This window comes from Calonectris borealis, chromosome 4 (genome assembly GCF_964195595.1).
Source record: "Calonectris borealis chromosome 4, bCalBor7.hap1.2, whole genome shotgun sequence".
Classification (NCBI taxonomy): domain Eukaryota; kingdom Metazoa; phylum Chordata; class Aves; order Procellariiformes; family Procellariidae; genus Calonectris; species Calonectris borealis.
Window position 1 is genome coordinate 29,696,626 of NC_134315.1, and position 234,512 is coordinate 29,931,137.

At 38.9% G+C, this 234,512-nt stretch overlaps 3 protein-coding genes across 8 annotated transcripts; all 3 read right to left on the minus strand.

Moving 5' to 3' along the window:
• Positions 1 to 4,951: 4,951 nt before the first annotated feature.
• Positions 4,952 to 164,073, minus strand: CORIN (corin, serine peptidase). Of its 2 annotated transcripts, none has more exons than XM_075150550.1 (22): positions 163,418 to 164,073; positions 144,592 to 144,736; positions 133,818 to 134,270; positions 108,553 to 108,763; positions 78,323 to 78,504; positions 60,638 to 60,751; positions 56,266 to 56,373; positions 54,578 to 54,688; positions 53,567 to 53,683; positions 49,867 to 49,965; positions 42,445 to 42,676; positions 39,044 to 39,189; positions 36,323 to 36,430; positions 31,921 to 32,034; positions 29,344 to 29,454; positions 27,550 to 27,679; positions 15,336 to 15,458; positions 12,249 to 12,298; positions 10,587 to 10,761; positions 7,409 to 7,680; positions 5,587 to 5,720; positions 4,952 to 5,134 (listed from the first exon to the last, which is right to left on the minus strand). In XM_075150550.1, exons 1-22 carry the CDS (start codon positions 163,658 to 163,660, stop codon positions 4,952 to 4,954), a joined length of 3,561 nt encoding a protein of 1,186 aa, XP_075006651.1. In that variant the 5' UTR covers positions 163,661 to 164,073. The 2 variants fall into 2 exon arrangements, with proteins under 2 accessions (XP_075006651.1, XP_075006652.1); XM_075150551.1 differs by lacking the exon at positions 163,418 to 164,073 and adding an exon at positions 162,887 to 163,064.
• A 2,450-nt stretch (positions 164,074 to 166,523) lies between these two features.
• NFXL1 (nuclear transcription factor, X-box binding like 1) lies at positions 166,524 to 216,606 on the minus strand. Of its 5 annotated transcripts, none has more exons than XM_075149016.1 (22): positions 216,325 to 216,605; positions 214,790 to 214,960; positions 214,321 to 214,430; positions 211,986 to 212,119; positions 210,120 to 210,298; positions 209,791 to 209,952; positions 209,585 to 209,685; positions 208,242 to 208,356; positions 207,814 to 207,938; positions 206,732 to 206,854; positions 205,272 to 205,362; positions 202,179 to 202,299; positions 201,376 to 201,532; positions 200,536 to 200,627; positions 197,017 to 197,038; positions 190,589 to 190,729; positions 187,936 to 188,102; positions 187,096 to 187,165; positions 179,682 to 179,786; positions 178,370 to 178,456; positions 174,907 to 174,960; positions 166,524 to 169,838 (listed from the first exon to the last, which is right to left on the minus strand). In XM_075149016.1, the coding sequence occupies exons 1-22, from the start codon at positions 216,482 to 216,484 to the stop codon at positions 169,665 to 169,667; spliced, it is 2,661 nt and encodes an 886-aa protein (XP_075005117.1). In that variant the 5' UTR covers positions 216,485 to 216,605; the 3' UTR covers positions 166,524 to 169,664. The 5 variants fall into 5 exon arrangements, with proteins under 5 accessions (XP_075005117.1, XP_075005119.1, XP_075005118.1 ...); XM_075149018.1 differs by lacking the exon at positions 216,325 to 216,605 and adding an exon at positions 215,842 to 215,980; XM_075149017.1 differs by lacking the exon at positions 174,907 to 174,960 and having other exon boundaries at positions 216,325 to 216,606.
• A 3,363-nt stretch (positions 216,607 to 219,969) lies between these two features.
• On the minus strand, positions 219,970 to 224,580 carry CNGA1 (cyclic nucleotide gated channel subunit alpha 1). Its single transcript, XM_075150552.1, is given in 7 exon segments — positions 219,970 to 221,387; positions 222,217 to 222,323; positions 222,471 to 222,578; positions 223,488 to 223,589; positions 223,695 to 223,720; positions 224,105 to 224,175; positions 224,469 to 224,580. Coding segments are annotated over 7 exon segments (1,944 nt in total).
• Positions 224,581 to 234,512: the final 9,932 nt, after the last annotated feature.

A 234,512-nucleotide genomic window follows, 5' to 3' on the forward strand; every position in this document is an offset into this window, starting at 1 on the left:
TTGTCACTGTAAAAAGGAGTTTGGGGGACAACACTGGCCTGTGACCTGCCCTCTTGTTGCCTCTGCTGCAGGAGCAGAACCCACCGGTGGATTCGGCAGGTAGCTGATCATCTAGTCTCAGGAGTTCGCATGTGTATCATACAAAAGCTGTAAGTGTTCAGAGCAAGATCTTCCAAAATCCTCTGTGACTGTAAGCCGTGGCATCAAAATAAGTACACAAAGAAACATGAGTGGCAGTCACCCGTTAGACCTGGGGCCGGCTGTGTGATGCCTCTGGGACACTTGAATTGCTATTAGGCAGCTTTTTACAAGCCTAGCCACCCCACAACTCACGGCCTAGTGCAGTGAGGCTTTCAGGATGGATTCTTAAATTGGATGAGGGATGATTTCATCCGGGTCTCAAAAGTGCCAGGCCCTGTGGGTCCACTTCAAGTGATACAAAATAACACACGCGCGCACACACATTTTTTTTTTTTCTTGGTGTGTTGTTTCACTGATGGTGCGTGTTGCTTAAAATTGTCCAGTATAGGTTGTGTTCTTTTAGAGGACTTTAACAAGCAGTCTAAGTGATAAAATTATCCGTTGTGTAAAACCCAATTTTTTTTTTCCCTTTTTTTTTTCTATTTTTTTTTTCTACTCTTTTGTTTTTGTGGACAAACAGCAGAAATATCTATGGGCTGTCTGCTGTGATCACTTGCTATTTTTTACTTAAGGGGAGATGAGAGTGCTGAGTCTTTAATAAAGCTTCAAAATGTTAATTGGCCGTATCTAAAGTGGTGCCAAATGAAAGGTGCAAGCGAATTGCTCTCCCCTTGCTTCTCAACACTTGAATGTTTCCTTTAATTTTTTTTTAGCTCTGGAGACATCACGATCCCCTGCTTGCTTCTGCCCTCCTGCACTTAGGCACAGCGTGACCAGACTTTTCCATTTTGAAAACAAGCTTTTTAAGATCATCTCACAAGTGCCTTCCAGATGTCATGAAGGAAATGACAGCATTTACACTTTTGATTGTCAGTTTAAAACAAACCAAAACCACCACCTTCAACTCCCCCAAACTTTGTAGCTACACCTAGAGCGGCTTTAAGTCACTTTTTGATGTGCAGTATTTTATTCACAGAGCAAAATATGCTGTTTAAAAATTATTTTTTTCACAGCAGCTGCACCTGTGCTAAACATTTGCAGGTGGCAGTCAGCCACAGTCCTTACTGAGCGAGTGTTTTCGCAGCACAGTGAGCTTTGGTCTGTACCTGGGGCACAGTTTGAGCTGAACATTTAACCCAAGCAGTGTTTTTTCCCTCAGCCCTGCTGGCTGCAGCAGAAGGCTGAGGACCAGCTAAGGCAGAGCACCCACCGCTCCTGCCAGCCCTGGCTCTGCTGCTGGTCAGACCAGCCCTTGCTCTCTGCGGAGGCTAATGGGCAAGTTTTGAAGTGACTGCATTAGGAACTTTCTCATAGCTGAATTGCAGTATGGGTTTTGTGTTACGTGTTCCTGTTTTGTTCTGGTTATGTTATTCTTGCCCTCATGGTCCTGGATACCTCACTGTTGACTGCAGTGAAAACGCAAATTTTAACTATTTTAAGTCTCTGGATGCTTATTATTTTGATTTCAGCATGTGTACATGTTGTTGAAATGCTGCGTATCAGTTAAAAGGAGGTGGTTATTTCAAACTAATTGTATTTCTGAGGAAAGCCATAGAACAAAATGTGTTCAGAGAAATTTGATTGCAGCTTTAGTTTTTCAGATTTTTCAGTCCGTTGGCAGCGGTATTCTTGGTAGTGCTCTGTACTGGAAGCATACATGCTGAAGAAGCTAAAAGCTGTGCAGTGGTGGTACTGCCAGAACCTCCACAAGTGGTGTAGTGCTAACAGGACTGTCAGGGCTGCTTAAAAAAGCTAGATAAGGGTATGCCTTTTTACGGCTATTTTTAGGCATTACTGCTAAAGTTAGAGCTTTACACCTCCATATTGTCGTTGAGTCTCTCTGTCTAAAGATTAAAACACATTTTCAACAGAGAAGTTACTTGGAAAATGATTGTAAATTTTTATTAGTACAGCTAGAAAGAAACACATCTGCTTGACTGTGTGACATTGCTCCCGTTGGGAGCTACAGCTGTGGTAGAAGTAAAACCAAAAATTGTTACCTTACAGTGAGGCTACACTGGTAAGAGAAACAGCGCAATTGTGATCTTAGCCATTGTCAGCACACAGGGAAAGGCTTGATACGGTGCAAGGACGAGTATGTTTCTCTATCTCATGTGCACACATTAAAAAAGCAGTATAAAAATACATTTATAAAATTACAGATTTCCTCTTTACACGGAATGTTCTGTCAGACACAGTCGTGGGGAAGGAAAAGACCCAACTGCTCCCTCCTAAAGCCATTTGAGATGGGGCTCAGGCTGTAATTTCTTCAGACTGATCCCATACAGGAGGGGGCTGGACCATATGTTTAAGCAGGACTCTCCCTCACTTCCCGGGAAGGGACTGCTTGGAAACTGGTGGCAGGCCAAACCCCGTTAATTAAAATGTGTAATTACATATTATCATTTGATAGTGCTAATATCTACATGAAATGATTATATGTACTCCAGCGCTTTACAAAACTCAAGGCTGCTAACGGCTTCATCTGGTGGAGAGATGTCAGGCTGGGCTGTTCGTTTCACAACAGCACCTCTTTGTTTTTACTTCTGGAAAACAGACCTCGCTGAAACCTGCCTGTCACCAGACCCCTCAGACAGACGGCAGGGCGGGCTGGCTGTGGCAGCCGCGGGGCCGCCTACTCCGGTACTCTCGGTAACCGGCTCCGGCACTTTGGACGGTGCTGCCCTACAGCTGCAGAGATCCTGGCCCAGGAAAAGCTGAAGTGGGGGACTGAGAGCTCCAGCTTCCCTATCCTTGAGGCAGGGGCGTCAATAACCTGCTTCATCTGTAATCTACTTGCACTGGAAAAACATGGTCAGAGCTGCTTTCTCTCATTTATAGCTGGGGGAAGAAGAGCATTTCTATGTTACAGTAAAAACAAAATCCTTAATATATTCAAAAAAAACCCCAAACCTAGCAAAGCCTAGAAGGGTTTTCTTTCTCAGCATGAAACAGTGATACAATAGTCACTTAAACAGAGTTTCAGAATCCATAACATAAATATTGAATATTCATTAATAATGCAGTCTAGAGCGCTGTCTAGTATGTCTAATGTTAGGCATGTTAAAGGAGAAGGTAAGAGGTAAACCTTCACTAAAGCAATAGTCAGATCTGTGTATATTAGTTGTAATATGATTAATAGTACCTGAAATGTCCATTAGTTTGGTCTTTTAATGCATGTTTCCACATATGGCAGTCATGGTATTGACAAGGCCCTGCCATGTTGTCATGGGGGCATGCCAGAGGTAGCAGAGAGGGTAATTATATAAAACACATACGTTTTAAACACATTGCTGCCTGGTGAAATTCATCCTGTAATCCTCAGGTTCCTGACTCCTCCTGCTCTGGCCTCCCAAAATCTGAGCTGCGCAGGTCGTCACCTACAGCAGTTGCTCGCCTTCAGCACCAGAAAGAGGTGCCAAGCTCCATTATCATGTTTTTCAGCCAGACTCTCTTGGAGTCACGGCTTAGCCTCTTACCTATGGCACAGAGCACTCCACCATCCGGCTACCAAGCACTTGAGCAGGGCTCTTGGAGCCTTTGCTGATGAAGCTGTTGTACTTTGCTTAACATATTTCTAATATTCATTTGAACAGAAGCTGGAATCCAAGTCTTTCATCATGCCCTTTTCCTTCTCCCAATTGTTTAATCTTGCTAAGCAAAATGAAACTTTCAGTGCAAGATACTAGAAGAGACCTATCCAAAAATACCTAGTTTCCCAGTATTTGGGATACTGGTCACGCTGCATCTTTTGCACTTTAAAATCTGCATTTTCCATATCTCACCAGATGTTCAAAGTAGCTGACTCTAGGGGGGGAAACCATTGCAGTGGCATTGCCAACCCCATTATGTTTTTAGAGGGCTGGAGATGTTCAGTGCACACTTTATAGGCTGAACACACTATACAAAATGGGGAAAAAAGCCAGTGGGGCATAGGTTTGATAAATGTGCTAATCGGTGTAGTGCTGTCAAGACATGGGTGTTTCCTGGACACATTAAGACACTGGAAGCTTCAGAAAATTAAGTGGTAGAAACTATCCAAAGAGTCTTAACAACTAAGTTTTGGTCTCGGGTGCCTCAGGTGGTAGTTATGGGTCTGTTGGCCTACCGGTCCCTCGTCACCCTGCAGAGATACCCAAGCTGGCTCTGGGAACAGGAGCTGTGGAGTCAGGATGGTACAGGGTTATGCCCGTGCAAGTTAGCCGCCCTGAGGGACAGAACGCGTTAGCTCAGGCACGCCAGCAGCACGCGGCTGTGCACCGTTGGAGACCTGCACGTGTACTTTGATGTGCCCTGTGCCACGTGGACGTACAAACTCGTCGATCTCTCCCGCACCCTCCGGTGTGTGGTGCGGCCGAGCCTTGTGTTGCCCTTGTGAATACACATCCTGTCAGTGCTGTCTGAATGCACCGAGTTCGTTCCTCATGACAAGTGAGTGAAAATGCATGTGCTACTAATTGAATAGTATTAAAATAGGTTATCTGAAAAGGTTTTTCTGTGCTACTGCTTAGTTTGAATAGCTGAAAGGCAGAAGTGGCTGATTCTTTTCTTTTAAGCCTTTTGCTGTGTTTGGAATAGCACCACAACACAGTTAAAAGAAAAGTCAAAAGGATTATTAATCTACCCCAAAGTATGTTCACCAGGAGAGGGTTTACCATTAACATACACTGCATATTCCATAGCTCCACAACAAGAATACATAGAGCTTGAAACTCCTTTTCATAGAGTTTCCGGACTGCAAAATCTTCAGTGTTGAAGTGCTGATCCCTTTTTTTCTTTTGTCTGTCAGCACAATTCTTACCATCTGGAGTTAGTTTAGCAGAAAGGTGTGGATGTATATTTGTCTTTCAATCCACTCAATGAAATGTGACACATTACTGTAAACTCCGGGTCCCAAAACCTTGGAAAAGCAGACGGAGCCCCAAGATGTTAAACCAAACAAAGTCCAGCGCCCTGCAGGTTGCTCACACACAAGCGGTCCTCCGCTGTCGCCCTGCAACATGAAAGAAAAAACGGTCTATAGGGGCTACACATGGCCAGCAGTCATATGGTTAAAGCTATGTCTCAGTTCCTGCAGCGATTTGCCTTTGATAAGTAACTCAGCTGTAAAAACTGGCTGCTCTGCTGGACTATGTAACAGCACACAGCATTACTAGTATTTATTCCCTGTTACAAAAAATTGCCTGCAAAAGGCTCGTACAAATTAAAAAATTAAAGATCAGTCTAATAGTTAACTAATACAGATGAACCGTAGAGTCTTCAAGCAGCATTTCATTATAAACTGAAGTTGATTACACCAATAATAATAATAAAAGTTGGGTTGAAATATGTAAATAACTTGTCATTCCTATAGTAGATGAAGTATGCTATATCTAATAAACATCAGAGTACTTTGATTTCTACAAGCAAGTCTGGGTGTGCGTTTCTCCTCGGAGAGAGGCCTACCATGCAAGAGTCCACAGTGCCAGACTCGTAGCCAGCACACAGCATCCTGCTGGTGATGGTTTTCATGTCAAAGTACGACTGGCATTGTTCTAAGGAAATGATGCGAACCTCTCCTTCTTGAAGCTTGAAAGGCACTGGAAAACAGAATGGAGCATTAAACTGTACACACCCAAACACACAAATACTTGGCTATGATGGCTTTTTGAAATATGATAAATATTTCTGTTAGGATAGATTATAATATTACTTATTATATGTATTAAATGTAAGGAGAGAAGAATCCCCCTTTCGCACAAAGCTAAGGGAAAGCAACTGGTTTTTTGCACTGCTGCATCGCCGGACCGTGACTGTCATGCTCCTGAGCCAGGAGTGCACGTGTTGCGTTCTGGAGAGGGACCAAGCACACGGGGACTGGTGTGACACTTGCTGTTTATTGTGCATTCGCACTGACAGACCGAGGAGGGAGAGCACCTTTACATGATATGGTGTGGGGGCTTTTAAGATGGGGGCAGTATTGGCTGGAAAACTGCAATGTGAGGGAGGCGGAGGAGAGGTTTGACTCATTGTTCCATGGCAGGATGCCCCTGTTTCTCAGTGTCTCTCATGGTAAAGTCTGGCATTATCACAGCCATTTTGAGTTATGTTTGGGTAAATTTGACTTACGGAGTGTATCAGGGAATCAGAATTCAAAAGTTACTGAAATTATTTTAGCACATTCAGGAGACAATAAAGGACTTCTTCCTAGTCTAAACAGCTGACCGAGCTCAAATACTAAGGAAAGTTGTTCAACCTAGGGCTTGAAGTACTAAATGCTGTGTAGCCACGATAGTTTCTGATGCTTCATAACATAAAACTTTTAAAACCAACGCTGAAACCACATTAGAGAACAAAGAACCTTTCTCCACTTACCAGTGGTGCAAAAGCATTCTGTGGGGTTTTTTTCCTGCCATTACATAAAAGATATTTTTAGATGGGTAGAGCTGCTAGTAAACAGCCTATCCTCACATGTGCAATTTAATTTTTGCCACATGTCTGACGTGGCCACTGGAGGTGAAGTCCCACCTGAAGCAATACTGAAAGCAAAATTTCCTTCTCCAGTGTACAGAACAACAGCCTTCCCTAGTAATTACTATAATAGCGAAGAGAGAAACACAATGGCTAGAGCGTTAACAGGGCCAGGATAATTTGCGTATGATGCATGCAGAATCGTTTTGTTGAAACAAAGATTAACACAACACAACTGTTCTTGTCATGGGACCCAAGGATTGCAGTGGACTCACAACAAAAAAAACCACACCAACGTTCTGTTCAGAGAGACAAAAACAACACTTGTGATTATGCCTGGATGGAATAAATCGTGTCACAAGTCCAAAGCGTGACACAGAGCGTTGATTCAAGAAAATGTTCATTCAGCCTGTATGCCAATGCTTTCAGTGCCTTCCGCTTTCCACTGAACTAAGAATGTTGCCCTCCCAACACCGATGATCTGATACCTTCTCAATACAGTGCTGAATACAACCTGAACCAGTAAAATGATAACCGATTCAGGTGACTTTCTTGATAGGAGTTTCTAGATCCTCCTTGAAAATCAAGCCACTTGTCTAAATTAAGGGATTAAGGAGCATAAATTCAGGCTGCTGATTTGAAAAAGCTAGGCTCTAGTCACAGCTAGATTCCTTCATGAGTAGTTACACTTCCCTAGTATTTAGTAAGGTCCAGTAATAGTATAAATGGATAAAGCTTTGTAGTGGAATCACTTATTTGATTAACTCAGTAGCAGGTTAACATGTTTTCCCAAGTATCCCAGAAATATTCATCTTACTTTTGTTGCCCATGTGTCCCCAGCCTGTGATGTAGCAGTAGGTGTCTGGTCGAACCAGCTGGTCCTTGCTGGGCAAACAGACAGGTCTTACGTAGCTTGTCTCGTTGATATCCTCGTCTAGTTCCACAATGCTGATATCGTAGTCTACGACTGCTCTGTTGTAGCGTGGATGGAGGATAATGGTCTTCACTAGTCGGGTCTGCATGAAGCCTGATGGATGATCAAGATTGCTAATCCCAAACACTACTTTCCAAACAGCTGCATTTTCTCTCCTTTGTAAAAAAGAAAAGACGGGAAATTTCAATCAAGAGCGTTCTTTTAAGCTAAAATACCTGAGAATTTTTTCTTCCTGACTTTTTACACATTGCACTTTGCAAAGCATTGCAATACAAATGCTACAAGAAAAAACAAATACTCGGGCATCATTACTTACAGCTAAGATCTGAACAACAAAACACAATGCTTTCCATTTCATTCCTGCCTGTTGCCAAACGAATTAAAGCTCACACCTTCAGAAGATATGTAACCACCTATTAGTTGCTGTATTAAATGCCAAAGGCTCTCAAAAGCATCCCTTGGATCCTGCTGAAGTCTTAGGTGCTCACATGCTCACTGGGGGCGTGTACAAATGTCTCTGGGGCGACGGTCTTGTTCAGTAGTATGCTACTGAGAGCAGTGAGTCTAGCTGAAATCCCGAAGGAGTCTCAAAGAAGCAATTCTCTTATGAAAATGAAATCTTTTATCATAGCCATGGGAAAAGTCCCTTATTTATCGGGCATTCTGTCTGTGCCAAGCAGTCTTCCTATGCCTAAGATCAAAGGTTACTTTGACTCTTAGAATTGTTTAAGACTCTTTTGGTAAATATACAAGATCACAAAAAAAAAGATGCATACGATACAAGTGGGAAGATTGAACTCGTGTCTGTTGAGACCATGAGAAAAACAGACTTCATGAAAGGCTTCAAGGGTGTAATCGCTTGATCGTAACTGGATACAGTTGGTCAATGGTCACAGGATAAGTCACAAATTCCTAATTAGTCTGTGATTCTAAAAACCCTCAAAAAAGTCAGCATTTTTCACAACTGATGAAAGACAGTTCCATATAACTAAGCACCTTTGACAAGATCGAACCTTAATCAAAAGCATGCAAAATTCCAGCTTTTTCACAGTTCTCAACAGGATTGAGATTTCTATAATTTGTAAAGACATTTGGTTGCTAAATAAAGGCTATTTTTATCTTAAGAGTTGCATGAAAATTCTGATATTTCAGACCATAATGATCATCATGATGAGTTTGCGAGTTTTTCCATAAAGTTACAAGATAAAGTGCTAACATTATTCATATGCTGTTGTGTTCATGAACATTGTAAAAAAACATTGCTCAGAACAATGAGCAGCCACGGCCAGAATGTATTGTCCTACAGTCAAGAAAAAAATCTTAATGACTTGGATGCTTTGGTATAATGCATTTCAAAACAATCTTGACAAAACTCTGGGGACTATGCTAATAAAACTAGCAAAAGACACGATGTTTAATGTAGCTCTTTCCATTCATGTCCTCTACAAGTGTTCATGACTATTTGCATTAGAACTTTCTGCTGCATTATTGTTATATGGTCCTCATGTTTTCTATCCCAAACTTTACATGAACTTCATAAAATACTTCACAAAATGGAGCATTTTGTCTAAAGCACCAGAGCACTTTAAAATCTATTTTAATTGATGGCTTATCTGGTTGGTTTTGGTAAATTTTTAAATACTTTATACCAAGAAAGCTTCGTGGCTTCAAGAATGATCTTGCTGTTGCTGTCTCAAGCTATACAAATGAAGAATTTAAAGATTTCAGGCTGGGAACATACCCTCAAATCTATTTGGAGAGGCAGAAGAGAAAAAAGTTCATATAACTCAATGAATAATTAAACCAAAATATCTTAGTTCTTTAAGGCATTTAGAATACAAATGTGAGAGAGGCCTTTGACACGTAATACTCTGCGCTCACACAGATATTATATAGCCCTAAATGACGGGTAAATGAACAGCTCCAAAATGTAGTGGCAGTCTTTCTGCATTTGACAAAAATGGGAGAATTTATAAGTTTGACAGCTTCTTTGCTTATCTTTCGCTAATGAGAGAAATTTCTTACCCGTGAAATTCAGTTGCGGTCCAATATTGCTGAAGGATCTACCTCTAAATCCCACCCTTTCTTTTAGATCACCAGAAAAAGTTCTTCCAAAGGTAAAGAAATATTCTGGATACTGCTTAGCTTTATTTAAAAACAGATGGGGAAAGAAGAGAAATTCCTTGTGCTGGACCCAAAATCTGATAAAGACAATATTCTTGTTTATTATTCAGGTTTAGCACTCTGTTAGTTTAGAAGGAAGGCTATCTAGTTTCTGGTTATTACTTTTCTTCTTTCTGAATGGAATCAGTTCTTGAACATCCTTAGGGCTTGATATGATGTGATAGTCAGAACTGAGGTCTCCAATATCATTTCCTCTAGCATTTCCATTAATAGGCTCACACCTTGAGATACTCACACTATCGCCTGCCTGATGTCTTCTGGCTTGGACACAAAAGCCACAAACTTTGCCCCTACCACAAGTTCCATCAAAAGCCAGAAAAAAAGGAAAAAAAGGAAAAAAAAAAACAAATACCAAAGAACGCAGTGTTTCAGAAATAAAAAGACAAATTGAATTATAACATTAATCATTCCCTTTTTCAGTAAATGAGTGAAGTGTTTATAATTAGAAAAGGCAGTGACTTCAATATGTCAGCTGCACTGTGAGTAAATACTCAGTTTTCATTTTTACTAATGGCCACAGCATTTTTCCAGGGTCATTTCCGTGCTGGTGCCTAGCATGATTTTTTTAACTATGGCAGCTGTATGAGTGCTATAGGATTAGTGTTTGGGTCGTCTTCCTTTTCCTATTTCCTGCTGAAAGTCAGGGCATCTTCATTTAGCTTCATCAGCAGAGACTCCAGCAATGAATAATAAAGCGTGAAAACCTAAGCTGATGCTGGTTTACTTTCTTTTTTAGTCTCTTAGAACCAGGCCTCTGTGATTTGCCATTCTGCAAAGGTCATTACCTACCCCCAGGGGGGTTGGTAGAGGAGGGAGGACTCGGCAATTTGCATGTGCAAGTTTTCATGAACAATAAAACTGTCGGAAGCCCTCTCACCCTTCAAAGCAGTGTGCTACTGTCAAGACCCATCTCTTTGCAATCAAAACACAGCCACATATGTGTCCGCTTGGCTCACTCTGCAGGGAGCATTGCCACGGCCATCGGCCGGGGCGACTGGTCCTACCCCCAAGGATCCTCTTGTTCATGCGAGCAGCTGGGCGACGGCCACAGTCTAGTGAGGAACAGATGCAGAAGGGAGTTAATTGTTACCACAAAGGCAGCGCATACAAGGCCTTCTGCAAGAACACCGGGCACAGAGCGGTATTAAGAGAGTCACGAAATTACACCGAACAGTACAGGTAATGAAATCAACGACGACACAATAATATCAAACACATTGAGCCATTTTCATCCTTCCTTTATATCAAAGGATTTTCTCTCCTGATACTAATTTTGACTGGCTCAGCCTGAAATATTAACCAAACTCTCAGAAGTTACCAGGCTGCCCTTGGGAAGGTTTCCTGGGTTTATGTCCTTGTCTTTCTGTCAGCTAGCAAAGTGTTTGGGCTACTTTGTACTATCCATAAGAACTGCTTCTGGAAAATTTGCTCAGCAATAATAAGCTTTTCTTAAGCCAGGTGTGAGGTAAATGTCACACCGTTTACTCAGCTACACGGCATCAAGCTTGCTTTGCCTGTGGAAATTACTAAGGGGGAAGATTTGAAGACATTCCAGTACTCTGTCCATTCTACTGTATAAGATACTCCCACTGGAAATTATACCAGATTCCCATCTGCCAGACAGTTACTTTTCTGAAATAGTTAGCCCTTCACTTTTGTTTCACTCTATATGCTGCTGGATTTGTAAGATGGCAGACTTCCTATTTAGCCTGTTTATGCTCAGTCTGATTTAGAGAACAAAAGAACACCACCGGTTTCTGCAGTCAGCCTCCCAAGGCAGGATATGCTGCCATTGCATATATCCATGGGAAGAAATAAACTGGAGCAATGGTTGGCTGTAACTTGTAATTCTTACTGTGTTCACTTAACTTCAGAGGGCAAGGGGTTTTAAGTGTACTTAAAGCAACATATGTCAGAAGCAAACACCTCTGACAGGCTCTTATTAGCTTTTTATTTTCTGGTAAGAGTAGTAAATGGTTTGATTAGTTTCCCAAATTTAGGTCATGCTTTGTGATTAATTTTCCCTATGTCAAGCTAATTCATAATTTAAGTGTTCTTCAGCAAAGCTCTCCTTGTCTGTAGAACATGATTTCATTGAAGATGAAGAATTTCTGCATTTTCAGACCACTTGAACTTGCACAATCTTGCTGTGCCTGCAGACTTGGTCTGCAGCTTTCTACTTCAGGTTCTTCTGTCCCCTTGAGCTTCACAACTAAACAAATCACTGCTTCAACTCCCGAGCAGATAGCCTGCTAACCACTCTGGTGGTAAAGGATATTTTCAGCAGGGTTTTATCAACTGCTGACAAAATTCGTTTTGTGGGAGCAAGAATGGGCTACTGCAATATACAGCCTCGTAGTCAAAAAATAAGAAAAGCTGATGAAACTGAATAGAGTAGGGGAAAAAAAACAATGCAAAATTGGATGTTGCAGAAGTCTAGTCAAATTTCACAATGAATCCGCACTAAACATCTGCATTTGTTAAAGTAATTTAACACATCTTGAAAAACATCTTTGTTTTATATGCACTTCTCTCTTACCTTCTTTAGTGCAAAAGAGAGCCACTTTGCTTCTGCTTCGACACATCTGTCTAAATATTGAGACAAGAACATGGTGGAAATCTCAATTAATTGATGTAATTTTTGGTAATTTGCAAATCAGCACAGGTATCGTACTAATTGTTGTGAACCAGCTGTTAAAAATTCCCCCAAACTGAAAAAAGAAACACAAGGACCTTCTTATGCCAGATCACCCATGGTTTCCAGCGTCTGCTTGGAGATAATTCAAAATATTAGTTCAGCTTTACAATGCATTTCATGAGTGGGTGCTACATATTTTGCAGACTACCTCGCTCTCTGGGCACTGATCCAGCTGTGAGGTCAGCTGAGATGCACAGTCTGTCGAGTCTTAATTTATGGCACCCGAAAGCACAGAGATTGCCATTCTCCTCTTCCTTACAGCTGAAGGATAGAATCTTCTTTGAAATACCTTTGATAACAGATGATCTTTCATGCCCTAAAGATCCGGGTGTTTTGAAAAAATCCAGGAAGTTTGCAAAAGTAAGTACTAAAACAACAACAAAAAAATCATTTCTGTTGAGAATGTTGAGATGAGAGAGGAAAGAAGTGATTCTTTGTCAAAGGAAGGGAGATTCTTGTTAAAACAGCGATCATTGTTGCTCAACTAGCTGACTGCCTTTTTATTTTCACGACTTTTTCATTCCTACCATATACATGCTTTTGTGAGGCAGATGCAGAGCTGAATTAGACTGGATAAACAGATTAGCTGTTCTCCAGGTAATTCTTTGAAGGCTGTAATCTCAGTAGGTAGGCAGTATCTTTAAAATTGCAACCACATAAAAAGAGGCTGCATCTGATTTTAGGTCATAGATACTAATGTGGGCACAACAACAGAATGCCAGCAAGCTCACCAGATTAGCTTGAACCTGTGATTTGACCACATCTCTGTCCCTTACCATTGCATATGCCCCACTCATATACTGTGCAAATCAGCCTACTTCCTGTTCCTGAAAACACAAACTATAAAATTCTGTTTCTAGAGATAGACAACCTTTTCAGAAAAGAAAATTCTGTGCACAACTTTGAGGGGCATTTGCACTCCATAAAAAAATACAGAATATAACTGAGACCAGCCACACTCATGTTTTACACTTGTTTCTTTGACTTAGCCAGCTCTAAAAGAGAAAACTAAGCTTTTATGTGTGCATAACCTGCACTGTGCCATTCCCTCTTATCAAAACTTTATGAAACTAGTGGTGCATTTGTTAGTTCTTGCCCAAGTTCCCAGTAGTCCAGGAGCCTGACAGCTTCTTTAAACATACAACATACTCCATAGCACAGACGTTTTACATGCTGAAGTTGATCCCGATGAATACACCTAGACTGCAAGGCTCAGGAGCACTTCCCAGCTCTTGGGCTTGTCTTGGCTTCATGTTGGGAAGAGACTAAATGCCTATTGTCCCCTGTGCAATTTGCTTTATACTAGAAAGCAAGCCAGGCACATGAGAAATGAGGCAGGCCTGCAGGTCCTTCAGTGGGAGGACTGGGAGATCCGTATGGGGTGCACCTGATCCGCAGCGCATGCACAGCTAGTGAGAGCCATCTAGACAGGATGCCTGACGCAGCCAAAACAAAAACAGCCTCACTCTTCATGCAAGGCTTTAGCTTCTCACTTCTTCTTGTTACCCATTTTCTGGATTCGGGGAGACTGGAACATCTGTTCCTACATATTACTTTCATCTCTGTAATAGCTTTATCAATAATCCTCATTACTGATGTTTTCTCTCCTTTAACTTGTACTTTGGGCAAAACTAGATCTTTTGCTACTAGATCTTGTAACTCAGAGGCTCCAAATCCATCCCTTCACGCATACTTCCTGGCAGAACACTTCAAACATGGCAAAGTACCTTGAAATTTCTGCTTTGCACTTCAGTGACTGAGCAGAATATGATTGTGGACCTGCCTTTGCATCTGGTCACAACCCAAGGTGTTTATTCTTGTAGTACTCTGGAGAAAAACATTCAGACACCATTAGGCTAGTGGAAAAAGACAGTAAGAAAGGAAAAGAAAAGAGTTAAAAGGAAAATTTTCAAGTACCAGGCACCATCCTGTTATGGCCCTTCTTCTAGATGAAGAAATTAAAATGAACTTAAATGAATGGGGAAAATACCAATGGAAAACAGAACTAGTACAAAGCTGAGATGTAGGAAAGAAAAAGTAGGCACTTGCAGACACAATCTTTTTAGTATTCTGCCATTACAGAAAAGTTTCACTACAAAAAATAATGGAGCCAAGCAAAAGAAAAGTAGGTGTATTCCTCAGATTTATGTCTTCACACGTGTTGTGCCTCTGCATTTAGCCAAGACAGTCTTTCCTTGTGAAACAGAAGGATTTCCTATGGAAGAAGGATGTTCTGAAATCTCCTAGGCATTTGAAAGAGAACAGGGAAACAATGAATCTGCTTTTTGAAGAGTGCAGTTGCAGATGGAGATTAGGTGGCTCTCCCAGTTTTGTCCTGGATGTTTAAGTTCATTGGCTCTTCAGTCTCAAAGTCACACTTTGTCTCAACCATGAGATCCTGGCTTCTCATTACCAACTACCTGTTTAGTCGAGTTAATTAAAAGGAATATACCACCATCTGAAGCCAGAGGAGCTGCTAAGGAAACCTACTGCAAGTGGATATAGCTTCTGCTGAAGAAGCTGTGGTCACTCCAAATGTATGAATCCAAACTCTATGGGCTGCAGAGGATGGTAAGATGTTGCTGCAGGTTTTGCTATATAGTACTTACTGGACTTTCTAGGTCAGCAGGGATTTAATGAAGCTGTCTGGTCCGGGTGCTTCAAGGGCATCACCTCTATGTCACTCAAATGCTGTTAGTCTAGCAGAATGGGCCCCTGAGGATTCACAAGGTGGACTCAAAAGAGACTACAGTGGTAGCAGACACTAAAATCGTTATAGGCTGTATCTTAACAACTCACATGAGTATGTGCTGGGATCTATACACAGATACCTTGGGAAAAAAGAGCTTACCAAAGGGAGTTTGTCATCCTCCATTGATAAGTAACTACCCACAGCAGTGAAATAAATCTCATTTACCTGTTACTTACCCGTTCACTAGAAGTGCGTGTAAAGTGGATGCATTTTTATTCTTCCAGTCTGAGTGCAGATTCAGCCATTTTTCGTGCTGCATTTCCTCATTCTCTATCACTATTTCTGTTTTGGATGGTCCTCTGAAACAAATAAAAGACATTCATAGACCTTCCAGTAGGTTTCTATGTTACAATTACGAAGGTAAAGAGGCCCTAATGCCTCCTGTTTACTCCAAAGATACACAGCTGAATGTTATGTCAAAGCCACATGTGGCAGAATCATAGTTAGGGGAATGAAATCACCCCAAGAAACCAGGCCAGCTATTGTCACTTATGTTGTATTTTCTGACAAGAACCAGAATTGGAATCGGGAAGATTCCAAGAGCCTTCTAGTGGCATTTACTGTAGTGCATACATTGACATACTGTTTCTACAGTTTCTCGCCTCCAAAAATATAAAAAATAGATCTTCATATGTAGAAGAGGTAAAAGAAAAAATATTTTCTTACATTCCTATCTTTGGAAATCCATTAAAATTTAACAGTAAAGAGCAATCTAGGTCTTGTTAATAATACTTGTCAGCAACTCTAAGTCCAAGCTGTCTGCTTTGTGAAACAGAACAAATCATGGGTGACGATGTCAAACCTGTCTTTCTGCAGCAAATTAACAGGAATATGAAAGTAAATTAGAACGGTTCACCAGGAGATATTTTCATATATCCAATTCCTCAGTTTATTTGTTGCCTGATAGTCTCAAGCCACTAAAGAAATTGCTGTTTTAGTAAATCTCAATTGCTAATGGAAAAAAGAGTGTATTTTTTAAATGGCTTTACAAGTCATGCAACGTTCCAGCACAGAACCATCCATGATTAGCCATCAATCCCTGTCAATGACAATGACTTTCAAGGACTGCTTTCTTGAACACTGGTCAAAGGCCAAATTCTAAATCCTAGTTCATGGAAAAGAGAATGAGAAAAGTTCAGAAAAACTGTCATGCGTCCTAGAACTTGCTTCTGAGCCCAAACTCCCATGGCAGTACCTAGTAATGCCAGCCAGGTTATTAGTTTGTCTCCAAGTCCAATTTTCAGTATTAACTGTATTTCTTTTTAAATATTTACAAAAGTGCAGCATCATTTACCCACTTGATTGCATAAATTAACAAGGATCAAATACTCTGTTTTAGTTGTCAGTGCAACCATATGGAAATGTTTTCAACAGGGCTGGCAGAATTAACTAGGCTCTGAGGTCATGGCCCTGGATCCTGACTGTTACGTGACTTATTTTTCAGAACCTTCTCTGGGCATATTAAGCAAATATCATTCCATGATCTACTACCCAGAATGTGCAGGCAGATAATAACAAGCATTTTTAAAGACTGGGTTTTTTCCTCATTTAGAGAAAGCTGTTTGCTGCAAAAAGAGCTTTCTTCCTTAGTGCCTGCTTATAGCAATCACACAAAACTCTTCTCTCTTCATTTCCATCATTTGCTTATTTCCCACTCTTTTTCCCAACAAACATACACAAACCTTTTTTCCTAAGATGACATTCTGCCTTATGATTGTCTGTGAACAATTATGTTCACCATTTCATAACTGTGTACAGTGATATTTTATGCAGCTGTAAAGTGTCTGATCTATAAAATATGTAACTAAAAAATGTGCAAAAAGGTGCAAATATCATGCCATCTGATGGATCCAAAGCTATATTATCCCAAATACCAGACTGTTTTGCTGAAACCTGCAGTTCTGAATTACGGCTTGTGATGCTATAATCATCATTAAGCACATATACATACTTCTAAACCAAGGCAACAACCTGCAAGACACTTATGCCTGTATGAAATTTTATAATTATTAATTCAAGGTATTATACTTAGTAAAAGTAAAATGCTGGCTATGCCTTTTTTCCTTGGTGGTCACAGCTTGATATAATACACTCAAAACCAGTATGCCCTAATTTATGTCTTTGGAACGCCTTCTATAAACACTTATAGAGCGTACCACTCCTTGATGATGTTTATACAAGGTTTTCTTTCAGATAGGCAAGGGCCACCACTTCTCTCTTTTCATCTATTTTAATTAGAAATAGCCAGAATAAAGGGGACCTAAGAGCCTCATTTCTAGCTGAAGAAAGCTGGAGACAATGGTTAGCATTTGTGTAGAGACCAGAGCACACTGGGACTTGCCAGAGAGTGAGAGAACACGAGCTAAAGATGCTAGAGGAGGAGTAAGGACTTGGGCTGGTGTGAGCTTCTGGGTCTGAGACTTTCTGCATCCAGGGAGGGGCTGCTATGGCAGGAGTATACATTACACCAGGACTGTAAAGCACTCAGAGAAAAGGAGGGAGGTAGAGCAATGGGGACTCATTTTAGCCAGACCCATCCCAGCATTCCAGAAACACAGCAGGCAGTAGGTTCTACTCAGTCCCTCTTGGAGCTGTAGCACACAATTTCTTCTGTGGACACACTCTGAAGAAAAGGGAAGAAGGATCTTCCAATGGACAGAGCCGTTCAACTCACGGTTGACATGGTATAATTTCTTCATAAGAATATTTTGCTTTACTGAGTTTCTTACAGACTCCAACAGCAAGGCTATAGCTGCTTATTACTTTCAGACATCAACCTACATCTTTGAGTTCAAAATTAGCTTTCTTGCCAATTATTTATTTTAGTGGCCTGCCAAAGTTGACCTAAATTAAGTCAATCTGCACAAAAGTCATGTGTGTGGCCGTATGTAATATCTTTCAAGATTTCAGGCAAGCCAAACAAAGAACCTTTTTTATGAAACACTTTCAGAAGGCTCTTTCACTTCTTTGCAGTTTTCTTCTTTTTTATTTCCCTTTGGTTTGCAAATAACAGAACAACTTTGCTCAGAAACTCGGTGTTGATTTTAGACTAATGCTAATTATTACCTGTATTGCAACAATAAGCAAAACTGAAACTATATTTGTCAACTGAAACCATATATACCTGGAACAAAATGTGCAGTTTTGAGGCCATTCAGTTTAAGAGGATATTCAGAAACTGGAGAGGGTCATGCAGACGGCTTTCAAATTTCCTAGGGGCCACATGGCCTATGGCCTATGACATACAAGGAAAGGTTGAGGGAACTGGACTTGTTTACTCTTGTGAAGAGGAAGCTAAGGGACAGTTCAATAGCAACCTGCAACTACTTGAAGAGGAGTTAAAAGGTGATGGAATCAAACTTTCTCAATAGTGCTGCATGGTAAAACAAGGGAAAATGGCCTAGAGTTGCAGCTTTGGAGATTCATAGCAGATGAAAGGAAATACTTTTTCACTAGGAAGGCGGAGCAGCCCTGGAACAGAGAGATTGTGGAATCTCAATCCATCAAGGTTTTCAAGACTTAGCTAAACAGAGCAGTGGTTGAGCTGATCTCGTTTTGGCGATAATCCTGCTTCAAGTGGGAGATGGACTAGATGTTCTCCAGATGTCTGTTACAATGGGGATTTTATGATTCTGTTGCACAGTACAAATACACTGTAGCGACCAGCACCTATGCTGAAGAGCTTAATCTTAAAAAAGGCTAACAGTTACTAGAACAGATTTTTCACACATAAAAGCATCTTTTAACATTACAGTACAGTCACTGAAATATCTACATCACTTAAGTTCGTTAGTGATATCTGCAAACATAAGACAGTCATACCATGGTACCAATGCATGCCTTTTGAGTGGTGATCTTTGGACCAGATACTCCATCAGGCTTTCAAGATAACTTACAAATCCTACCTGAATCCACATGAATTTATAACATCTCATGGTGCTATTTGGATGGAACAATTTGAGTACTGAAATATTATTTTAAAACCCATGGGGTTCTAAGAATCTATTACTGAATAGACCACAAAAATTTAACTGTCTCATGTGTCTCATATTAAATATCTGCACTAAATCTTTATATCCAAAAGAACTATGCTAAAGCTTCTGAGCTCAAACCACTGAAACATAACATTCAATGAATACACTTTAGGGTGTCTGTAGTCTGTCTATGGACTTCTCCAAGACCATATGAAAAGTGCCATAGTTAAGTAAATCTACAATAGAAGCACAACAAACAGCAATGTTTTATGATTTTTTTCCCCTCTACATTTAAAGTGATAAAAATACCAAGCTTAGTGGTAAAAGACAAGTATGTCTTTCACCTAGATTTTCATTAGGTCCTCTGCACTGTTTTCAGGAATGAAATGGGTTTAGGACCTATGAAAAAAATCCTTCCACGAGGCTTTCTTTCACTAAGCAGTTAACCAAAACAGTTAACTATCAGAAAATTCAGCCAAAAGGAATCTTATGAGGCCATCTGATCCATTCCCCTAATCCAAAATAAGATCAACTATACCTAAATTCTCTCTGACAGATTTTTGTCTGCCCTGTTTGTAAAAACCTCTAATGATGGAGAATCCTCTGCATTTCCAGGCAACATATTCCAGGATTTACAGTTAGCAATTTTTTTCTAATGTTTGTTCTCAATCTTTCTGCCTGTCATTTAAGCTCATTACTTCTGTCTTATTTCCACTGGAAATGAAGAACAGTTTATTCCTTGCCTCTTTACAGCAGCCTTTTACATATTTGAAGGCTTCGATACCTCCCTCCTCCTGACTGACCACCCAGAGTTTTCAACCTTTCTTCACAGACCATGCTTTCTAGGTCTCTCATCATTCCTGCTGACCTATTCTGAACTCTCCCCATGTAGTCAAAATCTAGCACAGGCTGAATACTCCAGAGGGATGACACATAAACACTCCTGGTTAATTCAGGTCATTTCTCCAGTCCATCAAAAAATTTTTGAATTCCAATCCTGTCCTCCAAAATGCTTTCAGATCCTCCCAGCTTGATGCTGAATGAGAAATTATTAAGCGTGCTCTCCACTCTATCGTCTGAATGACTCACGACAAGACTGAATTATCACCCCCGACACACTGTGATGTCTGATACATCTTTATGGTTTGACAATGAATCATCAACAGTCTCGTATCATTTCATCTTTGTCCATATCTCCTTACTTATTTCAAAAGTCATTTCACACAGTGTGAAAGTTAAAAATATATCACGTCCACTGTTTCTTCCCTATCCACAGCGTCTCTGCCTTTTCAAGGAATAAATTAAGGGAATCTGACATGATTTGTTATTGATAAATATATTCTGTCTGTCATTAAGACCCTATACTTCTGCAATTATTTGTTGATAATTGAAGCTAGGCAACTAGTTTGTAAATCTCTGCATCTTCCTTTTTCCCTTTTTAATGAAAGATGGCATACCTAACAGTTCTCAGCCTTATGTAGCCATTCTCCACAACTTCTCAAAACTACTGGCTACCATTATTGGCAGCCATAAATCTTAAATGCTCCTGGATGAATTTTAGCAAAAGTAGCTACTTTGAAGAGCAGTGTATAACCTATTCTTTTCTTACTCTAGCCGTAGCCCTAATTCTTAAGTCTTTGCCATCTTAGAAACATAATACGTTTTGCTGAGGTTTCTTTGTGATTTTGTTTGGGGTTTTTTGTTTGTTTGCTTTGCTTTTTTTGTTTAATACCCCTGGCTTTTCTGATTCTTTCTCCAGCTACTTATGCTGTTGTTCTATACCACTTCTTGTAAGTTAGAACTACATCTCCATTCTCTCTAGAATTCCACTTCCACTTTCAGGTCACTGTACAGCTTGTGCCTCAGTCAAGTTAGTCTTGCTGCTTCACAGATACATGTCTGCTAGATCCAATGAACATCAAAGGGCACATATAATTCTAACATATCTAATTTCTTTAATCTAGGAAGTTTCCTTTAATCTAAGGCTATTTCAAAAAAAGTTATTCAATGATTCTACAAAATCAATTTGCAGTAGCACTTATGTCTACCCGAGCGGGAAATTCTAACAGATTTTACTAATTTTTCAAATTTCAATTTAAAAATTAGAATATTGCTTTAATACATTCAATTTCAAGCTATGGATTCCCTTACGTGTATTCAAGAAAGGGATTTTTAGAATTAAAAAAGAAAAATAAAACCCAGTCTGTCTTCTACATTACAAATGTGCTCACAATGGGGAAAAGTAATGTTTAGGGTAATTTCATTGCATAAGTTGTACAATGGAAATATTAAAGAAATAGTTTTCAAAGCATTCCAGCCTGCTACCTGCTGATCACTGTGCACAACAGTCAAAGTTTATAGTATAGTTTATAGTGAAACACAAGGAACGTGATGACTTGCATACTAAATCATAATTAAAAAAACCAAAACTCACAAAATAGAAGGCAGGAACTAATTTCAGGTTATGAAGTTAATATTCTGTTCATCATTAAAAGTAACATAATTTGGGATACTTTTGTACAATAATGGTTTTAATAGCTCATCCTCCCTATTCCATTGTGGAAAACTCTCTGAAATGTATTAAACTGCGAGTTCAGAATAAAGTATAATCCATAAACTGGATTCCTTCTCCCTTCAAAGTAACAATAACATTCCTCTAGTCAGCTTCTATAATTCCATTGTTTTAAGCCTCATAGGATAGCAGGCTTGAAAAAGGAAGCCTTGTGTTATGCCAGAAGGTAATGAATAACATGTGTATGGGCACTAATATAAAACAAATTAGGCCTACTTCAGAGCTGGAACAGCGTCTGTTTCCTGTCTATACTTACTTACTGGTTAAGATGTTTCTTGGTCTTGAGCAGAATTTATAGAATTCTATAAAGCCATGGCTGTGCCATAGAATATGGAGTAAAAGATCAAAACCTTGATTTTAACAGCATTGAAATCAGAGAAATCTGAAATCTTAATGTGAAAACATATGTAGACATAGAAAATGGAAATTAAAAAGATTCACAGCATTGACAGAAAACTAAAATATTAAATAGTTCTTAAAATTTTTGGTGGAAAGTAGGTAATCACTGTGATATTTCCAGGTTTCAAAATGCCTACAGTCTTACGTCCTAACTGATAGACTACTCAACCCTATCAAGAATGAGTTAACATGTAATTATGCTGAAAAAAATTTTATATGCTTGCTTTTTCTCTGTCATTTGTGTCTCTGTAAGTTATAAGATTCATAAAGTATGATTTTGTAGCTAAAATTAAAAAAGAACTTTTTGGGCCACCTAAATTTAAAACTTCAAATAAAATACAGATTTTCTTAGCTAGAAGTCTTAATTCAATTTCAAATTAAATGTAAAGTCCTTCATTTAAGGTTAATTAGCTTTTAGTTTTAAAAAGATGAAGGACACATTTCAGAGAAAAGTATTGTTTTGAAATAAGGTTTTAAGTGTTTCATTTTAAAAAGTTGACACAAAATAACTTGACTTTTCAACCTTTTTTTCCCTGCTGAAACTATTCACTGGATTTGAACAAAATTCAGTTATTTTTGTTCGACGTTGTCCTTTACAGAATTATTATTCACTAAGAAATGTTCCCATAGTTCTACCGGTAATAACACATTAGCCAGAAAAACACACTTCAACTTGCAGACTCCAGAATGAATTTTAAGGACTGACAGATTTAATACGTGTTTAGTGTTAAACTGAGCAAATTTGACTTGGAAGCCCCCAGGAAAAAAATATGGGTTTTATAATGCCCTTTGTACATGTTGTGACATAAAATAGTTTGGAAAAGGATTTGTGATCAATCATTAGAATAAGAATGTTTCTTTGGTTGGCAGTTTTCATGTATCTTTCTATTTCTTTTAGTCAATCACAGAATCACAGAATGGTTGAGGTTGGAAGGGACCTCTGGAGGTCATCTGGTCCAACTCCTCTTGGTCAAGCAGGGCCACCTACAGACAGTTGCCCAGAAGCACATTCAGACAGCTCCAAGGTTGTTGGAGATATTAAATCACTTGCAACAATTATCTTTTTACTTAAACAAAGAAAACTATCCAATCATGGAGCTAAAAACTGTTATATGAAGTAGGTGACCATATGCTTAATGACTGTTTGAAACAACTGTCATAATTTGCAAGGAATTATTAGGTTGAAATTTCTTTGAAAAAAGCCTTAGCCAAATAATTATATTTTAAACTATGTATGTACATATGTTCTGTTGAGTGGGTCTAGAAATCCAGATTGAATTAATGAGTTCAAATACTTCATCTTTGGCATGGAATTTGATTTACTATGTGCCATCTTTATTTTTGGAGGAAATAAAGTAGGGTAAATTCAGAAGTTCAAGTTTCTACTGTGGGTAGGACGGAAGTATTCCATTTTTTGTTTCTGTTTCTAAGCAAATAAGACATTAAAATACACTTCCATTATTTCTGTTGCAGAAATAGTTAAAAAGTAATTAGAAAGCGTAATAATTCATGTGAGAACAAAAGATTATTGGTCCAGCAGCTTGACTGCTTAGTTGGCAAACATTATTAAAGAACTTTGTACCAAAGAGAGAACGTGAGAAAGTATTAGGAAAGACAAAAGGCCAGGCAGCAACAAGAGATTGGCCTTTCCATCCCACAAATACACACACAGCAGATGCTACGGCAGAGGAAAGAAGGAGAAGGAGCTACCTGTTTCAGTGGATCACCAGTGGCGCAGCCTCCAAGAAAGGGAGCAGCAGCAGCAGGAGGAGGTAGCAGAGCTTACTGTAGGTTTGGTAAACAGCTGTGATTTTATGCTGATACTGCTATATACTGATACAGAACAAATAGATCAGCTAAAATTCCCCTGTAATCTGCTGGGTACAAGCTGCTGAAGTTTATAATGATTAGGTTTGTTGTCTCATCCTAGTGCAGGAAAGAAAGACAAACTATTCCACTACATTGCCACAGAGTAACAGAACAACTCCACTAACGTCTGGTTTTGTCAAATCTCAGATCTGAGCAGACAATGGTTTTATGATCACCGTTCCATCAACAAAAAATGTGGACTTCAGAGTATATGAAAATGGTTTTCTTCAACTAAACATCACGACAAAACTACAGTCTTCTAACATAATGTTCTGAACCTGCACAGTATCTGCCCATCTTCAGCAGCATAGCCTCTGCAGCACACACCAGGATATAGCTAAACCTTGATCGGATTAAACCCTCGATCGGATCGAAACACTGATGGCAACTGCTGTTCCATTCTCTACCTACGTTAGCAGGAAATCTAATTGTGAGAGACACGCTTTATTGTATTTGAATCTGGGACTCAGTCAGAGGTCTCTGAACAAAATTATCTGTCCTGAGATGAACAGGCAGTCATATCAGGTGAGCTGATAGTCCCCTCTGGCTGTAAACTAGGAGACCTAAGACTTCAACAAATAGTTCCCATTAGGCTCTTAGCATTATAAACAAAAGTTTACTTCATATCTAACATTCTTTTTGCAAAAAACATAAGAACTCCTAAGAACACACACTGCGTAACTTAAGCAACAGCCACCATTAGTCCAAAGCCTTTCAGACAATGCTTGGAACTTACAGATTTCTGTGGTGTTGCATCATGCATCACACAACACATTGCATGTGTTGCGCTGTGAAAAACTGAAGAAACAGATCATCTGTGGAATTAAAATTGGCCAACAGCCAGGAAAATAGCTTGAATTTTGTGCAATAGACAGAATAGAATTACCTTTAATGTTGCTTCAGACACAATGTTTATACCTCTCAAATAGACAGACTGATATTCTGTAAAATGCGTTACCACTATCAGCTAAATTAACCTAACTTTAATCACTGTCATTTAATTCTCTTCATTTTTTTCAGACTAATTTAGGCTGAAGAATTAAAAATATCTACAAACTGTTAGAAAGACATTGCTATTGTATTTTAAACATTACCACATTATATAGCAATTGGGAGTTGTCATTTGGGAAAGCACCAGACACGGTTATGAAAAATAGTTTGCAGACCTTTACAGAAAATAAGAATACCATATGCTACCATTCATTGTAATTCCTGGTCTAAGGTATTAAGAAGTCTCAACTTTGATATCTCATGTGCACTATTTTTCTCTAAGAATAAACAAGAGAACTACTAAATCAAAATCAAGTATCATCATGAGTTATTATTAAAGAAATCTGCATAGCCACAAAACTGGGGGTTTCTGCAGTATGCTATAATATGGACAGAATTTCTATATTCACAGCTTTAACGAAGGAGTAAAATGAAGTATTTCCCATTGGGAATATCTGAAGAAAAGCACCGCTTAAAATATGTTATATTTATTTTAAAAAGAAAAAAAGGATAAAAAGGAATTTTTTTTCATCATTATTTGAGCTCTATGCAATATACAGTCTAATTTACCTTTACCCTCAGTGGTGATTGGAAATAGCTTATTAAATACACCAATGTTATCAACCTTACATTCAGACTTTCTTGTTATCATAAGTCAAATAAATAACGTATGCAAGACATAGTGGCCAACTGATGAAGTTTATGGCTTTAGATCAGATTTCACAGTGGCATGAAACTCCAATGTATCATTCAATCTTCCACTTCACCATATAGAAAATGTTACCCTCTGTGACATTTTCACTGAACCCCTATGCAATATTAACAGAAGAATTAAGTCATTATATCAACTTGTATTACTCCTTTTTGAAATTAGTTCTGGTGAATGCATTATAATCTTTGTTTTTCTTATAGATCTTCTTCAAAGCTAATTTACTGTATTTCTGGCAGCACTACTTCACAAAAACTTGCAGAATAGCTAAGAAAATCAAGCTTCAGGTGACTGACAAAATCAGGCATTAAGAAAGGGAAAGACAAACACTACTTTGGTTTTCTGAAGTACTGCCAGGAAGAATTAGAAATTAGTATTAGCGTTGGACTGAAGTTGTAGACTTCAGGTTTGAACTGGAATTTCCCACTGTCCTTCACACAATCACCTGTCACTACAAAAAAGAACGTCTAGAAAAATTGATTTGTATAGTATCTTCCCCTATTAGAAAATGGACTTGTGAGATCTAAATTATTTGTACGTACATTTCTTAAAAGTGATAGGATTGATAACATCTATCAGCAAGCCTCAGTGAAGAGGCAGGAAGGTATAAGTTTCCAGCCGTGCTAATTTCAGCCCAGGCACACGTCTGAAAAAAGGCAGAAATCGGAGGTCTTGTGATAATTTAATACCTTTTTCATTTCCCTATCAGCAAGCATCATAGGAAACCTAAGCAAGTTTTATGTTAGGACTATGACACTGAAATATTAAGAAGAAAAATATTATTAATGTTAAGACCATCTATTTGTTCTTAGACAACAAAGTAGTTGTAAAAGCAATAACTATTTTTGAAGGTATCAAAGGAGTTTAAGCTTATTAGGATGTTATATAAAGTTAAAGCATAAAGATAATGTCAATATTATTTAGATACACTGAACTAGCTAGAGGAGTACAGAATTGTTGTGTGTTAGAATGGCAGGCACTCCATTCAATATAGGTGGTCTTGGATTCAGGGCATCTGTTAGAACTGATGTCAAGCATCCATGCAGTGCAAGGCAATACAGAGTAGGTTAAGTGCAGACAGTGTAACCCAGGGTATTTATCCTCCTGTGTTTTTTGAGAAAGGCACAAAGAACAAGATTGCACGTCGGTATATGTAGTGGTAAAAGGCAGACAAAAAAAGCCACTTCTTAATCCAGTTTGGGGATCAGACACTGACAAAAGATATCCTTCTGTATCATCAGGCTTGTCTTTTCCTAGTAGAAGACTGCTTTGGATATCAGAGCAGATGAACTGTTTTTTATCCAACAGTTATATTTTGTATCAACTATTCCATAAATATTACTTTAGTGTGCATGCAATAGGAAAGATGCATAGAGGCTATTTTTTTTCCTCTGAGTTCCACACAGAAATCTCTATCTTTAACAATACATTGTTCAGAGATACCCAAGTTAAATATATCTGGTTGCCTAGCTCACAGTACTTATTGCAGAATGCAAATGAATGCAGAGAATTTTTCCTGTGTTTCCTAAAACAAGTCTGCTTTAATTCTTTAGGAAGACACAGAGTATTAACATTGCAAACAATCCTGAGCCTCAGCAATAACTGCAAGTTCAAGTATTGAGGCTTGGCAAGACATCAGTACCTTTTCAACACACTCTTTTAATAACAATCATGTAATGTCTGTAAAGTGGTGAAAGTGTCTAGATTTTAGTGAGCTTTTTTTCCTGCCATAGTTCACAAGATTTCATTATCTCTTTTCTCTATGAACCATTTCCACACTAGGTCTAACACTGCAGTGATCAATGATCATTCACATATAACTCCAGCACACCAATTGTCCTAAGAAATTCATCAATGCTACAAACTACTGACCTTACCCTAAACCCATCTGATTGCAGGCCAGTTGGCTTAAATTTTCTTGCCACTCATCAGCACAAACATGGTTATCAGCAGCTGACCTGTGAACGGTCAGGAACGTCAAGGAATTCATGTTTTTAGACAGGGTAACTGCAAATGAAAAGAAGAACAACTTCACTATTATTTCACACGGTTAGTTTTATAAATGGCATACTGAAAATATACAACTACGTTCAAAAGAGTTTTCCAAGATGCTGGCACTTTTGCTGATTTTATATGCTCAATAGCCATGTAATTTAAAACCAGCCATGTAATTTAAAACCAAGGCCACCAAGGCTATCAGAACCTTGCTAACCTTGAACAGCATGAGACACTAAACAAAGGCATCTTGAGGATTAGAATACACCAGAATACTCTTGGCTCACCAGCACAGGTTCACATGGGTTTCTGATAGCCTTAATCTTGTTAAATGATGTTTTACCCCACAAATAATCCAACTGAAATCACTAAAGTAATTTGTGGGATGAATGCTGCTTGACATAAGAGTGATACCATCATTTGACTCTCGGTAATATGTACTGTTCCTGTCATAACAATATGTGGGTGTAATTAGAGAAAGAAGAAACAACTACTGTTTACAAGAAAGATCATGACCATTGCTTCTCTCTTAATCCATTTATAAAAGTGTGTGAATTGCTTTTCTCACATACAAAAAGCTTCTCAAAATGGCCCAAAATGGAAATTTACATCCCTTCCTTTCTAGGATCCCTTAAAAGATGTTGGGTTGTGTGCATTTCTTCCCTAAATACATACTGGTTTTAGTTAAACTGTTCCTCTGACTTTTGCTTTGATAGTACTAATCTTAACATAGACAGTCATTACGCATTTTTCCTATATGCTGAAGGTGCTTTTGCTTCTCTCCCCGTGAGAAAGGTACGTATTAATCCTAGATCACTCCTTTTCAAACATGCATTTCTAGAACAGTTCTTCTCCGTTGCATAGGTTTTATTAATGTTCATATAATGTCAAATGTTTTAAAATATTTATACAATCTACTTCAATATGAATACAAAATATTTGCTTGTGTAAGCCACAGTACACCTTTTTTCTGTATTTAAAATTACATACAAAGCATCTCAAAACTTAGTAACACAAACTACTGTCGTGCACAGAAATACATGTTAACTCAGTGAAATCTCAGAGGACATACTACACTTTCCAACCTGCTTCTTTTCAGTGCAATTTTTTTGAAATCCACCTTCATTTTTATTTAAAGAATAATACTTGGAGAGTTCTACTTTAACAATACATAAAAGCATGAGGCCTAATCCAAATATAGATAGCAATAGCAGGTCTTTAGCCAGTCTTTAGCCAGTGCAAAGGGAACCTAGTAGGACTATCTTCTTCTCATAAGCTCTGAACCTACACCATTGCAGTCAGTGGGAATTTCACATTGATTTTGACAAGTACAGAATCAGGGCTTAGAAGTTTTGCCCAAATGAATTCTATACCTCAACGTCTTCCTACTCTCTCTTCTATCCACACTTTCCAGATTTTACACACCATCTACACATTTTAGAAGTTCCCTGCCATGTCACTTTTCTTATATCTTTGCATTGTGACACTTCACACTGAGCTTTTCCTTTCTAATTTGCCCACTTTCTTGCATGATTTCCCAACCTCAACACAGTCTCTCTTTCATAATAAGGGAGCATCCCTCTACCACTGCAATTGTATTCTAAATCAAATCACAGTAATTACTACCATCACTCAAACATCACTTCCAGGCAGAGTGCACCACAGTGAAAACTTACCACAGTCCCATTCATCTGAGCTGTCACTGCAGTCTGCTTGTCCATCACACCACAGCTCACGTGGCACACATTCATGGTTGGCACATTCAAGCTCACTCTCTTCACAAAATGCTGCAAGGACAAAAACGTGTTTCACTCTGAGAAAGAAATGATCAATGGGAAGTTCACATTGAGACTGAAAAAATGAGAAGGAGGGTAAAGGTAGGCACAGATCAGATTTATGGAGCAAGAAAGTGAGACAGATTTGCAACAAAATTCAGGATGGGCATCACTGAGGCAGAAGGTGGTTGCTGCCACACAGTTGCAGAAGATATCGCAACTCAAAAGGAAGGAAGAGTGTCTGGAAATGGCAAGTTCTGTGATTACTTAGTAACGTTTGTGGTCTTGTCATACGAAACCTGTCTAAGCCTCTCACAAGCTTTCAGTGAGAATATTGTGCTCCATGCTTTTTAGGAGACTGCTCCAAATCTGTTTATTTCTTCATGTTCTTTGAAAAGAATATTTTACTATAATGCATATGTATTTCCTTTCATCCACAGCAATTCTATATTCACTTTTGGATCCTCCTTTGCTATTTAAAATCATGGAATTATTTTTATCTCCATTTTAGAGATGGGGAACAGATGTACAGATAGACATGCTCCAGTTCACAGTTGGTTGCCAGCTGGCAGCATTAGATAGGGATTTCCTGAATCTCTGTCCAGTGCAGGAACCACAAGAGCTTCCATTTGCAAGTGAATTTTAGCTTTTCTCCAACCATAACAAACCCCCTCCCAAAAGGCAGGTGTGTAGCATTACAGTACCTCCTCACTAACACACTTCTCTTTCAGCTTCTGAAAACCCCATCATTAGGGAATTTTTGAGAGCTGGGGAAGAGCAGAGAGGGAGAGAATGCGTGGAAGGAAGCTGCATTCAGTTGTGCCTATGTCTGGCTGTTGTATAGCATCTATACTGCCATAGAAACCAAGCATTTATTTGCAACGCTAGTGCAAAAAATGTACTCCACAGTGAAAACCATACAGATAGAGCAGGCAGTGCTGCCTACTCAGACATAAGTGATCTTTCTGGCTCTGGCATAAAGCGTGGAAAACTAGAAAAAGCTCTCTAACTCTGCCTTCCAGAGAGAGCATATTTCAAAAGCTGGAAGCCCTCAGCTGGGGAAACTTTGCTGCCATTTTGGAATATTCAACCCCCAACGCAAAAGCAGAGAGGAAATACAGCCTGACAATTACAGACTAGCTTAACATAAGTCCTCGGAGAATCTCCTCTGCTGTGATCTTAATGTGTGATCATGAGCAAATCACTTCAAGACCACCTTCCTGTTTTTTAGATTACAGCACGCAGACCTCTTGGAAGTCAAATGGTATAATCTTCACAAGGAAAAGCAGATTAAGAAATGTTCTGTGAGCTGCCTCTTCCCAAAAAGAAACAAAGTTAGATCTAGTGATATATGCAGGCTGCCAATCATTTTGGCAAACATATTCATATGCTCCACACAGCACATAAAATGTGCCTACCATCCTGTCCCCACCAACAGACCTCCAGAGACGCAGGAGCAATCTTTTTTTAAATTGTAAAATTATATCCTACAGTCCCAGCAAAAATGCTGAAATACCAGTTTTGCCCAGAGAACTAAAATTTCAGCTTTCAACCAAGTTTACCAAGCATCTCTTCTTTCTTGTGCAGGCTGAATGTCACCCAGAACGTCTTTTCCAGTTCCTTGTCTTGGGGACATGCCCACACACCAGGTTTTCTCAAAAGAAGAGAATTCAGAGTACCACTAATATACTCATGAAAGTGAAGCTAACATCTCATGGCACCCACTCCCAGCTTCGCATGCAGGGTGGGAGCCCGCAAAGCAGCTGCCGTTCGCAGGTCTTCCACCTCTTCCCATCCCACTAGTCAGCTGTGTAGTGGAAACAGAACAGAGGGCAGCTCCCGCAAAGGACCAGGGGGCCTGCTGCACACTGTCAGCCCTTTGAGCCAACTTACACTGTGCACGTGGACAGTATGCCCACATCGTCAGTGTAGCATACTAAGTTTTGTATCATCTCTGATACTTATCACAGTTTGGATTGTAGAAGAAGCCTGTGGAGCCAAGTGGGGAGACAGAATATAAGAAATGTCAAGCAGAAGAGAAATCAAATAAAGCAGGGACACATATGAAATTTACTGAAGAACAGATCAGGAGGAAAATCAAGTGGAAATCAAGAAAAAAAGAGCAGTGAGGAGCTATACCTATATGGAATGAAGTTGAGAAAAGTTGGGAAAAGGAATCAAGAAGCTACAAGGAATACAGAAAAGAAGCACAAAGACAGAAGAAGGAGGAGAGAGAGGGAGGAAAAAAAGAGAGAGGACCGGAGTGACCAAGGATTCAGCAAGGATCCAAGGATGTAAACAACAAAGGACACAAGATGAGGAAAGAGATAAATTGGTGCCATAGCAAAACTAACAAGGAAACTGAGGGAATGACTAAGCCTTTCTGTCTGTAGAAAACCTTTTTACTTTCATTTACTTTGCACCCCAAGATCCCCAAAATCTTATCAGCCCTTTATGGGAATAACAATAAGACCTTACAGCAGTTCTTTTCATCCATCATGTCAGGGCAGTCTGGGAAACCATCACAGATCATAGTGTGTTTGATGCACAGCTTCTTCAAAGGACACTCCCAAAGACCCCTTTCTCTACAACCTGGAGGCAGAGAAGAATAGTTTTGAAACACTTGCATGCAATATCAAATCAATTGTTTTCTTCTTCCTTAGTAATCCTGAAACACCCAAAATATTTTCACTTGCAATATAAATTTTAAAACGTACCAAGAATAGTTACTAATGAAGAAGTGGAAATAAGATTATCACAGTGCACGCTTGATAAATGGGTATAAAATATATAACACTTCACAATACTTCAGTGCTTTTTAAATAATAATGAGAAACATGTAATTTTTTCTGGCAGTGCTGATACAGAATCTAATGCAGATCACAATGAAAGGTAGAGAGATGCTGTAAGTATTGACCTCAAACAGTCTTCCTGGTTCCATAATCTGAGACCAAACCAGTCTGAAAAGATTAGAAAGACCCAATGGCTGTATGAATCTTCAGGAGGGTCCATTATTATGTAGGGAACACACTACATTATTGCCTCTTCAAAGTCCAGCTAACTAGCCTCTCTGATTTCTAGAGGAATACTTATAAAACTGTGTCAAAAAGTGCTTCAACAGTAAAATTCCTGTTAGTCAGCTAGAGGAAATTAAAAATGGCCCAAGGTACATTTTAGAAAAGTGTTTTCTCTTGTTTTATTTCACTATTTATTTCCATCAACTAATAAAGCACTTCACTGTGATACCAGTTTAAATACTTTGACATATTAATGTCCTGCACATCTGACATTCTTGTTTCATAGGAAGCCATAAAAACAATGTGTTCTCCTGACTAAAACAGATGGTTTGATCGCCTTGTTTGGCCTGTTCTATAGACGATACTAACTAGTTTTCATTTTAATCCAAGCTCAAATTCAGGTGACGGCCCTGATGTCCCCACACGCAAATAATTGAGGTATAAGCTCACAAACTGCATTTGAAGCAGCACCTCTGTTTGCTTGGACCTGGAACTACAGCAGTGTATCAGCAGTAAGTTACTAAGCAGATATGTTGTTTCCAAGAAGTGTTATTTCAGAAGTGCATATTTTACAAACATGAACCAGAGAATCACTACTAGCTCATATGATTACTGGAAAAATCTACTCACGTTTTAACTGTAACTGGATGTATGGAGTGCTTGATTTTTTTTAGATTGAAAAAGCCATATAAATAAATGTTACAGCACAGAGAAACAAATAGCCTTCAACCTATGAAACTAATTCCACATGATCAAAGAACTTCCTTGGGTATCACCATTTTCCAGGTCTCCTTCTTGACAATATTTGTGATAACTATTAATGAAAAATTAATTGAAACCAAACAAAACCTTTACTCTGCTAAAGAACAAAGAATGTCAGTCATATTAGGAACTTGATATGAACATAAAATAAAAAAAGATTAAAAAAATATAATTTATGAACCTTGCAATTTTTCAGCAGAGTGTTTACAATTAATTAAATACATATTTGCTTTTCCCTTTCATCACACATTATAGTGTTACACTGTGAAGTGTTCCATGAATCTCCAAAATTTATCTCTGAGTACAACATAGACAAATATAGAGACAATTCCCTAGGAAAAATTCACTACTTACTGAATTCAGTGTTCAAATACGCTGTTTTGTTGGTAGAAGCCATCTACCAGTTAGTGTATTTATATTTCTGCTGTAAATATTTTTGTGACATACATTTTTAATTTAAGGACAATGAAATGGAAGTGAAAATGGAGGTAGGAAAACTCGTCCATATTTACATTACCCCATCTCAAAATTACCTTTTGGCAAGAGATAGGGATTCACATATGATCTTACCTCCATTCTTCTTCAAAATATGAAGCAAGTTACCGTTTGTTATTCACGTGTATATTCCCCATTCAATTATTATTAAGTCCTTAACATTAAGACCACCACATTTTTCTCTCAACTAAAATACTACAGTCAGAACTCAGACTGCAGAAAATAGTGAAGGACAATACTGGTTTTGAATGTTATGTCTTCAATTTCTTTAGTACTCTTCTAGGACCCTCTTCTGCTCTCTGCCAGAGGCATTCTTCAGCAGCCAGTAAATTAATATGATCAATCAAGTATATTTAATACCACAAACTCTCTTGACATCTATCATAATAATTTTCAGAAATTACCTTCTTCACACTTTACTGAAACTTCACTCAGAAGTCTCACATTCAGAAATCTGGATCAAATTTTCTCCCCAAATCTTAATCTAAATGGCACTAAAGTCTTAGGATTTCACTGCAATTGCATGGGTGAGATTTCCTCTCACAAAGATCACATGAGAGTATGACAGGGATTCCTAACAGGAGGAGACAGTGGGTGCTGAATACAGCTCTTCTCTGCATGGGCAGAATATACCTTAGTCCCTTTGGACTGTTCTACCTTATATTTTTGGCCAGAGTAGCTTGAGCATCCAAAAGCTGTAGCTAGTCTTTTCCAGCCTCCTCCTCCCTGCACTGTGAAGTTGTTCCATGCCTGTCATTTAAGGCACTTCAAATGTAAGGTTTTTAATTTAAATGCTGACTGTTATTTAATGGTATAAAACCAATTTCAAAGAATAAATCTAATAAAATGTGAGCTAGCCATTTACACATAGAAAGATCATCAAGTTTTGATTTTGTCCTGCACACATGGAATATAAATGAGTCAGAGACATTTACTTCTGGAGCTCTACAAGGACTTTCTGTTTTGCAGTAACAGCGTTATTTCCCCTGGTCAATGTAATGTCACTCTGACAGCAGTAATTTCCTAGCAGATACAGTCTTCCATATTTATAGAAACTGATAAGAATTCTGCTGATTGTTAGTGACATTCTGTCTAGACTATAGAGACAGAGAGAGATCCACTCAAGAAATAAATGTTATATATTAAAGCAATATTTCATACGTTAATGTCTAGGAGAATAAAATAATCCTAAAAGACACAGAGCAATTAGTGTTCTAAGCAGTTAAGAACAGGTGGCAACAAAGAATATTTGGCAGGGAGGACAACTGATTCAAAGGTAAAGAGATGATAAACTCTGAAAGAGTCACTGTAGTCATCAGCTCTGCCTTTCCTTTATAATCCAAACAAGACAATGATCAAGTATTAAATCTTGTTTCAGTGAGCGCATCTTTTTTTTCTTTTTGCTTTCTTTTTGCAGGGGGAGGGGAATGGAGCAGAAAGAGGAGAGAGAATGTAAGCATGATTTGAAAACTCCCAGAGATTGAGAATACATCGTGCCTTAGCGATAAATAACCCCTTGATTACTCCAGTCACTAAAAAAACCTGCTCTTAAAAAAGAAGCATTTTATAGAGCTGACAATGTTGAATTTTAGCCTAGCTTCAGCTTTCAGGTATTGGTTCTTATTTTATTTTTGTGCAGCTGAGTAGAAAGTCTTTCATTGCCACAGTTTTGTTGCTCACATAAACTGTACTTCCATCTTAATCTGCTCTTTGTTAAAAAAAACAGGTTGTGCACCTTAGCCCTACTCTGCTGGAATGTTTTCCAATCCTTTATTCATATTCACACCTCTTCTCTAAATCCTTAGTGATTTATAATTATTCTCTTTGCCCCTAGGGATGCCAGGCCAGCATGCAGAACTCCATGGAGGCTACACCTTAGTCACATAAAGAAAGAGTATAAACTCCCTTTTCTTTCTCAAAATTCTCCTGCCAGCACATACAAGGATAAATAGTGACCAAGAGGTTTGATGATTACTCTCAAGCTCAATACATCCCCTTAAGTTAAAAGTCAAGAGCATCTCTACCATAAGTAAACTCACAAATATACTGGAGAATAAACTTTGTGGTTACCACTTTATCCTTGTAAGTACAGCTTGAGGTTGACCAATCTGAAAAAACATGTAATTCTTGATCCTTGCAGTACAGAATCCACTTCAGCAACACAGATCTTTTGTCAATACATCATAATAAGAATATTACCATGTATAAATTAAAAACTATATTTATGAATTCAAGATTCAAATTGCCAGGAAGTCATGTTTTAGCTCAGTAGAACCTCCAGCAATATTAAAAGAATTAAATCCGCAGCATATTTTATCTTGATTACTAAAGGAATACTCAAACATCCTGGAATACAGTTAGCAGAATCTAAATGATCAAATATCGTAAATTGTGTTGACACTAATCAAGAATGATGCTTGCTAAAGTATTTTTACTGCCACTAGTCTTAAAAAAAACACTTTCAAACATATTTTTCTGACAGAAAAAGGGGCTTATCTTCTGAACTGTCACGCTATGGTTCAAATAACTGAAAGAAAAACAAAACTAATTTTCTAAGGCTTCAACTACTCTCCATTGAAAAGATCCAACTCATCGAATTTGTTTACCACAGCTGTCCTCATCACTATCATCCTCACAGTCAGCTTGACCATCACATCTTCTGGATGCCAGGACACACCTCCCAGAACGGCACTTGAAGTGACTGGGTGAGCATTCTGTCAATGACAAGGAACAGGCAGAAACAAGACTCCATAAGCTGCAAGTTTAATCATCACATGGATACTTATTTATTTATCACTGTGACAGTTTCGGAAGGGTAAGTGACAGGAATAGAAAGCTTGTGTGATACTAAGCTGGAACTATGTAGCAGACAAGACTCTTAACAATTGCACGGTGAATGGGTGGAGCAATATCTCCCAGAGCTCTCCCTCACATGCTACCCTCTGTCAAATTTCAAAGCTTTGCCAAATAACTGGCATACAATGGTTAGATTGTGGGTATGGATTTTCTAGCTACTTTTCTCACTGTTGTGGTGTTGTGTGAAGCAGGAAAAGATCATCTGTTGAGTTGAAATGAGTATGAGAGATCCCCAGGATAAAAAACGTGTATTTTGGCAACTGTGTGGCTATTTGAATTAATAAAACCACTTACAAATGTCCACTAATTAACCCTTATATCACTTCTCTCTCATCTTACAGAGTACCGTTTTGAGAAAGCTTTATTTAGATGGTTTTGAAAAACCCATGCATTTTTTCACACTGTACATGTCACTAACTTTGATGTACAACCTCCGTCATATGTTGCCTTCTTTTTTTCCTTCCTGCAAAATCTCTCAGATATTTAATATCATGCAGTTCCTTGGGTAAATTTTAGGATTCAATAAATAGTTGTACCAAAAATATCATCAATGAACTTGGGAGCCTTAGAAAGTAACATTCTAATGATAAAAGATATGTGAACTATACTGCCAACATTTAAGAATAACTCATAATGAAAATAACTAAGTTTACAATGCATACTGTCTTGGCCAGCAGCATTCTTGGATTCAGCACTGACTGGAAGAGAAGTTAAGCAACTCAGCACATTGTATAACTCTGTCAATTATAGCTTAAGTTGGAAAATCACCTATATTTTGTAATCATAAACACTTTAAATGTTCTCAGAAGCTTAACTTCTTTTGTTACATGTGTTTTTTTCAGAAATATTTATATAAGATTTTAAACTTCCCAGGGAAAACTTTCTAACCAATGTTGGTAGTCAGTAGAAATCTGGCATTGAATCAACATAAAATTCTAGCAGTAAGTGAACCCAAAACAACTCTGATAAGACCCCTTAATTAGTTACACTGTTTCTAAAAGAATACTAAAAACCCCTCCTTTTTCATTGATATTCCAGGAATATCTATTTCAGTGCTAAGATGATCAATAAGCAGTGAATCAGCCTACTAGGCAGAGTCCTTCTAATTAAAGGGAGAATTTTTTAAAATTATAATTTTTATAAGTGTACAGAATTTATCTTTAGAAATGGAACACACTAGTCCTGTATGCAGTAGTATATTTAAAATATAACCATTCTACGTTACATTTCAAAGCCAAATGGTCTACTAACACAGGGATGAAGTTTAAAAGACATTTGATACCTGAGAAAATTAAATCAAGGTATTTTTCTTTAACTCACCTTGTTGTCCCAAAATCTTACTTTTCCTTTCCTACACACTGCTGTGTAATAATGGATAATTCCTTTCCATCAGCCCACTGCTGTAGAGGGAAATTATCTCCCTGTCTCTCAAAAGTCCCACGACAGAGGATTTCATTACTATGGTATTACACGTCTTTATAAAATCCTCACAGTGATATATGTGCACACGGGCTTTGCTTGAAGAAATAGTACTAACTGCTATATATGCTTCACTGGTTTTTCATGATTCCTTCACTGTATTCACAGCGATACATCTTCACTAAAAGAACTATAGACTAACTAACTTTCGCCCATTGCTCTCTCTGAGCAAGAGCAAGACTGTGGAAAGACCGTCATCGCTGTGTAGGTGAGTAGGAGGAGAAGAGTGAGAACTGAACACGATCAGCATATGCAGGCACTGTAGCACGCACTATCTCACTATTTTCCCAGCTACTTTACTGGCATTTTGGCAAGAAAAAGAAAAGGGATGTCAGAATCCCCACAGACCTCGCATCCGATGACCACTGCAGAAGGAAAAGCCACACAGCTTCCTCCTTTATACATACAAAGAATGTCTAGAAGCATTGAAGGCAATTTCATTCTTTTGTTCCATGTTCACACCACAATGATTAGTATTATGGCTGAACTCAAAAACTGAAATTTGTCAGTTGCTACTGAAGCTCGTTTGGCACAACTCTCTACAAAACTTTCCCCAAACAAAAACCAAGAGCAAACAATAGCTGGCAAAGACATTAACATTACAATATTTTTCTCAGAGTTGTCGTGGGGCTCAGCTTTTTTAAGATTGCCAAGAGTCTGCCTCCTGGTTAGAAAAGCATTATTATATCATCTAAATAGGTAAAAAAGTGAAGTATAAACACAAGCAAGCAGTAGGTGTGGTGTTAGCAACAAATCTTAAACACTGACTTTTACAGATTGAGGGTAATTGATCCTTCCTTCGAATAGATTTCTTATGAGAACTTCCTCTTACCTGCAAACTGTAGGTATCCAAATTCCCTGAAACCCAGTTTGGAATCATTTCTACAGTTTAAATATTGTAATTTAGAGAGGAGGTATGGGAAAAAAAATCAGTGACTTTGGGAACCTAATTAAATCTTTAATTTCCTGTTATATGTATTTATAGGAGTTACCTTCTACATCTTCATCTGGTGTTAGACAAGTTTGGTTGTCTGAGTTCTCATCTGGAAACTGAGTGCAGTCAGTATCTTCTGGCCACTGCAGACCTACAATCCCAAGCACAGACTCACAGCGTTCCTTAGACTGTACACATAATGTCCTGAGGAGACAAAGTCGAATTGCACAAAGTAACTGAATGAAAGTCTTAGAAATTTCCATTATTGGAAGTTAATAATCCTAGCCAAAGTTAAAGATGAAGATCAAGGAAAAATCAGTTAACCAGATTTCTTTACATGAAAAAAAAATCAAAAAATATGTTGCTACTGTTGAAACATTATTTTAAGTTACTGTATGCAGACTATTACCTGAGTTATAACATAATAGCCAAATATAACTACTTACAAACATCCTCTCCTCTGTAAAGGATGGCAGAGAACCTTTTTTAAGAAGCACTAACTGACCTCCTTCAGGAAAAAAAGCCAAATACGTTTTGTACCCGTGAAATGCTACCTCTTCTGATGATGCTACCTCAGAAACCATGTGGTTTCAGAAGGACAAAAGAGTTAAGCCTGCAAACAAAAGAGCAAAGGATTCCCCAGGGAATTCAATAAAATTAAAAGTTTGGGGAAAACCAAAGCATAGATCAACCTAGTCTCGAGGGTATTGTCAGTTAGAGCAATAGAAGCTTGTATCACACCTGGAAAAAGGCATGAATACAGTCCTCCTGCTGCATTTTTTATTTACCACAGGAAGACAGGACTCGCCACACAAAACTAGTTCAGTCCATGTAGATTAATATCCCGTCTCTCAAAATACCCAATGTCAAATGCTTCAAAAGTACAAAGAGAAAATGCATAATAGAAAAATCCTCTTTTATTTTAAGCATTATTTTAAACATTTAGCAACTACTTTTGCCTGGAATCATAGCTGGTGTGCTGTTCAATACAATAGTCTTGTCTTGTATCTGTGGTATTTTGAATCCCTGTTTGTTTCAACTGCCTCTTTTTTTTTTTAGTTTTGTGAAATATCCCAAACTAGACAGTACGGGATTAGGAACCTCAACATTCTTTTCATCTCTTCCTCCAAACAGAAACATGCATCATGCTTAGCAGGTATTTGTCTAAGCTGTTCTTAAAACCTATTCAGTTAGCAAGATTTCATATATTTCCTTACACAGATATCTGTTATTTTCCTTATATCTGACCTATAGCTCTCCTGATGTACTTTAAATCCATTGCTTCTTGGTTTCACTTCACTGAACAAGGTGAACAATTTATTTTCTCACTTTTATGTATTTGAAGGCTATGAAGACTCCCCAAGTCTTCTCTTGTTTCTAGACTCAGCAGCTCCTTTAATTGCACCTTTTAGATCATATTTTCTAAACCTATAATCATTTGGACTTTCTCCTACCATTTCAAAGAAAATTCTTTGTTCTTACAGGTTGAAAAATATTCCACAGTAGGATCCCACAAATTTCTATTTTTTTGAGTTTCCTTCATGTCATAGAATCATAGAATCATAGAATTATAGAATCATACAGGTTGGAAAAGACCTCTAAGATCATCGTGTCCAACCGTCAACCCAACACACCATGCCCACTACACCTTGTCCCTAAATATGTCACTTTTAACTTGCCTTTTATTTAATTTGATTAATTTTTCCAGATCTTTCTTCTAGGAACAGACACTCCTTTCGTGGAAGGCATTTTATTCCACTCATTTTCCTCTAATCTTTTGACCAATGGACCCTTTTTTTTCCTGCAATAAGCTTCAAGAAATGCAGTGACCAAAACCAAGCAAACAGATCCATTTAGGATCAATTATTTTATGCTCTTTTAAGAAATCAATACATTACAAATCATCTCAAATTTAATTTTGTTTTGGGGGATTGCACAAAGAAGAGTCAAAGTTTTTCCACACCAAGTGATTCACCATTGCCTTGAGCAGCTGGAAGGAACGGATGAATGGATTGACATCAGTTAACCGTGCTACAGTTACAGACTCTCTTTCCTTTTAGATCCCCCTCAATATCAAAAAGGTTGACTCACACCACTTTATAACCTCGGCTTTCTGAATGCCAGAATTATTATTTACCTATGACAAAAACCAAAAACCAACAACAAAAATATGATGAACACATTTTAAAAATTTCATTTTGTCAGCTGAGACATCTAAGCAATTTCTGTCCTGTGTTCTCTGCACACTCAAATCTTTGGCCAAAGTTGACCCTTTGCAAAAGCTATTGCAAGCCATTTGGTTGTCAGTCTGTGGAAAAAGAATTAAAATGTAGATAATCTCCGAAGTAGTGCCCATCACAGTGCATATGGAAGCCTACTGCAATACCGCTAGGAAAATTGGAAGAGTAACTGGTACTTTTTTTTTTTTAATCCTTCCCACATTTCCATACCAAGTTTCACACTTGGGGTATCAGAATAATACCTTGGTAACAGACTTCTTTCCTTACTTCTCAGTCAAATCTCATCTGTGGTACTGTCTATGAATCAATCTAACAAGTTAACAGTTAACAAGAGTACACATCACAAAGCAGAGAAATCTCCCCCTCCTTGGTAGGAGAAAGAAATATAAGGTTAAAAAAAAGATGTAGCATAGAAATGTGTAATTTTCTACAATGGAATTCAATCTAGTACTCTTTTAAGAACATTAAGCATATTTAGCAGTTAACTAAAATATCTTTTTACTCTCCCAATTCAAATGCAGTAATGGGATGCCTAAATTGACACCAACACATAAGGGGCATGAGATTTGACCAGGATTATTCTTCATACACATCTGTCACAGTTTTGAAACAACACAAAAGTCAGTGGAGACTACTTCGATACACAGATAGAGTAATCTCCACGTCATTATAGGCTAACGTGACTAGGATAGCATATGTCCTATCCAGTGACAAGACGCGTGGGAATGGTTCAAAGCTGTGCCAGGGGAGGTTTAGATTGGATATTAGGAAGCATTTCTTTACCGAGAGGGTGGCCAAACACTGGAACAGGCTTTCTAGAGAGGTGGTCAATGCCCCAAACTTGTCAGTGTTTAAGAGGCATTTGGACAATGCCCTTCTTAATAATATGCTTTAACTAGGCCAGCCCTGAACTGGTCAGGCAGTTGGACTAGATGATCATTGTAGGTCCCTTCCAACTGAAATAGTCTATTCTATTCTATTCAGTATATACATTTTGAAAATTATTGAACTGATATTCCTCTCCGTGTTTTGAATACTTCAGATACTAATCACACGTGTAATAAACTGCATTTAATGATCTTATAAAATATGGTTCTCTACCTTTTGCCATGGAATTCCAAAGCAAAATTTCTGGCATTTTCAATGGAAACAGAAAATTGGGAAAGACTAATATGACAGAAAATGTCAGTCAAGAATTAAATGAAGTATAGTATAGTACCTGCAAGGTGGGATCCGCTGATTTGTATGGGGGTCACATTTTGGTACTAAGATTGTACAGGCAAAAAACATAAGGTACTTGTAGCAGTTGGTCTGAACCAAGGCTGGGAAAAGAGAAGATTCCCAGCTGATAGAGGCTTCCTTCTGCGTCCTGTGGCCCAGGTAGTTTGGGTAATAAGTATAGTTGTAAGGCAAGTTCATACAGAGTTCCAGAGTAATTGGTTCACACTGACCTTTCACAGAAAGAAAATAAAAAAAGAAACACAAATGGTATGAGATTAAAAGATTAAATGAAATACAGAAGAAATAATTACATGAGTAACAAATTTATCAGTCAGGGGATTTCCTCTCAGGCTGAGGAAACTACAAGTTTCAGAGCTCAAGACCCCATATGAGCCTATTCATACCAGTAAAGAAATGTGGGTTTGACCTCTGCCTACCTAATAACCTGTTCAGAAACTTACATTCCCTTACCAATATGCATTAACTTCCCAAATAACATCTTAACTTCAACATGGTACAATAAACCATTCTTTAAAAACAGATTTATTCTTTTCAAATCAAGTTTCTGATGATTTTCAAGTGCTCCTGTACCGTACAGCAACACACTTCCTACTGGTATACTATGCTACCATAACACACTTCATACTGGCAGGGCAATTATCAAAATTAAGACGACTGGGATCATAGGATACTTTGGATTGGAAAGGATCTCAGGAGGTCTCTGGTCTAACATCCTGCTCAAAGCTTGGTCAGCTCTGAGAACTGATCAGGTTTCTCAAGGCTTTATTCAGTCGGGTCTTGAAAAACCTCTAATGACAGACACTGCACAATTTCTCTGTATAGAAAACAGAAGGCAGGATTTTTTTTTTTTAGATTTTATTTTATTTTATTTTTTGCATACCAACATCTGAAGGAAGAATGGGGACAATTAGGTTATGTATTGCACAAACATGGAGTAAGAGCCCGTCTACATGCTAATAATTTAATTCAGATAAGACATAATTGATAATAAAGAGAATAAGAGCAAAATAAATGCAACAGCTAGAAGTCTATATGATTACATAGACTATAGCTATATACAAAAATCGTCCAGCTTTTAGAGGGTTTATCACAACACATATTGAACTGACCGAGTATTTTGGATTTAAAAAATTGTACAGATTTTGTATTTCTTCCCAAATACTTATTTTTCAATTTTTCACCACAACAGAAAACAACAGACAGAATTTCACTTCAATTCAGACTGAAATTCAGCTTTTTATTTAGCACTGAGACCAATGTGAAATTATTTAATTTTATTTACTTTTGAAATATGAGAAAATTTTCCATGAAAAAGTGTACTATTCAAAAGTAATCTGTTATCAAAAGACTGCATATATTTGCCTATTCTGGAAGCAAATGTATCTTAACATGATTAATATTCTCTGCCAGCTAGTGTCAGTTGCCAGCACAGTGTGGCAACTGTGTGATCCTATAGCTGGTTCTTTGAGAGGAAGTTGAAAGAAGATCCAATAGTCAATTATTCACCTGATCAGCAGAAGTAGCCAGTCTTTCTTGGACTGGCATTCCCTGTTATAACCTCTTTTACTATTTACCTCTAATCTGAGGATCACGAACCTCATTTTATATACAGCTTTTCCTCTCTGCTAAATCCTTCCATACTGCCAATACTGAACAATTTCTGTTGTCACAAACCAGTTAGTCCCAGCTCTGGGGTATATGAGGTTCAAAGATTTCAACAATCCTCCTCACGTTACTGCCATTTCCTTTTCTTCATGATGAACTCTCCCTTGTCCTCCCACACTTCAGCCCCAGATACCCAGATCAGCTTCGTTTTGTCTTTTGATTTTTCCCCAGTAAGCGTGGTTTTTTGACGTGTACAGAATATTACATGTTCATCAATATTTCATGATGAAACCCAAGTAAATGAACACAGAAGTACATGCAATGTTCTAAGTGTTTGTATAACATAACATTATTCAAGACTGAAGGGTAGAAATGCACATATATCATTCTCTCTTTTGTTATGCCTCACATTTATAGGGGTTTAGGTGAATTCTAGAAGAAAATCTAGTCCACTGAAATGCCCCTGTAGGATAGCTCTTTACATATTTTCAATATGATTACAATTTTCACATTGTGTTTAGAAACCTTCTATCACATTAGGTGCAAAAGTGTCATTGAAGGTTTGAGAAGAATAACTTTGACTCTCACACCCAATTCCCTACAATTCACAAGCAGAGTAACAAACAGAACATAGACTCCAGGGGAACATCTGACTGAATTTAAGTAACCCAAATGTTAATCTTTCCTTATGATGTCTGTCCCACAGTTTAAGAGATCTTGCCACTCCCTTATTTATAGTATATGTAAGTACAACCTAATGAGTGAGGAACAAGGAATAAAATTCATTACATCTTTTATCCTAAATCAAAAAAAAAAAAACAACAGATTATGCCTGGGTTTAATATCTTCATGTATTTATTACTAACTTGCTCTACCTACTATATAGGAATTAGTTCCAAACATAGTAACAGAAGTGAATGGCATATGTCACAGAATCATAGAATGGCTGAGGTTGGAAGGCACCTCTGGAGGTCATCTGGTCCAACTGCCCTGCTCAAGCAGGGCCACCTCGAGCAGTTTGTGCAGAACCATGCCCAGACCGTTTTTGACTGTCTCCAAGGAGGGAGTCTCCACAATCTCTCTGGGCAACCTGTGTTCAGTCACCCTCACAGTAAAAAAAGTGTTTCCTTATGTTCAGAGGGAACCTCCTGTGTTCCAGTTTGTGCCCCTTGCCTCTGGTCCTGTCGCTGAGCACCAAAATAGCCTGGCTCTGTCTTTTTTACACTCTCCTTTCAGATATTTGTTCTGTTATCCTAAATATGTTGTAACTGCATTATAATGCAGAGCCTAAACTGATCAGACATTATCACACATGGAGAACATCCATCATATTTAATATTACAAAATGTGGCCTATGCTTTGGAATTTTCCAACCAAAGAGTTATCTGGGCCAGAAATACTGCTTTGTCAAAACTGAAATTTTCCACGGGAATTCTCATCTCTTACTAAAGATGAAATAACTCTGGTCAAAATATGAACACGAAAAAAGACAATAGTACTACCAGATGTTATGCAAGAAAAATCTCTCCCAAATTCTCTTGCTGTTCCATTGTGTATAAACAATTAAATATTCGTTGGACCAGCAAGGGAGAAAGAGGGATGATTCAGAAGTCTAATTCAGATTATGTGTTACTCCTGTTGAGAATTATGGACTGTTGCCGATAATATGATGAGGAAACATCTTCACTAAAAAGCTCTTGGGTTTCTCATGACATGGAATAGGAACATTGTTTTAGAACTCGAATATCACATGTCAAAAATGTTTTTCACTATCTTGTAACATAGTCCTAGCCACTCGAATGTTTTCCAAAATTGCTGTCCATACATGCAATGGGATACAAAAATCTTCATTGATCAGGAAAAGATTTCGGACCACAAACTGCTTTGGACCACAGCAAATCTCATACTGATTTATCCACAAGGAAGATGAGTCCAAGAAAGAAAGTACACTTTCAGCTCTCTTATTGCGAGAAAGGCTGAATTGCAGTTACACTGCTTGAAAGACTGTTGCATTTTACAGGACTGTAGTCGCTGTTTATGAAAGGTAATTTGCTTAAAAGACAACTGCTCCCTGAGTATATAAGAACCAGAGGCTATTGTGGGAATTTACATATTTTCCTACTTGTTGGGTAAGGCTGCTGCTGGTGCCTTGTTTGCCAGCCAAATATAGGACCTGTCTTGTACATGACTGGTGACTACACAGCCATCAGCTGTGAGTCCAATGTTGATCCTGTCACAGTATATCAGATACATTTTATGTGTTCTTTACTAAGCAGTTTAAGTATTTAAAAATAAATAAAATTACAAAATATTGTCTTTTTTTCACCTGAGTAAATGTAAAGTTGCTACAGTTTTAAACATATAAAACGGGGTTTACTGTAACGCCTGTTAAGTTTTGAAAGCCCCCCATTCCTGGGTAAACCGTAGTTTTGTGGCAATGTCAGTAACGCTCAAATAAAAAAGCCGAATCTTCAAATGGAGAAACTGAGAAGTAACACCTGTTCTTACAGGCACAAGCTGCTAAAGCACAAGCTCCTGCAAACAGAAAGATCTGGGACTAAGCATCCTTCACTCCCAGGAGCCTTCAGCCCACAGAGAATCAATCTTATCATACACATTTAAACTTGTGACTAGCTAGAGTGGAGTTATTCAAATCAGTAATTATATCTCAATGAATACTCATGTATTCTGACCTTAAAACATCAGGAAAACATGACCTTCAAATCTCACCAAAGACAAGAAAAGATTGCTTGAAGAACTGTTTTCTTTGGAGATGCCAGGTACCTACAGTTCCAAGGGATTTCAGCAGGAACTGCAGATGCGGTCAACAACCAAAGTAATTAGATCTGTTGTGATATCTCATGTTTGATTTCTCCTTAATGAGTGTATGTATCCCAAGATATATTGCTTCCTTTTCACCAGGAGAGGGACAACATCTGATGGAAGATAATATCTGACCATGAATTGCAAGACACAGAGGAGAAAATGACTGAGATAATTCAATGAAGATATCTGAGATTTCAACCAAAAAAAAGTTAAATTATTTTAAAAATTTAAATTTTACTAAAAGTTTTTTAAAAATGAAGTGGACTGTTATTAGTTTTGTGTTATATGGATACCTTCCTTCCCATTTCATAACCCTTTCTAAGTATTTCTTGAGGGAGAATGATAGTTTGGTTCACAACAGGCAAGTAAAAAACACCAACACCTACTACTCCGATCACCTTAGAAGGCTCCTTCTCACCTGAATAGTTTGGTTACGGATATGGATTAGACGACAGACCTATATAGGTGATGTACATAGTAGGCATCTACTGCAGACCACCTTAGCAAAAAGAGGAGGTAGATGAACCCTTCTTCAGAGAGCTGGAAGATGCCTCATGATTGCAGGCCCTGGTACTTGTGAGAGTTTTAATCATGCTGATATCCACTTGAAGGACAGCAAGTTGGTCTTGAAGAAAGGCCTCCTCAGAGCACAGGAAGAGTCCATTCCAATGCAAAGCAAGTCAAGCAAGTGTGGCATAAGGCCTCCTTGGCTGAACATGGATATCCTGACCAAGCTCAAACACAAAAAAGAAATATACAGAAGACAGAAGAGGGGATAAAGCACTTAAGTACTCTAGAACATAGAAGTGTCTCTAGAATATAGGACATTTCCCAAGCATACAAAAATGGAGTTAGAAAAGCCAAAGCTCAGCTAGAGTTGAAACTACTGAGCAATGTAAAGGGCAAGAAGAAGGGCTCTTGTAAGTACATTGGCAGCAAAAGGAAATGTAAGAAAAATGTGGATCTGCTGCTCACTGGGGCAGGGGAACTAGTGACCAGGGACATGGAAAAGACCAAGGTACTCAATGTCTTTTCTGCCTCAGTTCCACCAAGGAATGTCATTGGAAGGCTGTTTTATATCATCTTCAAAAGGTCATGGCAACCCTGGCACCTGATGACTGGAAAAAGGCAAACATCACATCCATCTTTAGAAAAGGCAAGGAGGATCCAGGGGACTACAGTCCAATCAGTCTATCCTCAGTCCCCAGGAAGATTATGGACCAGTTCCTTCTCGATGACATGGCCACACATGAAGAAAAAAAGGTGACTGGGAACAGCCAGCATGGATTTATCATGGGAAAATCATGCCTGATTAATCTGATTGCTGTCTCTGACAATGTCTGCTGTCATTCCCTTTTATTCAGCACTGGTGCATATCTGCAGTATTGTGTCCTGTTTTTTGGCTCTCCCCATTCATGAAAGACATCTACATACTGGAATGATGTCAGTGGAGGGCCATCAAGCAGGTTAGAGGACTGGGTTACATGATCTACAGGTAAAAGTTGGGAAAAGAGGGTTTGTTCAGCCATCAAAAAGGAAGGCTAAGGGGAGATCTTATTGCTGTTAACAATTACCTAATGGGAAGGTGTAAAGCAGATGGAGCCAGACTCTTAGAAGTGCGCAGGGATAGAACGAGAGGCAAAAGACACAAGTGGTAACACAGAGAATTCCAGTTATATATATGGAAAAAAGGTTTTTACCATGAGACCTGGAACACGTCTCCCAGAAAGACTGTGGAGGTATTCCTTGGAGGTATTCAAAACTCAGCTGCACAAGGACATGGGCCACATGACTTAATTGGCACTGCTTTGATCAGGAGTTTGGACTAGTTGACCAAAGGTGTGAACTAACTTCCTTCTAATGCTAAACATGGTACTTATCATTGTCCCTTTTCAAAAAGTTAGGAGAAGCATTGATAGAAGCACATGTAAAGCATATATGCCCAAGTATCTTACATCTTTACTTTAGCAGCATCTAAAGACCCCAGCATGAATGGTGCCTGTCTTAAACAAACACTTGTAGGTGACAGTCACAACTTCAGAGAAACTGTGGAGTTTGGACTAGCTGACCTTCCCATATCCATTCCAATGGAATAACATTATCCAAACAAGCTACCATATAGCACCAAACCATACCTTGCAGAGGTAACTGCTCAGCACAAAGCAATTATAGGATATGTCTACACATTCATATGTAAGTGAAGGCAAGCCTGCCCATGGGCCGAGGTGACCTGAATTGATATGACTGTATTAACACATCACCAGGTTTTAACTAATGCTGAATAATTCTGAATACAGTTCTGCCCCAGTTTCAGAACCTAGCCAAGTATACTTCTTTTGAGTATCTGTTCACAGTGCTGCATTGCACAAGTGAGAAAGAGCTACTCAGAAGCAAGTGTACAGTGGGTAGGGGAGGCTTGCATGGAGTGGTATAGTACAGGACATAGAAATGAAGATACACAGTGTTGAAGACCCTGATCCTCTACAATATGCATTGGTCAGAAGAATAACTAGTTTTGCCAGTTTGAATATCAAAATTATTCCTTCATAAAAGGGCTAAAAGTTCTCCAGACTACTAAACACAGTACCATGTTTTCTTATATTTTGAAAATAAACCAGTAGCTTCTGCTTTACACTTACACTATGTTGTGTAAACTTTACGTAAACACTGAATGACATTATGTGTTAAGAAAAAGTGCAACTGTAAGCACCCATTAAGAATGTATCAAAAATTCACAGAAGGGAAAACATCTCAATGTCAAATGTTATGACTAACCCTTAGTACATCAATAATCAAGAGTTATGATGAAACTTTTGTTTCACCTTTGCCCTTTTCAATACTTAATCATTATACATATGCATTAGATGATAGCAAATTAAAGTATTACTTACTGCGTCCTACCCTGCATCCTCATTATACTCTAAAACACTCTAAAATGGTGACAGTATGAAGCATGAGACCTACTTACTGCAGTTTGTCTGGCTGTTTCTCATCTCACAGAGAGAAGTTCCACAGGGATCAGGACAGGAAGTACATCTCTGGTCTCCCTCCTGACAGAGGGTTTGACCTGAGGAAAATAGAAATTTACTGTTCTAATTATTTACCAGACTTATAAAAATGACTGGAGTGTAGTGATGAGAAAAAACAGTGTTTACATTACAATTAAGTATTTCTTTTATGTAGTTGAATAAGTACCCTACAGCATTTCAAGCACAGTAAGGAAGTGTTGTAAGGAAGAAAAGTGCGCAGCACTGTCCAGATGTCACTTTTCTTTACCCCTATGTTTAATATAAGAATTTATATCCCAGTTTCTGAATGAGAGGTATGGATCTCTAAAAGCCATTTACCATGATCCTCTGGCAGAGTATGAAAAGTGATGTAAATCAGATTTTAAAGGGAACAATAGGTCCTAGCTGAAAGAGAATACCCTCTGGGAATTATTCTTCAGTGCCATTCAGTTGATCTGCTTCTCATTTTATGATTGTTTTGGTGGACAATAAAAACCGTCCTGAAGAAAGGCCATCAGAGCTGAAGCTTTATTGTCCTTCTTTGGCTGGCTAAAAAAACACCACCAACAACAAAAAGAAATCCAAAGAGGCTATGGTCCTAAAGATGGAATTCAGAATAACTAAAACCAGCACTTCATCAAAAAGTTTCTGAGCACATTACGTGGGTAGTTAGTTTCTCTGACAAATCCCTGGACTTCTTTCTGTCTCACAGTGGTGATAGCTCCTTTCCAAACCATTAAATTCTCTCTTCCATATGACTTTTGCAAAATCAGTAATTTAATTTACTATTCTGTACACAGAGACTGAACAGTTTGGATTTTATCATCTCATCCTGTTTAAAATGGTTTATTGCAACTATTGCTTAGTGTTTGTATTGCACTACTGTCCACGAACATTAATCATTCAGTCATGGCATCCTTATTTTGGGCATACAGAAGATGCTGAAGAAACATCTTGTTTCAGTGACCTTGACAACAACCTTGTCCCAAAGAACTGATGGTGTAGTCATATCTATTCATAATTATGTGGATTTACTCCCCTTCATACATGTTATATATTGAAGCAGTGGAGGTACTTTCTTTTGCTGTAGCAATTGACTGTCTTATTTTACAGGTGCATCTGTTTGCAAAATGGAACTTGAGAGGTGGGGAAAACCTTTTGACTTCTAAAGTTATCACAAATCTTTACATTAAAATCCATTTTTGAAGTTTGCTCCAACCCCTTATCCCACCGTGGAAGAGTTTCTCTACTCTTTAAAAATCCCTGTGCTACAGTGTAGATTCTTTTGATCCTAGCACAGTCAATGCTGAATTTCTATAAACACACTCTACCCTGTCTTTTGAAGGGATCACAGAACCAGCTGTGAGTACATCTATATTAGATTTCTATTGTCACAAAATGAATGACAGCAGTAATGTTAATAGATGCCATACCTTAAATTTCCTTAAAGTACGTAGCGAAGGAGAGCATTTTTCTCATTCGGATATAGATGAAGCAATAGTCATTTGTAATCGCTATATGTATATACTTGTACTATTACACAATCCCTGTATCCTTATACAGACAAGTGGCAAGTCAATACATCTTGACCTCAAATTTCTATGCTGATTTGACATATTTACAGTGTTTGTAACAAAACCAATATTCCAGATCACTTCAGTCCTAACTCCACTGCCTCTGCTAGGCATATCCAAATCATTTGATTTGTAGAGCAGAGAAGTCTTTGAATTAAGTGTATGTCCTATTACATTTTCTGTAGTTGCTGAAATCAACAACATACATAAGAAATACAAAAGAAAGTTACAAACAAGAATTCTACCTTGCTTTTACATGGGCTTTGCAAGGAACTAAAGAGGAATAATCCAAATGAAGTCCAAATTGTGCCTACATATTCTCATGCAAATTTAGGACGGACAGGAAGAATAAAGGAAGAATTTTGCTCTATACAATTTGCAAAATATTAGACAGAGTTTTTTGCACATTTAAGAATGAATAATAAGAACAAGGAAAACTTTCATATTTAAAAGCTTTGCAGTTTAATGCTAAGCGGAAAAATCTTTTAGTGTGATCTGTGAGATCATTGACTACATAATTACCACCCCATCCTACTCCTGCATTTAGTATCCTTGAATCTGTATCTGTTCATCTTACCAAAAACAGATTTTTAACTGTTTCTTCAACCTCCACAGAGGCAAAAAGCAGTGAAAACAAAACACCTCACTGACTTCTAGCCCAGATCATGCATCAATGTTTTCAGTGAAATTCTCTTTTACTAGTGATAAACAAATTTAAGAGGCTTAAGTTGGGTGAATTTTAAAAGTTGCAATGGTTGCTTATAGAATGCTCTAACTAGATTTGTACTTTTCAATTTATCCCATTCTCCTGCCTCATCTCTTTTATATTAAAAATTATAGTTTCATTATCAGCAAGAGAAACAGAGGATCATGGAATTCATAGAATAAGACTGAGGTTGGACATCAGGAAGATGAAGAATAAAAACTGAGCATTTTGTGAGATTGCACCGTCAGAACTAAGAACAAAACTTGGTCCTTGGTTTTTAGATTGCCACAGTCAGAACTGGAAGAAATTTCTTGCAAGACTTTTTTGCAACATCGACATTAATTGCAAAGAAGAATAATGGTAATTTCTGTGTTTTAACTTCTCGGTTATTTTTTGGAATGGAGATGTTTAAATTGGAGTAGGAACATCCGGAGAACTTAATATGAACAGAAGGGACTGAGTAGACGTGCTTATGAAAGGATTTCTTCTAAACTGGTTTCCTAAAGAAATGAGGCTTATATAATGACGCTGTGTATTTATCTTATGACAACAGGTCTGTTATACTCCAATAACTTTTGAATAGGTTGTCCTATTGCCACTACATCTGACAGCACTAGAGTTTTCTAAATAAAGTGAATTCCTTTAATTTCTTAAAAAAAGATTCGTAAGAGAAAGACATTAATAATTCTCTCATTGAAGGAAAGGCTGCAATCTAAACCTATACCTTACCAGAAACAAGAGAATTACATGTGAAAGATAGCTTCAAATGCTGAAACCATCGCAATATGACAACATATCTTTCTGAGTGTCAAAACGTACCACAAGACACAAGTCTTTGGGAAACCATGTTCCTTCCAGGGCTCAAGAAACTGCCTGGTTTCCTTTTCTTTCATACAATCCAGCATGAGACAGCTATTAAGTAGCTGTGAAAACTTACATTCTCATATATTTTCCTTTAGTCACACTAAATCATTAGTTTACTTATGAAAACATCCTTTCTCTGACTCCCAAGTTCTGATGAAAAAAGGATTTTCATGAGAAAATTCCTCCTCAAACAACACCTATTCCTGTGATAGTAGCTTCTAATTGCTACAGACAAGGTGAATATGTATTAATTTATTTCAAGTAACAGTTGATCATGTCAGATAATGAAACACTATGCTAAATATCACCTCCATTTCTTTAACTTTTTGTATTTTAAGGACTAATAAAACTCTGCTTACAACTTCCTGTGTGAAAGCAGACACCAACCAGCCTTAGCAAGTGTTATTTGAAAGGCAAAGAAAGTAAATTTGTCAGACAACTTTAGCTAAAGGCACTTCAGAACAAAGCAGTCAATGGTAGGTTCAGTAAGAAAAGTAAAACAAGGGATATCCTTACTTTCACTGCAGTTTTCTTCATCACTTCCATCTTTACAGTCATTATCTCCATCACACTGGAATGCACTAGGAATGCACTGCCCATTTCTGCACTCCACCAGACCCTGACTATGACATGCTAGAGAGAAAAAAAAGATGATATTCTGATCAACTTAGGTTAATTATTTTTGAACATCATCTTGAAGGTATTTTAGGAGGAGCTGATAACACTGCTTAGCACTAGACATTTTTCATTATATGTAGCCTATGTTTTCAATAGCCTACAGCTGTGCTGATCTTTAACTACTGGGACTGAAACTATGTATGTCAGGTATTAGCAACAGGCTGAGATGAAGGTTCAGCTTTTCAAAGAAAAAAAACCATCATTTTTACTCACCTTTTCTTTGCCCACTTACTTACATTTCTTTATTCAGATTAAGTTCTTAGATTTCAGGGAAAATTGTAGGATAGTGGTTGCAAGGACAAGCACTGAATGGCAGCAAGAATCAAAGCAGCATAAGCACATGTCTTAGGAGAACCTTAATCACATTAAAACATGTGCTAGTTCCCCAAGATTTGATTTTGCAACCTCAGCAATGTTCTAGTATAGTTGTTTGGCAGGTATACACCATCATCACTGGAGCGGACATAAGTCCAAATTCTAACAAGGTGTGATAGGTCACATACAGACACAGCAGAAAGCTGTCACAAACTCAGAAAGCCTACAGTTTAAGAGATTATATACATTTATTCATTACTCTTTAATCGAAACATTACAATTAACAAAAAACTAATTCTGTAATTAACAAGAAGCTGAAACACAAGGCAATGCTGGTACTTCTCAACAGTGGCAACAAACGTTTAATTTGCTGTAGCTGTCTACCAGAAGGGACATTTGTCAAGTGTGAACTTCTGAAATCAAATAAGCTTATAGTTTTGCCTTACAAATAATAAGTAAGTATACTACTTATCTTACATTTGTTTTTTATTTTTAAAGAAAGAAAAAACTAATTTAGAGATTAAGGGAACTTACAGCAATTGATTTCATCTGATTTGTCTATACAGTCATGGTCACCATCACATACCCAATCAGCTGTTATACATCTCCCATCTCCACACTGATGATGTGTCACTGGATTACAATCTAAAAAAAATGCAAATTTGAGGACCAAAAAAAGGATAAGTTACCATTTGTATAATTTATATTATTGATCAATTATTCTATGCCTATAAGCTAATCATTCTTATTAATGAGCCATTTTGCATTAGTAAGTTACAATAAGAGATTTTCTATACCTGCAGATTTTTTTGCAGATGGTAGTTACATATGTTCTGAATTCTACTGCCTATACAGATAGTGATGCACTCATTCCTTCTCTCAAGTGCACAGTTGTTTCCATTTGCAAATAAACAAGTTTCTAAGATTTGTTAAGCAGAGTAAAAGATCATCTGGCTTCCCTTCTCATGGAATGATTTTCAGTTAGCCAACATTTTCAGTTGCCATCAGAGAAAATCATTGCCTACATTTATCTTTTTACTAAGAAGTAAAAAAAAAAAAGTTCCTCAACTGCCATATTTGGCATTTAATCAGAAACTGTTTTTTGCATATACTCAGAATTTTCCATACGAATTATCTACAAAGAAACTATTCCAATCTTCATCTTACTTTTTTCTACCCGAATGCTTCCACAAATAAAGAAAAGCATTCTGCTGTGTAGCCTGACTTTACACCAAAATAAATAGCGAGTGTAGACACAGTCCAGTCTGCCAAATCTGCTATGAAACCCATTCATAGCCTGTACAAAAAGTTAGATCTTAAATTTTATATAGAAAAAACTATCTCAAGATAGGAGCAGTAAGAGTCAGATTAATGTTTAGATTAATTTAATCAAAGACAGTTTATGAAAAAAAAACATGAAACAACCAAACCAAACAAAAAGTAGTGAAAGATCTTAGAGTATGTTTAATTTGGAGAAAAAATATAAAACCAATCTCAGAAAAAATTGTGTCTTGATTTTTAGTTTTTAAATTCTCTGTGCTTTTCCTTAGAAAAGCAAAATTTAAAAAGTGAGAAATAATATTTTAACTTTTAAAGAATTATTTTAGAGCCCTTAATTTTTCTCAGGTGGAGTACCAGGAGCAAAAGTTAGAAAAAATATGTTTTTCAAAGTTTTCCAATATTTACATGTGAAGATTATTCTTTTTTATGGCGAAACTTCTTTTTTTTTCCTATGAAAGTTAGGTGTAGGTAGAAAGACAAATATAAGGAGGCAGAACATACAAAGTTGATTGAAAACAGAATTTGAAAGAAACAGAATTTGATCATCAAAACATACAAGTTCACTATGAAGCTTGTGTAAAAACAGTTCAGCTATAAAACAGCTGGCATCACCAGTGTGTAGCCTCTTATGGTTTGCTTTAATCTCAGTTAAATTCAGCCAAGTTAGCAAGAACGCAACTACAACATCTTGAATTAGTTTAAAACAAATTGCAAATCAGAATATTTCTTCAAAATACAACTACCTTCAAAATTTGGATTAACCCAGAACTCTCCTTTAAACCTTTTCAAATTGCATATAGAATTTGTGAGCTGTTTTTACTTTGCTCAAAAAGAATAACAGCAGGGTATATTACTTTTTTAGTAGTTTAAGGAAAAAGATTGCTGACTTAGGCAATACTGCTATCTTAAAGACTTTAGAAAAGCATAAAACTTTAATTTACCACAGTTTTGTTCATCGCTAAGGTCTCCACAGTCATCATATCCATCACAAACAAAGGTATAATTTAGGCATTTTCCCGTGTTGCAACGAAATACCTCATCACTGCAGTCTACAGAACAAATTTTTGTAAAATGTTAACATGACATTGGAACATTCATATAAACTATGAACACTGCAATGTATTGACTAAAACAAGATTAGCTAAAGATACCCTACAATTTACAGGTCTGCATTAATACTCAATGTGTACCAGTTTATTACAATGTAATATGGAAGAACAAGAAAAATCAAAAGCAATTCTTATTTATTCTGTTCCTACCAATTGCTTTTTTTATCAATACCACGAGGAGAAAGTGCTCTGGTTACACACATGGACCAAAATGTTTAATTAATTTATACACATAAAGCTCTCAAGAAATGTTGTCCGTTTCATCAGCTAGATCACTAGGCAGTCTCGAGCACCTGATGTGGCTATTAGGTGGAGCTGAAGCTTCTAACAGCAAAATCAAGATCTCCAAACTCTGCTTTTGAGCCTGCCTTTGATCTTACAATGGTTTCAAATGAGCTTTATGCTTTACGCAGTTTTGAGATCGGAATTTGGCCTGATGCCATCTCATCAAGCAATTCTTAGCACTGTCAGCCCTAAGTGGGTTTAGCCTTTCTTTCCACAGCTGAGGCCTTCAGTAAAGCCCTGATAAATCTTCTCTGAGAATATCCAAAATGCTTGAATAATATCAGGTTTGATAAAAACATGGAATCTACATTGTAGTTAGGAAAGGGGGGAGAAGAGAAAATAGGGTTGGTGGTGTCTGGTCTCATTAGTAATAACTTTTGATTACAAACACACAGTTGTGAAGTGGGTGACCTAGTTTCACTGTCTTCCTCTAGGCTTTTCCTTCACATCTGGCTTTTCCAGGGAGAATGCCAGGATATAGAACAGCTGGGTGGACAATCCCTCCTTCCTGTTGAAGCTATGCCACTGGAACCAAGGAAGTTCTTTGTGCCCTTTCTTACTGGGATATATGGGCATTTTAAATGAGCTCTTTCTCAGACAACATACAGAGAGTTCCAAGAGAAGGGACTGGAACACAAGACTCTCCCCTCAGCTGAGGTGCTCAACCACTAAACTGCAGAATCGTGCTACCGCTTGCTTCTCTCCTCTTGGTGTGCGACTCCTGTGTTCATGATTGCACAGTGGTCCCACTTTGAAAGAAGGGTGTCCTTCTAAGTACACTATGCACTGAAAGGTGCAGCACTCTCCCAGAAGATGCAGTGAGGTTTCTATCCCTCCAGATCAATGTCAGCCAAATGTTCCGCCTCCTAGATGAGTGCTCTAACTTTAAGCTTCTCAAGGCTCTACTAACCTCAACTCTAGACCTTGAACATGAATCACTCCAGACCTTCCCCCACAGAAGTATTCGCGCTTTCTACAAGTTTCACATCATCTTAGAAAGTCCAAACAGAATTTATAGCACAGCGCAAAGGACAATGCTTCAGGACATAAAGTAAAATAATATGGCTGAGCCATGAGCTTTGTAGTCAACAGTTAATTTAGCTTTAAAAGAACAAAAAGCCTGAAAAGTAAATACCAAAGACCCCAAACTAAATGAAAATATTTAAGTTCTATTTCATGTAAGTAGAACAATAGCCAGCTGAGAGTAAAATTCTAAACACTACTTGTTTTGAGTATGCAACCACATGAGGTGCTCTGGCAATCTTTATTTTTATTGAACAGTTTGTAACTGACAGTTTCTATGCTTCCATTGCTCCTCAAACAAAGCTGTCTTCTTCTATGTTGTTCTGTCTGGATAAGTTTACTGTTTAATTTCCATCCATACCCCTATTCCTGTTTACATTCATACCTCTGTAGCTGCAGCAGTGTCCTTTAGGGTATGGAAGCTCTCAGGCAAGGTAAACAAAAAGAATACAAACTTCCTTGCAAGGAAATAAGATTCACTTGATGAAAATCTAACAGTCTTAACATACATTTTCTTCAAGATATTGGCAATAATATATAGTATAGGGTAGCTAGTTACTTCCATCAGAATAAGATGGGCATTTTGCAGCTGCCATTTGTAAAAGGCTCAACTTAAATCTTGTTAATGATGGGACAAGCTCATCTTCAACTTGGTGTCCACCAGGACCCCCAGGTCTTTTTCTGCCAAGCTGCTTTCCAGCTGGGCGCCCACCAGCATATACTGGTGCATGAGGTTGTTCCTTCCCAGGTGCAGGAAAGACAGGTTATAGTTGTAGGTGACCTTCTGAGGAGAACAGAGGGTCCAATATGCCGGTCAGACCCTCCTCTTAAGGAAGTCTGCTGCCTCCCTGGGGCCCAGGTTAAGGATATCACTAGGAAACTTCCTAGCCTGGTACGACCCTCAGATTATTACCCATTATTGGTCTTCCATGTGGGTGGTGATGAAGCCGCAACGTGTAGTCCAAGGGCAATCAAAAGAGACTTCAGGGCCTTGGAACAGTTGGGAATTCCCCTCCAGGGAATCTGGAGCACAAGTAATTTTTTCCTCTACCCTTCCAGTTGCAGGCAGCGACATTGGAAAAAACAGACGGACCCAGTCTATTAATACGGCTCCGTGGCTCGTGTCACCAGCACAATTTTGGGTTTTTTGATAATTGGATAGTCTACACAGCACCAGGCCTTCTGGCGTCAGATGGGATTCACCTTTCTCAAAGGGGGAAGAGGGTCTTTGCTCACAAGCTAGCAGGGCTCATTGACAGAGCTTTAAACTAGACTTGAAGGGGGAGGGGGATAATATCAGGCTTGCCCATGACAAGCTGTGGGACGACACACCAAGGTTAGAGGGATGGGGTGCTAGCGAGGGCCCTCAGCCTCTTGCTCTGAGACGTGCTGGGTACACCAGAGCACACGAAGTCTTACGGAGATGAGCCAGGGCCTTCTGAGGTAATAGGGGCCAACAGGGGAACACACCTGTGAAATCAGAATCATAGAATCACAGAACAGTTTGGATTGGAAGGGACCTTTAAAGATCATCTAGTCCAACCCCGCTGCCATGGGCAGGAACATCTTCAACTAGATCAGGTTGCTCAGAGCCCCGTCCAGCCTGACCTTGGATGTTGCCAGGGATGGGGCATCTACCACCTCTCTGGGCAACCTGTTCCAGTGTTTCACCACCCTCATTGTAAAAAATTTCTTCCTTATATCTAGTCTAAACCTACCCTCTTTTTGTTTAAAACCATTCCCCCTTGTCCTGTCGCAACAGGCCCTACTAAAAAGTTTGTCCCCATCTTTTTTATAAGCCCCCTTTAAGTGTTGAAAGGCCGCAACAACGTCTCCCCGGAGCCTTCTCTTCTCCAGGCTGAATAACCCCAACTCTCTCAGCCTTTCTTCATAGGAGAAGCGTTCCATCTTCCTCATCGTTTTTGTGGCCCTCCTCTGGACACACTCCAACGAGTCCATGTCTTTCCTGTATGAGGGCTCCAGAGCTGGACACAGTATTCCAGGAGGGGTCTCACCAGAGCACAGTAGAGGGAAAGAATCACCTCCCTCGACCTGCTGGCCACACTTCTTTTGATGCAGACCGGGATATGGTTGGCCTTCTAGGCTGTGAGCGCACATTGTCGGCTCATGTCCAGCTTTTCATCCACCAGTACCCCCAAGTCCTTCTCGGCAGGGCTGCTCTCAATCCCTTCATCCCCCAGCCTGTATTGATACCGGAGGTTGTCCCAACCCAGGTGCAGGACCTTGCACTTGGCCTTGTTGAACCTCATGAGGTTCACACAGGCCCACTTCTCGAGCTTGTCCAGGTCCCTCTGGATGGCATCCCATCTCTCAGGCGTGTGGACTGCACCACTCAGCTTGGTGTCGTCTGCACTCGATCCCACTGTCTATGTCATTGATGAAGATATTAAACAGTATTGGTCCCAATACGGACCCCTGCGGGACACGACTCGTCACCGATCTCATCTGGACATTGAGCCATCGACCACTACCCTCTGGATGTGACCATCCAACCAATTCTTCATCCACCGAACAGTCCTTCCATCAAATCCATATCCCTCCAATTTAGAGAGAAGGATGTTGTGGAAGTGCTCTTCTGATGCATGTTATTGATCCATTTAAAAAAAAAAAGGCCTAAAATATTACGAATTTCCACATGGTTCCTTGCAGAAATCTTAGAATCTGCTTCCAGGCATAAAATTTGATAGATCAAAAACACATGCTGTGTCCAGAGCAAAGGTAAACACGTTCATTGGCAACTGATAGAGTCCAAATGTCAACATATGCAAATACTATGCAAAGCTCCTATTCTGTACCAATAGCCTTCTTTAGTTTTTAGGTTTCCCTGAATGGATTCAGTGCTTCAGTGGAACACTGCAAGGTTTAAGGAACTTACTGCAATGGAACTCATCACTCCAATCATCACAGTCATTGTAGCCATTACACTGCAGTTTCCCTGGGATGCAGATCCCACTGGCACACAAGAAACTCTCCTCTCCTCCGCACAGTGCTGGAAAAGAGAAGAAAAGAAAGAATGCATGTTAAATTTTTCAGGGTAAGAAGAAATAAGCAGAAATGAAAGATAGTTAGAACAATGAGTCTTAATTAATGCACTTAAGCAAATTAATCTAATTCAAGCAAGTGCAAACTGGCATTTTCATCTAACTTTTGCTATTTCAAGAATAGGTATCTAGGCTGAGTTAATCGGTGAGCTTCAATTTACCATTACCTCTAAAAAGCCGCTGTACAGAGTAACTGTTAAAAACTGACCTTAGGATGGGATTAAACAAGCTCTTTTTTTTTTTCCATTAAATAGATGCATCGGCTTAAATATCCAACTAAAGTTAAAATAGATGGATCTTCCCAGCCTAGGTGTTCAGGCAAAAGATTACCAAGTTGAGGCTTAACAGTGTCATAGCACAGACACCTTTCTAGAGGGGAAGGATTCCTCAAACATTCTTATAACCCCCTGAACACTAGAAGACAGTCATCATTGGTATTTGATATATGGGGAATTAAGATACCTAAAGAGTCGAAAAAATCCCTAGAGCTTTAGGTATCCCACTGGAGATACCTTGCAGGGCCGTTATGTTCAGAGGGAGGGAACTCATAACACCTTCCCATTCAAGTCCGCCAAGGCACTTAAAATATAGAGATGCAGGTCACCATTAATTTATTTACACCTTAGTCCACGCAATAGAGCCCAAACTTCCAAGCCTTTGTTTTAAAATACATTGGCTGAGACAAATCCCTGCAAAGCATACAGATGGGGAAAGATATCAAGTGAAAATTTCATGGAGATGCAAAGTAAAGATGTCAAGTAGAAAAGCAAATATTCCATACAGAATCTGGTTGTTGGGTTTGGCTTGGCTGGGGTTTTTTGTTTGGTGGTTTTTTGGGGGTTGTTTGTTTTTTTCAGAAGCCACAGTTAACAGTCAGGCTACTCAACAAAGCTAAACAAAACAGAAAGTTTCACCTCTGGCAAAAGATCAGCAAAGAATCCCCAATAACTTTATTTTAAGCATACATATCTGAAATGAGAATTAGCTTTCAGAGATGGAGGAAAAAAATCCTGTCATTTTGCCAGTGTAAAACTATTAAATGTATCCATGCGTGAGAACAGCAAGTTCAAACAATAAAATCTCATGAAAGTTCAAAATTCTACTCACAGACATTGCACTGAAATTCAAACTTTGTATCCAAATTTGCCAGGAACAATAAAGATCTCTAATTGTAGCTTTCAAACTTTACCACAATGCAAATCACAGGTATGAAAAACCATCATACAGCAGCAGCAGAAGCTATACATTCTCTTCCTCCATTAAAGTAATTTTGCACCTGATCACAACATAGCTCCATATTTCCCATTTTAAAATGCCTAAATTTGCATTTTTCCTATTCCTATAGGAGAATTCAGTTCCTATTTCTTCTCCCTTTATTCTCTGAACCTGATGCTTAGCAAAGTCTGGAAAGTATATTTACAATCTACATCTCAAAAGCAAAAAAAATGCATATTGAGTATTCTCATCATAACTTTGTATTCCTCATAACATGTCTACCAACAAGTATATTCATGCAGAATACAGTTTAAAATTAAATTGAGGAAAAATAACCAAATATCTAACAATATAATTTTAGTAGCATGAGCTTTTATGACCTCAGTTTGGCACTTCAGTAAATGAAAGCACAAAGGTAACACACTACATAAATGTCACATGAAGTCATTAATAAGTCAATGACTATGATATTTGTGTCAACATTTCACTTGGTGCTGCACTCAGCAGAATTCCTAGTGTAAGGAATTATCCTTAATGGTGAAGTATTAACCACAATAATGTGTTGATTAAGCACATTCTTGGGCAAACAAAAACTAAGCTTAAGTGAAAGACCAGTCCTAAACTCACACACTGCTAATGTCCCATTTAAACTCTCTTGGCTCTTTCTGGAGCCAACACTTCACTTACAAATGAAGGGAAAGTCCTTTTTAATCTCTTCCAACAAAACAGTCTGTCCTGAAGTAACTCAAAGCATACGAGTAATCTCATTTTACATGTCTTAAGAAGAATAGAAATATAAAAATAAAATAAAATGGAAAGCAAACTGGTGCTGATGAAACCTGGCAGTGTTTCACAAAGCAGGCGGATACAACTTAAGGATATAAAAGATGAAAGGTAGAAAGAGACGAGAAACATGAATTAATAAATATTGATTCTCCATGCTGTTATGTCAATTTTATCTGCTTTATTTGGTTGTTAAGCCATATTGTTTCATAGAATTTCAGGAATTCATTATTTAGTGATGTATCTTTTGATTTTAGTAAGTGTATCATAAAAGAAAACTTGATGGAAACTTTTTTCTTAAAATTTCAAACACATGGCTTTTATCTTACAGTGGTTCAGACTGCAGGGTAGCAAGTGTTATGCCTCTTTTTTTTTCCATATGTGAAAAGCTGAAGGATAGGAAGCCTAAGTGATTTGTTCAATGACAAACAAGGAATCAGGTGAACAACTCAAAGTTGTTTATAGAGCTGTATTCCTAAAAATCTAAACCTAAAACAGAAAAAAAAAAAGGTTATCTCCCTGTTCTGATAAAGTAAGCCTCTTACTTCTTGAAGCATGCTGGTCTTCACAACAGGCTCTTACCAGGAATTTTGACTGTTGGTGGGAGAGCAGTATCCTTCAGCCTTGCTGTTGCCTTCACTTTGGCAAGGGACAGTTTGTGAGTTTTCGTGTTCCTCTAACACCTTTCTCTCTTCTCACTCTCTTGGACCATTTCTAATGATGACCAGGACCCTTTCTAGACCTAGGCCTGAGATCCCCATGGTTTTGTACTATTCCTCTGCTGTGCTGGTTTTCTTTTCATTGCTATCCTTAATCTGCAGCTACCAGATACAACCTACACACTAGAATACAGCTTTTTGCCATTTTGCATTCTTGAATCCACCAGGACAACCTGCCCATAGTGACTGGCAGAGCCATGAGTGCACCAACAGGCCTTGAATGGCCTTAAATGACCCTGACCAGCCTCAGCTGGGGCCTCCACTCACACCCTGCCCATGGGCTCAAGCTGAGCTCAGGGCTGGGACTTCAGTCCCCGCCTGAGCACTGCTGTAGGCACAGCCTTACATCCAGCTCCACCTCCTGGATGGATCCCTCATATATACACCATAGCTGGTCTGCAGCCCTAATTTTGGCCCTGGTTCCTAGGTGGTCTGGGAGCCGTATTGGAGCCTTGTCACCAGTCCTGTCCCTTGTCCTGCCTCCCGACTGGGCTCTCTGATTGGACCCTGGACCTGGTTCATCACTTCGCCGTGTCTGGTGCCAGCTCTGCCTGCTGCATTCAGGCTCTGCATCCCAGCACAGCCTGACCTCAGCTCCCAGCTTGCCTGCCTGGAGGCAGCAGCCCCGCTCCTGCTGCTCCCTGATGGTGACCTCAGGTCCTTGGCTGTTGGGTTACAGCAGGCTGATTGCTCAGCCTGGCTCCTCGTGGTGCCTTATTTCTGATGCTACCTGGCAGTCAAAGACGTATCTCAAGTTCCAAGAGCTGTTTGATGCCTCTGGCCAGCTATATTAGAAAAATAATGTGATATTGATAGGCAGGTATCCTGTTCAGGCAACATCCTTGTTCTCAGTTCTCCATTATTCTTTCAGTTATCCCAGATGTCACCTCTGCCTTTCCATGACTTCACAGTACACGTGGAAGACATCTTTCACCACAAAAGTAGTGTGTCCATTGTCCCTGCGCAGTGTATTAGGTATGCCTCCATTTGCAAAGTGAGCATTCACTTTTTTTAAAACTACTCTTTCCTGAGCACCCTCCAAATAACCCAACTCCTAGACATTAGAATATTAATAACTGGTTTGTTCCCTTCATTAAAAGTGAACAATCATGTTTTGACATCTAGAAGGGCTGATTTAGATTTTCAGTAGGGTGCAAAGTCACCTTCTGTTGTCAGTATATTATCATTTTCACAGTTGCAAAGTATTATCTCTCTCATGATAACTGCTCTTAAATCTGATGGAAATACCACTGCCTCATTTTAAGGAAAATCCCACCTGCAAATACAGCTAATATTCCCTTACACAGTACAAGTCTCTATCATCCTTTTCCCTAAAATTCTTCCTTTTCTATTTTCTGATTTATAAAACATTCCCCATTATTTTGTGGTTGAGGTGCAGACAGAAAGTTTCTTACTCATTACTTTCTCTAGTAAAATTGAATTTGATGCCTTGTCTTTTAAATACCATAAGCTTGACTTGATTTTTAATAGTGAAAAAAATCAGCCACTTGCAAAAAATCCATACGTGATCTTATTTGTTAAAGATTAGCTGATTTATGAAAGCACTATGAAGCAACGCCATAAAAAAATGCCTAGGCAAGGCAAAATGTTGTTTTGGAAAAAGGAATCTTTTATGTGTTCCAGAGATAAAAGGTTCTCTTCCCAGCTCTGCTGCAAACTTTTTGCATCACCTTGGACAATTCAGGCAATCTGTGCTTTAGCTCTATACCTATAAAAAGATGAAAAAACTGCTCTCTTTTCTTGGGCTCTTTGAGGAGAAAAATCATTAGCCTCAGCACTACGAAGTTAATGCTGCTGGAGTCTTATGAACTTATTTTCACACTGATGAATTGATATTCAAGATTTCCCACAGGGATTGAAACATATTTCCATTTTGGGAAACATCAGGATAGCTCTCAGAGGAACATCACTGAATGCAAGAAGGTCAAGAGGAAAACCTAAAAAATAAATCTTAATGAAAACAATACAATTTTTGAGATAGAACAAAGCCATTTAAAACTGCTGTCAGTGAACGACCCATTTTAAAAAGACCTCAACAGGCAGTCATGAAAAGACTATTACACATGTTAAATCTGCCCTTGGGACTAAAGAAGGAGCCTTTAATGTGCCTCGAAAAAATACAATCATTTCTGCTCACGATCAGCTTTTCTGTATAGCAACGTGATATACTTCACAATTTGCCAAACCACTAGGTGCACAGTGGATGCTGTGATGTACCGCTGAGCACCGGACATGCCTAAACATGCAAAGTGTGTTTTTCAAAGATGACAAATAGCTCCAGCTTGCACTGACTGCAAGTGCAATTAATTATCCAGATTTCCAGTTTTGTTTGTGGTCCCAGCATAGCAGTCCTTTCTATTGCACTGTGGCAATGGATACACACACACACTCTCTCAGCACTTTCATTTTTACTCTTAACTTTTGGCAGCAGGGGATTTTTTTTTCAACATATTTACATGCTTTTCTAAGCTTGAAATATTATTTTATCATCCCCAAGAAACAGGGTAATCTTAGACTTAGTCAACTGACACACACATCCCCTTGTATGAAAAACATGTTTGTAATAAAAACTTATGTAAATAATTTCAAAACCTTTTCTATTACATTCTCAGGTGCACTCTCCACTTGGGCAGCACATGATTTTGATTTTGCAATAAAAGCATTATTTTCCAGTTGTGTAATGGGGCCATGGTCATTGCAGTGAAAGCTACTTATGCAATATATTTTCTAACTTTACAGAAAGGTGCCCAAAATACATAAAAGACTTTAAAACAAAATTTTTCAACTAGTTTGTGCCATTTAATGTTTGTGCCCCTTAACCAGAAGCAAGGTAGGACAAAACCATCCTTTTGCCCACCCTTATAATGTGCTCCTCAGTAGGTTCCCTCACTACCCACTGTGTGGTTGGACATGTCTCCTAACTTCTAACTGAAGAGTTACAGCCTCACCCTATTCTACCATTTTTGGAAGGGTATTACAAACTGCAAAATATGATAGTCTTAACAGCAGCATAAGATTAGATAGCATTCACATACTCATTTTACAGGGGAATAAAATGAGGCACTGAGTTATTAAGGTGAAAGTTATAAGAAATAATGAATAATAACTTCAATTGTCCAATCTAAGACATGTCAGTATGTGATTTTTTTTCTTCTGGAGAGTAAAGACAAGACTCAGATGTTATTTTACATGTTCCAAGAATAGCTCCTGTTACCTTTACTTGTAGCTGCAATAGCATGTTCCAGTTGCAAATAAACCCCAGTTATACAAATGAAGAGTCTATTAATCCAAAGTGTGCAAAGAACAGTTGAGAAAATTTTTATTCCAGTGCCTTGCTCAACATTACACATGGTCTCTGCAACAGTGACAGGGAAAGAATCTCATTCTATATTATAACATCATATTTTCTTTATTATGAACCAATCATTTTTGTTTCTCCAGTTCCCTGCCTTATGCATTGCACTTTCCAATTGCTACAATCAGTAAGCCATGCAGGGGGCCCTAGAAACAATAGCCTTCCTAAGTATGGGTTCTACTTCCCTGTAGACCAGTGTTTATCCCACAGACGATGATGTCAGGTAAAAATAGAATATGATAACATAATCAAAAGATTGTCATTCATCATACAAGAAAGGCTGTTTGAGGTTGAAAAGGCAACTTCTAACTTGGGCTTTTATGCAATTTCCTGCATGTTCAAAAAAGAAAACAGCATAAACAGATCAAAAAGAACCATTAAAGGAACCATCTTGATTTGCTTACAGATCTCTATCAGTACAGATCTTCACTGGTACTAAAAGAGCAACAAAACAGACTTCTACCTTCTGTGTGAATATGACAATTTGGCCTGGGAGAACAACAGTAAAAAACAGGAAGGATATTTATCTGACCATTTTTCCTACATATCAGAAGAGCAAAGATTCTGGAGTCCCATATTCATTTCTGGGCTGTGAACAAAAGTGTGTTCAAGCACTTATAAATCATACTGACTTTCCCTTCCTAATACATCTCTATCGTATCTGCTCCTATCGATTCTGATTTCCATCTCAATCCACTTCTCCATTTCTTCTTACTTAAAGTGAGTATCTTCCTATTTATCTTGTATGTTATATGCAAACAAGAGGAAGAATGAAATCACTTTTCCTTCTCTCAGTTTTAGCACCCAGCAGCAATCAGAAGGAACTTCAAGAAAAATTAATCTGACCTCTTGCAGTCTTCTAATAGGTGATGACTGGGTATGTTTGGTCCAGTCAGTGCAGTGTTCAGGGCACACACACTGTGAACAGTACCTCCAATGAATGTAATTTCTGCTTTCTACTAAGCTTGTGCAAGGAGAGGTTTTCAGAAGGTTGACAATTCGATCATACCTCCAAAGATCAGATTTTAATGGAAATTATAAAAGCCTTGTCTTATGCTGTAAAACAAACACTTTTGTTGAATGTTGAATTCCGATATTTGATCTGTAAACTAGACAATTTAGATATGCAACCATTTATAAGACTTTCTTGAACACAGGGAAACAGCTGCATACTCAGAAATGCTGGGACTGCTTGAAACAAAGCAGAAGAAAAAATCAAGGCTGAAATAGATGTCTGAAGTAAAAAAATTATGGACCATTCCACTCAAATTTGCCAAAATTATTAAAAATTGTAAAGGTGTTATTATAAAGGAATGTGCTGGGAAATGTTAATTATTGATACTTCTGTCAATAATTCACATATTTATTAATATAATCATGCAAATATTCACACACCCAAACTCCTGAAGAAGAAACAATGTTAGGTAAAAGGAACCCAAAGAAAATGGAAGCAATCCTTGCTGATAGAGAAACTTGCTTGATTTTGACCTTCCCCAGAAAGGTCTACAATCTGGAAAAGTTTCCAAAATCCCTGACTAAACACCATTGGTGGCAAAAAGTGCTTTATTTCACTTGTGTCTAGTGTACTATTAAAAGTGTCTCTGAGGAGCCAAGATCATTTCTGTGCTGTACTTCCCAGCTAGATTACTGGAATGCCATCTATAGAAGATTATGCGGGCAGGTCCCTGGAAAGCTGCAGATAGCACAGACTGAAATAAACATATTATTCTACCATCCTCAAGATTGACATCTGGTTGCATTTCAAGGTATAGCAACAGATAAAGCACTGTATATCCTTGAAAAGTGCTGCTAATTTTTTTTCGAAGTGAAGAGGAGACAACATTCACTGTCTAATGCTATGAAAGAACTAGGAGGTAAAAAATAAAATTGCCTTTAAAACAACCAAAAGGTGGTACTCTTCATACAATGCATAGATAAACTGTAACACTTTACAACAGGATACTATGGATGCTAAAATGTACATAGATTCATGAAACAAAGGGACAAATTAAGAAGAAAAATCTATGGTGGGTCACAAATTACAGAAAAGTCCTTGAATCTCAAACAGATGGAAAATGCAGGAGTATTTTGGAAAAGTATTGCCACATAGTCTTGCCTTGTTCTCCTATTCTTCTCTGGGCGTCTGATTTTGGCAGCTTTTGGAGTCAGCATTACACGATAGATGGAGTTTTTGTCCAACTCAATGCAGTCACAATAGCACAGTGGGACACAGAGGAATCCCTATATTCTCTTGCCTGCAAATTTTCATCATCTCCTTCCTATACCCTATGTACCCTGTGGTACAGCTACATCTTGTAGCTGTCAGTTCTAGAAAGTTTTGATCTAGGATCACGATCACAGAATTAGGAAAGTTGGCAACTCCTTTCCCCCAAGAAACTGTCCATTTCTCTATTTCCTTACAATGCAAAATACTGTGGGAGAAAGAACACAAAAGACCTTTCTCTTCCACTCAATTTAAGTGGCCTAAAAAGGCCACATAGGAAATTCCAAGCTGGAAAAGAAACAGGCAAAGAACAGGAAGGCAGGCAGAGATAAATGGTGGGGGCGGCAGAATGGGAGAAAAAACAAAATCAAAGGACACAATAAAATATAATGCGGAGTTAACAGAAGTAAACAATGAGTGCTTGGGGGAAACAGTTTTTTCAACTGTGAATGTTTCTTCACATGAAACACCACCACAAGCCTGAAAAACATTTTGTCTCCCGCAAAAATTTATTCCACTATGGCTGTATTTGCAGCTGATCAGTATCAATGTCACACATACACAGAACACCTTTCTTTTCTTTTCACTGAATTAAGTGAATGCAAGGCCACAAAAGAAAGATAATGTTTTCCTGATTTTAAAAGCTTTTTCTCAAATAAATTCTGCGTTGGGTGTGTATAAGTAGCTTCACATTGCCAACAGAAAAATAAATACCTGGTTGTAACCAGATACTGCCTTTGAATCTCTGCTCAAAGGTACTCCTCAAAGACAATTCTCTAAATTAATACCAGTGTGAAAAATCCTAGAAGATAAACTGGGCACCATAGAAAAAAAGAGTATCAGAACAATTTTCATTGGAGTTTGATTCCTGGAACAAAACAAAACAAGATCTGCATTAGTTAAACATATTTGGTTAAGAAAATTAGTAGTTTCCTTGTACACGTTATACATTAATTCTCTTGAGTATTTTCTGTATTGTTTGCGCTATTGCAGCTTATGCAGGACAAGATAACGTATGATGACAGGCACTAGAAGAAAGTTTGAACTGTTCGGCTGAGTTACTGCAAAACTCAAAGCTAAACTTGGGTAAAGGCGATGCTATTATAAGAGAGAAGTACTGCTGAAGTCTATAGTTGTGGCATTAATACATCTATTAACTATTTGTTGTTTTTACAGCATCTTAAAATGTTATACATTAACTGTTAATGACTGTTGCTAATATTCTTAATGTGGTGCTCCAATTAAATGCTTCTTATCCAGCTTGAAACAGGCTAAGAGCTCCTGTGGTGGCATCTTCAAACAGCTGAAAGAGCTCACTCCAATTATTCATGCATTTAGCCCTTTCATGCCCTTGAACATTGTAGGGCATTTATCAACATGTACAATAATTAATTTCTATGTTTTTGCCAAGAAGGGAGGTTATCCAGGTTATCAGCAATGGTTTTCCCACACTTTTCTAACCAGAAAAAATTAATTAAAAGACTGCATCCAACTGAAAAACTTCTGTAATAACCAGTGAGTAAAAAGTTCGCAAAGATTTATTTGTCTTACGGAACAGAAAAGTTATAATTTAATACTTATATAATTTAATACTACTTATAATTTATAATTTAATACTACTTACAATGTCATGTGTTACCTAGACACATACTTACTTTCATTCCTTTTCATGATTCCTTTTTTTTTATTCATTCCTTTTTACAGATTTAAAGTTTAACTACTAATAGGAAGGCATATGCATTCATAGTTTATAGGAATTATTAGAATACCCAGAAACCATTACAGCATGTAAAGTCCCTCTCTTACATTGTTCAGAAAAAAAAAACACAAAGAAAAGAGCAATATTTTTTAAGAAACTAACATAAAGAAAAAAAAGTAAGTTAATGTCTCCATTAAATCTGCATCAGGACTAAAATCCATAACATTCACTCCAATAGGCATGAAACCGTGATCGCAGGAGGATTTGCAATAAAAGGTACCTGAAAAAAATATATTTCATATATTTAACTTTCACTACTTAAAACATTGCAAAAAAATTCTGTGGAGAGATAAAATCTCCTAAGACAAAACAGTAAATTTGTTCTTGGAAAAAATGTTATGAAAAATATTTTCATAATTTGGCACAACTGATAGCTATTTAAAAACAGTTTCTTACTGGAAAAAAGGTCTCATTGATTTTTGTCATATACTTTTTTGTATATACTTTAAGAACTAACAGTATAGATAATATGCAACATAACAATGCAATAGAATCTATATTCTACATTTAAATTTTAATGTACTGTGTCTTTTATATAATTTAAACAGTATTATTTATTACAAATCTTATGGCTATGAAGTGCAGTTCAGGCCTCTTGTGCACCATTTTTTCACGGAAACAGACATTCATAATGCCTCTTTACTATTAATACAAAAGTGAACATTGACAGTTCCATACTGTCGCTTACAGAGTTTCACTGTATAAAGAGCAGAAGCATCATATTCACTGCTGCTTTTAAAAGCATTTTACCATTTAAATTAACTGAAAAATAATTTCAGGGCTTTTGTGAGAGCTCCACGCTAATGTAAGTCAGCTCATTGTGTTGCTTTACTTCTCATTCAAGCTACTGTCAGTTTCTTCTCCACAGTTTTAACTGCATCAGCTATGTTGGCTGGTCACAGCAAATAAAATAACAGAAAAACACAGTGACAGTTGAAAGAAAAAAAAACAGAGCTGGAATATTTCTGTGAGTAGGGATATGTATAGCAGCCCCCAGGAATGTTTCTGAGATTACTCCCCCCCAGAACACATTATTGGATTCATGTGGAATGAATGAATGATGATGCTTCCCCCTCACTCCCTTACATGCTCACAACTCATTAGAACTGTGAAACCAGTTCAACCATCTATCTTAAATCTCAACAGCTGGATTCCTAAAACTATTTTCAGAGTAGCTGATTTTCTCACCTACTGGGTATTCACTTGTCACTTGTGTGAAAGGATATCAACCTGACTGATGCAGCCCTGTCTACAGAACAGCACCTTTTTCTCTGTGACTCATTTTGTACACTCGGATGGTTTTACTATAATGGCACATGGCTCAGATTTTCCAGTACATTCAGTACATCTGCAGTCACATCGGGAATGTATGTCATAATAGTTTCTCCATAGTGGTAACGTGCACTCGATTTGCAATGCCTGTGGAGGAAAAATCTAGACAAAGAGATGAATATCAGCAGTGACACATGAACAAGTATATATCCACTAGAAAATCCCAATTCTAACTAATAAACATTTTTCAGGAAAGCTGGTAATTGTCCCCAGGGACAATTCTGGGGATTCTAACTAGAAGATCAGTCAAGCATACGTTCTCCAATAGAGCTTCGAAAAGCATGTGGGGTTCAAGGATTTTTTGGAGGAGTGATAATTTTCAATTCAGAAAATGTGGAGGATATAGAGTATTTAGTCACAATCAGACAAAAATAATCAAGAGAAAATTTTGGTTTGGATTGGGTGACACTGTGCTAAAACAAGCAGGAATAGCAGCCAGACCTTATTTCTGATAAATATAAGAAATAACTAAAGCCCCAAAAAATAATTACATCATCACACAAAACAAATTATATGCAAGGCATATGTGGGCAGGGAGGGTTTCACTGCACGTAATCTGGAGGCATTAGTCCTGAAAAGAAACCACAAAGTTGAGACATAAGCAGCCATATGCCAAGGACATGCTCTTGGAATTTCCAGGAACTGAGTCCTGAGAAGAGCATGAAGAGCGCTTTGGTCTGAGTACTAGGTAAAAAGGGATTGGAACAGTGAACCGACCCCTGCTGTTTCGTTCTACTGTGTTCAGAGAAGTAAATTTTTTCAAATATACAAATTACAGAAAGAAATATTCAACTACAGCATAATTTATTTCTGTAGGAGAAACAGCCTAGTGAATCTGGTCTCTCACCTTTTTCAGTCACAGAGGAATCACATCAGAACCATTCTTTTAAATAAAAAAAGTCAAAGTATTCTCTATAGTCTATCATTCTACACGAAAACTATTCATATCCAAGCATCATGCGCAATAGTTCATGAAAAAAATGAATTTAAAATGGCTTTTGTTTTATACAACAGGATGTCAGAACTGCCAATAAGTAGCCTGGGTCTCCACAGTCTGCCAGGTAGGGGCAGTGAATCTCACAACTGGCTCGATATTTTCCCCTAGTGCGAAAAGCAAGCTTCCACTGTGTACTTCTCTGTAATTCGTGTCGTTCACTACCAGATAGATATAAATCCTGCCATACAGATTATGGAAGAATCATCAACCAGGCACTACTCTAACAAACTTCTTCTCTAGCAGTATTAAATATATGATTTTAGCCAGAGATATTCTGAAACTTGAAAGTTTCAGAAGTCAGCAATCCCTTCTGGCTTGATCTAAAAGTTGAGCTATCTAGATTTGGTGGGGCTTTTGAACACTTCAGCCAGCTATAATTTGTCAAAATTTAAGAGGTATATTTGTATCATACCTTGTATTCAGTCTGTGTACCACATATGCATGAAACCCAGGTCTCTAACATTCTGTTGCTTTTTCAGAATTATACCTCATTCTGTGCCCAGTATGAGCGTGCTCAATTAATGATATGCTAGTCACTCATTGTTCAATGTACAACCCCTTACCATACTTATGTATTTATGCTACAGCCTCTTACATTATTTGTTATTTGAACCTGCCATGAAGACAAAATTATTGTACTCCTAATTCCTATGATGTTCATCACTATGATACCCAAGGCATCAAAGCACATATGGTTACAACATCCCTGTGAGCTAAAAGGACAGTTTTATTCCCATTTAACAAAGGGAAGTTAAGGCATGGAAAAAAAAATGCATTTTTATAATTACTTGCTTATGATTCCCATTGGCAAGATCCATTAGACTTCATTTTTCAGCATATTTAGCATCTATTTATATCACATGGTTAAAACACAGCTCCCAGTGGCTTTCACTACAGCAACTTTCCCAAAATCCCATAGGAACCCCACAAAAGACTTGGTGATAGTGTTCAATTTTCCTGAAAAGCATTCAACTGCCTTCAACAGGACACAATCCCTCTTTGTATATTTCCCCACCTCAGCCATTACAAATGTTCCCACAGGTGAAGGTAGGTATGGACAACAGCCTCCTTTACTTCATGACCCCTCAAAACATGCCCTAACAGATGGAGAGAATCCAACTAGTAAAAAGACTTGGTCCAATAATTTAAGACTATAACATTATGCATATTCAGAAAGTGCAAGGAGATACCCCAGGATATACAAGCAATCTTAATTGTAGCATTAACTAACATTCAAAGATATACTGTATAACTTCACTGATCTTTTAATATAGTTTTGAGTGTATAACTTCTTAGGTTTTTCAAACAAAATTGAAAAGCAATTTTCATCATATCATTTGTTCTTGTTTATTGTCACCCAGAAGTCATTAACAAAGAAACACAGATGGACCTCTGTCACTTAGGCTCATGGGATGATGCATATCAACAGTAAAGTCTCAGATGCCAGTAAGAGAACTCCAGCAATGGGGTCAATGAGAAAAAAGAGTCAGGCTTGCTGCTCTCAAGTCAGATCTCACCTAGATTTGGATCTAGAGAACAGAGCAGCAACTCTGAGGGGATGGAAATAACTTGTACTTAGAGAGTGCCTGGAAAGCTGCCTGGCAGAAAAGGACCTGGGGGTGTTAGTTGACACCAGACTGAACATGAACCAGCAGTGTGCCCAGGTGGCCAAGAAGGCCAATAGCATCCTGGCTTGTATCAGAAATAGTGTGGCCAGCAGGAATAGGGCAGCGATTGTCCCCTTGTACTCAGCACTGGTGAGGCCACAGCTCGAATACTGTGTTCAGTTTTGGACCCCTCACTACAAGAAGGACACTGAGGTGCTGGAGCATGTCCAAAGAAGAGCAACGAAGCTGGTGAAAGGTCTAGAGAACAAGTCTTATGAGGAGCAGCTGAGGCAACTGAACTTGTTTAAGACCTGGTAAGCGAGCCCACTAGGGGAGGTGCCTCACTTGACCTGCTGTTCACAAACAGAAAAGGACTGGTGGGAGATGTGGTGGTCGGAGGCCGGCTTGGGCTTAGCAACCATGAAATGATAGAACACTTAGTGAAGTAAGGAGGGGGGCCAGCAAAACTGCTACCATGGACTTCCGGAGGGCGGACTTTGGCCTGCTCAGGACACTGGTCGAGAGGGTCCCTTGGGAGACAGTCCTGAAGGGCAAAGGGGTCCAGGAAGGCTGGACGTTCTTCAAGAAGGAAGTCTTAAAGGCGCAAGAGCGGGCTGTCCCCATGTGCTGTAAGAAGAACGGGCGGGGAAGACGACCGGCCTGGCTGAACGGGGAGCTCTGGCTGGGACTCAGGAAAAAAAAGCAGAGTTTATCACCTTTGGAAGAAGGGGCAGGCAACTCAAAAAGAGTACACGGATCTCGTTAGGTCGTGCAGAGAGGAAATTAGAAAGGCAAAAGCCCGGCTAGAACTCAACCTGGCCACTGTCATGACAGACAACAAAAAATGCTTTTACAAGTATATTAATGACAAAAGGAGAGCCAAGGAGAATCTCCATCCTCTATTGGATGCGGGGGGGAACGTTGCCACCGAGGACGAGGATAAGGCTGAGGTACTTAATGCCTTCTTTGCCTCAGTCTTTAATAGTCAGAGCAGTTATCCTCAGGGTACTCAGCCCCCTGAGCTGGAAGACAGGGACGGAGAGCAGGATAAACCCCCCATAATCCAAGAGGAAGCAGTTAATGACCTGCTGCGCCACCTGGACGCTCACAAGTCTATGGGGACAGATGGGATCCACCCGAGGGTACTGAGGGAGCTGGCGGAGGAGCTTGCCAAGCCGCTCTCCATCATTTACCAGCAGTCCTGCTTAACTGGGGAGGTCCCGGACGACTGGAGGCTTGCCAATGTGACACCCATCTACAAGAAGGGCCGGAAGGAGGATCTGGGGAACTACAGGCCGGTCAGCCTGACCTCGGTGCCGGCGAAGATTATGGAGCGGTTGGTTTTAAGGGTGCTCACGAGCCATGTGCGGGACAACCAGGGGATCAGGCCCAGCCAGCATGGGTTCATGGAAGGCAGGTCCTGCTTGACCAACCTGATCTCCTTCTATGACCAGGTGACCCTCCTAGTGGATGAGGGAAAGGCTGTGGATGTGGTCTACCTGGACTTCAGTAAAGCCTTTGACACTGTCTCCCACAGCATTCTCCTAGAGAAGCTGGCGGCTCACGGCCTAGACAGGTGCACTCTTCGCTGGGTAAAAAACTGGCTGGACGGCCGAGCCCAGAGAGTTGTGGTGAACGGAGTTAAATCCAGTTGACGACCGGTCACGAGCGGTGTTCCCCAGGGCTCAGTACTGGGGACGGTCCTGTTCAATATCTTCATCAATGATCTGGATGAGGGGATCGAGTGCTCCCTCAGTAAGTTTGCAGATGACACCAAGTTGGGTGGGAGTGTTGATCTGCTGGAGGGTAGGAAGGCTCTGCAGAGGGACCTGGACAGGCTGGATCGATGGGCCGAGGCCAACTGTATGAGGTTCAACAAGGCCAAGTGCCGGGTCCTGCATTTCGGCCACAACAACCCCGGGCAACGCTACAGGCTTGGGCAAGAGTGGCTGGAAAGCTGCCCAGAGGAAAAGGACCTGGGGGTGCTGGTTGACACCTGGCTGAACATGAGCCGGCAGTGTGCCCAGGTGGCCAAGAAGGCCAATGGTATCCTGGCCTGTATCAGAAATAGTGGGGCCAGCAGGAGTAGGGAGGTGATCGTGCCCCTGTACTCGGCAGTGGTGAGGCCGCACCTCGAATACTGTGTTCAGTTTTGGGCCCCTCACTACAAGAAGGACATGGAGGTGCTGGAGTGTGTCCAGAGAAGGGCAACGAAGCTGGTGAAGGGCCTGGAGCACAAGTCTCATGAGGAGTGGCTGAGGGAACTGGGGTTGTTTAGTCTGGAGAAGAGGAGGCTGAGGGGAGACCTCATCGCGTTCTACAACTACCTGAAAGGAGGTTGTAGCGAGGTGGGTGTTGGTCTCTTCTCCCAAGTAACTAGCGATAGGACGAGAGGAAATGGCCTCAAGTTCACCAAGAGAGGTTTAGATTGGACATTAGGAGAAATTTCTTTACTGAAAGAGTGGTCAGGCCTTGGAACAGGCTGCCCAGGGAAGTGGTTGAGTCACCATCCCTGGAAGTATTTAAAAGACGTGTAGATGAGGTGCTTAGGGACATGGTGTAGTGGGCATGGTGGTGGTGGGTTGACGGTTGGACTCGATGATCTTAGAGGTCTTTTCCAACCTTAATGATTCTATGATTCTATGATTCTAGTGTGGAGAAAAGGAGGCTCAGGGGAGACCTTATCGCTCTCTACAACTATCTGAACGGAGGTTGTAGCGAGGTGGGTGTCAATTTCTTCTCCCAAGTAACAAGTGATAGGACAAGAGGAAACGGCCTCAAGTTGTGCCAGGGGAGGTTTAGATTGGATATTAGGAAAAATTTCTTCACTGAAAGGGTTGTCAAGCATTGGAACAGGCTGCCCAGAGAAGTGGTTGAGCCACCATCCCTGGAGGTATTTAAAAGACATGTAGATGCAGCACTTGGGAACATGGTTTAGTGGTGGACTTGGCAGTGTTAGGTTAACAGTTGGAATTGATGATCTTAAAGGTCTTTTCCAACCTGAATGATTCTATGATTCTATGATTCTATGAGTGGATGTACACAAACCATGATTTTTGAAAAGTTCACTTCTCAATCAGTTCTGGGCTCATTTTTACAGCAAGGAAAAAGAAGATATACACTTGAAATTTGGCCTGTATATCAGGTTCCTGCTCTAAATAACAATCCTGTATTTACTAGAGCTTAGCAAAGAAGTAGTCACCAGAATGTTTTTAAAGGGCATATTACTTTTTTCCTACCTTCTTTCCTTGAAACAGCTCAGAATTTTTGATGCAAAACAAAAAAGCCTCAAATCAATACAAGTCTGAAAAAAATTCAGCCTTAACAATTAAAGCACAGCAAAACTATAACCAACTGACAACCAGACTTTATCACAGTAATGTGAAGGAACATAATAACAAAACCAGAAATAATAATTTCATCCCAGAGCTTTTCCTACACCATAAAAAATACATTATTAAATAGGAACTCATGAACATAGTGTAACCATTATGAATGGAAACATACACTGCTTTCCTTTTTCTTGGTGTGGTGAGAAGCATACCCTTGTAGTGGTGTCATTTTCAGTTTTGTTTTGGAATTGAGAGCATTTCAGGAATTCTGGCCAAGAAGCATTTACCATACCCAGGACTGGTTCACAGCCTTCTTTTGCTGCCTCACAAAATGTCCTGCAGGGCAAGAGGCCTCGACTGGAGAAAAGAGACAGAGAACAAAAATACAAAGGATTATTACTCTAGTAGATTGTGAAAACTTTTTAAAAAGAGAAAAAAGTAATAATAAACACTTTTGAAGAATTTTACATTCTACAGAGCTACACCAAAAAGGTGCCAAATCTTCATTATTCATTGAAGGTGACATCAGCTTTGGCTTTCAGGCTAAATTTAAGCTCAAATCAAGCTCTGAACAATTTCTAAGTTCAAGTCTGTGCAAGCTGAAGATGAGAATTCATAAGTAGTTGAACCAATATAATGGTGTAGTGATACCACACAGGAGAAAGCTTGCTTCTTCATCCTCTCCTTCTTCCCTACAATTGTGCAGACCTACCCCTCTCTGACTTTGGCAAACACTTTCATGAGCTTATAAAAAAAATCATTAACTTGGAGAAAAGCTTTTCATATTTTTGACTGGGTAAGCCTTCTGACAACTTAAGTGTGCCGAACCTGCTCATGGAGAGAACCAACAACCACCAGACATAAACTGTAGGAACGCACAGTGAAGAGCACTGTATCACCCCCTTTTAGCATTTCTGAGCTCTTACACTATTTCTCTTGAGCAGTCAAAACATACTGAGTGTCAGATCAAATGCAATAAATATCAACATGATTTGAATTGTATTTTTTTTAAGAAAAGCACTATAAATTGGCAATTTTAAAAGTATAACAAGTTTAAATGCAGCATAGTTGTCTATTTCTTATTCTGAGATATATACCTGCATATGTTTTTTTTTTTTAATTCTTCTTTTACATGTACAGAGCAAAACCAATTAAAACAGATAGCTATGAACTGTCTCCAGGTCTACATAATTAGAATCAACAAAGTCAAGCAAAAAATCTAGAAAATCTATTAACATGTTTACTGTAGATCTGGAAAAGGATTTAAAAAGTAAAGTTTCAAGATTACAGGTAACACAATGCTAGCCAAGTTAGTCAAGATTTGAAAAGACAAGAAATTTCAAAGAAGCCTCAGCCAAGTTAGTTGATATGGCAGCTGTAATTTAGCATAGACTACTGCAGCATAATGCACACAGGAAGGAAGAACTGAAGGTCCACACATACAGTTCTCTGCTTTACTGCCAGCTTCCACTAACCTTTTATCTGAAAACCATTTTGGTGGAGCAGAGGAAAAGCTCTAGCTCAGTCAACATTAGACTTAAAAAGAACTGTTCAATGCCTTTCCCAGCAAGGATCGGCACCATCTGTGAGAGCACTTTGTTACCTGAGAGCGCTGTCAAACAGACTAACATAAGTTATCACTGGAGCATAGTGGAGGAAAGCCTCTCAGTAAGCAGGTGCAATTGCATCTGAAAGTACACACATACAAGCAAATAACACAGCCCAAATGAGACACACACAGTTTTCTCATCTGTATGACTGGTAAGTCAAAAAGACCCAGCTCTTCTTGCTAGAAAGCAGAAGCACTAAGACAGCTAGATGGTAGCATCTACTAACACCGACCTGTTCACACTGAATAAGTATCAAAACTCCAACTTGACAGCATGATAGCTTTCCATAACCTCTAGAGCTAGAGAGTGTGTCATAACCATCAAAAATTAGGAAGAAGAGAGGCCTGGATATACAGTAGGAAAGACAAGACATCTGAGTGGTCTTCACCAGAAGACTACGTCAGCCTTCTGGATGAGGTAACAGAAAGAAGACACATAAATGGCAAAAAAGATCTCTCATGTAAGTACCTAATGCCCCACCACTACATTTTCTCAATGTGTGGATTCCTTCCTCAAATTTACTGCAGTGCTTTTAGCATTTCTTAAAATATTATAAAAATTTACCAGCAGAAGACTGGGAAGCTAATGTACATTCATAACTTATGAATCAATGACCAAAAAGCAGAAGTTGCATACATGCTTTAAGCAGGAAAGATCTCACTCACATTTAAAATAGTTCAAGTTTTCTCAGGCATAATTAAAATTGGGGCATTTATTCCTAAGAATATAATGAAAAAATGTAACTCTGGCTCTGACTTGCAAGTAAAATGTTATTTTTTTGAAAGCATTATTATGCATTGCTAGCTTTGCTTTATTACAAAATATGACATAAATTGTAATTTTTTTACTTAGCTTGAAATCAATGTTTTGTCATTCAGGAAAAAAGTGATGACTTTCTAAAATATGCAATGTTTAAAATATGATTAGTATGTTAACTTAATATGTATTTATTATATTCTTAATGATTCCTCTGACTTTATAATATAATATTTTATTCTACACTATATATATATATGTATTTTAAACAGTTAACACCAAGACTGGGAAGGCATGCCTTGTTTTTTGTTCATTTTCTTATCTAATTTAGAAATACAGTTGTGAATGTCCACTGTCTTCACTGTCTATAACTTCAGGGTCATCTGCTGAGATTATCAACAGCTCTGTAAATAAAATCAGAGAGTTACTTGTACCTAAACAATTATATCCATTATCATAATCGTGAGCTGCCACCACCATTACCATGATTTTCTTACCATGACCATTAAACTCCAGAAAGATTCCATAGAGGAAGTGACATAATTGAAGTGAATTTCAGCTAAACAAATATTACATTGACCTGGGAGGTGATTAGGCACAATATTTTGAAAGGAAACAAAATTGCTTAAAGTGTAAAATGTCAACCAACTCTCAATGGAGGGAACAACATCTACAGAGACCTAGAAATACATGTAATTGTTAAGTATGGCTCTCTTACAGAAAGAGCTGACACATTCAGAAATGCTTGAGAGAACTTCACCCATACAAGTCCATGGGACCCAAGAAGCTGCATCTAAGGATGTTGAGCAAACTGTCCAGTGCTCTTGCAAGGCCTGTCTCTGCCATCTCTGAAAGGTCATGGACATCAGGGGAGGTTGCTCTAGAAAAAGGCAAATGTGGTATCCATCCTCAAAAAAAGACCAAAAAGATCAAGCTGGGTAACTTCAAGCTGGTCAGCCTGATTTAGCCCCGAGGAAACTCACATAGCGAGTTCTCCTTGAACACATTTCTGGGCACAGGAAGGTGATGATCAGGAACAGTCAGCATAGATTTATCAAAGGTAAATCATGGCTGGCCAGCCTGATTGCCTGCTATGAAAAAATAACTAGATATGTAGTACCGGGATCCGTCCTGTTTGACATCTTTATCAAGGAAGAGGTGACCAAGTGTGCTCTTGTCAAATTTGCAGATGACACCAAACTGTTCCCACAATGTAGGAACAATGTACTTGATGGTAGAGCTGCCATTCAGAAGGACCTAGACAGGCTGGAAGAATGGGCCAAGAGGAACTTTATGAAATTTAACAAGGATGAGTCCTCCACTTGGGAAGAAAGAACCCACTGTAATGATACAGGCTAAATACTGACGGATTGGGGAGCAGCTCTGCTGAAAACAACCTGGGGGTCTTGGTAGACAGCAAGCTGGGCATAAGCCAGCAGTGTGTCCTGGCAGCAAAGCAGGCCAACAGTATCCTGGCCTGTATCACACGAGCACACAGTCAGTATATAATGGGAAAGGATTGTCCCCCTCTGCTCAGCACTTGCTAGACTGCATGTGAATACAGTGTCCAGTTTTGGCTGCTCCAATACAGGAAAGACACTGATAAACAGCAGCGAATCCAGGGGAGGGCCACCAAGCTGGTCAGAGGCTGGAACACTCACCTGCAGGACAGGCTGAGGGAACTGGGCTCCTTCAGCCAGAATAAGAGACAGCTTGAGGTAACATCAACCACTACACCCTTCAGGACCCATGGGGAGGTTATGGAGTCTAGCTATTCACAGTGATGTATGGTGGGAGGATGGGAGACAATTGACATAAGCTGAAACAAGAGATGCTCAGACAGGATATAAAGAACTTCTTCAGCATGAAATTGGGGAGTGAAACAGGTTATCCAGAGAGGTTGTGTGGTCTCCATCCTTGCATGTTTTCAAGACATAACTAGATAAAGCTCTGAATACATAATCAATGTACTTCTGCTCCACTGAGGAGACAAGGAATATTATGGTAACAATGAACAGTTTCAGTAAAATTAAATTATTTACTGTTTGAGCTATTTAAATTTGGTCTGTTGAGGGAAATTCACATAGAAAATGAGAAAAAAATGGAAAGAAATATCACAAACTAACATAAAACAAGGAAGCTGAACTGAATATACTGTAATTTTTCATAATGTTGGGCAAATTGCAAACTCTTGATGTTACTAGAATTTGGAAACAACTTGAAGAACTATTACAGAAGTAGTTACCCAAAAGAAAATAAATTGCCTAGCCAAGAACAATTCAGTATTCTGATATTTTGTTTGAAGTTTCAGAAATAAATACATATAAAACCACAAACACATGTACACATGCACAGACACTTCTAAATATCATTTTACTTAAAGTAGATTCCAGTAAGTCTAGTCATTAAAGTTGTCATATTTGAAATAGCTAATTTATTGCAAAAATATAAATGCATGACACTCAATCCTTACCATATTCTTTACTGTAAGGATACACAGTCTCCTTAGTGTTTGAGAGGGAACAAAGGGCTATTTCGAGACATAAGTGAATCTGTCACTCAGGTTTGCATCTTGAGGATCATTGTGAGCCTGCACTTCATTCTGTGTCTTCACATCAAGGCCACATTTTGATCCCACATACTTCATCTAACATGTTTTCTCCCATACCCCTACACTGATTAAATTTTCAACACAACTTTTTGCAGTTTATATCTAAATTACTGCAGAACCTTTTTGGCTTTAGCAAATGCAATTTTGCTTCATTCATAACCATTCATAATGCCATAGAAAAGATCTTTTTCCTAGTACCCCACTTAGATCATATCGTCTTTCTCTTTGTGTCTGACTCTTGGTTGCACCTGCCCACCCCATAAACATGGCTAGAACTCCATGTTCAGGCAAAAGTAAGTGGCCTGAACTAAAACACAGTACCCAACAGTTCACTTACTTAATGTTTCATTTTACAGTAATAGAGAAAAACACAGTACTATTAGGAATGTGTGATACAGCAGCAAACCCCACAAGCAAGGAATAAAAAGCTACCAGAACTGCCTGACTACTAGCAGTAACACAAAGAAATTGGTGTAAAGCAAAATATTCACTTGCATAAGTATTCTGAAGTCGATATGGTTGCCTTTCTCTGCTTAGTATCTAACAAGAGGAATGTGCCACCACTGTCGTTACTGAGTTCATTACATACTCTAGTTGGAACCACTGTTTCAAAACAGGTATCTTTAGAGATATATTCTCCAGGTAATGCTAAGGATTTTTACACAATGCACTTTACATGCTGCAGTATTGAAATTATCTCAGAAACAAGCCAAGGACCTTTATCTCTAAAATTGTCTCTTGCAGCTTCCTAGTTGGCAGCTTACTTATTGCCTGGAAAGAAGCAGATAGATACATTCCAAAATAGTACTTTTCACCACTAGATTGCAATGTGTTTAAAGGCAGAAAAATTCAGCACCATAAATCACATATCTGGCTGTGTACAAAACCAAGAACAAATGGTCCCTCCTGATGACAGGAAGAGCTGCTACTTATTAGTTCTGCACATTGTACTGGCAAATTAAAAGTTTACTATATGACCTGTAATGGCTCTTCAGGTAAAGATGTTCTAAAACACTCTTCTGTTTTTTACAGAACCTATTTGATATGGAGAGAAAGCTCTGCAGTAGACATGACTGCCTCCTGACTGGAGCCTGACAAACTCCCTAAAGAAAGGGGATTTGACAGGGCAAGTGACTGTCTCCAGTCACTTTCATTTAGGGTTTTGGATGTTTTTTAGTAACTAATCTACTACTTCTAAAAAGTTATATTAGCATAATCACACGTGGGCAGAGTGTCCTGGTTTCGTCTGGGATAGAGTTGAATTTCTTCCTAGTGCTGCGTTTTGGATTTAGTATGAGAAGAATGTTGGTAACACACTGATGTTTTCAGTTGTTGCTAAGTGCCCTGCTTAGCAAGGACAAGGACAGCTTCCATGCTCCACCAAGCGCACGAGCGGCTGGAAGGGAGCATAGCCGGGACAGCTGGCCCAGCTGGCCAACGGCGTATTCCATACCATGTGACATCATGCTCAGTATATGAATGGTAGGCGTGTTCCAGAAAGTAGCGATCGCTATTTGTTATCACTCAGCACGGGTGGTGAGCAATTGCATTGTGCACCACTCATTTTGTATATTCTATCATTATCATTATTATTATTATTATTATTGTCCCTTTTCTGTTCTATTAAACTGTCTTTATATCAACCCACAAGTTTTCCTCACTCTTACCCTTCTAATTCTCTCCCTGTCCCGCTTGGGGGCGGGAAGAGTGAGCGAGCGGCTGTGTGGTGTTTGGCTGCCTGCCAGGTTAAACCAGGACACAGAGGTATTCACATGAGCAGACCCACTGGTTTAACAGAGGCTCCTTAATACAGAAAATGCCAAAAGAAAAGGTGCTACTTACTATGGAAGGTGCTTGAGTTCCAAAATATATGTAAGAAATAAGATGCCACATAACTAAAATGGAGTATTGATTTGATCTATTTGAGGATGCTAGCCATTTAATTTATTCAGACTGATATGCTTAGAGTTAACTTGTTGTTTATTTTTCACGAAAACACACAATACATTACAAAATTACATTACATTGAAAAGGAACATAAGCAGCGATTCTACCTCGTTAACTGTAAATGGTTCCCACTGGTCCAATGGAGCATACCTGATGACGACAAATAGTAATTTGAAGGCAGCATATTCTGCTGACTTTTTTTTTCCAAAGAAGTGATAGCAGGGACATTACTTGAACTTAACAAGTCTGTGACTGAGGTCTACTTGAGTTTACCACAGTTAACCAAATTTATGCTGCTCTTATGACTTGTGCAAATGTGACTACTATTTGAAAAAAAAACCCACAAACAGTTCTTGAGGACTCTCAGATGAAGTTTTATACAAGTGTGAAGTATTCGATATGATCTCTGTTCTCCTCAACCCACACCTAAATCATTAACTTCCAAAGCACCACACTGCAGCTATAACCTGACATGTAGCCATCCGGTAACAGTAGTATGAGTATGCTAATTTCTTCAAATGTAACTATAGCAAAGTTAAATATATGATTCATCATTTCCAAAGGTCTTTCAACATACTCATCATTCATTTCAATGGAAATTTTACTAATAATAGTAAAAATTTATATTAAAATATAACTATGCACAGTTATATTTACACATAATAGTTTCTAAAAATGTTAGGAGATGAGGAATTTTTTTCAGAATATTCATCTGCATATTAAATTATTTACATCTATATGAAAAAAATCACAAATATAAAAAGCTCACCTCATTTGTTTAGGTTATGCAGTCTACCATTTGAATATTACAGTGCAGTGTAAATGTTTGGATGTATACACAGCACAGCAATAATTTAGAAATTACTAGGCTTCTAAAAGACAACTGCATAGTGATTAAATAAGCCAAGCAGAATTTGCAGTCTTTAGAGAAGCTCCGACACACCAGAAACATAGGATTATCCAGCAATTACTGCAATATTTGGCCTAGTTGCAATGTTCAGTCATGTGTGCTCCATAAATTAAATGTTTCTGGATAACGATCAAGTTTACTATGGACATACTGCTTAATCTACTTAAAGGATGAGAAGATCATTAAAATTCTCCATCTTGATTAGTCTTATTTACAGCTACTTAGAGACCAATCATTTTAAAAATAAACTGGCAGGTCTATGGCAATCTTACCATAATTTATTTGGCACCAGTGGCAGGCACAGAAGCACATTATAACATATTAGGGTGTGATTCTGCTCTTCAGGATATTCATGGAAAAAACTCTTGGTGAAGATGGAGTTTGACGAAAGAACAGAGAGATATGTGACATATTTTTAATTCTGTGGTTGGTTTCCCCACACTTAAAAGTTCATACTTCAGTTATCTCAGCTGCATAGTGTCCTGGTTTCGGCTGGGATAGAGTTAAATTTCTTCCTAGTGCTGTGTTTTGGATTTAGTATGAGGAGAATGTTGATAACACACTGATGTTTTCAGTTGTTGCTAAGTGCCCTGTCAAGGACAGCTTCCATGCTCTACCAAACGCAGAGGCTGAGAGGAGAGAGCACAGCCACAACAGCTGGCCCAGCTGGCCAACGGCGTATTCCATACCATGTGACGTCATGCTCAGTATATGAATGGTAGGCGTGTTCCAGGAAGTAGCAATCGCTACTTGGTTATCAGTCAGCACGAGTGGTGAGCAATTGCATTGTGCATCACTCATTTTGTATATTCTATCATCATCATCATCATCATCATCATTATTATTATTATCATTATTTTCCCTCTCTGTTGTATTAAACTGTCTTTATCTCAACCCACGAGTTTTTCTCACTCCTACCCTTCTGATTCTCTCCCCATCCCACTGCAGGGGGACGGGGAGTGAGCAAGCGGCTGCATGGTATTTGGCTGCCTGCCAGGTTAAACCACGACAGTCCTTTTGGCGCCCAACGTGGGGCATGAAGGGTTGAGATAACGATAGATCTGACCAAAGTGTGTTAAGGCAAAATTGGTTATAAGCATTCATTATATTGATTGGTCGCAATGTTGATTTATTGGCTCTCAAAATTGTGGGGCTGGCTTTCAATGTTGGGTTATGTAATACCTTGCTTGCAGTATATGTTCCCTTTTGTGCGGTTTATCATTATTCAGAACTGGGCCAAGATTATCATTTTGCTGCTGTTTTATGAGGTGATAAAATCATTGGTCATAAGTCTAATCTGGTATCTGTACTCAGCACTGCCCGTCATCTCTGTACCTCGGGAACCATCTCTTAGAAACTATTAGTAATTACACTTTTTTCTCCTCAGAGAATGAATTTAGGGGGGAGACAGGATGGGACACCTTCCCCCACTTGTTCATCTTCCCTTCCATATCTTCAGAAACTCCTTTTTCTTCTATCCGCTTCCTGAAGACGTCCACAATATTCCCTGAGAATTTTGAATATCCTTGGGATGTTCAAACAAGCATGTTCATATTGCTATGTCTCCTGAATGTGGTTCAGGTCTTGTTTAGGGTTAAACAACTATTTAGGAATACTGTCCAGAGACCAACCCCGGCAACAGACACGGTGGCTACTCAAACCCCCACAACAGGCACTGCGACTACTTCAACCCCCACGACAACCACGTGGCTACTCAAACACCTGCAACAGTCACCGTAGCAACTCCAACCCGTGTGACAGGCACTGCAGCTACCCAAACCCCAGCAACAGGCACTACAGCTGAACCAGAGGACCAACCGTCGCTGGTATCCGTCGCCCCCGTACAGATGAGGAAATCTTGGAAGCGAAAGTCAGGTCGTTTAGAAAGGGATGATGGAAGAGCAGGGCCATCATGAGGAGAGGAGGAGGAAGAGGAAGAACTCATAAACGAGACGGAAACCACCCGATCCCTATCCCTGAGTGAGCTGCGAGATATGCGGAAAGATTTCAGCCGTCACCCAGGCAAGCATTTTGTTACCTGGCTGCTCCGATGCTGGGATAATGGGGCCAGTGGCCTGGAATTAGAGGGGAAAGGAGCCAAACAGCTGGGATCCCTTGCTAGGGAAGGAAAAAGGGACACAGGCCCTCAGCCTCTGGAGGCGACTGCGGTCAGGCATGAAGGAAAGGTATCCCTTCAAGGAAGATGTTATATATCGCCCAAGCAAATGGACCACTATGGAGAGAGGTATCCAGTACCTGAGAGAACTAGGCGTGCTGGAGGTGGTTTATAGCGACCCGGACAACGACCAAATGCCCAAAGACCCAGATGAAGTCCAGTGCACGCAACCCATGTGGTGGAAGTTGGTACAGAGCGCACCAGCGTCGTATGCCAGTTCGTTGGCAGTATCATGCTGGGAAGAGGAAGAAGCACCAACGGTGGATGAGGTGGTTAGCAGACTCTGGGGTTTTGAAGAAACTGTCTCCTCCTCCCTTGTCTCGGCTGTGGAGGAACTGTCCTGGAAGGTCCAGCAATTCAAAGAGGATATGCCCTATTCTCCACCTGTACGGACTAGTATCTCAGCCATTAGGAGTCAGCGTTTTTCTGCTCAAGAGAGAGGATATAGAAGGTACACACCACGGGGCACCCTGTGATTTTACCTGCATGACCACGGAGAGGCCATGAGGCAGTGGGATGGAAAACCTACCTCGACCCTAGAGGCACGTGTATGTGAGTTGCAAGGAAAAACAATCACACAAGGGGAATCTCCAAGGAAAAATGCTGCTCCGGTTTTCAGGAAAACCCTGTCTCACGACGGTCCAGTTTCCAGTGAACAGTTCCCCAGACAGCGTAGAAGGGCTGATCTTACTTTGGATTGTAATGAAGAAATTCTTCACTCGCATTTGCAAGAAGTGAGAAATGGACACTATGACCAGAACTACAGGGGCCCTGCCTCCGGCCAGGTGGAGAAAAGGGACAACCGGGTTTACTGGACTGTGTGGATTCGATGGCCTGGCACATCAGACATCTCGTAGACACCGGTGCACAGTGTACGCTGATACCATCAAGCTATAAAGGGGCAGAACCCATTTGTATTTCTGGAGTGACAGGGGGATCCCAAGAGTTAACTGTGTTGGAGGCCGAAGTGAGCCTGACCGGGCATGAGTGGCAGAAGCACCCCATTGTGACTGGCCCAGAGGCTCCGCGCATCCTTGGCATAGACTGCCTCAGGAGAGGGTATTTCAAGGACCCAAAAGGGTACCGGTGGGCTTTTGGTATAGCTGCCCTGGAGACGGAGGAAATTAAACAGCTGTCTGCCTTGCCTGGTCTCTCTTCTGTTGTGGGGTTGCTGAGGGTTGAAGAACAAGTACCAATCGCTATCACCACAGTGCACTGGCGGCAATATCACACCAACCAAGACTCCCTGCTTCCCATCCATGAGCTGATTCGTCGACTGGAGAGCCAAGGAGTGATCAGCAAGACTCGCTCACCCTTTAACAGTCCCATATGGCCAGTGCGAAAGTCTAATGGAGAGTGGAGATTAACAGCAGACTACCGTGGCCTGAACGAAGTCACGCCGCCACTGAGTGCTGCCGTGCCGGACGTGCTAGAACTCCAATACCAACTGGAGTCAAAGGCAGCCAAGTGGTACGCCACCATTGATATCGCTAATGCGTTCTTCTCCATCCCTTTGGCAGCAGAGTGCAGGCCACAGTTTGCTTTCACTTGGAGGGGCGTCCAGTACCCCTGGAACCGACTGCCCCAGGGGTGGAAACACAGCCCTACCATTTGCCATGGACTGATCCACACCGCACTGGAACAGGGTGAGGCTCCGGAACACCTGCAGTACATTGATGACATCATCGTATGGGGCAACACAGCAGAGGAAGTTTTTGAGAAAGGGAAGAAAATAATTCAAATCCTTCTGAAGGCTGGTTTTGCCATAAAACAAAGTGAGGTCAAGGGACCTGCACAGGAGATCCAGTTTTTAGGAATAAAATGGCAAGATGGACATCGTCAGATCCCAATGGATGTGATCAATAAAATAACAGCCATGTCCCCACCAACTAGCAAAAAGGAAACACAAGCTTTCTTAGGCGTTGTGGGCTTTTGGAGAATGCATATTCCAAATTACAGTCAGATCGTAAGCCCTCTCTATCAAGTGACTCAGAAGAAGAACGACTTCAAATGGGGCCCTGAGCAACGACAAGCCTTTGAACAAATTAAATGGGAGATAGTTCATGCAGTAGCCCTTGGGCCAGTCCAGGCAGGACAAGATGTAAAGAATGTGCTCTACACCGCAGCCGGGGAGAATGGTCCTACCTGGAGCCTCTGGCAGAAAGCACCAGGGGAGACTCGAGGTCGACCCTTAGGGTTCTGGAGTCGGGGATACAGAGGATCCGAGGCCCGCTACACTCCAACTGAGAAGGAGATATTGGCAGCATATGAAGGGGTTCAAGCTGCTTCGGAAGTGGTTGGTACTGAAGCACAGCTCCTCCTGGCACCCCGACTGCCGGTGCTGGGCTGGATGTTCAAAGGGGGCGTCCCCACTACACATCATGCAACCGATGCTACGTGGAGTAAGTGGGTCGCACTGATCACACAATGGGCCCGAATACGAAACCCCAGTCGCCCAGGAATCTTGGAGGTGATCACAAACTGGCCAGAAGGCAAAGATTTTGGAATATCCCCAGAGGAGGAGGTGACGCGTGCTGAAGAGGCCCCACTGTATAATAAACTACCAGAAAACGAGAAGCAATATGCTCTGTTCACTGATGGGTCCTGTCGCCTTGTGGGAAAGCATCAGAAATGGAAAGCTGCTGTATGGAGTCCTATACGCCAAGTCGCAGAAACTGCTGAAGGAGAAGGTGACTCGAGTCAGCTTGCAGAGGTGAAAGCCATCCCACTGACTTTCGATATTGCTGAACGAGAAAAATGGCCAGTACTTTATCTCTATACTGACTCATGGATGGTGGCAAATGCCCTGTGGGGGTGGCTGCAGCAGTGGAAGCAGAACAACTGGCAGCGCAGAGGTAAACGCATCTGGGCTGCCACATTGTGGCAAGATATTGCTGCCCGAGTAGAGAACCTGGTTGTAAAAGTACGTCATGTAGATGCTCATGTACCCAAGAGTCAGGCCACTGAAGAACACCAAAACAACCAGCAGGTGGACCAGGCTGCTAAGATCGAAGTAGTTCAGGTAGATCTGGACTGGCAACATAAGGGTGAATTATTTATAGCTCGGTGGGCCCATGACACTTCAGGCCATCAAGGAAGAGATGCAACATATAGATGGGCTCGTGATCGAGGGGTGGACTTGACCATGGACGCTATTGCACAGGTTATCCATGAATGTGAAACATGCACTGCAATCAAGCAAGCCAAGCGAGTAAAGCCTCTTTGGTATGGAGGACGATGGTTGCAATACAAGTATGGGGAGGCCTGGCAGATTGATTATATCACGTTCCCACAAACCCGACAAGGCAAGCGTGATGTGCTCACCATGGTGGAAGCAACCACCTGATGGCTAGAAACATATCCCGTGCCCCATGCCGCCGCCCGGAACACCATCCTGGGCCTTGAAAAGCAAGTCTTATGGCAACATGGCACCCCAGAAAGAACTGAGTCAGACAACGGGACTCATTTCCGAAACAATCTCATAGACATCTGGGCCAAAGCACATGGCATTGAGTGGGTCTATCACACCCCTACCATGCACCAGCCTCTGGGAAAATCGAACAATACAATGGACTGCTAAAGACTACACTGAGAGCAATGGGTGGTGGGACATTCAAGCATTGGGATACACATTTAGCAAAAGCCACCTGGTTAGTCAACACCAGGGGATATTTCAATCGAGCTGGCCCTGCCCAATCAAGACTTTTACGTACTGTAGATGGAGATAAAGTCCCTGTCGTGCACATAAGAAATATGCTGGGGAAGACAGTCTGGGTTACTCCTGCCTCTGGCAAGGGAAAACCCATCCATGGGATTGCTTTTGCTCAAGGACCTGGGTGCACTTGGTGGGTAATGCAAAAGGATGGGGAAGTCCGGTGTGTACCTCAAGGGGATTTGATTTTGGGTGAAAATAGCCAATGAACTGAATTGTATGATGTTAATTGTTATATGATATTGTATATCACCGTTATTTCTATGGTTGCTATCAATGGTATAGCAGTGAAAATCACCCAGATTAACGAAGAATGAACTAACTCCGATGAAACCGAGCAAAGTGCAACAATGATAGAACTGGATGAGCACAGCAATACTGGAATCAGAACTGGCTTCAGGATGCAACAGCCCAACACCACACACCATCTCTCTGGCCCTGAAAGACTTATGATAGATGGAGCCCGAAGTCGTGGACTAAATGAACTCAATGGACATTTTAGAGGGATGGCCCATCGACTAAGGGAATGATATCTGTGTGTGTGTACATATATATATAAAGACAAGAAAGGTGGTGGTGATTAATTGGAATGTATTGAAAAAATGTGAGACCTAGGCATGACGTAAATGGTATAGAATAAGGGGTGGATACTGTCCCGGTTTTGGGTGAGATAGAGTTAAATTTCTTCCTAGTGCTGTGTTTTGGATTTAGTATGAGAAAAATGTTGATAACACACTGATGTTTTCAGTTGTTGCTAAGTGCCCTGTCAAGGACAGCTTCCATGCTCTACCAAACGCAGAGGCTGAGAGGAGAGAGCACAGCCACGACAGCTGGCCCAGCTGGCCAATGGCGTATTCCATACCATGTGACATCATGCTCAGTATATGAATGGTAGGCGTGATCCAGGAAGTAGCAATCGCTACTTGGTTATCGGTCACCACGGGTGGTGAGCAATTGTATTGTGCATCACTCATTTTGTATATTTTATCATTATTATTATCATCATTACTATTATTATTATTTTCCCTCTTCTGTTGTATTAAACTGTCTTTATCTCAACCCACGAGTTTTTCTCACTCCTACCCTTCTGATTCTCTCCCCATCCCACCGGGGGCAGGGGGGAGTGAGCCAGCGGCTGCGTGGTATTTGGCTGCCTGCCAGGTTAAACCACAACAATAGAAATATCAACATTAAGAATCATATGGCACCAAAAGAAATAAAAATATACAAATAAAAATAAATATATAAATGAAATAAAAATATAAATATTTTATATAAATAAAAATAAAAATTACAGTTTGTTAAAAAGTATATTAAGGGTAAAGAGAATAAATAAGGGTTTAATTTCCATAAGGTATCTTCAGAGAAGCTATTTATGAAAAGAGTTTTGTATCAACTATTCATTGAAGCAGATATATACAATACAGTATATGCTCTAAAACTATTATGTTAAGTGATTTTAAGCTTCCAAAGAGGCTACACACTGCCTGAGAGCAGATGATCTGACTTCCTCTTCATGCCAATCACCTAGAGTTCACTTAAATTGGAATTCAGATTGCCTGATTATAATCCTATATGGCTCTAGTCCTTATCACTCACTTAAAATGTTTTACATTTTTAGATTAATTCTTTTCAGAAGTTACTCCTCCTATAATACTGACTTCTCTTCTTTGCAATCACATTACCATGCACAGGGCTCACCAGCAGACTCTGTAAGTCACTTAAGTCGTTGTTCTGAGTACTAGAAATTATCAGAGAAGTATGCTACAAGAAGCAATAAGGAGGGGGAAGATCCTTTAGGCAACTATTTTCCTCTTCCTGCAGAATTTAACAGATTTTCTAAGGAACAATTGTTCAAGGGTCTGTCTCTCAAACTCAGCAGCCACTGAGGGCATGGCTCCTGATATGTCTTTTCTGGAAGCAGCAGCAGCATATCCAGCTCTTGTTCCCAAATGTCTGTATCTGTTTCTGGGCTGCTTTCAGTTTTGCAATTACAGCTGTTTGTAAGCTGTGTAGTAAGCCAGGTCAAGTAACTGATTCAGCTGAAAAGTAATGTGACAAAAAAAAAAAAAAAAAGTATTATTTTTTCTCATCTGACAATTGAATTGGCCCCTCCAAAGGGATACAGGCAAAGCAGGAATAAGCTGTCAGGAGAGGGAGAGGTAGAAATTGCTAAAGCTGATGAAAGCATTAAATAAAATAAAATATACAACTAATACAATCCTGCAGGGACTCTCTATGCAACCTGGTAAATTCTATAATATATCTAACGTTCATTATTTTCTGGCATTTGTGTCTTCACATTAGTATCTCCACTGGTAAAAGCGCTGCCACCACCATGGCCTATTGAGAAATTCATTATTACAATTTTACAGATTAAAACGATAGAGGGTAAATGACTTGCAAAAGGTTACAAACGAAGTTGGTATGCCAGAGCTGAAAATACAGCACAAAGATCACTCTTAGAACATAGAACTGTTGACCGAACCTGTTCTGGCTAAAGGTCACATTTGCGGTTCAGTAGACACCCTGACTGAAGGCAGACTGACGAACCTTTTCAGCTACTGCTGGTCCTCATTACTGTTCTTTCGCCAACTCCATCCTTTCAGTTGTTCTAGGATAACTGTTTCTGTGGCCACACAGTAAGCTGTTTTCAGGTATTGAGCCAAGTTAAAAACAACTGTAGAGTATTTTGCTGCCAAAATATTTTTTCAGCCAAATCTGTTTAGGGAAAAGTTTAAACTGGCATGGCTACTAGAGGAAATATTAATCATACTACAGCCTTGCTATAGAGCACTGCAGGGCAATCCACTGTGCCATTTACAGGCACACAGGCTAAGAATGATGATAGATCTAAGTTCTGAGGCAGAATAAAGGAACCAGTAATAAAATTGTGAGAGACAGCTCGGGCAGGGGGGGAGGGGGGACAGACAGGGACAAACTGAAAAACCCAGGAAACACGCAAAAATTATGGGAAGAAGAAAACTGAGATTATCCTTTGTGTTTCTACAGTCCTGAAATCAAAAAAGTTGAAGTGACAAGCTGACACACCAGCCATTGTTAGTTCTAATTCTCATTAATACTTTTCGGGATTTTCTAACAATAAAGACTTCCACAGAATATAAATGTCACAGAAGGAAGTTTCTACTGTAAAGCAAACACCCACATCCAACATGACAGTTTTTTAGAGTGATAGTTCTTGTGAAATCTTTCTCTGTACCCTCTCACAGTACTCCAACATGCAGAGCAGCATATCCAGAACCACTGAATAGAGCTATATGAGGCAAGATCACAAAAATCTCAATACTACTTTTTGATTTGTGGATTTGTAAATACATGGGCTGTTTAAGATTTCAATTTCACATAATCAAGAAAATAAAGTATCTTTGTCTTTCATTGGTCAGTTTTCATCTTTATCTTGCAAGTTATTTGGAAAGATTGCATTTTCTTTTCTATTTTGTCTCCAGAGATGGGTTTAAATCTGAAATTTGCTTCTTTACATAGCTGTAGAATCTGAAAAGAAAGCACGATTATTTTAGATTTTTGTGGTTATTTCACTTCACAAAATCATATTGAATCCATATAGCAACATTTGGGGAAAGTACCTCAACTCCATGCAACACTCTGTAGTACTGAGTGCAGAGCTGGCTGCACACGTTTCTGACCTCCCACCTCGTTTTTAGCTCAAATGTATGTTCTGTTTTCTTGAAGCAGGTTCCTGTGTATAAGTACAAAGATGCATAATTAACCTGTAAAAGGACTACATAGGACCCACAGTCTGAGAAACACCTAACATCTTAAAGGAGGAAAAAAAGGCCTCAGAGGTGATCCTGGCAAAAGGCAGCAGCAGCTCAGTTCCCCTGAGGTGGAAAACTGAAGAATGGCTCCAGCTGTTTACACGAGATTAAGGCCTACTATTAATTGGCTGAATTGCCAGTGGATGCCCACTCATCTGCCCTGCAGGGACTGAGTATAGGGATTTACAGCTAGTGCAGAAAGCCAGTTCTCACTCATGAATATTTGATCTGCTGTCACGAGGTTGGCAATTACAGATGAGCCACAAGAGGAATGCCCTTTCCAAGAGATTGAAAAAAGCCTGGTTTACACAATGAAAAAGATGGAAATACTGAATGGATTGCCTGCAGCATGGAAGAGCATGGAATCTGTTTATAGGTTATGAGAACATGAAAGTCTCAGAACCAAATAAGATGAAAAAATTGGACTGGAATCTGTTCTGTGGGTCCATACAGATGCCTTATATTTTCTCCTCTAAAAATTACAGGTCCAATTAACTATTCCTTAATAGTTGCCATATCTGGTGGTAACAGAAAAGAGACAGCTAAAGAGTTACACTTGCAAAAGTCTTAGAACAGATCACTGATATCTAAGAGCGCCATACTTAACAAAGAGCTCACACAGAACTCTGAAGGCTGTTCAGACAGAGGAAGGAAATATAAATTCCTGATCCCAGTGAAAGTGGAACTGGGAACATATCCAAAGATACCATTAGATTAAAAGGACTCCTCTTATCCATCCAGAAGTGAATAAAGGAGGCAGCAGCTGCTGTTGAATTTCACATCATCTACATCAGCTGCTGTTGAATTTATCATCTCTTCCAGGCCTAGCAACACTCTTTGGACAATGTGGCCAAACTCAGCTGATATCCATAAGGACATACAGTCTCTACAATGCAGGTTAGAATTTTTAGCCAGTGTAATAATTTATTTTATAGACAAAACCCAGATAAATTATTTTGACCAAAATAAGGAGTCATTTCTGTCTGGAATCAGCAACAAACAGAAATTCAGAAATCCACTCTGACCCTTCAGTCACTTTCTGGATATGACAGCACCATATGTCACAGCTGAGCTTATAATACCATAACAATCAAAACCACCTACTGTACACCCAGTACAGCAGAAGCACTTTCTCTGTTCTACCATACTTAGCAAAGTGCTACATAAATTTTACCACATAGCATTGAAATTATTACCACAAAAAAGCTAGCTAAAAATGATTTAATGTGTTTTGTATGACAACCATAATCAGTTGAGAGGATCTGTCCTGACTAAAGAAGCCAGCCCTTCCACATTTCTCTTACTGATCCCATCACTTGATTCAAACACGACAGTGAAAATGGGAGAGATGCAGTAAATTAATTCATTACAGCTATAGTTCAGGCAGGAACCAGTTTAAATAAATATTATTAAGAATATTGCTAAAATTATGATCTATTTTTACAATCTTGTACCATCTGCCAAAACTTCTCAAGTCAAATTTCTGAAAATTCTCACCCAATATTTATCATGCAAATGCTGAACACACTATTGATTTAGTTTACTCTATAGAAATGTCTTCTGCAAAAAAGGAGCTCCTAATATGCCTGAGAATCCAGGTTCCAAGATCTTTTGGTGTTGGAAAACAAAATTCACACTTGGCAAAGACAAGCTGTCACAGTGAAATGGAAGTCCTTTGAATCACACAAAGGTACTTCAACCACAGCATTGCTACAGAAATTCTGGAATAACAGTGAGTAAAACATACACTGCACCGCTGCTCTAACTATTTGTACGACCAGGATAATAAAGGCACCCAAACCAACATTGCACCTAAAGGACAGCCTCTCATTTCCACAGATCACTGCGACAGGTACCCTTAACTTCACATAGCTTTCCAAAACTCATGCTTCCCTGTGCACTTCAGAGCACTGTCGAAAGGAAGACCTCAAGAATCAGCCTAAGTTAAAACTTTTTGAGCTGCATCTTGTGAGGAATCCTAAATAATCACAGACACAAATATCACTCATTTACACTCTAGGCTCCTCTCTGTCAAGAACAAATTCATTGTAATCCATTATCATGCTGCTTCCTCACATTAAAGTTGTTTCGCAAACACTTCAAGCTGGCAGGCGCAGATGTCATCAAAAGAAAGAAGCCGTCCTACCCCTCCTCTGCCTGGTTTCTGAACCTCTCCCCACCTCTCTTCCCTCCCTCTTTGTGCCAGCATGTTACACATGCGGTGCCAGCGGTTACACAATGAATCAGACCAGTCACTCCCGATTCAATTCAGATCAGTTTCCTGATCCAGTATGTCATGGAGCTGAACAAATACTCCTGCCAGGACATGGAAAGGGCATTGCTGAGCTGTGGAATAACAAGCAAGGAAATAGGATAAGACTGATTCTTTCAGCAGCACTACCAAATTATATCAACTTAAAATCTACCATGAAGCAGCGGTCTGGAATATGTTCTCCAGAGTGGCTGTGGAACCTCCATCCTTAGAGACGCTCAAAACTCAATTGGAAATGGCCCTGAGCAATCTCATCCATCTTTAAAGGTGGCCCTGATCTGAGCAAGGGGGTGGACTAGAGGAGGTCCAGAAGTCCCTTCCCACCTGCGTGATCCTGTGATTCTAATTTGCCTGTCCTGCTCAGCCTGTGAGTGGTAAGCCTGGTGCTTACCACTATGCTCTCCCGCAGAGTGACAATAAGTTCTCACAGGAGAGACAAACTTATGAAAGGTTAGTACATCTCACTAACTGAACTCGCATTAGTTTTTAACTGCAGATGGTTTTAAAGTTATTTGTTAACAAGCTGGGCACTAAAAGAGGCTAAACATGAGCTGAAAAGCAAATGAATTCTTGGAGAATCCTTTAACCACTGTTCAATCCAAAATCCTTTTGTTTATTACTTCTGCACAAGACAATGCACTCATATCTACTAGAGGAGTTTTGCTATAGTAAGGTAAAATGTTCCCTCATATATACGTTTCTGGTTTTGAGTCCAGGTGCACAAGTCTGAAAGGAAGCTATCAGTGTTAATACTCCCGCAATCTTTGTGAAAATGCAAGGTTTTACTGAAAGCTCCTGTCCTACAATTATTGCAATTTATTAAATGAAATAAATTTCATTTCATAAAAGCAAAGTGTGTTTTTCTAGCAGATATATTAAATTGCCAAACAAACATTAAAAAAAAGCCATGTTCATTTTATGATTTGTTGTAAACAATTATTTCAATTACTTAAATGATCAGTATTTATTGTAATAATACATTGCATGTGTAGGAGGATGACCTGTGATCCCTAGTTAAAATACCAACTTAGAAACCAGAAACCACAGCTTACAATAGATAATACACAGAGCAAATCATAGCAATCAATCAGTAAAATATGCATTCATAAAATAGCCAGTCCTCCTGATTTTCTTTTCTGCCTCCTTCCCTTCTCTCAACTCCTCCGAGCAGCATTGTGAAATATGTTGTCAAAGCGACATTCCCATGCCTAGATTGTTCTCAAAAATGTTTCTCTGCTTGATAACCTTTTAACTCTGGTTTATCCATAATTCCCCCCAACACACACACTTTGAAAGAAGATTCTTTTGTGATTTGGAAAAGTTTTCATGGTCAGTACATTAGATCAGTGGAGAGGGTGAAACACTGTGTGCAAGTTTGAGGCTGCCTGCTATGGCAAACACTGGCTTCACACCCACTGGACCACAGACATCATTCTGGCCAATGTAGGATGCCATTGCCTGTATCTCTATATTACTTTTCTAGCTTTGAATTTTTTAATTAATTTCTTAAGCAATCCCTTCCTTCTGTACATTGACTTCTTTACAAATTATACATACCAGTAATTGTAAACAGTCTCTATTTGTGGGTTGGAAAAGGACAGTTCTCTGAATGGGGGAAAAACATTCTCTCCAGCATCTAATTTCTCTGTCCTGCTTTCCCTGTATCTTGTCCCTGGACTGTCCTTCCCCTACACTGCATCTGCCATCTACTGGCACATTACTGTAAAAGAGTTTGGCATCAGAGACTTAATTTCAGGCCCTTTTATGTAAGGGCATGTACCTAGCTCCAGTGCCACCCCTAGCTACTGCAAGGGTTAGCGATGCGGAGAGTCTTTCTTAGGCCCACCCACACTAACTGAGCCATGACATTGATAGAGAAGCTTTCAGAAACTCTATGATTTTTCAGAGATGTGTAAGCCAAAATTTGGGGATTAACTTCGGTAGGTATAGCCATAGGTACATAAACTTTATAAACAGAAGTTCCCCTAAAGTAAACACATTTTTTCTTCTACTTCCCTTATCTTCCTAGCTTCCAATAGCCATGATAAAGAGCTTACCACTTAGAGCAACCTCCCTGCCAAATTTCAAGTTCTCTTGGTGGCTACATGAATGCTTTTTCATAAGCAACCCATTTTTTCTTTCTGGTTTTGCCCAGGATAGATATTAGGCATAAAAAATTTTAAACGGTGCTTTTTTTTTTCAAAAAAAAAATTATACACATCTGGAGAAAGGGTCCTCTAAGAAAGCATGTTAATCAACTTTAAATATAGGCATTTTGGCCAATGCTACATCAATACCTATACTTTCCCTAGCACTCCTTACGAAAACAAGCTTTGTATTTGTCACCTTTATACTGTCTCAGCTTGGGACCAAGTAGTAATGGCTCCTAAGGTGATGAGTATGATGTTGACTTCAAGGTCTGAGTTCTGAAGGACAATGCAAAGTGTAATCTTCTCACTAGCACATTTTTTCTCTGCTTTATAAGTAAGAGTTACACAATACTAATAAAATAACTCATGAAGTATGAAATTATTCACGAGCAATACAGGCTGCATTGAGAAGAAAGAAATATCTTCAGAAATGCTACTTCTTGAATGCTGTTTCTGCAAGTTTCTTCATTTGTTTCTTGGCCAGATGGTCAATGCCAATCTTTCAGAAATACATTAGCATTCCTTTCTTTGAAGTCAGATGTAAACCAGCTGTTTCTTAACTCAACGTCTCACTTGTATCTCATGAAGAACATGTTCTAGTCATACGACAGCAGAAATAAGATTTTGTTTCTTGAACAATTATCCTTCCTCGGACTGGGAGCTGGGGTTTGAGGATTTGTTTTCTTCTAATTCCTTTCTCCACGCAAATACTCCGTCACTTTCTGAATCTGCGTATTGTAGATTTTCTTTGTTCATATGTATTCATTTATTACTTATTCAATTTTCTGTTTGAACTATCTCTGATTTGATTCACTGTGCTTTTACTTAGGAAAAGAATTCAGGTACATTTAGCGCATTCACTGAAACATGGTTTCAATCGTGACTTTGCATATGACATCTGTTATCATACATAAATATATCCAAAAGTACACAGGAACTGTTTAGTGCTATTTTACACGTATCTTAAGCAGACATTTTTGCTACTTTGAACTTCTACCCTATGTATTACAGCTGCCAACATTTCACTTTCTTGTTGCTGTAAATCAGTTCTATTTCACCTTGAATTAGCACATTATCAATTTGAGGACAGACTTGAGCTGAAACTGAGTATTTACACTGTGCAGGAAACACTTTACTAAATGTTTCTTATGGTGTGTTGACTATCTGCCATTAGCAACTCTATCCTCAACGTTTTACTTCTGAGAGAATTAGACCATGCAATTACTATTATTGTAACTATTGGTGAAATTACAGCTATTGTAAGGCATATTGACTGGTACAAAGGACACAATGAAAGAAAAAAAGTATTCATTTGTTCTGCTGGTCTGGGCTTTCTCAAGTAACACACACCCTGTGTGTTCCTCAGTTTTTCTGCTGAACAGTAACAATTGTATCAATTTCCTTTGCAGAATGCTTTAAAATAACAATGAAAGACATTAAAATGAGTAACAGTGGCAGACAGAGTGCACTATTTGTGTGGGCAAGCATTCACAACTTTATCACACTCTCTTCCTCTCTAATTTTTGTGTTCACTTTTGACAGGATTTGACTATACATGTTTTTCATTAGCTGGATCTCCGAGGTTGTGTCGTTCAAGGCACAATTGTGCTTACATGAACCACAACTAGATTTAAAAATTGAAGGCTGAATTATGACTCGGTTATGTATTCAAAGACAGATTTTACAACAGTGTGTTTTCTTGTACATAATCAGTCTGTTGGATTCCCAAGGGCTCAGAGCCAAGACATGGCAACATTTAAAACAAAACACATGTGATTTCAAACATTCTAGATATAAAGCACTTCATCCACTGAACATCATCACTGCTTTATTCATGATTAAAAAGTTGAAGTTTATAATCTTCTGTTTCAAGGCTGATGAATAGAATAGATGGATCTTCTTGATAGGCAACCATTGCCAAAACCCCAGCTGGAATAGCCTCTTTGAGTCATGTTAACTTGCTTGGTCTAAAGAAGCACCATCAAAAAGAAAGCATATTAAAAGGATGAAGCAACCACAGGGTGTGAAAAGCCAGACTTGCAAACTCAGGAAACAACTGGTAGCCACTTTATAAGCATCTGAAAGCAGCCTCCATCCCATGTGCTTGGGTCATGGCAAGAAATACACTGGATGGAGTCATGAGAAGAACATAAAAAGGCAGTGGGGGGTAGAAGAAAATCGTCCCACCTTCTTCTTCAGAGGACTGGTAAGTGATAGTCACCAAAGCTGTAGCTTAACTTTTTAAATCGTGTAGCGCCAATTCTACTGAAACCATCACTGACAGAATTATGATAGGAGATTCTAAATGTCCTTCCAGCAGGGTTTCTCAATACAGTTACTTCAAAAACGACTCTAAAACTGTAACTTCACAGTGTGTAAAATTTAAAACTTTCTTAAAAGCTGCTGAATGCCAAAGTTGTCTGGGCAACTATAATTTGACATCTCCACGGAGGTGCATTATAAAAAGATAGCGTAGCAGCCATGTCACAGACTATCAGACTGCTTACCCAGAGTTCCTAGCAGCTGCTATTTTGTCTTGGCATATTTACCTGTTTTTGTTACCAAAATTAGGCAGATTAAAACAAGACTGAAACATGCCAGTGGAGGATTGCCTATCCAAACTCATACATATTCATACATCATTCATACACATAATTAAACTCATTATGGACTTTGCATAATAGATATTGACGTAAATGTATGCTGATAGCTTCCTGTTCAAAGTCTTAAAATAAAAATTCTTGTTAGCTATGTAAACAAGATCTATGTGACTCAGTCAACTTTTCCTCCTAAACACTTCAAAAGCCTCAATTAACTCTAAAAAATAGTTTTTATATACTATCTTGTTATTTTTAAAAGTCTAAGTGTGCACTGTGATAAAAGAAAATAAAATAAAAATTTCACTAAGCAGGAGAAACAAAGCTTCTGGATAAGCTTAGACTGCAGTTCACAAAAGCAGGAAAAGGGAAATCGCCACATCATTGATCTCATTCATGGGTTATACAAAACGTGACAGACAGAGATCCCTTACTCTATGAACTTTGATTCTTTTCCAGATTCTAAGAGGACTTGAAAAAAATTTTCCTCCTCTCCTTCCTTGTACCTCACCCCAAATTTGTTTTAAACTGTTGTCGGCTTATAATAAAAGACACCACACATATTTCTGGGACCTAATATTTCATCCTAGTTTATGTCCATAATGAAAATGAGACACTTTATTTTCTTCCTTTTTATAAATTACAGAAAATAGATTAAGACAATGAACAAGAAGAAAACCACAAAATTGAATTTGCCACTATGAGTCATAACAGAACAGCCCTTCAAAGGATATTTGACTGCATATAAACTATTCACAGCTTCTTAAAACCTTTCTCCTATTAACCTAATTTTCACTAGTTAATTTCCCCTGGCCCCAACATACCACGTAGCCTTGTTCTGACCTCTTTGGCTTTCTACAAGTGTTTATCTGGCTACTGTTGTGTGTAGCATAGATATTATAGTGTAACAAAAATATTTGTTACATATAGACATTAACATGACAAACTCCTTTGTAAGAAAGAGCCTGAAAATCAAGGAAAGCATTTTCCCTGCATTATATTATTTTCTCCTTTTAGAATGAATCTGAGAGACAAAAAAAATAAAAAAAGCAAAAAGTCAAATTACGGGAGAGAGTTTTTTCCTCTTACGTTCAGTAGGTATTAGATCACAACTAAAGTGAATAAATTATGATGAGTGAAATGAATTTGCAGACTGTAATCAAGACAAAAAACAATGTTCTACCTAAAGACACAGGATATAAGTGTTACAGGTTCAGTTCTCTGGTCTACTGCAAATTTCTTGCTCAGTCTTGGCTTTCCTAGCTATTAATGCGACAGCATTACTTTCTCTTCCTATCCTTTACTTGTTTGGTTCAGCTGGGCTATAAACTTCCAGAGGCAGGAGGCTGCCCCTCAGTGCATGTTTGTACAGCATCCAGCATAAAAAGCCATGATCTCAGATGGACTCTTTGAGCCCTAACTGAAGACAAACCACTTCATAACTTTATTTTCAAAGATGTTTGACAAGAAAAAAAGCATAGTGAGTAAACAGATACAGAAATGCAAGGTGCATTACAATTTTACCTTGAAAGCATATTATACTTTTTAATTTGCATTGCCCTAATACTATTTTCTAGGCAGAGCTTAAATTAAGTTTGACCTCCAAAGATTTGAGACTCTGGGGATCTATCAGCGGAAAGCATTTCCTCGGCTCTCTGGAATACGCTTCTACACAGAGGATTAGTGGAAGTACTCAAGCTATTAGCTTCTGCTTTAGAAGACAGCATGACAGCAAAGAGGTATCATGAGAATCCATAACCTTCAGATTTATTTCCATCATAAAAAGTCTGAAATAAGCCATGTACATAGGCCTTCAGGATCTTATACAGCTTGCCTATTTTACCAAGTCTTTTGATGAAACATGAGTATTCACAGAGTGCAAGAAATATTAGAAGCATCGTTCAATGAGTCTATCTGCATTATGCAGTTACAAGCTGACCCACTATGAACTGCTCTGTTGATTTTGAATCTTTAAATTTTACATTAATTTTGGCTTTAAAATACACCCTTTTTTTCTTTCAAAAATCTGAAAACACTGCACACTAACTTTTTCAGATTTCTTTTTCGTCTTCTTGAATGCAATAGATGAAGTCTGTAGGACTTACGGAATCCAATGCAAGTGAGTTGCTATAAATAAACATCCACTACATTGCAGTAACTGACCTTTGGCCCACTCTTAGTGTCTCCAATGGTAAAGTAGAATTCACTAGCTTAAACCATTAATCATGACCAACAGCTCTGAGGACAGATCTTTCTTACAACAAATAAAGTAACAGTGTTGCATTTGGTGGTAATGTTTTAGAAGTCATTAGTAAAACACATCAACTACTTCAAGATGTTATTGCATCATTGGTGTTACTTTTCAGGATTGAGTCATGTTCTCTTAGCAGTGCTGCTGGACTGTGTTAAGACAGGTTTTTTAAGCCTGATTTTGAAGTCGTATTGGAAAGATCTCATCCATTCACCCAAGAAGGAACAAGTTTCATGATGTCTTCAAATAAGCAGTCTCTTACTATCCAAATTATGAGCAAGTAATAAGCAAGCAAAAAGTCTTACTGCAATTCAAATTTCCACGTTCCATTCTCACACAGGTTTTAGTTGTACTTTCAAACTTTACCTGTACTGGAAAGTAGTATTTTAAAGGTACTGTTATGTATTTTCTTAAAAGAGCAGGGCTAGCTGATTGTACATCCAATTGCTGGAATTAAATACAGCTTTTTAAATTAATACATTTTTACTGCCACACATGATTTTCATTGCAGCAAGATACAGAAGAACAATTTTTAAGAGCAACAGTATTGCGGTAGTATTCAGAAATCCCAGTACCTAACTACACCGTGTGTTACACAAACACTGAAGATGCTCTCTGCCTAGAAACTTAATCTCCTTCAAGTGTTAATGAATACAATGTTTATAAACACATGAAAGATAAATGTGAAACACACATCAGTTTAAATACCAGAGCAAAGCTATGTAATGACAGCACACGGGATGCCAAAGATTAGTGTTTTTAACTTTCCTTCTTGTTGCTTCTTGTAACACATTGTTCTAATTATTGCTCCATGGCTGCAGCTGCCAACACAGACTCTCTCGACAATACCTAAGAATAGACATCTGAGCATCACATGAGTTTCATTTCTTCTCTACTGTGTAAGCAGCATTTGTCAAATTATGCTTTACATAAATTTGAAACAATTGCTCTATAAAACAAAGAAGTATCAATAGATGAAAAATTATGATCAGAGATGCACTGGCAATTAGAATGAAACAGCTGTAATTGACTGGAGGAACTAGTGACAATGTCAGTAACAACTGTTCTCCATACTAGTGTATGTTTTGTGAAACTCTATGTTAAAAACAACCATAGTCCCAAAAAAGGGCTACAGCATATGGACATGTCCCTATTCATTATCATCAGAGTCTTTCCACAGTGGCTCTTCTGCTTCTCCTTCAGTATGTTTCTACTTCCCAGATTCCCCTATTCAACAGACCTAAAACAGGCCTGTCTCTTCCATTTTTATATCTGCACTCAACACATACAAAGGAACTTCCCCCTATTACAGCAAGAGCTTTTCATGCCAACAAAGAGCTCTCTCCAGATCTCACTGAGAGGAGTTATTAGCGGGGGCGGGCTGTGGTGAGAGGGGAAGGGAAGGTGTTAAATAACTACTTTATGCAGATAACTACTTTATGCTTCTTAAAATCATTATTCTTGTCTTTGAAATAAATCTGTTTGCCTGCAATAATTGGATGCTACAAGAAAAACAGTAATCACAAAAATCACTCAGTTGCCTACGGAAAAAGGTATTCTCTTTAGAGAAGAAAGCAGAAGTTAAACTAGGACAACTCGGGTTTAGCAAACTAGATTTAACAAACCAGCACTTTGCCAGTCCACCCTTATGGTTCTTCCTGTGGTTGCCACTCAGTCTACATTTTCCATGTCACCTATGATACACTCTGGAAACATATGATTACTTAAAGTGAAGTCAGATTCTAACTTAATCCTGCACCATTTACAGTCTCACATTGGACCTTCTTCCCAATCAGTCTGCAGGGGCCAGAACAGTTTCCACAAAAAAGATTTTAAAATAAGAATAGAGGGAGGCATTGTGACCTCCAGAACATAAACCAGGACATGGAAATCCAGTTCCAGTTTTGACATTAAAAATTAATGGGAGAAGGTTGCTGCTGTGGGGAAAAAAAAAACCACACGCAAAGAAAAACCCTAACTCTTGAATCTCAAAGAATTTTGGTTGCCACCCAAAACCAGAGCAAAACCCTGCATGTTCCAAGCATTAGTTTAACTTCTATTCTTCTTAAATTAGCAAGGCAGCTGTCATAATGTAAGCCCTGCAAGAAAGACGTCTTCAGGAAAGAAATGGAAAAGGAAATCCTTTCACAACTCTATTTATTTGATTGATTTATGACCTTTGCACTTTTGACATGCACCACTCACTCTCAAAAGGTTTGTGAAAGTCAAATTCCAAAAAAGGCAGAATAAGTGAAGCAAGAGAAGCAAGAGAAATGGCCTCTTCTGTTGTTGAACGTTTAAATGCATCAATTTATTACCTGAACCTGCTTTTGTTATTTTGTTTTATGATTTCTAGAGACAGCAGGTAGCTTAAGGCTGTATGTTATCAGATTCTTTAACTGGAACAATTGTAGTACTGAATTGGACTGGAGGGGTTATAATTAATCATGCACTGAATTAAACAGGGTTAATTGAAAATAGTTTTTGGTAGTCTAACAAAGATAAGCACACAGGTGTATTTGGATTAAACAGCTCAGCCAACCTAATGGTCAGTCTCGTTCCACCGTTACCCATGCTGCATTTCCTCCACCCTAATCCTATCCGTATAATCATCTGTACACTTTTTTCCTGGGTTAACTTTCTGTCAGTTTAGTGAGCTTAATTGACCAATCCAGGAATCACTTTGGTGCAATGGAAATGGCAGGCATCTATTGCCTGGAGTGGGACTGTACCTTTAACTGGCATCTGTATTTTAGACCAGTTTACCTCATCTCATAGAACTTTTTTCATAAGCATCCTATCCCTTCTAAACTAAACAACTTCTGGCTTCTTGTTATGTTAATTGAATCACTTATTCAATTGACATATTCTCTTCCACTGAGTTTTGCAGTGGAGAAATTGGAAATAAGGAGAAATGAAAATAAGGAGAAAGAAATCTACCTCTCTCTTTTCCCCTCCAAAAATATTGTGTACATATTAAAAAAAAAAATTCCTTTTTTCCTTTTTGTGCCGTATTTGGATTTTAGCACTGTTAAACTCACTGATCCTTTTTCAAATCAAACTCAATGAAAAAAGTGCATGCACATGATACTAATGCTGTGTAATTATGTAAATGCAGAAAACAAGACATGCTTCTTAAGCTTCCAGAACAGTTAATGTCACTCTGAATACATCCTAATACCATAAAAAATATTTAAAATATTAACTTTTCTGAAGGAAAAGACTAAAAAAGTTTGAAGTTTAATTTAACTGACAGCCACCACACTTTATGCCAACACTATAAATATCCAACGCATTTATGTTGTTACAAAGCATTCCATTTCGGCACATCCAGATTGGAGAAATGAGGTACAAGAATTTTGGATAGCCTTTTTTAAGAAAATAAGCCTTACTGCCCTAATATCACAGTTTTATTCCATGCAGTGGCAATATTTTTTGTAAAAGAACTCTATTGCAGTTGGCTTATCATGCAGAAATGTTGTGAATAGCTTTGACAGACTGGAGTTTTGCAATGAGAAGGTCACAGGCTTAGTTTGTATCTTCCCTTGTCTGATTAGACAGAGAGTATTTTACCACAATTGGCTCTAGTCACTGACTGATTTTCATTCCCAAATACCTGTCATCACCGTCATTGATGCATTCAGGAAGAGCAAGACTACAGCCAAACAGCATGATGTGTTGATAGCAGCTGAGACGATTGAGATAACTGAAGAACTTCAGGAACTTTTCCATTTCAATACTTTTGACAATGGAAAGAACTGAAGTTACAGTGGTGTAGTTATATGGCAGCATTTGGCACTGGCTGTTGGTGATATTTATGCAGGCACCTGTGAAATCAAAACAAAATTAGAACAAAACAATTTAGAACAAAAGTATCACCATTTAATAGTTGGTTCAAAGCACATATTGAATTGACTAGTCAGTACGTATAATATATAAGCAACGCCTTTACCTCACAGATAAGATGACATTCCATAATGCTATCATAATACTGTCAAAAAATAAGTATCTAAGAAAAAACAGAATCTGGAGAATTGGTAGCTTAGTTTGGAAAACCAAATAAACTCTTAGATATTTTCACAATCCTCTGACTCTCTACGAAACTGGACTAGAAATAACACAAAACAAATTTCTTTCTGACACAGGTTAGATGAACACACTATAAGAATAGCCTGGATACAGCCAACTTGGGCTGAAACTAAGAATGGAAGTCACACCAAAAAATTAAGGCTAATTGCATTCTGAAGGTGCTCTGGTTTTGGTGTTTCCATAAAGTTTCTCTTTTTGCTACCATTCTACTTTGCAGCTGGCTTTCCTGCCAAAATCATCAGCTTGCTTACCTATTTTTCCCAAGGTGATGGTTTTACCTCCACAGTCTTTCTTCTCTATCCTACCAACATAGAATTATCTGATTTTACAGGTTGAACACCTAGCCTGTCCTAAACTGTTGTCCCACTCTTGACCTACCACAGCAACCTTTCTCTGCTAATGCCCTGTCATGTGCAGTAGGCTCTCTCAGATATGCATGATCAGGAGGTTAACTTACTACATGAAGTTCTTAAGAGTGAGTTTCACAAGCCATACATCAAATTCAGATTTTTCATCAAGATAATTTTTTTAACAAATTATCTTTTTAACACGGGTCCTCAATCCACCTCTTCTATTTTTTGTTCCATCATTCACCCAGCAAGTAAATTACAGTGCAACAGGTGAGTGTCCCATACCCTCTACATCTCTAAGTCAAAAAACATAATTTCAGGGTAATAGCAATTGTTGTATCACAGTGTTATACACATCCCAGATTCTCACTGCAGTAGTAACAAGTGCTACAGTCTCAAAAACCTTCTCTGGTAAATTAAGGAAAGCTACCTTGTGTTCGTGCACATTTAGTTCTGCACGGGACTAACGAGCTCAGGAACAGCACCCCACTGGCTCACACACACACACGGAGCCACAGAGCACAGATGCATCAGCCCTCCCCAAGCTAGCCCACAGACCTCTCACCCAGCAGCGGGCAGACATATCCTTATTGCTTTGCAGGGAACCTCTCAAGTTCCACGCAACTGTGTAAGTTGGTCATACTTTGAGTAACACATTATTTCAGCATGTTTCACCTAAACTGAGACTAGAAGAAAATTCAAAGATTCTCTTTTCCGATCATTTGCACAAAACAAGTCCCTCCATTAATTCTTGCATCAAGCCCAATGGCTTGTGATAGACGGAACATACCTTTCAGACAGGCAAGTCCGCTCAGTGCCAAATTGCTCTGTACGTAGGCAAACAGTGATATAGACACAGCACTCTACAGAGCAAGGAGTAATTTATTTTAAAGGACATTAAAAGTAGGAGAAAAGCTATTTAAAATACAAGCAAAAGGGATTGCTTATTTAATGAGGAGTGGGTATTTAAATAAAAAGATTAAAGAGATAAGGTAAAAATATATTTTAGTACGAATAACAGTATTCTTTTTTTTTTTCAAGTAAACAAAAAATCTGAATAATTACACTGACAAACAGCCACAGATATAAGAAAAGAGTGCAGTAAACCTCAAAATGCATAACTATTCTACCAAATTGCTAAATTCTGCTCCATATGTACAAGCTAAGTGCGTTTTATAAACTATATGGCCCTGCAGTGCCCGAATGCTAATCTGACTGATGGTATAACACACTAGTACTAAACATGTTACAAACCAAGCAGGAAACAGACCAGGGAAGAAGATAAATACCGAATACACATAGAAAAGCCGCAACCTATTTAATTCTTTTCTCCAGTAAAGATTCATTAATTATGGGGAATACAAGGCACATATGGGGAATACAAGGCACAAAACAAAAGTTTTGGCAATACCTGGGCAGGGGGCGGGGGGGTGGAAAAAGAGCAGTGAATGGGAATAACAACATGTGAAAAAGCTGTTGATCAGAACAGCATGGTTCCTAATTATATGGGTAATTTTTGACATTCATCTAAATTAAGAGTTTTCTCTTTATCACCAGCTATTGCCAGATGGACTGAACTGGTAAAAAAGGGCCTCCTTCTGCTCCAACAATTGCAATGCAAGTCTACAGTTTCATATTCAGTGCTGCTGAAACTAATTTTAAAAACACATTTTCCCTTTCCCTCTCTCTTCTTCAGATTGTTCCCAGATTGCGCTACCTATAGACTGCATCTGCACAAAGTAAACTGGACTAGGGGACTGAGCTGACTGAAAATACATTTTTTCCCAAAAGGCAATGTTTATGGCAGCCCCAAAGAAATGCACCCGGAACTGCAGCTTAAGCTTGATTAATCATTTTAGTGGCCTCACTCAACCATCCCTGTAACGATAAGGTCACAATTCCTCACCCAACAGTGGTTGTTACTTCTGGATGTTTCTGAGGCCATGCAATGAACTAGCTCTGGACGTTAGCCTGCCTGAAAAAGACAGCCTTTCTTCTCCTCTCCTGCTACGCTTTTTAATTTTTTGGTGGGCACAGGGTGAAGGAGGGAAAGAGGGAAAAAAAATAACTATTTCGCTTGGATCAGACCATTGGGTTGAATAGCTTTTTGGCAGCAAAAACATTTGTTCTAGGACAAGAGAAGGGGCAGTGCAGTGGCAGGAGCCAATGGGTAAGATCAGAGCCTGCTCACAGCAGCTGAAGTAGTGCTTTTGCAGAATGTGTCATCACTGCCCAGCACCATAAAGCACTTTGTTAGGAATACTCGAATTGCACCGTCAGAGTCAATTCCTGTCTGATTGAGAAATGAAAGAACATCTTTACTCTAAAAATGGATGAATAAATTTGGTGCGATTCTGAATTCTGAATGCATCCATTTTCTAACTTGCACTATAAAAACAGATCTGGGATCCTTCCCCCTGGCATCAGCCATTTTAAACGTAGTGCAGTTAAATGATGCCTTCAGTTAAAGCTAACGTGAACTGGCCTAGGTCCTAGCTAGGGTACATTTTTACAAGGATTGTTGTAGTAGATCTGCAAAACAAGCCTCTGTCTCAGGTATGCAAAGCGTAACATGGTATATGAGAGTGCTTGAAGTGGAAAGTATGCAGCCTGATTTTCATATCCCAGGTCAAGTTTGCTGATTTCAATTAGAAAATAGTCTTTTTAATCAGAGCAACTTTTACAGAACATCTTTAAGAAGCGTATGGACAATGAAACTGTTCAATTTGCAGCAGCAATCACCACCCATTTCATTACAGAACTTAGCTTAGTGCACTCTCAGTACTAAGTTGCACAGCTGCAATCCATAAATTCACTGGTACAGTCTCAGTAAACCCAAGGAAAAATGGCAACATTCACCTGGCTCTTTTATAGCAAAAGCTCTACCGATGTGGAATGAAATCTCATCTTTAATCCTAAAATGTCTCGAAAATTTCTAGGAATCCCATTAAAAAGAGCAAAATCACACTCATCCATTCTAACTTAGAAACTTGTCTAGCTTGCCTACAGCAGCAATTTGCACACTTCTTGATATGGGAATGACCTTCAGCAAACCGATTTTTTTCCAATCCCAGGTTGCCATGTTCTCCTGACCTTAAAAGGATCTTGTGACTCTGCTTGATCTCACAATCTCATACACAACACATATGAAGCTACAGAATGCCTTTTTTACTTCCTCTGTCCTGTTGCTGTTGAATATCTGGATTGCCATGGACTTTTGCTCCAGATCAAAGGAGCACACTCCTCCTAGCATCTGGTCTTTTCAGCAAAACTTCTTCCCAAAACTCATTACTGTCTTCAAAAATTTTAATACCTCTTTTAATTTACTATGAAATCTTGGTACATTTCAATTAAAACAGAAGATAGAGAGATTTTCCTGGCCTCCCTCCAGGTATGAATTTCTCATGTACAGTCCACTTGGGACTGAACACCTGATATTGCATTTCAGATGTTTTCTCCGTAACTCAGAAAAAGCACCCCGATAAGTGATTTTCTTCTGACACACTTCAATAGATGCCAGGAACTAGGGTCTATCCTTTGGAATCCGCCCAGCAGGGAAATCTACAAACTGTTTTCTCCTTAGTTCAAGTATCAGGAGTTAAAATCAACTATTTCACAACAAAAGCATAGTCTCTGCGATTTTTTCACAAGAACGCTGGCTTGAAAACACTATTTCCACAACTCATGGCAGCCTCCGTCTTCTGACACGCGGGACAGCTTGGCTGCTGAGTGTGTACGCTGGGTGACTGTTCCCTTCTAAACACATTCTCAGGCCTTTCCTTGCATTTTTTCCACACTCCTAGAAAAGCTGCATATTTATTATCTTCCAGGACGCATTATACCGTAACAGAAAACAGCAACCAATCCTTACAGAACAGCACACAGTCTCATTGCACTACTGAAGAAAATAAAAAGGATACATACACATTCTGGAGGAAAAACGCCAACATTTCTACAGCTAGGAAAAGCACTGGTTGGGTGCTCTTTTAATCCCTTGGAAAGGTACAGTTAAATGGAGGATAACAGATCTTAAGAAATTTAAGAAACTAATTATATGATAAAAGATTAATAAAATCGAAGTAGTAGTGGAGTCGTACTCATAAGCTTTAACACTACAAGAAAAGTAAGGTCTGAAGGAAAAAATATTTTTAATTACAACACCTGATACAGACAGAATAAAGTATTATTAGCATTGCTGTCAAAGGAAAATTCAGCTAATAGATTATAGTGGTTTATGAGTGTCTTCTGGTCTTGACGGCTCCACCAATGGCTTAAACATATCACACCACCCTCCGGCCAAAAGCTTTCAGTGTATTAACTACTGTTTTGTGTCTCATGGATATAACTAATTTCTCATAATTAAAATAAAATTTAGATATAATTTCTCTCACTTTATTTCCCTGGATTTTGCTTCCTCTTACATGATTTAGTGAGAGGATTATGCCCAACAAAACTTGCCTGTTTTCCCCAGCTTTCTCAGTATCAGGCAATGGGGGGTCTGCAGGGGCAGCCTCTGTGAGGAGAGGCCGGGGCTGCCCCATGCCAGGCACAGCCGGTTCCAGCCGGCGCCAACGGACCCACCGCAGGGCCCAGCTGAGCCCCTCAGCCATGATGGCAGCACCTCAGGGAAGGCATGTTTAAAAAAGAGCAAAATGCTGCACAGGGGAGTGAGAGTGAGGAACAAAGAAGTGTGAGAAATAATCCTGTGAACACTGAGGAGAGAGAAGAAGGGGGGGAGGAGGTGCTTCAGGCGCCAGAGCAGAGATTCCCCTGCAGCCCGTGGAGCAGGTATCCGTTCTGCAGCCTGTGGAGGACTCCACGCCAGAGCAGGTGGGTACGTCCTGAAGGAACTGCAGCGTGTGGAGGACCCGTGCTGGAGCAGGCTTATCCTGAGGGACTGCAGCCCATAGAGAGGACCCACAGGAGAGCTGTTCTGGAAGGACTGCAGCCAGTGGGAGGGACCCCAGGCTGGGGCAGGGAAGAGGTGTGAGGAGGAAGAAGCAGCGGAGAGGAACTGTTATGGACTGACTGCAACCCCATTCCCCATCACCCTGTGCTGCTCACAACAGTGAGGAGGTAGAGAAGATGGGAATGAAGGAGTGAAGTTGAGCCTGGGAAGAAGAGCATGATGGGGGAAAGATGTTTTAGTTCTTGTCTTTGTTTCTCACCATCCAACTCTATTTTTAATTGGCAATACATTCAATTAATTTTCCCCAAGTCGAGTCTGTTTTGCACCTGACGGCAATTGGTAGGTGATCTCCCTGTCTTTCACTCAGCCCAAGAGATTTTTCATCTTGTTTTCTCCCCCCACTGCCCTGTTGATGGGAGGGAGTGAAAGAGCAACTGGGTGGATATCTGGCAGCCCGCCAAAGACAACCTACCATAGTCTAATAAAAACATTCTCTCTTTTCAAATTCAAGTAACATGAAAGAATAATTGAAAACACTAAAACAGTTCTACAAAGGAGATTTAGTTTCAACTCATGCATTGCTGTTCTTTTCTTTAGCTAGCCCAGATCCCACCTAGCCACGTCAGATTTGGATAATTTTTATGTGCTTCTCACTGCACGAAGGTACCCGTGACGGGGAAGATAAACCCCTTGCCAACCAAGCAGACCTTAAATAGAGACATTGGACTCAGAGTCACGTGGAAAAATTTCAGTGAAGTTGGGAGAGAGGAAGCCTGAGAGAAGGGGAAATTGTAGGTCATCTTTCTGTATGGAAGGCTAGACAGAAGCAAGGAAGAGACAGGGACACATCAAAGATGCAGTAGTGGAATTAGGTCCTTTGGATAGTTCCTACTACGGGATAAAATCCTGATGAGTCTCTGTATCAGGCTACATTGATTATAAGAGTATAAATTGGAGGAAGACGTAACATGGACAGAAAACCAAAATCAAGCTGTGGAAGGAAACAGCTTTAAAAAAATCCTAAGTCTTCCATTCTTTTCAAGTCTGATCAACATCTCTGTATCATTTGTACTATTACCCTCAGTATAAAATTCTCAATTCTTCCAAAAAGTACTCTGTTGGCGATTCTGCAGCTGTTTGTGTCAGGACATATTTTGAATCACAGTTTGAAATCAACAAAGAAACTTCACAGACAGTTTGGCCATACTACTCAAAATATACCAGTCAAACTAAGTCACAATTTTCTTCATGCTTTCAGATTGGATCCAGTTCACTTGGCTTTGCTTTTAAATCAGCCAGTTAAAGATCATTTTTTTTTTATTTCTTTTTCTGCTTTCCCTTAATATTCCCCCTTCCTGAAAATGCTTGTCTTTCAGACATCTGTCCTAAATTTGCCACTGTAAATAGTAAGACAAGGAATGCATTTCATTTATTCAACAATGTCAAGCTCTTCAGTGTCTGAATGATTCTTGCCATCTGTTGGAGATCCCTGCTTTCTTCTCCCCAGAATCTCTCTTATTCTGGATGCAGTGGAAATTACTCTTTATATGACTTAACCTCCCAGGTAATTACATTTCCTTTCATTTTCCATCTTTACGTTCCCTTCACATTCTGTATTACAATGTCAGCTTCATTCTATAATTTCTACAATCTTGTATTGTCAATACAGCTCTTATTTTCAGATAGAGTTTTTATGTTCCTATTTATATACCTTCTCCCCTACCCAAGACATAACAATCATTACTTATAATGAGTGCATATTACCTTTCAATAATGAGTGTAATTATAATGAGTGCAATTTACCTTTCAACACATCCCACCTTGCTTGTGATTCTTTGTTATCTTCTTCTATTTGGATTTCATCCAACTTTTCTGCATTTAAAAGGCTTATGGTTTAGATAAGATTTTTAAAAATTGTTTACACAAGAATTTTAAAAATACTTGTGAGGGTGTAAGCTATTCAGATACAAAACATTTGTGCCTATTTTAAAATTTAAACTGTTTTTTTTTTTGCATTGTTATCTTAGGCTTAAAGAACCATTACGCTTTTATGTCACTTACACCTCAGTTCCATTTTTTCCCTCATGGAATGCTGAAACACTTTGAATACAAATACTGCAGATGCATTTTTATCTAAATAACATACTAAACAGTTGTTGTAACTAGGGTACCTAGTCATCCTTCCAAAATTAAATCTATCTAAATGAGAGGATAACATTTGCTTTATAAGCAGGTCAAAATTACATATGTTAATGAAAACATTACAAATAAAAAGAATGTTCTTATTTGCCTATATATTTCGAAGCACTAAACTGAATATTTGAGACTGCCATATCAAGATTTAACCTCTTTCATTGGATATCCAAAACGAGATATCCAGTTCTGAAAGGCATTGAACATTCACAATGCACAAAGTCTTAAATTAAAGCTTCATCTAATTAGAAGTGCACCACTTTAATAAGCACTAGCTGAATGCCTCAAATCAGAGGTCACATGTTTGGGAAAAGTTGCAGAGCCTCTCTGGCAGACCTTGGGTAATTAAGGGAATTCCTAAGTTTAGCACTGTGCTCAAGATCCTGATAAGAAACTGCTTAAAACTCTTCATATTCCTGCATGTGGGGATAAAAAGGTAGCCACAGAATAAATGGACAATTTTTTCAGACCTACTGAGCACCAGCAGACCCCATTCAAATCAACAGGGGAGGTAGGCGCCAACTACTTTTTGAAAAGCACTGACTTTTTGTATTTGGAATTTCAATCTTGAGGCTAGGCAGCTTCTCTACTGAGAGCACCTTGTAAGCATGTGCTGAAGTGCTTTATGAATAGGTATGAATTCAGCATATGCTGAAGTGTTGTTCTAAATAGTTGCCTCCCCTTTTTAAATGTGTCGCGCTCTTGATCTCTGTAGCTCCTTAAGATTTAATGTGAGCCAAGACACATTGTCACCATAACACTGGACAAATAAAAAGCTTGCTAAAGAGACATCTGTAAATCAAGCAGATTCCAAATTCTTCACGACAAGGAAAGTAGCACGAAAGAAATTAAAGTAACACAGTGAATGAAGAACAGCTGAACGTCATTTACTCATCTCTGGTTCCCGCTAGGATTCTCTTCAATTGCACATATTCCTTTTGTACCTATTGAGGTACATTTGCACAAAATCAAAACAATATTTCAAACTTCCACTTAAACTGACATCTAAAAAGGAGTATCATGTACATAATACATGTCATCTGCCTTTGATTAGCTCAAACCTTCTGTTAGGAAAACAGACACAATTATCTTCTGCAATTGTATTAAGTAAAGTATTTTAGGATATCTGGATAGGAGTAATTTTAAGACCAATTCCGTGCAAAAAAAAGAAGTTGTAGTCAATAAGAAGCTTATTTTATAAGAATGGTTCAAAAGCATTTATTTCTTAAGTTTCAGGCTTTAGAAGTTTTATTAAGAGCTCCTATGTAATCAATGCATTTGGTGCTTCCATCCTGATGTATAGCAACCCAAGTATGTAAATAATGAGACAAATAATACAAATACAGTTAAGAAATGCTTTCTTAGAGCAGAAGTTCTCAAGCATTTTCATAATAGAGGCCACATCTTTATGGATTATCACACACACCTCCTTTCCTCCCAGCTGTTATTTCTCATGCCATATCGCAATGTCATAACATCCCTAAGGCAGTTACAGCAGTTGCTTTTTTCCTGCTAAAACAATGTACTGAGGGATCATGTCACTGTGATGGTTTACTTTTACAGTCTCACCCCAGCTATTTACCAAATAGCCCAAAGGTTTCTTCACTGATGTACACCAGGCGACATTTCCCATTGTCTTACAACTAAAACCAAGGTCCTCTTACACGACTAAAGCATTCCATTACTATTGTCGTGGTTTAACCCCAGCCAGCAACTAAACCCCATGCAGCCGCTTGCTCACCGCCCCCCCTCCGGTGGGATGGGGGAGAGAATCGGGAGGGCACAAGCACAAAAACTCCCAGGTTGAGATAAAAACAGTTCAATAATGAAAATAAAACAAAGTAGAACAGTAATAATAGCAATAATAACAACAACAACAACAATGGAACAAAGCAGGCGATGTACAATGCAATTGCTCACCAACCGCTGACGGCATGTCACGAATGGCGGCGAGCCCCCCCTCCCCCATTTTTTATACTGAGCATGACATCACATGGTATAGAATACCCCATTGGCCAGCTGCGTCAACTGCCCCGGCTATGCTCCTCTCCCAGCTTCCCCTGCTCTTGGCAGAGCATGGGAGGACAGAAAAAAAAGTCCCCGCTGCAAGCACCACCCAGCAACAACCAAAGCATCAATGGGCCATCAATGCTCCTCTCATACCAAACCCAAAACACAGCACACCCCCCAAGCTACTGGAAAGAAAGTTAACTCTGTCCCAGCCAGAACCAGGACAACTATATATTCACTTTCTAAAAAAGTAGCATAAAAAACTATAGTTTCAAGATTAAAATTAATCTCTAATTTTTAAAGATGGAGACTTACTGAGGAGTAAATTATTCTACAGCTATCTTTCTCTAACCTGATGCCAACTGCTACCACACAAGTTATTTGCCAAAAGAAGTCACAATATCAGTGTTGTTTGTTGCTGTCTCCTACTTATATCTGCTCTCCATTAAAGAAATGCTAAAACTATAGGGGGTTGCTCTATCACAACCAAATAAGAGGGACAGATTCTCCCCATCTTAGGTTGTTATGGTGATTATATTGGTCCCTCTAATGAGCAAGTCAACAGAAGTGACTGTGGATGGAGAAAATATTCTAGATCCTTACGAGATTGCTTAGAACCTTGATCATGCTTTGTAACCCATCCATTTTGACTCTTTATGCACTAGATCACTGAAACTCAAATATCCACAAACTTATTCCCACACTGAATATACTCCATGGTCTGATGTAGCTATATTGCTAAAGAGTCCCTTTTACACCATAGCAAAATGGTTAGGTCATTTATCGTCTAAAACTTGAAGATTTGTCAAAAGATTTCACAAATTTAATCTTAGCAAACTGTTTTTGCTATAAAACATGTTCGATGTCACAAAAAGGAGAGTACTCTTTCAATACTTTGAAAAAGGTCTTGTCAGCGAGGACTCACACTGAAACAGGCTTATCCTGAGGGACTGCAGCCCATAGAGAGAACCCACAGGGGAGCTGTTCTGGAAGGACTGCAGCCAGTGGGAGGGACCTCAGGCTGGGGCAGGGAAGAGGTGTGAGGAGGAAGAAGCAGCAGAGAGCACCCGTTTTGGAGTCACCAGAACCCCCATTCCCCATCCCCCCTGTGCCACTCACGGCAGGGAGGAGGTAGAGGAGTTGGGAATGGAGTGAAGTAGAGCCTGGGAAGAAGGGTGGGGTGGAGAGAAGGTGGTTTAGTTTTTGTCTTTGTTTCTCACCGTCCAACTTTATTTTTAATTGGCAATACATTCAATTAATTTTCCCCAAGTCGAGTCTGTTTTGCCCATGACGGTAATGGGTAAGTGATCTCCCTTGTCTTTACCTCAGCCCATGAGATTTTCCATCTTATTTTCTCCCTCTGTCCTGTTGAGGAAGGGGAGTGAGAGAGCAGCTGGGTGAGCAGCTGGCAGCCAGCCAAGGTCAATCCACAACAATATTGTCCAGTTAGCTTAAGTATCTACTTTGAGAATAAAAGGGTTTGTGTCATGATAGACCCTATGTTAAGTAGAATTAATATGTAAAACTAGTTATTATCCAGAAATTATGTAAAGATAGTAGAAAGTGCTAGATATCTTAGTTTTGAAGATTTTTTGTCACTGGTAGGTAAGTAAATCCTCCATATCTGTGCTGAAGGGTACCAAAGCTTTAATGTGTATGATATAAGAGCACAGAAAAAAACAGAACAAGATGTACATAGAAAGTATGTACATCATTCAAGGGCTGGGACAGTTCAAGATGTCTTTAAAGCTACTAGGTTTGTAAGATCTTTTGCTCAGAATGAGATAACTCCTTTTTAAACTGCTGAAAGAAGACTCTATTTGCTTATTTGCATGTAAGTTTGGGTTGTTAATTAATTGTGTTGGACTGGACTCCATTAAAAATGCTAAAAACACCACAACCAAGATTGATAACATACACTTTAAGTTCCTGATGCCTCTTAAAATTAAAATCAAAGTCAAGCTAAACGAGCTTGTTCAGCACATCTTTTCTAGGCATGCTTCTATAAGAACAATCTATGGTTAATTCCAGTTTGGCATTCAAAGCATTTTGCTTTGAGTCATCTAAAGTGTTTTGAAAACCAAATTTCAGAGAAAAAAACCACTTCCACAAATTTTGTAACATCCACACTGATTGGATCTAAAGGAACCTTTTGCCTTTCTAGACCTACCAAAACCAAAATAGATTAATTCCCAGCTAGCATAGGAACAAGTTTATCAGTGATAGAATCATCTCATTTCCGTTGTAACTGACAAACTATTTAGTTGTACCATGGAAATAGAAAGCTCGTACCTAAAAGTATCCATTAAGCACTCAGGAAGTGAAGGAAAAGACAATGGCAATACTTAACTCTGCACTCTGTTGTAAAAGCACAATATTACAAACAACTGTCAACAGTAGGGTCCCCGTTTCTAACAGTCTCCCTCTTGACAAGACCAAAATGTCGTTGAGGAGCTGACAAGTATTTCTGTCTCAAGACTGCTACCACAGCGAATAAATTTTTTGTAAACACTGTCTGTAGCCAATGCAAAAGAAAAAGCGTGTACAAACAGCAATACCTCCAGTACCAAAATGCAAAAATGACAAAGGGATGGAAAACAATGTAAAAAGAAGCTTCCCTTCAACCTGTGAAAAATGAAAATTTTTCCTTTGCTAGAACTGAGATCCTCTACAGTACACTGCAAAATGGAAACAAGGATTAAGAAGCACTTAAGTAAAAGCACTACTAGCTTGTATTTTAGGTGATTATGGGCATAAATGATGCTGCAGATTTGGGGAAATTTGGTTTATCAGAAGCACTTTACACGTCTTGATCCCTAAAGAAAGGCTTAACAGGAGTGCCTTTATACATCTTCAATACAACACAAAGACATAACCTCAAGAAGAGTAGTATTAAGTTTGTTACATTTACATGTGGGTAGACATTTGACAAACTCGTGTCTCCTGAGGGCTCACGCTCATGTTTCAGTAATAGCCCTGGTAGCCTAAAGATATAAGCAAGGTAGTGTCAGGGTAAGTTTCTAACAGAAGGTCATGACTTTTCTGAGGTCAATTGACACAGTCAGAAAAACATTTCACAAGACAATTGAACTGATGCAATGGTGCAATACTGCTTCCTCTCAACCATGTGCGCTTGCCATTTCCTTTAAAACAGCTTTGGTGCCAAACCAGCCAGGAGCTAACTTAGCCAGTGTTAGAGCTGAGTCAGCTCATCGAGGAGACAGCAAATACCAGTGCATAAAAAGAAGCGTACAGCACTGTATGGCTCTGAGCAAAGGGAATGGGGACACTTTCTCAGCACGGCTAACCTCTAAATGAAGCCCAGCTGACTCATAATAGCTTATGTGGGGAAGAGGGAAACAAGCTTTTGAACAGCAAACCCCATCTGCGGATCTGAAATAGAAGTCAGACTCCAAGACTAGCTAAAAACAATTGCTCTGCATCGTTCAGCTAATGAATTATACAATTTGAAAGGAATGAGTGATTCTCAACTCCCCCTTGTGCTCCACAGGTACCAAAGGGAGAGGTGATAAGGCTACTGACCACCTGCAGTAGAGAGAAAAACAATTCATTATCTCCCAGGTCACAGAGAGGGGATTAGTCATGCGGGAAACATAACTCATAATTTAGATCAGAGTTGAAGTGTTATCATAAATTTTTTTTTAAGGCAATCTGTACCAGCTGCTGTACAGTGGATCACCACATCCAGTCTGCACCAGACACTTCTTGCTCAGAGCTTAATGCAGTCATAAATTCTAACTCAGTTATTCTCCTGACCAAAGAATATTGCAGAAGGCTGGACTCTTCATCAAGCCACCTCATTTTTTGGAGCTCCACTTCTTTCACCAAGGTGCTTTCAGACGCTGCCCTTCTTGGCCGAGGCACGTACTTGCTTCTTTAATCCCTTGGGCAGGCACAGCTGAGAGCAGGTAAACTCATTAGCCAAAGCTGAGGCTGAACACCCACCCCCCATGAGGTGTGAGCTGGCCTATATTCCAGATCCGGTATTTTGATTAGTCATTTCCTAATTACAGCATTCTTTAGTGAAATTGGAGACATATTTCTAAGAATCTATGAACAAAAGGCACAAAATGGAATTAATTTTAGGATTAGGTCTATCATTAGAGACTATTTTCCATGGCATATTAGGCTGGACAGGATTTTGCTATTGTTTTGAAACATGTGCATGACTTTAGTACTCTTGATAGGCTTTGTTAAAAAAAAAAGGGATAAAAAAATGGTAGCTTCCACAGGACCCAGGCAGGCATCCAGATTGTTTTGATTGGTTGTTTGGGGTTTTTTTTATCAAACGTGTTTTCAATAAGTGAAAATGAATGCTAGCTTGATTGACAACATTTAATTATGTATCAATACCGTTATGTTCAACACAAAACAAAAAACCACAGTGCTTTGTAAAAGACTTACAATATTGAGATACTCAACAGGCTATGAATAGGTCAGCATAAAAATAGGCTGTGCCTGAGCTGTCCCAGTTGTCTCCGGTCAACTACCCTTCTAGAATAGCCCAATTACTCTTCTGATCTGTTCAATAAGAACAGGATCCTTTTTTCCAAGTATATCTCACAATGATAACTTCTGCCCAACTCGCTTTCAGACAAAATTAACACAGCAAACCCCTCCCTGTGAAATCTGTCCAGAAACTATGAGGAGAATACAGCACCACACTTGCTAAGCAGAACACCGCAAGTACACGAAACCTATGCTTCGCAAACTGCAGTTTCCTGCTTGGCAGTTTGCAGATGGAGCTTAAGATCTGGGTGTTGATCTTTAAAGCCCTGGCAAAGGACTGATTAGTCTAACAAATTATTGTTTGCCCTATGGAAAATTCCCCCAACTATGTTTTTCAGAGGTATATATGTGCTTGTTTCTGTAAAAGATCATTTGTGTTAGCCACAAACACTGCAGCCTAGATCTTCTGAATTTGATAGCACATTTGGCAAAGTATATGTTGCAAAACATGATATACAACTTCCTGGGCCCTTTCTTTATTCTGAGGGGCTGCTACTGACTCTCCTGTCTGTATCACTGAAATTTTATTTTGAGCATCATATTTTTAAAATATTCAGTGGTGGCCTAATTCTGTTTCTACCTGAGTCTGAATGCTTCTGTTCACAGACAACCCTCGCTATCTGCATTAATGGAGCTATTCTTTAGAGTTCCAGTTACACTATTTCATTGTTGGGTGAACAAAGAACGCTGACAAACTTTCACAGCCTGAGCAATTACAGGTCAAAAAACACCCTGTTTTTTAATGTGTAAAAGGATTAGATTAATATACAGGTGTTTAAGAGCTTAACATAACTATGATGAAGTTTTCTGTAACTGTATGTCAGTTCAGGTTGCATTTAAATCTTATGAACATGATGCTTACAAGTTGCTTGTGCAAACTGAGATTTTTAAATCCTCCTACTTCAACCGTGCAAAATACTCATGTTCTACTCCCTATGTGCAAATAATTTTTTTATAACTTATAATCATAGAAATACTGGTTGAAGGAGTCCTTTGGAGGTCTCTAGCCAACTTGCTGCTCTAAGTGAGACTGCCACCAGGACGTTGTCATCCATGACTTTGGCTGAATCTTGGAAACACCCAAGGATAAGGATCCCACAGCCTCTGTGAGCAACGGGTTCTACTGCTGCACTACCTATCCGGTGAAAAAGCTTTTCCTAATTTCTAGTCTGAACTTCTACTATTTTTTTTCATTGAAGAGTATCATTAGGATTTTTTAAATTATCAGTCATAATAAAGGTGAGAAAGACAGATTTTAAGTACGGATTAGTAGCTAAATTAATCTTTAACTGTATTGTGCTATTTATCACTTTCTCAAATTCCCATCCCCATAACAATTTCAAATCATGGTACTCATTATGTTCTTCTTGAATGTCACATGATTGCGAAAGATGACAGTGACTGTAAATCACTTCCTGTTGTATCAATACTTTGACCTTCCAGTTTCAGGTCAAGAGTTTAGATCTTATCATTTTATATTAATGATGGCTCTATACCCACACCTGCCTGCACTCTATCTATTATAATCCATAACAGACCACGCAGAAGCATAAAGCAGATCAGCTTCAATCAAACATAAAATCACATGCTGCCATCAGATGTAAGGTGTACCTTTGGAAACAAAGTGATCAATCACAGTATAGAACAAAACATGTATTAACGTCATCTTTTTGTCGAAATAACCACACAAATACTCTTTTAAATAGTTTCAGAGAAGCTGATGGGTCTGAAAACGAAGTCAGTGGCTGCAATTCTCAGCCAATTATCTTAAGATATGCCTTGTTTCATTGTTCCCATCCTTGAAAGCTTCATGCCAGGCTAAGCATATGACTTCTTGCTTAACTTCTTGGTCAGTTTATGGTTAAATTTTGACAACAAACATCTGTTTAAACTACAAGCAACAAAGTGTAAAAAACCATAATGGATGCATAAAAGGTGTAAAGCTGAAAAGACTTCTGTTCGTTAAAGTTTTAAAGGCACACACATCCATAAGTCCAGAAGCACACACACACGTCATTTAAAGACTACAACAAAGCTGACTTTGTAGTTATTTCCAAGGAGGGAATCTCCCACTCTAAAGTAAACCACACTGCTGAAAGGCCAAAGATTAAAGATACATGGAATTGCAAGGGGGCTGGGGGTGATAGTTATCCGTAGTGCTCATTACAGTATTAATCCCAACAGATACTTGAGGTCTGTTAGATATCTTATACAGAACATTGTTTCATGAGACTGCATTTGGATAGATGATAATCTACAAATAAAATAGTTACAATAAGGAGCCATGAATTCATTAAAGGGAATTGAAATCACAAGCTTAGCTAGAAGCAAATGTATGAAAGTGTTAGCAACCTCATTACAATTCTCACACAAGTATTTGAAGTTTTTGGCAAACTTACAGTCACCCAAGAGCACCAATGCACCAGGTGATAAAAGCTAGTAAGCTTTTTCTTCCTTATAAACACAAGTTATACGGAAAAATATCTCTATATTCTATATAGAGAGTAATGACTTTTAAGAATCTTTCAGATTCCAGCTAATACATCTTATACATCAAAAATTTAATGGTTTCCTTGCCAAGCTATGCCCATGCACCCATATGAAACGGCAATGGTGGAATAGGCAAACTGATGAAAACCAGGTTCTTGCTATTGAATTCAGTGAAAATTCACCATGTGTTTCTCCTGTAGGTCACTAATTTTGCCATGTCAACTGCAAATTTAATTTTAAATTAAAAAGAAAACTTGAATGGCTCTAGTGATTATTTTGACTAGTGAAAAAAACACATTTTTTAATGAGGATCGCATTGCCAAAATTTTAGGGCAGCTTTTCTCACTTTGTTTCTTTAATTTTGAGAGAAAATGTAGGCATAGGTGAGATAAAGAAACAGAAGCTACTGCTGGAAGAGAAAACACTCTCAAGCATGAACTCAAGCACCAAGAAAATTAATAGTTACCATATTAGTCTATTCATGCTTGCATTTGCATGAAAAAAACACAGCTGAGTGGCTAAACTCCTGGCCTGGGATTTAGGAGACCACAGTTTATGTTTGTCCTCGTTTCGGCTGGGATAGAGTTAATCTTCTTCCTAGTAGCTGGTACAGTGCTGTGTTTTGGATTTAGTATGAGAATAATGTTGATAACACATTGATGTTTTAGTTGTTGCTAAGTAATGTTTACAGTAGTCAAGGACTTTTCAGCTTCCCATGCTCTGCCAGGTGCACAAGAAGCTGGGAGGGAGCATAGCCAAGACAGCTGATCCAAACTGGCCAATGGTCATGACATCATGCTCAGTATATAAGCTGAGAGGTTAGCAGGGGAGCAGTGATCGCTGCTTGGGGATGGCGTGGGCATCGGTCAGCAGGTGGTGAGCAACTGCACTGTGCATCACTTATTTTGTATGATGATTATTATTATTTTGCCTTCCCTTTCTGTTCTATTAAACTGTCTTCATCTCAATCCACGAATTTTACTTTTTTTTTTCGGTTCTCTCTCCCATCCCATGGGGGGGGGGGGGAGTGAGCGAGCGGCTGTGTGGTGTTTGGCTGCCTGCCACGTTAAATCACAACAATGTTCTATGCCAACCTGAAAAACCAAAACCATTTTCCCTTCAGGAGAAAATAATGTTTTAACAACATTTTGAAATTTTTTTGAGGACAAGAATACCCCTAAAGATCTACCATGGGTCTATTGCTGCTATTACTCCTTTTATAATTGGGTCTATTCCAATTTGTATGAGTAATTACACATAAATTGAGCTAGACGACAAAGTGATTTATTAGATCACTGCTTGAGATACTGGGGATTAGGGAGATGCAAGCCTATGGTCTGACTTGGGATGCAGTTACTGGATACCTTCACTTCAGTAGAAAAAAATGTCTTCAGTATGAGCAGCACAAGGCAGGGAGAGAGAGGCGGGGAATTTATTGTTTCTGTGCCACATGTGACATATCCCGTTCAGCTATCCCCATAGTGGTTCTCACATTGCTCTTTTCTACCAAACAGAAAGCTGGGCCAGACTAGTTCTCTGTAAATTCTAGTAGTGGCAGAACACCAAATACAAAGTAAGAAATGCTGGGAAGAGACAAAAAGAGATTTATTTCTTGTATATATTAAACATAGTAAAATGACAATAGAGACGATTAGAATAACCTCTAGGCTGACCAGGGGATTGCAAACAAATTAAATTGGTGAGTTTCAAAGATGTGCATGAAACATGAAAAGACCCAAGGGTCCTCTGCATAATAAGAATATCTGTTATTTAGGAAAAGAGTAAAAGATGCAAACAAGCAAACATAAATGCTATGCTTTTTGAAGTGCTTAAGAAGTCCTCTGACACAGTGACTCGCTTTTGTGAAGGCGCTTTTCCACTTCATTCTTCCAACCCCCGTCAGGGTTTTTTTCACCCTCCTGCACACTTGTGCAAGCGCAGGGAGGAGCTGAACAGGAACCACATCCATGTTCATTTGGGATGTGTGCCTCTTCCTAGCACTCAGTCAAGTACATTCAGAGTAACCCACAGCTGGAAAAATCCATGTCCTTTATTTCTATCCACCTTGCTCTTTACTCAGTTCTTTTCCTAATGAAAGGTCTAGAGGCCCAGTGCTCTCCCTGGACTCCCCAGCATAGCCTGGAGTTGCACAGCCAGGCTGCTCCTCAGACGAAAGCCTCTGCAGACCTCCTTTCTATCACCAGTGCCACCTCCCACTAACGCACGCGGGAGCCCCCCTCTCCTTCTCCGCAGCTGCCACTTCCCGTCCTCTCAAAGCAGATGAGGCCCGTGCCTGTGCTCCGCACCCCGGCTGGCCCCCCTACCCCCTCCCCGGGAGCGCCCTCGGCCCCGCTCCTGTCCCCGCGGGGCTCGGGGCCGCGCCGGGGCCGCCGGCAGCGGCAGCAGCGCCCTCTGGTGGCCGGAGCGCCGCACCCGGGGCAGCGGCGCGGCGGCTGGAAAAACGGGGCTGAAGCCGGTGTTGCTCGGCGGCGATCACGAGGCGCAGCAACGGTTTCGGGCACCATAGAGACCCGCTGCGGCCTCTGGCGCTGTGCTGAGGAACGGGCCTCGCTCCCTCAGCTCCTCCCAGCGTTGGAGCCTGCTGGGCTGGGGGGGTGATGCCAAGCACAGGAAGGTATGGCAGAAGATCAAGCGTGGTCGTGTTACTTTTCACATGAGGATCTGAATACGGTCATAGCTCTCCATGGAAACTTTTTTTGTGAAATGGAAGAGGGGTTACTAGACTGTCTGCTAGGAGAAAAGTATGAGAGACTTGGCACGGAAAAAAGGGGATATTAAATGTACGTATGCATAAACATCAGTGAGTAGAAGAAACAAAATCAGATACTAATACCTCTTGTCCCAGTGCATATTCCATTAGTTTACAGGATGTTTTTCTAAGACGACTATCAACACTCGCTCTCTCTCCTTCTTCCTGTCTCCCCAAATCAGCAGTATTACAAAACAGGGAGTCTGCTTCATTTGAAATGAAAACATCCTACTCAATCTCATACACTTGAGATCTCTCGTGGTCAGTCTCCCACTTTACTGCCTAACTGCAACCTAGTTTTGTTTCAAAGAGAAAAAAGTACCAATAAAATTGTACTGATACTTATCTCAGAAAAACATTCTTTATTCTTAAAGATAATTACTGTTTAGTATATGGTTCTTTTTCTGTTAAGCATTGATTGACAGATGAACAGAATATTATTGCATATACTTCTAACTTCCATGAATATATACTACTGAACCTATTGGTTCACCTAAGACTCCCTTCCTGATGTTTTTGCTATCAGAAAACTCCCCAATGAACCATCCTAGTGACTTAGGACCATGGCCCATGCCTTCAGAAAACATTTAAACATGAAGTCACACAAACTCAAATCCCTCAACAGGAAAAACATATTCCTTCACTTGCTTTCCAACAGAGAGGTAACAGAAGATACATTTAACACAGAAGCTGGTCTTTGGTAGGGGCCAGCATTATATGTTCAAGAAAAATTCTAAGAATTTCAGGCAAGTATAAGGTGTATAACAACAACTTCTGGCAACCTAAAATCTTGAGCCTTCACAAGTCTGAGGTTGCCACTGGACTATTGTGTGTAAAAGCCCCCAACAGACCAACCCCTCATGAAGTTCTCCAAGCATTTTCATACTTCCTGGTTTTCTCATCACCCTGTGGCAATGAGTTCCATGATGTGACCTTTTTTTGTTTTAACTTACTGTCTGATAATACAAAAAACCAAAAGGGGCACCTACTGATATAATGAAAAGCAGTGAGTAACTGTTCCCTGTTTCTCCAGGACGCTCAAAATGGTATGGACATCTACCACAACCACTTACTCCTCAGCCAGCTGTTTTCCAGGAGGAAACCAGTGTCTTTGTCCTATTTAGTGCCTCCTCACATCTAAGCCATTCCATGTCTCTACTGGTCTGGTTGCCTGCTATTTGCCTTTTCCAATACTACTGTTATCTTTCTGAACTTATACACTGATGTAATGAGGTCTTCTGTTTTGTTCTTCGCAGACTTCATGACGATACTCAACACCTGTTTGCCTTCTTGACAGTCATGGAGCCAGAATGCTGTCTGCAGCAAACCGTCAGGTCTTTTTTTTTTTGTGGCAAAGCTAGCTGAGAGTCCAGCATTGTATTCATAGAGTTAGGGTTTTTCCCCACTCTCCGGCATTCTTTTGCACCTACTGGCACAAAGTCTTCTAAACATTTTATCAGTCACTCTCTCCACTATGAGACCTTTATGTGATTCCCAGCTAATCATTTCAGACACATAATTCTGTATTAGCAGAAGTGTTGTTACTTGACCATTCACTGCTTTCCCAGATCAGAAAACCCTGTAAGACTCCATCACTAACTTTCTTCACTGTGGAGCCTAACCATTCATTCTTCTTTTTCCTTCTGTCTTTTAATGAGCAATTAGTCTGTGAGAAAAGTGTCTTTAAAACTCCTCAGTGAAGACTCTCATTAACAGCATTTTGAAAAGCCAAGTATGTTACATTAACCAGCATTTTCACTGACTCCTTCAAAGAACTTTCCAATACACTTGTGAGGCATTGCTTCCCATTGTAAAATGAAAATAAGCTTCTTCATCTCTTCCTTATTATAGTCCTCATGCATTACCCACTAATCTATTCTTTACTAGAATTTCTGCCAAAGATCTTCCTTCTGTTTCAAGGACTTTTTAAGTAATTGATGTCATATGTGCCAAATTTCATTCCCCTCTAGTTAGTAACTCAGCAATGTCTTACTTGTGTTATTTTAAAGTCTTGAGTGAATACCATATGGCCACAATGTTTATAATTTCTCTTATTAATGTGTTCTAATGTCTTTTATTGAAGCTATGGTTCACCAGTAAAGCAAGGGATACTAACACCAGACCAAAAATATTACAGCCACATGAATGCCAGTTCAAATGTGTTCAGAGAATTTTGTCTGGTTAGTTTTGTACTGGCAATCTTTGTGTCGTATGAGCTATCATTTGCCTTTTAACACCCTTCATAAAACCAGCATAAAGTCCAAGTTATGCATGCTTACTAAATCAACAGAAATGCATTCAACTCCCCACATTTGAACCAGATGAAACTCGTACTGATGGATGATCTGCTAGTGTGATGGATGATGATGGAACATCAGCCTCACACTTCATTTGGAGATTAACTTCCTTATAAGATATGCCTAAAAAAGCTCAAACCTCCATTTTACATGGGTTCAAAGTGATTACATAAATTCATGGGAGAACGCTCATCAGATCTCACTGCAGATCACTGGAATCTGCTACTATATAATGTTGAAGTGTCTCTCTATGCTAGCCCTAGTTTATTCTTCTTTAGGCATGTGCTAATGGTCGCAGTTGGATCCAGACACTAAGCAAGACAGATTTAATTTGATCTACTACTACCATTCCCATGTGGTCATTAAGTTTTACTTGTCCCAAAAAGTCCTTTTTACTCCAAAAGGCTATTCCAGTCTCACTATTCCAAAACTTATTTATATCTCGTCCCCCAGTTATTCCCCATCTCCCTCCACATCATACGTAAGATCCCTCATCCACATCCCTCCATCATACATAAGAACTTCCTGTGGATATCAGAACATGTTCTCTGTTACCTTAGAGTTCTCTCCAAGAAGCAAAGCTTAGTGGAAAAGGAGAGATCAAAGAGACCGAGGATGAGTGTAAGGAGATCATTCGCAAAGGCCAGGACAGGTAAGGCAGGGAGGAGCCCTGTGTACTTGTAAAAATCCCCTGCTTTCTAGTCCTCCATGCCTTGGACAGCCATGGGAACACGTAGTTATTTTGAGACCAAATTCTTCTGAATCCCCAAAATATATATACATTTTAAGGTAGCTACACACAAAATTAAGGCAATGTCCACATGAATAAAGGTAAGCAAAAAACTTGAGAGTGGAATAAAAGATCGAGAGGTTATTGATTAGTAACATACTAGCTCCTGATGTTTCTGGTAGGGGGAGAAAAACCCAATTTGAAGTATCTCGGTTTGGGATGGGGTTTTTTTTGTTGTTGTTTGTTTTTTAAGGAAACCTGTGGTATTTCAAATTTGTCTTTGAAAATCTTTTGTCCTTTTCTCTTTATACGGAAGAAACTACCTCACAGTAGAATCCCAAGTAGTTATGCCTACTGAACAAACACGCAGTCATACTGCTGTTGGAATGAACTGCACTTACCAGAATAGAGCGCATACTTACAAATTTCTTCATAGGCTACCAGTGCCTTTCTATGTAAGAAATATATTTGCTATTTCAGCATTTATATAATACCAAACCCCAAATATTTGAAAGTTTAGAAATCCAGACCTAAGGTTGTCCTGAGCCACTGTAGCACTGTCCCTGCATCAACATCCTAGGAAGGAAAGATATCACCCCCCTACACACACAGACGCATATTATATCCATCTTGGAAGAGTTCATTCCAACGTGATAAGAGAAGGGAAAAAAATTTTACACTGTTTCAACTATATTTCTTGGAATTCCAGGTATCTCAAATATGATGATTAAGCAGATGAATACAAATATAAACACAGAATCTTACACAATATATCTATACTGTATCTACCCAGTTAGATACAATGCAAGGACACCATCTTCTAGAATAGGAATGGTTAGACCCCACAGAACATCAAAGAAGACCTAGTTAAGAAACGCAGGCAGTATATTGCCCTACAGTTTTGCTCAACATTAATCATCAGGCCACTAACTTTGAGGTGTCCTTTGCTACAGTAATTATTGAAAATCCTTTGGGTTGGAAGTATCTGTAGCGTAGCACACTATGCTTCTACACTGTTCCTTGGCGCTGTGATAATTAACCAAATTACCAAAAGAGGTAAATAAATGGATCACTAACAGGATACAAGTGTGCATTCATATACATTTGTTCTGAGTTTGGGGTGCAGGGGGAGAAAATAAGAGATAAATCCATTTAAGAAAAATTATTTAGCAAACAGAACCTACAGAAAGCCTGCACCATTCAAATGGCCTGCGGAGTCACTACAGTCTAGGGAACAGAAGAAAATATTGACAAATCATTGATTCACTGTAAGTTATTATTTTTGAAAGCTAATTTTTGAGTGAGAAAATAAGCTATCACTGAAATGCCCTCATAAGGAATCTCTTCTGTGTACCAGGTTTTAAAAAAAGAAAGTTATATTCAAAGGGTTTCCCTACTTTTACTTTACTCCAGAAAGAACAAGAAAAAAATGTAACAGCGCTGTTTCCCAACTTTTACGTGCCTGTTTGATGATGGGGGAGCAGGGACAAACTCCTGAAGGGAGAATGCTTAAAAAAAAAAAACAGCAGAGCAAAAAATCTTGTATAACTAATATCAGGTCTTACAACCTAACTAAGCACAGAATCCAATAGAGGAATGACACACAGACCTGCCCCTCAAAATAACATGTAATTCAGTGGCCTTTCAGAAGTGATCACCACTGTCAGATATCATCTCTTAATTTTCATTTTATAGAAATTTCAAAAATACATTTAATCTAGTGTGCCACTTTTAGGTCACTGACTATCTCCTTTCATCTATTTCAGATCTCTCTATAACCTGGAATAAGTTTTGCTTTGTGCTCTGGTGGGATCAAGACCAAAGGAATGATATACAGTTCAAGAGAAACAAATTCATTTTAACATGGTACTCTAGTGTTTCAGTTGTTAGCAAAACAGTATCAGGGAATCTTTCACTACCACTGACATGAGGAATCAATACAATTATCATGGCACTAATGAAATGCACCTACTTTCATAGTCAAACCAAAAGAAAAACTGATCACAGTTAATTGTTATTATTCGCTCTAGACATTTTGATTGTAGTCCTCAGAAACATCAAGGGAATTTTATTGCTACATAGACAAACTGCTTCACATTAGAGAAGAATTTATCCATTAACATAGAAAAAGTTGTAACTGTAATTACATCCCAAGTTCAGGAAGGTACTTCCCACATACATGATTTTAAAGAAACATAGAAAATTCAATCTACAAACTGAATACGGTCTGCAATAACTCATTTTCAGCCTTGGTAAGCATGCATGATTATCACTAATTAAAGAATGTATTGTAAGTATTCATACCTGAAAGAATTTACTGCATCTTCCTCAACAGGGTCGATCAAAAGTTCTGATAAGAAACCAGTTGCTTGCAACATGGAATGCGCACAACAAAATAAATTAAAAAGGGACACATTCCTCAGAACTCATGGGAACACATTGGGAAGCATGCCAACAGTATGTTCTGTACTTTTTGAGTCAGAATTATGGAGCCAAATAAAATGTAAACTTACTTTTTTTCTGATCCTTTTTTTGTGACACAGATGGATGGGTAGGACTTAATACTGGCAGAGTGGTCATCCTCTCTGTATTGTTAAAGGACCCATCTGTAGACCACAAAGTCGCCTCCTCTGCAGTGGCAAACAACTGGGTGCTGTCTTCAGAGCCCTCTGCCAACGCAGCATCATATGTAGGGTGAGGATTGAGCACTGTGGCTTGAGTTGCGAGAGCAAATGAATTTTCCTGGAAAACGTCTCTAAATATATTTGAGTTCTTGTTCATTTGGTCAATGTGGGATAAAGGTGTGGTGGTCCAGGAAGAGGGCCGTGTGCTGAGATCCATTGTGGGATCAGTCTTGGAACTGTTTTCAACCATGTTTGGAAAAAGAACATCAGATGTTTCAACATCACTGTTAACTGTGAGAACCTCACTTCCATTTGAATAAAAGCACGTTTTTTCTAACACCCCTGGAAGAAAGGAAAAAAAGCACCAAAATTACCATCACCTGGAAGGTCAAGTGTTACCAATTTGTTTTGGAAGGTTAGTAATAAATATAATGGCACAGATTAAAAAAGTAATATTCATTTCAAAGTTAAAATTAAAGGGAACTAAAGTTAAGAATTTCATTTACCAACAAAATAACAGTAGCACATCAAAACAAAAGCTATGGCTACTGTAGGATAAATAGAGAAACATATAACCAGAGAAACAAATAAACGCTTCCATGAACTAAAAATGTTTTAGTCTTACTTGTAATAGATCACAGAACTCTTACATGTTTATAACTATGGAGTGTAATTTCAGGGAGCTCTAACATGCATTCGTTCTATCATAGTGTTAACAAGATTGGCAATACTTTTTTTCTCCTTTTAAATTGCATCATCTCTTGTTTTCATAGTACCACCATCTTCAGAAAGCTAATTCTGAAGCTCCAAGGGAACCAATACATTTTTAATATATTTTATATTCACTAACTTTTAAAATGGAAGGAGGTATTGTTTTCTCTATATAGGATTACGTAATTTAACTACCACTGCTAAATATAGATCCACGAGTTCTTTATTATTCTTCTCTGATACTTGATTTTAAATAAATAGTTGTATCCAAAATTTTAGGCACTTGCAGTATTTTTTTTTGTTCATTTATTATATCCTAGACAAACACAGACTTTGCTTAGGTTGTGTGTGTTGAACAGTTGCAAGTAATTATAGTTCACAAATCAAAACAGCTGCATAACACTAAGGAGATGCATCCCATAAGCATCAGGGAATTCAAACTAAATAGTAAGAGAATCTATTTTTAACCTGTGACTATTACTGAAATACTTAGTTAATCCAAATAATAAAGAAGGCATCTCAAACATATATAGGACATATAATGTGGTTATCTATAATAAAAACTACAAATACCAACACAAATTTTTTAACCAAATATATTAGAGTCATAGTTAATGCTAGAAGAGAAGCACCAATCTATATCACAATGTAAGAAATTTTTGGTAAATAGCAAAAGCAATTTTTGCCACTAGCTAGTCATGTAAAAGAGTTTAACAATCATAATAAACACAGTTCAGCTAGACTTGATTACAAATAATGAAAAGGAATCCCTCAAAACATAAAATCTCCCAACTGTTTGTAAATACCCTGGCAACAATTTACAATTTTAATAGCTTTTCTGGTTGTCTGCTTCTAACAGTGATATTTAAGCACTCCTCTCACATTGTTTCAATGTGTACTCCATATATATCCTTCATGCTTCAATAAAGTAAAAACAAGGGAGTGAAGAATATTTATCCTTTCAATGATGGGACACAAATAAAACAGCCTTTCCTTAGCCAAAATCCAAAGAGAAGGCCTAAAACATGGCTTCCTCTAGCTGGGCTCTGTGTGGAAAGAAGAGAGTTTTCTGCTTATCCTTTCAACTCCTTTTCTTGTCTCTCACCCTTACTGCTAGCTACAAGCCCTCAAGCCAAAAAGATGGTCACACCTGAAGCGCATTGGTAAGAATTCACCTCCTGTGGTTCTCTACAAACCCTCTGAACTCAAGGCAAATCACACAGATTTTTCTTTCCACTCTGATGTGTAAATCGTTTTTTCCTAGGCTTTCATATTGATTTGATCCTTCATTAGCTGCTTGGTACAGGTGACTCTTGAGTCCACACAACACCCACCACCATCTCTCCTGAACTTTGTTTTCAGTTTGGTTATTGCGTTTACCAAAATGGCTAGTCGCACGATCACCTCTCAGCCAGGCATTGTTCACCCGCCACCACTCCAGGCTCTCTCCCTAGCCAAACCCACCGCTCTGCCAACTCCAGGCACCACACACAACCCGAACCCACTCGGGTATTCCGAGCCCCTTCCCACTGCTGTTACTGAATTCCTCCTCTCACTCCTTCATGCACAACTGACTGGTCTGAAATTCAAGGACTGGGCAGGAGGGAATCTTTATTAATCAAGGCTACAAATAACTAACAATGCCAGAAGAACCCAGCTTCCAGTTACAGTCTGAAGTGATTTTGGGTTAGAAAGCTTTATAGCTAAGAAGAAAAGAGAACTAGAATAGCTGAGAAGGGGCAACCTTAGCATTTTCTTTTTCATTGATAACCTTTAACTATAGCAACTGGAACCAGCAACAAAAACTTGTCAGATTCCTGAAATATAATGGGGTTCAATGAAACAGTTTGAGATTTACCATATCCTCATTTATCCAGCCTGGGTTGTTTTGGCTCCAGTGTCACTAACTATGAGTAAATCTTTTTGTCTAACTTCTACTGGAAGAACCCAGGGGAACTTTATATATATATATGTTAAGGTTTCTGTTTTTCCACCAACAAATGTTCATAATTCATTGGGGTTTGAGGAATTTACTGTGTGTATTTTACAGAAGCTAAACTAAAAATCTCCCACCTGCAAACTATTTCAGCAGCAATTTTTTTTGCTTGAGTCCTCTGGTCAGGCCAAACGGGAAGAATGAATGTGCTCTGGTTTCACAGATAGGGGCCAGTAGTAATATGATTTGCTAAAATCTAAGGAATTGTGACTGATCATGCTCAGAAATTGTGCTCACTCATATGAGCTTTACTTGGATGCTTTGATTCCAAATAAAGCTTTGAATCTCTATGATTCAGAAGCCTACTTTGTTTCAAGTTTCAAACTTTAGCAGTTTTTTCTGTAATTTTCAGAAAGTTAAAATGAGCTTTTTTTCCTCCTTTGGAAAAGTGCATAGTTTTTTTCCGTAACTCAAGAATAGCTGAGGGGATTTTTTTCACATTCTCTCTCTTCCTCTCTAGGCTCATCTCTTCTCCTCCACACAACACAAAAATAGAAAAAGCCTGGAAAACGTTGGTCCCAAAGAGCTATGAATAATGATTTAAAATTAAAGTAAAAATGATTAGCTATTTATATATCACTCAGCAGAACAGCAGGCAATACATTACAAGACAGGTAAACTTTTGAAAGTAGTTTAAAAAAACCTTTTGGTTTAATACAGTAAATAACCAATAAATTTATTGGACCAATAAATACTGTTAAGGAAAATATTGAAGTTACCCACTGGATTCTATCCTCTCCCCACTCAGCCTTATTTCATTCTTTTTCTGGAACTACAAATAATAGCTATGTCTATCACTACCCATAAGGTCATTTACTTCTTTCACCGAGATCCCCAAATGCTTGTTTGCTTCTTCAACCCATCTTTCCAATAATAGCATTTTTTGTTCTATTTTCACAGTTTCCTAGTGATAACAACTCCCCTTCTCTTCTTGACAGGTGTACCACACAATGAACCTCTTCCACACAAAAGGCCTTCCCAATTGTATCATCTCAGCTGACAATGAGTAGTATTAAAATTCTTTTTAACAGTTTTTTTTCCCACAAAATAACATGAGCCTGGGCTCTGGTGCGTATGTCCTCGAGAGAGGTAGGCATAGACCTCTGTTTGGCATTCCCCACTGGCTAGCTCTAGATGACAACTGTGTTTCTACTTAGTATGTCAGGGTTTTGGATCACCTTCCTGAGTCACCTTGTTCTCCCCCCATGTTTTCCTCCTATCCTCTCATCTTCCCAATGCACAATAGGGAATTCAAGCACTTAATTCCAGGCTATAGAGTCGCCTCTCTGAGTTAGGGTCCTATTTGCTTTGATTCTAACCTTTTACCCCCTAAAAATACTACTGTGTATCTTCAATCTTCATTTAAGATGGAGATTTTTTATAGCATCAAAAGCCCTGAAGGAACTATTTAAATTTACCTATGAAAACAGTGTGACGCTTTAAAATAATCACTTCTTTTTTAATCTCTTCAGTAATGAGAACTGAGTTACTCTCTATCAATGCCTGCTAATATCCATACAACATATACAGGACATGCATTTTATTCATGTATACATGCACACTATATCCAATTATTCTTCAGATGTGACTTCATACAGAGCTGTGGATAGTAAATCATAGAGCTGTAGACAGTAAATCATAAGCCAGATAGTTAATTAGTTGAAAAGTAGCTGTAACCATTTTGGATTTGTGTCTCCAGCTACAGCTGGACATGTCCAGATGACAGAAATATACAGCATGCTGGCCTTCATTGTGTTTGGTACAAAAACAAGGAACTGGCACCAGGCTCATTCAGTTCAAAGCAATGCCTTGCCAACAGTTTTACTGATCCTTTTCCAGTTGCTATTCACTATTGGGGAATTAATGTTTTATTTAAAGATCTGAAATGGACAGTTACGAGATCTAAGAAGTAGTCACACTGTTCAAGCTATTAAATTGAGATTTTGGCAGTGTATACTGTGGGTGACTTCTAGCAGTTCACAGCAAGAAATCTCAAAAAGACCAAGTTTGTTTAAAAAGCTAATGAAACAGAGCAAAGCAGCCTACCAAAGTATCTGTGATGGATGAAGCATTTACACAGGGAATAAAACGCTGGTTCACTACTATAACTAGCGAGCATTTACCCACTGAGATTTCTTCTGCAGGGTCTGTCCCTATGACTCTGCACTCTGAAGAAATGGGCGCATCCCTGACAATATGGAGGTCCCATAGCATGCCAAACCATTGCACATCAGTTGAGCTGCAATAATAGACTTTATCCTGCTCCTCCTGTCAAGTAAAGACATTACCTTAAACTGCTTACCAGCTGCCCAAGGGGCCCAAAAGGAGGTCAGTTGTAATTTTTTTTTTTCCCCCCAAATTAACAGGTGACTTATGCAAATAATGGATCAGTTCCCAGATAAAATGAAACTCAGAGTAGACTTTGTGGAAGGCGTCTTTTAAAGAAGCTGCAGAATGAAGCCGGGCTCCTAAGGTCCTGTGCAGAAAGGAGAGATTTTCCCTTTCATCGACTTCTGGTTTTCAGGCAACGAAGTCTTAGCAAAAATATCAGGATCGTCCTAAAGGGCTGGAGGGGAAGACAGTAGCTACCTTTCATATTAACAGCTGTTGTTGCCTGAAAGTTCCCAGTTACAGTCATAACACTGTGGTCTAATAAAAAATCTTATCTGGTGTCTTTCTTTTTTCCTGTCTCTTGAGCACGATGTGTCATGTAACTAGAAATTTTTATTTATAAAGCTTTTCTTAACCTAAGAAATGAAATGTAACATACACATAATGGCTTTATTGCAATTCAGAAACCAATCCTGAACTCTGCGCCTGTGTTAAATGCTCACTTTGCACTGGCTAATGATTAAAGCTCCATGGGCTCCTTGGGAATCAGTCATGCCACGCCAGAATCCTTGCCTCAGTCACTGTGACCTTCTGTCCATCTGTGCTGGGTGGACTGCCAGACTTTCATTATTATTCTCTAGATCACAAGAACAATTCCCTGCTGACCTCAGTGATGTCTCACAGCAGACATTCTGACCTGGAGCTATATTCACAGCATCTTTTTTTTTTTTCCCCAACATTCCAGGTGTGTCAGTAAAGAAGGCTTGCTAGACTAAATTAGTTCGTATAGATGGGTGAAATACAGGCTGCTCTGGGATACACTCTTTTGGACATTCCCCATAATATAGCTGTGTTGGCAAGATCAAATTTAAGAACCGGCAGATCATTTAGCTGATGATTACCATCTTCCATCAGCAAAACTCCCAGGACCAAATGGTTTATTTGTATGTTAGTGTTAAACTCCTAAATTTAGACACCTGTCTTATAGCAAATATTGCCATTGATTGACAATGGAATTGTTTATATTTCATGTTGCTTTCACAATTATAACTTTTGGATCTCCATGCTGCTAGTCACTTTAGATTTTGAGGACGTGTCATATGCCTCAACATCACTTGGAGAACTACCAGCATCTCCAAATGATTCAGGGATCAAGATCTTCTAACTCTGGAGTATAACTGTAACTCCCTGCAACTTTAACTTCCTCTGTGTGGCAAAAAGTTCTTATGGACCAGTACAGTTGGGTTCCCAAATTGATACAGGAGTCTTAACATATGCATGTTATCTTATCAATGTGGAAGATCCACCAGCCACAAAGCTAAGCCTAGCAGTATTACTATTATGTACTTTTTCTGATGTTTATTCTGTGAAGGAGACACAGCTCCTTCTGTGTTCTCGGGAGGGGAAGGGAAAGGAGATTACAGGTCTCACAGATAATATAATAGTAATGATCATTGTTCAACCAGTGACATGCAAGAACATTGACAGCATCTCTGGACAGCATCAGCTGGACAGAATCTTGCTGCAGATTTCCCAAAAACCAGAATGATTTGAGAACTGCCCAGGCTGGTTCATACTTATATAAGGATAATAAAAATGCAGCTATTAGAGTGAGCTTTGTTTTTAAGGAGAGTAAGATGAAAATGCTAAATACAACCCATCACACATAACACTTGTAATAATTCTCACTGAGAACCAAAGTTAATCTCAAAATACGTGTCAGAGCCAAAATATAAACACTGCATGCTGATAATGTAAGGATGGTAAGAGAACCAAAACCTCAATTATTTGCATATCCATAGTCAACAGTGCATCTTACTTTAATTGTAATCCTCATTCCCACCAGTGTTGACGGACTAACAGGCTTTTAAATACTATTTTGCAAAATGCATGAATGCCTAACATTGTGCATAGATAAGAGGGTACGCTGCTTGCCTGAAAGGCAGGCTTATTTGATGTGGTCCTGCAGCATGATCATATGCCCAAAAATTATATCTGGACTGTCAAAGTCTGACATACATGAAACCATTCTTTATGTGTGTCACAAGACTTGTTCTGAATTCTACAGAAAACAATAGATAAAGCATTAGTTGTGGATGGCTGTTAACAGGAGGTGGTAGAAGACCACATGAGTTGAGGATACTGATGTGAAGGAATGGGAGGAATGGGACATCTGCCATGGAATGCATTTATCACTATAAAATAAATATAATTTATTTTCCTTTATGGAACTGTAAGTATAAAGCATTTTGTTTTCCCAGGTAAATAACTGCAATGGTAAGCAATTATGGTACAATCAAAAACTCTTTTAATTTGGTATAATGCTCACCAGCTGTGAAGGACTTTTTAAAAACAATGTTTCAAGTTTAGAACACTTCCTCTCTGCAAGGAAAAGAATGAAAATGCCAGAGGTTTTTCATTCTTACAAACATGCTAATTTTCACCTTAGTAATGTCTGCATATTATTCATTATTTAAGGATTTTTTTTCAGTGTAAGCAAAATGGGACATAGACTACAGATTCTAAGACAAGTTGAAGGTGATCTTCCTCTCTCCACTTTAAAGAAAGATTTAGCTATTCAAACCATGGATTCAGTTATTGTTTGTTTCCCTGGAAAGTAATGAAAATTTACTAACTATTTACTAACTATAATGCCTGATGTCTACAGGGGTCAGATGAAATTGTAAGATATCAGTAATTTTAGTCATGTATAATCTAGCCTTTTCTCCCCCCTCTTCAAATTTATATTGCTGAGTTAGGTCTTCATGGTCAAGGTCTTCCATGTTAGGTCTTCAACAGTCCAAAGCAAGCACCATTCCTAAGCCCTCCTGTCCTCTGATGTAACACAGGCAATCAACAAATTATTATGGTCATGCTCTAAAGGTTAGACTTCCTTCACAGCAACTGGTACCGCCTGTACTTCAATGAGTGAAACAACATTCATTCCTTACAAAATTTTCTTCTAGAGGTTGACAAGCATGCTGTACTCCTGGTAAGAGAGAGAAGAGTATGCAGAGCCAGAGTGTAAGTACTCTAAGAGAAATCAAAGCTAAACAACTCAGCTTGATATTTTCTTCTATGGACCATAAAAGTCTCTTGTATCTTTAGTCAAAACAATGTGTATCTCTACTGATAATTTGCTTTGTCCTTTCTTTGTACAGTTCTAATAAAATAACTTTTTCAAGGGCTTTGCATCTTGAATACTTTGATGGTAAATAATTTTTGAAAGGTTGATTAATGACATATTATGAACACAGGCCCCCATGACACGCCTCAAGTAGGATATTCTCTATTACTACAACATAACTGTACTGCTCTACCTGTCTCCTTCCACCCATACCAACTTTTCAGTTTCTTCAACATCAGAGCTTGCAATGATGTGCAGGCAACAAAACAGATGTAAGGAAAGTAAACAGGAAAGTTCTGAGACGCATGCACACTTTTCCATGTGTATATGCCTCATTTAATTAAAAAATATTACAGAAGGAAAAGAATAATTAACTACAAATTTACCACAGGAAACAAAATACTTTCTTGCAAAATATAAAAGGCCTAATTTTCTAATGAGTTTGTTACCAAAGTCAAATCAAAAAAGTTCATAACGTTCTAAATGATATACTGGAGCTCTCTATTTATGTTTTAAGCATCAGTGAAAGATACTAGAATGACAACCACAGAATTTAACTCCTCCATTTCATGAAAAAATAAGAACAGGATTTCCTATCTATGGAATAATTTGTGTTAACCAGTCAGGACTATCAGCTCATTTTTTACATTGTAAGTCATCATACCAATATTAGACTGTAACAGAATTCAGTTATTATTGATCTGCAATGAATATGAACTACTATTCTGGATACAGTGTATTCTCAATAAATAGAACAGCCTATATTATATTACACACACCTTAAAGATGCCCACAGAATTTTTCATTTAATTCCAATCCTCAGATATATTTGTTTCTAGGCTATCAATGCACATAAAATGAAAGCTCCTAACTGAGAGAGAAGAATACTAAATTACAATCATGCTAATTCAAAAGATGCTGAAGGGAGCTTTGCCAGTTTTAGACTTGGGTAATAACACCTAGCCTTATTCTTCACCCTACAGTAATTACATTGACTTAAGAGGAGATAGTCCTGATTTTTGCTACGTAAGTAGGATCGGAACAGGTCCCATTTCCCCAGAGGATTTCATACATTTTAATGAGTGTTCTGTCGATACATGCCTCAGAGGAGGAGATTGAGCTGACGTAAATACACCTGCTTTTCTGTCTGCTTTCTCACCAAAGAATGAAAATCTAGGGCAGAGGATATGAAGGATACAAATGGAATGCTAAACATAAGGAAAATAAGTTGAATGGCATCATATTTCCTAATTGCCAGACTTACTTGATCTTAATCCACTTCAGACTGTTCTTAGTTTAAAGATACATCCCAAGACTTACTTGTCAATCGTAACATTCATTAGCTTTGTTTTTTTTTACTTCCCTAACTTAAGCTAAATGAAAAGAACAGGCCTATGATGTCTTGTTGCAAATCCTTTACAGATTGAATTGAGAAAACAGATTTAAGTTGTCTTGATTTTGACAGTGCTGAAGGTGCTATTGAGATATGTTTAGCTTCTCCCTGTGCTTGCTAACTGTTTGATTGAACGATGTGTATTGAAGTTGGGGGTTTGAAATAGGAAAATAGATTTATATCTATATACCTCACACATTACCCCACTTGTTACAGAAGTGCTTCTGAAGTACTTAAGGAAGCTCAACTAGAAAATATTCTCATTAACAAAAAAAAAGAAGTAAAAATCCCAGAAACCCTCAGCACTAAAAGCAGATTATTTTTTTACTTTTTTTTTCCCCCTGAAAAAGTAATGCTTTAACGTAGCATTACTGTCTCTCTCATGTTGTAGTTGAAGCAATTTAATGATAAGATATGTCAGCTTCTCTGAAGGTAACAAAGGAAGGCTTTTTAAAAAAATTTTGCTAATAAATTATTATCTTTTAATTCTGCAACAGACACAGAGTTAGTTAACAGACTAAGCCATTATGAAATCTAATATACCTGGAACAAGTTCCCACAAAACATACTTGGGGTTCTGCATTGATACATATTTCATATTTAGAAGAAATGAACGTATTTTTCCTTAGTTAAACAGTAATATTTTGTAGGCTTTCAGAAAGATTTGTGGCTATTTATAAACTAACTTTCACCTGAAAATAAAAACCAGATTTGCACATCAATGTGACATAAAGGGATAAATATTCCATTCTACCGACAGTGATCTAAAGTTCTAACATAAATATCCTTTAGTACTTGTAAAATGACTGCTGAAAACCATCTACATACTACATGCTCAAGCTAGCGTGCTCCTCAAAAATCTACTCTGAGAAATTCAGAAAAGGTTTCCTCTTCGATTTTTAAATACATTTTAAATACATAAATCTAAATAGCATATTTATTTCTCTGCAACAAACATTATTAAGTCAGTAGGTAGATTAGTTTGTTAGGTAGATATGCTAAGATACATCTTTAATGTCCACAATTACATTAGCACTTTGAGAATGCAGTCTCAGTTTTAGTCTCCTTAATTAAAAATGTGTCAATTTACTCCATTAGCACTCACCTACAAAGGTAAGCAAGATCACCAACAAAAGGATAAGGGCACAGATGCATGGAATCAGTATTAGGAGCAAAAGTCGAAGGAATTTGGCAGAAGCCAGTTTCTGAGAGCAACCATTCCCCATATTATCCTCATCTGTTCCTAAGACCTGAAAAACAAAAGAGCACAGTTTTATCATTCTGGTGTCAATTAGTATCGCCTATGTTTTCAACAGCAGTCCTCCCCATTACACAGAACAGCTATATGATTTAAATATATGCTCTAAATGGCTTTTAGATTCTTAATGAAAAGTTGTATCTAAGCTTTCTTTTTGGTGGACAGCCTAGTGTAATCTATATAATTTAGTTTAGTCAACTCATCCACAGACTTACAGCTTCATTGAAATTTCTAAACATTTCTGATGAACTAGAAGTTGGATAGGCATTTCATCTGAAAAAATGTAAAATACATAATAAATTTAAGCAATAAAGCTAAATACAGCTTATTTTATAATTAAAAATAATCCGTTACTAATTATTCAAGAGCTCCATGTTTTTACGTTTCTTTCATTAAGGAATCAAGCAACTATTATAATCTTTGTTTTAAGTGACAATAGAAGTGATAAGGACTGTTCCACTTATTATGCATAATAATGCTGTCTCGTTTTTTAAGTACTTTACGAAATTATAACTTATCACAGTATTCTGTAGAGTTTGCAACTAATATTTTTTGTTCTATAAATGGAATATAGAAGAATGGAGAAAAATTATTTTCTGAATTCAATTGAGCTGCACAAGGTACAAAAATTCAAACCTTTGCAAAAGCCTGAACATGTATTTAATATATATATTTTTAAACATAACTCCATTAAGACGATGATCTCATATACTGGAAAAATGTCATACTTTTTAAACAGAAACAAAAACAAAATTCCAAATGAATATTTAATAGCAAGATTGAAACTGTTGTTATGAAGTTAATACATCTTTATATATTTATATATTATAAAAATAATTACAATTTTCCCTATGGTAAGGTGAAATTGGATGTCAGGATTATTAACTCTAGTCAATGTCTTCCCAAAGGATGACTAATAGTTTATCTTCTTTGTCAGAAAGATCAATCATGAAGTTGGTCATGAGAGGACACAAGACTGTAAATGCACCCATTACCCTGACAGCCTGTCCCCAAACAACCTCAAGAGACTGAGGTCTACAACATATATATTATTAGTCTTGTAAATGCCAGTCTCTGTGGGTTATCCCTTTGGCTGGCTCTGCTGTAAGTACCTTTCTGTGAAGAACAGGTTACCTTATTTCTTAAGGAATTGCTGCACAGAGACTAGATTTATACCCCCCCAACCTCACTGCCCATTTCACTGCCTTGACTGAGAAGACTGTAGGCATAAGTGGGATTTACAGCATAATTTTCCATCATTCTGCAATGTCTCCTGTTCCAGTATGGCACGAAGACTATTTGTAAGGAAACTTTCCTTGCTGATAACATTAGAATTATCATCTATTTCTGATACCCCTGGTTACTAGACACTGCAGACACTGTACAGACAGCAGAAATTAAGAAAACTGTATTTGTGCAATTGTATGTACCTTTTCTGATACTGCTAAGCATCACATGTTATCTGACCTCCTTGATATCCATCCAGTGCTGTGTCCCATATGACTTTTTTTGCAACTTTCACTGTTCAAAGTAAAGACCAGGTAACACCGAAAATGCATACGGTACCAGTATGGTATGAGGTGCTAGCAGTATCTCACTTGATAATCTTCTTCCTATTCCAGTGATTCAATCTCAACACCGTCCTACTACTGAGCTTATCTAGCAAGCAGGGTGTAAGTTGAATGGTCAACTTAAAGATGGTGGAGTTATCTGAACATCTGAAACGGCCAGCTCAGAGTGAGAATTATAAGAGTGATAGCTCTGTCTATTGAAAAGGTACAGCCTGGGTGAGTTGAGAAGATCTGTAATCTGATCATCACCATTTCCCACAACAAGAGAAAAATAAAGAATGTTGGAGAGAGTTAATTGGTTGTCAGAAGTTTTTTTCTTAATCAACAACTTATTTAGAAGTTGCAAATGCTGCAATCCAAGATTTCAGGATATCTCAGCTAAAGTACTGCCCCTTCCCGCAAGTAAGACTTCAAATATCCAGGCACAGATAAAGATAAGGATTTAGATGACTTTTAGGAACCTAAATCCAAGTGACATTTAGACAATCCCTCCTTGACTATGTAACTTCCTGCAGTCCACACTTGCCTACATTTTCATATTAAAGTCTTCAAAGTCTGCCTGAAGTTTTGCTTCTGGCCATGCTGGAATACAGCAGCTTAGCAGCTACTCATGGCAGGCTTCCCTGAATTCCATAACCTTGGTTTGCACGGCCTATATTAGGCCCCCTTGGGAAGTCTGAGCACAGGTAATAGAGCTCTGTTATGAATACAGATCTCCCAAAACACAGCTGCCATAACTACTTTTGAAAGCACAGCCAAAAAAAAAAGAGAAAAATGGCATAAAATTGCCCTTTCTAACAGTGCAGTGGTTACAGTGCTCCCGCAGGAAATGGGACTGTTGAGTTCAATTCCCTTTTCAGCCTGAAGCAGTTAAAAATTAGTTCTACAACTCAGTAGAGTATCACAACCACCTGAACATAGACTCCTCCTGAATCAGAGCACACTATCCCTTGAAGTCACGATATTCTGTAAAAAAGAACACAGTTCTGCTTGGCCAGATAATAGGGAGCAGGACCATCACTACACAGCCCAGTGATTAGGGCACTCGGGAGCTGACTCTTAGTTTCTTCAAGACAAACATATGTAAGATCCAGCTCATTTTCCTAAAGGAATGACTCCCAATCAAGCTGCACTTCTTGCAGGCAAAAGTGCCCAACTCTACCCAGTGTAATACAAGGTAAATGCTGACCCATGCCTCCACAAAGGGTTTGTCTTAGGAGTAAAAAACTTACGTTATCAATAAACAACAAAATCATATTCTCAAAGAATTGAGAAAACACACAGAAATAGTATTCATCATCAATGTTTTTGACTCTTCTTGTGAGGAGGAGATGATCTTGAATATTTTGGAGGTACATGAGATCTTAATCATCCCAAGCACAAGTGTACAACTGAGAGCAGAGATATCACCACTGTTGTACAAATGCCTCAGAGTTAACCTACGAGAAACATTAAATGTGTGCCAATGAAAACAGTGAGCTTCTTACGTTCCTCTGTTTCTGTGAGAATTTTTTTCTAAAGTCTATTGGCATTGTGGATACTAGCTACTTTAGGCAAATGTTCACACTAAAGGAGAACCTCGAACATTTTCTTTCATGTCAACTCCTGAAAGCAAAAGTAAACCTCAGTCTTTGCATTGACAACTTACTACCACAGATTTTAAAAGGGACTGTTGTATCCAAATTTGCTTTCAGTGACTGCTCAAGAAAAGAATGTTGGATTGTGAAAGACATGCTTCTCTAAACATCACAAATTGCTAGTTTTGTATAATAGCAAAGTAAATATTTATAGGCAACCACACAGCATGTTGTATTTTTGCCTTCTACAGGAAAAGACCTCAGGAAAAACACTAAACCTATTTAAAATCATCATCGGTGACTCAGCAAGTATAAACTTAATTTTTCCAGTTTTCCAATTTTGCCGGTTTTCCATCACTTGAACACCTACATGAGTTTTTTCCATCAATTTTTGTGGTAAATATGAAGTAAAACTAGAGATAGTTCTAATGGTTCCTATATAATCAATGAGAATTTAATAAAGTGTCCCATAGATAAACATAAATGCATTATACCTACTCTTCATGTATTCCCTGATACTGTTTCTTTCCCTCTTGCCACCAAATATTGCAATACACAAAGAATATATGCACCAGTTTTAAGTGCTCTAGTATGCCAATGGTATCTGCATAAACTTCAGACATGCTCTGTCCTCTCAATTCTAATAAATAATGGACTAGAGGCATAAATAATGGAATCTTCAGAGAAAAATGGGCCTGTAGAAGGAAATAGGGGTGCTAATGCTTATTCACTTGGCTCACTTTGAGCTTCCATGTTAGTGGCCAAGGTAAGAAACCAGTCTCCCTCAACTCTCTCTGTATTCAAGTTTCTCTGAATCATTCCCTAAGTTAGTGAGACTGAGGTACCTTGTAGATACATATTTATCTCCCTTTCCAAGGGAAGGGCATGAAGACTTAGAAGCACAATCCTTGAGGGTAGACTGAAAGAAATCAACCCTAAATGCTGGAGATTTTGGCATAAAAGAGATTTAGCACAGCACTGGACCAAAACATACTCTCAATACCTGAAGAATACTAGTGCAAGTTTCCTTCCTACCAATTGTTAGAAAACTCAATTCAAAAACGACTTCTTTGAATTAAATACTTTGTGCACCATAGTTAGGAAATGTCAGTGTTTGGTTTTTAAGCCAACAAGTCATTTGCTTTTAATACAATCAGGTTTTGTATTAAACAATATAGTCAGAACACAGGATGCTTAAAAACATCAGATAATTTCTTCTGACAGCTAAAAAATTCTGTCCTTAATGAAATGCCATTAACCACTGCTTACCTGAGTGCCATTCTTTTAGTAATGACTACAATAAAGGAAATACACCATGAAGTAACTCTGAGCTAATTTCAGCACAGATTTTTAAAAAAATCTTAGGCTTATCTAGGACTGCTGGATCAGACTACTCACAGTTGATTTTCTGAAACCACAGAGGCAGAAAAAAGTAAGATGGAAAAAAAAAATACAGTCCCATCTGACTACAGAAAGACTAAAAATTCATTGGACCAAAATTCACAGCTTATCTTCTGCAAGATGTGGGAAGAATTTGATCTCATGGGTGTCATTTCAATAACATGCCTGTCATATTAAAGCAGAGAAATTACAGATTACATTAAGATTTATGGGTGAAAAGCCTATGGTAGCATGCAGTTTTCCTTTCAGACACAAAAAGTGTCCAAGTTACTAGTCCATAAAACAGCCTGCATCATGATATAAGCACTTGACAAAAATATCTCCTGCTGTTGTCACCACAAACAGATGTTCTCCCAATAAAGAAATATCACAAGGGCTAACAGCCTACTGTCGGTATCTTCTATGCATGATGGGTCTCTACAAAGAAATGTAGAAGACAACTGTTGGATCAGAAGCATCAAAATACCTTGAGCAAGTCATACACCAAAGTATTATGTAGTGTTTATGCTGGAAAGAAGTGGAAAGAAATACTACCATAAAATGCAGAAAGACTGTCATTAGGGGGCAGTAAACAGGTGGCCTTGCAGAAGTCCTCATAATGCCATTGAAGAATCTGCTACCCAGCCAAGCAATAGTTCATGTATAGCCAGCCAAGCAACAGTTCATATGTTAGATTATGAAAACTATCTGCAGTTCTTTCCATATCCTTGATATTGTTTCTCTTCTAATGTTGAAGCAGTGCTCTGTTGTCAGCTCCTGTGATTTTATCAACTCTCATGATGCTGCTCTTAAAGCTCTAGATATTGGATTCACATGACCATACCACCCATTACAGCTTTCCTTTCCCTGCAAGGGAAGATGGTTCCCAGTTCTCATGGCTACAGAGCAAAAACTGAACATGTGAAGTGTCAATGTTTAAACACATAACAGCATATATAAAGAAATCTAAACATACTCATTCTTACAGCCTCTTTTGACCGACTCACAATATTCAAATGCCTGGGAGTGAGTAACAGAAGCTGCAAATGTTCTACATTTTTTATCAGTTCTGTCCTGTTCACATGAAAATTTGGGAGTCAGCAATGCACTTCTATTTGACTACTTTATCATCCAAAAAATATAACACCATGCTTTAATAGTCACTGTAACAAGTAGAACGTGTAAGACCAAAGGTACGTCCAAAGGTACAGGCAAAGTCATATGCTAAATACAGGAACAGGCAAAAAGTCGCTGGAAACAAGGTTTTGCATAATCTTTCATTTTCAGTGTTACAGGAATCGGAGAGCCAAACTGAAAGGGACCAACTGAAGAATGAATGGAAGGCAGCATAAGAAATTGGATACTAAGCAGTCTTTGTCTGCAAATACAAGTAACACTCAAATTCCAGTGTACATGAATTTAAGAACAACAGTGCCATAGTTATTCTGAAAGGAAATAGTGCAATTTAGGGAAAAAAACCTTTTCATACACCAAAGTATTATGTAGTGTTTATGCTGGAAAGAAGTGGAAAGAAATACTTTCCAGCATAAAAAGGCAGCAAAAAAAAAAAAAAACTTTTTGTACAGCAAGGCAGCAAACATCAGAAGCATGTTATTATCACATGAATTGTTATTTGCACAATGAAATGCACTAGTTTTCCCGACAGTTCAAGTTCACTGTAATCCTGTAACCTCTCCTAGGAATTTCCATATCCTCAGACAAATTACAAATTGCTGACATAATTCATTCAAAGTTCATTTTGATGACCAGACCTCCTTTCCTGTCCATGAAATAAAATACTCTGATTTACCCCTATTTTAACCACTGAAATATAAACATATTGAGTCATCATACCAATCTGAAATACACAGTATCCCAGTAAGGGAGATGTCATATAAAGCTGAGCACATCTTTCCAAAAGAAATATTGGGTTGGTGCTAGATGCCATGTCCAGCCAGTTTCTTTTGGCTAAAGCAGCAACCTGAAACACATTTAACCTTCCTGATTTACATTTTCACTTAAAGTGAGTGTAACTGTGTCAGTGATGTTTCTTCTGTGTACAGAAGACACAACGTGTAAAGTAAGGTGACTTTTTGCCTTTCAGACTACTATAGAGACCCATTGGCCGCTTCCTCTGTTCAGGTGACCTTTCAAGCTGTTATTAATCCAGCATGAGACACAGTGTGGTAAAAATCCAAACCGGGCATCACCACAAGACACCAATACAGACTAATGAATGTTGATGTGGTATTCTTTCCTTCATTTCTGTCGCACAAATTTGGGGTTCTTAACTCCTGACAAATAATTTCAGCAGTTTTGTGAGCCACTGAGACAACTTTGGAACTAAGAGATTGTGTAGATACGCATGAGAAGTTCAGAAGAGACAAGGTGACACTCAGGTATGTCTCCCCCAGCTCTGTGACAATGCAGTTCTGATGCTGCTCCAGCTTCAGTTTGAGACAGAGCCAGTGGTAAGTTTGCTGAGACAAAATCCAAACACAACTATGGTGTTCCACTTGTCTGTATGTTTGAGACCCTGCACTGCTGCCTGCCAAGCTAGATCTCCTTCGGAGTATGCCTACAGCGCTGTCCAAAGAGCAAGACTGCAGACCCCTCAGACATAACCCACCCTTACTTCGAACTTCCTAGCTGAGGTACGACCAGCTATCAGAGCCACCGACACACTAAGTTCCAAATCTGTTTTTATCCAGGATGACAGATCTGTGCTGCCAGTGGTGTTACCAGTGCCCAAGTTACTATCTTACAGCGTATGCTCAGTTTAAGAGAGCTAGCTCCTGGTGCAACAGCTCTCTCATAATTCATTCTTCCCTTTGGCTTTGAGGGAGGTGGAAATAAGTTGGTCACTCAGACATAAGCACTACAGCCAGAAGACTTGGAACTCTGAGGAGTTTATTCTTATTTCATCTAGTTCTTTTGGGAAAGGCTCCAGTGTTTTATCTTGGCAATGTAGTGATTACAAAGGCACTTTGAAAAGCATCTATTTGATACTGAAATAAATCTGAATAAATAATGTAATAATTGGTCTCCCTGAGAAGATTTGATTTAGAAATCAGAAAGTTATTCACATGCAAACTATTGACCTTGGTTCTCCAATACATGTGATCTATGCTTAACATCTCATGGAAAGAGGTGGAAGTGGAAAAGAAAGGATTTTCTTGGATTCCATGTATCTGGTGTAATACCAATAACTGCTCTCCATCTCATTTAAAATGAGAATTAGACACACCATTTAGCCAACATATAGGGTCAGTACTGATCACTCTTCAAAATTTGAATTAGAAGAGAGGGAAAAAAGGATATTTATCACTACTAGAAACAGTAGTATCACCTCTTCAATAGCAATATGTTTGAATCTCTTCCTTTTTCAAAACAAGTGCTGCTAAATAATGATTCCACTTTGGCATAAATGTTGTTTACATACTTACTTATATATTGTACATATTTATAATTATTTATAATTTCACTGATGTAAACTTGCAACTACAACAATGGATGCTTCCTGTATTTACAATGGAACTTTGCTGAATTTTCAGGAACATTCAGATTAAGAAATAGTTCAGCTGATGGCAAACTTACTACAATTCTAAGCTCTCTCTTCTTTATTACTAACAGCTGGTGGCAAAGATGTGTGATGTTGCCATGCCTCATAAGCTGAGCAAGATTTAGTAAACATATGGAAGATATCAAAGATTTTTCAAAAACTGAAGTGTCCAGGGAAGACATTCATGTTAAGAACTAGACTATGGTTAGCATTATCTGATATTTCTCAATACCAGAACATGAATATCCATTCAGCCTACCTCAGCAGGCAGTGGGAAATTGTTCTGGGGAAATTAATCTTTAATTAATGCAGAATTTATGCTTTGGGGATTATTAATTTTCTTTAAGTTTCTAGGGCTTGCACAAATTACTCATGAAAGTTTCAATAGTGCCATGCTGTTTTTCTGAACACACCCAGAGACCACTCTAATGCCTTCCTGACTACGCAGATGTTCACTGCATTGAGGTTTGCTAAGCAAGTACAGCAGCGATGGCAAGTCTCTGGCTATACATTGCTGAGAATCACAATTCAACAGGCAGAGGAGTAAGACAGCACTTGCTTCAGGTTCCTGTTTTGCTGGGAATTCAATAAGTAGATGCCTGCACAAGAGCCATTAGCACCAGAAAGCAAAATCGGAAACCATAAAAAAACTAGAAAAAAATCTTAGCAGCCTAATTTGTGACCATAAAAGGATTTTGAAAAAACATTTTGAGGGGGTGGAGGGATACAGTTAGAGGGAAACCTCCTCTTCAGAGCAGCTTTCAAGCCTGGAAAACTAGAAGGGACAAGAAGAAATCCTGCCTGCCCTGTGGCTCCCACTCAGTGTATCAATCACTGCCTGTGTAGAAGTCCCACCAGAAGCCCCATGCCACACAAAGCAACTCATAATTGGACATACTTTATTTTTCCTATTAATGCCTGATCAGTAGGTTTAGCCTTCTGAACTTGAAGGTGACCAGTACATCATATATGTGCCATGCGCATTCCTGATTATAGCTATTTAAAATCAGAAGCTTTCAATGACATGAATTGGATGCTAAACTGGAATGCAAGCTAAACAAATGGCAGGAATCTTCTTAGAAGCATTTGTCTCCTCATGTTTCATGCATTTCTTATTAATTTTTCTCTAAAATGTATAGATTATTCTTACACTATAAACATCTGCCTAGAAGAAATGAAAAATTTTGTATTTGAATGTGTAATGTTAACTTTACACTACTGACTTTTTTCTGAATTGTGAATAAAAAGATACTAACCCTTGGACCAAGGATAAAAGCAGCAGCAATATTAATCAAAGGAAAGGACATGGTTTAGCGTCAAAGCAAAGCTTCATCTGTTCAGCATAGCTGGATATTTATTTGTCCTCTTCCCAAAGATGAAAATGGACTTACACAATGTCTCACAGGTCAATAACCTACTACCTATAAAATTTAGAAATGACTCATTCATTTTTCAGTAGGATACCACTTTGTTCAGAAACATGTCATCTTTGAACATTTTGATTCAGTACGAGAAAATAAAGAAAGAGAAGGATATTTTTTGAAACTACCAGGACATCTGGACAGAAATAACTAAAGAGGTGAATAGAGATTAAACCTATTCATTTTTTTCAAAGTTATGAAACAACGAGCTGATACAGAAAACTCAAGATTAAGTGGATTAACAAGGCACTTACATTGGTGTATGCGTTTGACTATGACTTCAATATACTATCAAAGGTTTGTGGATCACATAAGGATTTGTAGGATAGAAACTTCCATCTAAGTCACTGAAACAATAACAACCTGGTGAATTATTTTTTCAAAAAAAAATCCTACTGTATTTATGGCTAGGACTGTTCAATTTAATTGTAATCCCTAGAACGGATGCCAGCTTTCCTCCCATTCACATCTTCTTTGGAAATCTCAAAAGTCACATAATCTTATCTATGATGAGGAAAAAGCAAATGGAAACCATCTGGGTTCTTAGCCCTTTCAGACCACTATCAACACTATTCCATATACTCTGCATAGAGAAAAGGACAATTGTCAATAAGTTCTAAACACATTCAATCATCGTTTCAGACTTCCTTTGCAGCCTTGTCTACATGCACTCAAGTTATTTAAACTTACACTTTTAAAATGGCTGAGCAGGGACAAACTGAAGTGTAAAAAAGGCATTTACTACTTAATTCTTTTATTACATGGTTGCTACAAATCAAATAGCAAGGGAGAAAAAAAAAAAGATAGCTACTTACTCTATAATTCCTGATATACTTTCAGATATATTATCCATTTGGACAATACTCGTACGTGCACAGAACTAGCATCTTTCAAATAATAAGCTGATTCTCAACAATGTCTGTCCCTCAACACTGTGTGATGGCAAAAATGCACAGGCTATTAGGGCAAGGTGGGCTCAGCTGTCTGCGTTTCTTCCTGAAAATGTGAAAATGCAGGAGGTTGGGGAAAGCCTGACATCTGTAGCATGTTCTGCTTCTATAATCTCCAGGTCCTACTGGTTCTGGGACAACTTTAACATAGGCAAAATAATCCACCCAGCAAAAGATTTGACATCGGAAGCAGGAGCAATGGAAGAAATCTCCGTGTCACACCACTGGCCCATGGAAGTCCAGAGCAGGCATAACTGTATATTACAGGTATATGCTGTATTATTACATGAATGCAGAGCTGCAGGTCTGAGAGACCTGGGATGGAAAGCTTCTCAATGATACCAGTCATTTTATTTCCAAGAGAATGCCCTGACTGCTTTCTGAAATTTAATGAGATGAACAATGCAAGGAGCACATAAGTGATTTCTTACTGCTTCATTCAGAGGCAGCAAGGGGAAAAAATGAGAGTCTCTTTTCCTAGGAAATGCTTCCTGAGTCTGAGACGCTCTTAGGTAACTTTCAGTAATATTGGAGTGACAGTATAGGCTATCTTGAAACTAGGAGTTCTTTGAGGTGACGAGCAATGGCAATTGCTCTGCGCAATTACTACTACTGTTAAATCACTGTCAAGTTAAATCTCTCTGGTATCAAACAGATCGGACGTGAAAGATTCTAGCACATTAGTTTTTAAAACACTAGGTTCTATATATGGCAGAACTGAGTGTTACAGGTTTGAGGAAGAGCAGCAGAGACAGACAGACTTTGGCAATCACTGACCAGCCAGTCCCAAAGCACAAGCACCATCCACTGAACTCTCTCTGAACTACGACACATGAATTGGAATAGATGCAGTCTGATGCAGTCCCAAAGAAGGAAACTCATGTCTGCCTTCACTTCCTTTCCCCTAAGGACTGGGTGAAGGTGACTTAAATGTTCAATATAGAAAATGCTTCTTTTGCAAGAAAAAGTGAGCCTTGGAATTCAGGAGGAACAGTAGCTTACAGGAGTACCTGCAATGATGCAACTTAACAGTTGTCTTTCCCACAGGTTTACAGGAGCTGTGCCCCATGGATTATTCTATGAGGAAAAGTTTTTAAAACTGCCTCAGTTTCTGTGTCTCCTCTGAAAAAAAGCAATAGGTATTGATTTAGCACATATGCAAAGGCTGGGGTCCCACAGAATGCATACTGTTATGGGAAACATTCTTTGCAACGAGGGGCAGGGCTTGAATCATCAATGCATAAACTTCACCATTCCGAAGCACCTCCGGCAGTATCTGATTTTCAGCCTCTTTTCACTTTCTACAGGGCAACGTGCTAAAAACTATCTTATGCTGGCAACAACACTATCAAAAATATAAATTGTGTGGCACCCAAAGAAGCACATGCTGCAGGGGTTCCACTCTCATGACAGACAGGCACGGTGAAAAGGAACTGAAGGACAGCTGGATTCATTTCATCCCTTCATGATTTGGCGATCGGGGAAGAGAGACAGGGGAGCAGACAACCATGGAGGTAACACTGTCACTTTGGTCAGCTGTGAGCAAACATACTTTCCCAAGCTGATGCTATGATGAGGTGGCCACCACTTCTAGATAATTCTGCCCCTGATTACATGGACATCTGTACTAGGTGTAGGTGGCAAGCTGCTGGCAGTGGGGGGACTGCAGAGATCGCCTCCATGAGAAGAGACCAGGGCCTGGCCCATGCTGGACACGGCCAGTTCCAGCTGGCTCCGCACCACAGGACACAGCTGAGCCCATCAGCTAAGTTGGTGGTGCCTCTGTGAAAACATACTTAAGAAAGGACAAAAACCACCACACAGACAGAGGAGTGGAAAAAGAGTGAGAAACAGCAATGCAAACACCAAGGTCAGAGGAGAAGTAGGTGTTCCATGGTGAAGCAGATATTCCCAAAAGGACTGCAGCCTGTGGAGGATCCACACTGGAGCAGAGGAAGAGTGAGAAGGAAGAAGCAGCAGAGAAGAACCACAGCCCTCCCCTGTACCACTCATTGCCTCACTGAAGGGATTGAGTGCCACCTGCAGCGATAACAAGGGGGGAGGAGAGGAGTCTGGAGTGAAGCTGAGCCTGGGAATGGGGGAGGAGAGGTGTTTTCCCCAAGTGTTTTAATGCTTGCTTCTTTTTTTGTTTTTGTTTTACAATACCTGAATCAGTAATTAAATATTTATATTAATTAGCAATAAACTCATTTCCTCCAGTCAAATCTGTTTTGCCCACAACAGTAATTGGTAAGCGATCTCCCAGCCTGTATCTTGACCCACGAGCTTTCTCACTCTCGTTCTTCTACCTTCTCCCCTGTCCCGCAGGACAGAGGGGGGGTGAGCAAGCGGCTGTGCAGGTGCTTGGCTGCGAGCTGAGGCCACCCCACCACCACACCTAGAATAGGCCATGCTCCAGGGGGCACCGAGGGCCAGGAACTGCAACATGGATGCACAGAAGGAGAAGGCACGGCAGCAATCAGACAACACTTTCTGGTATCCGTCGCTGGCTCCAGATATTCAGATTTCACAGAAATAACAGCATATGCATAAATAAATAATTACAAGCATTGCTTTAAATTATAGTGGCTTGAAAGCACAGCTGAGGGGAATCTATTCCTTCAGGGGAGCAGTCTTCTGCCCAAGGTAGGCATGGGATGAAATCTAATTCGGACTTCAGACGTAGCAAGATTCTCATCTCTTTTTGAAACGGCAAGCTCTTGCTTGATTGTTGTCTCATTATTATTTTTACATTTAGGATATTAAACCATTATTCCTATTTCTTTCATGTTTGCTGCTTAGAAAAACAAGCAGAAATTAAAAATGTTACTTGGAAGGGAACTATCTGTTCCACAGCAGAACAGCAGAAATGAATTATGCTTCCATCTGACAGTTAAAAAAGGAGAAAAGAATTCACCATTAGGGTATTAAAGCACACATCGATCTGGATGCCGAGGGGAAGCGCTCAGCGCGAGAGGCGCAGCCAGGCGCGCGGGAGCCCTTCGCGCCAGCGACCGTGGTGCGAGGGGAGCCGCTAGCCTGAGGGGAGCGGGCAGCGCCAGGGCCGGTGCGGCACCGAGAGCCACTGGGCCTCGGCACTAGGACCTGCCGGGGGGGTTACCCGGCTGCTCTATTTTTACTATGGTATTTTTTGCATTCAGACTTTCCACTGCAGGCGGCCCAGGTCAGGGGATCCGCTCTGCCGGGGGAATCTTGACAGTCAGCCCAGCAAGAGTTATTTATAGAGGGGCGGGGGACAGAGGGAAGGGATGCGATCGGCATCGTATCCTTCTGTCGCTGGGCTGCGGACTGGGAGAGGCACCCACGAACGAGCCCCCCCGTCCCCAAACCTCAGCACAGCCAGGCAAGGCGGCTGTGGTGGGGAAACCCCAAGCGCCGTGGCATGCCGCGCCGCCCGCTCGGCTTGACCTGCGCTTGCCAGCCGGCCCCACGCCTCCGCTCACAGCCTGGGGAGAGGGGGCAGCCCGGGCCGGCCGGAGGACATAGAGGCGGCGAAGTGAGCCAAGGAGGCAAGCCACTTAGGCAAGGCCCAGGCGCTCTTCCTTCCCTCTTTTTCCCCCCACTTTTCCTCACACAACCTCTCAGAAAGTGAGGACCCACCTCACACACGTATTAACTCCCCCAGTTATAGATCCCAGAAAGTGGAGGGGGACTCTTACGCCCTGGCACCCAGACTGAGGCTCGGGACAGTTCCAGACGAAACTGCACACCCTCACATGACAAAAATCAACTGTGGAGTGTAACTAGGAGTTAAAAATACAGAAGCAATGAGGGTAGTCAGAAGCTGGAGCCTGTCTGACCACTGTCTTCAGAGGTTGTTCTGTGCGTGAAGACCTTTTCAAGGAGGATTTAAGCTTTCCTTGTCCTACTGTGATAATCCGTCACTTCACAAGAGGGTAGCATCCACCTTTCTCCCCTGGCGCTGGAGAACTGTACTTACCCAGCCTGCCATTTATGAGGTCCGTTTCATTTTGGTAGGGAAAGAAACTGAGACAGAGTAGAAACATCAGTATTTCACACTGTTATCAGGCTGCCCCCCTCAAGCCCTGCTGCTTAGCTGCTTCGTCCTGAAGGCATTTAAAAATCAGGAGGTGTCTGGCTGCCACATTTGAAGGGCCTAGGCTGCATGTGCAAGCCTGGAAGTGCCCTGTGGCCAGTGGCCTGGCACCCGCCCCTGCCAAACCCTGGCTGGCACTCAGAAACAAAGGCATTCACCTGGCCTTGTAAGCGCTTGCCAAGGATACCTGACATGCTGACAGGATTCGGCTCTTCCCATAGAACGTAGCGGTAGCCGCCATCTTTTAAAACCTGGCCACACCAGGAGATAGTGCCGTTGTGTTTAACTGCCTCACAGCACATGCTGTTTAGCCTGAAAGCAGATGATCTGGTATCCACAGCCTCCTGGTCCAGGCGGGATCAAAGCCACAGCTCCCACCTCTTATGGAAGTGCCTGTAGTGCTTATATTGTGCCTCCTGTATTGGGATGGCCTGAATCTGCTGGGCCTGTGTGGCAAGGACTCACAGAACCCAAACAGCCACTAGGCCACACCGATGGAAGCACTGTCTTCCCGCTTGTGTACAAAGGGCTTATTTAGAGTTCAGCATTTGTTGGGTAGAGCAATTGAGTAGTGGTGAGAGCAGGAGCCGCTGGGTTTCTTAGCCAGGTGTTATCATCCCAACATTCCCTTGCCTGTTCCACCTTCTCTTGGGAGGATCATTCACCTTCTGGTAAATGAGATTTCTCTCTGGGTGCTTATCCACCTCAGCTTCTGCATGCACTCCTCGCTTGGCCATGCAAGTAATGACAAGAAATTATGTGTCTGGCAATACATGGACTTAGTATAACGGCAAGACAGTAATGTTCCTCGAGGGAGCAGAGTGCTAAGACCTAAACATGTATATCAGCTTAGCAAAAAAAAAAAAAAAGAAAGCTCCTACATTCAAGTAAGCCTGCATTTTTAAACAATTACTGGCACTGTTAACAGTCCTGGCTTTCATTTGTATCTGCAGACATCAAGTAATACATAATTAACAGCTAAACAATAATACAGATATATTAAATTGCCCTGTGTGCATTGCACATTTTATAGAACACCTCCAATCGTGACACATTTCAAACCATCTTATACTTTTGCTTCACTGCACACTCAAACTATCTACCACAGGCACACAGTCGAGTGCCAGCAAAGATTTCTGGAGAGGAAGTGAATGCTTTCTTCGGTATTTTATAGTCCCAGCTCCAAAAGACCGAGGAAAACCAATGTTTTGTCCTGATGGTCCCATCAGATACTCACAGAGCACAAACAGATTCCTCTAATCTGGGCAAGTGAGCTGTGCTGCCTGGTTCACCACCCCGAGAGCCTTCTCAGGAAAATGAGTACTGATGGCTTCCTTAAAAATGCGTGCGGAGTGATGATTATATGCAAGGTTGAAGGGCCAGGCTTCCCCATGGGCAGAAAAACCCGGCTGTCGAGGTACCCCATAAATGGCTGATGGAGGGAGGGAAAAAAAAATCACAAGCATCTCCTTTCTAAAGAAGGTTTGGACATTATTCGGGATTCCCCTGTTCTCCGGAGAACCTTGTCCAAGACACTCAGGAGGTGTCACCAGCTTTTACAGAGACACATGAGCAGAGTGGTTCTATAATTCCTCGTATTATTCCTTCCTAGTTGTTTGATTACGTCAGTGATACACTAATCCAACGCTGTCTGTGTCACAGTACCAGAGAATCTTATAACAGAGATCTCCAACTCGGGCATCCATTACAAAAACAAAACTAAATAACTACAATTTAGTCCTGCTGACTAGTCCATCTTTTAGGAACGCAGGAAGGGTCTAAGTGACCATATGGAAAAATCCATTCCCGTATTTTTACTGCTGAAAGCTAAACCTTCCCAAGAGACCCCGTGAATGCATTAAAAACTCCAGATATTTGATTTCACTTAAGAGTTTCACCATCTCAGCCAGACTGCTAATAATTTAAAATAAAGGTTAATTAATTAATCGTCTGCCATGAAATGCATCCAAGGATTCTGCATTTTAAATCAAGCAGAACAACGATACTACTGAAGCATACTGCCGTATTTACAAACTTGTGAGACCCGCTGCTGTGCCATTTCGGTCGCATGCGGATCGGTGTGGCAGCGCGGGAAGCGCCGCCGACCTCCCTTCAGGTGCTACCGCACCGAGCTCAGAACTCCTCCCGGCGGGCGGGGAGAGGAGAGGAGAGGAGAGGAGAGGAGCCGCCCCCCCCGGCGGGGAGAGGAGAGGAGAACCGGCCCTCCCGCCGGGCGCTCCCGCTCCCTCGCCGCGGGGCTCCGCAGCGGCACCGCCACAGGGAGCGCTGCCCCCCGGCCCCGCTGTTCACCTGCGGCCCCCGCCGTGCCTCCCCCTCTGACAGCAGGAGACACCTGCTCCCCGGCTAGAGGAGGGAAGGGCAGACGAGCGGGGCTGACCCTGCAGGTTCGCACTAGCGCGTACAGCCCCCCCTCCCGCGCAGCCTCTTCCATAAGGGCAGGCAAAGCATGCTCCTGCGCCCCCCTCATCCCTCCTCCCAAGGGGCGTGCTGCGAGACTGGGAACACTCGCGCTATCCCCTTCGGACATTCGCAACCACCCAGGTGTTCTGTTTCTCCCTGCAACGATTAACTGCCCCCCTCTGTGACCCTCCAGGGGATGACCACCTCCCGTGGGTGGTGGCGACCAGCGGTACCATCCCGCCGGACAGCCGTGGGAAAGGGGGGAAGGGGAGGAGGAAGGAGTCCCTCCACCCCACCCCAGGGTGCATCCGACGCCAGGGAAAAGCCAGCCCTCGCTGCTGCCGGGAGACAGCTACCGCGCCGGGGACGAGGTCAGGGTGCCTCGGCTCCCCGGGAGCCCGGCCGCCGGTGGAGCTGCCAGGGCGTCCTGCCGGAGGTCAAGCCCAAACTTTGCTGTTGCAAATCCTGGCCGGACCTGTTGCCGTCGGGCTCGGCACAACTCCTCCTCGCTCCTTCCAGTGCCAGAGCAATGAACAGGCACATCAGTCCAGTTGATCTTCCCTGCTGCTTTTGTGAGAGAACCGGGGAGGGGGCGTCACGAAGCTCTTCGTGAAACGCTAATAACGGCCGGTGGTTAACTGCGACTCACCTACACCCTGCGCCCTGACCTCGGCCGTCCCCGCGCTCCTCCCGCACAGCCGCGCACGCGGGAGTTTCGCCACGGGAGCGCCCTGGGACGGCTCCACCGCGGCAGGTTGGGCGCGGATGGTTACTTGCCCCCGGCCGTCCCCCAGGCCGCGCCTCCTGGGGACACGGCACCGTCCCTCCTTGCGAGCCGCGGGTCCGCTCTGGCTACGGCTCGGGGCAGGGCTCGGAGGGGCTCGGATTGCGGGGCTTGGAGCAGGGCTCGCCCGAGCAAGCTGCCGCCCGGCACCGCGGCGGCAGTGCACGCTGTGCGCGGCGCACAGGGATTCCCCGCCGGACTGGTGGCCGCGCTCCCCTTCTCCCGTCCGCCACCCCCCGCACCCGGCGGCTGCCGGGGGTGACCCCCTGAGCGCGCTGCCCCCCGCCCGGACTCCGGAGGTCGCCGAGCGGCGGAGCCAGCCGCTCTCGCAAGCCCCCGGCCCCGTGGCCCCCAGGCGGCCCCACGCGCGGAGGGGAGCGCCCTCGGGCTCGCCTTACCCGGTTGGCGGAGAGGACCTGCCGGTAGCGCTCCTCCTCCGCAGGCAGGGCAGAGAACTGTTGCATGGAGAGCATGCTCTGGCTGCTGCTGAACCCTCTCCACTTTGGTCGCCCCCCTCACCCGTCTCTACCTCGGTCTCTGACGAACCGCCGCCGCCCGCCTCCCGCACATGCACACTTGCGGGGCGGGGGGGCTCCGCGTTTTGTCTGCTCGGCAGACTCCCCCTCCCCCCTCCTTCACCCAATAATAATAAACCTCCGCGAGAAAGCCGCCACATCCCCACCCCTTTTGCACACAAGGCTCTACTCCTCGGGGACAAACTGAGAGACAGCCCACTTGCTAATTTCGCCCTAAAGCCATCCCCCAGGGAGGGCGGATGAGATGGGCACAGTCTTTGCCCCCCCCCCCCCCCCCCCAAGAAAGGACGTCTCGTCACGCCGCGAAGGGCTCCAGGTGGCAAGACAAGCCTGAGCTAGGGACGATGTGCGGGGCAGAAACAACCCGCGGAGCTCACCCCTCGCACCCCTTACCTCGGCTCGCTGGGGCTCTGGCTCGCTGGGGCTCTGCCGCGGGCGAGGCGCGGGGGCTGTCGCCGCAGCGCCTTGGGATTGCCGGCTGCCGGCGGGCCCCCGGGCCGCTCGGATGCGCGCTTGAGGCTGAAGCGACCCGAAGCCACCCCGGGTCACGGACCTACCGGCGCTCCCGGCCCGCCGAGTTGGAGCGCGGAGTTCAGAGCGGGGGATGGCGAGCCCGGACCGGGCTCCCGGGTCCATCCATCCGCGGTTGCCGGGCGCAGGACTCCTCCGGGCGCCAGAGGACCCGCCTGTCTTCTGGATGCTCTTTATTTTACGTTACGGTCATGCAGAGGCTTACGTTTCACCCCAGGGATAGGAAGTTTCGCGCCTACAGGGACTGCAGCGCATTCCTCCGTAACACAGTGGCTTGCCTTTCCCCAACCGATCCTCCTCATCTCCAAAACGAGGGCTGAAAGCGGCGCCGGGCGCTGCCGCCGGCACAACAGAAGCGGAGGGGAAGGGGCTCCGGCCGGAGGAAGCTCTGCCGGAGCCGGCGATAGGTTTTTCCAGCTCCTTCCCCGCAGCGAGGCTCTGGTCCCAGCCCCTCCGGGGGCCACGCAAGCCCGCCGTACCCCGTTCCTCCGGTGCGAGGAAGCGCTGCGGGGGAGGACAGCGGCGGCCGGGGACGCTGCCCCTGTCCTTCCGCCAGCCCCGGGCGTGACCGACCCCAACGACCTGGGAGCGGGAGGGGCGCGGTGTTTGTGGCAAACCTCTTGAAGCAAAACCCTCACGCCGAGAGTCAAGTGCCGCCTGAAGCTGCAAATGACAGAGCAAATGCCCCACCTCCATGAGACATCGGCTTCTAAGACTTGCGTTTTGATGCATTTATCCCCTCTTCCCTGTACCTGCATCTAAAGACCCCGACTGAAGCCCGGGTCTCTGTACAGAACGGAGCTCGCAAGCGCCATCCAAGAATGATAAAGTCAACAGGACAACAAGCATGGTTGATGGGAAGAAGTGGGCGCTACGAGACCCTTCCAGCAGCCAGAGAGCTGTCACTGGCACCACGACTGGGTTCTGCGATGACATTTGTAAAACAGACAGGCTTCCAGCTTTTACTGTGCATGTTTTAGTGCTTCTGAAATGCTGTCATTCAAAATGTGAGTCAGAAGGCACCCAAAAAATGTGAACAACCACCTCTACATGCATATGGCTTCTATCCCTAGTCACTGCTCTTGGCTGTCAGTGAGGATGATACCCCTCATACACAGAGTTTGTTTATATATGTCTACCACTAACACTTCTTCCTAGCTTTATTCCAGCTTCTTTTCCAGATATCTTCATTTCCATACCTGTGTTACTTTCTGTTCGGTGCAAACTTTATGGGGCAGAGACTGAGTGCTCTGTGCTTCTGGAGTGCCATTGTACGTAAGTAACTCCTGCTCATGGTAATTCAGTCCCACATGTTTTTTACCCAGCTAAGCAAAGTCCCCTCTGGAGGAAAGCATTGGTTTTGTTTTTAAAACAATTGCACAAATAACAGGGAAAGCACGGAGAGAGACAGAAGCAAGAGCAATTATGCAAAATCTTCAAATTGCTTAATGTAAAACAACAAATATTTCATGCTGTAATGCTGATAAAAAGAGGGATTAAACCATAATTCATTACTTACTACAGTATTTTACAGAGATTAGTTAGCCCTGTCAAAAATTACAATAAGAACAACTGAAAACTGAAATCTAAGAGGTGCAGTATATGGCTCAGACTGCAACACCAGCTTGGCCTCGGGGGGATCTCTTCAGCAGTAGAGCTGTGAATTCCAAACCCCAAACCAATCTTGACTCCTAATCTCCTACTAGTTTCCTCCAGCTGGGGAGCCATTCAAATCGGTTTCACAACTACAGGATTCAGCCACAGTGTACAGCACACAGAGAAAGCCTAAGCCGAGTTCCGTTTTTGTTGGCAATTTTATGGAAATCACTGCATGAGAAACAATTATTTAGATTAAATAATACTTGGTTGAACTAAGCCACAGTTCCCTCAGAGTATGGCTTTCTAGACAGCTGCCATTTAGCCTACCTTATGACTGACTTTAATATATCACAGAGCTCATATTGATACACTATCCATACCAGAAACTTGTTTTATGGTAGCATAGCATATAAAATTTTTAATGCAGAGCCCAAATAATTCATTAACACGTAAACATTAGTGGAAAGAAGCAAGCATGTCTCATTATAACTAATTTGACTTCATTTGTTTTTTCTCTAATTTTTACCTTGCATTTCCCTTCCTAGTAAATACAGACCACTACAGTATCTTCATTTTATAATTCTTTAGAGTGATTGATTTATTTAATTGAATGATAGGGGCAGACACAAATACAAATTTACATTCATGAAGCAAGAAAAGGGAGTGACTTAAATGCCCGTAGATAACAACTGGTAATGGGACAAAATCAAAGCAGAAGAGAGATATCTGAACTAAACGAAACTGAGGACAGGGTTGCCCATGGACTGTCCACACAAGAATACTCCACCCTAAAGCACGCACCAGAGCGCAGCTACCACACACATCAAGCTTCCGCTGCCTGGCACAGGAACATCCTTCAGACCAAGCACCTCTGTGCTCTAATCCCGCAACACAGGCTCATCACCCTCAGAAAAGCTGGCATATAGCAGGTACGCTTTGGAGCCAGAACTGCTGAGATTATAAACTCAGAGTTCAGTGCTTTAAAGGCATTGAAGCAAGTGCAATCAAGCATAGAAGCTTTTATGAAGAAATTTTGGTGCTATCTGCATAGTAGCATTTCCTTCTCTAGTAGTTAAGGTCAGGACAAATGTCTAGTAATAACCAGCTATATTTCCCCATAGGAGGCCAAAATATCATCCACTACATTCATTCCCATTCCCAACCAAATGGGAAGCCATTCTCGCAATTTTGTCAGAGCAGTAACATGAAGGAACGTGATTACGTAATTCCAGCATTAATCTGAGCAGTAAGAGCTATCACTGCCAGAGGAGGGAACAAAAAGCATGCCTAAAACTTCCGCTGCAGAATGTCAATCGTCATTACCCAGAAGTTTGCTGCTTTACTACACTAGTCCTTGAGAACAAACAAATTTTTAAGTTTTTTGATGCATTTATTGTCTGACTTGGTTTTTACATTAAATTAACACACACAATGGCTTTGTTATTGTTACAGGGAACAAACTTGTCCAAGGAGTTTCCAATCCAAAATATATTGACAACTTGTAAGCACCTTGGTTCAGCAGAAAGATGAATGCTCACCAGAATGCATTCAGAATCAGGAAAAGCTCCCCCAAGTTTTTTTCATTTTACGCATAGCTAAATATTCTGCATGTTAAGTATCCTCATCATCAGGCTTCTCTCTCCATAATTTCCCTTCGACAGCAGGTCAGATTATATCATTTGTTTTAATGTATACTTATCAATATGCATTTTTTTGTAATCTGTTAACATTCAATCTGTTAACACTTGCTCATTACATTATGTAACAGTACATTACATTTACATTGCTACCCCCCCACCTTCAGTTCAATATTTCCTTTCTAGAATTACCATCTTTCATTTATACTGAGTAACAGGTGATTTTATCTGTACCTTTTACTTCAACGGTTGTCATGCATGCAACACCCAGCTCCAACCAAAAAAAGGCAAAAAATGAACTGTAAAAATAATTTAAAAAACCAAATAGAAACCAGTGATTTATTAAACTGCAGATTGCTCAAACCCCCACACTTTTTTTATGCCAAGAAACAAATACCTGGTTCAGCAGGCAGACCAACAGAGTGCAAATGACTCAGATGGTTGGATAAGATATACAGACCTATTTTGAATAAAATTTCAAAAATAGGTATGTCTCGCATAAGCGAGGTTCAGGAGAGATACAAATCCTTTAAGAAAAGGAATATGCCTACTCACACACACATTTGTATGAACGGAATGAATTTTTAAAGATTGGTGTGCTTTCTTATTATAATAAAGATGATCAATGAGAAGCAAGTCTTTTCCTCGCCAATATTTCAGACAAATACTGCAAAATATGCAGAAAAGAACACTAAGAACTACATCAAATAAATAAGTCAAGTGCAGTTCATTTTTATAGCTCTGTAGAGAGAGATTTCTTCTCTTTGCTGTAGAGGCAAGGAGAAACTTTACATTGTACTTGTTTTAAAGAAAAAGCTAGCAGTAAAAAGAAAAATTAGTTATAGCCATGCAAGATAAAAGCTGTTTCCACAATGGTCTCATTCATGTTGATCTGCATATTTCAGCTATAAAGGTATCTTTTTGTATTTTTGGACAATATATCATATTTTACTTCAGCTGAACAAAAATATCTCATTTTTCTCTCAGTGACAGGAGAATTACTGGCATAAGCAGCCACATAATAGCATCACCTCACTTGGTTAAAGAAACAGCACTTATATATGGAATTATATTCCAGGCATTACCATTATAGAAAAGAGTTAAAGTAACAATACGGAAAATGGTTTATTCCTAGAAAATTACTAGAAAATAAGATAATTCAGAGATGCAACTATGATTGCCGAGTATAATTTCAATTAATCTACAACTTTACATACTAATGGCCTGACAAATCATGACAGAAGTAGTGTGCATTTCTAAAAATCAATACAAAAAACCCCAACAAAATACTATCAAATAGCACCAATCCATGCTAAATATTGACAAGCTTTCCTTACCTCTCTTCTCTTTCTCCAAACTTAGGTAAAAAATTGAAAAGAAAGTTATTTTCTCCCCATTTTGTCAATCTATGCAATCTAAAAGCTACTGCCTTTTTCAGCTTTTCTATTTTTTTCTGCTGCTGAACCATAATTACAGTTGGATATCAGCTCAAATTAATACTGGGTCCTTTTACAAGTGGGCCAAAATCAACTGAAACAGCTTTCAAACAAACTGCAATCTTCTTTATTAATTCACACAAATGGTCCCACTGCTTTTGCAGGATTTGTGATGAAATAATATGCCTGAATTACAAGGGAACGTAATGCCCTTTGGCTTTGTACCTCATCTTTCACAGGATCTTGTAAGCACTATTCAGTTACCCACAGTGCTCAAGTATCAGCATAAAATTTCCAGCACAGGTTTAAAAAAATTGGTTTTCTGATTTCACCCGCCCCCAAATTTAACTTGCAGTCCCTCAGCTGAGGGAATGTAGCTTCTCTAATAATCTTGAAGCTGTGTAAACCTTTCAGTCCTACCAACCAACACTGATATACCAAAAGCAAGGTATTCTAAACTGTAAGAAAATATTTAAACATTTAAAAGATTAGCTAGATAGTTTATACATGATTAGCAAGCACCATCCAGATGGCTTCAGAACGACATATAATTGTATTGTTACGCTATTCAATTACATTTTTGCACACCTATGTAAATATTCAAATGTGGCATTTATCTGTACAGCCAAGTGATGCTCCAAGTTCAATTTCAAACTGCTTTTCTGCTGTTGGTGATGGGGGCAGTGATGAGAACACATCCCTCTACCCTGAAACTACTTCACATCCATGTTCAGCATATGCATCTGTCCACTAAATGAAGTTTTCAGTTGGTTTGATTTTGAGGAAACAAGCATGGGGAACAACCAAAAAACAAACCCCAGTCTGTAAGGGGGCCCATTTTATTGTTTGTGATACAGTTGATTTGGAAGACAGTTCACATTTCCTTTCTCTAAACAAAGTTCTGACATGAGGCCCCAGAATATTCAAGGCTAAGTGATCTGAAGTTCCCCATTAGTTGTTATAATTAAAACTGACATGACACACAGAAATTATTGTGTAATACAACATAAAGACTAGCATAAGAATACTAATCTTCAATAAACCACTAAATTGATTTTACAGGAAACAAATATTCAATAAAGCATTTTATACTAAGCTATTTTTAGTATTATGAAATGGAGACAAGGAAAAGTAACACAATATATTAATAGAAGAGATGTTAACGGATCTCAGTCAGACAAATTATATCAGCACTTCAGTGTAGACTAAAATCTACTATTACTTTCAGTGTCTGAATTCAGTTTTCCGCTGTGAATGTAATAACACAAAAGGTGACATTTCTTCCTCCTCTGCACTTTTCTTGGCAAACAGTATACATACATAATCTATGCATATGAAGTTCTGTTACACACACTGTGTTACACACAGTACAGACTAACATTCTAGGAATAACAGCTACCTAAAGCCCGGCTGAGGTATATTAAATACTGAGTTGTTTCAGTCATTGTAGACCATGAGCCATGCAACCATCACAACAGCAACTCCGAACACTGGCAGCATAATGAGGTTCTTGTATTTTTGCCATGATGATTGTTCAACTTCTACTTCATCCTTTCTTCTCTTATTCTTTCTTCGCCCTTTTAATCTGTTTTCAAAAGCCTCCAGTTCAGCCTAGATGAAAAACAGAAGTAGCTGACATTTGTGTCAGAATTAAAAACAAGGAAATGTATAGATTTTAAATAAAATTCCCAAAAGCCATTCTATAAAAATAACTGGCAGCCAATGGAAGTTATACATCTCTCACAGATGAGATGGTAGCACTATCCCATGGTTACAAAGCACTTTGCTTCCAAGTATTAAAGCATTGTTTCGTTTCCTATAAAAAACATCGCCAAAAATGCAACCAACCGAAGTTTTACATTAGATTTTCAACTCGGGCTGAACATGCTAAGCCAAAATGAGATTGTTATTTCCACGAAATATGTTAAAAATACATTATTTTTCCTATTAAAGAAAAGCACTCGTAAGTATTTAAGCTATTACAATAACGTATATAAAAGCATAGGCTGAAATCTTCAAAGACCTCCCCTGTAATAAGGATGTGTTCTCTGCTAAAAATAAATCAATAAAAATTAAATAAATAAAAATATAAAGAATTGGGGGAAAGATGATATATTTTGCATGCTCAGCTAAATTTTAGATTAATAGCTATAATCTTAGACATGCACAAAAAGATTCCATTTGTTAAGTGTTATAACTTAACATTTAGTCACTCATATATGACTGTAGTGGGTACATAGCATCCTTCAAAAGAAAGCACATGCCCTTAGGCCCAAAAATGAAGCAAAGCAACCGGAAAAATAAGAAGAAAGCCAAGCTTCCATCCAGAACAGCACTCTCAGGGTGATGCCAGGAACAAACAGTAGGATCCTCTGATGCCTGTCCTCATCACTCTCCACATCCTTTTAAAAGGGTATCAAGAAAATACAGACAAAACTCATTTTAGGGTACAAAGCTGAAATAAAACTGGAATTAGGCAGCCTGGAACTGCTGTGTAAGACTGGGATGACACTCCAATGAGGAGCCATCCAATTGCTAGGAAAATCAGAAAAGATGCTCTAAAGGAGAATTGAGACAGACTGAAAACAGACAAGGTCCGACGATTATCTGGATTTTGGGGTAGGGTTGTCAGCTACTAGAGAAAGCATGGGACAAGGAGCTAGGGAGCAGAGAGACTAGGTGAACTGAAAGAGAGAAGAGAGATGGGAGCAGCAGAGCGCAGCGAGCCGGGACGGGCTGGGCAAAAGGTGCAGGATTGAGCTAAAGCAGAGGAAACATGGACAGTGAACAGAGACAAAGCCTGGCCATGAGAGGAAATAAATCTACATGACTACTAATGCAGTGCTGCCAGGAAGAGAGGGACTAAGACAATAAGGTAGGTGCATTAAAGAAACAAGAATAAGACAGTTTTGGGAAATGGGCGGAGAAGTAGTCCAGTAAATATAATTTTCCTTTGGAACTCAAGATTGCCTGATGTCTGGTCTTCCTCTACTGACAGCAAATATTTATCAGAGTTTCACAAAGCGGATCTTACTTCCCTTCCTGTGCCAGATACACCGTTAGCAGGAGAAAGGGACCCATTTTGATGTCTGTTCCTTTGAACCTAATAAAGGCAGAAATTGTTGGCATTTCTCCGACGATATGGGAGAAAAGTTCAGATGAAGTTCCACAGCCTGCTATTTGAAACAAGATTACTTTAAACTAGCTAATCCTCATTTAGAAAAGCAAAGTATTTTAATGAAACAGTTTTTCAAAATCCAAAATCTGGAGGCAAGTGCAGCGCTCTTAAGGTTATATAGATAACAAAGCAGTATTTCATTTTACATAGATACTAAATAAAATTTGGAGCTCCTATAGTTATTATATATTTGTGATCTGTAAATTTTAAAAACAGAATGCTTCATGAATTGCAGTAATCTGAATTAAAATATAGGGCTTGAACAATTATATAACAAGTACTGAATTGCTTTCCTAGTGATCTTTATAAAAACCCAGCTAAAAATAAATACATTACAAAAAACAAAACACAGAATGAAAAAAGGTTCGTGGGCACAGAATATGAGAAAGAAGCCATCACTATCCTTGAAAAGCTACCTACAGATTTTATATAACTGTCATCGTTCCTGAAATGTCACCTCAATGATCTCTGAACAATAAAGTAATGGTTGTGCCCATCTTCAAACTACCTTAATTTTTCAAGCTAAAACAAGCTCAAGCTTTTTATTTAGAGTAAGAACCTAACTTCTTTGTGCATAGACATATTAAAAGTAAAATGAAATGCATTTATTTAAACTGTATACTCAAAACAATTTGATGTCAGATAATGTCTAATTTAGTGTTGCTCAGGTACTGGATTTTGCTCCTTCATGTGTTATTCTCTGTATTCTTCCTGCACTGGAAGGAATAGCAGCCCCATGAGAAAATGTAGCTAAATGAATGCAAATAACAGTGACTATACAGACACAAAGCATATATCCTGAAATTGCATGTCTTGTATTTTATGGGGGGAGAGGAGGGAGGCGCTTGACTTCTGTAACTTCTAAGGAGCTGTTAAAATATTTTTCTTTCTAAGAAAATAGGAAACAAAATCTTCCATATAACTCATTAAATTAGAATTCAGGTCTGAGACCTCAACTTTCAGATTGAAACTCTTGACCAGTTAGCTCGGAAATTTAACCAAAGCTTTTACACTAGAGTGGGACAGAGAGAGAGATTGATCTGAATTGTTAAATAATCAAAGCACTGATCTTTTTTCCACCTCTAGCAATTGTGAAAACCCTGGCCTCACACGGTGCCTCTGAATTAGAAGCAGAAGGAAAGTTTGGCTGCTAGGGCCATGATGAGAAGCCTAACCAAGCCACCTCCCTTCCACTAAGAAACAAGTGATTCCATCTGTAAATTATATTAGCAGAAGCTGCTACCAAATATAGCAAATACCAAAATATAAACGTGCAGACTTACCAGAGCACTAACTAGTTTGTGTATGAAGGATTTAATAAAGTATTAATCAAAACAGGTCTCAAGAAGCTGTGACTAACAGATGGACTGTCTATATAAAAATGTGCTAATGAGATCAGGAAGGTGTTACAAGATGCAAACTTTTGTCAGAAGGAAATATACTCAATAAATGGATACTCTTCATGTGACCTGACACCCTATGATAGTGATGTCTTCCAATTTGCATTACCAGATGGCAGATTATGAGATCAAATTGGAAAGGAATCAATTTCAAATAAAAGGCTGCAGTAGCTGAGGTTAGTACTTGTGTGCAATTCTAGAGCCTATTTATTAGTTGCTGTTGTCCTTTTTTTTTTTTAATTGGTTTTGTCCTATTTTTTTACTGTTGTTGTCCTACTGTTTGCTATTGTGCTATATAACTGGTCACTCTTAATTAACCTTTTAATAGGCTTGATTACATATAGGTGAAGTCTTCTATCCCTGAAGCTGCATGCGTCACAAAACACATATGCAGAAGCAGTTGCCATATATTGCACAAGGGTACTGCTGGACTGTAACTGTGAGACTTCAGTGAATGTAGTAGAAAGCAACGGTGGTGTGACTGCAGAGAGAAGCAATCACTGCTGAGGAATCGAGCCAAAAATAATGTTGCACGCTATGCTGGTGGAGTCAATCTGCTACAGTTTCAGAGGAGTCTCATTACTGAGACTTTACTAGAGGGACTATAAGTTAAGTGATTTTGAGGCAGAAATCATTAAAAACTGGGATGCCTTCTGGAATGCATGAAAACATGATTGGTGCAATACAAACACCAGCAACTTTGAATTTATAGCTCTAGAATTGTAAGCATGTTCTTTACATGTGTAAATGTCCATTAGTACACTTCAGTACTTAGTTTGCAGAACCATCAGTTATAGATCACCTCTGCCTAACAAAATGTTTCAGACGTCTGTACGCAAGCTACACCTCCTGACCTATGTCCCAGAACTAACATTTCCAAGGTCAACTTAGAGAACAAGAAGAATTAGATGAACTGTCTATGAGTTGTATGAGGGAATATGTGATCAATATTGTAGGCAGTTGAGGCATGAATGTAACAATAAACATTACAAGATGATCACAAAACGGTGCCTGCTCCCCTGGACAACAGGTACATAATAGCATGCTTTTCCTGTGCAATGAGTAGGTACACTCCCCTTTGAAAAACAAAAGCAGGCCTTGCTAGAGCATTGGTTGGTAGGCATAATAAAGTCTCTAGGCAATTAATCGAAGTATGCATAACAGAAGATGCGACCCACAGAGAAACTGTTTATCCTAATGAGATTGGGAGAATGGTACAAGAGGATCGGGTCTGTGAGTAAGCCTCCTGCGACTCAAGCAGGGAGTGAGCCAGTGCGCTGCGACAAAAACAGCGTGACATCCAGGTGAAAACACAGGTATTACCTAATACATAACTCATTGTTTGGCGATAATTGAGTAAAAGGAGAGTCAGAAAGTAAACACTGGACTTAGAATATGATTTGGTGTCAAACGCTCAGGCACAGGCATACATGCATGCATGAACTGGTGAGAAGGAGTGCATTAAGGCTGTAGCCTCCAGATGACAAACCTGACCTAGCCATCACCACCAACCAAGCTTATGGTTATTTGCCTGAAATAGGATTAGTATTAGTGTCTCCAGGCAGCTGGCACAGAAGCTTCTTGGATTACAATGCCGACAACACACGCTCACCAACAACAGCAACCACGGTAAATACACGTTTTTCCCCCCTCAGAGACCTTGAAGGACAAAGACTCATTTAGGCTTTCTCATTCTTTCATGATGGGAGGGGGGAGGGAAGCTTCACCCAATATTTAAATCTCTGTGGAGGCTATTCAGCAATTTTGTGGGGTTTATGCATTATAAAGTGTTTGATTAAAATCAAGAATACTTAGTATTTTAAAAATAAACTATACTATACACAGTTATAGTAACGCAAGATTAAACTGATTAATTATCATTTTGCATAAAATTATGAAAATTGTTTGGGAAAACATGTGGGCTCTTAACCATTGTAAATCACTCACAGCACACATTTTAGAGTAGGTAACAGCTAACCAGGATGACTGCGCATACCACATTACAAACTATACATCTTTAGTTGCATGTAAATTAAATTGTTTGTTAACAAGAACAAGGTGGGGGAGGAAGCGGGTGAGGAAGAAGAAGAAAGGTTGATACCTGTTGTCTTCGTTTCTCTTCTTCAATAGCAGCTTTGGCTTCTGCCTCTTTTATCTGTCCAGACACATAAAGTGATAAGCAACTGTTGTAAACAGCGGCTAAACCTATTTTCTTACAGAGTCATAGTTACTCCTATAGAACGGTTCTCAGCAAAAGTGAGCAAAACCTCCACCAAGTGAGCTCTTAACTTATTCAGATTACAAAATATTCTTGGAAAAAGCTGCATCATCTCACGTTTGGAAAACATGGAACATATAATGGATGCTACAAGGTTATAAATTGAACTACTGACTTCAACTTGACAAGCTCAACTGACAAATATAAGACCTAAAAAGAACAGCTTGTTCACTAACAACCAGCAAAATCCCTAAAGACAGTTATTGTAAGTTTTCAGCAACTTTATCCTCAGTTCTGTACACTTTACACATACAGATAATTCCTATATATGTATATAATTTACACACACATATTTCATTCCAAGTACTTTAAATATTCCCTGACTGCTAGAGCAAAAGGAAACCTCTATATTTGTACCAAATACGATACATGCAAATTGCTTTAAAGCTCTTGGTGTAATACAAACCAAACGTAACTAAAAATGCTCCACCAGCAGAAAGTCATGAAAAGAAGTCATGGGAGTTACAAATGGCAATTGTATAAAAGTGTTTCATAGTGTTCAAGAAAGCAAATTAAATGCTAGAAATTATTAAGAAAAGAATGGTACAGAAAAAATGTTAATATGTAAACATATGATGAACTTGAATCTTAGCTCCTGCATTCAGTTTTGGTCCTGCAATAACAAAAGAATGTAAAGCCTGAACATACACAAAAGACAACAGGATGGAGTGGCTTCCATCTAAAGAGATGCATAATTAGGATTCATCAGGTGACTAACAGGGCACAAAATCCTAAAGAGTGGGAAGATGTCAAATAGGGATAAAATATCAATAATTATTTTTCATAATAGAAAAGTAAAGGCATAAAATGAAATTACCAGGAGGCTGGTTCATAACAGAGGGAAGTATTCTACTCCCACACAGTATTTGGCTAAATCTAGAAATTCAGTGCTACAGGATGTTTATAGATGCCAAAAGTTTATGTCGACTGAAAAACAATTAGGCATGCTAACAGGAGATAAATCCAACAAAGACCATTAAACAGAAAGACACCAGCTCGATCTCTAAAATTCTCATAGTCAGAGATCACTACTGTAATAGTAGTAACAGGAAAACTATACTGGGGAAGTATATGTGTCTGCCTTCTTGCATACGTTTCTTGGACCTTTAGCATTGCGGCCACTGAATCACTACCTTAGAAAAGTTAGATGTAAAAATCTGATTAATAACTTGACATGAAAAACAGTCTTGATCCTAATAACTGGGTGACTTGCATACTAACAGTGACAATAATTTACTAAATATGGTTTGTGCAGGTGGAATTTGTTCCAAGCAATTTGCAATTCAAAAGCTCTTGACAACTAAGGAGAAAGCACACCAGCCCATGCTTTAGCACACTGTAGCTCAGTGTGCACTTAGGTCAGGGTCAATAGAACAGTCCTATTTGCAGGTTTTCAGACAATTTTTTAAATTGCTAAACCGTATATCAAATAAAACCATTCTTGAGAATTTCATTAATCTAGACACAATGGCAAAGTCTCTCTTTAGAAAAATATATAAAAGACCTTTCCAGCCATGCATATCTGAAATTGCAGTCTGGTGTGGAAAAAACTGCACAACTAGCCTGCTGGTATTTCACTGCCATCTAATGGCACAACTTCAGCTCCAAAAGAAAAAGTGATCCACATCTGTGGAAAAAAGCAACAGAAGGGCTTCTTTTTACACTAGTGTGGTCATATTTGTATAAGATACATAGGTATAAAACACATAGGTAGAGGGAAGCTTAACCAGTAATCACAGTATGGAAAAAAATTTCTAGAACTATTTATTTAATAAAATGTAAAAGACACATTCAATTCCTCAGAAGTGCATGCTCACGAGGTGCTATACATGAAGAGTTTTATTAAGAGTTAACACACTTTGTTTTTGGAAATCGATAGTTGTTTTGCAACTGTGCAAACTAAATTATCTTTGTAAACATCTGCAGTTTTAAACAGACTTTTTCCAGTCTTGACACATTAAACAGTAATTGACATAATAAACTACTTTTGTCAAGTGCATATAATAGGAGATCATTCTAGTATGTCATTTACAAGTCAACACAGGCTACAAAAAGGTGCCTAGTATGAAATAGAACTTTATAACTTCATATAAAAAACCCAAAACAAATAAATCCATGTTCTTCTGTGAGGAAGGTACACATAGCTAGGTTATGTCACACAGTATGTCTGCGGCATTGCTTATAGTAGAAACTTGCAGTCATTTGCTCATTGCATTAGACCATTCCTCCCCGTGGATTACAATGTCAGGGGCAAGAAATAGGAACTAGTATCTGCTGAAGTAAAACAGCAGCTGACACTGCACTGCACCACACCACACTGAGACATGCTGCGATGTCCCAGCTCATGCCATCTCTTGCGAATTCACCTTGCTTTAGTGCACTCCATGTCCTATGAATCTTCACACTCTTACTGGAGCTGTTTGTTATGGTTGGGATTTTCTAAAGGCATATCCCAAGAGGCTTAGCATTTGACCTGCTTGCAAACTTGCAGGATTTGGTCTATGTGGTACTTGTTAGAACTTGCCAATCAATCCTGAAAGTCTGAGCAGAAGCTGACAAAAGTCAGCTTTACCCATTGAGTTTTTGAGTTGTACATTTATTACATCTAACACTTACCTGATAAAAACCAAGCAAGTTATGCACCAATTAAAAAAGGCTTATAAGAGCAAGGTTCATACTCTGTCTCTCTGGGTGACAGCATGCAGCAACTTCTTTACTTCATAAAGCAGCAGAACTAGAGAGAAGTCACGTCTACAGCAGGCTAAACAGTATACTGCAATTGCTGAAAACTCCCCATTCTTCTGGTACAGGGTAACTAATACAGTGTGACAGGATTACATTCCTCATGCTGGACAAGTTGAGCATTCAGTGGCTGCAAAACTTTCACAGGACAGAGCAGATCTAACAAGGCCCTTTGAAGTGGCCTGGTCCTAATCCTACAGTACTAATCATCAGCAATGATGATTTTATCATCACTGATCATCACTTGTTCTCAGCAGAAGAGGAAAGAACCTGCTCTAACAAATGTTTAAAAAAAAAAAAAAAGGAAAATAACAGAATGTTGTTTTAACATAGTTTTTCACTGAGTTAATTAACACTGTCTACAAACACTGTAATTCTCCCCACTAAGCCAAATGCAAGTCTGAAATAGTAGTTGCTATTAAACAGCACATCTACTTACGTTGTATTTTTTGCTGGTATTGCCTTGAAAAATAATTCTGTGTTCATTTTTTCCTACTTTTCTTGAAGCACTGAGAAGAAATTATAGCTACAACGGATACATTACCTCAGATGCTTTCCGTTTCATTTCCTTGCATAATGCATCACATTCCAGTGAAACTTGGCCTTCTTGTATCTTGCTGCACTGTATTTCCTGTTAAGTATAATTTGAGTCTTTTATAATCATTTTCAATTTTAGTTATAATGTCCATTTCTTTATGAAAATAATTATAAAACATTCTTCTTTAGTAAAACATTGGTTACACAGAAAATAAAGCTAATGATTAAGCATTATTTGAACCTGTAATTCTGTATTAAATTGTCCTTTTCTCTTTTTCTTCTTTCTGATAAGCTAAGATGAAAGCAAGAATAAATCAAATAGTCCAGTTTAATTTCTCCTCTCTTCTCTTTTCTCTTTTCTCTCTTGTTTGCCTAAGACAAAGTAACATAACCTTCTGAACTCTGTCAGAAAGAGCTAGCATTCAGAGTCTCCGTAATTTCATATACATTCTCTTAACTGGCTGAGATTACAGGGCAAAGTCTGGTCATGGGGAAAAAAAAAATAATTCTCACTCATACTTCCTCCCCTCCCCCTAGTATTGAAGAAAAAAAAAAGGTGGTTATCTGTAAGCAGAGACTGTTCAATTTGAAGCACTTGTTCTGTACATGCCATCCTTCCTCCTGCTGAACACCCCCCCGCAAGACTTTTGGTTGCACGAGAACTCTGGGGAACTGCAGCCTGTTTGGAAGGCTCAGAAGTTAACTGGGTCCAGAAAAATAATTTAAGCACCTTTTAATTAAGCCAGATAATTATTTTTTCATTAAGTCATTATTTTTTGCCAAGACTTCATATCAATTTCTGTTCTTCCCCTCATAGTACTGTATAGCTACAATAAACTTGTTACATTACTTTGTCCCTTATCATTGTTAGAAGCTAAGGATGCTGATGCCTGTACTTCCTTTTAGGTTTGCAGAGAACCGTAACTGATTACATTATTTAGGGATTCACAACATCTGTGCTTGTTCCAACTTATGTAATTATAAACTTTCCAAATATCGTCAGAAAAACGTATTTTTTCTTCTCAAATCACTCCAGGTCATCTGACTATTCCCCGAATGGAGCTACAAAAATTCAAGTATGCTTAAAAATAAAGCTATTGTAGGTCAGGCAGCTAACATATTTTAGAACTAACAGGATTTTCTATTCTCCAGTGAATCTTTTGATATTGCAGCCCAGATCTTCAGCTGATGTGAACTGTTATAGCTCTAGTAGAGTAACTGGACCTATTCTAATCTGCACCAGAGACAATCCATCCCTACAAGTCTAGGAACATGCAAAGAAAATACATCGTTCTCAAAATTTTAACTTAGAAATTTACCTTTTTCAGTCTCTTACAGAGACATCGCAGTTTAACCTTCTGGCTGCAGTTCAGAGGACAGCTACCTGAATGGCAAATCTCTTTACACCGGTGACCACAGGGCAACTATAAAGAACAAAAAACACAAACAAAACGCCCACACCAATAAATGACTGTAAAATTACAAAGAATCTATGAACTGGTTTTATTTCAGACATAGCAGCTTAGCAGAAAACTCATTCAGCTTATCAGTTTTTCCACTTGTGAAATCGTTGATTTTTCTTTTTTTTTTTTTTTGGGGGGGGCAAATGTTTACTTGTTTTTACTGTATTTCAGTTCCTGTAGAACAATTTATCTTTTATTGGCACAGCTTGATTAAAAACCAATTTCTCCTTTCAAATGTTTCAAGAATAGTCATCTCCACAGTAATTTATACAACGATTACCCTAGCTATCTGTATTTTGGGGGAATATGAGTTGATAAGGTAAAAAGAAACTGAAAACTGAAATTAAGTGTAGCAACTTGTAGATCAGAGTCAACAAAAGAAAGAGGGGAGAATCAGAAGCAAAAATACCACAGAAGAACATTTGGCATGCAAGAATCTCCTGAACTATGCAAAAGTCAAATACAGGTCACCAATATTCTTATCATGTCTGAAATAATTTCACAAAATCCTAAATTTCTGCATTTGGCAGATTATCCCATTTCTGACACCTGTGAGATACAGACTTTTTTTACTGCCAGTGCAATTTTTAACATTTATAATGAAAATATTACCATTCAATTACTGTGTTAAGAACTGAAGTACTAATTTAAATATGCTGGAATGTATTAGGAATGTAGCAGTGCTCCCAGCATTATATTAGATAAAAATGACAAGAAAGCAAACAATTTTTTTCACTTTTTGTTAAGAACTTGACTGAAAATATTCCTTGCTCATACACATACCCGTAAGAAATCTTCACAATAATGATTTTTCATTTTTGATTACATAACCCAATACTGTTAATAACTGAAGGTGGAATCTCACATAAGACATCCAATCAATTTATTTATAGAGGTAGCTTTAAATCGCCAAACTATTTAAAATGGCATTGGATAGTGGTCTCTATTAAAAGTGAAATTACACCTCTTCACTGTCATCACGGGATTACCACAACTTAGAAAATGCTGTAACACATGCAATTTTGAGACACATTTTTCACATTTATTAAAAATTGAAAATGTATACATACTACATCACTTCATCCACAAGAATGAGAATACTACATAAGATCATTATAAAACCCAGATGTATATACTTCTTGTTGATGAGTGAATTTGGATTCTCAGAAGTCCACTGGAACTGGCTCAACACCTGAGCTAGTATCATGAAACACATAGCTAAACAGAATGCAAAACATTCCGACTAAAAATTATGGAACAGACATAATTATTTTCATGTTCACGCCAGTCACAAACTATTATTACACTGACAGACAAAAACAGTCCTCCATTCTGCCCCCTTTCTACTGTTTCGCTAAGGAGGCTGTTCCAGGAGCTCACTACAAGATGCAAGAGCTTTTTTTGACTTTCCTAGATTTGTTCTAGCTAGTCTAAACCCCTTAGTACTTATCATCAAATTGAAATATTTCTCTACTGTCTTTCATAAAAGGCTCTTTATTCCCATAGTATTCCCTTCACTGAATTTCAACCAGCTTAAATCATTGTTTCTTGAATACAGTAGCCAGAACTGCATGTAATATTCCAAATGACATCTCAGCAGGAAGGACTTTGTACAATGCCTTAACTGCATCTTATTCTTAATAGAGTATCTTCCCCAATACATCTTCAGTTCTCATTTGCATTTCTCTCCAGCTAATCATGCTGTGACAATAAGAATTTCTGCTGTTTCCTGGGAGCTTATTATTAGCCTTGACATGCATGGTCTTACTGTTTTTTCTGTATCTAATAACATGCCCCAAATACATGTGTTCTGCAAACAGGTCTCCTCAATTTTCAGGTACTGACAACGCTCCACGTGTTTTCATCAGAAAATTTATCAGAAAATGTTTTTTGGTGCCAAGGTCATTACTGAAAACAATGCAAAGACAGGGATCAATCCAGTCCTTGGAAAAACTTCCTTCTTTCTCCAACTTTTCATTTAGTTTTTTGGAGGGGTGTTTTTAAAAACAAACAAACAAACAAAAAAAAAAAACCAGCAATTGTTTCCTTTAGCCCACCTTCATCCTTGTATTAACCCTCTTCCCTATCTGAACTAGCTATTCACTAAATGGCATTGACTCAATTGCTCTGCTGAAGCCTTATGTAGCAGACCTAATCTATTTGCTCTATCCGGAGGGAAAAAAAAAAAAATAACTTGGTCATCTTATCAAAGAAGGAATTTAGGTTTGTTCAGGCACAACTGATCACCAGCAAATCTATCTTGCATTTTGCCTCGTTTTGAAAAGATGAGGGGAGAAACTTGTCTTTAAGCTTTGTACACTACTGAGGTCAGACTACCAGCTGTACCACAGAGTCTAACAGCTGAGCCTGCTCACTAGTGACCACCACCTTTGCAAAACCGATTTGCTACTGCATGACCCCTGCGCAGTAAGAGGGCCTTTCTCTTCGCTCCCTACCCAAGAGCATCATACACAAGAACACAATCTAGTCTCACCTGCAAGTCATCCTATGCCGGCCAGAACAATCCATGGCTAGAACTATTACTTCCAGCTTACTCTTCCATACTAATTAGGCACATTTCCATTAATAGTGTAAAATCCCAAACAAACAGTCTTATAAGTGACATGTCAGAGCTGCAAATTCAGACAGTAGACCTCACCTCAACCTCCAGGTGCTACTGCAATAAAATTCTTACATTACACACCATTAGAGCAAAATTTGCATAGCACAGAAATATGTTTAATCCAATACGGAAACCCAAATTTACACATTTAGTTCTCTGCATAGAGCTACACAGTTCATATCCACAGGGATGCAGGACAAGAATGAAGCTGGCAGTGTAACTTTCTTTTTACTCCCTCCAACGCAAAACCAACATTAAAAAAAAAAAACATCAAGAGGAGCAGTGAAATGAGTGGCAAAACAACATTTCCCCATGATCTCAGAAAACAAAAGCAATCCTACCTTGCTTCTGCTGGATAAATAATGTAGTGGGAAAGGATTTTTATTGCTTGTTTTTAAGCGTCCATGCTGAGTTACTTGGCACTAAAGTAGAATGTGTGTGCCCCTTTAGATTTTTTTCACCATACGAGATCTCTTGTCAATAGCTTGTGGACTAAAGGCCAAAATGAACAGGCTTTATGTTTGACATGGCAAGGCCTTTAAAAGAAAGGGATTTAATCCACAGCTCAAAACAGAAAACACACCCCAAAAAATTCTACAAGTATTTTCCCCATAGGCAATGCATATAAATCTTAACACTATGTCTGATGATGATAAAACCCATCAACATTTATGGAGGCTTAACTGATCTCCACCAGAAGGTAATAAACACAACCTGTTAATACACACCTGATAATAAAGAAAACAACCTGTTAATAAAGAAAACAGCACTTTTGAGCAGCAATCCCAAAAGCTAAATACAAAAGATAAACTTATCACTTCCAAACAAAGGGGCAGACTCTTCAGTTTAAAAGGGTGGCTCTATTTCCAGAGATCTTATGAAAACCTCTTATGCTTAAGCCAGACATTAAGGAAAATCTTCTCATTATGGACCAAAGCTGTGCATTTACCTTTTAAAATTGAATTTTTGCAACCCACATGCATTTTCAAGGTGTGTTTACAGATTTAATTAAGCATTCTGGAAATGAAAAAGATAACGCATACTCTTAATTTATGTCATTGCCTCCACTGCACTATCATATTAAAATAAATTTATCACAATGAGGTCCCATATTTCACATCAAGACAATAGCAGAGTGCACAGTAAAAGTACAAATTACAGTTATTTTGTCAAAATAAAGTGTTAAACACAGATCCACAAATACTGATATGAACACAAACAATGAAAACTGATGGACTGTTAAAACTTCTATGTAAGAATTGTTCCAAAACATCTGCAAACATGATCACAAGAATTTAATCACCCCTGATTAAAAAAAAAGTTAAATTTCCTTCAACAGGATATTTTGTTATTGCTACCAAACAAGCGAAAGAAGTTTTTAATTAAAGCTTCTCATCTAACAGCTGTGGCAATATCCAAGACTTTGTTTCTCCCTAAAGCAGAAAGGAAATGTGAGCTGTACTGTATAATACTGGAAATAATTTTTAGTTTTATACTGCCATTGTCAAAACAAAAGCACGTTCCTTTCAAGACTTTCAGCTTCCTGTTGCATTTTTTCAAGGCACCAAATAATATAATTGATTTTCATAGTCTCCAAATGTACCATCCTACCTGTAATTCAAATATGGTAGTATACTGTCTACCACAATTTCCATTAATCAAAAAGAAAAAAATCTCAAAACTAAGACTGCAGTAAAATACTGTATTCTATTGAACCTACGTCGCACTACGCTAAGCTTGGTGGAGTTACAGTGCACACTGATTTTCAGCAAACAGCAACTTCACTGAGCTCTGCTAATGACCCAAGATCAGCTTCTGACATCGGATAAGAAAATTCTCATAAAACACCAATTTGAAATTTACTTGAGGCTGTCAGGACTACACACCAAACATTTCCGATTTAGGTTTGAGTAGACATATTTGATTTGTAAACTTTAAATGTCCTAAATTTCGTAGTCTTATCCATCTTATCTTTTGGCCACGGCCAGGTTGTTTGTAAGTTCTTGTCATGAGGTCCCCTCAGTGGGCTTGATCTATATTTGCTGGGGAGGGGTGGCGGTGGTGGTAGTGGCAGGGTGATGTCTGTTAAGGCTGCTCCTTCAAATTGTGTTTATCAATGATTCCTTTAAAAAAGAACTATCAGTACAATTTGTATTATGATACAGCTAGCTAATTTTCCCAAAGTTGCAGACAAATATTGTATACTTACAAAACAGACAAAATATCCCTAGCACTGTTCAATATTCAGAGAAACGGGAAAAAACTTTTTAGACAAAAAAAAATGGTAAAAAACCCATACAGTACATAAGAAGTTACCAAAATAGGATCTGAGGAAAGTAGGATGAACTGTAACACAAAGATATGCAGGACTGATAGGACTGTTGCAGGACTGTACTAATAGTTTTATGTTTCATGAAAGCCAGTAAGAGCTAGAGCTAAAATCGCAGGAAGGGAGGAGCATGCATTTTTATAATCATCAATTACACTAAAAAGATTCTCTGGATAGCAGAAACTCCATAAAACCTTATTTTTCAAGGTATCTATAGGAATGAGAATTTTAGAGTTAAATAAAAGCTTTATAAAACTAAAGTGGACTCTCTTGTCCTAAGCTTTCTTTCACATCCCACTGAATTAAGTAAAAAAGACATCATCTGCAGAACAGGGCAATTCTGAACTGCAAGCTAGAATTCAGGACCACTACGAGATGGATTTTAAATCCCAGACTGAGTCTTGGGAATATGTCCAGAAAAATCACAACAGTTACATTAATCAAAGTCAAAGACGAGATATGGGAAAAAAAAAAATCTTTGAAGAGAAGCTGAAGTACAGGAACACATAGTTCAGGTTAAGAGATTATAAGCACTCTTGAAAATAAAGAGGAGGAAGTCTTGGAGCACGTAAAACCAAAGTAACAGAGAGGGAAATGAAAGGACAAAATTAAGAGGTAAATGGACAATGAAATAATATCCAAAAGTGTTCCCCCGCCAGGAAGACAGCTTTCAGACATCCAGATGAGAAAATTGTGACAGGGACATTCATTTACAGAAAAAAAGACATCAGCAAGGCATCTACAAGGGCAAAAAGCAGAAGATACAAGCAGGCACACAACACAGCCTTCCCATTGGGTTTAACACAATCTTGTCTGAAAAACAGACGAACAGAGACTCCTGGGAAACAAGCGGAATCCTGTGAATTTTTACATTTACTCAAAACCAAAAGTAGTTTTCTAATAAAGGCAAGGATTCAAATTTGATGCTTCTGACACTGGAAAATAACGAAACAAAAGAAAAGTTTTGAACCTACGTTTATTTGGTTGAGGCAGAATTCAGAACTGTAAGAGATGAGGTAAGAAGACAGAAATCTCAGACTAGAGGACATCATAGGTAAACTAGCATAGGAGAACTGAGTGGAATCAGGGAAGGAGAATGGGTTGAATCAAATTATTTATGACTGCCAGCTAAATATTGCATGAGACAAAGACTCAACTACACAGTAAAAGGCCAAACCAGAACAACAAAATAATAAGTGATTATGGGATAGAATACTTTCTTCAGTACAGCATTTTATTGCAGGGAAGGAGAATTTCTCAGAAGTTCTGGAGAGTTTAGCAGTGGAAACACTTTCCTGACTATTCCTGTTTTTCCACTTCATAAATTTTCTAAACCTACAGTGGGGAATGGAGTGAAGAAAGAGCTGTCACTCTCACCACTAATGACAAATAAAGAACAAAGATACAATAATAAGTAATGCATGGGTTTCCGAAAGCACACAAGCAGCACATAACAGCAGCACTAGGAGGGACAAGGAAGAAGTCATTTGGCCCGTCCCTCATGTCTTACAGCAGTACTATCCACAACTGGACAAATCCTGACACGTCTAAGCTGTTACTGATGAAAATCTGGTAGCTTCTCCAACCAATTCTTCCCCTGCTCCACAAGCTTTACTACTCAAAAGTAGTATTGAACATGAATCTTCCTTACTGATGCCTATACACACTGGTTCATAGTCTAAGCATCCTGCAGTAACGATACTATTCTTCTCTTCTTTACAGCAACCCTTTAGATATACCCAGGTACAGTAGAAAGATTAACTGGCTTGCCTTCTATTTCACACTACTTAACATATATTTCACTAACGCAGCAGGGCATTATTTAACTTAGCTCACTTGTTAAGTATAAAATCCTTCCTTCCCCCACCTCCCCCCCAATTGTTGCACAGACAGGGATTACTAGACCTGCACTTAGACAAGAACAATCGCAAGCACAATTCTCAGTATTTTTCCTAATCAAACAGCATCCCATTATTTTGAAGATATAAATTTGAGACCAGTTTTTAACCATGTTAGAGGACATACTCCTCCACATTCAACCTCATCTGCATGCTTAAACATTCAAGCCATTAATGCTTTGGAGACAAATCTCTGATCCTTCAATATAAACTTCCAATTTGACAGCAAGACATTAGTAACTGTCCTCTGAGTACAGTTCACTAACCACCTTCGCATCTATCATTTAGCATATTCATTTAGACTAAGCTTCTCTAGTTTGTTTGGCCTATGAAACCATATCAAAAACCTTACAAAAAAGTAAAATCCACAAAATTCCACACATCCATCAAATCAAGTATTTCTCTGTTAATACGGCTTACCTCTTTTGGACACTGATTTTTGCAGGAAATAAGAAGCTCCTTTTCTTTTAAATCAGCACATGTTAGTTTTCTGTAAAAGAAAAGATGTATTTGTGATAAATTCCAAATTAAAAACAACAAAAGTCAATACAATTACGGGTATATTTTAAGGATATCTCACTGTAAAGAAAAGAGGGCTCATTTGTCCACATCCTGTGGGACTAATATAAACTACACTATTTTACAGACAAAACCACATAAATTTAGAGGATTTGAGGTACTTTAAAGAAAATGCACGAAGAAGAACATACATGCGTAGGATGAATATTTTCAGAGCAATACGCAGAGGATGAAGCTTAAATCCACAAGTCCCATCTTACATTTAGTAAAGCCTAGCTTACCCTCTATCCACATACACACAACTGATTAAAAAGGAGTACAAATTATTATTACGAAGTTTTCCAATTAAAACAGCTAGAGTTTGAAGGACATCAGATGTAAAGGCCTTTTACACCAACTACATTAATTCTAATTCTTGGTATAAAATTCTTCTTTACATACTGTAAAAGAACCACATATAGATCAAATATTATGTAGATTACTATATATTTGCATAATTCAAAATATGACTGTATTATAAAAAACAGTTCTGCTCACAAGACCCCATGCATTTATAATAATTTTAGCAGTAACACCAAATAAAACACTGGCAAATAGAAAAAAACACCTTATATTACAAGTTATAATCTTCAAGAGAAATTTTATAACTTGCTGCAAGAGTAGCTCCCATTCCCAGACATTTCAAATGGTTTCCAGTTAGTAGCATTCAAATGAAAAGTTGGCTTCAGTTCTGTCACTTACAAGCATTCAATATACAGTATTGATAGTTTGCAGTGACACTTTATTTTAAGCATCTGGAGACATGATGGGCAATCCCCAGGATGACAGGGCAAAACACATCGGTGAGGACAGCCAGGTAGCCGGGACTTGGTACACTCCTCTTCACACTGCGAACATTCTGGACCTGCCTAACAAAATAATAAAAAAGTACTAAGGAAAGTGCCAAACATTTGTTTGTTAGATGCTATTACCAAGCTTTTATATAGAAGAAAGAGTTGGGGTGTTTTTGCTAAAGGAATCCAGCTATTCAGTAAGATCCCTCAAGCAAAAATAATTATTAAAATGTGCTTTTAAAAGAAAAGCAGGAATGCCAGCGTTTGTTGGTGAAAGAGACAGAATTCTGTTTTGCCTCCTGGGCATAAAAGGACCTCTTAATATTAATGTTTTGGAAAATTGCCATTAAGCCTGTTCATTCTGTATGAAAAACTGTTAGAAAAAGAAATAATTTCATATTCAGAACTAACTTTTCCCACACACCATTTTATTGTAATACTTTAGTCATGACATACTGCTCCGTAATACAGGGGAAGGTTTCTCTGCTTAAGAAGCAAACATTAAGTCATCCTATTTCCATATATGTACAATAGTTTGTATAATCTTCCAAAAAGCATTAGCTTAGGTATATGCTGAGAGCTGCTAAGGTGTTGCTTCCGCTCCATATACTACACAAAGTTTACAAGAGCTGTGGCGTCATTCTCATTCCAGGTGATGCAGTCAACATCAGCACAACGTGATGAACATCAGCACAGTAAATTAAGCTCCATTTCTATTCATAGTCTTATTTTAATAACTCATCCAGAACCCCAGTCTGCAATCAAATACATTCAGATAGATTGACCTGATTTATCAACTGAAGTGACACAGCACAGTATTTAAGGCCCACCATCACATTCAAATGCTCAGTTTCAGAGAAGTTAGTCAAAGTAAAGCCAATTTATCCAAGAATGAAGCTACATAATGCTTCCCCAAAAGGAAGGAATTCCATGCCAACAATTCACTTCATGCTGCTCAAAATAAGGGCATAACAATTTAAGTTTTTAATACAGTTTTCCCCCATTTTCTTCCAGTCCCCTTTTCTTCTGCTTCTACAGTTGAAGAATTTTTGCTGAAGTTTAGAAAGGAACCTTTGTACAGTGATCGTTTACAAAACCTAACCCCCAAAACCTCACATCTAAGAAAGAAAATAGCAACGGAAAGCATTTAGAAAACTGTGATATAAAATTTAACAATAGGTAAAAGCAAACAGCTGGCCTTTCTGCAACATTCTCTAACACAACATGCAGAACAAACCTAAATTCCAGACAAAAAAAAATCACTACTCAGATGTAAGCAAGAAATTTAATCAGCCTTTTTTTGACTGCAATTTAGTCTATCAAAACAACAGAACAAAAGCTCTAAAGGTCAAAACCAACTTGAGTTTACAAAAATTCAAAGAAAATTGAGAAATGAGATTTTCCCATATTTCACATGCGCATAGACTCCTGTTTTCTAAGAATGTATTGCCTCATTCAAAATGGAGCTAGGAATAATGCTGATCCATTCACATTTTAATAGGTTTAACTGAAGCAGTAGCAGACACCCTCTTATAGTCATAACTGGAGACGCCTAAACAACTGTCACTCTCAGTATTTACTGATGTCACACTGTTGCTGCAGGTTACTGTTCCACAAGTTGCGCTAACGGCTCATACTCCTCAGACAAAAGTTCCACAATCATTAATAGAATAATACACTAACTGCAATATATATAGTTCTTAGATGACAACACCACTTCTAGGATTGGAATCCACAGGGAAATAATCTTATTTAAGTTAAAATATAACAATAAGTTAAAATATAACATTTAGGTTTTGTACCCAACTGAATGCTTGCTGAGTTTTCTAAATGCCCAGGGAGACCGTGTTGCAACTTTTTCTAAGGTAATGATTTAAAAACTTAAAAAGCTGTTTTTCTCCAAATCATGACTCTCTCAAACCACAAGCTATGTGCTTTTGACTGCTCAAAACTAGAACAATTTTCAGCTTTGTACTTACTTTTAATTTTGTTTCATATTCTCTTCAGCAACACCTACAGCTTCTTAATCGCATAAATGAGTTTCTAGTAGACACTGATAAATATGAATATATCACCCCAGTGCTTTAAGAAGTCTTCACCTATTCTGCAACATTTCCAGTGCTCTCTCGTAAACATTTGCTAGCCTCCTCAACCCACTTACAGCTCTCCTCAGTAAATAGCTTCCACAATAGATTGCAAGTGCATTTGTATATAGCGATTATCAGTAGTTCACTTGATCTTGACAGTTAGAAAAACTGACTTTAGAAGAGACTTGTTAAGAGTGTTAAATAAGTTTTGATGAAAACAAAGTAAAGTATGTTAACATAAACCAAAAAAGTGTGGCATTTGCAAATATATAATACTGTCTCAGTTTTATAGTCTAAGGAAGTACAGATTAGCTAAATGTCACAGCATCAATGGGAACAGAACACATGCAAATGTCCCAGTGGAATCTGGAATAGATCCTGTACCTTCCAGCTGCAAATTCTTTATTTTCCAGTTAAAGCTGGAGACAATGTATAAAATTCACAAAAACAAAAGCAAAAAGGAAATCAACCTACCTTCTTTCCATCTGCACTACTGTTCAATTTAGTAACGTGATGACATTCTTTCATACAGGTGTGATTCTGACAATCAAGAAGCCGCCCACAAAATCTTTTACATGAGTAGGGATTTGCAGAGTGACATGGTAATGGACTAACCTAAAAGTTAAAAAGAAATAAAACATAAACATATATATATATGCAGATAGTGTATATATACACACATTGCACATGTGTACTGTGTGTGATACATACATATACACACACACACTATATATATACACACACACACAGAGGCACAGCACTATTACAGAGAAATTTTGGTCCTTGAGTATCTTTGTTAAAAGAAGAAAACCAGAGCAATACCTATTTGACCTTTTTTTTTTAATAGACTTCAGGTTCCCATCCCAACATAACCACACACATTTGTTTTACACTGATTATACCAGGTAAAAAAGCCCGCTTTATTAATTAAACAATTAATAAACTTTTGCATAAACTTTTTAATGAACTGTCTAACTTTTGCAACATAGTTTTCTTTTTTTTTTTAAAACTGACTATTACATTCTGAAATCTTTTAGTGTGATTTATTCCTTCTTTCTGAATTAGACTCGTGCCTTCCATTAGAAGTTCCTAAACTGCTTTACAGTTATTGAAGAAGACAGTTACAGTTTGCTTTCACAGGACTAATTGTGTTATGGTCATCATAAACCCAATACATTTTATAATTCTACAAATAGAAAACAACCTGCAAGCCAGAAATTCTAAAAATCAAACACTGAATATATCAAATATAGTTCCCAGGAGCAGGAAGGGGAAGGAGAAATGGCTCTGTGACAGGACTAGCATTTTAATATCTTGTGATATATTTGTACTTTTTAATTTGAGGTTAACACTCCAGTTAACAGAGCTTTGTAGTACTATCCAGAGCATCTATTTAGAAGCCTTTAATCTTCATTGGTACTGAAATGGAGTGTAAACTCCTAACTTGGTTAACTAGATTACTTTCCTAAAGTTGAATAGTACAAGTCCCTCCATATCACAAGTATTAGAGGAAACTCACTGTTCCCATTTTCCAACCATTATATAATATTCACATGAAAAAATTTAGTTTCCGCGATGCTGTCAAAAAAATGATTTCTTTTCTTAATATCATGATCATTTCGGAGAGAAAAACAGAAATTATTTGTGACGTTATTACACAATAGGGTAACGTGACATAACTCACTTTGACTAGACTAAGGGTGTGATTTTGTGTTACAGCTTAAGTTGACTGAATAGCTTTGCACTGTACCCCTTCCTTTTCTCTCTTCCAATTCTACAATCCTAATTGCACACTCGTACCACTTAGTTTGAACAAGTCCTGCCACACATCTGTCCTTAGATCAAGACAATTCAACTAATCAAAATGGAAGAAAAGGAATTAATAGAAAAAAGTTCCTTGTCTTTTGCTACGTTTGCAAGTTGATTGGCCATACACCCAGGTGAGCACTGGAACTGAAATAAGGGAAGAGAGGACGGTCCCCCACAGGGCAGAGCAAGGGACATTTTCCCTTCAGCATGTCCACGTTGATTTCCCTCAATCCTAAAGCAAAAATATACAAAGTAGGATTTGAATCCACTTGCCTATAGAAATGTTTTCTGGGCTCCACCCAAAAAAAGGCTGTACTCCACACCAAGTCATTGCAAAATGCAATTCATTCACAAGACTTGTGAACTCCTCATCCTGACCCACCGAGACTCTGAACAGGAGGAGTCTGCATGGCAGGCTGAACATCAAGAATGGAATACACAGGAGAAAACCTCGAGGCTATCATGTCCAACTACTATCCCATCCCTATGTCACAACTGAAGCTCGTTACGCTGGCTAAAGCACTAATACAACTACAGCAAGTAGTCTGAATGCCTAGTTCATACACCCCCCTGCAAACATCCTACAAACTCAGCCTCTGATGGCTTATGTTTCTGTTGACCAAATGAGCAAAAGCCAGCAATAGGCCTAATAAAAAGAGGGTCTGAAGTGGAGAATAGCACTGTACCCAGCAAACACACACCAATTACCAAAGCTTTTGTTGTTCCAAATATCCTGTCCCTTCTCATCCTCCTCCATCTCCCTCCTCCTCCTTCCTTAGAGTCAGAATTTCGTTTCAGTAGCAACCTAAGTAGTCAAAGGATGCTGGAAGGTAAAAGAATGAATGAAAAGATGGACTAAACACTAAGATCTGCCACTGCCCACTTCTCTACCTTTCCTTGCTTCCCCACTTCCACTGAATTTTTTATGACTACTGGTTCTGCTGTGGCTCAGGCAGTAATAGCAGACTAGCTCTGTGGCTGCACAGTTCAATATGATGATGAGACTTCTTTTACCAAGAGTTAGTCTTCCATCAGACAAGGACACAGCCACTAGCTCCAGTTAAAGAGAATTAGCAGAAGCACATAGGCAGAAGTGGAGCATCCCTTCTGGTAGCATCCCTCAAGTATACCAGATGAGAGGCAATGTTGAATGAAACTGGGGCAGGGAAACAAAAAAGCCAGTAGACAACAGTAGTAGCTTTCAGACAGACAACTGCAGAGGACATCCCAGCCCTCTGGTTGCATTCAGCATAACTTCAGCTTGCCCCACTCATTGACTTTCCTAAGTCTTGAGTCCAATAAAAGATACAAGTCTTCTGGAATCAATTGATATTGTAGCCAAAACCAAAAGAATTTAAATTAATTTAAACCTACATTGTATTTTCGAATTTTGTTTCCATTTCTTGACAAGTCAATCTGTTGTAGATAATAGTAAAAAATCCAAAGGACAAAGTAGAGAAAAGTTTTATTTTCTATAGTTGGAATGCATTTCTGAAACGGCTAAATGGAGGTCACTACTCTTGCTACAAAGACAAATATCAAAGAAGCCACAAACTCCAGGAGGCTGATGAGCTGAAGAATAAAGAACACAGACGAGAACCCGAAGTATTTTGTAAAAGCTGAATGGAAAAAGAAAGAAAATAAGGAGGCATCATTTTCAGACCACAGGTCTTCCACAGGATAAGGAAAGGAAGGCAAGGAAAAAAGGACAAGACAACTTTCAGAAGCTTTCCAGCACATCTCCCAAATGCATAAAAACAACTAATAGATACATCAATTGGAATATGAAAATAAAAATCAAGTACAATAGGGCAGGGAAATTTTGGAAATATTCATAAGGTATTTAGCCATAAAGATTAATCTCGTCAAGTTTTACATAAAATTTTACCTAGAGGCAGAGTAATTGTTTTCCTCCTATAAATGAACCACAATTAAAAAAAACTAGAATAATAAAACATAGCATAAATTCCTAACCCAAAAAAAAAAAAAAACAAACCCATGAAGAAAGAGAGTTCTATCTGCCCAAGAACAGCAAGACAGGTACTACAGGATATTCAAAATACTCATTATAGAAACAAAACCAGAACGTTTCTCTTCCCCTAGAATATTTAATGAAATGAAGCAACTACAAGAGAATTAAATACAGCAGATAAATTAATAACATATCCAGTTAAGATTTCCTTGTTTGTCCTCATTTACGTTGTATGGGCTTTAATTAATGTTTTCCCATAAATACAGATTTTGAATATAAACATTAGCTCTCATAATTTGATTTTAGAAGAGCACATGTATGCTACTGCTATGAAATGCCAATGCTTATAACAGTTCAAAGAAAAAGTGAAACATCAAGTTTTCATTTTGGGGTGGCAGCAACTGTTGATGATAGGTGATTTTTCTGACCTACAATCTGAAACAAAATTGAGAGCTACTTTTAAGCACCTCCAAATCGAAGAATGAAGACTTATTAATTTTTCTGAATGTATGTAAAAACATCCAAAACTTACAGAGTAAAATTATTTAAAAGAAGGCTGCACACTGTAGCTAAAAGAAATCTTATTTTAGGTTAAACATGACGTAGAATCATACTTCCACTGAACACAGGGTTATACAACTATATCATCTGAAAAGAAGTTTTAAGTCTGTTATTTCAAGAGATAAATTGCTTGTTCTAAACACCCAAAGACATGTAAGAGCTCGAACTAAACCAATCCCTTAAAAATACTTTTTAAACTAGATGCCAAAGTGAAATAAAAAACCCCAACAAAACAATCAACTCCCATACCTACACAAATTAAAATTACTGTCCAAGTAAAAATGTAAAGACAGTAGATTTGCTTATTATACAACTCCTAAGCGGTTTGTTTTCATTCTCTCTTCTACTCATCGTCTGCAGGCATCCTGGCAAAATACAAGAAGTCTTTATAACTCGTTTCATTCCTAGTTTGTTTCTTTTATTCCTCCTTCATTATAGGAGGTATAACAACAGTCCAACGTAAAGTAGCAACATAGTACAGCAATGAGCCCCTCTCTTCACAGCAAAACTTCGCTTGAGAAAATTGCTACTTTCATCGCCTGTGAAAAGTTCATATTTCCCGGTGAAAATCCCCTCAGGGGCTAGAAACTACTACAGGAGGGAAGTGTTCATAAAAACATACAAGTGTTTTATCTTGGCTCTCAATTAGTTTGAGGTAAGTTTACTTGTTAAGAGCCAATGTGGCTGTAAAACACTGAATAGACATTACATCTTTTTTTTTCCTCTGCAGAGATCTCAGAACAACATAAAAACGTATAATGCACATAAAATACACTGTAAACACCCCCCCATACACACACACACATTAACAAACCATTCTTTTCCTTGACTGCTATCAAAATCTCAAAGATTAGGACACTTCATTCCACTCCAGAAACTACTAAACTTCAGCAGGAAGGAAGCACTGCGCTCTGCTGGCTGAGAGAAGGAATGTTTCATCTAGAATATCATATAGCATCAATAAATCTAAATAATTAAAGTTAGGTATAGACTCCCTGGGATTTTTCCTTCTTTTCTATACTAACCCATAAAGAAAACATGACCCAAAGCCATTGACTGATTCTGCTAAGACTAGTATGCAACAGAGAAGGGATTTTTTTTAATTATTCTGAAATAAGTAGTTATAAATATGTAGTAATTGGAACCATTTTCTCTAGTAAGAGGAGCCATACTGTCCTGTGTTATGGGGAGGGACATAAACTTCACAACCATGTACATCTGAACAGTACCAAAACCGGTAACATTGTCTAGAGCAAGTTATATATCGGGCCAATTGAACACAGCTTATATTTTGTTTATACATAAATTCATGAAAGTTAGGGTGAGATTTGATATGTTTTATCACAAAACATGTCATTGACTTGATAAAGCATTGGTTGATACACCTGCAAGTTTTACTGTGGAAAGCAAAACCAAAACCCAGCTATTTCAACAACAAACGAATAGGCACAGTTGTTCTTTTCATCTATGTTCACAGCACATTTTTCTTTAGCAACCAACAAGCTGCAAAGTAGCTCTACGGAAGCTGTATTCACAGCTTGGTTGGATTAATAAATGAGCTGCACAAACAGACTGCGGATATATAAACTTTGTTAACAACATTTGTAGATGCTGCCACCACATAATCAAGCCACCATTACAACACATATCAAAAGATTATTGAAGAAGGTCAAAGAAAAAAAAAAAGGAGGGGGTGTCTTTAAATATTTTTAAGTGTTTACTGTTTTGTAGAATTTTTTACTAGCTTTAAATGAAACTAGGTTTGTTATAGTAGTGTTAGCTGCACTTTGATAGTGAATTTATGCCAAATTTACTAGCAGAGATATTCCCAGACAAAGCTATAATAGCAATTTTTTTTAAAGATTAGTTTAGCAATCATCTTCTAAAATTGAGAAGAATGAGTTGATCTTAAATTTCATTACTTTTAGAAATGACTGTGAATAATGTTGATAGTTATTTAGCTTCAAGCATCAGTTAGATTTTCTTCTCATGTAAGCCAAAATAGACAATGACTTCATCCAAAAGTGGTGAAGGCTGCACACCAAAAAGAAAAGCTAATAAGTAACACTAGAGAAGTTTCCACTATATTGTCTGATTTCATCCATGCATGCTTACATCCAAGTCACGTGAGAATTTTCCTGTACGACACTACGTTCCTTATCCTTTTTAAATAAACAGCAGTTTTTAGGAGAACTAAAGAAAGTCTGTGACAGGAAGAGAATAACAACTACAGAATGAGGAAAAAAACCCAGAAGTATATAATGAAAAAAGATCCTAAAAAAAAATTTATACTATTTAAACAACTGCAAGAATACACAAATAGCTTCACAAATCATGAGTTTAAATTTCTGTCCAAGAATTCTAAAAGCTCAAGTAGTTACATATTCTTCAAAAAGGAACTAAAATCCCTTCTGATATGTAAGCCCTTGTGATAAGGTACTTCACTGGTTTTAAAATATAAAAAAGCCACATAATATTTCTCTTTAATACTTTTTTTTGCAGACTGACAAAGTGAGATACACTTCATATTCCACTAAAAAAGGCAGTTTCCATGACTCACCTCATGCTGCCCAAGACACTCCCTGTTAAAGAGAGAAAAATCAGATATTTAGAAAACAGGTACTTCTTTAATAAGGGATTTAAAACAGTGACAGTGCTTTTCACACAAAAATAATGCAATCTATTTTTAAAAAGTGCAAACTAAGAGAAAATCATCTATCTATGCAGATCAATGCCTTCTCTTTCTCAACAGTTGTTTGGATTGCTGTATTTTATGACAGCAATCCCCCAAATCGGTGTTTTGTATGCAGATTAATTATAGTTGTATATGAAAGTAATAATTTTTATTTTAGGAAATTTATTTAGAAAATTACCTGAATTGCTTCCAAATATCTTCTCCTTTGGCTCTACTAATATATCACTTCATATTTTTCAGTTATTTCAGAGAACTATCTAGTCTACTCTTATGTTTACAATTCTATCCCTTTCAGAATTGTCTACCATCCCTAGGAAAGAAAAACTGCACACTGATTAGAACTGTGAAGGTATTAAATGGTGACTTATTCAAACACTGATCTCCTAAAAATTAAATCAATCTTCTGCTCAATTTATTTTGAAAAGTATCTTTTTCTTTTTACCTCTGATTTCATATCTGTCATCTCCTTTCCAAGTATTATTTTGATTTCTCTACTGAAACCTTATAAGGGAGAGTAATGAAAACATCATTAATATTCAAGCTAAAAAACCTGTAAATCAGTTCCTAAAAATTTCTAGAAGAGTATTTAAAAAAAAAAGTATCCCTGATAACTTTTCTAACACAAAGCAACTACCAATAGCTACAGATGGTCTTTAGGACAGCAGGATATTAACAAGAGCAATCAGTCTTTCACCTGGTATAATAAGAAGCAGATGTAGCACAGGAGCCTGTTCTTTGCTTTATACAGCTCAATTTTCTTATATCCAATATAATCTTCCTATAATTAGTTAATTTGGCTTCTAGGACCTCTGCATTCCATTGTAGCATGCTTCTGTTCCACTGCAAGGGGAAACTGCTTAACCAGCTGGATTGCCTTCTGCCATGTAACTACTAAATCTGCAGATGAGAGGTTCCCCACAGTAACCTTGCATTCAAGTGGAGATGTAATGGGGATGGATGAACTACTAGATGCATGAAAACCTGACAGGATCACTGGGCTCAAAGGGTAGTGGCTAGTTGTTCGTATCCTACTTGGACACCAGTTACAGGCGGAATTCTTCATCCTGGGACCTATCTTGTTTAATTTTTTTTTTTCCCAGTAACTTGGAAGAGATAAAATGCACCAGTTTTCCAGACAACACTAAAGGACTGTGCAATCAATACATTTGAGGGCAGGGATGCCATTCAGAAGGATCTAGACAGATTGAAGGACTAGGCTGAGAGGAAATTCATGAAATACAGAGACAAACAAAGTCCTGCATCTAGGACTGACTAAATCCCAGCAACACTGCAGGCTGGGGACTGACAGGTTGGGGATGTAATAGTAGTCTTTCAGCATTAAGGGGAAGTTACCAAGAAGATGAAGCCAGGCTCCTTACCGAAGTTCATAGCAGGGAGGCAAGAGACAACAATCATACTCTTAAACAAGGAAGGTTCTGACTGAATACACAGTGGAGGAAAAAATTAAAAAAAAAAAAAAAATCAGTATAATCAAGCACTGAAAGAGGTTGTCCAGAGAAGTTGCAGAATCAATGTACTTGGGGGGTTTTCAAGGTCCAGCTGGACAAAGCTGGAGCAAATTGGTCTGAATTCAGTGTTGATCTGCTTTTAGCAGGAGGCTGGACTAGATGACCCCACCCCAAGGTACCTTCCAGCCTCAATGGTTCTGTGAAATTAACAGAGCAAATAATTTTCCAGAAACTCACTTTTAATTATTTACAGAAACAGATACCAAATACATTCCATTCCAAATCTCTGACTGCTCATGTTCAAAGATACCAAATTATTAGAAAAAACATCAAAAAGTATTGCAAAACCTCAGTGGTGAAGGATGGAATCCCCACTAACATCCATCCATACAGAATAGGATTATTTAAACTATTCTCTATCATATTCTTTCAAATGCCACTATTCTAGCAATGATTCTAAAAGCCCTGCTAATGATCCTAGAAGGTGTCAGATATTTTGCTTTCTAGCAACACATTACTTTATATCTATGGTTTTGTTTACTATTATTATTTTGTTAATTCAGGAAACTTCTCTCACATCACTTTCATTTAAAAAAAAAAAAAAAAGAAAAAAGAACATTACAGTTGCAAAGATAGATCAAAAGAGAGTTAGGATATTCCAGAATTAATGTGATCTAATGCTAATAGAACCTTAATTTGCCCCAAGCACTGTGAAATGTAACGATGATTCCTCTAGTTAGAAAATTAAGTACAACTTTTCCAGTATGGTTTCCTTCTCACTTAGCAGAATTATCTCCCCTGGGGAGGAGTCTTCAGACTAAAGGAGATGATTTTGAGGTTGGACTTCAGAGGAACTAGATGTGCCCTACATAATGTATGATGTTACACAATGACCTCTGCTGAATACCTACATGAGACAGTTTCTACAGACATCTACCCAAACACTGAAACCAGACTGTTCAAAACTACACATTTTTTACATTTTGGGAGTCTGGCTTTGAATTTTGAGCCCAAGTATCAGAAGTACTAAGCAGTCATAGTTTTGAACAGAAGTACAATCCTTGAGAAATTAAGTTCTAAGCATATCTACGTAGGCAGCTAAATGGATATTTTTGATCATCTTCCTCCGTCTACTTCTCACTTCATAAAATGAAGACATAATATTCCCTCATTAAGGAGGGATGTTTAAAAAACAAACAGGCACTAATGCCTGTGAAGTATGCAGGGTTTAAAACAGCAGGAGACTGTAACACAAAAACAGGCCAAAAAACCCTTTTTCAGATAAATGTTGAATTCTGAGTCCTTATTCCACAATGTAAACAGAAGTTCTATCAAATTGAAAAAGAACGGTGAAAAAAGTCATCATCGTATCTTCCCTTATACCCTCAGCATCATCACAGAGTTGATTCAGCTCTACTCAAGGAGCAGACCCTTCTAGACAAGTCAAAAATAGAAAAGAGACAAGCAGATGGAATGAAGGGCATCCACCTGCCATTCATTAGCACATAATAACTGAACAACTGAGAAACAAAATAGCAATTCATTACAGAGAAAATTACGATCCCATAAACCAAACAAGAAACTATATGGAAAAAGTTGTATGTTACTGAAAACTATCAAATTACAACGGCTGTCTTTGCAATTTTCTTATTTTTCTTTTATGGTAGCATTGCGCAGAACAGGTACTAGAAACAAGCAATCTTTACTAACACTATCAGTCCTTCCATACAGTAAGCACACACTACAAAAATTTCTATCAACCAACCACCAATGCTCCCAGTTTTGAGAATGGTGTTCACGTAGGCTCATTGCACCTGAAGAGGTTATTTTCATGTCCATCTCTACAACAGTATAAAAAGAAAAAAATCTCTTTCCATACCAAAGCTTTCTTTCGTTTTCTTTTTTTAATACTTACACTGGTATAGGAACCTCACAGGGAGGGCATGGTAATGCAGTTTGAATAAAAGCTGGCTCAGATGGCTGTTCCCAAGGTCCTGCAGACTGATGCTGAGAGCAAAAGACAACACTAGTTGAATACAAAACAGAATTGGAACTGTCTGCTTGACCATAAATAAACATATCATCTAAAGAGATCCCTGTTTTAACAAATCCACTTTCTAGTAACTAACTTTTTACTAATGGAAATCTCAACACCCCCTACACATAAAAAATTACACGTTCATCCTCAGCGTGATTAGGGATAGGAAAATAAAGGCCTGTGGGCCCTACTGCTAAAAATCAAGCACAAAGCCAAATAAAAAACCAGCAAAACAATTCTAAGCATTTAGTAGACGTAAAAATATAAAAATATTTCAATTACTAAACCAGTGAAATTATCATCATGCAGTGCATGCGTCATGTTTAAAGATGCCAATTTCTCACTTCTAACTTGTGCAAATTTTGATAGTTTAGTAAATATCAGAGTTAAAATTTATTTTTTGCTCTTATGTTAAAAGTAATTGCTTACATTTGAAATTAAACATTTGTAATACAACTCTAACAAAAATCTTATAATTTCTTGAGTAATTATAACTGCTGAAAACTAAACATTCGATTATATGTATTACAAAATGAACTAGATTGCAACAAAGGAGCTGGAACCACTTAGTTTCTCGGTTAAGCAGTATGCATACCTCTGCACTTGATTATTTATTTACTCTGAACTCCAAAAGCCTCCAACATAAGATTGAGGTCAAACAACTGTTGCTCATGCTTCAGAACACAAACAACACACTATTTTTCACTATTTACTTACTAAGCCAATTTGCTTCACAAGTGCTTCGTCATGGCAGGGAACAGGGCACAAGTGACCACACGTTAATGTTTTCTGGCAGGACTGACGACATGGAGGACACCGACCAAAGTGACAGTAGTGTTTCTCCTGGGTAGAGTGGTGACAGGTAGGTGGTCGACTGAAGTAAAATCCAAGAATGAATCAATATGACAGCAAGAAATATGAAGTTACAGCCGCTGGACAATTATGCTCAAAATACAAAGAATTGAGACGAACAAGTTATTTTTTTTAAAAATTAGTTTAGTTCTTACCTTCAGCAGTGGTTAATATTCCAGTAAAATTATACAGGAGTTCTAAATTAAATTAAAATCAAAGTTGGGTTTGTATATTCAAACAGCTATTTGAATCCTACTTCTCCTCTGCGCTAAGTACTCTTGCTACACCCCAGCAGAAAATATTCTCCTTTTTCCTTTTGCTAGTCAAGTTTTCTAGGTAAACTGCCTCATGGAGGTACTTCAAAACGTACCAGAGATGACTTGGAGATGGGAGTGGGACTACAGAATTAGAGGTACTCGGTGGGACAGAACCTCCCCCTTGACAGCAGCAAGCTGCTCATGAAACCACAGCATCAAATAGGTGTCTGATAGGAAGGGTTATTGCTAATCTCCATCGGCATAATCAAGAATACAGAAAACTGAGAAGTAATACCTGTAATCATATGAAAGGAATATTTTTTGCCTTTTAAAGTTATATTTTACTACTTTCTTTAAGGACACCTTAAACTCCCCTGAAGAACTAGAAACACACACGCCTTCTATACTGACCTGCACAGCTGTTTGCATTTAGGAGGTTTGATGGTGCGCTCTCTGCCACAGGGCACTTTAATGACAGTTTTTCCACAATTACATTTCACATCTACAGTCTCTGGACATGGATTACAACTACCTAAAAATAAATATATTAACAATATGATAATCTGAATAAGCTACTGATTATAAAAAATGGTAACTAATGCAACTCTAAATATACACGTGGTATAATTGTCCTATTCTGTTTAATCTAAATAATAGATGGCTGTTAATTTTTTATTTCTGCTTAGTTTCAAATCCCTCTTATGAAAGAGAATTTCACCATTCTTAAAGAATAGTAATAATAATCTTGATTATTTTACAGTTGTTAACCGGTATCAAGTTAGAAACAATCCCTCTCTCACATTTTAAAAAGAAGTCAGCATTATTAAAGCCCAGTCATTTGGATCACACAACACTTAAATATTCGCTATTTATCTTTCAGTCTTACATACATATGAAGACGCGTCATCTTTCATCTGTATTCAAAAGATAGAAAAGAGACATTGAAAAACTGGTACAATGAAGTTTTGCAGATTTTGTACGATATTAAAGAAATGTTCGTCCTCTATGTATAATTAACGCTTTTTTGAAAAGATCCTCCTCCCTTGTAAAGTTACTCATGCTACTAACCTGGTATCTTTAAAAAAGAGAGATTTGTAAAATACCTGTTTTAATTGATAGCTCTCCCACACTATTTCTTCAAGTGCCAACTGCTAAGTTTTATTATTGAGTAATTAACAGTAAGAATATACATCTTCTAAAAAAAAAAGCAAATTTAGATGTGGGATTTTGGCTTACTAATCATGTTGCATTCTGAAACTTTTAAGAAAGCAATGCTTTGAAAGCATTATTGACAGCATAACTTTTTAAGCAATTCTGACTTGTTAGCAGGATCTAAGAAGCAACGCTTTAAGAAGCGGATCTCTCAATGACAAAAGGCTGCTGAAGGAAAAAGGATGGAAGTATACAGTCTTTATATTGCAAAGTAAATTACATTATAATATATTATCAACACACATAAACAGCTACTTTTACAAATTAAACCAAAGGTCTAAAAATATGCTGCCCAGAGGGGCTAATATGTGCACAATTTACTTAAATATTCTGTTAACAAAGACAACTGCCTACATTCTCAAAAAAATGAAAGGGCAGAGATCGCATATAAGCCTGAAGTTAAGGTGAGAACACACTGTTCTCAAATCAAGTGTTATAACGTACTACAGTAGGAAACAAAACATTTCTATTCCCTGGCAACACATTCTAAATTTCAGCAAGCATGACTAAATACTTAAGAAAAAGAAGATATGTAAAAATCAAACCACAAACAGAATAGATTAAGCTACCTTTTTTCAGGAACCCCTGCTAACAGCCAAGTGCTTATTACCAGCAACCTCTAATAACTCTGAGATCAGGCACCTTTTAAAGGACCTGTTCTGGCAAGTTATTTTCTAGGAGGCACACTATTTCCTCTAAAATTAGTGGACACTGAGATCTGGCAGCTCACTGCAAAATTAACCTGACCCGGTATTACATACTGAAGATAAAATAATTAATCATAACTTTCAGCAGCTATTAAAATATTGGTGTATAAGGAGAAACGCATGAATATAAATATTATGAAATGAAAATAATTGCCTTTATTAGGAATATTTTCAAACATTCTGACAAGATATTACAAACTGGACTAGATTGTAATTTGTTAAAGCACACAGAAGTTATTTTCTTTCTAAATTTATCATCCGGTATCATAGTTATTAGCTTCAGATGCAACTTTCGGCAAGAGTTAGCACTTAAATATTGACAATTGTACTGTTTTGATAAATTACGTACACTTTAAAGTGTATATATTTGATATTTGCATTCTCAGAGTTCACTTTCATTTTCTTATAGGCACTGCTATTTTTCTGCTGTTAGTTATTAGAAACCATTGTCACTTTTAGCCAGGCTGTAAGATGCAAGCAGTATCAAATATAAACAGCTAGTCAATGTAAAAATTTATCCTATAATGCAGCATTAGCTCCTTAGTTTTCCAACCAGAATTTTATTCTATGATTTAGTTATCAACCAAACTAATGCAGAAAAACAATGTTACCAGTTTTCTTCTGACAGTACAAAAAAAAATCTCCAGGATTTTGGAGGGGTACAGGAGAGAGAGAAGAAAGGAAGGGGAAGAAGAGAAGGGACACAGTTAACAGAGAAAAACCAAACCACTAGTTTGTGGTGATAGATTTAATAGAAAGTTAACTGGGACAACTACCACATTTACCTGTTCTGTCCCCCTAAGAATCACTACCTCAAAATCAAGATTGGCTGAACAAGTTGTGAATTATTTCCTGAGCTGTTGCAATTTTTAGTCCAGAATACTGAGGGAAATTACATAGGCTACTCAGCTGCTGTTTCAGCAGGGCAGCAGCTTCTGTGGGGAAAATTGCTGAGAGGGCAGCCACTTTTTCAGTCATTCCAATTTAATCCCCTAGCGAATGTCAAAGCAATTGTAAAAGCTGCCAGGTAATTTTGGCCATTTTTAGCATCTTTTTAACCTAGGTCACTGGATGCAGAAGTAAACTTCTTCGTTATCCTTCATATAGTCAGTAACAAGTTCTTATCTTCCCTTTTACCAGTAAGATACCAATCTACATTCAAATTCCATCAACTTTTTATTTTAAGCCCACTTGTATCACACATTGTATTTTAGGATTTTTAAAAAACATCCAGACTCAACCAGCACAGTCATTTCTATATGTAGTTGGACTTTGTTATGCATATTCAGTGAAGAGAATTATTTGGGAAAAAAAGTCAACCTATGGATTTTGAATTAAGCAGCTGGAAAGGGGACGGAGCATTTTCAGAGGAACAATGCTAAACAAAATTACCAGGTAAAAACTCAGGTTGTCATTATGTAAGTCCTTATGCAAGTCCAGCACTAAAAACCTTTCAAACACACTGCCCCCACAAAAAGCCCACATGCAACAAGGGAGAGAATTGATTACGCACCACACAGAGTCATGCAAGCATGAAGTTTGGCAAAAATAAACAATATTCCATCACTACAGGGATCCTTCTTACCTCTGTGGCAGCCCGAAGGACATTTATGATTTCTGCAGCCTAGAGTCCGCCCACAGACTTGATCACAAGGTGGACAGTTTCCAGAACAGCACTATTAAAAAAAATATATATACTCCATATAAGTGAAAACTTAGACATTTCTGGTATAAATCTGCCCTCTTCTACTATCTCATTTTTTCAATACTTCTTAAAAAAATTTTCATGCAATTTAGTCAAATTTCATCAAATTCATGCCAGGTATAGAAAGGTCATCTGTAAAGTTGTTTTAAAAATTTCAAATTATAAAATAACAAGAAAACACACATTTGAAAGTGTCATTTCAACACACTGAAAAAAGGCAGAGGGCTTCCAAAAAAGCGTAAGAATATTTTAAAAGTTCAAATTCTTATAACATTTTAATCCAAAATAATTTCAGAAGATTGCACGTAGGATATCCCACATATTGCCCCATTACTCTGCAATTTCTTTCACTTTTATACTATCGTCCCTGGCACAAAAGTGTTTTAAACACCTTTTACCTTTGTAGTAAAGGTCAGATAACTTTCAGATCAGTTATCTACTTTCTGTTCTTATATAAAGTAGTAATGTGGAAGAATCAGAACACATCACCACACCACCACATTGGTGGATGCCAGGTCAGGAGAGAACTCCATCTTTTCTATTAACTTGAAAGGTACCCTCCTTCCAAACTGTATAAAGAAGGATGGCAATTAGGAAGAGAAACCTGGATTTTTTTAGCATAAATTAAAAATGTCAAGATTGCATTTACTTGTTTTGCCATCTTTTCACATAAAGTAAATTCACTGTAATAATAATACTACTCAAAAATACCTAAGAATAAAACTGTATTTTTCATGCCTCTTTGTGTTAAGAAGTCCAACTTTTGTAATGTCATAATTCACACATAGCAGCCAACTTTCAGGCCTTCTTGAATCAATAAACTGAAAAGATAGGTCTAAGCTATCAATCATTCCTTTGACTTCAAATGAGAAGGTAAACAAAACTCAAATTCCCAATTGTCAGACCACTGCTCTTTGCAGTGATGCATATTAGAAGGTGGGGTGGAATGCTGCGTTGTCAAAAATAAGAGTATGTCCCGTACGAAGTTATGAGATATTCCCAGCTCTTCCTACAAAGTAAGGAAATAAATGGATTTAACTACTCCAGAATGCATAAAGCATCAGTATCTCAAAGCAAAACTGCCTTCTGGAACTGGAAAGTTGTCAAAATCCCCTCCCAGTTTTTAAGGCCACTGAGTTTTTATCGGTGACATGCTGTTCAGAGAATTCTGGTACACTGCAAACTAATTTGAATGACATTGAAGAAAACTCCTCCTTCTATACAATAACATGAGATGGAACAACAGATTGATATGATTTATACATAATATAAAATATATCTAAATTTTAAAAAAGTTATCTAAACAATACATTTGAGAAGGATCATCTCTGGACACTTACCTTTCTCCTACATTGGTGCTTTTGGCAATCACGAATTTTAGTACACTTTGTTTCACACAGATATGGCTTATGACATGGCATGCGTTTAGTGTGCTTTCCACAGCGACACTGTTTTTCAACTTCCTGGGCAGCAAGATAGGGAAAAAAGCAGGGTATTTTTAATACCAAAAAAAAAAATCACCCCAAAATAAACAGTGGAAAATCAAACGTTCTACTACTAGCAGTAAAGAAAAGTTCATGGGAGAGTAACATGATATGTAACATGATATACAGGAAGTATATCACATGCTCGGGACAGATTACCTATCTGTGCAGTAACTACTTGGGGACCTTATGTCGGTATTGCACACACTGTGCTCTAGATGGCATCTCACTATAGCCTTGGTCTCACTAAGAGGGAAGCCACTTCAAGGGAACCACTCAAGTGTGTACTGCAAGAATGTCAAGCGTAAATGCAAACAAATTCATACAAAAAAGTACCTCTCCTTCATAGTAAACTAGATTCATCCATCGTGTATACAGATAATTTAAGAAGTAGGTGAGTACGTTTATCTGACCATCATGCCAGCTATCATGGGCTAACTACTTTCACCATAGACTTTGTAGCCAAAGCTGGTTCAGGAAGAGACAACTGAGAGCACACACAGCAACAGCTTTATAGGCCAGATCACAGAAGCTCCACAGATATTCAGAGCAGAGCAAAGTATTATTTTCTTACTAATAAAGAAATAGCATAATAAGACAAAGCAGCAAGGAAGCTAGAAGAGCTGGGGAAACAATTAAATGTCTTTTAGGGCATAATTAATTAAAAAAAAAAAACAAAAAAAAAACCAAAACCAAAACAACCCAAAACAATAATACCCTCATCCATGCCTCAATTCAGATACTAATGCTCAACTATTAATTCAGCATTGTGGTGGGGGGAGTGGAAAATAGGGAAAAAATGTGTTGCTTTTAATGAACAGAAAGTCATAGATTTTGTGATAGATATGACTTCATTTTCCTTAGGAGACTTGCACTGTTCCAGGCATATAGTGTTTAAAAACCCTAACAAAATGTGAGCCCGCTACAGTAAGACTAACCTGTCTGCATATTTCACAGGGACCTCGATGACAGCGCTGTGAACATCTATGGATGCCACATTCCAGAACTTTGTCACAACTATCGCCACAGGTGGGTACATCTTCTGTACAAGGCAATGTAAACTCTATATGAAGAGAGAGAAGTACAAGCAAACATTTAGAAAAAAAGCAAAAAAAAAAAAGAAAAAAATGCAGTGTAATATGACTGCAAATGCCAATTGCCTCTCATTTTTCTAAAAGCTTCTCTAGAATTACTCAATTATTCACATGCCAATTAAACCCCTGGTACTAAATAAAGCTTTGAAAGAATTAAGCAAAAAAGTTAATATAAGCTGTCACAGTTCACTGTTTGTAAGAACTTTTTATGGACCCTGCCCTGCAGAATTAACCTAAACTACTGACTGTCAAAGACAAAAAAAGCTGCTTACTTGATTTTTCACACGGACAGGACCTTTTCCCAGAACGAGGACAGTCTCCACAGGGACCAGCATGACAAACTTGTTCACATGTGTGATTACCACAAGGCAAAGGTTTCCCACACACCTGGAAAAATCAGAGAAACCAAGTGAATGCATTGTAACGGAACTACATACCAAGCCAAAGCAACCTGAGGGGAAAAACTAGGGATGAGAGATGTCTGGATGGAATTTAACTTTTTCTGAATTTTGTTAACAAATCTTACATTGACTGAGTTTGCCAAACAAAAATGATCACCCCTACAGTGATCCTGACTGGAAGACCACTGTATACTGAGGAGTTAGTGGTTCACGTAACAGTTAACCTGAGTAGTCGCAGGCCTGTGCTGTGCTGCACGTACAGCTTGGCCTTCAGGCCTGTGTTGTGCTACACATATCCTCTGGCCACAGGATAAACTTATTGTAGCAGAGGAGATTGGCGGCAGCTCCCACCCGGTACCAATGATTACGCCACCTGCATGTCCTTGCCTTTATCTAAAAGTGCAAAAGAAGTTCTCATCTGAACATCCTTTCTGTTTGATAGTAGAAATGATAAACAGAGTTGCTTTCTTGCAACAAAATCCTACAACAGCCTCAATGACCAAAATGGGGTAGCCTTTCCTACAAATGGGGTCTGCACTGCATGCTGCATGTGGATCAGAGGCCCATTAAATGCTGCACCTAAAGGACCATATTATTATTTATATTATACCCCCTTTCTCTATAGTGTTAGCTGAAATAAATTGCATTTTAATTGATACTTTACAGAGGCTGAGTGCCTTTCTTACTGGGATTGTAATGACCAAGTACCTCCTGGTGCAACCTCCTCCCGCCACTTGATTTTTTTTATTTATTTTTATTTTTTACAGTCTGTCAATCTATAGCCTTGGTCCTAAGAATGAGCTGCAAATATACTTCAAAGAATGAATCACAAAGCTTTCATTCTGTTACAGTCACTAGAAGTAAATACGCATGAAACTCTTATCTACTAAGCTGTGGTTTCATGCTTATTTTTGAAGATAGCAACTGAAATTTCAACCTCAAGTACAAGAAAACAGAATATACAAGGTCAAATTCACTTCTAGCTTAACCCTAGCACAATTCCAGAACAGTGACATTTTAACTACTGTCAGAAACAAACTGGGCCACCAGGTAGATCCAGTCTCAAACACTGCTGCTTACATTTTTGATTGCACTTTCAAACCTAAAAAATAAAATTATTTTCTTAATGAATGAGTTTTTCCAATCCTTAACACACTGAGTAATCAAGTTTTATAAAGATGAGAAATAAGCTAAAAAGGACAGCTTCGACATACCTGATCACACTGCCACTGAGGACTTGCACAAAGTCTTTCTGCTGTCTGTCTTCCACAGATGCACCGTTGTTTACTGACTCGTGGACAAGGCTGACAATCTCCTGTATGTAATCACGAAGTGACATTGAGAGTAGGAATTGCAAAAGAATGATGTATCTTAAACTTCAGAGGAGTTGTTGTTTTAACTGTTAAGAAGGCAGGTCTACCTGCGTGACAGGAATTCTCACAAGTGTGTTGTCCACACAGCAGTGTTCGTCCACAGGGCAGGCGACATGACCATTCCTTGGCACTGCACCTTCGGGGCACTGGTTTAGCTTTCTTACAGTGACAGGTTGTTGTGACCATCTTTGGGCAAGGTGGACAGGGTCCTAAGTACAGGAAAAAGAATACCTCGCGAATGGCCATTCAGCAAATGCAGCCTTGACTACATCTGGCTTATTCTGAGAATTTTAAATAGAGTTAGCAGATTTTAAGTAAAACTCTGTAACAGCTACATAAATACAGGTCACACAACCGAGAGTCGCAATGGATTTACCTGGATGACAAAGCAGCAAACATTTATGACCACAAGAAGGTTTGAATTCCCTCTCACATATCTGACCACAGGAGTGAGGTACCAGCCATGGGTCCAGTGTTGGATTCTCCACTTTTCCACAGTAACAATAATACCTACTGGGAGTTTCAGACCGTTTGTATTCAAACCTACATTTTGGACTAGAACAAGGGAAAAAGGGAGTGAAAAGAAAAGCAATTTTTTGAAGAATTTTTAAAAAAGAAAAGCAGTTTTTATCGTTTCAGTTTTCCAAGATTGTTACCAGGCTACCAATTAACATTTTTACAACTACTGTAATCTGAAACCAATAACAACATAATTAAATTTATAATACACAATAAAGATCTTGCTATATGTCACATTTTACAATACATTCATTAGAATGTCTAAGGAGTTGTCCTATCACTCCAATCTTTTTTCTCTAAGAATATATACAAAAAAATTCTGTGTAGCAAGCATACAGAACAATTTTTATGTAATGCCAAAGGAATGTATGCAACAAAGAGTTAACCTAGTTAAACGGAACCAATCAAAAAAAGAGATTAAAAAAACCAGGTTTTTACCAGTAGCAATTTATAAGCTACGTAAACCAAGATTTAGTGATGCTATTAAAATTTTAATTATTATGCATAGTTTTATCTGAAAGATTTTAGATTGTATCAGTTCAGCATCTTAGATATTATAAGATGCACACCTTTATTTGTCATCTTGATGGTGACAGATATTAAAAAATACATTATTCTTAAAGGAAGATAGACACCAAAGGTCTGGAACTTGTTAGTGCCACAGGCGCTAAAGGCTTTCAGGTGCAAGCCATGGACAAGGGAGGCAACACAAGGAAGGAAAAACAAAGCAGCTCCCATTTCTGGCTACACTGGGAAAAGACAACAGACATGGAGCTCCCCCTCAGAGAAGAATAGAGGCCTATGTACTCATTTTTATCAAAAAAAAAATGTCCATTTGCCCCTATATAATACATTACAGGTCCTAAACCATGTCTCCATAGTGACTGCACAGTTTTATCATGTGCTTAAATGTTAAATAAAATACCATTTGCCTCGCAATTTTTTCATTATAAACATTATGCTTAAATACAAAACTAGTTTGTAATAGAATAGGCATTATCAACTTGAAACGCTGCAAGCCAACAATTTTATACCTTATTTCCTAAGCAAACCTGCTCGCTGAGATCCCACATTAATAGAGCCTTTGAATCCACCAGGCACTTTCAACCGAATTTGATAGAGGATTGTGTCTCAAATATATTACTACAAGTTTCCACATAAAAGTAGGTGGGCAAATAAAGCATAGCACAAACATGCACAGAGAAACCTTGCATGAACTTTCAGACACAAACCTACTGAAAAGCAAGCTTCATTATTCATACAGCCACAATATTACCTTCTTCTTTGTACAATCTCATGTAAAACTGCAAGACTGGATTTAATGCTTGAGTTATACAGAGACTAAAAAAAAAAAAAAACACAACCCTAAATCTTGCTATTTTAGAACTGTTTTTTAAAATTTATTTAATTCACGGTGCCAATTTTAAAAGCAACAAATATGTAAAGGTATTCAGAAATAAATATTAGAAGCTGAGACGTGTACCTTCTCAGAGGTTAAAACAAATTTGATGCAGCAGGTTTTTAATTTCACTGTGAAATACACCTGAATCATGTTAATGAAAACTTAAAAATAATTCAGAAAAACAATAGAAAAGTCAGTCTTCTAAACTTCTTTTTGTGCGTGTGCATGTCATTTACAAGTACCATTCCTTTCTAAAGTAACTGCAGTTCACATACGTTTCACAATAAAAGTATCTTTGTAAATGTACCATGAAGAGCTCACCATGGCCAGGGATAATCTTTCTTCCCAAAATCATCATCTGTCAAAGGAGAAGACACGAGGAAAAGGCTGTCCTTGGCCCACTTTTGGATACACACCAGGTGAAATATACAAAAGCACCCACAACAGCTCCAGACCTAAAGAGCAGATGTAAGTGCCAATTGCTTTATATTAGGTTTCTTTCTGTTTCCATTGATGAACATCTGTAATATCTAAAGAAATACAAGCTTGCTATTTTTCCATTTAAAAAATGGGTTTCCAAAGATAGATTATACCTATTGTTAGATTAATATAGGCAGTTTTACTGTTACAGATTCATACCTACAATCCTTTTTCCTGCTGCTATGGGAAGTTTTTGCCAAGGCTTATGGAGCCCAAAATACTCGTATAATCATAGAAATGTTGATTTAAACACACTGTTGGAGGTCATGTAGCATAACATCATGCCCGAAGTAGGACTATTGCCAACTTAGCTCAGTTCAGTCACAGCTTTGCCTAGCAAAGTTGGAAAATCCTGAAGGATGGGGACTCCACAACTATCCTGCGCAACCTGCTCCAAGTGTCATACTACCTTCCTAGTACCCAGTCTGCACCTCCCAAGCCCCAGTTTGTGCCATTGCCCCTTATTACACCACCTGTCACCACAAAGATGACTTTGGCTTTAGTCACCTTCACAACTCCAAGTAGACAGAGGCTGCAATCACATCATCCCTCAGCCTCATCTCTGCTAGACTAAACAAGCCCGGCTCTCCCTCCACCTCTCCCCCTTACTCTCCACCTCCCATACTCCATATCTCTAGATAACTTGGTAGTAAAAGTAACAAAAAGATTTCTTCCCCCTTTCAAACTTCAGGATTTACATACAATGCTAGTAAGAAAAAGATTTGATTAGAAGTGTGGCTTTCAACATAGTGTCTTTTGTTCAATGAGCAAGAGAGGTATAAAATGGAACAGAATGAAAAGCAAATGTGTTTAAGAGAAATCTGATTTTGCTAGTACCCTGTCTCCATCACTTTATGTTCTTGTTCCCAGTGTACTTCTCTTTGTCAGTTCTGGAGTGAAATCACAATCCTTTGCTTAGAATATCAGCCTGCTGCCGAAAAGCAACTTAAATAACAGAAATGCAGTTTTATAACTTTGGTACTTTCCACATATTGATGTCTTAAACTGTCAGCTTAGAATGACTATAACAATTTGGTATGAGAAATGCAGCAGGAAATTTAAGTTTGAATTTTTTTAATAACATATGACATTGTTATAAAATTTTACCGTGAAAACAAGGAGAATTTCCCCATTAACTTATAGAGGACAAAGTCAATGACATAAGTTTCTAAAAGTACAGTAACTAACTTCCCAAAACTAAATCTAAACAGGAGGCATTAAGTATAAACAAACACACTTGGCTGAAACATTACAGATTCAAGATAACTAACAAACCACTGAGTTATAAAAGACGACTTTCAAGTTGCCAAATCATCCCACTTCTGCTGAGATGAGATTAACTCTATCAAGAGGCACAGAGCTTTAAAATCAAGCTAAGATATACATTAAGGTCTGAAAAAATATGGGTGAAATATGTTAAGAATTCATACAAAACCTATTGCATTTCTTTCTAAAAAAAGAGTTAATGACTACAGTTTCATTGGATACTTGTAGTCCATGTGCAGCCAGCATAAGAAGTTAAAGATTTCCTGCACTTTTTTTCTTTTAGTATTAAACATACAGTTGTAAACATGTATTTGATTCAAGTAACTGTAACAGAAACAGGGTTGGGCCTCTCAACATCAAAGGGAAATGCATACATAACAACTAAAGTGAAAAAGATTTGTCCTGAAATCTCTCCCATGAAAAATGTACCTATATGAAATAAGATAATCTTCTCAGACTGGCCACCCTTCTCTTTCACCTGATCAGCATTTGGAGCAGCGAAGTTTATCTTAGCTCCCCTGCTATAAATCTAACAAGAATATTTCCTAACTTCCTACTATTTCTTGCTTTGGTGTTTGCTACAACATAGCTTATTGAATATACCATTGCAAGCACTGGCCTTCCTGCACTTCTTTTTTTCATCTGCTACTCTCTAAAATTTAAAAATAAATATTTTACATAACGATAACAAACATATGTCAAAAAATACATATTCTGATTATAAGCTACATATATATGTGCACTTATTTCTTCAATTGTTTGAAAAATCCAAAGATGCCCAATGTGGCATTTAGTACTCTATCGTTTTAAAGCTATCAATCCCAAGAATTACCTTAGTAACATAATTAAAAACAAGTTATTCAGAGAGTTATATTTGCTTTATTCTAAAAGACTACTGTAAAATACTTACAGCTTGGTTCCTTTTAACTGAAGCAATGCAGATCAGACATGTCATAGCCCCTGACTGAAAAGCTTCATTCATGTACTGTCTTGTACGTTCCAGTTCACTTGCATCTCCATCTTTAATGTATAAAGATTTTTAAAGCAATCAGTAATGTTTGATCTGCTATTCTGTACATGTTGAGACTTCTGTAAAAGTATATATTTTTTTTCCTCTGAACAGAGGCCAGTCATATATTATTACAAAACCACATTATTAGAAATACTTAAGAACAGTTTCAAAACTATACCATTGATTCTGCATAAAAAGGCAGGAAGGACTGCCAGCATGCATTGCTGGGAACAAATATTTTTAATACAAGATATCAGAATAAAGTGCCTTCCCTCCAATTATGGAAAAATTCTAATACACAGTCAATAATACAGCATTGTTTATGCTTTCATACGGAAATAAAAGTCAATAAATGAAAAAAATTTACCAGTTTGACTGGTGTAAACGGTAAATGTTTTGGCCAAAATCTTTCCTTGTTTTACTTCAGCATCTGCATCATCATCTTCAGACGAGGAGCTAAATTGCTCCTCAACTAGCTTTTTTGCTGCAGCCTGATTAGCCTTCTTAATTTCATCAAATTTCTTCTGTGAAGATAATTCTATTAAGAGAACACATTAATGATGGTTAATACCATGATAGTTAATCATAACACGACATTCAGTTCTACATACTTTCAACTGTCCTTTTCTTTAAAGAGCTTGCTGATTTCATGTTTTTAAGGGCAGTACGTTAAGGGCAATTTCAATACCACACAAGAAGAGATAAATTGTATTTTCTTCTTTACTGTGCATTATCCGTAAAATTCACAGCAGGAATTATTATCTGTCAATTACAACCAAACATACTAGAATATATGCATCCATAATGCTATTTTATGAAAAGGATACTTAAAAAAACCCACACACACTGCACACAAACACAACTTCCATAGCGTGAGGAAGAAAAAAAAAAAATCAGGCAATTCCTGACAAGAGCAATTGTGATAATTCGCTGATACCCTACAGGTACCTCTCCCAGCACTTGGTATTTTTTAAATTATGACTTTTATTGGCCTCTCTCCACCCAACAAGTCTTTATTGCAATAGTGGGTTCATGCTATTTCACAGCTGGCAACATTAAAAGTGACAGGGTATTTTAATATAAGCTCTTTTTTTGAAGTTATTGCATGTGAAATAGAGGAAGATTCTCACATGGAGAAAAAAATTGTATAACTTAACAGAGTTTGTAATAAACCGAAGTGCCTCTAAGGTAACACACCACGGAGATATAAAGGTTTTCAGCAGATCACAGGTCTTAAGTACCTCCGAATTCTCTATGTAAGACTATTGCACCCAATATATTTACTGGGCTTCCGTCAAGTTTAGTTTTAGAGCTTTCCTTAAGAAACTGTGCTGCCACTTAAAAGAGCTCAGTATTTGGCACTTCTCTACCTGCAAAGTATTACATGAGTATTAACCTGCACGCATAGAAAGCCCGCACCTTTCCCAGATCGGGGCAAGGTGGCACACTGACTACAACACGAACGTTTGTCCCTGGCAGGCAGCGCTCTCCTGAGCATTTCCGATCGCACTGAAAAACGGCTGCTTCATCCTTTACTTGAGAGTTACTCTTCTGCTCGAAGGGCACTGACTGTGCACCCGGGGAGGACGCAGCCCCCGAGCCCCCCGCCACTGCCCGAGGCCTCCGCGTTTCCCCCACCAAGGTACCTGCAGGCAGGAGACGGCACATGGCGAAACACCGGCTCGCTACCGCCGAGCAGCGAGGGAGAGGGAGCGGGGCCGGGGCCCGCCGGCCACGCGAGCCCGCCCGCCTCCCTTCCCCACGACGCCGGGGAGAGCCCCGGCCCGGGCACTGGTAGGGGCTCCCCAAGGCCCGGCTGGGCTCCGGGCCACAGCCGGCTCCCCAGCCCGGCACCCCGCAGCCCCGGGCCGGACCGGGGAGGGGGAAGGACACGACACTCACCGCTGGCCCCCTCGCCACTGGTCCCCACGGCCGCAACGCAGGCACCGCCGCGGGCCCTCGGTGCCGGGGGTCGGGCAGCCACCCCCGCGCGGGCGGCGAGTCCGTCCCCGGGCCTGGCGCGGCCCCGGCCCCGGCCGCCCTGGCGCCAGGCCGCCTCCATGTCTCCCCCGCCACTGGGCGAACGACGGCGGAGGGAGGCCGGCCCCCTCTCACACCCCCGGCTGAAGCCGTCCCGAGGGGAGCTCCCCCGCCCAGCCCGGCCCGGCCCCTCCGTCCGGAAGCGGCGCTGGAGGCTGCAGGGCCGGCGGTAAGCTCCCGCCGCAGCGCGACTACAGCCCCCAGCGCTCCCCGCGCGGGCGGGGAGGAAGTGGCGGCGGGGGGACTCCAACACCCAGCGTGCGCCGGGGCGCCACGCGGCCGCGCGGCCTCGGCCAGCCTGGTTTGAAGTCCTGTGTGGAGAGGGTCCGCCGGGCCGGTGGGCAGCCCGGGGCGAAGAGACCGGCAGTGTGCCCAGGTGGCCAAGAAGGCCAACGGCATCGTGGCCTGTATCAGAAATAGCGTGGCCAGCAGGAGTAGGGAAGTGATCGTGCCCCTGTACTCGGCACTGGTGAGGCCGCACCTCGAACACTGTGTTCAGTTTTGGGCCCCTCACTCCAAGAAGGACATGGAGGTGCTGGAGCGTGTCCAGAGAAGGGCAACGAAGCTGGTGAAGGGCCTGGAGCACAAGTCTTATGAGGAGCGGCTGAGGGAACTGGGACTGTTTAGTCTGGAGAAGAGGAGGCTGAGGGGAGACCTCATCGCGCTCTACAACTACCTGGAAGGAGGTTGTAGTGAGGTGGGTGTTGGTCTCTTCTCCCAAGTAACTAGCAATAGGACGAGAGGAAATGGCCTCAAGTTGCGCCAAGGGAGGTTTAGATTGGACATTAGGAGAAATTTCTTCACTGGAAGAGTGGTCAGGCCTTGGAACAGGCTGCCCAGGGAAGTGGTTGAGTCACCATCCCTGGAAGTATTTAAAAGACGTGTAGATGAGGTGCTTAGGGACATGGTGTAGTGAGCATGGTGTGTTGGGTTGACGGTTGGACTCGATGATCTTAGAGGTCTTTTACAATCTTAATGATTCTATGGCACCCACCTCGCTACAACCTCCTTTCAGGTAGTTGTAGAGAGCGGTACGGCCTCTCCTCAACCTCCTTTTCTCCAGAGCAAATTTCTGGCAGCCTTTTCTGCAGCGTGCGGCTCTTGCATGTGTTTTCTTCACAGTTCCTCTTCAGAGTACAAGAGTTAAAAATCGGCCACAAAGCGTTTTAGAAACTTTACTGAAGTATATCCAGAAGGTTTTACTGCACAGAAATACATATTGAGGAACCTGTGTGCCTCCTGAAAAGTTCTGACAAATAAGTGCAAGTTGAAATAGTTTTAATTTTATTGACATTTCCTTGTAGCACTTATGTTCTGTCTTGTGCCAGGAGGAAACTCTGCATTTAGGGTGTTTTTTCAGCAGATACATGCTTATAAATGTTAATACAAGGTTTCCAATCATAAAGAGTCTGAAAATAGTAAGTAAACTATTGGAGGTCCGTTCTGGTTTTCTGTTTTATTTTGAAGTGTTTTAAATCAAAGAATTTTTATTCTCAAGAAAGAGGCAGCTAGTGACTGCAACTGGTGTCGTAGACTGAAGGATCAATAAAAGAAAAAATGTGAACAGTAGATCTCTGCCTTTATTAACTAAAACTCATTATCATATCACACATTTCTCTAATACAAAGTCTTAAACTCTTCAACGAAGGAGAAAAGTGCTTCCTAAGTGCCTTGTGGAATATGACGCAGCCCTATAGGATGCTGCTGCTATACAGATTGCAAATTATATTCAAGACCTGAATTGGAAGAACACTGATTGCAAAGTCCAACATTCACAATATAGTAAATGCCAGAATAACGCTTGTTCTTGTGTGTGTGGATAGAGTCTTTAATGAAAAAATGGCACACTCTTTCCCCTCACCAGTACATTATGCCATATGTCATTCAAAGCGCAGGATCAACAGTGAATGAACAGCTGTTTCATATTTACATTTATCCTTGTTGTTCCATATATATCCTATGCATTAATTGCTTCATAACATTTAATCTTTGCAGTGAAATCAGGAGTTATTTATGGATCTCTGGCATTCTGGAAACCTATCAACATTACAAAAAATAAAACAACCAGAAATTAATCCACTTTACAAAAGATCCAATTTATATCTCCATCTTATTAAGGAGTAGAATGAAAGTGTAGAGATATTACCAAGTGATAGTAATATTTACATATGTATTTTTTAAGAGTGGCAGTCCAATTGCCCAGGGTAATCAAATTGCCCCAAATACAAAATTATCCATTCTCGCCTTGCAGTCCCTTTCTTCACTCCCTGTCATCAAACTTTTCCAACGTTAAGTGGCTATGATCAAAGTCTACTGAAAATACCCAGCTGAAAATACCCAGCTGAGACCACAACTAATAAAACCAATTTTTGCCAGTAGAAAAAGACATAAATTAAGGGAAAAATCCAAGGAGATAATGCTTCCTAAAGCAGTTGAAAATGTATCTAACATATGAAACCGTAGATTTTACTATCTTAGCAGTAGTTAAGAACAGAAGAAAGAAATACCCTATCAGTGAAAAAAAAAAACCTATTTAGTCATTGTATTCTTTCCCCAACAGCAGCTACAGAAGACGCTGTAGAGAGAGTTTGGCCTCTTTCTCTCATGTCTGCCCGTTGCTCTCTGCCAGCATCCACAACTGTTGCATCAGGGACATAAAAATTTTAAGCACAGATGTTAAAAACTTGATAGTCCATGTTCAGCAGCCATATTGGAACATACATGGAACAGAACAGTCTTCAATATTATGTATTTGTTATTATTGTGGAAAGAACAGCTACATTTTGAGCCATCCATATTTGTCATACAGATGCTCACAAAAGGTCAGATTTTATCCCCTCCCTATTCCAACCTTTGCGTGTAACATCCCGAAAAAAGCACCATTTAAAACCGCCCACTTACAGTTCAAGAATTCAGCCAAGGTGGACCCAATGAAGTAATAATATTTTCCAAATCTTAAACCTTCAGTACTCACATCTGCATTGTAGATATACTTAATTCTTTATGTAATATCCCATACTTAATTAATCTTATGTTAATTCAGTAGAGATTAAAATGTGTTTATACACAAATTTAATATCATGGCTCATGCCTATATTGACTTCAAATAATTAATACAATTGTTACCAACCTTTCCTTCTTTCCATAAGTAGACATGAAGAAATTATTTTAAAATAGTCAGCAAAACTTTCAATATTTGCCAGTATATGACTGTATATAGATTGAATGCATTTGCTGTAGAGCACTGTTACATAAAGAGTACATAACGCATTAGCAGATAATACCACCTGTTTGTGCAAGAGCAAGGTGTTATCTTCCATCCTCATTCTCGGTTCTTCTTTTTGTTTCTGAAACCTGCCAAATATGTGCTGCTTGTAGGAAATTAGCGACATTACCTCAACAAATAATTTTTCATGATTAATAGTCAGGTCCTACAACGATTAGAAATTAATGTATTCAGTCCCATGCAGGATTTGACCCTAAGTCTTATTGGCAACCTCCAGTGTTTTATTCTGCTTTTGACACTCCAGGTTTATCTGTGGATGGATCTGCTTCTTCTAAGTCTGTGAATTCTTGCTCTATAACTGGCTTCAATATTTTCTCGATTTGTGTAAGTCTTTTTTTCAGTTTCTGTTGTGCAGCTTCATACTCAGCCAACAACCTGGCAAACTTTGTCTGTAATCTGTCCATCATTCCTTCCATGTAGGTGACCTTCTCTTCCAGATCTTTAGGATCACTTCCTAAATTTGCAACTTCAATGTCCAGCAACCCATCTTTCATTAGGATTTGCTTGCCTTTTTCTTCCAGCATAGCCTTTGCATCTGGATATTCTGTTAAAGCCTCCATGAGATCATCTTTAGACAGACAAAACAAGTCCGAGTATCCAATGCTTCTAATATTGGCTGTTCTTCGATTGCCAGCTTTGCTACCTTTGATATTAAGAATGCTGATTTCTCCAAAATAGCTGCCATCGCTTAGGACCACAAATTGGGTAATTCCATCATCAGCAACTACTGCCAGCTTGCCTTCTTTGATAATGTACATCTCTCGTCCAATATCTCCTTTTCTGCAAATATAATCTCCAGGACTGTATACTTGCGGCTGGAGTTTCAAAACCAGTTCAACCAACAGACCAGCTTCACAGTCTGCAAAAATCCGAACTTTTTTTAGTGTTTCCAGGTGAACATTGATTGCAATCTCTGCTCTTAGTTTATCTGGCAGATACTTCAAGACTTCCCTTTCATCCACAGCCTTTTTGTTTGTCCACAGGTAGTCAAACCACTTTATAACTCTTTTTTCCATGTCTTTACTCACATTCCGAAAGTGCATATACTGCTTGATAGCATCAATCCTTGCTTGAAACTCTGCTCTGGCAGCATTCATGTTGGAGATCATAGAGCCTACATTACCAACAATGGTAGCGAAAATCAATACTCCAACCAAGAAGTCGACGACCACGAAGAAATACTCAGAATCTCTTACAGGAGGGGGTGTTTCACCGATAGTAGTCAGGGTCAGTGTTGACCAGTAGAGACTGTAGACATACTTTCTAGTCAGACGGGCAAATTCAGGATCGGAGGTGTTGGGGTAGACCCATGTGTCAGCCCCAAATCCAATGGCTTTCGAGATTGAGTAGTACACACAGGCGTTCCAGTGAATAATAATCACAATGTACATGACAAGGTTAGAGATCCTGAAGATATTCGGGTAGTTTGTCCTTGTTTCTGTTCGCTGGAAGAATTCAAACATCCGAGCTACTCTGAGTAGTCTGTTTATTCTTAATTCTGGGTAATTCAGTCCTAACTTAAAATATAAGAGATCAGTTGGTATCATTGACAGAAAATCTAATTTGAATTGAAAAGATGTCTTATATTTCTCTCGAAGCTTTTGTTCTTCTTTCACCAGAAGACCTTGCTCCAGGTAACCTAAAATCAAATTGTAAATAATAAAAAATGTTATAACTTCAACTGTGTTGTGTTTAATGTCAATCCAAATCTACTTGGAAAAATATTTTGGGTGCAAATTCTAGATGGTACATAACTTCTCTTACTTTTTAATAAGCAATTTCTTATTTCCAATTTTTCAACTTACGTGCTATATGGTTCAGCTTGAGCTAAACTATACAGCTTTGAAAATTAAACATTTCTAGCTCTGATTCTTTCCCTCCACTTTCCCACTATGGTGAACATCTGAAAAGAAACCAAAATGCCCCAAAAACTCCACAGGCTATAGGAAGGGTGGTTAAAGAGGGAAAGAATTTGAACGTGGGAATTTCAGTTCAATATTGAGTGCATCTACTCAATAGCTTTGGATAAGATTTTAAAAGAAACAGTTGCAGCTGAAGTTAATTGGATGTCTTGCTTGCTCAATGGTCTTGAAAATCAAGTAAATACTTGAATCTCCTTAAATACAAAATTCAGATTTAGGTGCTAGTTTTTCAGAACCCCTGATCCTCACCTGGCCGCATTACATGTTTATTTTGTCTTGTTGAGTCAGCTGCAGGCGGAACAGTGTGTATCTGGCTTACCTCATGTCTAGCTTAGCTCAGACTTTATGTATTCCTTGAGCAATACATTAGAGTTTCTCCTCTTTTTATAGGTCACAGACTACAATCTTTCAGAGATCTATCTCAATGTCTTTTTCACTATTGCACCTCATCAAGGGTACCCAGATAGTAAGAGTAGTATTCTGAATATTTTAAACCACCTGACACAAATATATGAAGAGGAATAATTAATCATTGAGTATACTTACCTGTTCTTGTCCGTACAAACATGTCAGCAACATAGATGGCATCAGAAATGTAATCAATAATAAACCATACCAATAGGTAGTCATGCTGAAGCTCATCAAAACAGGCTCTGAATAGGAAAAGACAAAAGTAGATTACCATGAAATGAAAATTTAATACTTGCATGGAATCAGTGATGAATAAAATATTTTTTTATCTATTTAGGGATATTACAATTTGCCAGAAGTTTTATGTAATCCTTAAAGGAGTACATCACCTAGCAATAATCATGGTCCAGTTGTACATGACAGGCATTGTGATGCAAAACAACCAGTTGTAATACATATTTCCTGCTGGATCAATAATGAGAATATCTTTCTTCTTCCTAAGTGATAGGCAGGAAAAAAAAGGAGATTTAATGAGAGACTTAAAATACACATAAAAATTCTTGAGGAATGAAGCATTACTCAATTGTAAATTGTTATTGTAAAATAAATGGTCTTTATTAAAGTTAAGCTTCCTTGCTTGAATGCATGGAGAACATGAAGCTTGTTGTTAGATGTGACTTGGGACGCAAACTTTAGAATCTAAATTTTGCTGAGAAAAATCAGCTTGGCAGTCTCACTTCAGTTTATAGTGTCACATGTAATTTCAACCTTTTAAAATTAATTTGTTTCCTACCCAATTAACTGTCTTGTCTGATAATTGATTTGATCATCTTTCAAAAAATAAAATGATTAGTGGCTACATTTTAAATAAGTGCAATAAATCATGCCTTTCTTACTGGGAAAAGCCTGGCTCTGAGAAAGATGAAACATAGTTTACAGGAAGAAACCAAAGAACGTGAAATCATACAACACCCGTTCCTACTGCACTATTTTAAGTTTCTCTTCCTTGGCCAGAAAATTATGACTTTACCAAGCAAAAGGTAAAGCAAGAACTTTTAGATCATAGAGGAGTTTACTTGCTCATAGGTGCCCTTACGTGCAGAAGAGACTGCTTTACACTGGCACATCTTTTGCTGCAGGGTGTTATCCAAAAGGTATTGAATAATCAGACTCCAAAGGAGATTTTTCTTGATTAATTTTTTCAGATCAATTCCATGCATGCATATTTCTGTTGTCCACATATGAAGGTAAATCAGAACAACTCTACTCTAGGGAGAAAACAGCAGTCTGTACACTCATTCACTAGACTGAATCTTGTTTACAGGATGTCCATGAATCGATGCAGTTTTACATCAAAATCAATTTTATTAGACTAACATAGCAGGACCTAAATGAAAAATACTTACTCTTCTTTATTTTCTTTCTTCTTGGACTTATCTTTATTTTTGTTTTTTTCCTTTTTTTCCTTGTTCTTTTGTGTTTCTCCATCCTTTTTTTTTTCTGACTTGCTAAGAAATAGATTTACATTTCCAGTTATTACGGACCAAGTTAAAACATATTTGGAAAGAAATTAAAGGTCTTAGAAATAGTAGTATTATTACTCTTTGTCTTACCTCTTCTTTTCTTTTTTCTTTTTCTTCTCCTCTCTAAGGAAAAGAAAAATATGATAGGCTCATGGGATGCACATAACCATTGCTTCCACATTTATTTATTAGACTCATCTGAATTCAGTAAGGATAACATTATACTTAGGTGTTTGGCCTTCAAAAACTGTTTTGCTTATTGTAGTCACATAGAACTACTTTTATTTTAAATAAATAGATATAATGCCAATAACTTTGGTATTGAGAATGATCATCATAATTGATGTGCATGAAGTTCAAATGTACATGCAGTCTCTTTTGGGATTACTTGAATGACATAACTCTTTATAAAGAAATTATTAGATATATATCATTCTTTTTCATTGCTGCTTGAACAACCAATATTGCAGTACTCTCATTTTATGAAACGGCAAAGATACTTACTCGTCTTTATTACTATTATTGTTAATATTGTAGCGTGCAAATGCACCAGGTAGATACTGTTGCCTAGGGAACAGCAAAACAACACAGTTATATGATATCTGATGAAATACAAAAAAACATTTAATCTAAATCACGGACTGTTTCTCACCATTTTAATCATGGGCTAAGTTATCTAAGGAAATTGAAAGCACAGATTTTAATCTCCTAAATATTTACAATAAGCAATATATCACATCTTAAAAACTTAATTTAGTAATAGAGGATGAAGAAAATTAGACGATGGCAAGTATCTGTGCTTACTTAATCCCATCCAAATAATCAAAGAAAAAAACCCAAACAGACACAAAATGGTAAATTTGACATACCTGTTTTCCTCTTTGTCCGTCGGTCCAGGGTCCTCACTGGTGTCTTGCACTACCACACTGGGAACAATTGTATGGGAGTGATGGGTCTCAATCACTCCTACCTTCATGGTCAAGATTGTCTTACCTTGGGTAATTGAGGAAGACTGATTTAAAAAAGAATCAGGTTATTTCACAACTAGCAGAAGTAACAAGCAATTTTTTTCCCTAAAGATTAATCCTTTATATCCTTGCTTCCCCCAAAACCAACAATAGTATTTCCAGTTTCCTCTCTCCCATGACATTCCCACCAGACAAGAAAGGGCACTGTTGGTGCTTCAGTATGCTGAATATCCAGGCAATTGCTGCTAAAGAGAATGTTCAACACATCTTTCTCTTAGAGGAGGCATTAATTTAGGTCTTTCTCCTCAGCCTAATCACATACTTTGAAAATATTTAGACAATTGTGTTTGAAATGTCTACTGCTGTTTCATTTGGTTTTGAACTAAAGGCTCATAATTTATTTTATCAGGATGGATAAATAGATCCATGCATACGTGACATCCTGAAAACCAGACTAGGAAGCATCCATTGGTTGGATGTCCAAAAAAATGTCAGTATGTCTGACATCTGAGAGTTATACTCTGTTGAGAGCAAAGAGTAGGTTCTGTAACTAGGAACTTAAAGACTGATGTAGTAGAGTCTCCTTACTCATATAGCAAGTGGGATATAAATACCTAAATGGAAATGTTAGTGGCTGTTCATGTCTGTTTTGTTCATCTCAATATTAAAAAAACTGAAAATGTTGTAGTGTACATAACTTCTGCTCTCTGTTTTTGCCACTATTCTTACAATTTTGTGAGTTATGTCTCATTATCAATGAGACTGCCAACTCTTTGGGCATGAATTGTGTCTACAAGTGTGATCTGCTCTTGGCAAGGCCATTTAGATAGTATTTTAAAACAGATGCTATCCACTGCAGTAACAATATCCCTGTGCATGTGAAATCCGAGTATAGAGATGCCTGTAAGCCACAAGCTGACAAATGAGTGGCTGTACCACTGGTAAGTGAAGTCAAATGCCATGGAATGAATCTGTCTTAAATAAAGTACTTCCATTCTGTAGTCAAGCACACTGCAAAAGAGAAGCAGGATGATACACCTGCCACATTACTGCCAGACTTACCTGACTTTCCTTATTAGTTAATGAAACTAAAAATATTCCTATACAGGAAATAGGACAGGAAACCCATGTTTCTAGCAGACATCAGACATGAATGACACATGGTGCAAAAAATAATGCAGCAATATACAACATTCTACAAAACAGAACGATAAAGACTGAAGATTAAGATGTATTCTTCCCCAAATAGTCCTAAATGTAGTCCACCATTGCTGGTCAGTCTTTAAATGCTTAAGAGCAAGGGTCAGGTCTAAGAGGTCACATAAAAAGATTCTAAGTTTCTAAGACATAGTAAACATTAGGTTAGGTTCAGCAGGAGCCTAAAAGCTGTAACAGGGTTTCCGCTGACTTAGTTCAAGGATAAATTGTGCTTGAAAGTGTGGAGATTGAAAGTATGCCAGGTTGAATTAAGCAGCTTTATGTCTGCTTACAAGTGCTCTGAAAGCTCTGCTAATGCTGGCACACAAAATTCCATCCTGATTTAACCTATGTCCTCCACAGAGCCACACTGGAGTCCACAGAGCTCACAAATAACGGTGCAAAATAAAGCTGTGTCCAACCACTTCCAATCACTCAGCACCAGACAAATGCAAATATATACATCGCAAGGGAAATCATTCCTCCAACAGAGTGGGCTCTAAAGCAGTCAGTTCACATTAGGACTCCCAGTACCAGCATTTCTATATAGGCACTCGTTTTTCATGTTTATCTTTGCTCTTTAAGTCTTCTTTAGTTTCAAGAGGAAAAAACCCCATCTTTGACTTTGTGCTAACCAGCCGTACTGATTTACAGATGTATTAGAGGTTAAAGACAACGAGAAGTGTGGTAAAATAGGACATGTACAAAAATCCACACCCATCCAGAGTACATAGCCTAGAGGTTGGGGAAAAATCTGTATCCTCTACATTCCCCTGTTCTTCAGGTAAAGAGGATTTTCTATGCATTTTTGCAAATAAACATTCCTCTGGCTCTGTTAGTGTCTATTGTAAGTGGAAGCTCTTGGGTTGCTTTGTGTTCTGCTGAAGGAGCCGCAGCAACTGTGCGTAGGACTTGCTGGGAAAGAGGAGCTGCCATTTGGGGCAGGACTGGAGATTTCATCTTAATGAGGCACTGGAAGCTTTAAGTGGGCAAGAAATTGCAAGTATTTACTACCCTGTAGTCTCAAAATACTAAATCTGAATGTCAGGCTCGGGTGACTACTGCACCAGGTTGTTTCCCTTGTCAATCAGCCAGGATATGTAGCACAAGAATATCTTCAAATTCCATTAGTCTCAAAGCAAATTGTGGGGAGTTTTGAAATTCTTGTGTCTAACACACAGAAATGCTAATACAGCATGTGCCCAGTGCAAGTTGAACTGACACAGTAATTGCTCCTGGTTTGGGAGCTGTGGTTAGCTCGTTAACAGTATTTGTGTGACAAAACCCCGACACTGGGAACAGTAGAAAATGTCTCGTTAAACTCAGTGGGTCCAGAACTCACCTTAATGCATTTGTTATATTGTCTTATAGAGGTTTTTCAAACAATATCTCAGATGTTTTTTACTCAATTGTATCACTACCATGTTTCCTATTCTGTAGTCACACATATTTTTCTTAAAATGATACATTATCACAAATCGTTACACTGCTTTTATTTTAATAGTCCAATGCTCATTTTTACATTATCATATTTAGATAGTAAATTTGAAAGGTAATACAGATAAATGCTTGCTTTAGAGGTATTTTAGATTTTTACCATATTGTTTTTACTGTATTGTCACAAATAGTTTGCTTTTACTATCTTGGATTTATAAATGTGACTACTATGATAAACGACTTGAGTTTTCAAACATTATGACCTAAAAACTAATTATATTAATTATTCTACATCAAAATCTTTAGGACTGCAAGAAAATGAAGGCAGTGTTATCCTTTTCCAGGATTGTAGTGAATGGAACATCAGCTTCCATCTCTTCTGCTCTTTTATTTTACCTATTTCTCACTTTCTTACTGGCCCACCATATTCACTTCTCTAGTCATTATTCTCAGAGAGAAAATGCTTCAGGTAAAGATATCCTGAAACAGAATTTGGTGTTATATAAAGATCTACCTTTTTTCTTTACAAAAAGCAGGAAAAAAATCTCCATTAACATTAAATTCTTACAGCAAAATCTCTTTTCTACCATGCAGAGTCCTTAGCAGTTCTCCAATAAGCAGTTTCATCAGTGTGCATGCTTACCTTGGAAATGTAATCTGCTGCTTCTAATAGTGATTTCAGTCCTTTAAATCAGCCCCGTTTCCTTACTACGCAAGCAGAGCCACCATGAAAAGCTAAATATAATCAACATTTCATACATAAATCCCTTATTGATCGATTTCTCAACCAGCCAGTCCCATGTGCAGTTCTCTGAATTATTCCCAGGGAAGGACATGGATATTAGAGGAGGATTTCCTTGACCTAGTGATGGATTTTGAGATTTAGAGAGAGATGAAAGTGACAGTGGCCGTCACTATTATCCCTCACCTGAGCAGAAGCTTACTAGCCCTATCAACATGCACAAGAAGAGACAAATATTGGAGCGTACTCTGGAAGCTAAAAAAAATATTATTGTAAATGACTATATATTCAGTATTGTCTGCTGGCCTGTTTTCTTAATATTGCAGATGCTTTTTTACTGTAGTAACAGTTCTTTACTAGAATAGATAAAATACCATGAATGGAAATTTGGTGTTTATTTTAATGTGCTTATCATATTGCTGAATAGAAAATACCATTTTAAACTACTGAAAGTTCTTAACTAATCTAACATAACTTTTATATTCCTATTTTGATGCTTTAAAAAGCACACAAATATATATTTAGTGGAAAATGCCATGATGATGAAGTTTTAAGACACTGAACTAATCTTCAAGTTTGGTACGGACTATGACTTTGCAAAATGGTTTGTAAAGTAGCTGCAGTCCTTCTCCATTAGCAATGTGCAAGGGTTCATCTGTAGAGGCCACAAAATCAAGAAAGCTCACAAGGGGATCCTAGTGTACTTTGAAAGAGAAGAGGTTGAGGTATTTGCGTACCTCAGCTTTCTGGTTTCGCTACTGGATACCATGAGGATGAGGAAAATTAAGTTCTCAGGAGCTTGAGTGATTGATTTTTTAATCTGGCATGTTTTACATGGCCCATTTTGGAAAAAAAAGGCATTGCTGAGCATGAAATCCAGTGAAGAAAATCTTCCAGGCAGCAAAAGGAGTGAATGTTCAAATTTGAAATGGTATCTTTGTCACAACTGAGACATAGCTCAAGTTTACTTTAACTAAAAGAATTACTTTTTAACTTTGCTTCACAACAAGCAGAATCCAGGAAAGCAGTCCAGCCCCTGGGATCCCAGGATTAAGACACAATTGTTTCTGCAACCAAAAGCAGAAGAAAGCAATGCCATTAGCATTCATATGAACCAACTTAAGTCCTGCAGCCCAGGTGACTGAGTGGTCATTCATAAGTGGATTGACACGTTGTAGATTTAATCACAAACCCAAAATGATGCTCAGTATCACAGGTCAGCCTCCTGACCAGAGAAACAAATTAGACACATGTGCTGATACGACTTTCCAACCGTGAAGACAGTCAGTCTGTTTTCTAGGAGAGAGAATATGCATTTGAAATTTAAAGAAGAAAACATGTTTTAAATAAAACAGTAATGGGCAACAAGGAAATGCATAGCATTATGCCCCGTGGAAGCCAGATACACAAATCCACAGTAAGGTATCCAACATAACAAATGGATGAAGAAGTGAATAATCTTCTAAGTTCTGGCATATGTTTAACTTGTCTTTGAAGGGCTGAAATACAACTCCTATCCTAAAATCATAGATATGAAAGGAATCTTGGAAGACCACCGCATCCAGCTAGTATTGAATCAGGATCAGTTTTACCTCTGTCATTCTCATGGGTTTTTGCCTGGTTTGCAGTCTGAAAGATCTCAATGTTCAATGCTGAGCAGTGATTTTGTGAATACGTGGTGGCACTGAGTGTCTGGGACATATGCCTTGTTGTGTGTCACACGAACATCAAACTAATTGTGAACTCCTGCATTTGGTCCATACCTTTGTCCAAAAGTTTTAGATGACCAACCAAGCCAGGCAAGTCTATGTTGTGTCTCTCAAGTCAATACGAACTACAAAGGAGATACACCTTTTTACTCTGGTGGAGAACAGTCAGTTTTCTTTTAAAAAAAAGTCCTGTAAAGCAACTATTAACATATTTTTTCTTATCTGTTTTACCGTGGAGTTTTTCAAGGAAGTTCCCAGACAGAGGAAGATGAGTCCTACTGGGCCAGACCAGTTCCTTGTCTGACAGTGGACAGGACCTCATTCATCTGCAAAGAGGTTTGCAGGACAAGTTCTGGGTGAGCTCAACACAGTCGTCTCAATTCTGCCCTCATTTAAAAGCCAGTTACATAGTTGTCATTGACTTCACTGACAATTACATTAGTCAATATTTTTTCACAGATATTTTTCCTGTCGTTCTGTATGCCAGTGAAGTAACCTTGACTGATGGGAGAATGACCGCACTAATGGATTATTGTTTTAGTAGGCCAACTTTAATCTATTTTTGTGTCTTGCTTTGTCATCATCTGTAATTCTTCTCAATCCTATTAAAGCTACCTCTAGTTTCAGACACTCATGACCAAAACACTAGATACATTATACCTATGTATTTATTTATAATTAAGTAGGTTTTAATGGCACAACATTGCCTTCAGCTTACTGTGTTGTAGCTGTGTACACAGATGGGTATTTGGGTTGGGACCACAGTTTTGGCAGGCTTATCTTCTGCAAATACTGTTCTGTCTTTTCTAATGCTAATGCTGTTTCAGCAATGAATGTCATGTCGGAAGTGCTGTAGCTGAGAAGGCTCCAGGGCTTCTGGGTTATTTAATACTCTTTTGGGTAGAGCGGTGTTACGAGGAATTCAGTGTCATGAAGCACAATCGGTCCCAACGAGGCTCGGGGACTGGAAAACCATCAACGCAAAGAGTATCTCCACCAGTAGGTGGTACTGTATTTTTACTTTAGAGTTAAATGGGTGCGTGATGGAGAGGGAAAAAGAAGCAATTTAAGGTGTGTGTTGGTGTGTTAGATTCCCATACGGAGATGAGGCCGGAATTGGAAAGCACTGGACAGGCTCAAGTCTTCTGTGGACATTAGCGCTAACAGGCACACAGCATAACACCACATAGCATGCTAAAAGACTATGTCAAAGTCTTTTACTAGCATCTTCCAGGTCCAGACCCTAGTTTTGCATGACTACTCTGAGGAGGGATTAGCACTCCTGAAATATCCTCAGGCATGATGAGTGCTGTGGCTGGCTGTGCCCAGCAGTTATTTATATGCCCTGGGCAGAACATGTGATGAGGCTCTCCTTGTGCCACCCAGGTTGAGGTGGCTTGAGATGCCTCTTCTCCTCCCAACCTGGAACCTGCAAGGAACAGAGGGGCAGGCCCACCAGAACACCCTCTGAAAAAAAATAGAACTTCATTCAATAATATCTGTGGGATAAAGAATAAATGTGGTGACCCTGCAGGGTGCCAGTAGCTCTGAACAGTCAGTTAGGATTTCTGTTTAGCAGAGTTTTATTTCAAGCTAAAATAACATGGGAAATCTAGGCTGGTTGCACAGAATAATGATGCTAAAATATTTACTGAGACAAAGGGGATTCCATTGAGATTAATTCTATTTCCAAGACAATCATCAATATATGGTATTGTCACTGGTAAGAGTGATAGAAAATGCACTGTAGTTAAAACAGATTTGGTATATCTAGCCTTGCTTGTCTTTCATTCATTGTAAAGTAGTAGCTAAGGCAGCAGTATCTGAGCATTTTTAAGGCACCATGTATAGGAGTAATCTCTTCACAACAAGTACAGCAATCTAATCATATTGAACTGCAACTAGAGGCACCATTTTTTGTCTCAGTTGAAGTTAATTCCTTTACATGTTGTTCCTGCAAGTCTACACTAAATCACCAGCATTTAGGGCAGGTGAAGTTCCCATGGTCAGAGCTCCACTCTCAGATCTAGCTCGGTAATTTTTGTGTGGCTGCGAGCCAGGACAGGTAGTGAGCCTGTCTGCAGCTGCCATATTGACCGTATTGTTTGGACCCTGTCGGTTAGCAGCGGCTGCAGGCAGGGAACAGTAATGTAGAACAGAGAGGCTGAGCAATGATGACAGGACTTCAAAATGCCATAGGCAGCTTTCCTTAAAAAAAAAAAACAAAAAACAAAAAAATAGATCTTGCTTCATGTCTGCACCTGGACTAGCTGCACAGTGAACAATTTTTCTCACTGTGGTGAAACCTGTTGTCATCATTTTCAGTACTTAAAATAATATAATTAAATACTGCATAATAACACATATAAGGAACTCTATGTATACGTGTATGAGAAAAAAAATCCTCAAGAAAATTAAAGAATTTCTGACAAAGCCAACAAGTCACACAAACTTTAAGTCATTCATAGCCAACACAGAGGCAAGATGGGTTTTATTAAGGCACAAAAATGAGATTTCCAATGACTATTTTATTTATAAACGTAAAAGTAAAAACTTAGCTAGATATTCAGTGCTTCCATTTTTTAATTGAAAACCAACAATTAAAGTCAGTGCTTGCTTAACAAGCACTTATTAAGCAAATCTTTTGTTCATTGCATAAGTAACAGAATTTTAACATAACTTCTCTCTTGCATTTTCCATACATTTAATGGAAAAAATTAGTACAGTAACCCAGAAGGGTATAGCAGGATTTCATAACGTCTTTATTTCTCTTTTGAAGAAATGTGAATTGCCACAAAATTGCTTTGACTGTTGGTACATGCATATTGTTAGTTCATACACAAAAGGGCTGACCTGTGCTTAGCCATAGCTGGCGTAGCTCCACTGAAATAAGTGGAGCTGTGTTGATTTGCATTAGCTGATGATCCAGGCATTGCTCTAAATCAGTCATAGATGCCATTTTGAATGGTCAACTAGCATCTTTTTTTCTCTTTATCTCAGAGGATAAGATTGTATATCAAGACACTATTTGCTTTCCCATTTGACCTTTGCATGTCATCCAAAATAAAGAAAAATATATCAATGTTGATAAATTACTTCTATGTAGTTTCTTTCTTCTTGGCATTGTCTCAGAGTTCTTTGAAATTAGTTGAGTATGCAAAGTGCTGTAGATCATCAATGAAGTATACACACATGAAGTGTAGCCACTCCCTTCTGTAATTATATTTTAGACTGCACATTCTTTACATCTGTCCATTGACTTGGATTGTTAGCTATAAGTTTTTTGTGACTTCATATTTTTTTCTCAGAAAAAAAAGTTTCATAGTGTTTTCACAGTTTATTGCAGATTTGAAAACTTGAAGCATGAGCTATATAAAGATTTTCAACCAAGAAACAAGTAAGTGTATCTCAGATTAAATATTTTGTTCATTCATTGAAAACATTTTGATGTCCATGGTCTGCTATAGGAGTTGGCTTGTAGAGAGGCAGATCTGCAGAAGTGTTAACTGCATTGTTTCTTGGTATCGTTGTTCTGGGTACCGCACCGCAGTGCACCCTTGACCAGCAGGTCAGCGAGAGCTGTGCCAGGGAAGCGGTGGTCTTTGGCAGCTCACCCTCTCCGCTGCTTCAGCAGGCATTTGCAGATGTTACCACCTCCCTTCTTCTCTGCGGATCTGCCACCTGAGTCGCTTGCAAGATTGACACTTCATGTGCTTCAGTCAAATTGCAGGGAGCTGGAAAAATTGACACATTTTGACAGAAACAGAGGTTTTGTCAGAAACAGATCTGAGGGCGCATAGAACAAAAATAGGAGTTGGGAGCAGACTGCAGACATCTATCTGTCCATATATGTGGTTTTATCCTATGGGCATGCTTATGTTGTACAAGAAGATGGAAGTTTGCTCCCAAATTTTCAGATTGTGTTTTAAGATTTTAATTTAACTGTTTTAAATACTATTTTAAATTATTGCTCTTTTGTAGCAGTAATCTGTGTTTTAGAAAAGTTAAAGCAGAGAATTCAAACTCTTTTTATAAGGCAGCCTGCATTCAGTTCAGGCCACCTTCCACAGAAATTCTTATAATGTAGACGTTGTAAAGATAAAGTGGATAGGTAATTAAATGCACAAAACCAAATGCAATGCTCCTTTTCTCCTAACATACAGAGCGCTGTTTATATTAAAAAATAAATACAGAAACAGAAAATGAAACTAAGACATTGATCTCTTGGTTTAACCCCAGGACTGCAAACTCAAGTTTGCCTAAGGCAGGAAAAACCGAGTTATTTTGCTGGCACCATCACCATATTTCACCAGTCTGCACCAGAACTAATAAACTTTGCAAAACCAAAGATGATTAATTTAGGTGCTGTGCTGCAAAGCATGGTTACAACTCTGCTAGACTCAAGCCAGCATGTCCCTCTGGTGCTCTGAGGAGGTGTGTTATATTCATAGCTCAGTTTGGCTCCAGTTTGGGGAGCTCTTGTGCATGCTAAAGGTCCTCAGACTATCCCAGGAAGTTTTCGGGGTAACCCTAGGTTAGCACGTAATGGCTTATTAAGCCATACATTTTGTAAATGTATTTCACTTAACCATGTTAAAAACAAGGGCTTAGACTTCTCCCTTGAAAGTATTGATTGGGTAATTAAGATAATTGTTTCTTATAACACCTTGGAGCCTGTTCAACCACAGGGAGTCATCTCAGGGTAAGTATCACCAGACACTGCCCTTGTTCCGCAAAGCGGGGACACTCTGGCTGGGGGGTCCCCCCGCCTGCCCGCAGAGACAGCGATCAAGGCTAGCGCAGGCAGCCCATCACACACTTACGTGGTTGCACATTAAAACTGCTCACCTCTTCT

Coding starts and splice junctions, on each gene's coding strand:
- CORIN (XM_075150550.1), bottom strand. CDS start 163,660: ATGGACCCGGGAGCCCGGTCCGGGCTCGCCATCCCCCGCTCTGAACTC. Junction 134,271..144,591: donor GATCTTGCTTACCTTTGTAG/GTGAGTGCTAAT, acceptor CCTTTCTTCCAG/GGGTGTTAGAAAAAACGTGC. Junction 78,505..108,552: donor ATCAATGACGGTGATGACAG/GTATTTGGGAAT, acceptor TCTTTTCTCCAG/TCGAGGCCTCTTGCCCTGCA.
- NFXL1 (XM_075149016.1), bottom strand. CDS start 216,484: ATGGAGGCGGCCTGGCGCCAGGGCGGCCGGGGCCGGGGCCGCGCCAGG. Junction 209,686..209,790: donor TGAGAATTCCTGTCACGCAG/GTAGACCTGCCT, acceptor GATTACATACAG/GAGATTGTCAGCCTTGTCCA. Junction 169,839..174,906: donor AAGAGAAACGAAGACAACAG/GTATCAACCTTT, acceptor TTTTTCATCTAG/GCTGAACTGGAGGCTTTTGA.